This window comes from Triturus cristatus, chromosome 3_2 (assembly GCF_964204655.1).
Source record: "Triturus cristatus chromosome 3_2, aTriCri1.1, whole genome shotgun sequence".
Lineage (NCBI taxonomy): Eukaryota > Metazoa > Chordata > Amphibia > Caudata > Salamandridae > Triturus > Triturus cristatus.
The window spans coordinates 449,899,379-450,143,171 of NC_140584.1; the positions used below are offsets into that span (position 1 = coordinate 449,899,379).

Consider the following 243,793-nt stretch of genomic DNA (forward strand, 5'->3'; position numbering starts at 1 on the left):
CTTTTTGTTTGTTTGTATTGATGTAACACAAATTTGAGAACTCAATCACAAGCATTAGTATTAAGTTTCAACTGCATTTTTCTCGAAAATTGTCATACAGTGAAACAAAATTGTAGTAACCTGTTGAGTACCCTTATCCCTTGTCATCTCTTTATCTTACTAATGCTGCCCAATATTGGCCAGGGGTCGACAACATTTTCTGTAGTAAGAGCTACTTCTGATCAGTGAAAAACATCCTGAACTACTGAAGGCTAAACTACTTGTGTTTTGTTACCAGACACCTCCATGCCCAGCTTCAGTTACTTTAAGGCTAATTGTCCATAGAACCACATACTCTGTTTTGAACAACATGCTATGAATAAGGGCAATATGAAAGGGCTGCCATGTGTGTCAGTGAGAGTCTTTAGGGGATGTATGAACACGTGTGCATATGAAAGAGACATATTTGTATAGGTGACTGAGAGCACAGGACATACTTTTTGTCATATGTGGCAATAAATACACAAATAAGACACAAATACCACAAATATACAATTGTTCTTTTTTGTCAATGGGAGAAATGTAAAATGCAGAAAAATATTCATGAAACAATTCATAACATGGAACATTTCCCTGCCTTTATATTTCTCTCTTTTCCCAAAATGTCTGCATTTTTCCATTATACTTCGGGCACATGGTCTACTGGCCACTGGAAGTGAGAAGCCTGCAGTTTGAAATGCAACACTTCGAAATGGGAGAAAATTGAAAGGACGAGTTAACTTACTCATTAAGGTAACTTTCCGTTTTCTATTTCTCCCATTTGAAAGCATTCAGAAACATACATTTGTTCTCAGCTCCAAAGTATAGTTGACCAGGACTATTATTTCAGAGTTACATACCTCAGTGCTTCAGTTCCCCTCTGTGACCCAGCCCCAGGATGGACTTGAATATGACTGTGCACTGCTCATTATCAGGCCCTGCTATCTGCAGCCTGATGACGATAATGTAAAATGAGCACAGTCTTCACTTAGGGAAATATGAGCTTGTGTTAGTTTAAAAATTAACTCAAGGCTGCAAGCTACTCTGAAGGTGTCTGGGAGCTACTGGTAGCTCACAATCGACTGATTTGACACACATGATCTACGCCTAGTGAATTTTGGGAAAATACAAATTGCAAATATCAAATTTATTTAGGAATTAAATGTATATATAAATATATATATATATATATGTTAATTTGTGTAAGAAAATATGTGTGTACAAAATTAACTTTATGTTAATTCTCTTGAATTCACATGGAATTATGAAATATATAGCAATACACACTAAATAAATATAGGGCCTCGAACACACTACACATACTACTGTTGTGTTCAGTAATTATAATGTGTTTAAAAACAACACCATCATAGTTCTAGGTAATTTAAAAAAATCACTTTAATCACTACACTTCACTCAGGAACTAAAAGGGACATTCTAACGTGTTTTAAAAATAAAATCACCGTCAGAATTACATTTTCATTTTCAGCATGTACCTGTTCCTCTGGTGAGCCATGGAGCTGGCTGTAGAGGGACAGGACCTCTGTAGCCAGGAACTCCAGCTCCTCTGACGAGAAGTCTGGGGCCCTGTCACCTGCGTTCCTGGGCATTGTGGCTCCCAGAGGTCAGAAACAGCAGCAGAAGTTGAGGAGGTGTTGTTGGATGCAGTGTTAGGAGACAAGTGAGCTTTTTTGGAAATGCTGTGTACATGTACATGATCATCAATGAAGATGGGCACATCCATTGGCTTTCATATGTTGCAATCACACAGTTTAGCCTATGGCTGTGTCCGGCGTGGAGTATTACACAGCATTCTGATAATAAATGTCCTGATGGAAGAACGTGATATTATCAAACTTTTCAGATTGAATAAGCAAATAATTATTGATTTGTTTCATCAGCTGGAGCCAGAGCTTCTGCCTCACAATGAGAATCTCACAGTTATAACACTAGTAGTCAAAATCATGGCAGTATTTCAGTTTGTGGCCACATGATCATTCAATTACACTGTGGCATTATCTGGTGGAATGTTACATTCAACTTTCAGTGGTGTGCTATAAGAAGTTCTTTCTTCAATGATGAGACACATCAACGCCTTCATAGTTTCTACGGAATAAGGATTTTCCAATGTGAAGGGAGATTTTCATGCTTTGCGTCACCTACCACATGATGTTGGAGCCGTTGATGGCACACATATTGCCTTATTTCCACCAAACGCCAGGGAATAAGTCTACCGCAATCGAAGGAACTTCTCTTCAATCAATGTGCAAGTTGTCTGCTTACCTGATTTGCACATCCCAAGCGTGTGTACGTGTTTTCCAGGATCATCCTGTGATTCCTTTGTACTACAGGACAGCATACCCCTGCAATTGTCACAATTTGGACCTGAGAGGGCCTAGCTTGTTGATAAGTACAATCTGCCAAAATATTGTTTGGTACATTTCAAGTTTAATGATCTAAAATAGTGTTAAATATTTTGTCTATTTGTATTTTATTTCATGTAGGAGACTCAGCTTATCTTAACCATCCATGGTTGTTAGCACCGCTGAGGAATCCAACAACGCCAGGGGAAGTCTGCTTCAATGAGGCCCATGGAAGAACATGGAGGCCAGTGAAGTGGGCTTTTGGGCTCCTAAAAGGCAGCTTTTGTGTCTGGATAAGACTGGTGGAGCCCTTCTCTACTCATCCGATAAAGTGTGCCAAATCTCCATGGCCTGCTGCATGTTGCACAACATAGCCCTGCAGTGTTACATCCCATACATCACAGAGGATGGAGACCATGAGGAGCCATCGAGTGAGGATTCTTGACATGCGAAATGAAGATGATAGTGGTAAACAGGAATGAATTGACTTACGTCAAGATGTTATTGACAACTTCTTTACATGTGCGTGAGGTTTTATTTACAGTTTTTAAAAATAAATGTTAAACCAAATTTTAATCTAATGAGGATGACAGTTTGTGCTGGCCATCTTTTTTTTAGAAAGGGCAAGGTAAGGAAAATCCTGGGCAAAGATGATTGTTGATCTAAGTTTTGACAGATTAACAACATTTACTTTGTTTATCTTTGATTGCTCTTAGAAAATAATTCATTTGTTATGTGAAAATTTTGTAATGTAATCAACTAATTTATTTTGTTTTTAATCTGTTTTAGTTTCCTTCACGATGTCATCTTCATTTGGACATTTCAACTTTGTGACATTTGCAGTTCTATGCTGCTGTTGCGAAGTACAAAGGGAACATGGGTTGATCCTGTGAAAGAGACACACACACGTTGGATGTACATATCTGGTACGGAGACAACTTGTACAGTGAGTGAATGAAAGTTTTTGAGATTGTATTGGACTTATTTTCTGTTGAGTATTGCCATCAAGGCAACATGGGCTGCTTAAGCTTCCCTAACCACTTGTGGTAGGCCACCCAAAGCATAGAAATCTCCTTTCACATAGGCTAAATCTACATTTTGTGTTAACTGTATGTAGCTGTTGATGTGTCTCATCAGTCCCACCCCCAACCCTTCAACTCTTGTGTCATTCACCTCCTCACAAAAATACTCCCTTCACCTCCCTCCCAGACCTCTCAGGGTTTCAAGATAGTTGCTGATGCTCACAACCCCCACTGTCTATCTTTTGCACTCACCAATGCACTGAGGACACCATCCCAAAGAGACCGATTCCACTCATCCACCAGTCCCGCCATTATTAACAAAGAACGAAGTGACACCTCCAACTGCTCTCCCGCCGACTACCTGACTACAGCTCATGCCGAGATGCACTTCAGACTATAGACAGCCTCACCCCGCATAATTCGTAGCAATTCACCCGCACTCCCTCCTTACAAAAGCAAATGCTCATGTCCAAGCTAAATGAGCAACTAACGTGCATAGAGAACCAACTAGAACAAGCATTTACAATGCAATGGTCTCGGCAATATTACAGGTAGAGCTATTGTTATTGCTCATTATTTTTTTAGCATTTTTGTATCCCTAAATAAATGGCATTGTCATTTCTATGGCATTAGTTGTTTTTTTGCATATGTGATACCTATTGCATTAGCAGAGAGAGAGTGAGGTAGTGAGATAGAGAGAGAGAGTGAGGTATTGAAATAGAGAGTGAGGTAGTGAGAGAGAGTGAGGTAGATAGAGAGTGAGGTAGTGAAAGAGTGAGTTAGTGAGTGAGTTATTTTCTGACGTAGTGAGATAGAAACAGTGAGTGATGTTGTGAGATAGCGAAAGATTGAGGTAGTGAAAGAGAGAGTGAGGTAGTGAGGGATGTTGTGAGGTATTAAGATAGAAACAGAGAGTGATGTAGTGAAGTAGTGAGATAGAGTGAGGTAGTGAAAGAGTGAGTGTAAGTGAGTTAGTGTATTTGAGAGAGAGAGTGAGGTAGTGAGATAGAGTGAACTAGTGAGTTAGAAAGAGGGAGTGAATTTGCGAGGTAGTGAGAGAGTGATGTAGTGAAGTTTTGAGAGAGTGTGATAGAAATAGATAGTGATGTAGTGATAGAGAGTGAGGTAGTGAGATAGAGAGAGAGTGAAGTTTCTAAGTAGTGTGTTAGAGTGAGAGATAGTTACTGTGGTAGTGATATTGTGTTGCTGTGAGAAAGAGAGAGTTGAGTAGTGAGTTAGAGAGTGAGTTAGAGAGTTAGTGAGAGAGAGTGTAGTATAGTGAGAGATAGTGAGGTAGTGAGAGATAGTGAGGTAGTGAGAGAGAGTTAGGGAGAGAGAGTGACGTAGTGAGAGAGCCAACCCCACACACATACAGAACCACCCACACAGAGCCACACACATACAAAGTGTATCCCCCAGACATACATACAGAGCCACACCTACAGAGTCAGCCAGACACAGATAGAGAGCTATCCGCACAAATATTCAGAGCTACAGACATCCACATACAGAGCCACTGACTTACACATACAGAGCTAGCTAGAGACATAGAGTCACCTAACACATACCGAGCTAGCCACATAAAGATACTGAGCCATCTATACACACACAGAGGCACCTATGCACTTATTGAGCTACACATACACTGAGCCACACACACGCACAGCTACACACATAGAACCACACAGACATACACAGACTTACACATACTGAGCCACACACACACAGAGCCATCAACACATACAGAGCCACACACACAGAGTGCCACAAACACAGTTCCACACAGAGCCACACACATATATCCAGCCTAAACGTAGGTACACACAGACAGAGCTACTTCTAAATAGCGACACTTAGCCATAAAGCAATCTACACAGACACATGTGTACACACAGATGTATATACATTCACATAGTGCAATATAGAGTGACAAATATAAAGCTACACTTTTACACACACACAGAGCTATAGACTCACATACAGAGCATTTACAATGCAATGTTCTCGGCATTGTTAAAGTTAGAGCTATTGGCATTGCTCATGACATTATTTTTGTTTATGTTTTTGTTTTTAAAACATTTAAAGAAACTGCATTGTTATTTACAATGTCAATATCTTAATCTCTCTCAAATGCGAGACCTATTGCATTTGCACCCACACACAGAGCCACACACACAAAGCCACCCACACACACAGAGCCACCCACACTGAGCCACCTACACAGAGCTATTCACATAGAGCAACCCACACACAAATAGAGCCACCTACATAGAGCCACCTACACACACACACACACAGAGTTACCCACACACAGACAGAGCCACCCACGCATAGAGCCACCTACAAAAAAAGCCACCCACACAGAGCCACACACACAGAGGCACACACAGAGGCACACACATACACACACACATTAACCCACTGATCCGACGAACCAGCATTTGATTCTGTACCCTGTAGAATACACAGGGAACAACGCAGCAGGCTCACTATACTGTTTTAGAAGGAAAGGAAGCTGTGTATACACATTCGACTCTGCAGCAAATGCATGAACCTGCTGAGATACAGCTGTGTGAGTGTGACCAGGGTGCAATTATGTGACCCTGACACTCATCCCTGCCTGGGTGAGTTATTTTGCCCGCTTATCTTGTTAACAAGGACGTTCCACACTGGCCTGTGTGAGGCAAAGGGAAAAGGTGACCAGGGCCAGTCCGGGAGGGTACACAGGTCACCCTTTTCAAATAATAACTCACACCACGTGGCCTTGTTTGTCCCAGTCATATGACCGCAAAGAAGGAATAATGCGACAATCAGGGTGAGTCATAAGAAGCCGAGCACGGGCTGCTGAGTGACCAAAGGGCGGAAGTGAGGCTGCCGGAAGATTCTGGGACATCTTTAATACAGACTAAACGTATGGCTCGCCATGACCTGACCCCCACTGAACACCCGTCTGCTGAACCCCACGCCAATTTCTTTGTGGCAGAGTTTTACAACAAAAATATGTATAAGTGTCTGCCAGGCTGGTTTTCATGACTCTCTTGTGACTTCTTAACGTTTTTGCAACACCTTGTGAACATGGGTTCTCGGAGTAAAGCTTTCCCTACATGGTGACACTCATCCATCCTGTAGGACTCCTTGCTCCCTTGCCTCCTATTCCTCAGTGTAATGTATACATTACAGTAACAGAGCAGCATAGCGTATCAGATCCGAGCAGTACCATATGGCATCTAGTTATACGTCTCGGCCTATCATGGCATTATAACAAATCGTAGCCTAGTATCACCAACCAGCGCTGGCGTTGCCTAGGATCACACTGCGCGATCGAGCAAAACATCACATGTGCCGTAAAACACTACTAGCACAACACAATTTGAAGTGGATTATGTCTCCGAGCCCTCTTCCCCCACACCCCAGAGTGAAGGGGGTGCATCCCCCCCTCTGTGTCCAAACCTTCCCAGTACATACCTTCTCTGTGGGGGTGGGGAAGGCGGGGGAGAGCCGGCACCGCTGGAAGTTAAAAGAGTGGGTCCCGAGAGAGAAAGAGGAGCGGTAGTGGAGGGGGCAGAGGGTGGTAAAACGAGATAAGAGCAGGGAGAGAACGAGATGCAGAAAGGGAGACGGGGCCGGGTGCGAGGAAAGGGTATGAGAAGAGAGAAGATAAGAGAAAGTAAGATGAAGAGAGAGAGATTGGTGAGGGAAGTGTAACTGCTGGGGGCGGAAGGGGGGGCAGGCACGAAAGAAGAGGAAGCGCACGTGAAAGATAGGAGGGAGTTTGAGGGAAAGAGTGACCCAAAGGAAGAGAGAGAAGATAGCTGGGTGGTGGAAGAGAAACGTGTGAGGTGAAGGGCAGCAGGAGGAAGTGAGGGGTCACAAGGAAGGAGGGAGGGAGTGACACAGAGGGAGGAAGTGACACAGCAGGACTGGAGGGGCAGAGAGGAACTGATAAGGAGAACGCAGAGCAAAGGAGATGAGAAAAGAAGAAATGTGGCGCCAAGGAGGGAGCTCGAGAGATGAACAGAGAGGGCGCGTGGCCGTGATGGGAGGGAAGTAAAGGGGGGGGAGGTGAGCGTGTGAGGGATGGGGAACAGAGTGGAGGGAGAGAGGAGCTCAGTTTCAGCCGCCCCCCTCTCCTGCTCTGACCGTACAAATAACACACCCTGAAGAGCTAATAACCTTTTAACCCACGGAGCTGGACACAGGGCACCTCCGAGAAAGTGAGTAGTTGGCGGGGTGATCTTGACAACTCTGGGTCGCCGTACAAGCAGGAGAGCATATGGGCAGGAACGGCTTAACCCCGACCCCACCCAGGAGGATGAAGAGAGCAGCAGCCCGGCACAGGTGAGAGGCGCTGCGCAAGTTCGGCTCCCAGAGCCTGCAGGGGGCTCTCAGCTCTCAACAACAAAGGAGGCAGCAGGGGGAGGGAGTCTCCATGAAAACCACCGCCTTTCTCCGAGGCAAAGCAGAAATGCCTCGGAGAAACGCAGTGGCGTTTTCGGATTCGGGGGCGTGTTTCTTTTTCTCTCCTCTTGCCATTGGCTGGAGGAGAGAAAAACACGCCTAAAAAAGGGCGTGGCTAAAAAGTGGAAAGAAGAGCACGGAACACGCCCCCGAATCTGAAAAAGACGGAGCCTATTTGGAGGGACGGCTCTCTCCTCCAATGGCTGGCCTCCGTTTAGGAAGCCAGCCAATGGAGGAGAGGCAAAAAGAGAGGCGGGCTAAATAGCCACTCTAAGAAACATAAGATCTCCGGGCTTCCGGTTCTGCCTTCGGCAGACCGGACGGTCCCTCGACCTAAAAACTACTACAAGGTCTCAACAATATCACAGAGAACCTACACATGTGTTCAAATCCTACCCATCAAACTCACCCCCCTTCATGCAATAGCACACAACTCCTAAGACGAGCGAAGATATGACCATGCAGCTGGACCACAACACCTCTCAACAACAAAGCTCATAGACTTAAAAGAACGGTCTCCATGATGTACCTAAGCGAGGCAGCAGACCTAGCCAAATCCTACAGCCTGGCATATAATAGACACAACCCTGCCTCAAAAATCTAGGTTATCACGGGACTAGGGAGAAACACCACACCAACATTAACGACCAGACCACTAACTCAGCTCATTAATATTCCCCTGACTTCCTCCTCCCAAGATCTTATTAACTGCCGAGAGACCAAATGCATGCTCATGAACTGCAGATCAGCAACCAAGCATGCAACAGAACTAGCAGAAACAATCTTGAATCATGACATTGATATCCCATTCTTTACGGAAAAATGCTAAGTGATTCCTCCTGCCCGATCATGGACACGCTAGTCCCACCGGGGTTCTCAATCATTAGGAAGGACGGCCACATTGGAGGCTTCAACAGTATCCATAAGAACAACATCAATATGGGTGCAACAGACACCTTCTCCAATACATTTGAACATGTCAGCACCACCATAAAGATGAAAGGCAACATAACAATGAACTGTCACCTTCTCTACCACCCACAGGGTAATGCACTATCCTTTGGCAAACACCTAGCCGATACGATACCACACTGGTCACTCTCACACACCAACAACATCATCCTAGGTGACCTCAGCCTTCACTGGGCTGATAAAAGCGACACCCTAATCCAATCCCTAACCAACTTATTACTCACAACAATCTCTACCAGCATTGCAAAGGTCAAAGCCACAATAAAGGCTCAACCCTGGACGCTATCATAGCTCAGGAAGAAACACTAACCATTTACAGCATCCTCCCTGTCGACTGGTCGGACCACCAGATCATCTTATTTCACATCAACAAAGTATTTACCCTCCTAACTCACACGGTAAAAACCCTCCAATGGAAGAGAAACATTAGACAAGTTCCTCTAGAGGACCTTGAAGAAAGAATGGCATCTCTACTTCCCCCCTCAGCAGAGAACCTCTCAAAAACTGAACTCATCACCCACTACAACTCAACAATGTTCCCCATCCTGGACCTGAAAAAGGTGAGAAACACTCCCTGGAGGTCCTGGTTCAATAAAGACCTCAACACTGAAAGAATACAGCTCAGAGCAGCCAAAAGACTCTGTTGAACAAATACATCCACAGCCTACCTGGACCAGCTCAGGAGGGAAGGCTGAAAATATAAAAAGCACTTCATGAATGAAAAAGCCTCCTTCTTCTGCAATGCTCTAGATATGGCCAAAAACTCCCCAAAGAGGTCTTCAACATCATCAATCAACAAACCTCCAAGCCAGCACTAAAAAACCTTCAGATATCCAAAGAATGATGTGAAAGATTTGCCACTTTCTTCAGTTATAAAATCACAAAGTTCAAGCTCTCCCATGATTCCAACCAGCCTTCCACCGGGGACCCCCCTCCCTGGAATGAAGATAACAACCCCCCCTTCTCACTCCATGACCTTCTTAGCAATGATCACCACACAGGACAACATTGAGTGCATTCAAACCCGAGGGTCCCACATAAGCCAGAGAAGCTGGAACATTTTCGACCCACTCACAGAGGTGGACATATCGTCTCTGCTGGCTACGTCCAAACCCTCCTCCCACCTTGAGGACCCCCTCCCGGCCTCTCTGGCAAAAAACAAAACAATGTCCTAACACCCCTCTGGACCAAGATAATAAACAACTCCCTGAAAACTGGAGCGCTACCATACCGTCTCAAACTTGGTCAAGTCACGCCAAGAATTAAACAGGCCCGAACGACCTCAATAACTTCAGACCAGTTTCCAATCTCCCCTTCCTAGCCAAAACTCTAGAGAGATTTGTTTTCGCACAACTTGACCAGCACATCGAAAACAGCAATCTCCTGGACCCTTACCAATCGGCTACAGAAAATAATACAGCACGGAAAAAAACATACTAAACATAATAGATGACCTGCACACGTCTCTTGATACAGACCAATAGTGCCTACTCATTCACCTAGACCTATTGGCGTACTTCGACATGGTTGACCACAAGCTTCTCTTGGATTCCCTAAAAAAATATATTGATGCAGGTGGGGTGGTCCTACGCTGGTTTGAATCCTTTCTACAAAGCCACGCTCAAAAAATAACCTCTGATACAACAGCGATAACCTGGGAGGTCCCCCAAAGCTCTGTCCTCTTGCCCACACTATTCAATATCTACATGAAACCTCTCATCGACATCCTCAACCAAGCAAAAATCCCCTTCCATTTATATGCGGATGACATCCAGCTCTACATGGAGATATGTCACTAGAAGACATTCACCGATTAAATGCCACCTTCAAAGAAGTCCAACACTGGCTATCTAGCAACAACCTAAAACTCAACCAAGATAAGACAGAAATTCTTCTCATATCAAAGACAGAGCAGCCCCCCAGATGATAGAATGGGTAAACTCCATAGACGCTCTCAGCTGCACTCTGTCACTAGCTGACTCCATTAAATCTCTAGCGATCACTCTGGACCCCAAACTGATCTTGAAAAATCATATAAAGAATAGTGCGAAGAGTGCCTTCTACACCCTGAAACTTCTGAACAAAATCAAACCCTACCTACCGCAGAAGGATCTCAAATCTGCCACACAAGTGCTGGTGCTGTCTAGGTTGGGCTACGGGAATGTCACCCTCACCGGCACTGCCAAATTCCAACTTGCACCCACCAGAACCACTCTCAACGCAGCAGCCAGAATAGTCATAGGAATCAAAAAATATGATCACAGCTACCTGGCCCTAAAATAACTGAAATGGCTCCTGATTGAAGCTTGCTGCAGCTTGAGAACAGCCACAAAAACATGCACACTGGAAAACCAACCTACCTTACTTCTAATCTCAAAAGAGCAGGATAGGCAAGAAAGCTCAGAAGCTCAAACACCCTGCTCCTCATCCCGCCAAAAGCCCACAAACAAAAAATGTTGGCACGCTTCTTCTCAAGCAATGCCCCTAAAATCTGGAACCCCAAACCAATACATATCAGGACCAACCCCTCCTTCAGCTCTCCCTGGATCCCCCCATGTTATTTCTTCTTCCCTGTGCTCAACCACTGACTTGACTTGATTTGACATATTTGATTTGATTATACTTGTTATTTAGATGTAAGCATATACTGATGTAAAGTGCGCTGCTACCCTCTGGTCTTGCCAGCGCTTTATAAAACTCTAAAATAAATAAAAATCATTGAAGGAAAAACATCATGAAGCACATCATTTAAAGTTAGTTGTGACATTCCACCAGATACTGCAACAGTGTATTGGAATGATCCTGTGGCCACCGAAGAAAGTACTGCCATTATTTTCATTTATGATGTTATTGATGTGAGTTTCTTATTATGAGGCCAAAGATATGGCTTCAGCTGATGACATCCATCAATAAGAGTTTGCCTATTTGATCTTACTTATTTTGATTATCTCCTGTTCTTCCATGTTGGCAAGGTCTGGAACCGTGATATATAATATGGCACACATTTTTTGGAATATTCATAGGCTATAATGTATTACTACAAATATGAAATGTTTTTGAATTCCTATTAAATCCTATCTTAGTTTTTGAATTGTGGTTTTTGTCATTGTTTATCATTTTTTTAAAGAAGTAAAATTAATTTCTTACATGGAATTTATTTTTGAAAAACAATCTTTTTTAATGTAACTTTTTAAAATGTATGATGAAAGTAAAAATAAGTTGACAAATTGAGAAAAGAAATAAAACACCAGTCTTTGACTTTGTTATTTTTGATTTTATTCAACAAAACCAAATAAACTTAAACAGGATGAAAAGAAAAGGGCTAACACAAATTTAAATAACCAATCATGGTGAATGAAACTTTTGTTGAAAAGCCAAAATTGTTTGAAGACCAATGTCCAAAATACAACTGCCATCACAAAGTTAAATGTGGCCAGAATATAGTCCACAGAGTGAATGGTAGTCACACACTGGAGGAAGATAGGTTCTGCATCTCTTGATAGTGGTGGTGGAGGTCTTACCACCCTCTCCTGCTGGTCCAGATAAAGGTGTACACCTGAGGGGGGCTGGTGGATTCACACTTGCAGGAGCAGAGGTGGGCGTAGCTGTTTCGTCTTGTGGCAGTGCCTTCATTTCTGTGGCTGAGGCAGATGTAGCTGGGCCAGATGTTGTTGGGTCACAGAAAAGGAAAGTTCCCACTGGTTCCTGGTTGAATTGGAGGTTGTGGTGGTGTTGGGACAACAGCAGCCAGTACTGGAGGGCACAAGAATGGGGTGATGTTGGTTTGGACCCAGGAAGTTGAGGTATTCATAGGCTGAGGTGTCATAACAGCTGGGGTGGGAGGTGTAGGTGTTCACCTAGTGATTCTCACTAGAGTTGTCTGCCCAGGCAGACCAGATGAACCAGGCAGCTCCTCGCCATCCAGACCTTCGGGATTGGGGTCCTTCATGAAGTTTTGTTCCTGTTCTGGAGTGAAGGTATGCTCCGTGCCAGATGGTTGGCCATGTGCTTTGGCTGTTCGACCTTTTATGAATTAAAAACACATTTTAAATGTCTGGATTCGACTTCAAATGTGTTTCAAGGTAAAAATGAGGCAACCTAAGAGGATAAATAGAATTAATATAATGATTATACCTTTCAGTGGCATTCTAATAATTTACACAAACAGTTTAAGTCACACACAATACTACTTCTTCAAAGCAGGTAAAAAGATGTCCGGAAATGACACAAATATTTTGGAAGTATACACGAAATATACCAAAGATTCAACACCCTAGAGAGGCGAAATATGACATAAACCATTCCAAGGTCCAGTAGGCTAAAACTTCTAGTGATTACACAACTTAGAAGGATATGGAGCATTAGTCATCATATAAACATTGCAGAGTCCCTTCTTTTGAAAAAAAAAACACATACTCAGCATTAAAAATTACGTACATTTAATATGTCAAGGCAACAAACTTTGATTTGTGAAGCAAATAATATCAATTCAATGAGATGACAAGGATAGGACAACATACAACACAGAACACATTTCAAAACATAGCATGAAATGAAGATTGATAAATACATACCACTTTGCCATATGTGAAAAGAGAGAATGAGCAGAACAACACTTCAATATTATTTTCACAAAATAAAAACAAGGCATCATGGTAGTTGTACACATACTCCAAGGAGTGAGCACTAGCTCAAGCCACGGCATTATTTTGAAACCTTGTGGGCTGGGATGAAGGAAGCTGGGGAAAGATCAAAACCCCACAGACTACTTATCACGAGTGCCTATTCAGCATCACAGTGCAACGTCTAAAGCGGCTGAAGCATACATTCATGTCATAGTAAAATCCAGCACCCCTGCACCTCTATCAATTTCTTGCTACCAATACAGACCGAGACATGCTCATGCTCAAGGATTTAATTGCAGTGCAATCATAGAGAAAACATATTCAACCTCTTACAGATGACATTAAATATAAAAAATTCAAGAATGTGCATGAAGAACTCTCTGGCACTCAAGAAGGTATTATACTAAGAGGGTAGAGCAGGGGTCTCCAACAGGTCGATCGCGAGCTACCGGTAGCTCGCCGACCCTCTGAGAGTAGCTTGCGCTGCTATTTAATTTTTGAGACGTCATTTACAATTTTATTTTGTATCCCGTCATTTTCTTTCACAACTTTCAGCCCTTTTCCACAACTAAACAGCCCTTGCCCGCCCTCACACAAACCAGCTGCTCTGATTGGCTGTAGTGAGCTTAGCTGGGGTGGGGCGGGCTGAAGACCGTGACGTTTTTCCTCCTACTAACGCGCCACCTGCCTTTTCCAGGCTGGCACCGAGCTTCCCATCATCTTCCACTCCACTGACTTCACTTGGGCCTCCCGGAGCAGCTCTGAGGTAAGAGGGGCCCCTGACCCTGCATGAGCCAGGTCGCCGGGTAAAAGCACTCAGTGCTTGCAAGGCCTTTTGATTTTAGCGTTGTCTGCCACTGCACTTTAGATCTGCCTTCAGTAAAAAAGCGCAGTGGCAGGCAACGTTTAAAATTAAAAAGTCCTTTCAGGCACTGACTGGGGCTGGGCCGATATTCAGTGGCATAGCTAGGGTGGGGCAGTGGGGCGGTCCGCCCCCGGCGGCACTATTTTGGGGGCGGACAAAGGCATTCAGATAAGGCTCGGCTTGCTTTCGTGGATGTTGGGGGACGGGCAGAGAAGGAATAGGACTCGGGCAATGTCCTCTTCTTTTTTGTGCTGGCAGCTGTCCGCCCCTCTCTTCCTATTATTCCCTCTCTTTCTGTCTTGCTTCTCACTTACTGAAAACCGTGACTTGAAGAAACGGTTCACAACCTCTCTTTCCTTCTTTCATTTAGTTGCTTCCCTGTGAAATGGATCCAAAAAAGAAAAACACTCTTGCGAGAAATGCCCTTTTTCTGACATTTTTCTATTCCCAAGTGCAGCGGGATGGAGAGAAATAGAAGGTTTTAAATATGAAAAATAAATACATAACTAAATAAAGCAAGACAGAGGGGTTGCAAAGTGGCCAGATTGGTTTTATTTACATCCAAATACATCAGCATCACTTTACAGAGTTTGCCGGTGAAGCGCTACTTTTGTTTTCTCGTCTTTCTTTGAACAGCATTGTTGTCCCCAGGTGGGAACATGTACCATTCCTGGAGGTACTGCAATACCTGGTTGATGGGTGGATTGGAAAACACAATGTGTACCATGGCTCTGTTTTTATGGATGTGGTCTTTAAACCATACTGCTTACGTTTTGTAGGGATAGAAGCAATGGACATTGAAACGGTTCCCTTCAGGGCCCTCTAGTCATGTCCTTAACTTTTCAGGTAAAACCACTCGCTGATTTCTTGAATAGTGAGTGAGAGATCGTTAAGGTAACCATGTTGTTATGTGTACGGCCCTCCCTCATGGTGGGAATTGGTCGGCGTTGGCTGGTTGGGAAGAGCGGGGGGTTCACATGATTGGGGATTTATATAGGGATGGCGTATTGTTGCCGTTCCAGGACTTGCAAGGGGCGTATGATTTACAGAGGGGGGATTATCTTCTGCACACCGCCTTGGTGGCGGCGATCCAGAAACAGTATGTCACTATGGCGGCGGGTACGTTCAAGGCTATCACTTGTCTATACAGGCGGCTGTCTACGGAGAGGGTGCCGCCTATGGATGCCCTGAGGGGTAAATGGGAAGGGGATCTGGGTAGGCCCATTCCTGAGACGACGTGGGCGCAGCTGGTGCGGCGGGCCTGGAAGGGCACGCGCAATGCCAGATTCCAACTGGTCCAATTCTATACCTTACACAGGGCTTACTTAACTCTGGTTAAACTCCTGCAGTACTTCGGAGGCTCCCAGTCGCCGTGTCCTCGGTGCAGCGTGGAGGGTGCTGATTTTGGTCATATGTTTTGGTCCTGTGTGGGACTGGGCTCTTATTGGATAGATGTGGTGGCGTGCCTGAATCAAGTGACGGAGCGAGAGCTGGAGGCTGAGATGGGGGCTTGCCTGTTGTTGTGGTTTCCGCACACCCCCAAAACCAAAATTACGAGCAAGTTTTATGATCTAGGATTGATAATGGCGAAGAGGGAGCTCACTATGCACTGGAAGGCTAGATCTGGGCCGAGCTTTCGGAGATGGAAGGCGAGCTTCTTGTCCTGGGCGGGGAGCGAAGGGACACTGCGCCTGCAGATGGCCAGACGCACGTCTAATGACAAAGCGCTGGAGGCGGCACGGGCATGGGGAGCTCTGGTGGAAGGGCTTAGATCCTTGGAGGAGTTGAATGAGGAGGATAGGGATCCTATGGACGGGGATAGGAGGGTGGGGCCCCCTGGGGCGACTGGGGAGACCGCCCTGGATAGGGCCATTTAGGTACACAGGTGGAGGACTCAGCGTTTGCACAATGTATTGGTAACTGCAGAATAGTCGTGGTGGGCGGCTGGGATCTGGATGGGGGGCGGGGGGGTCTCCGGTCTCTTGAGAACAGTGGACAGGTTCTTTTGATTACCCTAGGCTCGGATTTCCCGGACCCCGGGTCCCTCCCAGCAGAAGTGCAGGAGGGGTTGACGCGGGCACACTGACAGGGGGGGGTGGGGGTAGAGAGGGTGGAGTGTTGGGGTATTAGGGAGGAAGCGCGGGAAGTACGGATTTCTCCTGATATGTACACCGAGGATTGAGTCCTTTATTTTCCCTGTTGTTGGTTTCACTGCGCTGATGGAAAAATGTAATAAAAATGTTTAAAAAAAAAAAAAAAAGGTAACCATGTTGTTTCTGCTTACATTTCACATGCTTTGTTTACTTAATCTTGCATTCCCTATGAGTGGTTGCTTTAACTTTTTTTTTTAGGCAGCATATTACTCTTATCAAGTGCATAATTTGAATTGAGCCACATCCAAGTGTTTATAGCTGGCACAATTAGGTTATAGCTGAAGGCAGTGCGAGTTTCTCTCAGTGGGGAAGTATGGTGATCAGTGGGGGAGAGGATGTGGCACTATGGCCAGAGCTGTCTAATTTGGAACTGGGGAACCGGGTTCAGCTTTCATGACCAGTCCACCAGACCACTCTACTGAGGGAGCACATTCCCATGCTAGATCTTAGAAGGCCCCACTAGACGAATCTGGACGGGAATTCTTTAGTATTTTATTCAAACCACAGTATGGGCTCTGAAGAAATTAGGCTTAAAATCAATTAAATTGGGCGTGGGGGGGTCTCTCGGAAAAATGTGCGAGTTGCTTGGGGTTTAGTAGCTCACAACGATTTTCACTGACCAGAAGTAGCTCTCACTACACAAAAGGTTGGAGACCCCTGGGGTAGAGAATTCTTATACCTGAGAGCTTGAGACAACAAGTTATTGAACTGGCCCACGAAGGGCATTGTGGCATTGTAGCCACCAAGAGAGCACTCAGAAGCCGAATGTGGTTTCCTTGCCTTGACAAAGAGTCGGTAAAGATCTGAAAGCATGTCACCTGTGTAACTGCTTGTCTCCCAAGACAACACAGCATCCGTTAAATATGTCTGATCTTCATAAGCAACCATGGGAGAAAATTGGACTTGATTTTTATGGACCTTTAAACAATCACTATCATCTCATGGTAGTTGTTGATGAGATCTCTTTGTGGAAAATTTATCATCGACCACACATGACAAAGTCATCAAGAGGTTGGATGATATTTTTGCAGCGTGGGATGTTCCCTCCATCCTCAAATCTTACGATGGTCCACCCTCAATTTCAGAGAAATTAAGGACTTTCATAGTAATTTGAATGTCAAGCACCAGAAAACACACCTCTCTGGCCACAGAAAAATGGCTGTTTTGAATGATTTATGGGTACCCTGAAGGAAGTTGATCAGCGCGCTACGCTTGAAGTAATCAGTCTCAAGTCAGCTTTCTGTCTAGCCTTTCGAGCCCATCGGTCAACTCCTCATTCTACAACAGGTGAAAGCTGTGCCACCTAGGTGTTTGGGAATAGCCACTTGGTCCAAGCTAACACTATGGACCATGAGCCGAGTACTAGACCCTGATAAGATTCGTATTACACACAATTTTCGCAAAAGAAAGATGAAGGCCTACTTAGATAAGCACAGAGGTGCTAGGGACATGGTTTTCAAAGAAGGAGATTGAGTCCTAGTCAAATAAAAGTGGAAACACAAGACTGACGCTCCTTTTGATGCCGGTCCATTGAGAGTCGTGACATGTAAAGGACATATGGTGACTGATCAACTTCCAAGAAAGTCCATTATGAGAGACTGGTCCCATTTCAAACATATGCCACAATGTTTGTCAGCTCCAGATCTCATGAGTGAAAGAGGGTCACCTGAGTGCCCAAGTCAAGCATCTGAATCTACAGGTACGATGCCAGATGAACTCCTTTACCTCATTTGAATCGATCTTGAAGATTGGTGCAACCACCTCATCAACTTATTGAGGAACTCTTATGTATATATTTTGCTCGTACTTTTTATTTAACAAATGGGGAGATGTAGTGTTGAAGATCATGTGCAGCAGGACCCTTGTGGTCCTAGGCGGACTTCTTACAAAGTTCACAGCGTCATCCTGAGCAGTCATGCAAGTACCTAGAAAGAGAGAGAGAGAAATAAGAAATAGAATTATGGCTTAAGACTACAGACTATGTTCCTAATACCAGCCAAGAAAAAGAATGTTAATTAATTTAAATTGTAAAAGAAGAGTTTCATTTAAGTAACTTACATGTGGCAGTTGTAGGTCATTTTCCTGAATAGGATGGCCATAATCACTCAATAAGGACTATAAAACTGTACTTAGGAGATACTGCTTTACTAAAAATCAAACGACATGCAAACAGAAGAGAAGCAATAGCCAGTCTCACTAAGGGTATGTTTAATCATAAAGAATAAAATACTTAGCATAATAAGTGTGGAGATTATTCATTCATTAAGTAATGTGTCAATTTGTTTTACAGTGTTATACACAGGTTTACTGCGCAAAGAACTTCTAGAAGTTGCAGTAGAAATAAAAAAGCACCTTAAGAAGATGAGGCAGTCTCTTCTCTATCCCCATCCTCTTTTCCCCCTAAGAAATCCTTCACCTTCCCCCTTGAAGTACTCTTTTGGGGGCTGGAGAGAATCTCAGAGAGACATGTGGAAAAGGCTTCATTCTGCTCCTGTGAAGTTTTCGGGAACTTTAAGTAAGACTCTTGACAGAGTGAAGTGCCCATGAATTTATCACTCACCTAAGCAGAATGGCAGGAGGATACGATTGAAAAAATGTAGGTGGTGTTTTGGAAGCAATTCAAAAGTAGTTGCTAGCCGTTAGGGAAGAGAATAGAAGTTTGAGACAGGACTTATTGGCTTCTAGAAGAGAAACTACAGATCTAGCTAGTAGAATAGATGGTTATTTCTCTGGAACCAGTTTTGCAGCTTTATCTCATGTGTCTCAGGCTTCCAGTTCCACCCCAATTCGCCACTCTAGAAGCACCACTCAGGTTGTCTACTCCTTGTCACCAGTTATTCGGCTCGTTTCAGTGGAGACCCTCAAAAGGCCCACATTTTTCTGATTCAGTGCTCTCTTCATTTCATATGCCGGCCGGAAATTTTCCCTGATGCACAGTCCCGGGTAACCTTCGTATTGTCCTATCTAAGTGGTGATGCTGCCGCTTGGTCCTTACCACTTGTTTCCAAAGACTCAGCTATTGTGTATGACTTCGATGAATTAAAGAAGGAGTTTTTGAGAATATTTGATAGGAGGAAGGTTGCACAAGCTACGGACAATAAGTTGTTGGAGTTGAGACAAGGAAACAAGGAACTAGTCACATACCTTGCCCAATTCAACAAACTGATCGTAGAGACTGACTGGCCTGAAAATAGGAGAGCAGCGTTGTTTTACAGAGGCTTAAAAGATGAACTGAAGGACGCCTTGTCGCAAATACCCAATAGACCCTCTGAAGTATCAGCTCATAATGATATAGTCCATGAACTGGATTATCGACAGACGGAAAGAAAAGGAGAAAAAAGGAGGGAATTTCGCTCAAGTGTGCCTATGTTTGACCGGATTAGACCAGAAGGGGTAAAAACAGTAGAGAATAATCAATCTGCGGAACCAAAGCAAATTGGAGTGGTGCGAGGTCCTCTTTCAAGAGAAGAGGAGACTAAATAATCTCTGCCTGTATTGTGGAGTCAGCGGCCATTTTGTCAAAGCCTGTCCACAGAAACTGAAGTCCTCACCGAAGAAAAGCTTGCGGCACCACCACTAGGAGGGGTTGGACTGGTGGGTGCTAAAGAAATTACAACTCCAGATTCTCACTTGTTGGCAGATACTCTGCAATCTTCGGCTCCACACTTGACCTTCCCGGTCACATTAAAATTCAGAACATCTGTTCAACCAGAGATTCCTGTGATGATTGACTCGGGAGGCACTAGAAACTTTTGTGACCTGAAGTTTGCTACAAAAATTGGATTACAGACAATTCAGAAGAACAAAAGTGAGGCTGTGAGAGCAGTTGAAAGCACGATTCTTTCTTCAGGTCCAATCGTGAGTCACACTGAAAAGGTAGACCTCATTTTACCAGATGGACACCGGGAATTCCTGCAGTTTAACCTGATCGATGCACCACAGTTTCAGTTAATTCTTGGTCTCCCCTGGTTAAACGAACACAACCCTCAGATTGATTGGGAGAAAAGATCAATCAAGATGAATTCGGAATATGCTAAGGAGTCTTGTTATCATGGGGAGAATCAAGTTAAAGAGTCTAATCTGGCCACCTGTTTGTGTGAAAACGGTGCTTCCGTGTGCATTATACGTACAGAAGAAGTTCCAGAGCTATACCAGAACTATAAGGATGTCTTTAGCGAAATAGAGGCTGAGAGACTTCCCCTCATTGATCCTATGATTGTAAAATAGAGCTGGAACCTGAGGCGAATCTCCCGTGCAGCAGAATCTATGCCTTAACGGAAAAAGAAGATCAATTCTTGATGGAATATATTCAGACATATTTAAAGAATGGGTTCATTAGATCATCCCAGTCTCCAGTCTCATCTCCATTGTTTTTCTTACCCACGAAAGAAGAGGGAGAATTAAGGTCTGTATAGATTACTGAGCCCTGAACCAAATAACTATCAAAAACAGGTACCCTTTACCCCTGATCTCAGTGCTCTTAGACCAGGTTAAAGGACCTCCAATTTCTACAAAGCTGGATCTAAGAGGGGCATATCACCTTATCTGAATCAGAGAAGGAGATGAATGGAAGGCCGCATTCAGAACTAAGTTTGGTCTATACGAATACCAGGTTATGCCATACGGCCTATGTAACACCCAGCTGCTTTTCAGCACTTCATAAATGGTGTGTTGAATCAATATATTGACAAATGTGCCATTGTTGCTCCACGTCGGAAAAGAAAAATCAAGATCACATCAAACAAATCTTGGAAAAGCTGCGGGAAAACAGTTTCTACGTGAAACTAGAGAAGTGTGCCTTCAACGTTCGCTCTGTGGATTTCCTCGGTTTTATCCTATCTCCAGAAGGAATTACCATGGATGAACACAAGATAAAGGCAGTTCTGGATTGGCCTTCTTCGACGACCATCAAAGAAACACAGATTTATTGGATTCGCAAATTTTTATAGGAGATTCATTAAAGAGTTCTTTCAAAAGGTGATTCCAATTACTCACTTTTTAAGAAAGGGAGTTCCATTTGTTTGTTCTAGTGAAGCTGAAGCAACCTTTCAGTCACTAAAAGAGAGTTTTACTTTGTCTCCAATTCTGCTTCATGTGGATTCGGCAGAGCCCTTTTATTTGGAAATGGATGCTTAAGACCAAGCTATTGGTGGGGTCCTATCTCAAAGAAATAAAGAAACTGGCCAATTGCACCCAGTTGCCTACTGCTCCCGGAAATTGCTCCCAGCCGAAACCAACTATACCATCACGGAAAAAGAATACCTAGCCATTAAGGATGTCTTTCAAGAGTGGAGACATTATCTAATGGGAGCCAGACATACTGTTACAGTATTTACCAACCATACATTCTACAGTTGCTTAAGTCGGCAAGAACCCTCACCCCTCGACAACTCAGGTGGTCTCTCTACTTTGAGGATTACAATTTTGTAATTACTTACCGATCTGGAAACAAGAACGGAAAAGCGGATGCCTTGTTCAGAATAGATACTGAAGGGCAAAAGGTGGCTATTGAAAATCAGAAAATCCTCCCTGAATCCAAAATAGTGGGGATCATAGCCAGCGAAACCCCAGATGAGAAGATAAGGTAAGCTTTGACACAAGAAGAAATGCAACAATGGGTCCAGGAAGATCCTTCTAGAGGAATCCGAAATGGATTACCATACCACGGTAGAGGTTTGTTCGTACCCACATTCGAACTACAATAGAGAGTTCTGTACGACTGTCATGATCACCCAATGGTCGGACATAAAGGAATAAATAAAACAGAAGAATTGGTTAAGAGACAATTTTGGTGGCCCAATATGATTAAGGATATTAAACAGTATTTATTGGACTGTGGGATCTGTGCTCAGGGAAAATCAACTCAACAGTCCCCTCTGGGTTTTTTACAGCCGTTGCCAACTTCCCCTCATCCTTGGCACACAGTGACAATGGATTTGATTTTGCCATCTAGCCTTGGTTTCAACACAATTTTGGTCATGGTTGATGCCTTCACAAAAATGGCTCCCTTTGTCCTATTAAAGAACATTCCTTGCGCATCCGAATTGGCTACACAGTTCAATTTACATCTAGTAAAGCTACACAGAATTTCAAAGGTTCTCATTTCTGATCATGGTACTCAGTTTCTGTCTCATGTTTGGAAGGCTTTTACAAAGGGCCTGAACATAGAAACCAGGTTTTCCACTAGCTATCATCCTGAGACAGACAGACAGACAGAGAGGGCAAATCAGGAGTTAGAACAGTATTTGAGACTTTTTCTGTTGGACCAGAAAGGGGATTGGCCAGATCTCCTTTGGGCAGCAGAATTTGCACACAATAACTCCCTGAATAGTTCTACAGGCCATTCACCATTCTATCTAAATTATGGGTGACATCCTAACTTAATAATCAGCACTAGTGAAAGGACTTAGTTCAACACTTGAGTGAAACTCATGAGGCAGCTAGGAAAAAATTAGAGAAATCTAAAGATATGTACAAAAACTATGCTGATAAAAAAAGAAGACAAGAAGACACTTATTCAATAGGGAGTAAGGTTTGGCTCAGCATAAAAATTTGATACTAAGAGGAAATCGGAAATCTTATTATTAAAAAGCTCTTCCCCTAATCTCAGGAAAAAGACACCTCCAAAGATTATTCAAACTGAGGATGGAGAGGAGTTTGAAGTAAAAAAATTCCTGACTGGAAGGGCTATGGTCCAGAAGAGACGTCTTGGGAGTCACATACGGATGTTCATGCACCAAGATAAGTAAAATCCTTCGATGATCAATATCCCCATAAGGCAAGACTTGGGGAACCCCCCTTGTGGAGGGGTACTGTCAGGAATCCGGGCAAAAAGCAAAACCCTACTTGCCAGTTGGAAGCGGCAGTGTCATGGAATAGGAAGAAGTGGCGCCCGAGTTATTACCGTTCCCAGAGAGAGCTTAAAAACTTATCATGGACCATGTTGGTGGGGTTGCGGTTTTCTAAGATTAGCTTTCAAGAGTTAGCACTCCAGTCTTCCTACTGGGAGCGCGAGGACTAGAGAACAGTGTGAGGCTCGCGCGCACCCTCCCAACGGCGCACTTCACCTAATCCAGTCAGGAGAGTAGCGGTGTTTCTTTGTTCCTGCGTACCTGAGGTACAGTTAGTGTAGTTTAGAGTTTCGTTGCGCATGCCCATCGGTAGCGATAGTGTTCCGTCGCTCGTCGGGTGTGTTCTCAGCATCAAGGAGGCGCCTATGGAAGAAAAAGAATAAGAAGAAAACAGTAGAGGTTACTAATTTGTCTCGCTCTTCTCCAAGAGAATTCCAAGCTGAAGATTGTTACTCACCGTATCTTCACAGCATTACCCAGAGCAGTCACGCAAGTACCTAGAGAGAGAGAGAGAAATAAGAAATAGAATTATTGCTTGAGACTACAGAATGTGTTCCTAATACAAGCCAAGAAAAAGAATGTTAATACATTTAAATTGTAAAAGAAAACTTTCATTTAAATAACTTACCTGTGGCAGTTGTAGGTTTTTTTTTTCTGAATAGGCTTTCATAATCACTCAATAAGGACTATAAAACTGTACTTAGGAGGTACTTCTTTACTAAAATTCAAATGACATGCAAACAGAAAAGAAGCAATAGCCAGTCTCATTAGGGGGATGCTTAATCACAAAGAGTAAAATACTTAGCATAATAAATGTGGAGATTATTCAGGCATTAAGTAATGTGCCAATGTTTTTTACAGTGTTATACACATGTTTACTGCACAAAGAAGTTCTAGAAGTTGCAGTAGAAATAGAAGGCACCTTAAGAAGAAGACAAGGTACTCTCTTCTCTATCCCCATCCTCTTTCCCCCTGGGAAATCCTTCAACTCCTCTTGAAGTACTCTTTTGGGGGTGGAGAGGATCTCAGAGAGGCATTGAGAAAAGGCTTCATTTTACTCCTGTGAAGTTTTCGGGAACTTCAAGTAAGACTCTTGATACTTGAGCAGCATGTAAAACAATGGTATTCTGGGATGCTTTTTATTCTAAACGTCATACTCTTTTGGTCCAATGAAGCCCAAGTCAAAGCCGTGTTTCAATATTGCCAATTTTCACCTTGAATCTCTTGTGTAGGATCATTTTGAACTTTCCTGTAGAATTCCAGATTATCTATTTGTCGAGAAGCCTCCTGTTGGTAATCTGTGGTGGCCCACACCAAAATGGCCCCACCCTTGTCCCCCGGTTTGATAACGATTGATGTGTCTTTTCTTGGGGTTGTCTCTTTCTGTACTTTTGTGATGTTATATTTAACAAAGTTCTTTTTGTTTCCATTTCTGTGATTGCAGACAGTACAGTATGTTAAAAACTAAGGATCTCCTTGGGTATTTTATTAGGACAAAACGTGAATTTGTTCGTAAGCCAGAGGTTTCAATTTTTTGTGAAAATTCATTTTGAAGAAAAAATGCCTTAAGTCATATTTTATGACAAAACTCTATCACTTCTGTTTTCATCCTGAATTCATTCCTCTTAGATGGTACAAAGGATACGCCTTTTAATAAGACACTTTCTTCAACTTCAGACAACTTCTGCTTTGATAAATTGTAAATAGGGGAGGTGGCTAGGTCTTGTAATATTGTCTTCTCGTTGTCATTTCCCAAGGTTGATTTGGGTATCTGTACCTCCCTCATGATCACTGTTGGCCTCTTCCTAAAAAAGGTTGCTGTTGTGGTTGTTGATTCCTTCCCTGCCTACTGAATTAGATCCGCCTTCTTCAGTGTCAGATACACCTTCTGAAGAGGATGAGGTGTCTAACAAAGAAATAAATGTATTTCTTGACCACGCGTGATAGTCCGGTAAAAACCTTTTGGAATCAGGGCGGAAGTAGAAATCTGGCTGTAAATAAGGGTATGTTGTTTCCAATGAAAAATTATCTTTGTCCTTCTCAAACGTAGAGTTTTTCTGGTTAATCGTGAAATCTTTAAACTCAGATATTTCTTTCTCAATTTTAGATAATAACGCTTTAGCATCTGTCACTGATTGATTATCTCTGATCTCCTGCTCAAACAATTCGATTTCCAATAGTTGCTATTGAGACAGTCGTTGTGCTGTTTCTATTGTAAGTACCATTAAATCTCTGCTACATTTTGTCCCGATACAACTGTATCCTTTTTTATATATTGGGTCTTCAGTAAAGATGACTGGAATATGTGGTATTTGCAATTCTGCAGGTATAGTCCCTGCTTTTAGATGTTCAAGTAGGAATTAACCATGTAGGTCACTCCTAATTTGTTTCTTTTTGAGTCTAATCAGCTTCTCCGTTTCATTTTGTTGTTTGGCAGTTGAACTTAAAGAAACTGAAGCAAAGTGGGCTGGGGTGTTTATTAGTTTTTTAATATGACACTCTGTGTATGAGAATGCATCTTGTTCTGACATATTCTGGTATTACTCCAAGTACTACAGAACTGGCTATACCGTAATACCAATCTTAAAGTTCCTCTAAAATAAAGTCACTCAATTTCAACACAAAACACAAGACCTCGTGAATATACACCTACTCCAAATTTTCAAACCTATCAGGGGTTCGGCCCTTAATCAGTAAGGCTAGGCCATGTATACTGCGTTAATCAGCAAAACAAATGCCAATACTGATAATCATTCGATCAACCATTCATCTTAAAGATCACACACTCTAATTACTATGATTCTTTATATTTATTCAGAAAATATTTTTTAATTTTCAAATTATTTTATTCACCATTATTTGCATCCATATTCATCAATTTTCACAGATTTCATCAAAATCAATAACCTTACAATACACAGAGACAAACTCACTTACAAAACATACAACACTGAACAAATTACATTTACAGTAAACACTACAAAAATTACGACAAAAAACAATCAAATCTGTGTTTTTTTCCTTGGTTCTCTACAGGTAAAGACTATTGAATATAGAAATTGTAGATATTAACCTTGTAGAGTACCATACAAAGAATGTTTAACGTTTTTTCATACAAGGGCATACCACCAAACAGTGAACCTACTGAGCTCAAAAGTGATTTTTTATAATAATTATGAGTCTCTATAATTTAATTATACATGAGCAACAGTGGTATAACTTGCACAAAACCCTTGTTTGGCTAAGGTAAAAACTGTTGACCCTTTTCGAAGCTGTCCAAGAGTCTTTAAGGTTTCTCATCAGGACTTGGAACAAAAAAAAGCTGAAAATAATAAAATCACAGTCTTATTAGCACACATAATATTCATAACATTCATTAACTCTACAGTCAATCACACCACACCCAAATAACTATTTTTTCTCTCCAAAGCTAGTCACTTCATTTTCTATGTAACCTCTCCTTTGCCAAAATCTAGGGACCCAAACAACAAAAAAGAAGAAGGCCTATCTGGTTACAATGCACCCTCACAAAGGTCACCATTCTTTAACCACAACTCGTCAAATACAAAGGAACTTACATCAGCCATGAAGCCTATATGTAGTCATCTTTATTTCTTTCCTCGTTTCGAAATTAAATTAATCCTGAAACAAACTCCGAAAATGCAGCACTTAGTTTCAGTCAATAAAAAGTGTTCAAAATCCTCTAGTATGTATAATCCGTGCTGGTGAACCCAATACATTGCTGCCGTTGTTCATTCGGCAAGCTCATTCCAGACACAATATAACTTCCAACTGCCCATTAGTTGCAGTGACTTGTTATCTGTAGTTCGCATCTAGGCTTATCCGCGTCTTTAGACTGCCTCTGTTTGAATGGCATGGCGTACTAAAGATAAACATCACTTAAAAACCTGTCCTCATGGTGGACTTTTCCAATGGTTTGTCAAGAATCTGTTTCTTCACGATCTCAGGTTAATAAATTCAAATCACGACCTACCTATTCTGTAGTCAAAGTTTCCATCAACGGCTAAGCGGCACAACTCCGTCTCGGTCTGGCTTCAATTGACGAGCACAATGACTTGCCGGGCTTAAATGAATGTACGGCTTGAGTTCAAAATTACTACAGTTTTTTTGGGGAAGCGGAATGGATTGCCGCACTGTTTAGTAATTTGCTTCCGGCTTCGAGACGACACACACAAGTCCAAGATCTAGTTAATGTGCAGTGTGCTGACAAATCAAAAAAACTCTGCATATTTACCTTATGCTAGTGCTGCAAATGAAATTTGATTCTGGAATAAAGAGTATCTGAACACTGGCGGCTTCTGGGATTTGAAGTCCAGTAATAAAGTCGACTCAAAAAACATATTGAGAATTGCTCATAATATACTTTTGCACATAGTTTATATAAAATTGGGAAGACAATCAACTTATAAGGATTACACATACATCCATAAATCCTGAAATGAGGAATAAACACTACTGTATTGTCATATTTCACAAATTTTGTAATTCCGGCATTTCATTCAGACCGTCAAAAACAGTATTAAACTTCATTATTAAAAACGCTTCTCTCTTATTCAGTTTCCTTTCAACATCACCCCCATGACTGTCTTGTTCCACTGGTGATATATAGTCCACTGTAAGTCATTTTCTACGTGTTTTTCATTAAGCCAGTGATCAACCAATGTGGCAGTCAGTATCTTCTTACGAATTCTGGACTTGTGCTGAGTGATTCTTTGGCGCACTTTTTGTTTAGTTTTCCCAACGTATAACCTGTCACATGGGCAAATTATGCCATAGACCACGTTTTTTGTTTTGCAATTGGTAAACGTATTATGCTTCCAAGACACAGTCTTATGTGAAAATGAGCATCCTTCTATGGTTTGACTGCAACACGTGCAGGTCCCACACTTATGGTGTCCTTGAATTGGTGGTAAATTAAAAAACTGTTGGATAGTTGTTTTAATTGAGGATGTCGGAAGAGCTGCAGGGACAATTTGGTTACCGATCCCTTTTTATTTTTTGAATGAGAATAATGGTTTCCCGAAGGACTCATCCAATTAGGAGATCAAATGCCATTTTTGATTTATGATTTTTTTCAATTGGTTGGACAAAAAGTTGAAGCACAGACAAGATGTTCAATCTGAGAGTTGTCCTTTTTTCTTAATAGTTCTTCCCGTGGTATCCACCACGCTCTTTTGATGAAATGTTTTAATAGTTTCTTAGGATAGCTTTGAGTTTGTTCATCAGATTAGTTGCATGAAGCTTGTAATCCATTTTGTCAGAACAGTTTCGTGTTATCTTCAGAAACTGGCCAAATGCTATATTGTCTTTGAGACTCCAAGGGTGGTGACTAGAGTAGTGTAATGCTTTATTCCTGTCTATTTGTTTCATATGGAGGGAAGTCATTAACACCCCCTCTGAGGCATACACTTCTACATCTAAAAACGTGATTCTTAATGAGTTTTGATGTGCACTAAACTTAATATGTAGTGTTCTTTCATCCAGCCAGCAATGGAATCTATTAAGTATTTCTTCCTGTCCCGTACAGACAAAAAATATATAGTTGATATATCTAACCCAATTAGAAATTTGATGTAAAAATGGGTTGTTATTGAAAATATATTTTTCTTCAAATCTTGCCAAGTACAGTATAGCTAATTCTGGAGGGAATGGACAACCCATGGTGGTCCCCTTTACTTGGAAGTAGAAGTCCTCACCAAATTTGAAATAATTAATCTTTTGTGCAAGATTGGCCATGGTAATAATAAATTCCATGGGAACTCATTCAGGCTTTGGTCTGGTCATAAGGAATGCTTCAACAGCTGCCAGGCCATCCTCCTGTGGTATTTATGTGTATAAAGACACCACATCAAATGTCACCATCCATTGATTTCTCACTGTAATTGATAAAGTCCATCGTGCCACTTAGATATGAGGGAACCTCTTCCAAAAATGGTTTAAGGAAAAAATCCACATATTTAGATATCGGCTCTAGGACTCATTCACAACCAAACACTATCGGGCGTCCAGGGGGTTCTCTTTCATTTTTGTGTACCTTGGGCATCATATAAAACAATGGGATGCTTTTTATTCAATTGTCATTCTTTTGGTCCCATGAAGCCCAAGTCAAAGCCGTGTTTCAATATTGCCAATATTTCACCTTGAATCTCTTGTGTAGGATCATTTTGAACTTTCCTATAGAATTCAAGATTATCTATTTGTTGAGAAGGCTCCTGATGGTAATCCGTGGTGGCCCACACCACAATGGCCCCACCCTTGTCCGCCGGTTTGATAACGATTGATGTGTCGTTTCTTAGGGTTGTCAATGCCTCTTTCTGTACTTTTGTGAAGTTATATTTAACAAAGTTCTTTTTGTTTCCATATCCGTGACTGCCGACAGTACAGTATGTTAAAAACTAAGGGCCCGATTCACAGAACTAACTTCAGACAAAATCCTAAACTTAGTACCATTTTGGTATTCACAGAATGCACTTACTACTTCTGGTATTCACAGAATGAACTTACTACTTTTGCGATTCACAAAATAAACTTACTACTTTTGCAATTCACAGAATGGATTTACGACTCCTAACTTTACGTCCGCACTCGGGCCGGAAATTCCGGCCCAGAGGGGGAAATTCCGGCCCGGAGGCGGAGCTTCCGGCCCGGAGGCGGAGCTTCCGGCCCGGAGGCGGAGCTTCCGGGCCAGAGGCGGAGCTTCCGGGCCAGAGGCGGAGCTTCCGGCCCGGAGGTGGGGATTCCGGCCAGTGGCGGATCTCCGCCACTGGCCGGAATCCCCACCTCTGGCCCGGAAGCCCCGCCTCCGGGCCAGAAGCTCCGCCTCCGGGCCGGACGCTCCGCCTCCGGGCCGGAAGCTCCGGCCCGAGTGCGGACGTAAAGTTAGGAGTCGTAAATCCATTCTGTGAATAGCAAAAGTAGTAAGTTTATTCTGTGAATCGCAAAAGTAGTAAGTTCATTCTGTGAATACCAGAAGTAGTAAGTGCATTCTGTGAATACCAAAATGGTACTAAGTTTAGGATTTTGTCTTAAGTTTGTTCTGTGAATCGGGCCCTTTGGATCTCATTGGGTATTTTATTAGGTGGAGGACAGAACGTGGATTTGTTTCTTAGCCCAGAGGTTTCAATTTTTTGTGGAAATTCATTTTGAAGAAAAAATGCCTTCAGTAGTATTTTATTACAAAACTCTATCACTTCTGTTTTCATCTTGAAATCAGTCCTCTTAGACGGTACAAAGGATAAGCCTTTTATTAAGACACTTTCTTCAACTTCAGACAACTGCCTCTTTGATAAATTGAAAATAGGGGAGGCAGCTAGGTCTTGTAATATTGTCTTCTCGTTGTCATTTCCCATGGTTGATTTGTGTATCTGTTCCTCTCTCGTGATCGCTGTTGGCCTCTTCCTAAAAAAGGTTGCTGTTGTGGTTGTTGATTCCTTCCCTGCCTATTGTAATTAGATCCGCCTTCTCCAGTGTCAGATTCACCTGCTGAAGAGGACAAGGTGTCTGAAAGCGAAATAAATGTATTTCTTGACCTGACGTGATAGTCCGATAAAAACCTTTTGGAATCAGGGCGGGAGTAGAAATCTGGCTGTAAATAAGGGTATGTTGTTTCCAATGAAAAATTATATCTAAAAGAAACACATAGTGATAGATTCCTCACCTTAGAATTACCCCCAGGCGTCAGACTGGATCTGGATAGTTTTTATCAGCAGTACCCCTGCGTGCAGGGATGACATCCCTGGAGCTACTTAGACGCGCCCACGCGCGCTGACGTCAGTTCTTTCTTTTTCCACGCCAGCAAGAGCAGATCCGGGAAGAGCAAGTACCCCCAGTCATTTTTTGACTGAGTTTTTTCGAGGCCTTTTGTCTCAATTTCTTCGAGTCGATCGACTCCTGGTGTCGTAGGGATGCCTGGCTTCAAGAACTGTGACGGACCCACACCTCGTGTGTCGCTACTGCCTGGGGCGCAACCACGACTCCAAGTCATGCCCGGACTGCCGGGCCATGGCGTCGAAAACTTTGTGGGGGCGGTCTGGAAAGTTGCTGGAAGTCCGGCAGTCGTCTCTGCTCTGCTCAAAGTCACGGTCCTGTGGGAGGTCGAGGGACCGGTCGCGGAGCCGTCACCATCATTCTTCTGGATCTAAGTCTTCGCACTCTGGGTCAGCTAAGTCAAAGCATTCCAAAAAGAAGTCGAAGAAGCGTTGTCGCTCCTCGACTTCCCCTCGCATGAGGTGGCTGAGGGTGCGGGTGGTGCCGTCCCCGCGGCTCCGTCAAAGCCTGCGACGTCGCTGCCGGCCTACCCACCCTTTTCGGGTCCGTCGGCGACGCCTGCTCAGGTGAAAAGAGTTTCTTGCTGCCATGGCCCGACTCTTTGGGCCGTCTGGCCCCGCCGGTGCGCCTACAGGCCCCGCGGGCCTGACTGGAGGTCCTGTCCTTCATTCGCCGGCGGCTCCTGCCCCGGCGTCGCTGGCGGCTCTGGCCCAGGCACCGCTAGACCTCCCAGGATCCGGGATCGGACCCCGGTCAACGCCAGTTGACCTCGTAACACCTCCACCGTCGTCGACCCCACCGGCACGACCTCCGACGTCGCCCGCTCCTCGGGATGACATCGTCCCCAGTTTCAGCCCGGACACGGAGCCAGATCGAAGCCATAAGGCGCCGATTCCGACGCCGAAGGGACTATTTTTCCTCTATGTCCGTCCTCCTTATTTTCAGCCTGTTTCACAGACTTCAGAGGAAGGGGAGGACTGGGAAGGGTCTGAGGACCCTCTCACACAACAGTGTGATTATGATCCGGCCTGGGCAGAGGATTTGGGGGAGGCCAGTGGTCTTGACACGTCACCTGACCATGGCATGCCATTTACGCTGTGGTAGTACATAGAGCGTCCGAGGCCCTCCACCTCGAACTCCCTACGGTGGCCGTCAGGACTAACCTCCTGACAGAAGTGCTTCAGCCGGCGGCAACCTCTTCGGGACCTTGCTGCCTTTTAATGACGCACTTTCTGACGCCCTTTTGGGCACTTTGTCCAGGCCCAACACAGGGGCTCCTGTGGACAGGAACGTGGCCCGCCACTCTTTCTCTCCCTACACACCACTCCAGAGAGCTTGGTTGTCCAAGCCTCTGCTTCCCAGAGTGCATTCTCTTCCGCACCTCTGGATAGGGAATCCAAGAAGCTGGAACAGCTTGGCAAGAAGCTGTTTTCATCTGCCAGCTTAGGGCTGTGGTCAGTGAACACCGCATGCCTCTTGGGCCATTATTCCCACTCTCTGTGGGATAGGGTTGCACAGATGCTGCCAAACTGTCTGAGGAGGCACGGACAGTACTCTCTCAGGCTATAGCAGCTGGCAGAGACGCAGCAAAGTTCACCCTTCGTTGTGGGCTTGATTCTGCCGACTCGCTGGGCAGGGCGATTTCAACAACGGTGGCGCTTCGGCGCCACGCCTGGCTGAGAACAACTGGCTTCTCAGGGGATGTCCAGAACACCTTGATAGACATGCCCTTCGATGGCATTCGCCTTTTTGGCAATAAGGCAGATAGTGCCTTGGAGCGGTTTAAGGACTCACGGGCTACGGCCAAATCCCTGGGCCTGTCGGCCACTCGCCCTCCTCCGCCTTCCTCTTTTCGCTCCTTTCATGGCCACGGAAGGGGTGCCCCAACACGTTTGTTCCAGAGCCACAGGCCTGCGCAGCAACATTCTCAGCACGGCTGCAGATGCGGGAACCGTCAAGGTGGTTCTGGGGGCCAGTGGGTGGGTCAGGCCACCTCCACCCCCGCAGCATCCACTGCAAAGCCTTCCTAGTCTGGCCTTTCAGGCCCATCAAACGCCAGTGGGCGGCAGAATTCGCCATCATCTCTCCCACTGGTGCAACATCACTTCAGACAAGTGGGTGCTGCAAATTGTCCGAAGGGGCTACTCCCTCCCTTCGAGACTTCCCCTCCAGCCATGCCACCTCAATACCACCACATGTCGGGGGACCATCTTGCGCTTCTTCAGCAGGAAGTCTCAGCCCTCTTGGCCAAGGGGGCCATTGAGCACGTTCCTGGGCCAGAAGTAGGTTGTGGTTGTTATTCCCACTACTTTCTGGTCCCCAAGGACAAGGGTCTGCGTCTATATTGGACCTTTGGTACGCCAATCGCTTCCTCTGGAAGGAAAAGATCAAGATGCTCACACTTGCACAGGTCTTGTCTGCCCTAGACCCGCAAGATTGGATGGTAGCGTTGGACTTGCTGGACGCTTACTTTCATATTCCCGTCCTGCTGGCCCACCAGTGTTACCTGTGGCTCACGGTAGGCCACAAGCACTTTCAGTTCACCATGCTCCCTTTTGGCCTCACCAGCGCCCCTCGGGTGTTCACGAAAGTGATGGCGGTGGTCGCAGCTCATCTACGCAGATCAGGGGTCCCAGTCTTCCCCTATCTCGACGACTGGTTGTTGAAGGTGGGCTCGCCCCAGGCAGTCCTCTCCCACTTCCAGACTACGGCCGACCTTCTGCATTTGCTGGGATTCTCCATCCACGTGCCGAAGTCGCACCTGATTCCCTCTCAGAAGCTCCTCTTCATCTGAGCGGTTCTGGGTTCGGCGCAGTTTTGGGTTTATCCTCCCGAGCAGCGAGTCCGGGATATTCAGGCTATGATTCCGATCTTTCGGCCTTTATCCCGGGTTTCGGTCAGGATGACCCTCCGGCTACTGGGCCTGATGGCCTCCTGCATCCTATTGGTGGATCATGCCAGATGGCATATGCGGGCTCTGCAGTGGGACCTAAAGTTTCAGTGGGCACAGCATCAGGGCAACCTGTCCGATCATGTCCAGATCTCAGAGGGCACTGCACAACAATTGCTGTGGTGGCTCACGAATCACGATTGGGTCAATGGCAGATCCCTCTCCCTTCCCCAACCAGAACACACAGTGGTGGCGGATGCGTCCCTTCTGGATGGGGCGGCCACATGGGAGAGGCGGAGATCAGAGGACTCTGGTCTCCGGCAGAGTCCCGGCTCCATATCAACCTTCTGGAGCTTCGGGCGATCCGACTTGCACTGAAAGCATTCCTTCCTTCTGTCAAGGGGAGAGTAGTGCAGGTTTTCACGGACAACACCATCGCCATGTGGTACTGCAACAAACAGGGCGGGTGGGGTTGTGGACCCTATGTCAGGAGGCTCTGTGTCTCTGGACATGGCTGGAACATCAGAGCATTTTTCTGGTGGTTCAATACCTGGCAGGTTCTCTGAACGCCAGGGTGGACAAACTCGCCGCCGGTGCATGATGGATCACGAATGGCGTCTGCACTCAGACGTGGCGCAAGGTCTCTTTCAGCAGTGGGGAGAGCCTTGGTTAGATCTAGTCGCCACCGAAGAGGACGCACAATGTCATCAGTTCTGCGCGTTGGAATTTCCAAGGTGGCACTCGCTAGGCGACGCTTTTCGTCGCAAGTGGAGTTGCGGTCTACTATTTGCCTTTCCGCCTCTACCACTTCTACTCAGAGTGCTGAAAAAGATCAAGTGCGACCGGGCCCAAGTCATTCTTGTGGCTCCAGACTGGGCTCGAAGAGTATGGTATCGAGAGCTACTCAGCATGGCTATCGATCCCCCGATCCGACTGGCTCTTCGGAGGATCTTCTGTCGCAGCAACAGGGGACGGTCTTCCACCCGAACCTGTCCAGCCTCCACCTCCTTGCGTGGAGATTGAGCGGCGGCAGTTGACGTCTTTTGATCTGCCTCCCGAAGTTTGTGATGTAATCTTGGCAGCCAGGTGTCCCTCCAATAAGACGGTATACGCCTGCAGGTGGAATAAGTTTGTGGCATGGTGCACAGCAAAGGCTGTGGATCCCCGTTCTGCCCCTCTTTCAGAGGTCCTTCTATTCCTTCTTTCTTTGGCCCAGAAGGGCTCTGCTCTGGGCACTATCAAGGGCTATCACTCGGCCATTTCAGCCTGTTTACAGCTTCCAGATCAGCCTTCCCTTTTCAAGTCCCCTGTTGTAAATAGATTCTTAAAAGGCATTACTCATCTTTTCCCTCCTGTTCCTTTCATAATGCCTCAGTGGGACTAGAACCTGGTTCTGACATATCTGATGTGTGCTCCCTTTGAGCCACTTCACAACTGTCCTCCTCGTCTTCTTTCTTTAAAGACAGCTTTCCTGGTGGCCATCACCTCTGCCAGAAGAGTGAGTGAGCTCCAGGCTCTTTCTTCTAAACCTCCTTTTCTCTCTGTCCATCCGGACAAAGTGGTTCTAAGGACTCTCCATCATTTCTGCTGAAGGTTGTCACTGCCTTTCACATCAGGCAGACCATCACTTTGCCCACCTTCTTTCCGCCTCCTCATCCCTCGAAAGAGGAAGAGAGGCTTCACCGTCTGGACCCAAAACGTGCACTCTCATTCTACCTAAACCCCACACAACAGTTCCGGGTGGATGACCAGCTCTTTGTTGGCTACGTGAGTGCCAAAAAAGGTCGGGCCGTGCACAAGCAGACCATCTCTTGGTGGGTCGTTCTGTGCATAAACGCTTGTTATTCTTTGGCTAAAAAAGAGTCTCCTGTGAGGCTCCGTGCCAATTCTAAGAGGGCGATGGCAGCCACTACTACTTTGGGACGGGGAGTTCTCTTGCATGACATCTGTCAGGCAGCTACGTGGGCCTCCCTGCACACGTTTACCAAGCACTACTGCCTGGACAGCTAAGTCCGGAGAGACGGCTTCTTTGGCCGTTCTGTTCTCTAGGACTTTCTGGTGTGATCTTGGTTCGCAGACCCACCACCGGGGTTGGTATTGCTGGGGTATCTATTCTAAGGTAATGAATCTATCACTACGTGTTTCTTTCAGATGTACAAGTTACTTACCTTTGGTAACGATATATCTGTAAGAAACATTAGTAGTGATAGATTCCTTACCGCCCCACCCCTCCTCCCCGTTCTGCGAAACTGATTTCTAGGGTTAAGGTCATCCCTTTCAGGGCCCTAGTTTTATGGCACCAGTGGTCAGTTTTTTGCATGGCTCTGCGTTCCTGGCGCGGAGATTCGTGTACAGATCTGACGTCAGCGCGTGTGGGCGCATCTAAGTAGCTCCAGCGACGTCATCCCGACGCCGATGACGCACGCGGAGCCGCAAGACGATGCCTACCGACGCACAGAGGTAATGCTGATGAAAACTTTCTGGATCCAGTCTGAAGGCAGGGGGTAATTCTAAGGTGAGGAATCACTACTAATGTTTCTTACAGATATATCATTACCAAAGGTAAGTAACTTGTGCTTTTGTCCTTCTCAAAATTAGCACCACACCCAAATACCTCTTTTTCCTCTCCAAAGGTAGTTACTTCATTTTCTGTTTAACCTCTCTTTTGCCGAAATCTAGAGACCCAATCAAAAAAAAAGAAGAAGATCCATCTGGTTACAATCCACCCTCACAAAGGTTGCCATTCTTTAACAACAACTCGTCAAATACAAAGGAACTTACATCAGCCATGAAGCCTATATGTAGCCATCTTTATTTCTTTCCTCATTTCAAAATTAAATTAATCCTGAAACAAAACCGAAAAAGCAGCACTTAGGGGCTCATTATGATGGCGGGTGGACTTGGTCCGCCCATCACCATAGCAGTGTTTGGGACCGCCCGCCAGACATGCGCCAGTCCCACCACTGCTTTTAGTACTGGTTGGCGCATCCTGGGCCTTTACCATTGAGGGCGGGGCTGCTGGATGCAGCACTGTCCGCAATGATAAAGGTGCATGCACCGCACTTCCCTGCACCATGTGGCAGGCACCACTCAGTGCCTGCCACTTGGTGACTGGAACTGCAGGAGGGTACCATGGTACCCCCCCGTGGCACCCCCCCCCCACACAGAGGGGGCCCACAAAGGGCCCCCAAAGCCAGTCTCCGCCTGTCTTTTTGCGTCAGGATATCCACCACAAAAAGACAGGCGGAAAGGAATACCGTAATCCCTATGCCGGTGCCGCGCAATGTTGCCCTGGTTCTGGGTTCTGCAAGGAGGCCGGAAAAGGACCGCCTTGTGGAACCATGGCAGACGAACTTTCCGGCCACCGCGGAACCATTGTGATTCCCACCGCCATCCTAATTTGGGAATTTTCTGTATGATGGCGGACGGACCGCCACCTCTGGCCCGGCGGTGGCGGTCCTTCCGCCATGATAATGAGCCCCTTAGTTTCAGTCCATAAAAAGTGTTCAAACTCCTCTAGTATGTCTAATCCGTGCCTTTGTACCCAACGCATTACTGCCGTTGTTCATTTGGCAAGCTCATTCCGGACACAATATAACTTCCTACTGCCCATTAGTTGCCATTACTTGTTATCTGTGCTGCGCATCTAGGCTTATTCGCATCTTTAGACTGCCGTGTATGAATGGCACGGCGTACTAAAGATAAACGCCACTTAAAAAACTGTCCTCATAGTGGACTTTGCCAATGGGTTGTTAAGAATCTATTTCTTCATGATCTCTGGTTAATAAATTCGAATCATGACCTACCTATTCTGCTGTCAAAGTTTCCCTCAACGGCTAAGCGTCACAACTCCGTCTCGGTCTGGCTTCAATTGACGAGCACAACGACTTGCCGGGCTCAAATTAATGTAGGGCTCGAGTTTGAAATTACTTCAGTTGTTTTTGGAAAGTGGAATGGATTGCCGCTCTCTATAGTAATTTGCTTCCAGATTGCGTCGAGACGACACACACATGTCCAAGATATATTTAATGTGCAGTGTGCTGACAAAATAAAAAAAAGTCCGCATATTTACCTTATGATAGTGCTGAAAACAAAATTTGATTCTGGAAAAAAGAGTTTGTGAGCACTGGGGGCTTCTGGGATTTGAAGTCCACTAATGAAGTCGACTCAAAAAATATATTGGGAATTGCTCGTCATAATATCCTTTTGCAGATTCTTTATATAAAATTGGGAAGACAATCAATTTATAAGGATTACATATACTTCCATAAATCCTGAAATGAGGAAGAAACACTACTGTATTGTCCTAGTTTACAAATTTTGTTATTCTGTCATGTCATTTAGACCGTCAAATACAGTATTAAACTTCACTATTAAAAACGCTTCTCTCCGTTTCAGTTTCCTTTCAACATCACCCCCACGACTGTCTTGTTCCACTGGTGATATATAGTCCGCTGTAATTCATTTTCTATGTGTTTTTCATTAATCCAGTGATTAACCAATGGGACAGTCAGTACCTTTTGACGAATTCTGGACTAGTGCTGAGTGATTCTTTGGTGCACTTCTTGGTGAAACTTCCCAATGTATAAACTGTCACACGGGCAAATTATGCCATAGACCACGTTTTTTGTTTTGCAATTGGTAAACGTATTATGCTTCCAGGACACATTCTTATGTGAAAATAAGCATCCATCAATGGTTTGACTGCAACACGTGTAGGTCCCACACTTATGGTGTCCCTGAATTGGTGGTAAATTAAAAAACTCTCCATAGTTGTTTTAATTGAGGTTGTCGGAGGAGCTGCAGGGACAATTTGGTTACCTGCATTAGCTACCTATCAAGTATTCTCTGCACAGGGCCTGCTGCACGTAAAAGAGAGATGAGTGTGTGTTCTTTATGGATAGTTGAGCCCTCTCCAGCAGCAACATGAGAGGGACATTGGAAGCAACAGCAATGAGCGAGGCTAGCATAAAGCGGGAACCTGGATCCAAACCCGAAATTCCCACAATAACTCACAAACCACCAATTATTCGTTTAGCAAAAAAGGCCACTTTATTAAGACAGGTGCCAATTATAATTTTCTGCAATGAAATAACTTCCCCAAGTTTGTCTTCACCTCTCCCCAAAACCTACCCCCAATGTAAAACCCCACTCCTAACCAGAATACTGCCCCTGTGTGTATCTTCCCCTAATTCTCATTTCCTGTTCACGTGACTGCTCCCCCCCCGTTGGAGGATGGACAATCCCGCTCAAGGCTGCCCACCCCCCCCAGCAAAAACGCCACCTACCCATGACACTATCTGGCCTGAAATTAAAAGAAAACCTGTCTTAGCGTGGCAAAAAGAAATTAATACAGGCTTATTGCCAACCAAAAAAGGGGATAAAACAATGTCTTAGCGAAAAAAGGGGTGGGTGGGTGGGACAAAAATTCCGCCAGCCCTTCCTCCCCGCTCCCGAGGGCACAGTGATTTTCCCGCCCTTCCCTCCCCCTACTTATGCCCTTCCCTCGCGCCGCGCGCCTACCTGATTGCCTCCCCTGACCTACACCTGGTTGGCCGCTCCATTGTGCGAAGCCACCCAGGGGGAGACCTGGCTCGCGCCCTGCACCCCCTGGGTCCCCCCTCGCACAATAACTCACGAACCACCACTTACTCGTTTAGCAAAAAAGGCCACTTTATTAAGACAGGTGCCAATTATAATTTTCTGCAATGAAATAACTTCCCCAAGTTTGTCTTCACCTCTCCCCAAAACCTACCCCCAATGTAAAACCCCACTCCTAACCAGAATACTGCCCCTGTGTGTATCTTCCCCTAATTCTCATTTCCTGTTCACGTGACTGCTCCCCCCCCCATCCCCCGTTGGAGGATGGACAATCCCGCTCAAGGCTGCCCACCCCCCCAGGAAAAACCCCACCACCCAGGAAAACCAACAGAGTTTTCCTGCCCCACCTAAAAGAAAATTCTTTGTTATTGCAAAAAACCCCTTCTCAAGAGCACCATATATTTTCATTCCAGATTTGCGCAATCAAGTCTCTTAACTCCAATAGGTAGTACACCTGCCCCATTTTAGACAGATGAACCCCATCTTCCCGGAACCGATACCCTTCCGTGCTTTTTATGTGGGAGTGAGCAAGGACCCTCACCCCACGACCCTCACAGAACAGTCTCATAGCTCGGTTGACCTTCCTTCTTGCCTTCTCCATAGCTGCGTGTTGACGTGCTCCTCTCCAGTGCAACCTTGTAATGAACTCTGTCCAAATCAACTGAGTGCCCTCCCACATAGACTGGAGGACCTCCAGATCATGTTTCATCAGATTTATTAGAGTCAGCCCAGATAAGTCGACCAGGTCATTCTCTCCCAAATGAATAATGAGCAAATTCGGTGGTCCCCTTCCAGAACACATTGTGGCCAACACAGGAAACAAACCCTCCCAACACATTCCCCCTTTTCCATTCCATACCACCTCATGGTTGGCACTTTGCAGTCCAAGTGAGCGCCCGCAAATCTGTTGCTCAGCATAAACTGCAGCCCATTTTACGAAGGAGTGTCCTATTATCCATGTTGTCTTTTTCGAACTTACAAGCCCCGGCGCCTTACCTAGATAGAAAAACAATGATTAACCAAAAGAACGAGGATCTATGCAGAGTATTTCCTAACATATTTTTCGCAACATTTGGACTTCCATCTCCCAATACGACGTATGTCTGCCCAGGACCAACCCAACCTGGCCGCCTCTGTGGCTGCCCCAATACGGAAAGAGTGCATTCCAAAACTGAAGGGATTTTCCCCCAAGCTAATGAGTACCTTCCTCATCACAGCCAGCAGCTGAGCCACGGAAATCGGTTGTCCCGAGGCATGGCAAAATATGTGTCCCGGAGCAAAAACACTAGAATCCTTGAAAGTCTCCCATTCCCCTACAGGACAGCAGAAACCCTCCTCACTTCTGTTTAAGAAAACCCATTTTCCCCTGCCCAGTTGATCAGTTTTTGAAGATCTCAACCAAAGGCGCAACCTGTGCTCTTCTAAAAAAATCTCATCACTGTGAATACCTGACCTATGGCGTAGCCCAAGGAGCTCCGACGCTCTGAAGGCCCCAAAAAACAACCATAGAAAACATAACCGAAACAGCCTACACTCAGACTCATTGTAACATAAAATTGGTAACTGCAAAAGCATTCTTTGTAGCAAATCATAAGTCACTGCCCTGCGTAACTGTTTCGTCCCCGCCCGCACCCTACTTAAACCTCTGAGGACCCTCTTCACCAAAACCCCCTTTACCAGATCCCTCCCCCACCACAACTGCCCGTAAAAAGAAATCCCGGCCAACTTGCCAGAAATGGTAGTATGTGAAAAACCTTTATCTATCATGTGTAACACAAAACCTAGTACCAACTGATCATCGCCCATCCTCCACCTATTCTCAGCACACAGTTTACCATAGCGCAAAAACTCGCTCCATGCGTGCTGATAGCTCCGTCTTGTAGATGCCGCTATTGAGTTCTCTATGAAGGCGACAAGTCTCAGTCCCCCCACTCCCAGACACACTGCGGGATTGGCGTCTTGGTGTGTTCTGCCCCGGGAGCCAGCCTGCGAAATCTCGCCCACTGCAAACGAGACAGAGAGTCTGCTATACCGTTATGCACTCCTGGGATATGTCGTGCCTTAAAAACAACGTTGAGCTGTAAACATTTGAGCATAAAAGCACGCAGCAAGCGTAAGACTCTCAAATCCTTGGCTTTCTGTTTATTAATCAATTCAACCACTGTTAGATTATCAACGTGAAACAGTACTGAACGATTCTGAAACTCGTCACCCCAAACATACAAGGCAACTAGAAGGGGAAAAAACTCTAGGAAAGCGATACTGCGACCTTGCAATATCCAATGGCGTGGCCAACTCTCAGCGCACCAACGCCCTTCCCAAAAGACACCAAAACCTTTTGCCCCGGACGCATCCGAGTAAATCTGCACTTGCCAAATCATGTCTTCATCCGCAAAAAACAAAGACACACCATTAAACTCTGCCAAAAAAGTCAACCATATAGACAAATCAGCCCTAGTAGCTGCTGAGATACGCACCCTGTGGTGAGGAAGAAAAGCCCCAGACATAGACATTCCCAACCTCCTGCAAAACGTTCTCCCAGCCCGGACCACCCGACATGCAAAATTAAGGTAGCCCAAAAGTTTCTGCACCTTCCTGAGCTCCAATTTGCGCTCTGCTATCACAGATGTCAAAAATTCTGAAATCTCCTGAACTTTCGCCGCTGGCAACCGTGCCACCATAGCCACTGTGTCGATTTTAATACCCAAGAACACCATTGTTGTACTCGGCCCCTCAGTCTTATCCGGGGCCAAAGGCACTCCCAACTCTTGTCCCATTACCTGAAAAGAAAGCAAAGCCCCCTGACACTGACCTGTGTTCTGAACGCCAATGAACAGAAAATCGTCCAAATAATGACAAATGAGTGCATGACCAGTAACATGAGTAAAGCGTCACTGCAAGAACGTGCTGAACGTTTCAAAAGGGACACAAGATATAGAACATCCCATCGGAAGCATTCTATCTACATAAAAAACTCCCTGCACCTGCATACCCAACAGTTCAAAGTCAGAAGGATGAATGGGTAGCAGCCGAAAAGCAGACTGGATATCACTCTTGGCCAATTGCGCCTCTCTCCCTGCCGATCTAATCAAACGCAGAGCATCATCCACTGAAGCGTAGGACACGCATGAATCTACTGGTGATATAAAATCGTTAATGGTGGAACCCTCAGGCCAGGACAGGTGGTGTATCAGCCGGAACTCCCCTGCTTTCTTCTTGGGTACCACCCACAGTGGAGAGACAATCAAATTGGGCATTGGACAGCATTCAAAGGGACCAGCAATTCTACCTGCCTCCACTTCAGATCTCAACTTCTGCTGAACCTACTCAGTCTCGGACCCTGGTAACCTATTTTGAAACCATCCTTGAAGCCCCAAAAAGGTTTACTGGCAGCCTCAACATCCGGATACTCCTCCAACCATTGCACCAAAATCTCAAACTTAACTGGGGTAGGACCCTTTTGCTGCAAACTGGAAAACATGGCCTCTTCCCCGTTGCCCCCTGCCCTGCTCCTCAAACCTCTGGCCAGCGAAACATTGTGTGAGGGGATGTTTGCCACCACATTGCGAGCACTCATGCTTATATCTGCAAAACTGCCTGTTGCAGAAACCCCTGTTGAAGTTCCAACAGGCCCCAAAATTGGTTGTCTGCCCTCTGCCTCCCAACCCCGCCCCAGTCTGGGCGGGACGAGATTGAAAGGGCCGATACGATATTGGTAACCCACTAGCCGTGTGAGTAGTAGCATGCGGCTGAGAAGACGCCATCCATTGTAGCCACAACTCAGAATCCACATCACCCCAGGGTCTGTCATGAGACACACTCAGTCGAGCTCTAAACTCCTCGTCATATGACAGCCATGCAAAACCCCCAAAGTAACTCTGAGCTTTCCGAATAATATCCATGTATTTGAAAATTGCTACCGCCCTATCTGGATATTTTTCACAATCTATGCTGGCATATATCAGAAAAGCGGAAGTCCCGTTCTCAATAGTTTTGGGGACCCTAGGACACCTAGCCAGCTCCCATTCTTCCTCCTTCGACCCCTCTTTTGCCTGAATGTCGCGGTGTAACAATTTAAAAACATCCACAAACTCATGACGCCAAATTCTGCTTTTTGTCTTCTCTGATAAATGCGAGCCCAACGGCATAGCAATCCCCATATAAGGCAGTTTTTTGTGTATATTTTTATCTTCCTCCCCTGCATCCTTGGCCCCCTTACCCGGAGCCATTATAGACTGTGTCCCAGGGATGGGGGCAACCCCCCCTCACCTCCCCCATAGAGGAACCTTGTTGCCCCACCTCGGAAGATACCTTATCCCCCAATGTATCCCCCCCAATGCCAATAGACCTGGTTGGGTTGATTTTTGCGGGTGACCCCCTGTCTGCCAAACCGACCATCACCCAGCCGTACCTGTAGGCAAAGGAGCTGTTCGTGGGTTGATGACTGCCCGGTCTGCTTGTGGTTGACTGACAGATGTAGGAGTCCGCGCCTTTGCATTGTCCGCACTTGACGTCTGCAAAAAACGAAGCACATTTTGTTGCCCCAACAAACCCCTTTTGCCCCTCTCAGATTTCCCCAATTTTTCCCCAACGTCACCATCCCCATCCCTCAATTCTCCTTCCTCCAAATCATCACTGTCCATATTCGGACACCCCACAACACCAAAATCACCGGAAGGTGCCCCACTGTCCCCCATCACATCCAACAAACCGCCTCTTCCAGAACCCAAATTCCACTGAGCAGTCCTCAGAGCGGAGGGGTGACCTATCTGTGAAAGGAAATCCGCTCCAGATCGCCCTCCCTCAGTTGGCCCCCCAGACAGAGCCGTATCGTGCTCCGTCCGCTTTGTGCGCTTGCCGGCCGCAGCCCTTGTGGTTAAAACCGGCATATCTTCCTGCAAGCCACTCAAGCCATACTGCTCCGTCTCTCCCGCTGCAAACCCCCGGTCCTTAAGTCTGCCACCCTTCGCCGTGACCGTCGCACCCTCACTACCCATCCATACCCACCGACCTGCCTGTGACGCCTGCGCCCCCTTCTGTGAAAACCCTTCCAAAGTCGTTCCCTGTGGCCCATGCACCATTGACGTGCCTGAGGACCTGTGTACTGCCTGGCCACTGAACTCGCCTTGAGAAAAAAGGGGGCATGTACCAAAAAGTTGGGAAGAACCAGCCTGCAGCTGTGTGTAGTCCGCACCTCCCAGCGCACTACTCTGCCCCAAACTGTCTCCTCCTGCATAGGCTGCACCTGCCCCGTCCGCACCCAGGGCCCCCACGACACTCCTGCTTGGCAAAACCCCCAACTTCCCCACCAGGTGTGACTCCTTACATGCCTCCGGGGTGGAAATCTCTGGCAATGATGGTGCTGGGCTCAGGAAAAACTGCTGTCCATTGACATGCACCAATTGGGGGCTGCCCTGCCACACCACACCAGTAGGCCCTAAAGCTGGGGAGGGAGCTCGACACTGCAAAGGGGCTTCCAATGCCTCCAAACTCTTAGCACGCCATCGGCGCCTGGCACTCACAGCCGACACACCGGCCCTGCCCACAGCACTTCGCCCACGCAAACCGGACGAAACTAAGGACCGCCCCCTCTTTCCTCCCATTTTCGCGTGCCACCCGCCCACAGCGGGACGAGCTGGCCCACGTACCTGCACTTCTTCGTGCACCTCGGCAGCCGGGCCAGCCTGCGCCTCCTCTCCCCCGAACCAGGCCTGGTCAGGCCCCTCCGCCGTTGCCAGCGCGACCTCTTCTTCCACCTGGGGCCTCGGGGATATGCAGGCCGCCACCGCCCTCACGACGCCACTCCTCGCCTTCCTGGGGGCGCGTTCAAGGCCCACCCAGGCCTGACCAGCAACACCGGGCTTGAGCAAATCCCCTCTGCCGGCCTCGCAGAGCACCCGGACCGCCTCCCGCACCGCTTCCTGCGACGTCATTGCTCCTACGGTAAGCGAAATGGACAAAAATTCCGCCAGCCCCTCCTCCCCGCTCCCGAGGGCACAGTGATTTTTCCGCCCTTCCCTCCCCCTACTTATGCCCTTCCCTTGCACCACGCGCCTCCCTGATTGCCTCCCCTGACGTACACCTGGGTGGCCGCTCCATTGTGCGAAGCCACCTAGGGGGAGACCTGGCTCGCGCCCTGCACCCCCTGGGTCCCCCCTAGCCCACTAGCTGCTGGCTAGCCATTCAACAACTTCCAAACCTGGCCTGCCTGCAGCTTTGAAGAGCACGTGCCTGTGACCCTTGTTGCAAGTTGGACATAGGGTGTGGTCAATACCTCCTGTTCCGGGTTTTAACTTCAAAATGAGCTTGTTATTCAGAATCAGTATTTAACACACAGATTTCTTTCTGGATGCCTTGCCCAGGCAGAGGTTTATTCTATTAAATCCTCTCGTGGTGATCATTTCCTGGCCCAGTGAGGGAGGGCCATCCTCCGGCAAGACTTTACATGTTGAGGCTGGACACGAACCATCACAGGTAGGCATTCTTGGGGATCCCAGCAGGAGGCAGCCGGTGAGCATTATCAGCCACCCACTGCCTCTCGACCTTCAGCAGCAATGTTTCACACTAACGCAAAGGACTGGCAAAGGTTGCAAACTTTACAAGCGTTTCGTTTCACAAAGAATGCAAAATGTACATAAAATATGCAAAGCTGTGACTGCAACTTTGAACACCCTTACTTTAAATCCATCGTGTTATGAACAAATTTATTGTCAGAGTATTTATTTTATTTACTGCTATTAGAAAACATTCCACCTGGCGCAGCCCACCATTTTCTGTATCAAATACCAGGGAGATAATTCACCTTCAGCGCCTCTCTGTAATGTTGCGTCATTACTGGGGGCCACACCCCTAACCATATACTCCCGGTTAGGCCTACCGAAAACATGATGAGACCCATGGGCGTAGGAAGTGTGGGGGACGCGGGGGATATATCCCCCCAGATTTTGGAGTGGGGGGGACACGGGGGACAAGGGTGGGGGGGACGAGGGGACAAAGGAATTTCCCCTCTCTCTTCTGTTATCGCAGGGCCATTAGCACGCGAAAGCGCTACCTAATGGCCCTGCACTTGACCTGCCTGGAGTCAGAGGCCACCCGCCCTCTGCCCTTTGTTATGCTGCAGGAAGGCTCAGCCGTTCTGGGAAGGGCAGAGAATGGAGAAAAAATAAACGCTGTCTCTTTCCCTTCATGGCAAGGACCGTGTCCACTACTCCTGATCTGCCTCTGGCGGCTGCCCTCCTCTCTTTATTCCTCCATCTCTTTCTGTCTCTGTCTCGCTCCTGCTTACGTGCTGATCTCAGGAGGCAGCTCTTAAGGTACTCTCTCTTGCCTCTCCTTTTCTTTATTTGTTCCCCTGTGAAATGGATCCAAAAAAGGCTGAACACTTTGGCTGTAAATGTCCTCATTTTCTGACCGTTTTCTATTGAAAAAAAAAACCTAGGAATGGAGAGAAAAAATAGTTAAATACCTAAATAAAGCAATACAGAGTGGACAGCAGACAGGCCAGACTGTTATTTACACCCACACACATTAGCGCCACTTTACAGAGTTTGCCAGTGAAAGCGCTACTTTCTTTTTATCTTCTTTCTTTGAACAACATTGTTTTCCCAGGGTGGATAAGTGCGCCATTCCTAAAGGGACTGCAATACCTGGTTGATGGGTAGAGTGGTGTTAGAAATGGGGGTCTCTAGTTGGCAATGGCTGGCCACTGTCCAAGTAGGGACCGTTCTTCCTAAGTCAGAGTAAGCAGCCTACACCCTTTGACAACCCCTGCTCAACCCTGTGGTAACGTAGCACGAGCAGCTAGGCTTATCTCAGAGGCAGTGTGTTAAGCATTTATGACCATACACAGTAATATAATGAAGAACACTACAAACGGACACCACTCAAGTAGTTATGAAAAATAGATATTTTTATATAGACTTAATCACAAGACCAATAACAGTAAAAATCCACAATACTATAAAAATATAATTACTTTAGAAATGCTGCAAAAATAGCTCAAGGTGCACAAAAGGATGTTCAGTTCAATGCAGTGGTCTCTGCCACCCTTTTACTCACAAAGTATCTGGTTCCTGGAGCAAAGCAACAAAAATGTCGCTAAGGAGCTGTAGCGATAAATTTCCTCACGCTAACCAGCGATCCTTACCGCAAGGGAGGATGATGCGCTGGGTTGCGGGCAGGACAAAGCGACAACTTCTTCACGCTAAGCCGGTGATGCGATAAAATCCTTGCCGCGAAGGGAGGATGATGCACCGGGCCTGTTGCGTGTGCGATCTTGCTGCGATGACAAAAATGGCGCTCCGCGAGGGAGCGACGATCCGGATGCGATGCGGGGAAAATGGCGAACGCTCTGCGTCCGCGCTGCGATGATCCTGTTGCGATGATTTTCAGATAGCGGGCGTTTTCGGGCCCGCTGACAAATGATGCGATCTTCTTGGGGATAGCGAGCACTCGGCGACAGCGGAGCGGCGATTTTCCTCACGCTCACCAGCTGCAGCGGCTCGCTAACGGGGGTTAGCGACGATTTTCAGCGCTCTCTTCTCAGCAGTAGAAATAGAGGCCCTGGAACACAGGGGCCTCACCTGCAGATAGTAATCCTCGCTGGGAGGAAACAGGAGGTTGATGGTGGAGTCTGATGTGCCTGAGACTCCAGCAGGAGGCTAGCTCTCTTCTAGCCCTTGGGTGATTGCTGTAGCAAAAATAAAAGTCCAATCAAAGTTCTTTTCCTCTCCTTGAAGTCCAGTAGTAGCAGCTGCAGGCCAGTCCCAGAAACAGCACACAAGGCACAAGGACAGTCCTTCTCTTGCAGATTCCTGTAGCCACACGGACAGAGGTTCTTCTTGTTATCCAGGAGCAATACCAATTGTAGGGGTTTGTGCACAAATATTTATACCCCCAAAGTCTTTGTTCTTTGGGGTCCCAAGTCTCTGAACCCAGCCAGAACCAGTTTTGCCCAGCCCTGGAGCACTTTGTTGATCAGGCTGCATCCTTCCTTTCAGAAAGAGGGGGTCTGCCTCAGACGCACAGTGGGAGGTGGAGCCAGCATTCACCTTGCCAGGTACAGCCCTATTCAAGTGCAGGAGCTACCCCTCCCCTCACACCCAGGCAGGTCGCTCTATTCAACCCAGGTCTGACTCAGCCTGCCCTGTCCCTCCAAAACCAGACAGCCAATACACATAATAGCAGAGCAACTGGAAGGCTTAGGCAAGAAAGTACCTATACTCTAAAAGTGGTAGTTTCAAACACAGAATATAAAAATAACCTTCACTAAAAGATGTATTTTAATATTCTGAGCTCAGGCATACTAGATTCGTTTTTCTACCATGTTCTGTGGGTCAGTTAGGACTATAGGATGTAATAGCCCAGACCTCCCATTCTGGCCTATGGAGAACAGGTAGCCTTACAGTAGTGAAAAACGAAATTGGGTGTAATTCACTACTAGGACATGCTACATACAACAGGGCATGTCCTACCTTACACACACAAAATGCGCCCTATCATAAGGGGGGCTTACATGATGCCAAGGGAAGGTTTAGGGGCTGGGAAGTGGGTGCACTTCACAGCCAAGTTGGCAGTTCGGGACTGCACGCAGACACTGCAGTGGCAGGTCTGAGACACACTTTACAAGCTGCTTCTGTGGGTGGCACAAACCAGTGCTGCAGGCCCACCAGCAGCATTCGGTTTACCAGCCCTGGGCACACACCGGCCACGCTACTAGGGACTAACAGGTAAACTGAATGAGCCAATCATGGATGTACCAATTCATATGTCATCTTTACAAAGGGAGCATTCGCGCTGTGGCACTGAATGGCAGTGGCACAGCGCCCTGAGCATCTATAACCAGCAAAAACAGAGGAGACACAGCGAAAAAAGGAAGGGAGACTCACGCCAATGGTGCCAGGTCTAACAAGTGGAAACGTTTAAATTATCGTTTTCAACTTTTTAATTATTTTAGCTTATAAAATGCGGCTCTGTGTTTGGGGATGTGGTCTTTTTTAAACCAAACTGCATACATTTTGAAAGGATATAAGCAATGGACATTGAAAGGGGTCCCTTCCTGGTCCTGTAGCCATGTCTTGAACTTTTCAGGCTAAATCACTTACTGATTTCTGAATAATGAGTTTAAAACCGTTAAGTTAACCATGTTTTTTCTCATTACAGTTCACATGCTTTGCTTATTCTTGCATTCCCTATGAGTGTTTGCTTTTTCCAGGGTGTTATTCATTTTTTTTCAGGCAGCATTTTACTGTTGTCTAGTGCATAATTTGAATTTAGTCGCAGCACAATTGAGTTGTGCTGAAGGCAGTGCGAGTTTCTCTCAGTGGGGCAGTATGGTGTTCAGTGTGGGAGAGAATGTGGCACTCTGGCCAGAGCTGCCGATTTTGGAACTGGAGAACCATGTTCAGACCTTCATGACCAGTTCACCATACCACACTCCTGACAGAGCTTATTCCGATGCTACACCTTAGATGGCCCGATAGACCTTAGAAGCCCAGGTGTCTTAGCACCCGCAGGTGGACCTGTCCACCACAATCCATACTGCAGTTCACTTCCAGTCTTACGGGCAGGCATATGAAGACGCACATCCTAGATCGACAGTGAATCTGTCACTGAGGTCACAAGACCCTCGAGGCCAGTCCACCTCACCCATTGGTACCTCCATTGGCCTTTTTCCAGCACTAGCAGTCTAACTTGCCAGGAGTTGGCAATGTAGGATTTGCATGCACACCAAACTTAGGGGGTGATTATAATGGCAGTGGGACCGCCACGTCACCCCGTCGGTGGCGGTCCCACCGCCATTGGTGACTGGATCACAGCCCGCCATATTACAATGGCGGGTGGTTACCTGGCGGTCGGAAAGACCAACCACCACGCACCCGACGGGCTTCTTGAGCCCGCCGGTGTGGTGGAGGGGCTCGTGGTTCCTACAATGCTGGTGGTGCCTACCATGCACCGCAGCAGGGATTACGATGTCCTTTACCCGCCAGCTTATCAATGGCGGTTCACCTGCCATGGAAATGCTGGCGAAAGGGACATTGGGGGCCCGTAGCAGGCCCCTTTACCCCTGGCCCTCAGACATGGGTCCTGGGGGGCATCTATGATGCCCCACAACATATCACTGCACCATGTGGCAGGCACCGATATATTTAAAATGTTCCTTTTTTTTTACTTTGCGGCGGATGATGCAGCCAGCAGCACCTGCTGCAATGTAAAAGATAGGCACTGCGAACACCGGAGTGGCAGTCGCATTGTAATGCCTATCGTGGGGCCTCCACCTTGAAGGCCAGCGGTCCCATTCACCGATTCGATGGCGGTGGTACTGAAGTCCGCCTGCCATCGTAGTCAGCCCCTAAGTTTGCATTTTATGAATATGATTCAGCGGTAAATAAATTGATGTTTGCAATTTAATTGACTTTGGTTGGCCTCTTATCTATGAGATTTCCCTGTTGAATGTGCCTTTACATTATACATTTTTGGTTGTATGAATTGATTGCATACTACACTCTCCTACAGGTATTAATTTGAGTGTCATTAGGAGTGTGTGGGACCAATTGTTTTCTTAGGAATTGTTTTCTTTACTAACCTTTGCAAAGGGCCCTAAACTTCACAGCAACACAAGTCACATTTCTTTTAGTAATTTGGGATCCGTTTGAGCTACAAAATTGTTTTGGAGGAAATCGTTAGATTATGCAGCAGATGATGTATTATGTGGCAAATATGATACAGCCATAGTTAAGTGGAAAACATTTTTCCACTTAATTTTGCCCCAACATTGTAGTTGATCAATTTGTAAGTTCCCCAAACCCAAAAGTCGAGTTTGGGCACAATTTGCATTTTAAAAGCAGCCCTATAACACAGGGCTACTTTTAAACTGACCTCAGGCTTCAGCAGTGCACACATGCAAGCGCAGAAAGGGCTGCTGGCCTCTAAACTGCCATGCCTTATTATATACTAGGTACTTAAAAGTAGTTCTAATCCCCCTGCCCTATTATGTACTAGGGCCTTATAGGAGAGGTCATGCCAATCATAGGGGTACCCTAACCCATAGTGCACCCTAGTGTATGTAGGTGTTTTCACTGTATTTTTAAGTGCCTCTTTCAGAATAGCACTGGCTGTTTAGGCAGAGGCCAGGGCCAGTCAGTCAGGTACCACCAGTACCAGTCAGCAAAAAGTTGGGGATTTGCGACACTAGAGAAACACAAACTCAGAATGTAAAACATAACACCATGGTTGGGGGGTTCTCTTCAATAATCAGAATTGATTTCTATCCTAATGAACCCATTTTCCAAAATTAGGATAGGCAAAGACTGGGGAAAAATCATAATGTTCTAATCTATACATTGAAGTTTTTATGCAGCTCTTTGATGACGGTTAATAGATCACTGTTCAATGTTAGGATTTTAACTTATAAACTTCAAATACCAAAAGAATATCTCAGACAAAAGCAGTAACTCACTGACCTATTGAATTAAAACTTTCACTAGACAAGCCTTCTATCTCTCTCAAAAAAAGAACATTAATCACCAAAGTTATCTTCACATTTTTATTGTTGCCTGAAAATTGCTGGAGACCAGGAATGCAGCAGCAGGTACTTTTCAAACCCTAATGCACTTGCAAACACGACGCCCCCACCCTAAGTCAGCGGCCTTTGTTTGCTTTGTGCATTAAGACGCAAGATTCATGTATATGTTTTTTTTAAACATTTGGTCTCATTACTATATGAATGTAAATAACAATAAAGCATACATGCAAACTGTGACTACATGCCTGCTTTTCTCAATATTTCACTTTGAAAGTATGCGATTGTATTTGTTTAACGGGCGGTGATTTGTATAGGGTCAATGGAAAGTGCTCAAGGTTGTCCCTGTCCCCCCCAGAATTTTAGTGTCTCCTACGCCCCTGATTAGACCTATATCACACGCTTTGTTGGGGCTGCACTGGTCACGTCTGGAAAAGCCGCCAGCCTGTCTGGGTTGTCTATTCCCATTTGGACTGTAACCTCTTCTGGGTTCGTGACAATACGGGGACTGGGGAATCGCCAACTACTTCCGTGGCTCGGCGCGTGCTCTTCGAGCCCCTCCCTCCACACAGCTCAACTCCCGCTATTTGCTGGCTTGCCTGCATCTATGAGTCATAAAAATTCTGCATGGGGCCTAAATTTACTCTCTTCGTTCCTGACAATAGGACTGTTTCCGAGTCATTGTGCGCCCTTGGTCGTGATCCCAGATACACACAGGTAGCGAATGAGAAGCCTGCCAGAGCGGGGTGTACCGGTGTGGCACTGAAGAACGGACAAAGGGAGTCTGTCGCTTTGTTTCTGTAAGGCCTTTTGAGGTAGTTACTGCAGGTGAGGCTACATGTGTGTGGCGCAGCTGGCGCCAGCGTAGGGACAGGTGCAAGAGACTATTGCCACATGCCACTCTTTGCACAAGTAATAAATCATGTCAGGGCAATTGTAAACTTGAACGATAGGAACTGGCACGCATAGGAAATACTATTTGACCATTTCTCCCTGTGATATAAACAGTGAACAACGAACGACCTTGCGTTTTATGTCTAAAATAATAAAAGGGCTATTTTCGTTGTACCTGCTCTCCCTCACAAGGAGCTGACTGGACGTGAAGTTGGTGCTTCCACGCGCTGAGCCTGATTGCTACAGGTAGGGTCGGCACATGAGGCTTGGCTTGAGAAGGGTGCAAGAACCTTGGGTCTTGCAAGGGCGCTGGAACATGAAAAATGGCGTAGGTGTTAGCGAGTATCAAGTGTGAGTTGGCGTCAGTCGTTCCATGGTGAGACAGTGTTAAGTTGTAAATGCAAGAGTGAGTCCTGTGTGACATGGTGTAAGTGCAAGAGTAAGAATCGTGGTGAGGGGCTGTGAGTGCATATGTGAGGGTCGTGCTTGAGTTAGCCTGGGTGTCTGCATGTTGAAAGAGTGAGGGAATGCAAGAGTGCACAGGTGTCCGTGAGGGTCAACAATGAGTTGGTGTGAGTCAGTGCAAGGTGAAACAGTAAACCCATAAATGTTTATGTGAGTGCATGAGTGAGGGTCATTTGTGAACTGCTGTGAGCGCCTGAATGAGGGTCTTGGGTGAGATGTTGAGTTAGTGTATGAATGCTTCAATGAGTGAGGACCCTGGTGAGCTTGTGTGGATGAATGCATAAGAGCAAATCGTGGTTGAAGTAGTGTAGTATGAGTGTGGGCTGGGTGAGCCAGTGTGCTAGGGTGCTTGATGAGAGAGTGAGTGCATGAGAGAGAGAGAGAGTGAGTGAATATGGTTGCCAACATAGAGCTGGCTAAGACACAAAATCCGTACACATACTTGTGGCAAACGTTCTTCTTTATTGGTTTAGTCATAAAATATTAATGAAAAGCAAAGTGATAACAGCACATGCGTTGTTTGTTTGGTAAATCAAATCTACCACTGCCTCCAAGAGGTGACGGAATGAAGAAATAAGAAGAAAGCCGGCGGTATAAGCATGTCACTGCTTTGTACCTCCCAGAGGTGGACACTACATATTGGCACTGGCTCGACAATGATGGTTCAGAGATCCCTGCCCCCCAGTGTTTGTGTATTTCTGCAGTGAGGGCACGTGTAACAAGAAGTGGCCGTGTGGCAAATCATTGCGTTCTCGGAAATCGTCAAAGGGCCAATAGTGCGCCATCTTCAAAGAGTGCACTAATAGTGGATGCTCTGACTGCTGTGCATTCCCTCAAACCTTTCCAGTCCCCCCCCCATGTGGCAGTTCCATAAGGAATTCCAGTGGAATGTTTGGGACATATGGGCGTCTTATTTTAAGCTTTTGCAAACTCCTAACCCAACACTTGTGGAGCCCTCTCTTCAGCACTGTCTTCCACCCCGTGATGGGCAACCATAGCACTGTGCAGGACAGGAGGCTCAGGTCTGGCACACTAGGGTACAGATGGTTTGTTCTGCGCACCCTCCCAATCACCCACTGTGTGAGCCACTGTAGTTGCGATGCTAAATAGTAACTCAAAGTCCGGGAGTGCTATGCCATCCAGCGCGTTAGGTCTCTGAAGGGTGGCTAGTCCACTCTACACCTGCCCGCTCCCCAGATAAAGGTCGTTATTAGTGTTCACAAGTTTTGGAATATCCCTGCCGGGATCCATACTGGTAGCACTACAAAGAAATATAACAACCATTTTCAATAAGGGTTTTCTGCGAGTGGGAGAGTCGCCCAGAATTCTATGTTTAATTTCGTACCTCCGATGGCTTTCCCTGACCTTCCAATAGGATTCCCGGTTTGTGGTATTTAAACCCGTAAGTACGGGAGACAACTAGGTTTCCATACCACTTACTCCACTACTGCCGGCCTTTCTCTATCTGCCTTGGTAGGGAACAGGCACGATTTTCTCCAATTAACCACAAATCCCGATACCTGTCCAAGCAGTGCCAGTCACTCCTTTGCCCCATCAAAGTCCTCCCTCACTATCTGAAGGAAAAGTAAAAGATCGTCAGTGTATAGTGCGATATGGTGATGTCTACCCATTACCTCCAGACCCTGGTATGGGATCCCTGTTCTAGTCTGAGCAGCTAGAGGACCCCAGTAATTCCTCTTGCAGATCACGACCTTTGGGTCTATCTTTCTCAATCTCTCTTAGTTTTTGCTCCACTGCCAGAATCTCCCTCAGTAGGGCCCATCGGATGCCCACTACCTCAGAAATACATCTAGATCTAATCACTGCTTTGAAAGTATCCCATTCCACCAATGGGCTTGATACTGTCCCATTGTTCTCTACAAAGTGTTGCTCTATGGCTGTGCGTATTACTGATTGAAACACTGGGTCTTCCAGAGGTTCGGGCTTTAATCGCCAAGTGGAGATATATGGCTTTCCTTGGATCCAACAGAATCCCAACAGGAGAGGGTTATGGTCCGAGATTGTCCTAGCTAAGTACTCACTGGTAATAATGTGATCATAGACATCAGGTGTGCAAAGGATAGCGTCTAGCCAGATGTGTAAATTGGATGACATCCCAGGAAGTAGTAAAAGGGTGATACTTTTGTTGACGAATGTGTGTTGTTATGGTAAGCAAATTTCGCCAAGGGTAACGCCTGTACCTAAATACTGGTACAGATGCTTAGCAAGCATCACAGCTATTGCTCCATTGACTAATTTGTTCATTCTGTTTGCCCATATGTTTGTGGATGGTAAGCAGATGACAAACAGTGGCATATGTGAAGGATTGTGCAGACTCCCGCCAAAATGTAAAAATAAACTAAGCCCCATTATCGAAAACAATGATGGAAGGAAGACCATGTAAACGAACGACTTTGGTAATAAATACCTTGATGAATTCTTTTGCCATAAGTAACATCTTGAGGTGGATAAAGCGGACTATCTTGGTTAAGCGGTCTACATCCACAAGAATGGTGGTGAGTTCATTATCTGAAGGTAAATCTGTAACAAAGTCCATGCTAATGGAATGCCAGGGGACTGATGGAATGGACGTGGTGCGGAACAGCCCAGCGGGTGACACATTTGAAGCTTTTTTGTGGGCACAGATAGGACCAGCGTGGATGAAGGTCTGCACATCATTTGACATGCCCTCCCACCAAAACAATGTTTGACATGATTGTTTTTTTCCTCTTCCCCAGGGTGACCAGCTAAGCGTGAAGGGTGACACCAGTGTAAAACTCTATGTTGTAAATCTGGGGAGGTAATCAAGAGTTTGTTTGCACAGTAAAAGTAACCTTTTTTGATGGTATGGGTAGGGTCTTGTAACCATTTTTGTGTACCTGCAGTCTGCAGAGCTATAGTGAGATCCCTCAAGCACACATTGGCCCCATCCTCTTTTGTACCAGGTGTGCCTACAATTTTGTCAGAGGGAATGAGTGGCACCGTATCATTTACTTTGGGTAGAGTTCCCTTGTTTACCCGCTGGAGGGCATCAACTTTTCTTCCCCTGTTTAATGCCAGGGTGGTAAAATATCAAGAAATCATATTCACTAAAAACAAGACCTACCGTATCTGTCAAGGGAAGAATGCTCTGGCCGATCTAAAACATTGCAAGTTTTTATGATCCGAATAGATCACGACAATGTGTCGTGATCCCAAAATGTAATGCCTCCATTCTTGGAATGCCCTTTTGATGGCTAATAACTCTTGTTCAGCAATAGTGTAGTTTTACTCTGCTGCTTACAGCTTTTTTAAAGAAAAAGGCTATTAGGTGCAGTCTTCCTGAAATTTCATCCCGCTGGGTCAATACTCCACCTACTGTGTGTCCACTTCAAAGAAATAAGGTAAAGCAGGATTTGCATGCTTAAGAATGGGCGCAGAAGTGAATTTATCCTTAAGCTCCACAAAGGCACGATTAGCATCCTTGGTCCAACCCCCTTCTGTAGTATTTGGTAATGGGCACAACAATATGTGAGAAGTGGGTGATAAATTGCTGGTAGAAGTTGGTGAAGCCAAGGAATGACTGAACTTCTCGAACAGATATGGGGCTGGACCAGCGTAGGATGGCTTCATTTTTCTTAGGGTCCATATGAGTGCCTGATGGAGAAAAGACAACATTTAAGAACTGAGATTGAATTGTGTGAAACACACACTTGTCCAACTTGGCAAATAGATGCTGATCTTAAAGACATTGTAGGACCTTTTTCACATGTAACAACATGTTCTAAATTTTGGGAATAAATTAGAATGTCATTGATATAAATGGTGACAAACATATCTAAAAAGTTTCACAGGACTTCATTAACGAAGAACTGGAAGGCCGTTGGTGCATTGCACAACCCGAATGGCATTATACAGTATTCAAGGAGCCCGTAATTGGTGCAAAAGACAGTTTTCCACTCATCCCCTTCGCTATCTCCTAAGATTGAGTTTTGTGTCAATCCTGGAGCTCTTAACCCGGTCTTAAATTACAGGGATGATTGTTAATATAATTGTTTTTTACAGTAGCCTTATTCAAGACCCTGTTATCGATGCAGGCTTTAATTTGTCAGTCCTTCTCAGGTAAAAAGAACAGTGCGGACGAGATCGGGGAAGATGAATAGTGAATGAGCCCACAAACCAACAACTAGTCCAGATAGTCCTTAAGATGTTTGGTTTCTGGTTTCATCAGGACACATATGCAACTACTCAGTAATTCGCCCCCGGAATTAGATCTATTCTATTATCAAAACTATGATGGGGGAAAGAACAGTTGCTTTTGCTTTAGCAAAGACGTCTGGAAAGTCAAGGTACTGCGCAGGTAAACAATCAACATTACCCAAGATGGTTGCCAAATCTTGCGTGACACTTAGATCTTGCAAGATTTTGGCAGTTGCTAGGAAAGGAGGCAGGAATTAGTCAGGGCAGTTGGGGCTCAGAGGAATGGCGTTAATTAAGGTTTTGGAGGTGTTCAATAAATGCTGGGATGTACAATAAGCACCAATAGAACATTGGGATAAATAAGGACTATGTATGGTAGAAGTGGGAAAGGGCTAGGGTTTCACTTAGCTGGAAGAACTGAGTGTAGGAACAATATATAAAACATGTGGGAATGTAAAACATGTGGGAGTGGTAGGTAAGGCCCATGGGGCTACTTAGTACATCTGACTATGAAGGGTAATCCCAAAGCCCAGCTGCCCATGAGCCGTATAAAATGCAGGTGGTGTGGGGAGTAACAAGGAGCACCTGAGCTGTAGCAGTGCCAGCGTTATGGGCTTGTGGCCACTTTAAAGGATTTTTCAACTTGTGTCCTTGGAGCAATGAATGGCCCCATAAGAAAGGGGCTTTAACATGTGTATTTTCTTTTGTGATGCTTCCTGTGGAACAGAAAGCACCCACATTGTTTTAAAAAGTGCTTGTTGAGTCCCTAGTGGGCTACTCAGAGCAACACAGCTTCCTCCCCACCATAAAGACTCTCACCAGCTTTTTGAGAAAATGGAGCACTGAGTATAGTGACTGCCCTTTATCTGAACAGTCTTGCTCCAAACTGCCAAGACAGATCCTCCCTGAACATTTACACAGGACCGGTTTTGGAACCAAACTATATCTGACTGATAAGCCCTCATAAGGGTGAAACTGGTCTTGGATTGCTTGTGTTCTGGGTCAGGGAGGATCTGGTCTTATGCACTGAGAGAATAACAAATCCCTTTACACAAATCACTCCTGGATCATTCTATTGAGCCATCAGCTTTTTCTGGGACTGCTCACATACCTTCTCTCTCTCAGAAGGAAGTTAGGCTTCTAGGCTCTTTAGGTAGATTCTAAGCTCCTCCAACAGAAAAGTTTGACTTTAGGTGATGTCCCCTCACCTCTGGAAGACTGGCTGTCAGACGACCAGTCCTGGTACCACAGCAGCTCTTCGAGTACTCTGTGGAGTACCTAAGAGTGTAGCTTGGTCAGTAAGATTGGGGGGCTGTGAGGGTCCGATTTTCCAACAATGCAATGTTAAAATGCATTATACCACAAAGAAAGGAGCTTAAGGGGAAGTGAAAAGGGAAATTAATGCGGATCGGTAGGGGTACTAAGTGAGAGAAATCACAACTGTTTTGTAACGTAACTAACATTTTTGAAGACTTTCAAAACAGAGAGAGGGAGTGTGCGTTTTTGTCTGTGTGTATCTAACAAGTTGGGCGGAAATCCGACTATAATCGATTGAAAGCACCTGTACCAAACTGTATACCAGAAAATACATTTATTTGGGGATGTAACACCCCAAGAAACCTCCCTGAATCTACATCCATTGGAGCACCCTCTTCCTTGAAACTTAGGACTGGAACAAAGAGGGATCATTTGAATCCCAGATTATATAAATTTTCTGGACCCTGCCTGAGGCGAGAACTAGTTTTTTGTTCCCTTTCAAATGTAATTTTCAGACATCTCTACAGCCAGAGCTTTTGTGCAAGGTGATGTCTCTCCTAAGAGGTGAAATGGGCCATTATCGTGCTCTACACCTGGCTATCATCTATGAAATAGCAGTGTTCAGGAAGAACTTATCTGCGGTCCTTTGCTAAAAGGGCCCAAATTGAATTTTTAAAGAGAGCCTTGTCTCAATCCCCTTCACATCCAGTGTCTGAGTTCCCACCCTCCAGCCACAGGAATGCAAGCAATACAATTTTATGGTCCCCACTGTCTGGGGTAAGCTGTCCTCATTCGCCATCTGGTGCCATGAGAAACCAGGGGCATCATATGCACATGCACACACTCGCCATGCACACTGCCAGCACAATGTTTTGAATTTTGCATCACAGCAGAACTTTACATGAGTGAGATCTGTAGAACGCACTCACGCTGATGCAAAAAACAGGTCTTGTCATACTAAAGATTTAAAACCCATTGTGCTGCCATTACTACTTAATGTTGTACACACAGGGCATGGGCATGGACAGTAGCCCACTACCTAGAAGGAGGGCACGCTTGGTGCAGCATCCAGATCACAGGATGATTCCTGAACATCACTGTGTTTGAGGGATATACCTAGGCCTCTTTGCACACACTTTAGCATATCTCCAGGGCCAAAATAAAAGTCAGGATACCAGCTGTACTTGTACTGGGGCACTCAGGCCATGGGGAACATGCCTGTTTACTATGAAGTGGATATTCCTGTCCCAACACCCCAACAAACATTATTAACAAACTCAGAATGCACTGAAGAGCTTCTCTTGCATACCAAGATTATTATGTTTTTTCACTGTGTTTGATGAGCAACGCACATAATGCACTGGTGTCACACAGTGTGAAAGCGAATGCAGTCAGCTCCATTAGACGCCAGCTGCTTTCACTTTAAGCAGTGCCCACTGCGCATATCCCAGCCCCGGAGAACCGATCAAAGTGGGTGAGATACCGTTGAACATTTGCCTTTGGACAACCTCCCATTTTCAATGGTGCCTTTCCCTAGTGGATTCCTGCTTAGGGATCGCCACAGGATGGCAATCCTCGTGCTGGGATCTACCCACTAGACACCAGAGAGAGGGCAGCAGTCGTCCAGGAACAGGCAAGTGCTCCAAGCCTAAGAAAAAAAATCATCATTCTACCACCCCTAAGAGGGCAATTGAGGGTTTATTCCAAATATAACAATGAAGGACAGAAATTCAACTACAGTAAGGAAATCATTTTTAATTTTAAAAAATTGGGTTTGGGAGACTCGCACTGACATCAGGAATTGGCCCCACTCCCTGTAGAGCTAAACTATCTTTCTGCACTCCCTGGAGAGACGATTAAGGACACTTAACCCCAGTCCACCCACCTCATTATGGCGGAAAGCCTACTAGAACACCATGGATTATTTTGAAAAAAGAATTGGGTGGCCGACCTGTGTTTAGTGCTGAGTCCCCACCACTAAACAGTCTTTTTCCACCCGAGGGGGAGGTTTGGGCGCTTTACCTTCCAATATGCCCACAAGGTGGCCGGGCAGAGAGAGACCGTATATGTGACATACGTGTAACTTGTACTTGACACTGGTTTATTCCTGATCTTAACATGAATAAGGAATTATTCCTATTCTACTGTAAAATTCCATCATAGGTACTGCACATTTTGGGTTTCCTTACATATCTCCAGCATTTATAATTTGCTACTCAGGTCCTATTGGCCATGTTGTATCTGCGACTATGTCCCTTTTTAGTCTCCGTACTCTGGACAAAGTGTCCTGGGCAGAATTGTAAAGTATGTTGTGGCCACTCAAAAGCATTCAGATTGTTGGATTCAACCCTATATGTTTTGAGTGAGACGAGACTTATTGGCAGAACTTAAAGGATGCAAGTGCAGCAAGGGATCCAAGCCTTTTCTGGAACATGGTTAGGCGGTCAGGTAATAAAAACCCTGATCTAATTCCTGTTCATGTTACAGGCCAGGACTGGTTCAACAATTTTGGGAAACTTTATTCTGGGACTAATTTAATTCGACAAGATGGACCAGATAACTATTTAGGTTCCCGCTCCACTGTGAATCCCCTTGATCTCTTAACCCTAGAAGAAATAGAGGTAGCTATAAAGAAAATAGTACCAGCAAAAGCCTCGGGACCAGATGGCCTCCCGGGAGACCTCTTTCTTGCAGATCCCTCTAAATGGTCTATATTATGCTTTTAATCAATTCCATTGCAAAGGGCAGTGCTGTACCCGACTCATGGAAAGGTACCCATCTTTAAAAAAGGCGCAAGGGATGACTCTGCCAACTACCGCCCAATAAGTTTGATTGATGCCATGCAGAAAGTAGTTGGTAGGGTGTTGCTGCAAAGAATTCATCACTGGGTAGAAGACGAGAACATTCTCTCCCAGTACCAAGCGGGTTTTAGGGCCTGTACAGGGACAGTGGATCAAGCATTTAGGTTGCTCTTGATCTACTGGAAGGTTGTTGTAATTGGCAATGGCAGTCTTTATTTGGCCTTTATTGACCTGAAGACTGCCTTTGATCTGGTCCCTCGTGGCCAGTTGTGGCAGCTATTAGATTATATGGGGACCCCACCAATGATTCTGAATCTGTTGATCCGTCTTCACAAGGGCAATTATGCCCAAGTGAGGTGGGGGTCCCAAGACCAGAAAACAGATAGGATCCCTGTAAACAGAGGAGTGCGCCAGGGTTGTGTCATGGCGCCAACCCTGTTCTCCTTATATATGAACGGGGTGGTTAGCTTTCTTCAAGAAATTCCATCTGATGCCCCCGCCCTGTCAGTAGAAATGGTTCCCACCCTGCTCTTTGCAGATGACACACTCCTTATATCTAAGACCCCGGCAGGGCTCTAAAAGCTTTTAGATAGATTCCATCTTTTCTGTGATTCCGGGGGGTTGATTGTTAATACCTCCAAAACTAAACTTATGGTGTTCAATCCCTATAGGCCATATAGAGGTAATTTTACATTGGATGGAACCCGCTTAGAGCGTGTCACAACGTTTGATTATCTTGGGATTCGGCTCCCTGAGAAAATGCATTGGAGACAACACATCGAAAAAATGCTTCTGAGTCACAAACGTGTTGCAGGAGCATTAGCTAGAGAACATCGCTCCTCACAGAGCTGACCTGTGGCTCCTGCTCTCACAATCTATGCAGCTAAAGCAGCTAGTTCATCCCTTTATGGTGCTGAACTATGGGGTTTCCACAATGTAGATCAAATTAGTAGATCCGAAAACAAGTTTCTAAGAGATCTAATGACACTCCCTTGCTATGTTCCACTAAAACCCCTGATGAGCGATATGGGCAGGCGTTGTTTCAGAGATATAGCTAGGCTGCGGCCCTTGTTATTTTGGGCCTGCCTGCGACGGACTCCTGAGCTTACCCGCTACGCCTCCGCGCTCACAGAACTGATGGCCCTAGATGGCAACCAAAGAATTAGTTGTTTGCTTAATCTAAAAAAAACGCTTCTTGCGCTTGGCCTTAAGGAGTCGTGGGATACTCAGATTCCACCTAGTAGGGCTAAGCTTAAAAAGCGATACTGGGAATGGGTTGATGCCCAAGAGCTTAGCAACCTAAGATTAGGAAGACTTACATAAGAATTTTACCTTCACAGGCAGCGTATATTTTTAGGACCCTACTTAGATTTTATCCAGATGCCACGATTATTATCATGGTTTTATATTATTCCTATTCTGAGTTTAATTGGTTGGCTTATTTATATTGCACTGCCACTTTATATAATAGTTGCACATAAGTTGGAATTTAATTAATTTTACATGTGTATGAAGTTTTATTCTGTGCTTATGGATTTGCACATTTTTATTGCTGCTTTTTGATAACTTGGATTTTATCTATGCTTGTATGAATGTCAATGCTTTTAAGATACCTGCTATCGAATAAAGCAAATTTTGACTTGACTTGACTATATGTTTTGGCACTGCTGGAGAGGTGCTACTGCCTCATGGATAGCTAACAAGCACAACATAGAGAGTTCAGGAATGAAGAGATGTGTCAGTGACCTCAGTCCCACTGGCTGTTGAGTCGTCCTAGTTCCAAAAGACCACTAGTAAAAACAGTTTCTTGTAGTTTGGCACTTTATGTAAGGCCTGCCCTAAACACAGTGGGATACAAATCATCATGTAATTGTTCCTATTAGGTAAACTCTAGTGGTGCACTCAAGTGAATCATGTATAATATGTGAAGACTCCGGAGGCTTGATTTGGGGCTCTTGAATAGGGAGGTACCTACTCAGGAATAGCTACCACCAAACCTTGGTGAGGGTTTATCAAAATAAGTTTCTGATGATAAACAACACTCCCTCTCTCTGACTTGGAATATTGCAGTTTATAAATGCTCTTTAGAGAGCAGAATGTGGTTAATTTTTCCACAGTTTTTGTTTGGTGTCCCTACAGGAGACTTTGGCCCTTCGATGTATATACGTTTTACTTTTTTTTATAAAATATTTTTATTAAACCGGCTCAAGTTAACACACAGAATCATCATATCCAAATTTTGTACATATCACATCATTGTTGTGATTAACCCACTCCAGATCACGACCTTCTCTTCTTGTCCCATGAGAACAAGAATGTTCTAATCTAATCTGGAATAGCCCTCCCACCGAGCTCCCTACCCCACCTAATACCCACGGTATTTCTGCCATTCTCTCCATATTTTAAACCATTTGTGTGGACAACCCCAGGCTTTGTAACCACTTTCTCAGCCCTTACACACCAATCCATGTCAGATTTCCAGACCTTCACTTCCAGTATCTGTCTTAGCCCCCATTTTTGGGCTAAATTGCGTTTTAGCACCATCACAGCTACCTTCAGCCAAATGGTTCTGTATTTCGGCAATTTGTCTTCCCCAGTGACTCACAGAAGCATCGAGCGTGCTTCAACTGAAATTGTTATTCCCGTGACTTTTGACATGACTCTCACCACTCCCTTGCAGTATTCATGTATATATTTACAATCCCACAAAATATGAAAAAGGGTACCAATTTCTCCACATTCCCTATCACAATATTTGGATATCCCTTTGTGAGAGGGCCCCAACCCAACCCCAGGATCCACCTCCCCTCCGGATGACATTGTTCAATCCACCGTCCGACAGCAGAGCGGGACCGAATTCGAAACTCCGACATCAGGCAAAACAGGAAGATAACCCCGCCCCCATGTCTTTTGTTCACACAGGGGGAGAGACAATGGTGTGACACGGTGGTAGGAGGCGGAGCTGACCCCGAAAGCACCAGCAAACCACAAGAGAAAAAGGACTGTACGGAGGAAGGTGAGGAGGCGAGTCAAAAGGATGGAGAGCACAAGAGAGAAGCAGATCGGTTGGAAGATTCAGGAGGCGGAACCAGAGATGAGGCCGCTGAAGGAGAGGCGGACGATGAGCGGTGGAGTGAGGAGTGATGGTATACTCCGGAGGATGCAGGAGAGCGGCCGCAACTCAGGTGAGTTGCGGCAGAGCTGGTGAGTGACGATGGGAGAGGTGAACAGGGAGAAGGGACCAAGGGTGGAGGAAAGGAACAGAGGGGAACGGGAGGGGAACAAGAGCACAATCCCGGGCACCCTGCATGAAACCCTGGTCACCCGCATAACACTCTTTCCCTGAGACCCGGTGGTATACTTCCTTGAGACCCACAACAGAGGGTCTAAACCACAGCGCTATTGTCAAACCAGGGGAGCTGCTGATTGAGAAAACAGGATCCCCAATTGCTGTATCAGGCTAACCTGTGAAGAAGTATTTTTATTTTGTCCTTCTTATTTTCTTTAATTCTTGTGTTGCCTTTCCTTTCGTTTGAATATACTCTATTTTCTTCTTTCAATTCGAATTGCGACACCGGACGGGTGAGGTTAAGGGTGCACGTTTCTCTGAGCCCCCACAAAACACTGACTGACCGCTCCTTTCTCTTTCTAATCTCGAGCCTCCGGGGAAGACCACTGAAGAGAGGGAGGATATGCGAGACGAAGGACCCCTTGTAGTTCCGTCCCATTTCCTGAACGTCTTCCTCAGGGCCCTCAGTTCCGTCAAATGGTCACTGTCCCACAATGGCGTTCTCCCAGTTAACTTACCCATCCAATCCACGTGTTTTGTCGCCTCTTTTCAGACTCGGATGACTGTTCACGTATGCATAGGTAAGGACTTGTCTGAGCTCCCGCCATATAGAGCTTCTATGTACCCTCTTGCCTCATTCCCCAGTGATCCGCCCTAAACGCAGGGCCGTCACGGTCTCCAAAGGCCCAATCATTGATCATGATCCTTTGCGAAGCCCAGTAGTACTTAATAAGATCTGAGACAGCCAACCCCCCCTCATACACTCCCCTCTGCAGCTTCCCTAATGCTATCCTGGCACTATGCACTTCACTCTATATCTCTCTGAATACTTTCTGTGGGATCACATGAGGGGTATTTTGCATTACATATCATTGACAAGGTAGTGACATCATTTTAAAGAGGACTGCCCTCCCCATCAAAGACACCAGCAGTTTCCTCCAGTGTTCCACGTCCTCTCTTAATCTCTGTATCTGTGGGTATACATTGTCCACCAGAAAGTCTGCCTCATTCGTGGAGTTCTGCATGCCCAGGTATGTAAATTTTGGTTTAATTTGCAGGGAAGCGTTATCCACTAGTCTGTCTGGGAGTTCACCGGCCAGCAGGAACATAAGAGATTTTGTCCAGTTGATTGTGTACCCAGAGTAGGTGCTGAACAGCTGAAAGACTTGGAGGACCCTATGAACCAATCTATATGAGTTAGTGAGGTACAGAAGGACGTCGTCAGCATATAGAGATATTCTGTCCTCCCAGTCCCCTCCCCGGTATCCCCTGTAGCACTGCATCTTTACGCATCTATGTTGCCAGAGGCTCCAATGCCAGGGCGAAAAACATCGCTGAGAGTAGACACCCCTGCTGCATACCTTTACTGACGGAGAATGAACGAGACACTTCACCATTTACTCGCAACCAGGTGCAGAACTCCGAGCCGAAGCCCAGTCTGTCCAGAGTGGCAAAAATAAACTGCCACTCAATACTGACAAACGCCATCTGCGTGTCTAACGATAGGAGGACCGCGGCCCTCCCCGGCGTACGTTTGGACCAGTCAAGAACTCCATACAGTCTCCTCAGATTCAATTGCGTACTACAATGGGGCATAAATCCAGATTGGTTTGGATGACCAGTGTGGCTATCAGTGGTCTCAACCTATTTGCTAGGACATTGACCAGGACCTTCTCTTCCACATTTAAAAGCGATATGGGCCTGTAAGACCGGCAATCAGTTGGGGTTTACCTTTTTTGGGGATTACTACAATAATAGCTGGACGTACATCTACTGGGAGCTCCCCTTGGTCTCTCGCGTCTTTGTACATGTTTAAGAGGTGTGGAGCTATCTTGCTCACCACACTTTTGTAGAATTCTATCGGTAAGCCGTTAGGACCGACTGCCTTCGCAGATTGTAATTCAGAGAGGGCATTCATAATCTCTTCCACTGTTATGCCTCTGTTCAAGGCCTGTCTGTCATCTTCCTTTAGACACGGGAGATTCATTTAGCTCAACAGTGCGTCACAGTCTCCCCTCATTCTCTCTGTACAGGAGGTATATATACCCTCATAGTATTTAGCGAATTCCTCCGCTATGTCCTTACCTACTCGTTTACTCCCTCCCCCAGGATTTTGTATTTCTGAGACCCAGCTCCTAGCTCTGTCCCTATGCTCTAGCCAAGCTATTAGTTTATTTGCTTTGTCCCCAACATCCTAAATGTTCCTCTGAACAGCTAGCACTTGTGCCTTTACTTTCTTACTGCTCAACTCTTTCAGTTCTCGTCTCTTGTAGACTAACCCACTAGCCGCCTCGCAATCAGTCTGTCCCTTCTCTACCAGTTCCTAATCCAGTTGGATTATCTCATGTTCCAGGGTCTAATCTTGATCTGCTCTTTCTTATAAATTCCAATTGCAACCTGTATAAACCCCCGGATCACTGTTTTATATGCCTCCCAGAGTGGCGGAATCCACCGTACCCTGATTAAGGTCAAAGTATTGTGTAGTATGTGCCTGCACCTTATCTCAAAATTGCTTGTTTCTAAAATGCCAGGGATCTAGTCTGGGAGGCAGGGTGTTATTTCTGTACGGCCCTTGGAGTTGAACAATTACTGGTGCATGATCCGTGATACCCCGCGCTTTAAGAGTCGCATCCCTGAATTGTCCCACTTGCGCTGTCAATGTGAAAATGTAATCCAATCTGGAATGGGTTTTATGCGCCGCCGAGGTGCGCGTGTATTGACGACTTGTTGGGTTATGTGCCCTCCAGAGATCCGTCATGCCCATTGCCTCAATAAACCCCTTCAGTGGTTCCTTTCCTGTCGTCTCAGCTGCATTCGGCAACCTAACCATTTGGGGATCTAGCACCGCGTTCATGTCACCCTCAACCACCATAGTACCCACTGCATTTTCCAGTAGAACTTTGCCAAGTTGTGCAAAGGTATCTGCATGCAGGTGTGGTGGGACATAAACTGAACAAAAATTCACAGTCCTCCCTTCCTAACCTGCTGAACTGGGCACATACCGCCCCAGAGTGTCAAACCAGCATCTTTGTATGATCAACGGTGTAGAGACTTTCATTAGAACTCCCACTCCTCTCAAGCCTGTGGTATAACCTGCCTGTGCCTGGAGCCTGTACCCACACCTATCGAGTGCTAGACAGTGGTTACCCTGTAGGTGGGTTTCATGGACCAAAAGCACATCAGGGCCATGTCGTCTCAAATACTGTAATACTAACGGTCTTTTAACTTTACTGCCCAATCCGTTGAAGTTCGATGTCAATATTGTTAACATCATCTTGGTAGGTGCCCCCTTTGCCCTTGCCACACATTTGTCTGCTTATATTCACTCTTGATCCTTTTTGCGTGACAATCCCTCACATCACTGAGCCTAGAACTAACAACAACACTAGTAAAGTCACCCACCAAATGTGGGCATAACCCCTGAAACTTCACACCCGCCATACTTCCCTACTTAACGGGCTTAAAACTACCCGCCACTCCAACCGGCAGAGAGCCTGTCTCCCCATAGAACTATTTCTCACTAGAGTGTGTCTGGGGCCAAAACTTCCAGCCCATTTATGCCATGTAGAGTTTGATACCCCACACAGTGTCACGATTGTCCACTTTTTCCCGTATTCAGATCTCACCCCCACCCTAATTTCCCTTACACAAAATCAGTCCCCCAGGTACTTCCTGTCCAGGTGATGCCACTTCCGATAATCATCGCTCATCGCTCTCCATGCTATTCGGTCTTGCCTGTCGGTCCGAGTCCCCGGGACCCTGGGGCTTCCTTTCATCTCTATGTCTTGCCGCTTTTTGCTGCACTTCACGCTAACCTTCGAGCCACTCCCAAGCGTCCTCAGGTGCAGTGAAGTACCAGGACTTCCCTTCCACCATCACTCGTAGTTGTGCCGGGAAGAACATCATGTACTTGATTTCCCTAGCTCATAGCTCTTTTTTGACAGCCTCAAAACTGCAAAGTAGTTTCTGGACTTGAAGTGTAAAATCCAGAAAGAAACGGATCGTTGCATTTTCGTAATGTAGATCACCCTGAGTCCTGGCAGTTTGCAGGATTATGTCTCTATCCCTAAAGTTAAGGATCTTAGCGATGATCGTTCTCAGCAGTGCCCCTGGTCGAGGTCTTGGGCCCGTTCAATAGTGAAAAAGTTCGAAATTTTCTTGGGGCACAAATGCTGCGTAATTAATTCTGCCAGGAAGAGCTCTACACTTGGTCCTTCCATTCCCTCTGGCACTCCTACCACACGGAGGTTGTTGCGTCGTGCTCTTCCTTCCTGGTCTTATAGTTTAGCTGCTAGGGCATCTTGCTGTTGCCTGAGAGTCTTCACTTGATCCTCAAGACCTTTCGTAGTGTCCTTTAGTTGAGCAATACTTCCTTCTTCCACTGTTACTTTCTCCAAGATTTTCCTAAAGTCAACCCTCAGGAGATTCACCTCTACCGTTACAGTGTCAATATTGGGCTCCAGCACCCCTTTAAGATCCGTGATTGCCACCATAATGGCCGCCAACGAGGGTTCCGACTCACCCAATTCCCCCTCCTGGGCCCCAGGATCACCTGATCCCGTCCTATGCACTGCATATTTGTCAATTCTGTTAGTTTGGGTTATAGGGGGTCCTTTTGGTTTCACCATTACCAATATCGTTCCTTCCGGGCAATCGCCGGTACCCACTCCTCGCTCCAATGCCTACTATCAGACCCTGATGATTGTGTGCTCGAGGACTCCCCAGCAGGTGATTCCTGTCTGTAGATATGTGCTCTACTTCAGGGGTGTCTGAAGTACCTCTTCCTGGTTTCGCCCATTCTGTATGACCAACCACTACGCCGTTCTGTATGTTCAACCAGTGTAGCCAACCAACTTGGGCTGAGGGGCCCCAATTCCCTACAGAGTATCTCTCAAGCAGCCACTACATCACTCAGCAGTCGCCAGTCCTCCTCCTCTGGTTCATTGCCCTGCCGTCACGTCTAGTTTCATGATACTGACTGGTGCCTCACCAGTCAGGGTCCACTCCAGACATGTAGTCCGTGGCACTATCTGGTCTCGGCTAGTCGTGCTGCCTCTTCACTCCTGTGCAGGCCTATTTCCTCTCTCTTCACATTCAATCAGTGCCCTTATAGTCCTCACTGGCCTTCCATGGGGGAGGGAAGGGGGCGTATGACCGTGTGCACGCTCAGCTCGCACCCCCCTTTCCTCCACTCTCCTTCGGTCACTCACGGTGCCCCCAACAGCTTACAAAATGGCACCGACCTCGTTCCTATGCTCAGGTGACCACTCAGGCCCTCTGCTTTCAAAATGGATGAGTCCCGATGACGAGTCCTCCTCTGTTACTTCTGACACCTTGGGGATCAGCATCTTGCAAAATGCCCACTTGGAACCCCGCGATGCTCAGGGCCTAGTCAGATCCATGTATTGCGCGCTATTTGGGCCTCGTTGCACTCTCCTTGTATGCCTGTCCACACTGTCTCAGCCCCCCCGCCTGGGCCATCCACGTTTTGGCGGGCTCACTACCAACAATATTTGTGCTGGTATTATGTTCCCTAGGGGCCTACGATTGTCCCAGCGCCCGTTGCAACCACTGCCTGGGGACAGCTACGCAGCGGAGTCCTGTGGGGGTCAGTGTACCTTCAGGCCGATACCGGTCTCGGTCTCCGCTTCATTCGCCACTGGTCTTCTGATGTTTCCGCCTCACTCAGGCCACACGGTGTCGCTCGGGAGCCCGCAGTTGGAGAGGTCAACTGGAGAATTCCAACCAAGCTCCCAGCACTCTGTTGGCTGCACTACCCTACCCGCCGGTCTGTTCTTCCACTTTCTCTCCGTCCGCGACCTCCAAACACTCTTCAGCCCGCCAGCCTTTCCGGAACTTTACTCGGCATTCCCCAGGTTTTCGGCCACCTAGATCTTCTACTCAGGGTGATGAGTAGTTCCCCCACGTTTTATCACTGCCTGGGACGGATTTCACTGCGGATTTTCGGGCTTTCACCACTTACGAGCGCGGAGCTCCTCTAGTGTGCGGCCATTGTGGTTGGCTCCAAGCCAATTCCCTCTATACGATTTACATTTATGTTGTCTTTGAAGTTTAGGCAGTTAAGGACACCTTTGTTTATCTTAAGGGGATATTAGTCAGAGATGCTTGTAGTCACAAGTGAGAGGGTCTGGTTGATGGGGTAGGACTGTATCACGTAATTCGAGCACTAGATGCATTAAGTTGAGTCACAGCCTCTGCTACAGTTTTGGACTAACTGGTTTCTTAAGTAGTTGAAGGTAGATCAGGTCTATTTTACTACCTTAGACAGTGGTAAATGGCTTATCACAGGAACTTTCAAGGCATTCAATGAGTTTGGCTACAAATGTAGCATCACTTGTTCACAAATCTTACGTAAACAACAAAACACACACCCGGGAGGGGGCGTGGCTAATAAAAAGGGGCGTGGCCCCGAGTCACGTGGGAGGTGACGATGCCGGGAGATTGACCTTCCCCCAGCGCACTGCTGGGGGAAGGTCAATCTCCCGGCATCGTCACCTCCCACGTGACTCGGGGCCACGCCCCTTTTTATTAGCCACGCCCCCTCCCGGAGGCTTGAAAAACGCCGCGCTGAGCAGCAGCCGGTGCTGACACGCTATTTCACCCCTGAGGCGGAAGCCGGGGGTCTGCTCCGTATCTTTTTAATATTGTATTCTTTTTGCACTGTTTGTGGTATTTTAAAACGCAATTTGTTGTCCTACCTTGCTGCTTCTGCTTCGCGCACTGCTGGGGGAAGGTCAATCTCCCGGCATCGTCACCTCCCACGTGACTCGGGGCCACGCCCCTTTTTATTAGCCACGTCCCCTCCCGGAGGCTTGAAAAACGCCGCGCTGAGCAGAAGCCGGTGCTGACACGCTATTTCACCCCTGAGGCGGAAGCCGGGGGTCTGCTCCATATCTTTTTAATATTGTATTCTTTTTGCACTGTTTGTGGTATTTTAAAACGCAATTTGTTGTCCTACCTTGCTGCTTCTGCTTCGCGCACTGCTGGGGGAAGGTCAATCTCCCGGCATCGTCACCTCCCACGTGACTCGGGGCCACGCCCCTTTTTATTAGCCACGCCCCCTCCTCTTCCCCATTACTATGCTCATCGCTCGGAAGCGCAGCGGACGAGCGCAGCGGGCACTTCCTCGGCACGCCGAAGACACGCCAAAGACTAGCCCGTCTGTGCCCGCCCGGGCCCGGACGGGCGTAGGGCATACCACTCTGCTTAACTCGTCTAGCCCTCGGGCCCCTTTTCACAGGTATTCGCGGGACACACTGCTTGCTCTACGCACGGCCAGACACCCCAGCTGTTGCTATTGTTGGATTGAGTGTTCTACATTTAGACATTGTCTTGTCTGTCGCCCGCATAACACTTGCAAGGACCCTGACCCATTGACTATGGCTCTGCTTAATTGCAGATCACTGCCTTGTCATGCCACGGAGGTTCACTCCGTCCTTCTGGACCATAGTCTTGATGTTTTATTCCTGACGGAAACGTGGCTGACTTCAGGTTCCGACCCCGACATTATCAACGCTCTCCCCCCAGGATACCTCATGTTCCATCTTGATAGGCCGGATGGGAGAGGGGGTGGAGTGGCCATTGTCTATAGAGACACATTCTTATGCAGAGCAGTAGACTGCGGCATCAACAACGCTGAAAGTTGTCAGTTTACCCTTTGCGTCTCCTCTACTGTCTCTATTTCTGGTCTCCTTGTGTATCGGCCCCCCGCTACGCTAGGGAACTTTGTGGATTCTTTCATGGAGGCTGTTATCCCCCTGGCTGCTGCCTCGTCCAACTTTGTCATTCTTGGGGACTTCAACTTTCATTTTGATGACCCCAATGACGTAGTAGCAAGGGATTTTTTAAGTTCGCTCAGGGCACTGGACCTACATCTCGTTAATATGGGAGCTACTCATATTAGAGGTCATCAGCTTGATGCGGTTTTTGCTAATTCTGCGAACCTACTGGCTCTCCAGATGCTGGCTCTCCCTTGGACCGATCATCATCTCATTCCGTTTAGCTGGTTGCTGGGGAACCGGAGAGACCCCGCACCAAGACAACATATTGTGGAACGACTCTGGTCGAAGCTCCCGGTGGACAGTTGGGCGGAAGAACTAGCTAAAACCTGTCCTCACCCCGTAGATGACCCCAACATCGCTGATCAGCTTTTGGGCGAATGGCTGACTAATTCTCTGGACCTACTGATCCCGAATAAAAGGAAGCTTGTCAGGGAGAGAAGAACTGGCTCTGCCCCCTGGTATACCCCCGAACTTAGGTGCATCAGAACCTCTTGTAAAAGGCTTGAACGTGCTTGGAGGAGAGAGCAGACGGAAGAAAGCCGGGCCAATTACAAAAGGGAGTTGAGGAAATATAAAAGCGCACTGAAGGACGCTAAAAAGATTTTCTTTAGCAACAGGATTGAGAGAGCAAGCAATTCTTCTGGAGAATCGTTTAAAATCTTCAAGGAACTTCTGAAAGCCCCGGTCCCTCCAGTGCTGTATGATAACCCCAAAGAAAAATGTGAGGAACTGGCCAGTTTCTTCCATTCAAAAATAGAGAAAATCTTATCTTCCTTACCCACTATTCCTCAAAGCCATGAACCGGTTACTAGCCTCACAAGTCACTCGATTGAGCTAGCATCTTTTGGCCCCTTCTCGGAAGAGGAGGTGATAAAAGTCCTGTTGGAGATGAAGAGTGGCTCCCCGAGTGACCCAGTTCCCATAAAACATCTTAAGTTCGTGGCTAACACCTTGTCAACTCCTCTGACTGATCTCTTGAACCTCTCACTCGCTCAGGGCACAGTGCCCCAGAGATGGAAAAAGGCTGTGGTGAAAGCCCTATTGAAAAAACCAGGACTGGATCCATCCAATTTGACCAACTTCAGGCCAATTTCACTTCTGCCTGGATTTTCTAAAATTGCAGAAAAGTTGGTCAACCGTCAGCTCTCTCACCATCTTGAGTCTAACCACCTGCTAGGAGATTCCCAGACTGGTTTCCGCCCCGGCCATGGAACAGACACTGCCTTGCTGGCAGTAGTGGAGGAGGCAAGGAGCACTCTAGATACAGGAGGGTCAGTGGCAGTGATCCTCCTGGACTTGAGTGCTGCCTTTGACACCGTGAGTCATCAGGTGCTCCTCCAACGTCTGTCAGAGGTAGGTGTCTCAGGGACAGCCCTGAAATGGTTGGGATCCTTTCTTTCTGACCGTTTCTACCAAGTCTGGGAAGGGTCAGAGCAATCTGCCCTAATCCCTCTTCAATGTGGAGTCCCGCAGGGCTCATCGCTGAGCCCTACCCTATTTAATATATATATGACTCCACTTGAAAGAGTGGTCGCCCCTTCGGGGGTGAAGATCATCAGTTACGCTGATGATACTCAGCTGGTGGTGGGCCTCACTCAGCTGGCGGAACAACCTGAGGTGTTACACGACTGCCTTGCCAATGTTTTTCGTTGGATGTCTATCTCCGCTCTTAAGCTTAATGGAGGTAAAACCGAGCTGATGCTCCTGGGCAACTCCAGCCCCTCCATTATTGCGAGCTGCTGGCCCCGGTCTCTTGGTGACCCACCATCCCCCAAGAAGGAGATCAAGTCCTTGGGAGTATGGTTGGAAGAAGACCTGTCCTTCAGGACTTATGCCAGGAAGACCGCAGGAGTTTGCTTTGGTTTACTGAGATCAGCCCGAAAGGTGCTACCTCTGCTTCCTGATCCAGCTAGGAAGCTGTTGATACGGGTCCTGATTCTATCGAGGCTCGATTATGGGAATGCGCTGTTTCTCGGTGCTCCTGAAGCGACCTTCAAAACCCTCCAACAGGTGCAAAACGCAGCTGCGAGAGTCCTTATGGATGTTCCCAGAAGGCAGTCTGCTGCCCCGGCCCTCAAAGCGCTTCACTGGCTCCCCGTGAAGGAGCGGGTGAAATTTAAAGCGCTATGTACAGCCCACAAAATTTTACATGGCAAAGGCCCCCCCATCCTTGCTAACATGGCCCGTCCTTACAAACCCCCACGTCTGCTGCGCTCGGACCAAAAACACCTTTTGCAGTTAGCGAGAGTAAGAAGAGCTCGTTCTGGGGGCTGGCGTTTCTCTGTGCAAGTGGCCTCTCTTTGGAACTCTCTGCCCCTCAAGATTCGCTCAGAGCCCAAGATCCTACCATTTAGGAAACTTCTTAAGACCCACTTGTTTCCATAGTAGTGATTAGCTGTGTCTCTCCTTCTGGTCTTTTGCGCCGGGATGCCCCCGGGTAAGCTGAGCGCATTATAAATTTCATATTATTATTATTATTATACTATACACATAGCAACACAAGTAACACATAACAGGACACATCACAGCAAAACTATAGAAACAGAATGCAACACAACTGCAGTACAAGACAACAAAATCACATTGCAATGATGCAACACAAATACACCTAGCAAACAACAGGGTTATACCCAATTGACCCTTTCTGTACCTGGGTATGGAACAATTATAAAGCAAACAAACGTGGTAGAAAGGAATAGATAGGCGAATTACTTTTGCATAGAGCACACTTAGTTACTCTATTTCTAGTTTATTAATCTAGAATGAATTTTTTCAAATTATTTAAACATTTCTGCATCAACAATGACATCGGATCAAGAAGAGAGTAACAACTTAAAAAACACACAAATGTACACATAAATTATAAATATATACAAATTATTGACATACAGAAAACCAGACACCTTCTACAAACAAATTAACCCCTAAAAAAACAAATGATTTCTACTCGTGTCCTCCAAATGATTTTAGGACGGACCACTATGAGGTAGTCCTGGAAATGCGCTGCGACTTAATCAGTTATTGTCGGGGCTTCCCAGCGCACTTGGCAAAGAGTTTCCAAATAATATTTAATTTCTGGGACTCCTCCTCAAACAAGGTCTACGCAATTGCGTTTCGGCCATACACTTTCCTCGGCCTCCTCAGGACAGGGTTAGAACAGGGACTCAACCCACACTACAAAAGAGAAGTGTACACATATAAATATAAAAAACAGTCCTCTTGCTTCCACATAAACTAATCACAAGCAAAGTCGTTGTAGTACTCCATGGAGCCCAGGAAAGGTGGTAGGTGACAGCCGCCAATAGGTACACAAGTACTCCGAAGTTACACAACTAAATACACAGCCCGAGTGAGGGAAAGAATCAATCGCTCTCCCATGCATTGCCTGTCTCTCACACCTCTATTCAGTGCACACCCAAAGTGCACGACCCACCGATAATCGTGGTGTGTAAAACATAAATCAAAAACATAAATCAAAAGGAGACCAAATCGAACACCTGCTTGTGTGAAGAAATTATACTACCAAGGTGCCCACATGCTGAGTTCAACTACATATCTCTCACCCTAGCCATAAAGCGCTAGCACTCACATGGGGCGGTAGATGACCGGAAGCTCGTATGTAAGGGTCATCCGGGTCCCCAGAGACCCGTAAGAAAACGGGCCTATCAAAAAATGAACAAATGAAAAAAGTCTCAAAGAATGCGCTATGAACAAGCGTCCGGAAATTGCATAAGTGGTTCAAATTACTCGGGGCTTACCTTCCTCGCCCGCGGTATCCCTCCTCGACAAGCGACGGGTCGAAACCTTCCGTAGGTAATTATGATCTGGTCCGTAACCTGGAGGAGGCAAGAGCGGACCCCTTAGATCTAAAAAGCGTCTAAAACGTACCCACACATACCTGTCCTTATCGTCTAACCCCAATAAGTCTTACCATTAAAGAAATCCGACTGGATAGTCCGGATCCCGCACCAATGCTCCAAAATCGCAAAAGGCGCCGGTCAGCATGTAACGGCTGACAAGGACCACCTCTTTCTATACCTCCAGCTCTCCGTAATGAGTGGAGACATAAACAGGGGACTACACATGTAAAAAAGGAGTCGGCTATCTTAGCACAGGTAGGTCTAGCCCCACACTGTCAATGAACTTCCATATTCTACCAAAGTAAAGAAAACAAACTAAGTGAACAAGTCGTAAGCTATGCAGGTACCGCACCCACAAAGGGGGAGAAAACCCAAACCTGTAATGCCAACCACTCTAAGGGAAGAGTTCCATGTGGTAGATGAAAGAGAAAATAAAAATGAAAAAGGCCATAATAATTCAGGAAAAAGAATATCAAAGAAATATATCGAAAATATATCAAAAATATATCACAAGGGAATAGGTATAAAATGCCCCTAAATCCCTCAGCATCATCTAACTAATCCTCTGTAAGTACACGGAATCATACGAGGAAGGGGGGGAGGCGGTCTGTCTCCCCAGGTGATTAAGCAAGCCGTTCCTGTTTGTACCCCACGGATGCCGGAAAAAGTCCATACCTCAGCCGCCTAGGGTCCAATTACCCAAAGAGACTGCCACCACCTACTGATCCCAAGGGCGGCACAGGAGACCACGCGGACAAGTTGCTTGATCAACGAACAATCTATATAAACATAAGGCAAGATACCCAACAATTAAAAACACATTACCATTGTGTGTAAAAGAGAAACGTCACGAAGAATTAACTATGGTCAAGGTCTCGTATTAAACACTCCCTACCCCCACGTCTTTAGTTCAGGATATGCACCCCAATACCAAATTGATGCGCTAAAATCAAGGCCCAGATCTCATCACGGTCATTTAAACCCTGTCTAGATGTATGGTAGGGTTCAATCAGACGTGCCTTAAGGTAATTTAACTTGTTTTGTAAAGATATTTTGTTAGGTGCTTTCACCGCCAGTAATACTGTCCAGTACAAATCATCTTCATTATGATTCATTTCGATGAAGTGTTGTACCATCGGAGCCCCTATGGTACCACAACGTATACGGGATTTATGTTGTATAATCCTCATCTTAATGGCCTGAGTCGTCTGCCCAATGTATGTTTTCCCACATGGGCATGTCACAGCGTACACTACGTTTTTGGTGTTACAATTGGAAAAACTTAACTGTGAGTGTACCATTTGCAACACAAATACACAGCAACAAAAAAACAACAAAGCGCTTCTCTACTGCAACATAATGCCAAACACAACAGATATGCACAAATGTTCTTGTAATTTATTTCAATTGGAGTATCCTTTTTTCAAAATACCATGGTAAAAAGTGTTTGGAACACGCACTACCTTAATTTACTACCAAGAACATGAAATTATGCCAGTCATAAATGTTTTGTGAGCAGGCCGCATTCTTGCTTTTTAAGAATTAGGAACAAAGTAAATGTTTTATTTACTTTGTGTGCGTTCCCACCAATGTGCGTGAACTTTTGCGAAATCTGAGAGAAATGACTTGCTCTAATCTAGGCTGATTCTCGTTGTAAAGTCGTTGGACTGAGGAAAAGTATGCCTCAGGCTGTAATCCATGTAGAACTAGGCTGCGCTGCTTTTAGAAAAATAGTTGATGAGAGAGTTTTAAATTCATCCCCACATGCTGACTGTTGCGGTGCTCAGAAATGCATTACTGTAAGAAGAAATCTGCATGGGTAAAATTATTTTATGTAATTTTGTTTATCTTGAATCTTTAGTTAACATTTATGATTTGGACTCAGCTTGAAAATGTGTACTAGAAGCAGGACTATAAACAACAGTTTAAAAACAAAATCTGTAACCCAGATTCAGCATGGAATGAGGAATCAGAAGTTTAATCGGCATTATTATTACTTAGTTACATAGTTGCCCCCAGTGATTTCTTCAGAAAAGTATGCATTACTGATGCAGTATGCCGTATTTCAAGCCATTGTGGGCAACTACCGTAATGGTAATGATGGGTTTATGGTGTAACAGTTATGTTGCTTTGATTCTGAAAGTCTTTATGTAGTTATCTGTAATGTAACATTAAACTTTGTTTTTCCAGTAAATGTTTATGTTTAAAAAAATAATAAAGCAAGCTGTTGATCGCTGTGTGCCCTACCCCCTGCAGTGCACAGCTTTTTCGCCAAACCCTTGCAGGCTGACTATGCAATGTTACATTATAAAGGGTATTATTTTAAGTAAGGCAGACTTACTGACTTTTCCAAAGGGTCAAAACATCAAAATATTTTTAAAAAATGGGCCTATTGACTTTATCAAGGAGTCAGCATATCAACATATACAAAGCAGGCCTATTGTCTTTCCAAAAAATCCCTAATAATTGTAATCAAATGTACATTTCATTAATTCACACATTGCAATTGTTTAATGAAAGAAACTGTCATAAAAAATGTAATAACGTTTTATTAAACAAAATATCAACATATTTTTTAATCTTTCTTTGAAAAATTTCCAGCCCACAAAATTTAAGCAGAAAACCAATCACATGCGGGCCCTGCACTCCAGCTGAAGAGCATGCAATGTTACATTATAAAGGGTATTATTTTAAGTAAGGCAGACTTACTGACTTTTCCAAAGGGTCAAAACATCAAAATATTTTTAAAAAATGGGCCTATTGACTTTATCAAGGAGTCAGCATATCAACATATACAAAGCAGGCCTATTGTCTTTCCAAAAAATCCCTAATAATTGTAATCAAATGTACATTTCATTAATTCACACATTGCAATTGTTTAATGAAAGAAACTGTCATAAAAAATGTAATAACGTTTTATTAAACAAAATATCAACATATTTTTTAATCTTTCTTTGAAAAATTTCCAGCCCACAAAATTTAAGCAGAAAACCAATCACATGCGGGCCCTGCACTCCAGCTGAAGAGCATACTTCTAGTTTGGATTGCTTTAATAAATATGGTAAGCTCTTATGAAGTCATGGATTTAATGACCCCAGGAGAATTTTTTTTTTTATGTTGCTCAATAGCCACTCACAACATTAAACAAATGCTTGGTGGTGCCATCTCCCCTTGTGGGAAAATCAGTAAAAAGCCCTCACAGGGCATTATGTGGCACTGCATGCCAGAGCACTGAATAATAAATGAGCAGCTACTGTCGCTCATTTATTATTCTTTTTTACAATTTTTTGAGTGTCCCAAGGCTCATCCGGGACACCCACATCTTTCCTTTTTTCAGGTGGGTCACAAGGGATCCCCAGGGCATCTGCAGCCTTGCAGACTCACTGACAGGGGTCTCATGAAACATTGCAGGAGCTGGCAACACCATTTGGTATTTTTTGTTTTCACTTAGGGTGCCTACTTGAGGCACCTAACAAAATATATTACTTTTATGGGCCACTTGGGAAGACCCCATCCCCCGTGGCCTCACCAGCTCCCTGAAAGCGCAGAAGCCAGCCACTTATTTTTAAATAGTGGGGTGCTCACCCAGGGCTCTCCACACCGTTAGCCAGGATGGAAGCTGCAAGAGCTTGGGTAAGGAGAAACTTTTCTTCTTCCGCTGGGTGGTAGCATGTAAGACTTCCCTGCCTGCACTCTTGCGGGAAGGGAAATAATGGTGTCCAAAGCCTGGTATCTCCAGGACATCATGCAAGAGCTGGCTCTGGGGGATGGGGTCCCAAGATCTATAGAATGGCTCATGGAGGGGGGGGGCACATGCCCCCTCCCCAATAAAATCTAAATGGCCGTAGGGATGGAGAACCAGAGGTATGAAAGAGGCTCAGGGAGGGGTGTCTCCCATTAAGAAATTAGGCTCCCGAGATGGAGCCTCTGGGGTCTCACGGAGACTCAGGGAGGGCGCCGCATGTCCTCATCCCCCAGTTAAAAATGTATTCTCTGGGAATGGGGCCCTCAGGGCCTTATTGAGGGTCAGAAGGGTGGCCACATGTCCCCTCCCCTTAATGAATTAATTGGTCCCAGTGGATAGGGTCTCTATGGTCTGAAAATAGGCCTGGGGAGGAGGGCTGCATGCCTTCTTCCTCTTTAATAACATATTGACCCCAGGAGATGGGGTCCCCGGGGCGTCAAGGAGGCTTGCGGAGGGGAACCACACAGAGGCTTTGTGAGCAGGACCCTTCTGGGACTTATCCACCAGGACAGGGGACTGAGTCTTAAAATGGCTGCCATCACATGTTTGTTGCTGTAGTAGCAGCCAATCAGATCGTATCTCAAGATTTGTTGGCTCTGTGGATCCTTTGCTACGTGAAATGTCTATTTTATTTTTATCTTACTTTATTGCAAACTACTGAACAGAATTACACCAAATCACAAACAGTGCACTTTCTAGACCAAGCTCTTGCTTTCTGCCAAATTTGGGGCAATTCCATTCAGCCGTTTTGGTACCCTCCCCACTCCCCTTTTTCTCGGTCCCCAGATCACTTCAAAACTTTCCAGGAAGGAAGGGAATGAGACTTTATACATAATGGTAATTATTTTAAATATAGTAAGTACATTTAAACATTTTACTTTAGGTGGGATTTGCTTTAATAAATTAAAAAAATAATTCCTGTGCATTTCAAGAGGATGGTACATTATAGACAGCAATCAATCTAGAGAGACTATTTGGTGATAAATTCTGACTCTCTTTTCATCATGAATAGACACACTCAACAATATACACTACGAATGTATTTTATGACTTTAATTAAAATCTACTCCCTTTTCTAGATGTATCTATAAAAACAGTACAGTGGCAATGCAAGCAATAATTAAACAAAATATAGGGAAAATTGCAATATTGTAATGGGCTTTCAGATATTCAGCACATTACATGATGAAACCCGTCTCTGTTCTCTAACCCCTTCTCTCTTGCTCCTACCGAAGCTGTCTTAGTATCAAAATGGCATGTTTGTTTTCATAAGGTGGCATACCTTAGCTGAACAACAGCCATACAACAGTCATGTTTTTCTGTGCTGACATAATTCTCTCTCTCTGCATTCAGTTAGTTGTGGCATTCCCTGCAAACCAGCAACAAAGACCTGAAAATTAAAACTGGCTTTTAACACCAGTTCTTATCCTTGCAACTTCTTTCAACATTTTGTCTATTGACATGACTTCTATAAATCAATCTAATCAATTATATAGCATCTGGGAACACTTAGAAAGTATCAATGGCTACAGCTAAATACTGCACAATCTACAACTATATTTTGCGAAGTGGAGTTGATTGAGCCTAAACCTCGTATATGCTATAAGATGTGCATTTTCTGCCATTCCTTTAAAATATTCACAGGTCATCCTAACCTGGTATATTTTATACATGTAGCCAGAGAAGAATGTTTGGCCAACAATGTCGGTCTTGTTTGAATACAAAGTGACTTGTCAGCCACTTTGTCAAATGTCTATATGCAGAATCATTCATTTCACCACCCAACAGTGCATTTCAGACCTTAAGACCATTTGCCAATACTTCTCTTCCAACCTGCAAGGGCGTTTGACTCAATGTAAGTCCTACTAGTCCATCCTCTTACATATTAATAAGATCTGACAAAAGATACTTCTCCTTTACTGGTCAGGGTGAGCATGAGCAAAATCACAGAGGAAGGGGTGGTTTCTATAAATAATCCTCTAATTTACAAAGTTGGATGCTCACGTTTACCATCAATTCTGGGCCATCTTTTGTCATTACTGGCTGCACCATACTAGCACAGATGGGATCGCAGTATAACCACAATGCTGTTTATTAAACAGTCCTTATTTCCTTTACTTTCCTTTCCATTTATTTTAAAGCTGAGTTATCTTATTCTTTTGCGTTCCAACCTCTCCCTTCAATGTTATCTGCCTTTTTGTACACTTATGCTTTTTTCCACATTGGAGTCATGTAGGAAATTGGGTTGCTGGTTTTCCTCCTTGCTCAGACCCATTCTTCGAAAATCGTGCCCTCTGTCTTGGCTCTAGCACTCATTGCAAATCTGACCTTTCTCCTACCTGGATGTAGTATCCGGCTGGATACGTTCTAGTGTTCCAGTTGACATGTAACCCACACTGAACACCCACCCACCACAGGCGTCACCAGTCAGGTGACCCTGACAATAAAAGGGGCCGAGCGCATGTGCTCCTGGCCAGTTTACAGTACCAGCCATCCTGTGTCCTGCGTCCCTCATTTGTATGCATGAGGGCCTGAGGGCCCAATTACCACATTGGCGACGAGAAGATAGACTGCCTGCATGCCGCATCAGTCTCAAAGCTAAGAGAAAGAGAGCCATATACCCCAACACAGCGAAAGGAGGGAAAGGTGCCACGGGGAATGCACAGCAGCGAGGGGAAAAGCTGCAACACAGGAGAGCAGAGTGGAGTAGGCACGACCGCCCACACCCGAGTGGCAAATGCTGACAAGTGCGCACACCAGAGGCCCTCCAGAAAAAGACCCTGCTGACAAGGTTGCGTGGAGTGCGGTGACGCCTACTGGCCAGGGGTAGTCGCCGCAGGAGTGAAGACACCAGAGTGCACCAGCCTTGGGTGGCAAGGTTGAAGAGACTCGTCAAAGCAGCAAGTCTCAAGAGGATCAGAAGGAAGTGCGCAGCACGTGCATCCACGGAAGCAACTAAAGAGCGCATTCAGAAGCGCGCGGAAGCATTGCCACTGCGAGAGAAGAAAAGAAATGGTCACACGACCACCCGAAGCCGACCAGCAAGATGGTCGCAAGGAGGAAGCAGCCGACCAGCAAGATGGTCGCAAGGAGGAAGCAACCGACCAGCAAGATGGTCGCAAGGAAGGAGCCGACGGCCCAGATGGTCGCACGGAAGGAGCCGACGACCCAGATGGTCGCACGGAAGGAGCCGACGACCCAGATGGTCGCACGGAAGGAGCCGACCACCCAGATGGTGGCACGGAGGAAGACGACCACCCAGATGGTCGCACGGAGCACGACGCTGACCACCAGTTGGTCGCAAGGAGGATGCAGGCCTACAAGAGGTCGGAGAGCACACTGACCTGCCAAGGGTCAGAGCCGGAGAGAAGAGGAAGTCCGAAGGGACGTCAGTGAAGAGGACCCCATGAGAGGTTCGCAAAGAGGACCAGGAGGAGTAGGAAAAGAGGTCCAGTACGTCACTCGACATCAGAAGCAACATCCGAAGCAACTACGAGACAGAAGGTCGCGATGATCGGTCCAGTCACAGAGGGAAAGGAAGACAGTGTCCTAGTGGCGGGACAAGACCAGAGGGAAACGCGTAGAGTGCACACTACACGAAGAAGCCTGGTAAGGACGAGCAATAAGGCAGGAAGACTGGATCGCGTCGCAATGGAAGGAGAAGGGGAACACCCGAAGAGGAAAGGAGAAGAGCGCTTAGGTGTGCGTGACAGATCAACACACACACCAGAGGGAGTACCCGAAGAGGGAAGTGAGAAGGTGCAGGGACACCCAGACGCAGTACCTGGAACACAACATCAGCACCACTAGGAGTATACGTCGATGCGCTAACCCGAAGGTCACCCGGGGATGACAGAGACGAGCAGGCCGGTCCGTTGGTACCAGCCACCTCTGGGACGTCACGGAAACAGGACCGTGGACATCCAAGGGGCAGAGGCCTCAGGGACACCGGTGGCAGCGGATCCCCAAGACGAGAGATGGACTGTTGAAGCTTGCTCTGGAGCTCCTGGGAGAACAAAGGCAGAGCGCGAAGGACCAAGTGCCAACAGCACCCTTTTAGGTGGAACTTCGGACACGGAAAGAGGACCCGTAGCGACTCCTCCAACGCGATTGGAGCGACAAGGCGGCGGTCAACCGTTCCAGTGGAAGCCTGGCAACAAAAGGGCCTCCGGGTCGTCCAGTGAGAGGGGACACCCACGAGAGAGGGGTATCCGTGAGAGGGATATCCTGCAACGGTGAGTCCTGTAAGAAGACAACTACTAGTTGGAGGAAACACCTCTACCAGGGCATACAGCGGAAAGTCGAATAACGAGGGTCCACCATCATTCCACCCACACTTCCACCGACGGCGGTACAAGAAAGAGACTGTGAAGCGCACTTCCACGTTGTAAGTCCAAAATCACGCATCCATAGAGCACTCGGACATTGTGCCAAGGAGACAGAGTGGTCCCGGCTGTCAGAACACCCTCGCCGGCAGTTGACCATCAGCCAAGAGACTACGTGGAAGTCCTGCTCGCCAACTAATGTTTTGTTTGTAACTTGTGCGTTTTCTCCCACAGGTTCGGACTTCATTTTGGTTCAACTTTCATTAAAGTTTGGGAGGGATGTAGTATCCGGCTGGATACGTTCTAGTGTTCCAGTTGACATGTAACCCACACTGAACACCCACCCACCACAGGCGTCACCAGTCAGGTGACCCTGACAATAAAAGGGGCCGAGCGCATGTGCTCCTGGCCAGTTTACAGTACCAGCCATCCTGTGTCCTGCGTCCCTCATTTGTATGCATGAGGGCCTGAGGGCCCAATTACCACACTGCAGATTTCGGCAGTCTTTCTTTTCAGTTTCAAATTCTCTTAGTACTAGAACGTAGAGCTCAATGACTCATACCCATGATCATTAGTGTTAGAAATTGGGTAACTGGTTGAGGAAGTGGAACTCTACTCAAGCAGCAGCTACACTCCTTGTCCGGGTGACGTTGCAAGCAAACCCCAAAATAACCTATTTTAACCCTCTGGTAACTTGGCACAGAGCAGAGAGGCTTCTATTTTTTATTTTTTTATTTAAACTTTATTTATGTTTGAAAAACAAAACAATACAGAGATCTCAGCGGTGTGTTCAATAGATTTCAGTGTGGGAGATACATTACGACAATTCCGTTCCTTAGACCACGAATAACACATAAGCAAGGCTCAGAGCAGCAAGGACCCACCAATCATCGCAGCAATCCCACCCGTCCGAACCCAAACAGGAATACCTTAGAACAATGACCCTCCCTATGCTCTTCCATGCCACCTATACCATCGACCTTCATAGTTGCAATAGCCAATCCACACGAAACCCACGACTCCGGACCCGAAGTGAGGATACCCACAGCGCTGCATCCACCCCACGGCCTCCCCGAATGTGGAACTCCGCTGCTGTATAACCTATCCAACCCCTGTGCGCACTATCCCCGAGCTGGAGTGCGATTGAGAGGAGCTCGGCAGGTTCGCGATATATGTTTTATATGGGCCCCAGATGTCTTTGGGACGTGCCACGGTGGGGAGGAGACTGGAGTAAATCTCGCTGTTCGTGTTGCAGAAAGCCATGGCGGTAAGCCACGCCCTAGCCGTGGGAGCTGTTCTATCACCCCAACGCCTAGCAATTTCCCGCTTGGCTAACAGCAAGCCCAGAGACGCAAGCCTCCGAACTGTCTTGGGGAAATTTACCGTGTAGCCCAGCAACGCAACCTCAGGAGTGGGAACCAACGCAAGCCCTAACATCTCCTCTAGGATGTTGTGCACCTGCGTCCAGTATGATTGCAATCTCGGACATGTCCAGGTCATGTGTGCAAAGTCAGCATGAGGTGCAGCGCATTTCCAGCATGTGTGAGGCCGCGTGGGATCAATGGAATGGAGTCTATCAGGGGTCATATAGCTGGGGCGGAGAAACATATAGTGCAGAAGTTTATGACGACTATTGAGCGATATCGTGTTAGTGACCTTGCAGCAAGCGGACCATTGTTCGTCCGTAATAGGCCTACCCAAGTCCGCCTCCCATGCCGCCCACAACTGGTCATCCGCACAAGGAACCAGATCAGCACATGCCCTGTACAGTTTGGAAATAATGTGTGCCCCTGTATCCTTGTCAATGAGGAGAGTGAGGGGTTCAAAGGAAGCCGGCTCGAGGGGGAATCCCTTAATTTCCGGCCTAGCCGTAAAGTAAAGCCGGTTAAGGATGAATTTGTCCATGAACGTGGCCTTGCTGAATCGTGCCTCTTCTGATACCGAGAATATGTGCCCCCCCGGGTATAAATCCCCAATCTTGGTAAGGTTAAATTCCGTTAAAGTAAGTTGCACAAGCTTCTCGTCAGTGCCCGGCAACCAACCTGGATTGGGAAGCCGGAGAGAGGAGGAATATAGAATGGGCTGGTCCAAGTAGCGCGAATCTATTCCAGGCCCAGCTGGTGGTGGACACCGTTTGAATATCCACTGAACTCCTAGGGACACCCTTGGGCAATACCGCCGACAAGCGACCCGGGAGAACAAAATCCGCCTCCGGACGAAGAAATGGGATCCGTGCGTCAGGGTGGTACCAGGCATAGGCGTGTGCACACTGAGCGACCAGATAGTATAAATACAAATCCGGTACTCCGAAGCCGCCCCTGTCATGCGGGAGCGTGAGAGTCTTCCAACGGATCCGGGGGTGTTTTCCGCCCCAGACTAGTCTAATCAAATGGGACCGTAGGGTGGCGAAAAAGGTCTGGGACAGAGAGGCTTCTATTAGAGGCAATGTGCATTTTTTGCATAATTTCAAACGATAGTAAAATAAAAACACAGCATAAGAAAAATCCAATACCAATTTAGACAAACAGACTGCAATGTAAACAATATTTTAAGACCAAAATTACACAAATCCAATCAGTAGAAATGGAGATATGAAATTTTAAAGATTGAATGGAAAATAGCACTAAAAAGCACAAAAAGTCAACTGGGTTATTTGGTTGTGCCAGAACGGGACAAAAACACAAGGTCAGGATAACTGCAATGGAGTGCAGGCCAGCTACAGGGCCCCATTTAGACCCGCTGAACAAGAGTACCTTAAATCCTGGTTGCGGAGCAGTGTCATTCCTAGGAGCAGCGAAGCTGCGAGGCAATGTCCTGCATCATCGCCGAGAATGGCGTCGACAAGGGGCTTGCGATGCAAAGTCCTGTATCGAAATACGTTGCGCACCAGCTGGTTTCTGAGAAGCACCGGGGCTTGTGATGCGGAGTCCTGCATCGTTATCGAGGATGCAGTAGACAAGGAGCTTTCAGTGCAATGGCCTGCATCGAGGATGCGTTGTACAGCTGCGGTTCCTGGAAGGCTGTGGGAGGTGATGCAAATTCCTGCGCCAGAGATTAACCCCACAGCCATCCCAATGTGGTGTTTGTTGAGGTAAAGCATTGGGCAGTGGCTCCAATGTGGAGTTTCTGGTTGGTGGTGCATCACGCTGCAGTTCTGATGGGTCGGTTCTACTGGGATCACAGTTGGGGCTGGTAGAGTACCTTCAAGACCCACCTCCAATGTCCCGGAGTCAGGGCCTGGGTGGCACCTCTTGGGAGGGTATAATAGTCCACATTTGTAAAGCGCGAACAATCACCCGTAAGGGTCTCTAGGCGCTGGGGGCCGTCGGGAAGATTAAGCAAGCTATTGCTCAGAGTCACATGGTGCTGGGCTAATCTGCCACCGGCGCCGGGGATCGAACAGTCATCCCCAGATTACGGAGTCAGTCTCCCTGGCCGCGGCGCCACACCTCTGAGTATGACTCACAACAGGCAGAGTCCAGGTACTGGGTATAAGATGGAGGAAGCCTGTTCTGTCCCTGAGGCTTCTGATCAGGAAGCCCGCCTATTGGCCCTTTGAGTCACTCTAGTGGTCCTGGGTTCAAGATGCAAGTCCAGTCCTACACACAGACAGGTGGGCCACAGTACAGCAGAGCTGTAGCTTTTCTTGCAGCAGAGCAGCACAACAGTCCTCCATCTGAGTCTTTCACTGTTCCAGTTGTGTACTGAAGGGTTAGGATCTGAGGCTAAATATGTATTCCTGGTGCTCACTTTGAAGAGATGCTTGAGATTTGTTGCCTCTGTGCCCTGGCCACTGATTGTCTGGAGTCACAATAGACTAATGTCAAACTCTTTATGAGAGTGCCCAGGTAGGGCCTTGCAGATGTGGAAGTTTGGTAGGTGACAGCATCTCCCCCTCGTTAACTCCAACACTTAGAGTCCCTTTGTCTCACTGACTGAGAGCAATACACAAAGATCAACTTCCAACAACACCTAGTCATGTGACCCAGGATATAGGCAGCATACACCAAATGTTTGAGACAAGAAAATGCCAACTTTCTGAAAGTGCCATTTTCAGAATTGTGACTAACAATCTGACTTTAACATTAAAGAAGGCTTTTAATTCCATTTCTTTAGATGATAAATGTGTATGAACCAAGATGGCAGAGCACTGCTGAGTTGGTCTATGGGCGTTGCTCTCCGAGGAAAGCCCTGAGCAGTTTACCCTCTCGACATGCACAGAGGGGAGGATGGGTAGAGGTCAGCATCGCTGTTGAAAAGAACTGTCAGATGGATGATTTGATAAAGGATACATACAGGATGGCAGCATTCCTGCTTGCTCCTCTGTGTGATGGAATGACGATGCCGGAGATCGCAAAGGTGGTGTTGCTGGTGGCTTTGCGTGCTTCGGCACCTAGGCTGTGGTTGGTGGTGTGTGGCGGCGATGTAGTCGCGTGATGGTGGATCGCTCCATTGCAGGACGTGGAGAGGTACGGTTCCGCCGTGCACCAAGCGGGTTGGCAGGGTAGCAGTGTCCTGGCGGAGGTCTACGTGGCTCTCAGCAGGCTGGGGCTGCCTGTGTGCCTGCTGGTGGACCACAGGGGCAAGCTGAAGGGAGCAAGATTACCGGGCAGCAAGCGGTATTGGAGGAGGATGCAGGTTCCCAGACAGCACAAAAATAAGCAGTCACCTAGAGTCTTATTTCAGCACTCATCTGAGCATACTTTGAGCAGCAAATATAAATAGAAAGCACTTTTTTTTAACCAAATCTTTTTATTGATGACAGCTTTAACACTTTATAAACATTGCAGATAGGTAATCACGGAGTGCATCGACAACGGACCGTACTTTAACAAACCTGTTCTTACATGTGTACTTTGGTGACACTTTCCCCCACCCTTATTATTCATTATGCAACGCACCGCGACGTCCCTCCGCTCGTGGGGGCTCGCACACATTCCCTCTGTATTCGTTCCACTTTCCCCATATTTGTTACCACTTTTTGGGACAGCCCCTTGATTCGTATACTGTCCTTTCCATTAGCATGCACCAGTCCATATCCCTGTTCCATGGAGCGAGTGTTGGTGTTTTCTGAGAGCCCCACAGTCTAGCTATATTACGCTTGGCCACTATCGCTCCCCGTGTCACCCAGGTCCTTTCTTTGCTGTTAAGGTCAGTGGGTCCCCAAATATTCAAGAGGCATAGTCCTATCTTGGGTTCTATTTTAATATTCAGTACTTCTATGCACTGTATCAGTGCTGACCAGTATCTCCTAATTATGTATTATGCACACACCAAACAATATGGATGAATGTGCCTTTTTGACCACATTGTCTCCTACACTCAGCGTCTGCTCTGTAGCCAATTTTAGAGAGCACCGAACCAAATAGATAAGTTCTGTGCAGTATTTTTAACTGTACCGTCTTAACCTGGAAGAGATTGCGATGTCTCTGGGGGAAGTCAAGGCCTCCAGCCATTCCTCTTCCTCCATCTCCATAATGTCGTGCTCCCAGTGTGCCGGAGCTGGAGGAGGGGGTCAGGTGTGTTATTTTTTAGGTTCTTATACGTCAGTGAAATGGACTTATTCAGCATATATTAATTGAGAATTCTGTCTTCGAGTGGGGAGAGTTCTCGATGCGACCCCTCACTTGGGATGACAGCCCGCAGTGCCTGCCTTACCTGTAAGTATCTAAAATGCTCTGTGTGTGCCAAGCCAAATTGTATTTGCAGCTTTGCAAAAGGAATCATGTCTCCTTTTTTCCACAGATCTCCTACCCTGGAAATCCCTATTATATCCCATCAGTCAAAGCCCTTGGTGTTTCTTAATTTACAAAACTTGTGTGTGTCCCAGAGAGGGGTGGCCTGTTTGATCCTCCCCGCACATCCCATACTCTTGTTAACTGTGTGCCATGTCTGGACCTCGTGTGCCGTTGGACCTGTTAAGTGTAATTTATTGGGCTTGAAGTAGAGTGCTCTAATGAAATTTCCCCCTGGAAGAAGCCACCTGTCCATTTGATATCCAGGGCCGTACTGGGGTCCGTATATACCTTGTTTTATGACCGCCAGCTGTGCTGCCCAATAATATCTTTTGACGCCAGGTAGTCCGATTCCTCTGTCATACAACCCTCTTATCAGTTTTGTGGTCGATATACGGGGTGGTTTTCCTTCCCACAGGAACTCTCTCTATTCACTTTCAATAGCTTTAAGGTAATCTGATCGTAGGAGCGCGGTGAGTTTTGTAGGATGTATGGAAAGTGTGGTAAGGACATCATTTTAAATAATGCGACTTCCAGTGTTTGACATCACTTCTAAGTCAATGGGGACAAGAGGTTCAAATCGTGATACAATGTTGAGTCTTTGGTGACGTATATACCCAGGTATTTGAATGCCTCGTGTGCCTCTGCCATAGTATACCCTTTGGGCAGAGAAGAGAACTTGCCCCTTAGCACCGAAATAATTGATTTGGTCCATTTTATGCTGTAGCTTGAATATTTCCCAAAGTTGCTGAATATATGTAACGCCATGTATTACAAAATGTCGTCGGCATATAGGGAGATACGGTCTTCCCAAACCTCTGACCCCCTGAGTCCCCTCAGAATTGGGTCTCTACATATCCACATCGCCAACGGTTCCAACAATAGGGCAAAGAGCAGCGGGGACAAAGGGCAGTCCTGCCTGGTTTCCCTCTCAAGGGTAAACACTGGAGCTCTCCTATTGTTGACCACCACTCGGGCCAGTGGGTCCCTGTACAGGACCTGAATCCAGCTCAGATAATTGGGGCCAAATGATTGATTGATTGATGAGAGACTTGTATAGCGCAGCTATCGCCCTACGGGCATCCTGGCGCTTAGACTGAGAGACGGCAACAAAGATGACAAAAGGAGGATCATGAGAGCTTGCCTAGAATTAAGCTTTAGGATATAACCAGGTCTTAAGTCCCTTACGAAATTCAAGTAAGGAATTGCACTGCCGCAGGTTCGCTGGAAGCTTGTTCCAATGTTCCAATGTTTCTTAGGACTGAGAACATGTATGGACATTCTATTGTGTCAAATGCCATGGTGGCATTCAGTGACCCCACCACCGCATCTTCTCGGAATGTGTCTAATCGTCCCATGACTTCGTGCAAGCATCACAATTTGAGGGAAGTATTTTGTGCCGGCATGAAGCCTGATTGGTCAGGCTGCACTAGTTTCGTAATAACCTGCAGCAATGGGGTGGCCAACAATTTTGCCAAGATCTTGACTTCTACATTAAGCAATGATATTGGGCAGTATGAGGAACATTTACATTTAGGTTTGCCACTTTTATGAATGACAACTATTGTGAGATGTGGCACTATATTACTTGGGGCTACCTTGTACAGCTCAATGGGAAATCTGTTGGGGCCCATCGCCTTCCCTGCCTGTAGACCTCTATGGCCCGCTCAACCTCTGTGCATGCAAGCTTGCTGTCTAATAGAGAGCGATCCTCTGCTTAGAGGGTGGGGAGGGGCATGTCAGACAATAGGGAGTCTGCCTCGGCCTCCGTGGAGGCATTGTGGGATTTATAAGTTTGCATATAGTAGTTTCCGAATTCATTTCTGTTTGCCTGTTCTCTGCGATCTAGTGTGGCCCTATGTTGTGACTGCGCTGCATGTATTCTTTAGCTTTTAGCTTTAGCAAATGCTCCTCTGCCTCGCCCTCGTGAAGCCTCCCTTCGAGCTTTAACATGTCCGTTTCTAATCTGGCAAGGAGTGTAGCTTTCTCTTTCTGGGTTCCAGCAATCTGCGCGTCCATGTGGCCCTTGATCACTGTTTTAAAGGCTTTCCAAAGTGTATCTACAGATCCCTCGTTCTCTTTGAAGTAGAGCTCCCCTTACTGCGTGATTTTCTTTTGGACCGTTGGAATCTTGAGGTACCAGTGATTTATTGGAGCTATTCTTCCTGCCTGTGATTCTCCCATCCCCACCTGGGCACAAACAGGGGAGTGATCCGAGATGCCCCTAGACAAGTGTCTCACCTCTTTGAACTGCCCAACCTGACCCGCCGGCACCAAGACATAGTCAATTCTTGAGAGGCTGTTGTGAGCTCCTGAGTGGAATGTATACTGTGTCTCCACAGGGTGGAGTGCCTGCCACACGTCCACCAGTCCCATAGCTCCCATAAAGTCTGGACCTGAGTTCTTGATGGCGGCACCACCCTCAGGGGATACTTGTCAACAATACCCCTGTTCCGGATAATGCCTAATTGTTATCGTAAAGTGTTCGCAAATGGAGCAATCCCTTTTTCTGTTGTGAGTGTGTGTCATCTAAACTGTGTGTGAAACTTAACAAAAAACCCAGTCCCCCCTCCCTGCTTCCCTGAAATCTAGGCTTCAAACTACCCATGCCCCCAACTATGAAGAGTGCCTGTCGCCCCATTTGAGAATTACACTAAAGTGGTGGGAGCTTCAACCTCTAAACCTTTACCCAGTGCTGTTATCCTTCTAAAGGCGAGTGTTTCCATGCAATTATAGTAATTTTGATAATGAAAGTCACTTAGCTGGTGTTGAAGAAACTTGTGGTTGGGCCACCTTGCTGTGTGCGTTGATCCGGTCCCACTGGTTACGACTATACGACTTGTAAGTAACAAAGGCCGATTCATACCACCACCAACAGATGCCACCATACCACCACTAGCAGACGCCTTCATACCACCATCACGCACCACAATGCCACTAGCAGACACTGTGAGTATTGGTAGTGGTTCGCTACTATCTAGGATTTTTCCCACCTTATAATATTTCACCCCTCAACCACACACTCAGCAGAACACATCTTTACTCTCTAGAGGAAGAGGTACAAGAGCTCCTTCAAATAGGGGACATAGAACCAGTGTCCTCCACCCACCAGAATGGCGAGGGTGTTTAATCTCTCCATTTGCTAATTCCCAAGAAGGCATGTTTCCCCCAGACCCATCCTGGACCTCAGGCCAATCAACCGGTATATCCTCTTTAAACACAACTGTATGGAAATACTGCGGGATGCCATCCCTCCTCTTATCAAGGTGACTATATGACAGTGCTAGACCTCAAAGATGCCCACTCTCGCATTCCACTTCATACTGCGCGCCAACACTGCCAGCTCTTCGTGGTAAGTGGCCATCACTGTCCGGTCAAAGTACTTCCATTCAGCATCAGCACTGTCCCAAGGTTCTTAACCAAGTGCCTAGCAGTGGAAGAAGGGGGGTGTAGAAAGCTGCCTCTGTTTATGAAATTGACACTAGTCTGCAATACCATGCCCAGAGTCCAGAAGTTCCCCAAAAGCGTACAGGGCTCAATATAAAACCCAAAGTGCTCTATTAGCAGTAGTGTGGGCGAGCAGCCTTTGGCCTAACACAGAGGATTGTAAGACATTTATTGCACACAAATGACCAATAAACGGCACCCGACTCAAAAAGGAGATCCACACCAATTTTAGAAATTTGAGCTTTGTTTGTACTTTATTTTAAGAACAAGATCTTTGTAATAAGGTAAATACGTTTTAATATATAAAAACTTTTCACTTTCAAAAGTCGACACAGTGCAATTTCTGAACAGTTCAATGTTATCCTATGGAGGAAAACAATAATGTGGTTAAACAGGTAAGTGCACAAATTACAATTCCAGCCCTCGGGACCAAAGGTCGGCCAGGGTCAGTTGAGTACCAAAACTGTACCACCAGCAGCACAGGGGAGACTAGGTCCAGAGGTCAAAATCAGAGTTTGGCCCTATGTGTTACAATGGAGACTGGGGGTTCTCAGAGCCACTCAGCTTGCAGGTAGGTAAATCGCTTGCAGGGGACAAGCTTTGGGGGTTAGAGCAAGCACAGTGGGAGCCACAAAGCAGCACCAAACATACACCACCAGCGGCACAGGGGTGGCCGGGATGCAAATTAGACGTTGGTCACCCTGTGCTCTTCAGTGTAGACTTTGCTTTCAACAACAGGATGCAGGCGTCGCCCTGGAGGTTGCAGCAGGGAGACCAATGACAGCAGTGGTAAGTGGAGGTGTATAGGGTAGTAGGGGCACCATCGATTCAGTTCACCAAGGCCCTGGGTCGTCCGGTGCAGAGGTGTCATTAGACGTTGGAGTTTTCTTACCGGAGCCGGTCGCGGTCAGGGGGAGCCCCTGGATTCAGGTTGCAGGGACAGTTGTGGAGTCCAGAAGGGGCCAGCAAATGCAGGACTTGAAGTCAGGATTGCTGGGGAACCTGTTCTGGATCAGTGGTCCACCTGGAGACAGGGCCGAAGCCATCGGGTGCAGAGTGGGCAGGACTCGCTGATCCGCAGGGCACCGGAGCCCTTTGTGTTGGATTCTTGGGGATAGAACCATTTTGATCTTTTTAAAAGTTCAGGCAGTCTTCCTTGGGTTTCAGGAAGTCGTTGGCTGCAGGACAGGTGTCAACTTTTCGCAGGGTCGCTGAAGCTGGAGACACGCCGGTAGGGCTGAGGCCAAGTCAATAGTCGTCTTCATTCTTCGCTGCACGTCGTCTTCTTAGTCCTTCTTCTTAGGTTGCAGGCAACTAGTTTCTTAGGTCTGGGGGAGCCACTTAAATACTAAATATAGAGGACATTTTAGGGGAGTAGCAGGTAGGGCCAGTGGGCACTATGTCCCCCTCGAATGTAAACACTTTTAAAGCAATGCTCCTACCATCTTGTTAGCTGCAGCCTACCTGTGCCCCAGATTGCAGTGAGCAGAGTCCAGGAAGTGGTAAGGAGACAGACTAGTGCTGTCTCTTCCCTAAAAAACGATTTTCCCTACCTGTGATTGCATAATCTTTTCTTTTTAAAATTTCTTTAACTGTTTTTGCCTGTGGTTGTTACAGTTTAAAATTGTAGTTTTAACCAGCCCATGATTGCATAATTTATCACCTGTTTTGTGTTTAAACTTGTGTTTTTTCCTGCCCGTTTTAAATTTAACCTGTTGAATTGTGGGATTTGCAGTTCAAACTGTAGTTTTTCCCTCTCATTCCCCGTGACTACCAGTTTTTCCTCCAAATTTCTCCTTTGCTTTGTGCTAAAACCTGTATGTTAGTCAGTGCACCCCCAGCCACCATTTTGTGTTAACAAGTCAGTGAAACCAGCCCACCCTCCACTCCCACCCACCAACAGGGATATTCTACATCAGAGGGTGCTCTGAGACAGCAGTAATCTGCTGTATGCTGTTTAAGCTGTAACTATTAGGGACTGTGCACTTTGTTTTTTGGCCAGGAGAGGGAGTAAAGGTTTATTCAAACAGTATTGTTAAAGGACAAGCTTGTTAGGCCCTTACCTACAGAAGTCCAAAGTGTGGATTGAGCCTGTCTGTCTCCTAGGAGATTTCTGAATAGAGCAGCTCCCCAGTCCCAGCCCCACCCCAGGCCAGCAGACCTAGGACTGTTGATTGGTTTCCCCAGCGCCAAGCAAATCGGAGCCCTCCTCTCACACCTGCCCAGGACCCTTAAGGCTTTGCTGGGTGCACCCCAAATCATTCTCCTCCATCTTGTGAGCTGCAGCCTACATGTGCGCCAGATTGCAGTGAGCAGAGTCCAGGAAGTGGTAAGGAGGCAGACTAGTGGTGTCTGCTCCCTAAAAAACGATTTTCCCTACCTTTGATTGCTTCATATTTTCTTTTTTAAATTTCTTTAACTGCCTTTGCCTGTGGTTGTTACAGTTTAAAATTGTAGTTTTAACCTGCCTGTGATTGCATAATTTATCACCTGTTTTGTGTTTAAACTTGTGATTTTTCCTGTCCGTGTCTGCTTCCATTTAACTTGTTTTTTTTTAAAAAAAACTCTGTTTATTTAACATAAGGGAACCGTGGTCAGGATATACAGTTCTTTGCATCCTATGTTTCACTTGCATCATGTTTCACACGTATCAGTACATATTTTCCAATGCAGTGGGTATAGTTACATTACATACATTTCAATTCACACTGTAATGTGGTCTTCTGGGGATGAGACACTCGGTGGTTCACATAGCCCCCCCCCTGTACACATTCCATTTAGACCAAATTGCTAACCATTTTTTGGGGCATCCCCGTGCAACGTATACAGTTTTCTCACGAACCATATACCAGTCCATATCTTCTTTCCATTTCTTCAACTTAGGTGACGCAGCTGCACCCCACAACTGCGCTATGTTGCTCTTGGCAACCGTCTGCCCGAGTGTGACCCATAACCTCCCTTTCACGCTTAAGTCTGTTGGCTCCCAAACGTTCAAAAGGCATCTCTTGGCCTCAGGCAGCAAGGGCACCCCCCACACAGTACTCATAACTTTCAGGATATTCCTCCAGAAGACTTGAATTACTGGGCATTCCCAGAGCACGTGTAGGTATCCGCCCTGCATTCCACATCCCCTCCTGCATACCCCGTCCACACTACCCCCCATGTGGATCAGCTGGGACCCTGAGAGGTAGACTCTATGTAAAATCTTCAGCTGTATTAGTTTTAATTTGGCGGATATAGCCACCTCCTTGGGTGAGGAGAGTGCCTCCTGCCATTCCTCATCATCTAATTCCAGTCCATCTCTTACCCATTTCTCCCTAAGCGTGGCGAAGGGATCAGGGGTGTGATGGATGAGTTTTTTGTATGTGAGGGAAATACATTTGTCCGGAAGATGTCCATCTAGCAGTTTGTCCTCGAGCGGGGACGCTTCAGGTAGCTCTGTGTCAGACCGGATGGTGGCCTGCAGCGCATGCCGAATCTGTGTATAACGGAAGTGTTCTGACTTCGCCATTTCGTATGTCTGTTGCAGTGCCGCAAACGTCACTACTCCATCCCGCCCCCATAGGTCCCTAATATGCGAAATACCGATGAGGTCCCATTTTTCAAAACCCTTGGTTCGCCCCAGAGTGCCCAGCCGTTCCGAGTCCCAGAGGGGGGTGGCTAACGTGAGTTTCTCGGCCCATGCCAGAGCTTTGTTGGCCACATGCCATATCTGGACCGAGTGTCTAGTGGGCCCTGTGAGCCTATACCTCGTAGGTCTGGAATACAGCGCTCTCGTGAAGTCCCCGCCTGGCAGCAACCACCTATCCATTCCGTATGCTGGGTCATCTCCACGTCCGTACTGGCATTGGTTAATTGCAGCCAGTTGCGCAGCCCAATAGTACTTCCTGATGTCCGGCAGGGCTATACCTCCATCGTACCACCCCAATGTGAGCTTACCTAACGCTATTCGAGGTCTGCCATCCCATAGTAAATCCCTCTGCAAGGACTCAACGTCCTTAAAGAAGGCTTGCGGTACCATGTCTGGGTAGTTTTGAAGGGCATATAGGAATCTCGGCAGTGCCATCATTTTGAACAGCGCCGCCCTCCCGAGCATGGACAGGGGCAGCTTCTTCCAGACATCGACATCCCTTCGGAGCCTTTGCAGTGGAGGCACCAAGTTGCGTTCGTATCACTTCCTGACATCCGTGGTTATGAATATACCTAGGTAGCGGAAACCGTCCTCCGCCACCTGGATTGTGCACTCTCTAGGGAGAGGGGGAGCCATTCCATGGAGCATGTATAGCATTGACTTGCTCCAATTGATACGAAACCCAGAGTTTCTTCCGAAACTGGAAAAAATATCTAACACCACTCGTAAGGAACGTGCAGGGGAGGAAAGATAGAGTAGGATATCGTCTGCGCACAACGATATCCTGTCCTCCCAGCCCTCAGTCCAGCGGAGTCCGCGGATGTCTACATCTCTACGTATCCAGGCCGCTAGCGGTTCGAGGGAAAGAGTGAATAGTAGCGGTGATAGAGGGCAGTCCTGCCTGGTTCCTCTACCAAGCGTGAATACTTCTGACATCTTGTTGTTGACTGACACTTTCGCAAGCGGTTCGGTGTATAAGAGACGCACCCATCCTATACATTTGGGCCCAAAACCAAGTTTCTTGAGTACTGCAAAGAGGTAAGCCCATTCCAGAGTATCAAATGCCATGGTTGCGTCCAATGACACCACCATGGCGTCTTCCTGGATTCCGGGGCAACGCCCCAGAACTCCGTGCAGGTGTCTCAGGTTAAGGGCTGTATTGCGATGAGGCATGAAGCCCGATTGGTCAGGGTGTACTAGTTTGGTGATGACGGTACGAAGTCTGTTGGCTAAGACCTTGGCCAGTATTTTGGGTTCCGCATTAAGGAGTGATATTGGTCTATATGATATGCACTCCGCCTTCGGTTTCCCTGGCTTGGGAATTAGCACCAGTGTGGCTATGCGCTGATCTCTAGGTAATATACCTCTCTTCTGACTATCGTAGTACATGGCTTTCAAATATGGCGCTATCTTATCTGGCTTAAGCTTGTACAGTTCAATAGGGAGACCATTGGGGCCCAGTGCCTTACCCACCTTAAGATCACTCATTGCCTTAATTAGTTCCTCAGACGTGAGATCTTCTTCCATCTGGTCGTATTCCCGGTCTGTAAGGGTTGGCAGCTTGATGTCAGTTAAGAGGTCAGCAGAGTCGTCCTCCGAGAGGTCGGACTGTCTCTGGTACACCCTCTCAAAGTGTAAGGCCAGTTCTCGCGCTATGTCATGTGGCTCGGTGAGGATGCTCCCCGAGGCACTCCTCAGTTCAGGCACCACTCTTTGCTCCCTTTCTTCCCTATCCAGCCATGCAATAAGTTTGCCCGCCTTGTCACCCTGGTCATATATACGCCCCTCCCTGTCGCGAGCAAGGGTTTTAGCTGCTTCTGTGGCAATGGCTTTGTATTCCGCTGCTCTGAGTTGCAATTGGTGGGAGCACTCATCATCGGGGTCTCGCCCGAGTCGTTCCTCTAGGCGCGTGGTTGCGCGTTTGATAGTGGTAAGATGCTTTTCTTTTCCCTTGCGCCTACCCGCTATGATTGAGAGAGCTTGTCCCCTTAGAACTGTCTTGAATGCCTCCCACAGCGTGGACGGTGAATCCACTGTACCCTTATTATCAACAAAGTATTGGTCAATTACTTTTACCAGTGTTGCTCTGGTCTCTACGCCTTTCAGGTGCCATGGATTTATTGGCATTAGGCCTCCGAATCTCTTGTTCCCTATCGTCAAATGGACCCATATTGGCGAGTGATCCGAGATGCCTCTAGACAGGTGTTTAATTTCCGTCGTGGTCAAGTCTGTCTGCACCGGGGAGAGAACGTAGTCGAGTATAAGCAGGGTATGGTGTGCCCCCGATAAGAAGGTATATTCTCTACTATTTGGGTGATGTTTCCTCCAGAGGTCGACAAGGCCAAAGGCGTCAAGGAACTGGGGGAGCCACTGTTGGCCCACTCCTATAATACGTGAAGGACAGGCCCGGACTGGCAATGCCGGGCACCGGGCAATCCCCCGGTAGGCTGCCAGGGGTGGGGGCCGGTTTTGAGGCAGGGGGCCGGTTTCGTTGCTGGGGCCGATGTTTTGGTTCGACGCGCACAATTATATCTATATCAGATTCATCACTGTTAACTGACATCACTCTCATGCTTGGGACTGGATTCTACACTGCCTGGGCTGCGCCGCCGCCTTCGCCGGCAATAATTTATTATTACCTGCATTAATAAAAGGGGGTGGGTCGTTGGGTGACGGTTACGCTCGCGCGCAGTCGCAGAAATCTCCGCAAGCGCCAGCCCGCGCGTGTGCGCGTTCTCAGTTCACCCACCTTAGGGCCTGGGGGCGGCCGTGTGGTGACTGGTGACATGCGCATTGGGGTTCCAATAATAAAAAGTGCGCGTGAGTCGTGACACCGACGAGGAGCATTCCAGAACAACAACAGCCAGTCATTAAGAAGACAGAGACTGAGGGAACAAGGCATGGTCGGTCACCCCATAATTTATTTCTAATTCCAGCCTCTGCTTGCTGCCTGTACCTCCCTCACTCGTACCGACTGTCAGTCCGTCCTCTGTGGTAAATAAAAATTCCTTTACCGGGACTGAATTTGATACAGAAACATTATAAAATAGCTCAGTAAAATGAGAGGCAGAATCCGTGATGTTAGAGTTTCGGAATGGGCTTTATTCCAATAATCGATTATAATCGGATGCTTCAAGTTCCATCACCACGGGGGTTCAGGAAGTGAAGTACATACTTTATTGACAAGAAGTAACTTTTATAGTACATACATTATAATGAAGTGAATACAGTAGGCGTAACAATTGATAAGGACATTGACGTTTGGTCTGCGTAACCGAAAATGGGTGTAATAATGAGTAAAAAGGAACATGATTGGTTATGATGTAATACATAGGTGGATCTATAAGATAATACTTGGCATTGATGCGCGCGCAGCAGTATGACGTGTAATTGACGTGTAACTAGGGGGTGACGGGGACTTGACATTTAGCTCTATATGTGGAGACGAGAAGTCTGGGGGGTCAAGTCAACCTAATCCCAAATCATATCTAACATCCTATGTTTAAAGAACTATGTTATCCATAAAAGAGGGACTCTCGGACAGAATCTATTCTATACTGACTGTGCGTGCGTGTACAAGCGTCTAAGTGTCTACACTGAATGCGAGGGGGTAGGAATATTCCATGGTAACAGGGCTATGAATTACTTGCATGAGGACAGAGAAGATGGGCCTTTTTGCTTGGTAACTGGAAGAATGTTTACTTAAACTACTAGGCAGGAATGCATCGGCTGAGGGGGAAGCAGATAATTCGAAGGTGAAATACAGTTCTTGGCAGAGAGTAGGCTGATGTCAGGCTTCGTGAGCCGCGCAGAGAATGAGACAAAGTTCATGGTCACAGATGCAGGCTCGGACTGGAGCTTTCAGAGGCAGAAGGCAAGAGGAGTTTTGATGACAGAATCAGGGCCTACTTGCCTGGACTGAAAAGTGGCATAAGTGAACCATATAAAGCCGGTGGCCTTTCATATTTAGGAATGGAATATCCGGCCTATTCATGGCGGATCTGTCAAAGGACATGTTGACAGTGGACGCACATGTGTTTGCGTCTTCATAACTGGAACTGGAGGGAAACATACATGTACTTGTAACATGCACATGGGACCGTTGGGGTCCAAGATAGGGGACATAACTGACCAGAAAAATCCATATTTCCACACCTCGCCCGCCGCCCGCTACCTGCAGAGGTGAGTCAGTGACGTCTTTTGCAAATTATTTATCATCAGGATGGAATTGGAAACGATAAATTCAACATGGCACTGGCAAAGGAATTTGTTTGGCACTACTGTGGGCCGGGCCACGGGGCAGGGATTAGGCAAAGGGTATAGGCCTTTCCCCCGGCCCAGGGCCTTGGCCTAAGTAAGGGCCTACGTAACGCCTATCACCTATACTTTTCTGTTGATCCCGGCCCGGCCGGTTCTGCACAGCGCACTACCGCCTTGGGCAGCCCCTGAGTCTGGATTGGGGATTTAGACATTTAGTCAGGCATTTAGAGCACTGAGCAGGCCTCCTTGCTGTTCATGAGCAGGGGCCAGGGGGGAAGATGACCAGGCGTCTCCGACTGGTGCCGGAGCGAGGTGGTGGTGGTGGCTGGCTCAGGCTGCCAGGCTGGCCTGTGCCTGCGAGCAGGAGTCCGGCTATGCTAGCAGTACCACTACCTACCAGGCCCGGTTCTAGAGGGTGGGCCAGGCCCACCCAAACATGAGCCTCCTTGGCCCTCTCAGTGAATCTGCCACCGATGTACAACAATAAAAACTGTTAAGATAACTTGTGATTTACGATCCTGCTGCAGAGCAACCATTGTCTGTTGGTAGTTCTTAAATGCAGATTAACGGAATTTTGTGGGAATAGCTCAGTGGATTACTACCTCTGTCACAGATATCCTTGTGTTACTTGCAGTTTAGAAGTTACTATCATAACATAAGACAGTGACCTATGAACTAGCATTAAAGAACTGCATACAAACTTCGCTTTTTTGTGTTGTGATGTAGTTAGAACTTCTCCATTCTTTCATTATTCTAATGTTACTAAAAAGAGCTTGTTTGGGCAGCTATACATTTTCATCAGTAAAGCCAACCCTGACAACTGAAGTGATTTATTGTCTCTGTATAATGTGTGCTGTTATGTAAAGTACTGTGACACCCTACACTCATATGAGTAGCACAATACAACAAATGGAATGGATAGGAGAGAGGGGCAACGGAGAGATGAGGGGCACTAGTGGAGGGTGGCAGTGAGGGAATCCCAGGAAGAGGTCATGGGGTGGGGGGAGCTACAGAGAGATGAAGGGTGTGGGTGGCAGTGAGGGAGTCAGAGGAGGAGGTCACGGGGTGGGGGGGAACTACAGAGAGATGAAGGGCACTAGTGGAGGGTGGCAGTGAGGGAAGCCGAGGAGGATGTCATGGGGCAGGGGGAACTACAGAGAGAAGAGGGGCACTTGTGGAGGGTGGCAGTGAGGAAATCCGAGGAGGAGGTCATGGGGTGGCGGGAAACTACAGACAGATGAGGGGCGCTGGTGGAGGGAGCAGTGAGAGAATCTGAGGAGGAGGTCATGGGGTGGGGGGCTACAGAGAAATGAGGGGCACTAGTAGAGTATGACAGTAAGGGAAGCTGAGGAGGAGGTCATGGGGTGGGCGGGAATTACAGAGAGATGAGGGGCACTAGTGTAGGGTGGCAGTGAGGGAATCTGATGAGGGGGTCATGGGGTGGGGGGAACTACGGAGCGATGAGGGGCACTGGTGGAGGGTGGTAGTTGGGAAGTCTGAGGAGGAGGCCATGAGGGGGAGTGGCTACGGAGAGATGAAGAGCACAGTTGGAGGGTGGTTGGTAACTTATCTATAGAGAAAGAGGTCCAAAAAGAGATCAAAAAGACTTTTGTAACAGCACTAAAGCTGGCCCTGTCATGGCCTTTCTGTTTTTGTTTATTTAATTAACAGTCATGTGATTAGGGCAACTGTGGAGCATACTTTAACATGCATGCTGATTACATTTACTGCTATATTCAATGTTTCAAGTTTGAAGGTGATTTTACTTTTGTTTTTTACTGGGAATAATGAAAATGGAACTGAATGGTGGCTGATATGGGGCTGGGTCCCAAGGTCAGCTGTGAGATAAGGTGTAATTGAGAGGGGTGGTAGAAAAGTGGATAATCAAGTCTGTAAGGGAGAGCGCTGCACAGTCATGGGTCAGGTGGAGGTAGTAATGAAGAGGGTTTCTCCCTGAAGGCTCGCACTGAGGGAGCCCGAGTAGAGTCACTTGCTAGATACTCCCACCTTAGAAACCTCCTCTTCCCATCAAAGGGACATTACATGGAAGAAAAGCACTTTTTGAGAGTGATAACATTTAGAAAGAGACTTGGAAAAGAGTGAGTTTTACTGTACCTTGTAAGACTAAGGAGAGATAAAAGGAGGGCCCAGAAGCAGGCCTTGTTAAATATATAAGCGATAAATCGGGCCAGCAGTGAACCACCCGAATGTACCTATAGCCCACCCAAAAAAAAAATCCTGGAGCCGGGCCTGCTACCTACACCCCCCTTTTGCAGTCAACCCTTTGGTTCCTCCTTCCACCGGCGGAGTCCACTGCTGCTGGAGCGAGGTGGTGGTGGGTGGGTGGCTGCCTGCCTGCCTGGCCTGCTTGTGCCAGCCTGTGCCTGCGAGAGTCTGGCTATGCTAGTGCAGCAATGTGGATACGTGTGACTGTGCTCCCTTTGGTGGCGCTGTTGTGCTGCTTGACTCTTGGGGGGCTCTAACTGGGGCGAAGGTTGGGGTCAGCAAGTCTGCTTAAAATATATATTTTCAGCAAAAGCCCCAACTTGGAGCTTGTGCTGAAAAATATACTTGAAGCAGACAACAGGGCTTTCTAGAGTTGTTGTTGTTTTTTTTTTTTTTAAGTTTTTCTTACACGACTGAGTCCTTTTGTTTTGTTTTCCACTGGCCACTGCCTGGTGTTGCCACTGGGCTCTGGCACTTGCGCCGCTTAGGCTAACGTGGGGGGCCTTTTTTAGCTCATGTTCAGGACAAAGGCTTTGTGCTGAACATGAAAGATAAGTCTGTTTTTTGGGAAGGAGTCCGAGCCATGTGGATTACCGAGTTTAACCGAACATACTGCCAACACGTGGCAGCCAGCCTGGTCAGCGCCACGTTCAATCCTTACATCAGGGTGGTTGTTTTAGTGTAGTCCGCATTGTTTCCTGAATTAGGTTAGATGTTTCAATTCGGTGTCAAATTATTGTGTGGTGCACATGGATTTTTCTTGTATCTAGATGTCATTGTGATTGTGCAGTCAGTATTCACGCTAAATAACCGATGTAGTGTGCTGAGAGACAGCGCATCTTGACCGGCTGCTAACACGGTGCCTGATTTTGTATTCGCTGTAGGAAGTGTGCTTCGTATTCAAGGCACACAGCGACAAGATGATGAGCTGCGCACAATATTTACATGCCTTTACTTATCTCAGTAATTTCAGCATCGCATCGACAATATCGGCGAGTGACCTCAACATAGAAGAGGGCATTGCATTGAAACACAGACATAGGCAAGTCAAAGGTGGCAGCTGCTTTTCTTTAAAGATGGTGTTTATTTTAGGGCCACACCCTTGCAGCAACATTCTCCTCTCGCTACCATTATGGGGATACATTAAATAAAAACAGTACTAGACAAATCACATCTCTCGGGAGAGCAGCATTTTATTAAAGCACTCCAAAGTGTGCCCCTCGTGCACGTTCTTATTAATAAAGTTTTCACCAACTAATGCGAACAGAATTTGAAGCTAGCCTACAAGAAGTGTCTTAGGGGCTCCAGGATCATTCTCGATTCTGATATAGGATTGTAATTTAACATCTTATGGTGCAGGTTATAGAGTAAAGGGCTTAGCGCTGCTACCATCTTCTTCAATGTAACTTTTGACCTCTAATGGGCCTTTGTACCCTTGTATCAGTTCCATCTGTTAAAGGTCGCCCTCGGTGCGTTCCCTATGCGCTGGCTCAGTTGCTTCATGAATCGTGACCTATGTTTTGTTTAATTTTCCGGATTTCAGGCCGGATTTCACAAGAAAGGAGTTTGCGCTGGTAAAATGCGCACTTGCGTGTTCAGTGCTAGTGTCTCTTTTGAAAGTTGCCTCCTGCTGCTAGGGCCTGCTCTTTTGCTGTGTGAGGAAACCGAAACGGCCCCAATCAGTTCTGCTTGGCTAGCGAGTTAGCACTTGGCAGCCATGTGCCAAACAACACTGACCCTGGCGCACATAAACAGACACACACTCAGGGAGGCGGTGACGTGCTGGTGGGTGCAGTGAGGGAGGTTTGGGGGGGGGGGGCAAGGCGTGACTCTACCAGCAAGTTAAAGCTGAAATTGGTCGCTTCAGTGTTGAAGGGGAGGAAAGAAGTAATACCTTTCCAGGAAAGCTATTACTTCTTTGTCATGATGAAACCAATTGCTATTGGACACTTCTCCAAGTAGCCGGGATCGCGCACTTCTATACGGTGCAGCTTTTTATGCGGTTGTACATTCTGAAGCAGCGCATTGATTCAACAAGATAATCTGCGACCTCCCCCAAAACAGTGGCTTCTATTTCCGCGCTGTGTTCTTTATCTCGCAAGTACTGCTACCTCACTGAGGCCGGCAATCAAATATGTAATCACACAAATATGCGAAATCTATAGCAATTTTACACTGACTCACTTCATGTGGCCTGCCACTACAAAATGATATAAATAGAACATCATGCTGCAGTAAGGAGGAGAGCCTGAGGCCAGATCACTTAAGAAGCATTGATTGGCACAGGTACCGTACAGTAGCAGAAATCACGCAGTCTCGTAGAAATAACACCGGCCTTCCGCATTGAAGTTTCTACCTAACTTTTCAAAACATTCCCATTACAGTTTGCATTGCATTGCCTGCTCAACAATCTCATTGCTATCTCTGAATAATTGTAATACTGATCTGTTGAGAATGGGACCAGATTTACCATACCACACTAAATGTCCACCACTGTGACCGCCCCCCCCATGGCACAAGATCACTAAATTGTACTGATAAAGGAGATAATTGTATGTTATGGTTACAAGGCCAGTGTCATATGTTGAAATCCCCCAGTGACGCAATTAAAGCCAGGAAATGCTGGAGAGGAGGGAAAGGAAAGGGGGGAATAATGGAAATTTGGGGGGAGAAACTTGGAGGAGATAACGAGAAAGACGTCCTGTTCACTCATAAGCTTTATAAAGGATCCATTTTGCCCTTTAGCAGCAGGTCCATGTACACCATAGTACCCCCTAGTAGTGGTTGCTCACTGCGCTTGCTCGATTCACACCATGTGGGGGCTGGTCTCACTTTTACTTCTCTCTGATTTACTACTTGTGCCTATTTTTGGTGCTCTCTGAAAGAATGTCTATGGGTACATATGACTGGGTGGGTAACCTGGTGCTCTTGAAGGTCATCATCTACTATTTACTGGGGTTTGAAAGTTGATACAATTGAATATGTAATGAAAAATGTGCTGTAAAATTCACAATTTTGGTCGGTTGTTTTCCAAAATTTTCTTGGGGGGAGAATCCCACCAAACCCCCCTAATAGCGTTCAGGCTCGCTCGCTGCGCTCGCTCGCTACATGCTGGACGGGGGCTGGTCTGCCAAATGTGACGGGGGCTGGTCTGCCAAATTTTGCCAGGGCTGATTTCAGTTCCCAGTCCGGCCCTGGTGAAGGATGCCTATCCCATTCCCCCGATACCACGGATTTAAAATCTCCGCCAATCACAAGGTGTCCCGTAGGCAGGCCTAGTAAAAAGGCGCCCAGCTCCTTGTAAGATTGCGCTTGCAATCCTGTCGGAATGTACGCCGCCACCAGGATGAGTGTTTGGCCTTCCCACTGTCCCGCGACCGCGACGTAGTGCCCTAATGGGTCTGTCCATGTGCGTTGAACAGCAAGGGGGAAAGTGTGGCGCACCAGGATCCCAGCCCCTCTAGACCCCGTCGTGAACCCCGCATGTGTCGCCATTTTATAGCCCCACCTGTTAAGCGCTTTACATGTGTTTCCCATTAAGTGTGTTTCCTGTAGCAATACGACGTCAGGGGAGTGTCGTTTGAGGTATTGCAGCACAATACTTCTTTTTATTTTGTCTCCCAACCCGTTGACGTTCCAGCTGATAATTTTAAGACTTTTATCCCACTGCATGTGTGGCCTGGAAACAGAGAATATGGTGCCTTTCAGGCCTCAAGTAGCCCGACCGTGTGACTGATGCTGTGCATTTATTTGACCAACAATAATCCCCACCACCTCCCACCCCCGCCATCATCAACCACCCAACAAACATGAACCCCAAAGGTATCAACTCCGGTGTCCCCGCCCCCCTCCCTGCTACCCTGCCACGTAGGTTCCAAACTACCCACATCCCCCAACCAGCAGAGTGCCTATCACCCCAACTTGTGAACAACTGTGCCTTGGGGACTTGGACAGTAGCCGATCCCAGCCGCTCGAGCCTCTCCCCCGTGGTGAACTGATTGGTTGCCATATACGGGATCAAGAGCTGCCGCTATATACCCCTATAGTGTCCGCCCCCGCGGGGAGCGGTGCATCCCCCTCCGTTACTGTGTGGCGCAGGGTCAGGCTGTGTATCTGTACCTCCCGGTGTTGCAAAAAACAATAAATGGTGGTAATGAGATTGATTAGATACTGGGACCCACCCCCTGGTTCCCGTTTAGGCAGCATCCCCCCCCCCTTTGTACATTACGGTTTTGCAGTCTTCTTCAAAGTGGAAGGCAGAGGGCCTATGGCTCAGAGTCGTGGTTTGATGGTGCCCGGACCGGGCTGCCGGACCGCGACATCCAAGCGCGGTCTGCGCGCAGTCCCCTTGCCACACCGTCTCCCGCTAGTGCTACCCTTCGAGTCGCAGGCTCCATCTTTCTCGCGGTGTGACCGGTGCGCTTTCGATGGTCTGCCTTCCCCTCCAACCAGTCCTGTACCTCCTGATGGCTCGTGAAGAAGAGTGATTTTCCATCCGCAAGGACCTTAAGCTTCGCAGGGAAAATCATCATATATTTGATCCCGCGTTGCCGCAGGGCGGCTTTCACCCCTTCGTAGGACCTCCGCTCTTGTTGGACCTTTAGAGTGAAGTCTGGGAAAAACCGTATAGTTGCATTCTCGTATTGCACGTCTCCCTTGATCCTCGCGGCCTGCAGGATGGCATCCCGGTCCCTGTAGTTCAGGATTTTGGCAATGATCGTTCTAGGAGCCGCCCCTGGTTTCGGCTTTGGGAGCAGTGCCCTGTGCGCCCGTTCCACTGTGAAGAGCGTGGAGAGTCTTTGAGGCTTGAGGTGATTAAGTATGAGGCCCTCCAGGAAGACGTCCATACTCGGCCCTTCCAGTCCCTCTGGAACCCCCACCACCCTGATGTTACTGCGTCTGGCCCGCCCTTCTTGGTCCTCAAGCTTCGCAGCCATTTGGCGGTGTTGATGAGTCAAAACGTTTATTCTCTCCTCCAGTCTTTTCGTAGTCGTCTGGAGGTCAGTGACGTTTGATTCTGTTTCTTTGACTCGCTCGGTTGTTTTCTGCATGTCAGCCCTCATAAGGTTCATTTCGATTGACATCTTGTCCATTTTTGTTTCGAGGGTGGTTCCCAGTCCCGTAATGGCCGCCATGATGGACTGCAGTGACGGCTCCGTCTCCCCTTGTCGGTTCTCCTGCCCCTCTGCGGACGGTTGGGACGCTTTAGGAACCGCATATTTGCCCAGTTTGTTGGATTGAACCGTGGAGCCGTGTTTTGGCTTCATGTTCGTGGTAGGGCCGCTGGCCGGCTCTCCTTCGCGTCCCGACCACTCCAGTTACCGCCTGCCGGCTCCTTCGGGAGCGGTCCCACCGCCGATCGCTGGGCAGGCCACCCTTCGTCCCCACGGAGCCAAGCGCGGCGTAGTTGGCGGCGTCCACCCTTTCTCGGTTTACCTCCCCACAGCCGGGCAGCCGGCTGGCTTCTCTCGTTCACACTGGTGCTGTACCTAGGGGGCTCCAGGCATAGATTCCCCACCCCGTGTCCACCACCCGGTCCGGCTGTTGGATTAAGGTGTCATGCTGGGGGGGGGCATTTCCAGCAGCAGCAGCCCCGCGTATGGCGGCCCACCACCTGGTCCTCCTCCGTACACGACTGAAGCCGCCTGCAGCGCCGCAGCGACCATGTAGCGGTCGGGACACCCGGAGGGCCCCCGGCGATTCCCACACTCCGGGCAGTCCGCCCACTGATTCCACTAGTGTCACAGGCAAATGTTTGACCACGAAGCTCCGTATGGCAGTGCAGGCCCGCTCTCACCAGGTGCCCGCCATGGTGCCCCCTCAATGGTGTGTGGAAGGCAGTCCTACTGTTCCATATAGCAAGCAAATTGGGCGCCCTTACCGCACGTGTCGGCCGTCCCCCTGCTGTTCACCCAGTGTAAGCCGGCCGGATTCCAAGTTCCCTCGTTGCGTCCTGGGGATTTTGCTATAATATCTGCGTGAGACTCCCAAGGGCCCCCAACATAAAGGAGTCCTGCAGTGGGCCGGAGCGCAAGCTACCCCATCAGCTCACTGCACGCCTGCCTCTCTCTGGCACAGCTCGCCCCCAGACTGTTCAGTAGCTGCTCATGCGCCCCCAGGCATTGATTCAACGGGGCCCAGGGCGCCGGGTCCTCCACACTACTCTGCCGCCGCCCGCCTCGGGGCCGACGACGTAACAGGCTCCCGCGGCACAGATCTCAGGCCGCTCCTCTCCGGCTGATGCAGAGTGCGCCGAGTCGCCGCAGCAGCCGCCGCGTGATGTCTTCCTGCTCCACGGGCGAGACCGCCACTGCAATCCTTCAGCCCCGGTGCCCTGTGACTCCGCCGCCCTCCGTTGTGTCATGCGGGGGGGGGATTCCCCTGGGGCGCCACTGTCCCCGCCGCCGTTATCCCCTCCCGCTCGAGATCGAGGTCTGCACCCCCTCCGGATTTGCAGAGCACCGCTCACCCACCGGTACACAGGGTCTTCTCTGCCGCTCCGCAGGCGCGAGCCCCTCCGGCAGCGCTCGCAACCCTCGGCGTCCCTCTCACTCCGAGTCGTAGGCCGCCGGCGGGGCAGAGCGCCAGCTCCACGTTCACGCGGCTCCCAGTCGCCGCCAGACCCGCACTCCACCAACTTCTGCAGGCTCCCTTGCCGGAGCCAATGACTTTTCAGGGGTCGCCCGGTGCCAGGGTGCCTCCGACGTCTGTTTGTGTGCTCAGCTCCCGTAAGGCCGGATTTATAAGCGGATTGTACGGGTTCTTGAGCCCTGGCTCCGGCGGAGCTCTGTAGTTAGGCGGCCATGTTCCTCGGCGCCAAGCCACGCCCCCCCCATTTAACTTGTTGAATTGTGGGATTTGGCGTCCAAACTATGTCGTTTTTCCCTCTCATCCCCCGTGACTACCAGTTTTTCCATCCAAATTGCTCCTTTGCTCTGTGCTAAGACGTGTATGTTAAGCAGTGCTCTCCCAGCCACCATTTTGTGTTAATAAATCAGTGAAACCAGACCCCCTTTCCCCCCCCAGCAAAAAGGATATTCTACATCAGAGGGTGCTCTGAGACAGCAGTAATCTGCTGTATGCTGTTTAAACTGTATTTAATAGGGACTCTGCACTTCGTTTTTGGCCAGGATAGGGAGTAAAGTTGTATTCAAACAGTATTGTTAAAGGACAAGTTTGTTAGGCCCTTACCTGAAGAAGTCCAACGTGTGGATTGAGCCTGTCTGTCTCCTAGGAGATTTCTGACTAGAGCAGCTGCTTCCAACTCCCAAGCCAGCACATCTTGTCTGAGGTAGCTGGGACCTTATATAGTCTGCTATTGTTTGGTACATGTGTACACTGATTGGTGGTTGTATCTGGTGTTTCTTTTGGATTAGGGTTAGAGGCCTCATTGGCTGGGTATTTGAGGGCTCTGATTGGTTTCTGGGTCTGTGTTTCAAACAATGTAGGGTTGGGACTAGGGCTAGGGTTAGGGTTTCTATTGGAAGTAGGGACTAGGGCTTCCTGTGTTATTGGTTATTGGGACTAGGGTGGGACTAGGGCTAGGGTTAGGCCTTTAATTGGAAGTAGCGATTAGGGCTTCTGGTGTGATTGGTTGTTGGACTAGGTGTGGGACTAAGAGTAGGGTTAGGCTTTCTTTTTTAAGTAGGGACTAGGGCTTCCTGTGCCATTCGTTGCTTGGATTTGGGACTACTGGTAGGGCTAGGGCCTCTATAGAGATCAGGGTTTTTTAAATCGATTGGTTGCTTGGACTAGGGCTAAGATTGGCTGTAATGTCCTGGTCTCCTACTGGTTCCAGATTTTAGGGGTAGCGTGATTGAATAGTGTTAGGGCTAGGGTTCCCATTGGCTGAAGGGGTCACCTGATTACTAGGGCTATAAAAGGCCAGGGGTAAGGCGTCGAGGCTAAGGGCCTGTTTTAGCCTGTTAAGGGCAGAGAAGACAAGGGCAGTTGCCTGTTTCAACCTGTTCGAGACTGGTCGAGAACAGGGCCAGAAATGCTGCCCATGTTCCCATTCAGTAATACCCACCCACAATTTATTTTCCCTATAGATATGTACCTATCTTTGTGCATTGATTTGTATAAACATGTAGAATAATTATTTTGTTTAAAACAAAAAATCCTCTTTGGTCTACATGTACTTGCTTCCATTGTGCTTGGATCTGTCTGTCTGTTACTTTTCTCCTGAGAAAGAATATCCAAAGCACTACCATATTTCTCATCCTGTACCTCTATCAATATCTTTAATCTACATATACTTACCACCTTTATGCATCTAGAGACTTTCAATGTACTTATGGATCTATATATTTATCACTTTCTTCTAATTTGGCATTTCCAATGCACTACCCTATTTCTCAGCCTATACTTCTCTCAATATATCGTTTAGCCCAACTTTCTGGCTCATCTCAAACTACTTTCTACTACTCTTTCCAATGCACTACCCTATCTCTCACCCTATACATCTATCAATATATCCTCTACATCCACTCTCTCATTTATCCTAAATCACTGTCCACTACTTTGATCTCCAAAATAACCCTTTCTAGACTCTCTCCTACTCTACCCCTCCTTGCATCATCTGACACCTCTTTTACTATACCGATCTCCCAAAAAACCTCTCTAAACTCTTCCCTCTCACTCTTCCCCTCCAAAACCCCTGTTTACTCATCCAAAAGCCTCCTCCTACTGCTATGACCTAAAAAACAAAAAATTAAAATAAAATCCTTCACTCTTCTATCCCTCCACTATCCTTTTCAATCAAAATAACAGACTAACATGTCCACTTCTCAAATTCCGGATTCCACTATACTAACTCACCAATAACCCTTTATGGGTTCCAGAGTAGCATGCTACTCTCCAATAAAGCGTTTCAACACCCCCTCAGGGCTACAAGCGCTATATAAATGCAAAGCTTTGTTCCCTTTTCTACTCCTCCCCAACCCTTCTCAATCCAAATAACTGACTAACATATCCTCCACTCAAATTAATTTTATGTTTCACCATACTAATTCAACACTAATCCTAATGGGTTCCAGAGAAGCGTGCTGCTTGCCAAAAAAGCTATTCAAAACCCCATCAGGGGTAGCAAGCGCAATATAAATACAAACCTCTTTCCCTCTCCTATCCTGCCACCTACACTTCTCTATCCAAATAACTGAATAACATATCCATCACTCAAATTACTTCATATTTCACTATTCTAATTTTCAACACCAATCCTTTATGGGTTCCGGATCGTGTGCTACTCGCCAGAAACCCATCAGGGGTAACAGGTGCTATATGAATGCAAACCTTTCTTCCCCTTCTATCCCTCCGCTATCCTTCTCACTCCAAATAACTGACTAATATCCACCACTCAAATTACTTTCATATTTCACCATACTAATTCACCACTAATCCGTTATGGGTTTCCGGAGTAGAGTGCTTCAACACCCTATCAGGAGTAACAAGCGGTATATGAATACAAACCATTTTTCCTCTTCTATCCTTGTGCTATCCTTCCGAATCCCAATAACTGACTAGCCTTTCCACCACTTAAAATTGACTTGCATGTTTCACTATACTAATTCAACACCAATCCTCTATGGGTCCCGGAGTAGCGTGCTACGCGCCGAAAAAAGCTCTTCGACGCCTCGTTAGGGGTAGTAAATGCTATACAAATGCAATTACAATACAATACAACACAACACAACACAACACAAAAAACCATAATGATTTGGTATATTCAAAATCATATATCAAATACTGTGTCACATAGATCTTTGTTTCTTTTTTGATATATATATGTTATTTCATATACAGCTGCCCAAAAATATTAAATCAATGACATTTTGAACCATAGTGAAAAGAGAAACACAATACAAACACAACAATAATTTAAAAAAGACACATATGAATCATAATGAACAATAATAGAAATACATAAATGTCTGTTTATAGTTTTCTAAGTTTTCTTAGCATAGTTGACAGAAAGCATTATGCAATGCTGGTGATGTTTCGATCCTATGTGTATGCGTTAATGACTAAGCATCACAGCGGGTCTTTCTCAGGACTGAACAGAAGAAGAGAGGACAGACTGTAAAGCAAAAAATACCTTACATTAGCATCATATTGATGTTGGATATGTTTGGATTCTTTGGTAACTCTAGCCAGATCTGGAGGATTTGTTCCTGTGAAATACACATTGTGAAGGAGAGTCGCCTTGAGGCGTCCTCCTTCTATGTTTAGCTTTACACACAACACACACAACGCTAGTGTAAGGTCCTTGACATGAATGTTGACAGTGCAACATCATATACAATTCTTTTGCATGAGGATTGTGATACTCAACAGAACACATTGTAACTCATAACATTGTATACCCAGGTTCTGAGAGACAGAGGGCAAGCCTATTATATTTAATGATCACTAGAAGAGAACAGCACATGTAAAGCACTGAGAGCTAGATTCATGAAGCCTTTTGTATTCGCAAACAGTCGAAATTGCAAAATCGTGGCGTTTGTGACCACAACAAGTTTTTTTATTATGTATGAAACCCAAATTGCGATTTGTTAGAGCGTGTTTAAGGCATCCCTTCCAAGTACCGAATCAGAATTCACAGACGTGCTGGTCTGCAGGTCTCAAGGGGCCACCATCCCTGAAATGGCTGCGATTCCTAGTGGGTCACAATTTGCAATCTACCTCATTAATATTCATTAATATTTGTGCGGTTGAACGAACGGTGACACACAATGAATCAGTATTTTGCAAACCAGCTCATTAGCTCAGTCGGTTAGCAGAATAGCACACTGGTCACAAAAATACTAGTTTGAAAATTGAGACTGGTTTTTGCAACCAGTTTTATGTACATCTTGTCCTGAGTGACAGACTGTTAGACACACACATGAAAGCAACATCCACAATCACTGTGGCCAAGTGTTTAACCTGGGTGTGGTCCATCTCAAATTAAACTTGGAGGCATCTGTAGCTGTCCTGAATTGGGGAATGCTGCACTGACCTGTTCACTATGTTTGTGGGCGTTGAGTTAGTGTCCAAGTTCATGTATGACACTTTAAGTCTCTCATTTTATGTCCCCAGGGACCACAGAACTCAGTCACTACTGCTTAACAAGAGGATTTGTTATGAGTCAGTTGTTACAATCATACATTTGGCATTTTTTCCATATTAGACATAATTAACATTTTGGAAACGTTGATGACCAGAAACAAAACAAGTTTTCACTTTCTGGATTTTGAAGAAGGCTAATCATTAACTAGTGGTACATCGCTCGTAGATCAATACAGATGTACGTGGTGCCGGGCCTGTATTCAAATTAATTTGCTTGGGATTTTATATCATTAGATGAATGTGTCAATTGTATTCAACCACTGGTGATATTGGCTGTTATCAAATAATAATCCAATGCAATACCCTACTGTACACACGTTTGTTGCCACAGTCTTATCAGCGAGTTTACAGACTCTTTATTGAGCAACAAATATGGAAAGAGAGTGAGCTTTTGATTAACCACCTTTAGACTTTGGATAGCGTGCTTTTCATGCTTTGCCGGTTGTGGGTCAGTCCCGTGTATCCATTTGCTGTTGTGGTTTTTATGGCTTGGATTTGATTGGGCATTCTGGTTAGTAAATCTGTGGAATTTTACATTGTACCATTACCGTTCCCAGCCCTACTGGTTTTATTTAATTAATTTATTTATAAATTTGAGACTTATTGGACTTGTCACTGACCATGTCATGAGTGATGTAATATGTGATGTCATCAGCAGTGCATTGCAGGGACGCGAGTTATACTTAGCTCAACTAACTACAACGGCTGAATTTCTCTGGTTTTGTACGAGTGAAATGTCCAACTAACTGTAACGTCCCTGAAACCTGTGGTTTTTCAGTGAATTTCTATGAATTTTTAAATGCTAAGTTCTAACTATAACGTCCCTGAAACCTATGTTTTTTCAGTGAATTTGAAAGGTTTTTTTTAAATGCTAATTTCTAACTATGCCTACAGAGGTAGGACATGTGCAGAAAGAGGAAGAAAGGTGCAGAAAGAAGCAAGATAAATGCAAAAAAAGGCAACAGAAGTCCAGAAAGACAAAGAAAGGTGCAGAAAGAAGCAAGAGATATGCAGAAAGAACCAAAAGAGGTGCAGAAAGAGGCCATGTTGCAAAGTCATCCTGTGTCCCCAACATTTTGCTGACTGGTACTGGTGGTAACTGACTAATCAGGCCCAGAGCCAGTGCTATGCTGAAAGACACTTAGAATACAGTGAAAACACCTACATACACTAGGGTACACTATGGGTTGGGGTACCCCTGTGATTGGCATGACCTCCCCTGTAAGGCCCTAGTACATAATAGGACAGGGGTATTAAAACTACCTCTAACGCAGAGGTGCAGAAAGAGGCAAGAGAAGTGCAGAAAGAGGCAACAGAGGTGTGGAAAGAGGCAAGAGAGGTACAGAAAGAAGCAAGTGAAGTGTAGAAAGAGGCAAGAGAGGTACAGAAAGAGGTGAGAGAGGTTCAGAAAGAGGCAGGAGGGGAGCAGAAAGAAGCAAGAAAAGTGCAGAAAGAGGGAAGAGAGGTGCAGAAACAGGCAAGAAAGGTATAGAAAGAAGGCAGACGAGTGCAGAAAGAGACAACAGGGGTGCAGAATGAAGCATGGAAAGTGCAGAATGAAGCAACAGGGGTGCAGAAAGAAGCAACAGAGGTGCAGAAGGAGGCAATAGAACTGCAGAAGAGGCAAGTGAGTTGCTGAAACAGGCAAAAGAGGTACATAAGAGACAACAGGGGTGTAGAAAGAAGCAAGACAGATGCAGAAAGAAGCATGGAAAGTGCAGAATGAAGCATCAAGGATGCAGAAGAGGCAAGAGGAGTGCAGAAAAAAGCAACAGGTGCGGAAGGAGACAAGAGAGTTGCAGAAACAGGCAAAAGGGGTACAGAAAGAAGGAACAGAGGTGCAGACAGAGGCAAGAGAGGTGCAGAAACAGGTAATAGGGGTGCAGAAAGGCAAGAGGGGTGCAGAAATTTATAAGAGGTGCAAAATGAAGCAAGTGAGGTGCAGAGGGAGGCAAGAGAACTGCAGAAAGAGGCAAGAGAGTTGTAGAAACAGGCAAAAGGGGTGCAAAAAGAGGGAACAGGTGGGCAGACTAAGGCAAGAGAGGTGCAGTAAGAGGGAAGAGGGGTGCAGAAAAAGGCAAGAGGGGTGCAGAAATCTGGAACAGAGGTGCAAGAAGAACCAACAGAGGTGCGGAAAGTGACAAGAGGTGTACAGAAAGAGGCAAGTGAAGTGCAGAACGAAGCAAACGAGGTGCAGAAAGAACCAACAGAGGTGGAAAAAGAGGCAAGAGGGGTGCAGAAAGGAGTAGTAGAGGTGCAGAAAGAGGCAAGATCGGTACAGAAAGGGGCAGGAGGGGTGCAGAAAGAGGAAGAGAACCTCAGAAGCAACAGAGGTGCTGAAAGAGGCACAAAGGGTACAGAAAGTGATAAGACAGGTGAAGAAAGAAGGAACAGAGATACAGAAAGAGGCAAGAGTGGTGCAGAAAGACAGAAAGAGGGAAGAGAGGTATAGAAAGAGGCAAGAGAGTTGCACAAAGAGGGAAGAGGGGTGCAGAAACAGGCAAAAGGGGTGCAGAAAGAAGCAAGTGAGGTGCAGAAAGAGGCAAGAGAGGTGAAGAAAGAGGCAAGAGAGTTACAGAAAGAGGCAAGTGAAGTACAGAAGGAGGCAAAAGAACTGCAGAAAGAGGCAATAGATGTGCAGAAAGAGGCAAGTGAGGTGCAGAAAGAAGCAAGATTAGTGCAGAAAGGTGCAACAGAAGTGCAGAAAGTGGGAAGAGGGGTGGAAAGAGAGGTAAGAGGGGTGCAGAAAGAAGCAAGACAGGTGCAGAAAGAAACAAAAGAAGTGCAGAAAGAAGGAATAGAGGTGCAGAAAGAGGCAAAAAGGGTGCAGAAAGACGTAACGGGGTACAGAAAAAGGCAAGAGAGGTGCGTAAAGGGGGAAGAAGGGTGCAGAAAGAGGCAAGAGGGGCACAGAAAGAAGCAAATGAGGTGCAGAAAGAGGCTACAGACGTGCAGAAATAGGGAAGAGAGGTGCAGAAAGAGACAAGAAAAGGGCAGAAAAAGAAAGAAATGTGCCAAAAGAAGCAAAAGAAATGCAGAAAGAGGCAAGAGAGGCGCAGAAGGAAGCAAGAGTGGCTTGCACACCATTAGTACAAATTTAACACCCACATTTAGCAATAAGTAACAGGTGACCATTCTAGGTTTGCAAAGGGCATTCCACCACGCTGTAACATTTGTCGCTGCATTTTTGATAACGTTTGAGCTAGAAACAAGGCTTTTTTTGTTCAAATCTGCAGATCAGGGAGCAGACGATTAATTATGTGGCTAATGCAGAAAATGTATGATTGTGCGTAAATCGGTGCAGCCAAACAGTCGCATAATTCCAGTGGCCCTGCTTATACCTCTGACTAGGTCCACAAGTGCTCCTCAGTGTTTCCTTCTTTTTTTGTCTCACTCAGTTCATAGTTGAGCTTCTATGGAAACGAGGAAGATTAAACCTGAGGTTACCACTCCATAACACAGACTACCATACCACATAATTACTAAGCCTGGGCGTTGAACTACGCTCCGTTCGCGGAGCTTGCAAAGTTTAGGCAACTTCGCGATTCACGTAGAACGCGAAGTTGCAGATTGCTATGCAATCTAGCAATCTAGCGCGTAGCATAGTAGTTTTGCTTCCTCACATGCTCAATATTCATTCTCGTGCGCGCTGTAACGTCTTACCGTGATTCTGCGATCGCCAACTTGCTTTTCTGTCCGTTCGCGTGCGCCACGAGATTTGCAATATGGCTGCCCAAACCCGCAAGAATGTGCGAACACGTAATTCGGGCACGCGAGCTGACTTTCGGCGGCTGTCTTGGTAAGATCGCGATCCAGAACATGCAAAAATTACAATCTGGCGAAGAATATCTCTCGAGCTTTATAAAACCTTCTCTAAAATGATCATTTTGCTGAGGAAAACTCCTCAGATTGTGATTTTGCTGTAGTCTTTTGTGTGAGGAGTCCTTTAATTTTTTTACTCTTTTTTCAAGAGGAAGGAAGTGTCCCTGAGTCTCCAACTTCCTGTTCCTGTCCAGCAGGCTCCTCCCAGTGCTTTGTCCATGTGCTGTTCACTTTCATTTGGATTTGGAGCTGGAAGGATCACTTTTTGTGTCTGTCTGCTGCATCATACCATTGGATTGGATTTATTTGAGGACTTTTTGATTTGAGATTTAATTTACTACACGTAAGTTGGAGAATTGGTGTGTTTGTTTCATTGGGGCTTGTTTGTACCTACATTTTTCTGGGATTTTCATTGTTTTTAAAAATTATTGTTGTGGGTGGCCTGTACTTTCAATAGGGGCTTAGTTGTTTTTCTCTGCAATTTCTGCCAGTAGGGTACCCATGGGTCCATGTTTCGTGGTGTCTGTTGAATTTCAACATCATGTAGGGCATGGATGGCATAGGATTGAAATGCTAAATGTGGCTGTGGTGTTTTTCACTGTTTGTGTGTGTGTGTGTGTGAAATACCTTTGTTGGATGTGTGTGCTTGATGTGCAACTTCTTTCCAATCCTTTCGTAGCCCTGTGGATTTTCATTTTTGTATTACAGCTGTGTTGTTCAGCAGGCCTCCTTTGTCCAGTCATATATAGGCCTGCTTCAGTTCATTGTTTTCCATGGCCTGTTGTGACTGTGAGTGGCCATGTGGCTTGTGGCAATTTTGTGGTGGTAGTTTAGTAGTGTGCGCTTCTTTTTCCATAAAGGCCTGCATTTCTTTTCTTTGTTGTGTCCTGGCCATGTGTGTGGCGGCCATTTTGTGAAGGCAGGCATTGTGCTTTTGCCATAGGCTTACATTGTCTGTATTCCATTTCTTGTTGTTGTGGGTGTGTAGCGGCCATTTTGTGGAGCCATCCAAGCAGAGTGCTTGCTTTTGCCATTCTGTTCCAAGCTTGTGGCCTACTCTGCCAGTAGGCCCAGAGGTAGTCATCCTCAAATCTTTGGTGCATTATTTAAATTTACAGTTTGTGTTGTCTGTTGAATTTTTTTTACACCATGGATGGCTTTAGATTGAACTGAAAAAGGTGTTTTTTGGGGTGGAGTAGCAGTTTTTGGGTGTATGTTAAATAAATAGGGCTTTTCAGCCAGTAGGTAACCCTAGGGATTCAGCTCGCGTACTTTTGGTAACTCTGCACTGTGTGACAACGCGGACTTACAGTTTTTGTCATTTTCGCGCTCTCAATATGCGTGTTCGCGCACGCGATAAAGCCTTTTTGTACAGTTTGCGATCCCGAACACGCAGCATTTGCAATCTGGCAAACAATATCTCGCGAGCAACATAAATCCTTCTCGAAAACGCTGATTTTGTGCATTTTGCTAAAAAAACTCCTCAGGTTGTCATTCTGCTGTAGTTTTGGAGGACGGTGTCACTTTTTTTTTTTTTTAAATATTTAGGAGAGGAAGCAAGTTCCACAGAGACTACAACTTCCTGTTCCTGTCTTTTGTAATCACTTTTTTTGTTATTATTGTTGTGGGTGGCCTGAGCATGTGTGGCGGCCATTTTGTGGAGGCAGGCATTGTGCTTTTGAAATAGGCCTGCATTGTCTGTCTTGTATTCCTGACCTTTTCTTGTTTTTGTGAGTGGCCTGGCCATGTGGTGGCGGCCATTTTGTGGTACCAGCCACTGTGCTTTTTCCATAGGCCTCCAAGCTTGTGGCCTAGTCGTACAGTAGGCCCAGGGGTACTACTCATCAATCATCACGGGTGCATGGAAGTTAAACAACTGTTTTTGTGTTGTGCGTTAAATTTCAACATCATGTATGGCTTTGGATTGAATTGTAAAATGTGGGCTTTACTTTTTTTCGGGGGTATATTTCACTTTTTGGGTGTTTTGAATAAATGCCTTTAGTTTTTATGTGTATATGTTCGTTGTTGTTGCTCCCTGATGCTGCATCCATCCCATAAGATATACAAATTTTTATTTAGGGCAAACAGGCTACACTACATTTATGTTTTTGTTCTTTGCTATTCTTCTTCCTGAGTGTACACAGTACAAGTACACCAGGAGCCCTGGCCTTGTCAGTCTCATAAATGGCTATACTGTTGTTGTTCACTGACTTCATAAAATTTAATAATTGTGACCACCCACCAGACACTAAGAAGTTATATATTATATTATTGATCTTTTGACTGATGTTCTTCTGGCTTTTTTGCTTTTAGGTGCACAAAAGACGGAAGAGGTGTGTCATCATCATCGACCGTTGTGGTGCCAGACCGACGTCCTGCTGCTATACACGGCGTGACGTGTGAGTGACCTGATCAGGCATCTCTGCAACTTGTGCAACTGAGTGCTGTTTTGACATCTGAAGAAGATGCCCCCAAAGAAAGCAGGTAGCAGGTCCTCCGGTACCAAGAAAGTTGCCATGGAGAAGAAGGAACAGAAGAGAAAGGAAGTGTCACTTAAGTCTGGTGTGCCTCCCAAAACCTTTTTTGGGACACCAAAAATGACGCCTGCAGCAGCGGTGTCCGGGGGCCAAGCTGGGGGCAGCACCTCCGCATCAGTGGGCCCAACCCACCAACCCAGGCCCAAGCAGATGAGTGTGGATGAGGTAGTCAGCCTTATGGTGGAAAGCAGTGATGCTGAGTCTGAACTAAACTTATCGCTATCTCAAAGTAGTACACAATCAATGCAGGAGGGAATACAGATAAGTGGTCAACAGCCGCAACCACCGCCCGCAATAGTAGCTGTAGTTCCTCCCGAAGTAGGGGCAGTTCAGGAAATTGAGCCTCATGCAGAGGAAGAAGAGGAAGCCACTCCTTCAGAAGTTCCATTGTCTTCCAAATCCCCAGCAAGGAAAAGAAGGGTTAGTACATCAAGTTCTTCACCAAGCCCCCCTTCTGATGATCTAGATGCCACTTGGAAGCCACAAACAGTCTGAGAGGGAAACACGTCACAAGAGCAGGCATGGGAAAAGGAAGGTTCCAGAAAGCCTAACACTGATGGAGGTTGATGTAGAAGAGCAGGATGATGATGATGATGATGAGCCAGTCATCACGAACATCACTCCCGGGCCTGAGGAGATGGAGACCAACATTTTTACACTATCCAAAATGGCTGCGAGGGATGTAGCACGCATACCTCCAACACAGGTAACACCAACACGACCTCCAGCTTCCATATTTACATTAGCAAAGGGCCGGCAGCGTCCTACATCCAGCACAAGCACCACCTCAGCAGAAATAGGTAGTGGTACTGCACAGAGTCAAATTCAACACACACCCTCCAGTTCATCCGGCATTGGAAGTGGCACCTCCAGCAGGAGACAAAAGTTAAGCTCCCCAGTGTGGGACTTCTTTATGGTTAGCGGAAAGGAGGAGAACATTGCTATATGCTCCATTTGTCATACCTCTGTTAGTCGTGGTAAGCTTGGTGCAAACTATGGTATCGGAGGCCAAATGACCCATCTGAAAAAACACCACGCAATCCAGTGGGAGGAGCACCTTAGTCGCATAAAAACTGGAACCATTGCTGTTGGGGATAAACGAGTAGAAAGTCCACTCACGGTGGAACAGGAAAAAGAGGGAGACATTCTCTGTGATAGTGGTACACAAAGTAGCCCTGTCCCCAGCACTGCAGTGGTAACGCCCACATCCTCAGCCACATCTCAGTGGCACAAGAGTAAGAGTCACCCTGAGACACCAAGGAGTACTGCTTTCAAAAAAAGTGCGACGTTGAGTACAGGAAGGAATACCACGCAGCCTACCATTCTTAGCATGTTTACTAGGCTGGAGGGGCAGTACGAACGCAACCACCCAATAGCATGTTTGTACAATGCGAAGCTGGCTAAAATGTTAGCAATGGACCTTCTCCCTTTTTCTTTTGTTGAAGGGGTGGGTTTTCTAGAATCTGTGACCACCATCTGCCCAAAATGGAAGGTTCCCAGCCGCTACTATTTCGCAAGAGTTGCTGTTCCAGCACTACATCACGACGCGCTGGAATTGCTTGGAAAAGCCTTAAAACAGAGTGCTGTTCAGAGTATCCACCTGACAACAGACATGTGGACCAGTTGCCAAGCCACTGATTACATGTGCATCACTGCACACTGTGTTCTCTTTTTCGGGTGTTAAAGATAAGATATCTGACGGTGTTGTTGACACCGCTGAGATTTTTAAGACACCCGCAAACATGCAACTATAGCCATGTTTGCTATGGAGAAATCTCATACTGCTGCAAACATTTTGGATGAGTTTAACAGCAAGGTATTTGAGTGGCTGCGACCAAGAGGTCTTACCATTGGTTTTGTTGCCACGGACAATGGCAGTAATGTAGTTAGGGCCATGAATGATGGTGGCTATTTCAGGGTCCTGTGTTTGGCACACTGCATTAACATTGTTGTTCAAGACTTTCCGAAAATGAAAGCAAAGTCAGCAGCTTACTGACCACCTGCAGAAGAATATGCACACATTTCAACCATTCTTTTAAAGCCCGGAAGCAGCTGAGGGTCATTCAACGTGAGCATAAAATGCCAGTCAAAGCACTCATCCAGGAGGTGCCAACACGTTGGAACTCAACTTATTACATGCTTGAGCGTCTGTTTGAGCAGTACATACCACTCAATGCTTATGTCATGAAAAGGTTAGGAGATCCTACTGTGAAAAGCATGACCGTTGAGATGGCCCAATGGGACCTCGTTAAATGCCTGACAGAGATGCTACTTCCTTTTGAGGTCTTCACACGTAAAGTCAGCAGGGAGGACTGTTCTATGGGCCAAGCTATCCCATTGGTGGACATGCTAGAGCAAGAGCTGAAGGAGGTGTCAGAAATGTACGCAGGTGTGGATGACAAAGTAGACGCATATTATTTGGCAGACACCTTAGCCGCTCGCTTATCTGACAATACAAGGATTCAAAATAACATTGTGTCACATCGACATTACATTACTGCCTCAATTTTGGATCCACGTTACAAAATATTGTTGAGCAGTAATGAAGTAATTCCTTTTTCAGAAGTGGATGTTGCCAAGTACAAAACTTTGATAGCTGAGGAAGCCTCTGACTTTGAAAACGAACGGATCTTAATTAGAGGCCCGCCACCCCAGGGCAGAAAAAGTACTGCAGGGCACCCAGAGTCAAGTTCTACTTCAGAGGCCGAGAGCAGTGCGTTTGCCTCCCAGCAGTCAACAAAACTGCCAGCAATAACATCAACAGCACCAACAAGATCATCAGCCACATTTAAAAAAACGGCAGGTGATTGGTTTCTACGGAAAGGGTTTTGTACGTCCATGACAGATGCAAAGGCAAAAGAGGCCAAGCAAATCGGAGCACCCCTGAACATTGAGCGGATGGTTCAGGCCTATTTAGATGACACAACAGAGGTCTTCATGGAGCAAAGCCCATTGGTGTATTGGTATGGGAAAAGAAGCCAATGGCCAGTGCTCAGCAGGCTGGCGATAAAGTATGTGGCTTGCCCTGTTGTAAGTGTCTCTTCAGAGCGTGTTTTCAGTGCTGCTGGGGCCGTTGTTACTGTAAAAAGGACCAGTCTCTCGCCCACAAGCGTGGAGAGGTTAACCATGATCAAAATGAATCAACACTTTATACCACCGGAGTACAAAATACGTGAATCACAGCAGGAAGAGGAGAGCGACTTCGATGACATAAGTAGTGGGCTCTTACATGACGTACTTCTGTCCGAACCACCAGAGTTTGAGGACGAGCTCCTCTTCCCTGACAACTAGGCTTTCAAATTGTTCTCCCTTCCTTTATTTGTGTGTGACTGTGTATCTGTTTTTCTGGTTCAAAATCTAATCACAACAAATCCATCAACAGTCTCCTCTTTTTATTTCCCTATTGGAGTTGCACGTCTGTGCATAATTGTCCACTCCACTCCTCAGGGTCCTGCTCCATCTTCCTTACTCTCCCTAAATACATTTCAAGCAAGCCAGACATTGAATGGAGACGGAGAATAGTACAATACGTGTTGCCTCTAACAGTCCCTCCATAAGAAGTGAAACGTGACTCCAGCTATATTCCGTTTTGTTTCCAAGCCGAAAGAAACTCATCACTGACTGTCAGAAGGCTAGGCAGGCATCAGATCTGACAGCCAAAGAGAACAGCAAGACAGGTAATGAGTGATTATTGTGAATGATGGCATGCATTGCATTGGATGCTTGCTGACTACGAATGAATGTGCATGAAGTCGTACTATACTAGTTTATCGACAAAGGAAAAGTGACTCAGGTCAGGTGACAGTCAATGTTTCCTTGTTGTTTAATAACCACATTGTACTCCTACCACTGCAGGTGCCGCCCAATATCCGTTGCAATTTTGTAATATGGAATATATTATAAACTTAATCAGTCACTACAGACTGAGTTGGTGTTGGAGAACACGTACCACACGGTCATCATGATGCTGCTGAGCATACTATCTTTGCACACAGTCAGTCAGTTGGATCGGAGATAATTAATGGAATAACTGCGTTTCATGGACTGCCTTAAAAGGTAAACAGTTTCAACAAGAACCACAGCAGACCTAGGCTACATGTCAGTGTAGTGGTGTGGACTGGAGTAGAGTGTAGTAGTATGAGGGACAGTGGCGCATTGATTTAGTCACTTCATTTGGAAAATGCTAGGTTGCTGCAGTGCATATGCCAATTGTCTGGCTCGGTCAAAATGTAAGGTATGGGGTAGGGTGCCTGGCCTGTGCCGTGGTCGTCCTGTTCTGTGCCTGTGCTGGCTCCTGAGTCCTGTCCCGTTGTTGTTGTAGCTTAATGCTGTAGAGTAGACACTATGTATCCTATCCAAGCTGCCTCAGTCTGAAAGTGTTCTCTCAAGAGTCTTGTCTTCTCTTCTTGCACGCCACTGTAATTGAGTTTATTTTTTTTAATTCAGTTATTTTTCAATACCCCTTTTGTTTTTCCATCTACACTTACAGGCCGGCCTTTAACCTGTGCTATAGTGGGAGAAACAACTCACACTTACCTTACCAATCCGCATCAGGCAGGCAGTGGTACCCAAGATTGATGTGTGGAGTGTCCATGGAAGGCAGGGCCAAGAGGAATGACGAGAATGATGCAACTCCACATTTGGACCAGGATAATACAGTAACTTTAGTATCATTCATCATTCGTCTTTACATTTATTTGATTCCTTTTTTCTCTTCAATCATTACGACTGTGTGTTGTGGTTTGTTTGGTAATTGATCCCTCCAACTATTTTTTAATTTCCTTTGCTAGCTTGAAAAATAAAAGTAAACCCGGTACAGCATGTAATTTGGTTCGGTCTGAGCTCTGAGGGCAGCAGACAGGCAAGGCAAATTTCATATTAATAATTTCTGCCCTGTACTGTCTAATTGTGTAGTAGTAGTTAGTAAGTACAACTCATTATCATTAACCATCAAGTTCTCTTCCTCAGCATGCATGCATTTCCTTTTTCTCACTTTATACTTTGATTTCTTTGATAATGGATCATGGTCGTCTTACAAGATTGTGTTTTACTTTTGTTGTGTCCATGTATACTGTCTGTTTTTCTTTCTCAAACCTTTCCCAAAACCACACTTCCATCCATTCATCAATCCCTAACCCTCTTCCCCCAGGCTGTGTGATTTATATTGAGGTGTGATGTGACTACATTAAATGTACACCAACAATTGATCACACGCTTGCTGGGGCAGATGTGGTGAAAGCAACCCTAATTGAATTTCAACTAAGGCAGGGCAAGGATCTTCTTCTGCTTGCCCACCCATGCTGTAGTTTACTTTGTTCTACTACTCCTCCCACAGTCTCTCAGTCAAGTGACTTTCTCTTTCTTTTTTCAAATGCTATTGCCAGTGTCTACTACTACCACCACAATAATGGCATATTCTCCGTTCATTTGGGAAACCAACCATGCAGCCATCAGTGTGCCGAACTTCATCATCATCAATCACAGGTAAGATACGTTTGGTGGGAGGTATAATGGACTAGGAGGAGAGACTGACAGTACTATTATGACAATTAATAATAACTCAGTGAGGGGTACTGCATCTATCGGTTTGTGTGTTACAAAATCGGCAGATCTTTTAAATCAAACACTGGCTGCGGGCATGCAGCAGCAAGGAAACAAAGTAACAAACCATGTAACTTAGATTGATGGCGGAAAACAGTAACCCACCGTAAAAACATTAACATTGTATGTTTAAGTAAATAATATAAAATTTAATAGACCCTAACAAAAATAAACTATCCCACTCTGACCTAACCCACCCCCTCCCTAACCCCAACCAATGTCCACAACGAAAGTTCAAGTCTCAATGTCCAAAAGTGAATCCCCAACACCCAAAAACCCACCCACCAACAAAAGGAATTAAAAAAGGGGCAAACGACAAGGTCCTCTATAGTCGGCGGGCCTTCAGGTGTTTATCCACCAGGATTTTTACCCTCTCCTCTAGGTTCTCCTCCAAGCGGGCCATCCGGCGGAGCAGCTGGCGGCGAAATGCCCTGCAGTTACATGCAGGGTGGGGGGCAGCAGTGGTTGAGATGGAGGCTCGGTGGCAGGCGGCTGCCGGACCACGGCGCCGTAAAACTGGCGGCAGGGCCTGACTGGGGCCCGGGGCATTGGAGGAGGCTGCAGCTGCAGCCGCCTCCTCCTCCTCCGCCTGAGCCACCAGCCAGCGATATTCTTCGCAAATGGCCTCCAGTTTATGGCGCCGGGCCCTGGCGGCCAACTCCTTCCTAGATGGTTTTGGTGTGGATGTGGAAGGAGTATCTATATCAAGAAAGAAAAAGAACATGTTGTAGCCAATACTCTTAGCAAAACAGACACTAAAATCATTCAACTCATAGTGTCACAGTATCACTAGCAAGCACAGTCCATAACATTTGTGATTTGGTGGTAAGTATCTATACTCCTACTTCCTTGGACTCTAACATTTGTGGAGTTTCCGACATTATACTCGTACTATGTACACCGGTACACCAGTCGTGTTGTTCTTATCTCTAGTTTAGCTCAATTACATAACCTTGTTGTAGCCGGCCCGGCATGCCAGCTCAGTCAGCTAAGCTTGCACCCAAGAGAAACAGATATGAGTCACATGATGCAGACTCACGTTAGTTTTATTTACTACTACTGTCTGCAGGTGGGGAAACTTATAATTTTGTATTACGCCTTACGGCCGGTGGCACTGGCCATACTCTGTGTGTTACATGAGGGCAAATGATCAATTTCACTTACACCCTGCCCTGGGTACTACAAAAAGGCTGATTATTTATCTGATCCAATGATCATTGCTTATATTTATATTATAGATGGTAATACGAGTGACATCAGGTCAGTAGCGGTCGGTGGTGGGAGTGCTGCCAGGAGGTGACGTGGTAAGGTGCAGGGTGGGGGTAGTAAACTATGGATTACGGACAATCACAGGTAATTAAACAATACATACAAAAATAATTTAAAAATTCGTTGCACGCACTGCATCACATTCGGCGGTGCAGTGCGCACAATGAAAATCATTTTATTTATTTTTATGTTGATTACCTGTATTTGGCCGTTATACATAGTTTACTTGCCATTGCCACCCACCCTGCCCCTCCCCATGTCACCGCCCGCAAGCACTCCCACCACCAACCGCTACTGCATAGGGTACTTTGCTTTCATTGATTGTGTAACCATAACCAACAGATAGGCCACCCTTTGCAGGCTGGCTTCACTGAAAAAACCATAGGTTTCACACATGTTATAGTTAGCTGGACATTTTACTGATAAAAAACCTATGAAATTCCCCCGTTATAGTTAGTGCAGGCAACTATAACTCACGCAACCGCAATCCTCTGCTGATGCTAATACTGTATTTAGACACTTATTTGCCCATGTCTTCTTGCATTAAATTTTAGCTATACATATATTACAAATATTTTTTTTTCATAAAGACACATATGTCATCAGCAGAGGATTGCGGTTGCGTGAGTTATAGTTGCCTGCACTAACTATAACGGGGGAATTTCATAGGTTTTTTATCAGTAAAATGTCCAGCTAACTATAACATGTGTGAAACCTATGGTTTTTTCAGTGAATTTGCAAGGTTTTTTAAATGCTAATTCCTAACTATAACGTGTGTGAAACCTATGGTTTTTTCAGTGAATTTGTACGGTTTTTTAAATGCTAAGTTACTTTACGCCATTCGTGGCGTGCGCGTCCACTTAACGCAGTTCGTTCCGTGCGCGCACGGTGCGCTTCGCGCCCCGTGCGCGCACAGTGAGCACGCGGTGCGCATAGCGCACCGCGCCCCACTTTACGCAGTTAGTGCCGTGCACGCACTGTGGGCAAGCGGTGCGCTACGCGCACCGCGTGCCCACGTTACGCTGGATGGGCCATGTACGCACGATGCGCTTCGCGCACCGTGCGCACATGGAGGGCATATTATGCGCTTCGTTGTGCAAGGTAAACTTTTACATTTTCATTGCTTATATATGCAATGCACAAATGGTGCCCTTCGGGCGCCATTTGCACACGGGGTGGGGAGAGTATGGTTAATTTTTTTTTTTTAAACATTTACATTTTCATTGTGGTTATATGCCATGTACAAATGGGGCCCTTCAGGCACCATTAGCACACGGGGTGGGGAAATTATGGTTAATTTTTTTTTTTTAAAAAATTTTTACCGTACGCGTACGGTAAGCGTAATCGGCGATTTTCCTAAAATAAAAATTATTGATTTTTTGCCCTTGGGGGTTCTTTGGGGACACCTTCATCAAGGCTAGGTGGTTAGGAGCTGTCTAAACTGCCCCTTTACATGATTTTTGCCTTTGTTTTTCCTCCCCCCTCAGAGTGCGAGAGAGAAAATGGCGGCCGCCGCTTCCTGGTTTCGACCGATTCGAATGTTTACTAAGATCTAACAGCCAATCAGAATCGCGCTCGCGCACGTCACCGTACGCGTACGGTAAGCTTACCGTAAGCGCACGGTAAGCGCACCGTAAGCTGCCACAGATATATATTGATTTAAATGCTATTTTCTCAGGAACTACTGAACAGATTTACACCAGACCTACAAAAGGCACTTCCTTGACCTGAGGACTACCTCTCTGCCAAATTTTAAGTAACTCTGTTCAGCCGTTCGGGCTGTAGCTGTGTCTAAAGGTCCTATGGAAAAATGCATGGGAAAAACGCGTTTTGGGACCCCCCTTTTTTCTCAGCCCCCGCTTGACGAATCCCCCCGAGACTTTCAGGGTAGGAACGGAGCGTAGCGCCCCACCTATTTTGAAAATTTCGCGAGGATTCGTCGACCGGCGCCAAAGTTATTCCAAATAGAATGTTGCGGATTTCCTATGGAAACAGGGTCCTAACTATAACTACCTACTGGCGACCGCCAGTAGGTAATATATACATATCATATATATATATATATATATATATATATATATATATATATATATATATATATATAAATGTTCCACGTACTCCGTCAATTATCCTGCTCTCAGCACAGCGGGTGCTCCAGCCGCGAGGGCGGAACTCGCGAATTAATTTCAGCCACAATTTCAAAGATTGCTGCGCACTCTGGTCAATAAGCAATTCAGTAATTTCAGAAATCCGCAACATTCTATTTGGAATAACTTTGGCGCCGGTCGACGAATCCTCGCGAAATTTTCAAAATAGGTGGGGCGCTACGCTCCGCTCCTACCCTGAAAGTCTTGGGGGGATTCGTCAAGCAGGGGCCGAGAAAAAAGGGGGGTCCCAAAACGCGTTTTCCCCATGCATTTTTCCATAGGACCTTTAGACACAGCTACAGCCCGAACGGCTGAACAGAATTACTTGAAATTTGGCAGAGAGGTAGCCATAAGGTCAAGGAAGTGCCTTTTGCAGGTCTGGTGTAAATCTGTTCAGTATTTCCTGAGAAAATAGCATTTAAAAGCATATATATATGTGGGCGGAGCCTAACCACACATCTCATCCTGAGATCTGATTGGCTGTCAGCACTTCATCCAAGAAGTGTTGGCAGCCATCTTGGGACCAATATACATGATAGCACCTCATTAAAAAGCATTGCAGTTAATAGAAGGTTTTAAGACTTTAGTTACATTATAAATCATTTGTTGATGGTACCATACTCATTTTAGGAATTGTGGTATGTTCTAAGGTGATTTCACCATGTGAAAAAGCCTTCTGCTGGGATATCATGATTGAGAGAAAAATATTTTCTCATGCTTTTACCACAGAGGTTTGGAAGGTGATCTATAGGCTAAACTGAGAGCTTATTTTCTGTAAATTCACATTATCTTTCTCAGTCATGTGAGAATGAAGTCTGACATTCTCAGTAAAGCATGTACATCCAACAAGGGCAGAGACTGTCAGTTGATTCCTTTGTGTTCTACTGCAGCTTCCCAGAGTGTTCCAAAGAACTACTAGAGCGCTAACAGTCCTACTTATGATAAACGTATGGCACACCTTAAGCCATCTTGCTTGGATTAAAGTGGTAACTCTTAAAACATTTAATTTAAAAAGGAACAAAATGAGGGGGTTCATTTTTCCATAAAAAGTATGATTAGTGCTGCAGAAAGAAAAATTAGGGCACATTTTGAGTGACTTCTCAAATCCTCTTCTATTTCATTAAAAAATTCTGACATGCAGACTGAAACATGCACTTTCAATACCAGCAGCAGTTTTCCCTGGTGAGCAGTAGCTTTACTACAGTGATCTAATGAGCAACTAGAGTGCTAACATTCAGAATTTATGGCAAATGTGTGACATATCTGAATACCTTCATGATGGAATCAAAGTAAAAAACTGAAAGCATTTCCTACTGAGGAGACTGCAGTACATGAGGAAATTAGGAAACTTCATAACAAATAAATCTCCCAAGATGGCCACCGGAGACAAAAGAGCCCAAATGTAGCCCAAAATCACCCAGATGTAGCCCAAATATAGCCCAATGACAGAAGTGTGCAAAACACTTATTATTTTGTGTTTTTGCAGTGTAATATAGTGCAGACTTGTCAGGTATTGGAGTGCTTTACATGAGCATTGGTTACATCACACAAGAACAAATTCATTTTGGTTGTAGACATGGGGAGACTAAGTGATTTGACCAGAATCACAGAATGTCGAGCTGAAGCAGAAACTTCAACCTGGTTCCCCAGTTGCAAAGTCTGCAGTTCTGGAAGTAACACCACATCCTCTCCCCTAAGTGCAACATTTAATCAAGTGGTCAACTGGATAAAAAAACATAAAGATAACAAATAATTTAAAAGTGCTTTGTCGCTATTTGAAAACTCAGAAAATATGTCCTTATTTTAGTCTTTTAGAGCACTAACCATAATTTTGATGCCAATAAGACCCTCTCATATATGTAATTTCTAAAGGAAATGCTCTAGGTATTACAGTTTTGATTACATCAAGATGATGTCAGGCGTTCCACACTTTTGTAATAAATATAGAATGTTAGCAATCTAGTTGTTCATTAGGATACTGTTGAGAGGCAGAGGCCAGGGGCACGGACTCTGAAAATTGAAGGCAGGTAGGAGGGTGCAAAGGCAACAATTTAACCACACTGAGCAGGCAGGAAGGGCCGTGGAAGCACAACAGACTATGGAGGGCAGTGGAAAGGGGGGCAGGGGCAACAAACCAACAATACAGGACTTGCAAGAGAGGCTGTTGGAGGGAAGATCTATTACGGGTCAAGGAAGCTAGGGGCGGTCCCCAGATCCCCAGGAGCCACCACAGAACTGAGCAGGAGAGTGAGTCAGGGACAAAAGGGGCACCTTAATTTGAGCCGGGGTGCCTAGGAACGCTTGCTCCAAAAATGAAGAAAACAGACATATGAGACATGGAATTGGAGGCAGAATACAATGGCAGTTTAATGAGAAGATGCAACTTCAAAGAAACCGCAGAATAGAGACATAAAGTACAAAATACAGAATCCAGATAATCATACAGCTGTCATAATATTCTCTGTATCTCAATTAATGTACTGACAGAGAGAGAGAGAAAACACATCTATAAATGCATCATGAGAAACAAGTTACACCAAGGAAAATGTTACCTAGGAACACTCACGTTTACTCTTAGAGCAAGCATTCCTGCAATTACAATACAAATCTTTTAAATGCAAAAGTAAAGAGAACAATGGTTAAACAGAACATGACATTTCATATAGGTAAAATAGAATAAGATACTTCAAGCAAAGCAGAGCAAGACATTTTAAGCAAAGGAAGACAAGAGCTCCCAGCTCTTGGGGAAAACCTGCACTGCCTGTTAACCTACATACAGACGGCGAGGTAGTCCGTCGATATCTGTGGGTGCTCCCTTTTTATATCATTTTGTGGGCTCCTTTGCACGCTACATCTACCTACGTATGCTACCCAAAAGCTTCGTCTGCAGATTTTACCAGACATTTCGTCATTTACCCACTTAATGCTGACAATGGACTGGGTGAAAAGGTCAGTCTCTCAGGCCAATCGCTTATCGTAAGTTCCATAGAGCAAGCAGAAAATAATGGGTATTGTACGGGAATTCAATATATTCATGTATAAAATCTCCTCAGTTCTCCTAACTTGACGCTCTGCGGTTGCCACTTCCTTAAAAGCGGGAAACCTGCCCAGGAAGCAAGTACCAGTCCAGGATGCAGCCTACTGTATGTCGACAGCTTCAGGGGGATGTTGAACTTTGATACCGAGCACGGAGCACTCGGGTAGGGTGGGGGCTACTAGTTTGGATCAGAAGGCCTCGCAGACCTGCCTTCAGACTGCTATACACTAAAATTGCAGAGCTATGGTCAATTTAACAAAGAGGCCTACATATTGAACAGAAGGGCCTACACAGGGGTTTTATGCTGGCTGAGTGGTAAGGATGTCTCAGGATAATTATATAGCAACACAGGACCCGCTGGTCAATTTAATACGGCCTACAAATGCAGCTGGCAGGGCAAGGACAAGGGTCTCATACTTCAGGTGTGGACAGAACGGGCCAGGGGCCCCCTGTGATACAAAATCTACCCTCCTTCAAGGCTGTGGCAATGTAATAGACCATTGTGGGCAGAAGGAAGAGGCAATGGTAGTACAACCATACATGCCAACAGACCCGATTCAGCCAGGAAACGTCCAATGTTTTTAAGCTCAAATGGGCTTTATTTGATCTGTCTCCTGTCTACAATATCCTCTTTTTCAATGTAACTCAAAGGGGAAAATCAATACCCCAGTTTTTTTTCAAAATCTCCCTCTTACCAAGTTCAAAATGTTCGCAAGTATGGTACATTGGATCATGGAAGGAAATGGGATAGGGACATGGACTTGGATAACAGAGGACAGGAGGGACATGGAGAGGTGCACCAAACTGACCCTGCAGGGCAGGCATCAGGGTTTGCAGCAGCACAATACACCACACAGGTCATGCAGGACGGGAGTGCAGCACAACAATCCATAGAAAGCAAGAGGGAGGGGACAGGACCATGCACATGGACAACAGAGAACAGAGGGGCAAGAGGCAATGGTAGCTAGCTGACCATAATGGACAGACAGGAGAGAAAGCTGCAGTATAACAGACCATAAAGGGCAGGAGGGACGGATCAGGGGCATTACAATGGAACAGACAAGCCAGGAGGGAGGGAGTAGGGCTGGGGGCAAGGGGGCAGGGCAGGAGCAGCAAGATGGCCATGGAGGTCAGGCAGGATGGGCACTAGAAGCAAGACACAACATGAAGAGCAACAGTGAGACTGTGATGGCATACACACAGACCATGGAGGGAAGGTGGGAGGGGGTCAGGGGCAGCTAACTGACCACACAGGGAAGGTGGGAGGGGCCATGGCAGCACAGAAGACCATGCATGGCAAGTGGGAGGGTTAGTGGCAGCACAATGGCTATGATGGGCAAGAAGGAGGGTGCAGGGGCATGCACAAAGGACGATGGAGGATAGAAGGGAGGGTCAGGACCTGTGCACAGACAAGAAAGTTCAGGGGAAGGGGCCTCACAACAGACCACACGGGGCAGGCAGGAGGAGCAGTTGCAGCACAACAGACCAGGGAGGGCAGAAGGGTGTGGCAGTACAATGGACCATGGAGGACAGGAGGAAGAGGATAGAGGCATGGCATGTGGACAGGCAGGGTGGAGGTGGCAGGGACAGGTTACAGTCATCTGACAATGCTAGGCAGGTGGGAGGGGAGTGGCAGCTCAACAGAACACTCAGAGTAGATAGGAGTGGCAGGTCCATGGGACATGGTGGGCAAAAAGGATGGAGCAGGGGCATGCACAAAGACATCGGAGGGCAGGGGGAAGGAGAATAGGGGCAGCAAGCTAAGCACAGAGTTTAAGCAGGAGGTCAATGATGGGGCATAGAATTGGGCAATGGAGGGCAGGAGGAGTGGACTGGTACATCATACTAAATTGAGGGCAGTGGCAGCACATCAGACCATGCATGGCAGGAGGGAGGAGGCTAGTCCATGGATTCACACAACAGAGGATAGGGAGGAGAGGGATGGGGCAGCAAGCTAACTGTTCAGATAAGGCGGGTATTAGAAACGTTATTGTTTTTAAAACATTTTGTCTGTGCAAACTACTTAAAATATGAACAAGTATGCAGCATAATCTCACTTTTATTCAGGAAGAAGAAGACGTTAGTGACTGTGACTCCGGGCTCACTTGGCAAAAACACCCCCTGACCCTCCACCCCCTATCGCAAAATGTAATGCCCGTGAAAAGGGTAGGTGAACACAGTGGTATATAGAACATAGTCCTGAGAGCACGATTGAAAATGAAAACTAGATATAGTGTATGGTATAAACTATGCACCAAAAAGTGTGATATAAGATGAACCAGGCGTGAAATATAATATGCAATACATTGTGCGCAATGACAGATTCATTGGAGAGCGCGAGATAGCACAGGCACTAGCGCGTGCTATGCGATATGCGCCTTGGAGTGTAATATGCACAGGGCAGTGTTGTGTAACCTAACTAGTCTCTAAAGTTGTAATATAAAATATGTGCTGGGGAGTGTAACGTTGCATATGCACTGTGACAAAGATATGGATCCCAAATTGTAATATGTATGGCATAGCACTGTGCGTTATAACATAGGCATCGAGGAAGGCACGTTAGATGGGGCAATATAACCTGTGCGAAGACAAGTGTGGCATGACATTTTCACGGGGTGGTGTTACAGTGCACATGGGCTAGAGAGTGTCATAGCATATGCACTAGCTAGTGGAACACAATACAGAGGTGTGTGGCACTCGGCAGGCAATGGTGGGTGTAACACAGCATTGGGCTCTGTCAGGAGCGCGCTGTGACTCGCAAGTGATGTTCGTCCCCTTTCCAGAGAGTAAAATAAAAAGTATTACACATCCGGCAGTGGATGTGTGTTTTATTAACTGTGAGGGGGGTTTCTTGCATAGTTTTGGTCGAATTTTTGTCGAATCCCCTTTGAATGGCTTGGTGTGCATGTGTATTAAACGTGCCCGTCAATAGCTACCCATGTTTGTATAAATAAACGACAAGGGTGTCTACCGGGATTAGGCACGGTAGAGCATCAGACATGTCAGAGCTTCAATAGTGGTGTAAATACATTCCACGTGGATTAATTGCATGCATAGTCGCCTTTTAATGAATATCACGCAAATCGTCATGGTGATAGGTACGTACGGTTTGTCCAGCATGTCCTAGGTGTGTCTATAAATATATATTTTTTAAAAATAATAAAAAACAGTGGCCGGCCCTGGGGATTGGGGTCAAAAAAATATAATTAGGAGACAGGCCCTGGGGGATGGGGTCATCAGGGCCAATAAATTAGAATAAGAAGGGGAACCACACAGCCCCCCTTCTTAAAAAAATAAAATAAATAAAAGACTGGCATCGTGCCGGAGGCCATGCCCCCTCCATGCAGCACTCTGCAAACGCGCCCCCAAAAGGCATCTCCAGTATGCGCCAGGGAGCTGCGCTGCAGACAGGTGTTCTGAGGCCAAGCCCCTTTTTACACCTCTCTGCAACGCAGCTCTGTGGCGCTTACTGGAGGTACCTAGTGGTCTAGTGTGACCCTAGGGACCCTTAGGATTCAAGGGGACTTAATCTCTCAACTTAGAACAGCCACAGGGCGCGTTTACACAGTGGTGAAGGGAGGGGACGGGGCCTGAGGTGACGTGTGCAAACACGCACCATGGCACGTTTTAAATTGGGGATATAATTTCCCTTCAATACTGAGGGCCCCTGGGGGCTAACTAGCCCACCAAGTGCTTCCAGTAAGCGCCACTGAGCTGCATTGCAGAGAGGTGGTCCAGGCCGTGCCACTTTTTACACCTCTCTGCAACGCAGCTCTGTGGCACTTACTGGAGGTACCTAGTGGGCTAGTTGGACCCTAGGGACCCTCAGGACTCAAATGAACTTAATCTCCCAACTAAAAACGGACACAGGGCGTGTTTACACAATGGTGAAAGGAGGGGACGGGGCCTGAGTTAACGTGTGCAAAAACGCCCTGTGGCCTGTTTTAAGAGGAAGTTTTAATCCCCATGCCCTATTATATACTAGGGGCTTATAGAGGAGGTAAGGCTAATCACAGGGGGACCCCAACGCATAATGTTCCCTAGTGTATGTAGGTGTTTTCACTGTATTCTAAGTGTCTTTTAACATAGCACTGGCTCTAGGACTGGTTAGTCAGACTCAGTTACCACCAGTATCCGTCTGAAAAAGTTGAGGGTACAGGATGATTTTGCAACAAGGCTTCTTTCTGCTCTTCTTTTTGTTCTTTCTGCACGTTATCCTTCTTCCTGCACTTATCTTCGTATTTGAGGACTTCTGTTGCTTCTTTCTGCACTTCTTTTGTTTCTTTCTGTGCATTTTTTCTTCTTTCTTCACATGTCCTATCTCTGTAGGCATAGTTAGAAATTAGCATTTAAAAAACCTTTGAAATTAACAGAAAAAACCATAGGTTTCAGGCACGTTATAGTTAGGAATTAGCATTTAAAAAACCTCAGAAATTCACTGAAAAAACCATAGGTTTCAGGGGTGTTATAGTTAGCTGGACTTTTCACTTGTACAAAACCATTGAAATTCCCCCGTTATAGTTAGTTCAGCTAACTATAACTCGCGCGCCCGCAATGCACTGCTGATGACGTCACATATTACATCACTCATGACATGGTCAGTGACATCACTCATGACATCACTGATGACATCTCAAATGACATCACTGATGACATCACTGATGACATCATCCTTGTGATAGAGTGGCAGACCTCCTCTTCCCCTAATATAACCTTTGATACACACATTCAAAAATAGAAATTAAAATTTTAAAAACAATGGACATACCAATACCAGTTACAACAACCTATACAGTAATTCTAAGATCCACATACACATCCACTCATTCACCAACAGTCCTATACAGTCACTCATACATGTACTCACTCATCATATGTACTCATACACCTATACATCCTGTTACACAATGCCACTCATCCATAGAGGTACTCACACACATAGTCACTCATGCTAATAAAGAATCAAACATACATTTACTTGCATATACAGTTATACACACACCACCACACTTACTTCTACGGAAACTTACACATACTTAGTCTTTTAAACAATCACTTATAGAAACACATACTTATTCATATAGGAACTCTTTCAATCTCTCACTGTCACATATACTCGCTTATATACACCAATAGTCACATATACTAGTTTAAAACATATGTAGTTACTCATAAAGACACTATTGAGACAGTCATTCACTCACTAACACACCCATACACTCACTCATCCACCCATAGAGTCCTGCACACATGCTGTCTTCAACACATACAAAGAGTGAGTCATTCATTCATGCACCTATGCACTACGTAATACCCCCACCGAACCATGCAGACACTCAGACTGATACTCATAAAACCAACTAATAACCTATATAAACACCCATGTAGCTACTCACCAACCCATGCAGCCACTTATACACAAAGTGAGAGACTGATACAGATATTTACATATTTAAACATTACTCACTAAGCCATGTATTCACTATGAAACACTTAATCAGTCAGTTACACAATCAATTTTTCAAAAACAAATCATCCATTTAGACACTTATATACCCATTTATTCTTCCATCGACCTTGAGATATACATATATAAAACATATTTAATTTTCAGAAACACACACATTCACTGGATGATGTCATCAGTGATGTCATTTGAGATGTCATCAGTGATGTCATGAGTGATGTCACTGACCATGTCATGAGTGATGTAATATGTGACGTCATCAGCAGTGCATTGCGGGCGCGCGAGTTATAGTTAGCTGAACTAACTATAACGGGGGAATTTCAATGGTTTTGTACAAGTGAAAAGTCCAGCTAACTATAACACCCCTGAAACCTATGGTTTTTTCAGTGAATATATATATATATATATATATATATATTCACTGAAAAAACCATCGGTTTCAGGCCTGATATAGTTAGGAATTAGCATTTAAAAATCCTTTGAAATTCACTGAAAAAAACATAGGTTTCAGGCCTGATATAGTTAGGAATTAGCATTTAAAAAACCTTAGAAATTCACTGAAAAAACAATAGGTTTTAGGGGTTTTATAGTTAGCTGGACATTTCACTAAAACCATTGAAATTCCTCCGATATAGTTAGTTGTACTAACTACATCTCGCGCACTGCAATCCACTGCTGATGATGTCGCATATTACATCATTCATGACATGGTCAGTGACATCACTGATGACATCTCAAATGACATCACGGAGCTGCGTTGCAGAGAGGTGTAAAAAGGGGTGTGGCCTCATTACACCTCTCTGCAACGCAGCCCTCTGGCACATACTGGAGGTTCCTGGTGGGCTAGTTGGCCCCCAGGGACCCCCAGTATTCAAGGGGAATTAGTTCCCCCTCTGCAAACGCACCAGGGGGCACGTTTGCAGAGTGGTGTAAGGAGGGGGCATGGCCTCCGGCCCGATCCGGTCTTTACTTTTTTTCTTTTTTTTTTAGAAGGGGGGCTGTGTAGACCCCCTTTTTCCCCCATTTTTTTTGCCCTGTGGACCCCATCCCCCAGGGCCTGCCCCCAATTTTTGATTATAAAAAAAAAATCGGGAAGGGAGCCACGTGGCCCCCCTCCCGAGGCCATAATTTGCCCCGGGGACCCCATCTCCCGGGGCATGGCCCTTTCTTTTAATTTGTTTTTTTTTATGGAGAGGGGCTGCGTAGCCCCCCTCCTCTGGCCACTTTAAGGCCCCGGGGAACCCATCCCCTGGGGCAGGCCATTGTTTATTTATGTATTTATTTTTTAATTGGGGAGGGGGGCCGTGTGGCCCCCCTCCGAGGCCGCTTATGGCCCCGGGGACCCCATCCCCCGGGGCCTGGCCTCTGTTGGGGACCGTGGGGGGGTCCCTAATCCCCCCACGGTCCCAGCCGGCTCCCCGCGTCCTGCGGGAGCCGGCATTGCTTTTCCACATGGGGAGCAGCTAACATGCTGCTCCCAAAGTGGAAAAGCAATCAGCTTTGCTTCATTGAAGCGAGAGCAGGTTTCCCTGCTCTCGCTTCAATGAAGCAAAGCAGTTTGCAATGACAGGGTGGGAGCCGCGAGGCTCCCGCCCTGTCATTGCAAACTACAGTGTCCCGGGGGTGGGCACCCCGGGACACTGCAGGAGCCGGCTCTGGGGGGTGGCGGTCCCCAGGCCCTATTCAAGGCTCCAGGAGGGGGGCCGCGTGGCCCCCCTCCCCCACGGACAAGTTGCCCCGGAGGGTGGCGGTCCCCGGGGCTGGGGGGCCTGAGAGCCCCCCATCCCAAATAATTTTAAGCGCCGGGGGGTGGTGGTCCCCGAGGCTGCGGGGGGGGCCGGGAGCCTCCCCGCATATAGTATCTCTGAGCCCCGGGGGGTGGCGGTCCCCGGGGCAGTGTGGGGGGATTGGGACCCCCCACACTTTTTTTATTACTGCCCCCGGGATTTGGCCCCCCCGGGGGCCAATTACCAAAGAAGCACGGGAGCCCCGCGCTTCTTTTATATTTATTTTCGGCCGATTAAAAAAAAAAAAATGCTTTTCTTGGCCCTGGGGGTCCTTGTGGGACCCCCTGAGCAGGCCTAGGGGGTCAGGGTGTTTCTACCCTGCCCCCTTGTCACGTTTTTCACATTTGTTTTATAGGTTTCTTGTGCCTCGGTTCTACCATGCATGGGGAAAACGTGTTTTGGGACCCCCTTTTTTCTCGGCCCCCGCTTGACGAATCACCGTGAAATTTTCCGGATAGGAGCGGACCAGAGCTGGCCAAAAGTTAGGAAAATTTTGCGAAGATTCGTCAATCGGCGCCAACATTATTCCAAATTGAATGTTGCAGATTTCCTATGGAAAATAGGTCCTAACTATATCTACCTGCTGGCGACCGCCAGTAGGTAATATATATATATATATATATATATATAACGTGCTTGCAAACTACTGCGAGTCAACTGTATTCTGATAATACTACCTATATTCCCCTAAGCTTTGCTACTGTGGCGCAGTTTCTTTTACATTTTCTTCAAAGTAAGACTCTCCAGTGACACTTTCCACCTATGCTGTCTATTGATGATAGTACATCCAGGCATACATCCATTAAAGTAAACGTTTATCCTTCTTTTTTATATCTATCTCATAACAAACCTTAGTTGGTTTCACCAACAACCACCCATGCATCTGCTCCTTCCTTGCTTGCCTTGGCTTTGAGTTTGAACCAAACACCGCTGCTTCTTTCTATCTAGTACTATCCACCCATACTGTGTCGCCCACCCAGGCAGGCATTCTCTTTCACCTTCCACCCATCCTTCAACAACCCATGCATCTGATCTGATTACTATCAGCCACCTATGCATGCTTCCAACATATCCTTCTCTGCCAGTCAGTCATATTATTTATCTCGCCCGTCCTTCCACCCTTCTTTCCCTCTTTGTTCAACACATCAATCAAGGTCATCTGATCTGAGTTTGTCTTCTCCATTAAACCTTCACAGCTGATTTTGGAGTCAAATAGAAGAGGCCATTGGTTACTCAACTCACGCTGCTAATGCTAAGTAAAGGGTGTCTTCTTCAAACGTTGTATAATATTCACCACAACTTAATAAGTCGCACAGTACAGTGAAGTAGTGAACACACTTCCATCTAGTAGTAATGTCAAGAAGTAATGAATATAACTTACCACCGCCGGCCACTGCTGCTGGCTCCCCCCTTGTCGCTCCTGCAGGTGCCGCCAGTTCTCCTGCCCCCTCCGGAATGGCCGCATCGCCGCTGGCCCCGCCGGCACTGGTGGTTGGTAGTGTGCCTAGAAAAAAACATCACAAATTTTTAGATGCCTGGAAACCTCCTCCTATTTTATTAGTGTTCACTTGGAACATTGAAAAAAAAGTTAATACAACATACATCAGCACTAGAGTAGTAAGTACAGTCAGTAGACAGACACTAGTAGTGATATGGTTCCTAGGGTCATCTAGTCCTACTCTACTCTTTTGAAAGTTAGCCTGAGCCATGTGTAACCCTCTTAGATTCATCATGTCGACTACTACTCTACTCTTTTGGCGCATATTTAATTATACCTGGCAGCTTATTGACATGTGCAGTAGACGCCTTTGAGGCCACATGACTGTTGCGTACAAGTGAAGAGGTCGAAAAACAAGGCACTTTGGTATTGAGTTTGGTTAGTCCGTATTGCTTAGCCATCACATACATGTTACACTTTTTGCCATGACTGCAAAATGCTTGCATTCACCAGTATACTATCTAACGGCTAACGCGCAGCATTTTTGTCATATAATAGGCGGAAGATTCCCTTCTACAAACACGAGATTTACAGAGATTATGACGCATGATGTAACCAGTATTTCTACGTTCTACGGTGAGAGGTCTCCCAGAATTGAAAAGATTTTCAGCCTCATGCATCAAGCCAAAATCCAGTCGGTAAAATACCGAATCGCAAATAACACCCGTTAGCGATTAAAAAAAAACGAATCCCAATGCATCAACCAAAACGGTGACCAAATAACTAATCGCTAAATGAAATCCGGTAAAATACCGAATCGCAATTAACCAACATGCAAAAATACCGATTAGCTAAATACCGAATTAGCAATCACCGAAATCACTAATAGCTCCCGGCAAGTGCCAATGGCTAATAACGAATCGCTACCCAATGCAACAACAGTCGCAAATACCGAAAATCCCAAAAATCGCTATTTTGCATGAGCTAAATAAGGGGAATCAGAACCTGGAGGTAAAGTTAAAAAAAAAAAACTGTGAATAAAAAAAAATGATCCTACAGGTGCAACTGATTGTGGTAATCACCAACCCCTTAAATGTGGCCAAGGAGACCCTGTTGGCTACCACAAAATGGCAGCCCTCTACGTGCTTGCAAGGAGGATGCGTATCAATGCGGCAGGACAGCGCAGGAGAAGGGTCCAGGAGAGAGTTTTCAGACTGCGCATCACCTTGCTCGGCCAGAATGAGGACGAGGTGTACGAGAAGTATCGACTCAGTCGTGCCATGATCATGCGCCTCATTGCAGACCTGGAACCATTACTGCAGCACCAGACACACCGGACCAATGCAATCCCTGCGCACGTCCAGGTCCTATGCAGCCTGCACCTACTGGCCTCAGGAAGTTTCCAGGGGGTAATTGCGGTAGCCGGAGACGTATCGCAAAGCGCACTCTCACGCTTCTTCCAGCAATTCCTAGATGCCATGCTGACAATGCTACACTCCCACATCAGCTTCCCCACAACCCCACAGCAGTTGGACCGCAACAAACAGGCATTCTACCAGGTGGCACAATTCCCCCATGTAATTGGATGCATCGACTGTACGCATATCGCCATATGTCCACCGGCAGCAAATGAGTACATATTCCGTAACCGCAAGTCATCCCACTCAATCAACGTGCAGGTTGTGTGCGATGCCAATCACATCATAACGGACCTAGTGGCACAATTCCCAGGGAGCACACACGACTCCTACATATTCCGCAACAGTGGAATCCACAGGCGTCTACTCAACGGAGAATTTGGAGAGGGACTCCTGCTTGGTACGTACAAATCCCGCTTCCCAACATGAACACCACACATGTATGAACTTCACCATTGCTAAGTCTTTGCTTCTATCTTCTAGGTGACAGTGCTTACGCCCTGTGTGATTTCATACTCACCCCATACATCAATCCAGCAACCCCACAGGAGCAACGCTACAACGCAGCACACATTAGCACCAGGAATGTAATAGAGAGGACATTTGGGATTCTGAAGAGTCGCTTTCGAATCTTACACAAGACTGGCGGTGCCATGCTATACAAACCTGAAACCTGCTGCCGGATTATTTCCGTATGTGCAATGCTGCACAACATTGCGACCAGAAGGGGGATACCCATAGAGGTGGACAGGAATGGGGACCACCGGGATGACCAACCACCCGCCCAACACCGACAGGCACACGTCCCTAACACAGCAGAGGGCCATAGGAGGCGGACATACATCATTCAACATCATTTCTGAATCAGGTGAGAATGATACATAACTAATTTGTTGGGGGTGCAACTGTTTAATGCACAGTAGCACTGCGGTATGTGCAACAAAACAAGCAATGGAAAAAATGCACCACATGTAAGAAGTTAAAACAAATGTGCGTTAAAGTCACGGCTCAGACTCAGGAAGGGGAGGACCATAGTTGCCCCACCACGGTCAGGTAGGCCTGTAATTCTGTCTAGTGGCGCTTGCCACGTACACCAAGCCTCCGCTCAGGTGTCTCCGACGCCTCACCACGCCCTGTCCCCGTGGAGGCCTGCGAACTGCGGCGCCTGGTGCTGGCCTCTGCCACTGACACACTGCTGACACTCGAGGCAGCCTCACTGCCATCTTCCCCTCCCAATGCACCAGCACTGAATGTGCCGCTCTGTAGGTGTTCGACAGCAGCGGTCATCTGCCCTAGTGCCTTTGCTACATCCCCGCAAAAGTGCCCAAGGTCCACCTGCAAGGACACAGAGCGGCGTGCCAACACTGCGGTGCTGTTGCTGAGACGTGTGATGGCCTTTGTAGAGGCCGCGGACCTCAACAACTGCTGACGGTGCCTCCTCCTCTCGCACTCATGGCCCTCCCTCATGGCACGGGTGAGCTCTTGGATGTCCTCCCTGAGGTGCCCATTGCCCTCTGCCACCACAGTGGACATGTCCCTAACCGCCGCACTCATGGCACGCATTTCCCGAGCAAGGCGCACGATATTCGAGCTAATTGTTGCCATGTGTCGTCCCTGCAGGCGCTGTACACGTAGCATCCTCTCCTCGATGGCAGAAGTGTGTGGGAGATCAAGGTCGCCTGAGGAGACAGAACTTGGCCGAGCCCTGCGCCGCTGTTGGAGTCTGGCGCGTCCAGGTGGTGCAGCAGGCGGTGTGATGGTGCGCAGACTTTGTCCCAATTGTGTGGAGGGTGTTTCCATCACCTGCAAGGGCGCTACTTGGGACCTGCGCCTCTGCGCTTTAGTGGCTGGTGTTGCTGCAGCTGGTGTGGATGGTGCAGATGCTGGTGTGGCTGGTGCTGGTGCTGGTGGTGCTGGTGCTGGTGGTGCTGGTGCTGGTGGGGTGGCAGGTGGAGGTGATGGATGCGCATCCTGCGCTGTCTCCATGTCGGAATCCACCGGTGTCTCAGATATGATCAGCTGGCCGCTGTCGTCCGATTCCCCAGGAGATGCATCTGTGTGTGAAACAGTGCATGGTTAGTGGGATAGTTACACCTCCGTAGTGTTGTACACGTACATGTCCCTCTGTGATCCACTAAATAAACAGTCTACATCCCTGTTCAACTGATGTGGTGATCCGTAATTGTATTTACGCCTGTACATGCACACTGGGCTGACTAGACTAAAACTCCCATGATGCACTAGTGTTAAGAGTAAAACTGTGTGGCCCAAAGCTGCATACACACTCAGGTCCTGCTGGGGGCATGGGAATGGATTTACGCTATGCTGGGTATGGGCACAGGCATGCATCTTACCTTGGGCACTTGTGGCTGCGCCGGACGTGTCCATCTGGGTCACTCCCACGACGGCTTCCCGCTCGATCGTCCCTTCCACCAGGTCCTCCAGGGCAGTGTTGGATTGTACTGTTGAAGGTCCGCCTCCGGCCCTGCTTGCCTCCCGGAGCCTCTCCGCAATCCTCTCCTTGGCACGCTTCCGCAGGTCGTACCACCTTTTCTTGAGGTCGTCGATGCTGCGGGGCGTTACACCAACTGCATTCACCCTCTCCCGGATGCGCAGCCATATGCGCCGCTTCTCCTGCTCAGGCACCTTGAGGGACAGCTTCCCGAAAAGGCGATCGTGCTTGCTGCTGACTCCCTCTATAATGTACTCCAGCTCCCTGTCAGAGAACTTGCGCTTGCGTGCTGACTCAGTGCTGGATGGCACTTCCTTCTCCATGTTGAATAGGTTTTGGGTTTTGCACAGTCGGTGTGGCTTCACTCTGCACAGGCAGGCTTCACTCACAGCTCCTGTTTGCTCCTCTGTCGAGGCAATGAGGGTGGGTCTGCAGTATTTCCTGGTTGGTGATGTCATCTGCACGTTCCCGGAGCGACGCGGTCAATTGCGATTTCGCTAATACCGAATTCGCTAATTGCAAATTCGGTATTACCGAACTCGCAAATAGCTAATCGGAGTTTGCATGCCCCGCTATTGATTATTCGGTAAATATAGCGATTTTTAAGGAATCGCTAAAATTTACCGAATCTGTTGATGCATGCTCAATAGCGATTCCTTAATAACGATTCCTTATTTCTCGCTATTAAGGAATCGCTTTTGGTTTGGTTGATGCATGTGCCTCAATGTCTCTTGTCGTCATGCACTTGTAAATGTTTACTGTTTTAATCTTATGCATTTTTTTTGCTGGCTTATTGACGATGGCTGTAGTAAATTAAATTTCATATAACGACGTACAGAGCTTGTTACTTGTTTCAAATAAACCTTTTGAACTTACACATAGACTCTGTGGTATTTGGTGTGGTGGGGTGGGGTGGGGTGGACTTACACAAGTGAGTGAGCAAAATGGTGTTATGTTCTGGGTTGTCTGTCTCAGTCATCATCAACATTGTGTATCTTCTTCGTGGGGGGGGGGGGTCGGGAGTGGGACCCTAATGTGAGACACTATAGCTAGTCGGTCAGAGGATCATGGGTTCTTCGGACTGGTGTGTGATCAGTAAGGTCCAACCTCCCATCACCAACATCCTATTTTGTTGTGCATAGTTCTGTATGTGGCTCTGCAGAATCACTACAACAATAGTAGTATCATGTACCATCCGATCCAAAATACTAGTCAAATATCTGGATGGCCATTTTGTTTGTGCTAATTGTCAAAGCCTCAACATTGAGAAGACTAGAAGAGGACAACCCAAAGGACAGAACACAGTGGCTAGAGCAATTGGTCAATCAGAGTTTTATTATTCCAAAGAAAACCTTCAATAAAGAGTGGGCAACTGTGCAAGCTTCGCTACAGACAGAATAATAGTAGTAGTAGTACAGAGAGTCATAGCAGAGGCAGTTAGAAGGAACTTAGTTAGAGGCAGGGATAAACAGAATTTGGAAACAGATAGTCAAGGTCAAAGAAGCTTTTGTAAAAAATAGAATTAGAAAGTGGAACCATAATTAATAGTTCGGAAAAAAAAGATGCAGTAAAAGTTAGGGAAATATAACTGTCAATATAACCACTGGAGGACTTACTGGGGCCAGCAGCAGGAGCCTCGGCAGAGGAGCGGTCCTGTGGTTCCCCCGCCGACTCCGACCCCGTCTTCTTGCCCCTGTGTGGTGCTGATGATCATGTAAAATATAATAAAGAAAGAGACAAACATTAAGGAGTGATGTGAAACAAATAATAATAAATCATTAGGAAAAATAAGTCAAACAACATTTTAGGAAACAACAATTGCAATAAAATTGACCTATCTAATCAGATGGATCGACTACTGGCTGCTTCCTGCATTCATGGATCGTCTACTTATTTATGAACACTCCAGTGTTCCATAATCATTCTGATTACAAATACTAACAAAGCCTAGTAAGTACCACCTGACCTACACCACCTATTCCAGACGGGCCAATTGTTCACTAAGTCTGCATTTCCATTTTTTTCAGCCATCAAATGCATAGATGAGATGGAGGACACATGCATAAATTTGTGCATACATAAAACAAATTGTCAGTTGGTTGCATGATTCTGATCTAGTTCTGCTACTGACTGACCATGCTAAGCCTACCACTCACTAAACAAAGTACAAAAGGTTCTATGGAGAACTGGGGTAAGCAGCACTCAGTGACAGAGGAGGCGTCACGCAGACCGCATAGAACAATTATACTAACAAAATAAACCTAGTATCCAATATCCATCCACCACTATTTCACAGTAGGACAATGGAAGGACTAGAGTCTCTCTAGCAAATCGCATTACCTAACTCCAGTTCTCTAAAATAAACTCTTACATAATCAGCACAAGCTAGCGCAAGCTAAGTTGCAAACAAGTTAGCACCTGGGTCCTACAATCACAGAAGATTTTGCTTTTTGGAACGTAATTTACCAGCAACGCGTAGCACGCAGCAGTAATCTTGTTATTCTTCAAATTGAATTTATACACAATAAGTTAGTCACCAAGCCCGATGACCTCCACACCTAGCAGGTCCAACAGGTCCTGCTCCCGGTCCAGGATGTCGGACCACCGGTGGGCCAGCTGATTATGGGTGTGCCGAACCCCAGTGCACCGGAACACTGCCCGGCGCACCTTCGCCCACCGACGCCGGAGCCGGGCCTGCCGCATGCTGCCAAGGTCAAGGGGAGGTGGCGCTGAATGAAAAAAACAAGGGCGGCCGCCTCCCCAAAAAGTTGCCGGGCCTGCACCCCTGCTGGACGCATTCTGCCGCAAGGCAGGCGGCCCTTGTCTGCTCCTGCAGGTCCCTTGCCCTTGGCACTAGGTGTGCCCTTAGCCATGGTTCTGGGGTGGGTGGGAGGCAGAAAAGAAAAGTTAGAAGGGGAAAAAAAAGTTAGGGGGAAGAAGAAAGAAAGAACTTAATCAAAGTAAAAAAAAACAGTAAAAGTAGAAATAAAACGCAAAATATAAACTTAGGGAAAGAGAGAGATAGATGATAACTAAAAAAAGTCAGAAAAAATGTTTTAAATACAAAGGATTACAAAGATTAAGGGAGGATAGAAAAGTAGGCCCAGAACCATAGCATAGAGTGAAAAACAAGATGGCCACGCACATTCGCGACCGCGTGGGTAAGTTCGCGCGATATTTCTCGCGAACATGTACTATTCATCGCGAACAAGTAAAATGCGCTCCCGAACACGACAATGCGCATCACAAACATGCTATCCGCGACCCGTAACAGAAAATAAGGCATCGCGAGCGGGCGGAACAATTGAAAAACAAGATGGCCGTGCCCATTGGCGACCGCATGGGTAAGATCGCGAGATATTATCCCCCGAGCATGCAGACAGCTCCCCGAACACGCTCACCGCGCTCCCGAACAAGAAAAAGCCATCGCGAACGGGCGCCCCAAGCAACTACGCAAGCTCGCGAAGCTACGCGTAGCTCGCGTAGTGCAAGTACATCTTTGCGTAGCATCGCGAAGCGCGACTACGCGAACTACACCCAGGGTTAATAATTACTCTCCATAACACATAATCCCACTCTATATAATTCCTATACACTAAATACCACATACTTTCCATCCACATAATTTCACTGCAAAACATACCACATAATTCCACTACACACAACGTTCATCCTCTCTACACCAAAAAACATTAGTAAAAAACTTTTACATCTACAACGCCAATAGCTCTAACTCTCGCAAATGCGAGCCCTATTACATTGCAAACACTTCTTTAACTAGTAGTCGCATTTGCAGAGTGGTGGAGACTGGGTGCTGGGCCTCCGACCAGCGCTCAGGAATTCCGCTGCGTAGGACTTACAGGAGGTACCAGGAGGGCCCCAAAGTCCCTCAGGAGTAAAGTGGACTTTAACCCCATCCAATAGTCTGCCAGGAGGCAAGTTTGCAGAGCGGTGGAGAAAGGGGGCGTGGCCTCCGAAGACATTTTAGCAATCCTACTGTGTGGGATTCACTGGAGGTAACAAGAGGGGTAGTTGGCCCCCAAGGACATCCTTGGGGCCATCTACCCTCCTATTACCTCCAGTAAGTACCACACAGCAGGATTGCTAAGTTCTCATACCAGGCCACACCCCGTTTGCCCACTACTCTTCAAACACTCTCCCTGGCTCGTTCTTGGATGGGGATTAAAATCCCGTTCACTGCTGGGGGTCCTTAATGGCCAATTAGCCTACCTCTTACCTCCAGTGGGATTGTTGAGAGGTGGACCCAGGTCACACCCCCTTTCTCCAGCACTCTGCAAACGTACCTCTTGGTTGGCGGATGAGGGTCCCCGGGGGCCAACTAGCCCACCAGGTACCTCGAGTAAGCCCCATAGAGCTGAGAGTGGTCTGAGGCCATGCCACTTTTTACACCACTCTGCAAGCGCACCTCCTGGAGCACTTCTGCACGGGGGATGAAGTCCACTTGTGTCCTGAGGTCCTCAGGACACAAGAGGACCTCATCGCCCCACCAGCAGTGCGCCAAGAGGCGCGTTTGCAGAATGGTGTAAAAAGGGGTATGGCCTCGGACCACCTCCCTGCAATCCAGCTGTGTGGTGCTTACTTATTCGCCAGATAAATGCTGTTATTTTCTGACCACAGACATTCTGCCTCCCAAAAGCCCATTGTTAGATTCGCATACGTAGAAGCGAATAACGTCCCCATGGCAGTACCTTGTTTTTGCCTATAAAATTTGCCATCTAATATAAAAAATATTGTTTGTTAGGCAAAAGGACATCATCTCTAGGAGCATTTTTGTGTGACTAAGTAGGCTCAGGGACTGTGATAATATAATACTTTCCCAAATCCTTTAAGGGAAAGAAAACCAGCACTCAAATTCGGGGGAATATAACCTGCTTATTGATTCAGGTCTCCCCGGACAACGGAAATCAAAGAGTTGCGTTTCTGCAGTACAACTGCCTTTCTGAATCTGACTTGCACCAAATTGGGTCTCCATTTTAAACATCAAACATAATAAACATAAACAATATTGTTTCCAGACGCAGCAAAAATAATGGGGCAGGTGGGAAGATTTAAAACATTTAAAATATAAGACATTACAATGGCTTCTCAGTATTCTAGGCAAAGCTACTCTTAAATGAGTGATTAAAAATGATGTCCAACCTGTGCACCTGAGTGCCATTCAATAAGTTTACTGATGTTAACATTTTCCATCACACATCACAGTGGCATGTATGAAAACCTGGACTGGAATGTAATTCAAGTCCTCTTCTGCTATAGGAAATTATTAAATGTCCATAAATAAACGCAAATCAAAATTGCAACTGCTAAATCCATTTTTGAAAAAAACACTCAAAATTACTTTCTATAAAGCCACAGTGCCGACTTCCATACATGACCCGAGACTCCTGTGAAGTTAAATATTTGCATATCAATCTTTGAGGAAATACACTGCCTCGTATTCCCAATAAATATTAAATATTGTTCTCAGAGTCTCATATTTTTTCTTCCAATTGGAATACTGACAGTGAAGCCGGCACTCAACTTGGCTAATGTTCATGTGTCCGGTTTGATGCAATCCTCCAACAGGTATCAAGGTCCCATGACCTCACTATTCGGCCAGTGCCTTTAGCGTGGTGCCCAGCTTCAAACATGGGTGGCAATCCTAGGTTGAGGTTAAACCAGGCTTGTTGTGGAGGTTCCACAGTCCCCTCCATTGGAGCCCCCTTCAGAGACTCCCATGGTGGGGACTGTGCATGCGCTGTACCACAAATACTATTGTGAAGCCAAATGGCATGACACGTTCAAGTCATATATAAAAAAGCATGACATCTACTAATGTCAAGGAACTAACCCTACAGAGTCAAGCGGGCCACAATTATTGTTCCCTTGATCTGTAAAACATATTGCCCATCAAACTCAAAATAATTGCGAGTCATCGAGATTGCCAAAAGATGAATGATGAATTCAGTGGGGACAATAACTGGGCCGGGTCTCATGTTGAGAGCATCCCTTACCACCTCAATTCCTTCCTGTTGAGGAATGTTGGTATACAAGGACTCAATGTTTAAGCACACCAACAACTCCCCAGCTGGATTAAAATCCATGCTTTCAAATTGCACAATCATGCTGCTACTGTCACAGACATTGCCCACTAGTAGCATATAATTTACAGGCCCGGGTACATGTAGTACCACTTTATTAGGGACTTATCAGTAAATTAGATGTGTGAATTGGGTTTAAGACAATTTTACTATGTTTAAAAGAGCACTTTAGCACTAGTTAGGAGTGGTAAAGTGCACAGAGTTCCAAAAGCCAACAATAACAGGTTCAGAAAACAGGAGGGGTAAAGGAAACATGTTTGGGGGTGATCCTGCAGAGAGGACCAAGTTCAATTACCACCCTGTTCAACAAGGGTCAACACAGCAAGTGACTCAGTAAATAAATGTTTCCTCCTAAATGATATGCAGCTGAAGTGTAATAGCATTGGATATCACATCATATTATGAAGGATTCTTGGTTGTATATACACAGTTGTCTTGGCAGTAGAAGTCCTCCTTTCTAGTCCTGTTGATGGGATCCATTTAGAATCTTTTCTTCATTTGTACCTGTTTATAGAACTGTTGCACTTGGCGGAGAAGCATGTGGATACTGATGATAGCATAATTTGCTGCTAGAAAGTTGGGTGAGGGCACAGTCTTCTTCTATCGTCTTGGTGACTGAAAAGAGCACCTACTTTACCATGTCATGCTCCTGGATGATAAACGACGGGGTACTGAAATCTTGTAGAAAACAACAGCCAATGAACTTATCTTGAGTTTGCACACTCCTGTCATATCTGTGCCCAGGGCTTATCAGAGGCTGTTCACAAGCTGATGAAGCCTTTGTGCACACTATACACTCAGATGGCATGTTACTAGAAGCCGAGTCCTGTGCATTGCTGGGTGTCCTCGTGGCCTGGGATGTACTAATGATTCTCTAATCACAGTCACCCAGAGTGCTGTTCAGGATCAGTTGGAGACATTAGTCAGTGCGGGAGGCAGTGCAGCTGCGGAATCTGGTTGTGGACATAGGGGGTCAGACTTGGTCTTCTTCTCGAGTTGAGCTGACACCATGAGTATTAAGGAAGCGACATGGTCAAGCCTATGAACTATCCTTCTCAAGATGATGAATTGTCCACTGAACTCTATTGGAGGTTCTCAATCCAAGATTCAATATGAGAATTTCTTGTGATGCCAGTTCCTTTTTGAATCATATATAACGGATTATATCATGAGAAGAAGATACATCACAAGACATTCGTTTCTTGTTTATCATTGCATTAATTGTCTATTTGTTCTTTATTTTTCTCCTTGATTTTTGTTTCTTGCATCTGGATTCCTTTTGGATTCATCATGTGGATCCTTTGGCCTGGCTCTTCTCTTTTCCTCCTGTCAGCCATAGTTTGTTTTGGGCCATTTCTACTGCAACATAAATCTCCATCTCCAATCAAGTACTGTTATATTGCTGGGTAGATTTGTATTCTTGTTCTTTATTCTTTTTTCGTGGAGATCTTCAAAAAGAGACACTTGATAATTTTCACTTGTGGTATTTTCTGCATGTGGATACTTTCCTTGAGCAGTCAATGAAAACCTGAACAGACCTTTGCAATGTACAATCTGACAATTGCAATGCAACCAACGGTATAGGTTTGTTCATGCTATGGATAGCTCTCAGGAGCTTGAACAAGGGTTACAACAATACACACTGAGAATTTAGCATTAAAACAGATATTGGTTTTTAGAGATAGTGACGTTGGTGTATTTTTCGTTCCAACCTGGACAGTTTAATCAAGATCCAATAAGGGTGAGCTACCTTATTGATTGCTTTATTGGATCTAGTTTGGCTTGGGATAGCAGTCCCGTAATCTATTCAGATGGCTGTTTGGAAATGTCTGATGCCTTTTTGATAGCTGGTAGGACGATATTTGAGCATCTTGATTTGGAATATTCTGCTGAAAAAGGTTTGTGTCATATTCAGCAAAATGGAATGGTTGTTTTCACTTATGTGTGAGAATGCACTAACTTGCAGTCTTGATCCAGTGGGTGTGATGTGTGCTTCCACACTTCTCCATACCCTCTGCCAACAATACACTGATAATATGTTAGTTAGAAATGGACCAGGGGAAAGGGAAATTATGTAAGAAAAACAGAGACATTTGTTATCATCACTGTCTGGTAGTGCATCTGGGCACAGTTTGCACTGCAGGGATATTGATGAAGAAAGACAAGGGGAAACCTTTAGTGATGTCATCATTCTGAATTCTTCATCTGATTCCTAGTATTATATATAATATATCTTTTGATCTCTGTCTGCCCAACTTTCTGTGGCTGGTGAAATTCTGTGTCTTTCTAAAGCTGTAATATCATTTAAAGCTTTTTATCATATGGCAGGGGCATTCTCAGTTATTATGCCTTTCTTTCTATAGATAACTACCTTCAGTATTATATGAATATGTTCTGACGTTTGAATTAATGTCAGCATGATAGGTTCACAAACTACAACATTAGAAATGCACCCTAGTATTATGGACTTCACCTAACAACAAGCAATCACTTCTCCACCTAAGTTAATTATCTTAGTACCATATTTGTCTCTATAAGAAATGTTATCAAAGTTCTTGCTAAAAAAAGGTCCTTCTGGTTCCTCTCATAGAAACAACAGATGCAAAAACAAGAGCTGATAATCCTCAATGGATGACTGTCAGGATTAGGGGCATTCAGAGGCACTAGATCAAAAAAGACTGGAGACCTACAGGGCATATGAAAAGTAGGGAGAAGCGAGATTGGTGCATCTAGAGGGATGATTAGGGGCACCACAGTATGATATTAGCCATCCAGGTCAAGGTTACTGAGAAACCAATCAGAGTCTGGCCTCGGAAGAAGGGAGGAATTTACAGGGTAATTTAAGAACTAGCAGAAACCGTGGTTGTTTGCCTCATCCTTGCTTAGTTGTCTGGCTTTTCCAGCTCATAGTTATCACCCACCACTTGCTTCTTGTATGCATCTTTGTTGTTTTCCACTTCCCTTCCTTGTTCTCTTCCCCCTTAGTGTCTACCTTGTTTGGCTTGCACACTCCTCAGTTAGCTATCTCACTGTTCAGTTATGCTTGGAACGTACCTTAGCTGATTTGTTGCTCCAGAGCATCCTCTTGTAATATTCTTCTGGCTTTCTTGCTGTGCCATCTCGACCCATCCATTTTCTGGTCCTCATTTCTCCATGTTAGCTGAGGTTTTTCGATACTCTTAGCCCGTTACCGGATCTTCTTTTCTTTCAGTCTGGTAACTACTGGACTGGAGTGGGGTTGCGGATGGAGGGGGTTCTTCTGTGTATTACATGTTGCCTACGTCCCTTTATGCAGATGGTACTGGGAGGACATGTACCCACAAACATGGGCCTGAAGAACCACTAATCCATACGAAGCTGGTATCGAACCACTAATGATGCCTATAGTGTTTCTCTAACCCTAGCCCCAATTTCCCCCCAGTCGATAGTGTGTGCTCTACATTCCTGTCACTTAGTTTTGCGTAACTCTTCAGGTTACTCTCTTTGGAATTAGCATTGAAATGCACCAAACATGTAGTTTTCAAACCTCACCTCACAATGAATGCCGACAAACAGGGCCTGATTCACAAAGCTAAACTTACATTTTTATGTAAGTTTAAGATTGCTTGCTATCCACAATGGGACTTACGAGTAGTATCTCTACAAGGGCGGAATCTTCGCACATAGTAAGATAGGTTTTTTTTATGTGCAAAGACATCTCACTCATCAAGATACTACTCGTAAATACCTTTGTAAATTGCAAAAAATCGTAAACTTACACAAACGTGTGCGTTTACCTTTGTGAATCAGGCCCGCAGTGTTCAAAGGTAAATTTACATCCTTAGACACAAGTATGGCCCTAGAATACTTCTCTGTATCCTATTTAGTCTTTGAATATAATGACAATCTGCAAAGTTACAAAAGCTCTGGTGACAAAGTCCCAACTGCAGCATCTGTGTATCTCAAGTGCCTAGCAAGGATGCGCTAGACCATGAGGAAATTATAGTTCAAGAGTTCAAGATGGCTGGCACTCTTACAAGTCTAATGAGAGTTGTGTGACTGCATGGTATATGCAGTCTTTATTGACTTTACTCATGTGTTTTGTATAGTGCTTTCTTCAGTGATGCAAAGCCTCTTTTCAAGCGATTCCCACACTATACTTACACTGACGGCCTCTACGGTTTCCAAAAGCCCCTACATTCAGGAAGTTTAGTGTCTGAATGCAGGACCAGTGTGACCCTCATGGGTCACAGATCATGAAATGATGTGGCTTGTTTTTGTAAAATTGTCAGTGGAAACTACTTGGGTTGAATAATCTCAAATTCATTTTTTCCGATGCGGGTTGAAAGAGAAGATTAAGGATGAGTCGGTTTGTCCCAAATGTCATGCATCTATTTCTGAACATATTGATCAAGCACAGTTAATTGAAAATAGATGAGGAGAGAGAGTAAAAGAAAAAACTCATGTGAAAATATTTCTAAGTGATTCATAGTTACCTCCTATGGCCGATCAGAGTTTCTAAGTTTTTTTTTTCCTGAAGAGGAACCCCTGAAAATAGGATTAGTAGGACATTTTTTGACTAATAGTGAAAAGGAATGCCATTGAAAGGCTGAATTGTGTTTATATTGTGGTGCTGCTGGTTATATGAGCCTGGCTTGTGCAAAACAATCTCAGAAGTATTTGTAAAAAGTGCAATCAGCCTCTGAGAAAGGGAGGTAAGCTGGAGAGTGCTTGCTACCTTATATCAGCTCATCCATAAATAACACTGATGGCCATTTATTTCTTTTACCAATTGTTTTCTAAATGGAATAAGTAAAAACCATTAATGCCTCTTCATTTGTAGATAGCGGTGCCTGCGGAATGTTTCACAAGGAGAGTATAGAAAACTTCTGAAGTTATTTGAAGAGTTGATGGTTCTCCATTGACTTCAGGCCATATTCGAGAAGTCTTAACACCATTACAAGTCATTTTTGGAAATCATAATGTAGTGCTGTCTTTTGATGTTATTGCCTCACACAATTGGGCTATAATATTTGGTCACATTACTTTCCCTCACCCCATTAAATATGATTGAGCGGTCCAACTGAACCTGGTTCTGTTGTTCCCTTTGGATTTGTTGATTCTTTGACAGATAAAGGAAAAGATATCCTAAAGGTTTACGTGCAGGAGAATTTACAAGATTCGTTATTTTTACCCATACCTTCTAAAGATTCTAGGGTTGATTTTTGGGGTCTAAATAAAGGTAAATAAGATATGAAGTTTGTTCAGAGAACAGGAGCCTTCACTAAGCTTGATTTGTGAGGGGCTTATCTTCTGTGCATAAAGGAGGGCAACAAGTCACAGTTGACTTGGTGCATGCCATTTGGGCATTTTGAGTAATGAGCAAAGCCATCCGGGTTGCACAATGTCTCAACTATTTTGTAGAGTTTCATGTTCGTGGATTCCATATTTTTGATGGTCTGAATCAGTTTGCATTGCTCTGTTGGATAATACACTGGTGGAACATCGAGAACATGTAAGTCCGGTGCTATCAAGACTGCAGCATCATCATTTATTCTGTAAACCCAATAAGAGTGAAATTGAAAAAGATGAGGTAGAGAATCTTAGATTCAGATTGGATCTGCTGTTCTTTCCATGGATCAAAATATGCGTTCAGCAATTTCGAAATGGTATTCATCTAGAATCAAAGTTTCCTTTCAGTCACAAACTTTTATCATGAATATATTAAGACCTTTCCAGAGATAACTGTTGATATCTGTCATAATGCCTTTCAGGAGCCACAGTGCAAGCATTGGTCGTTGGGGTTATTGTACACTGGTCTCCTGGGGTTCCCTACTTCATGGGGGATCCTCCTTCAATGGTATGACAAACTGAGCTAGTACACCCCTACCACACTTGACTCTCGAGTTAGCAAAGGCGACTAGTCCAAGGTGTCTACGGGAGATAGCAATGGAGTGGGGGAGTAGAGACTCAGAATTAAACAAATGAAACAAGAGGCACAATGAGTGAACGCTTAGGCCAGTATTTTTTCTTTTTAGAAAAGAGATATACTTTAATCACATCAAATATAATTTATCTCATGTTTTGCCCGAATCGAAGTGGAAATATTTAGTTTTAGAGGGAGAACGTTTAGCAAAGAAAATGAAAAACATTTTTGATGTGCACTAGAGACCCATTTGCAATTTTAACTGATCATCAGAATTTACAATGCCTGCAAAGTCTTCAGTGCAGGAATAGTCAACAGGTTAAATGGGCTTCTTTCTTTGTCCATTATGATTTCGTTATCACTTATATTGTATTTCTGGTTCACGTTTAAAAAAAAATAATATTTTGTATTATTGTTTACCTGAGATATCTCTTACTTACGACCAACATGTATTCCCTTCTGTTAAGTAGATTGACTTGTTCAGTCCTTCTTGAACTGAACTAAAGTGTCTCAAGAACAAATAGATCCAAGGGAATTAGAACATCTGCATCTCAAGATTCTTGCAATTTGATGAAATTATTTATTTCTATCAACAAGCAAGTTTGGTTCTGACTAGATAAGTACAATTGGATACTGTTAATTCTGATGTCCTGGAATATGTTCTTGCTTGTCTCATTTGTGCCCTACACAAGTCAGTACATCCTATCTTGTGGATTTTTACAACTGCTACCTGTGGTTTATAAGCCTTGGCATACTATTTCTACAGACATTATTATGGACATTCCACCTTCTCTGAATGCCCAGTAATAATGATTACTGCGGAGGCTGTGTACAGTTAGAGGATGACTGTGTGTGCACCGCACGCCCACATGGAGAGTTGGTGGATGCTGCACCCAGTGCGTTGCTGGGCATCCTTGCAACCTGGGTCGTTCTGATCATTCTGTGATCGTGGTCAACCAGACATGTGTTTCATGACCAATTGGAGTCATTAGCGAGCATGGCGGCCGTTGTACTGCAGATCCAGCAGTAGTCTTCTTTGTGTGTTTAGCTGACACCTTGATTCTGAAGGAAGAGGCATAGTTATGCTTATGAACTACCCTTGCCGGAATGGTGTTTTTTTCTGCAAAATCTACTGAATTTTACCAATCCAAGGTGAACCATCAGTCTTTTCTTGTGATGTCAGTTCCTTGTACCACAACACATTTGTTTCCTATTATTTGTCACTGTCATTACCCATTTTTTCTTTATCCTTAGCCTTCATTTTTGCTTCTGCTGTTGAATCCCATTTGTATTCATCTTGGGCCATATGTAGATAATTTTTATTTACCGATTCATAAATACCGAATTTTACCGATTCAGTATTTATGAATCGGTAAATAGAATGTAGGTAAACATTCGGTAATTATTACCGAATCGGTAATATTCGGTATTACTGATTCGGTATTTACCGAATCGGTAATAATGCATCCCTTCCAATTCATTCCTATGGGCCTGGAGGCCCATAGGAATGAATGGGAAGCCATTCACTATTACCGATTCGGTAAATACCGAATCGGTAATAGGGGGAGCATATTCATGGGTGCCAGGGTGTCACATTGACACCCTGTTGCACCCCTGAATCGTGCATGTGTGCACATGTGGCGCACATACATGCCCTAAGGGCATGTATGTCTGCCACATGGCACTTTTCAAAAAGCACAAAATTGCTTTTTAAAAGGTATTCGTTATTTACCATCAACTTGTAGTTGGTGGTAAATAACGAATCCAGAAACCAAAAATGCACTCACTTGAGTGCCCCCTACATAGGATTTCAGGATTCGGTAGTTTACCGAATCGGTATTTTACCGATTTCTTAAAATTCCGATTTGGTAAATTACCGAATCCTGAAATCCAGCCACCTACATCTCAATTGCCTAAATACCGGTCGGTAACGGGATATTTACCGATTTTCAGCCATTACCGACCGGTATCTAGGTACCTACATATGGCCCCTTGTGCATTATTTGGCAATATTCTTTTCTCTTCCTGATGTCAGGTGAAGTTTAGTGTGTATCTTAAGTACTCTAGTGTGGTCTTTCCTTCCTATCCGAGACACTCTTACAGAGACACCTGGCATCATCTTTCAGTTGCGTTATATTGTGCGGTGTGACACCATAGCTACTGCAAGGTGTTGTCCTTTCCTCTGGCAACTAATAAGGATACTGAATATACTTTTGTCAAGTTAATACTGCAGGACCTTGTCATCCTCAAACTCCTACAAATCCAAGTTTTTATGATTAGTCCAGATCCTAACAATATGGCCAGAAGGTCGATCTCATAAATAAAATAGTTTCTTTCTGCAGAATTCAGTGCTCTTAAGTATTAGGCTATGAGATGAAGATAAATGGTAATGTGATCTAATCTTGCACTATTGCTTCGATAGCAGAGCTAGACTGAGTGTGAATGAGTGAGAGTGGATTCAGAGTAGGAATAAGTGAAACAGAATGGGTATGAATGAGTGGGACTGAGTGAGAACGAGTGAGACTGAGTAGGTCTGAGTGAGTTAAAGAAAGAATAAGTGAATCAGAATGAGTTAGAATGAATGTCAATGAGTGAGAGTGGGTTCAAAGTGAGATTAAGTGAAACTGTGTGAGTCAGTGAGACTGAGTGTGTCAGAATGAGTAAAAAAAAAGTGTAACAAAGATGTTTTACCTCTTCATAGTTGAACATACAGGGCTAAAGTAAGCAAAAAAGAATTGTCTGCTGGCATCACAGATGCCTTACGCAACTGGACTGGTATAACTGCTGCACGTTCAAATAAATGTTTCTTAGACATTCTGTTGTGTAATTTATATTTGAAATGTGAGAGTGAGATTTATTTCACAGGAACTAAGTCTCATCATTAATCATGTCACAGGTACCCTTGTGGTGGCAGAGGGGCTCGCTGATTAAGCCCACATAGACTCCCCAGGCCCACAATCAGATGCATGCACAGGTTGTATTGTGCAGCGCTAGGACCACATACGGTTTACGCCCGTATACATTATAGCCTTTGGCCAAGCCTGGCTAGAAAATGTACTTGGTGCACATCCGGGTGTGGGGAGGCCAAACGAGTCCGGTTGGCTCACTACAATCCTTCCCAACTCAGTCTTGAAGATAACTGTTTATCTAATTTTACACACAAAGTCTCTGAGCCGCTGACTTGGCTGTGGATTCGTCCAGAAGTTGTATCGCTGGTGTTGTGACCTACTCAGTAATCCATCTTGGACTTTAGTGTTTTGTGTGTCTTCGTCTCCATCTATTGTTTTCGGTCTGTGGCTATTTTCTCCCTTGGTAGGAGAGGTGTCATCACATTCTTCAGGTTCGGGCCAGTCAATTTCCTCCTGGTCCTCTATGTTAGCTGTCTGTTGGATTCCAGCGTCAATTTTTTTGAACCACTAGATATTCCTTGTGACTGTTTCTCTGCCTTTATATACTGTAACCATGGTTCCATCAGTCCCCAACACTGTCCAGGCTCTTGATTTGTAAGGTGTTCTGAACTTCCATCCTGGTCGGCAGTCTCTGATGGCTACCATGTTCCCTGGTGAGATCGTTTGTGTTTTCCCTCTTCGCCTTTAACTCGTTTGCACATTGCTCTGTGTGCGCAGAGTGGGAGTTTCCTGCAGGTCATATGGGGGTGGCACCCACCCCGAATATGTTAGGATGGTGTCTCACTGGGGTCCATTGAACATCAGAGTCTATGTGGCCTGTTAGGTGGTGCAATGAGTTGTTCCCCAGTATTCACAGAGGAACAGCTGGAGGCTTCGTTCGGGGTTGGTCTCTTCGGCCAAAGCAATCGGGAGATTTTTGTTCAAAGTCCACATAAGCCTTAAACCCCCGCCGTTAGCCTCAGGCCATTGCGGGGTGATGCGGCGATCATGTATCCCTAGTTGTTTCAGTCAGTCTTGATTTCGGAAGGCAGGCCGAACGTGGTGAACGTTTTCTATAAGATGGGGGCAACGCAGTGAATGCAGTCAATTCATCAACCTCGGCAGTCGGATATTTGGAGTAGCCGACTATTATTACCATGGTAGCCCTCCCATCTGGAATGCTCCCAAAGTCAAGACTTAGTTTGGACCATGGGACGGTGCATGGATCTTCAGTAATTTTACGTGCCAGGTTTCCCGAAGGGCTTGTGAGCTGGCACACACGGCATTGTCGAACAACTTCATTGACTATGGCCTCCAGTACAGTAAACAATACCTTTTCTCACATGCAGGACTTTATCTTCATGGTGCCTTGATGTCCCGTGTGCCAGTAGCATCACTTGGTGTTGTAATTCAGCTGGGATTATGTGCCTGTGTCCGCTTAACAGCATGCCATCCTGAGTGGTGATAGATTTGTCACATACTCGCCACATTTTTGGTAACCTTTCCTTGTCTTGGCCGGCCCAGTCATTAGCATCTTGCAAGAAATTCTGCCAGGTAATTCTGTATGGCAGCTTTCACTTTTAATATTACAGGGTCTCTTTTCGCGACTTCTTCGATGTGATGCGGACGAAGTGCTTTGATTCATGCCGTTTGTGAGACCATGTTGACATAGTCTTCCAATGTATTGACACTGTTGGAAGCTGGGTTGTCTGTTGAAGTAGGGTGACAGCAGAGGAAGTTTGCTGGGTTCTTGGCCCTGGGTCGATATACTACCCTCATTCTGTAGTGTTGTAGTTGTATAGCCCACCTCTCAATACGTGGTAGTGGATGTCAGGCTGATCCTTGAAACCACGGGACAGGAGGCTGGTGGTCTGTGATAACCTTGAAGGGTTGACTGCTTATCTACAGGTGAAAATGCCCACACGATTGCCCGGGCTTCCGTTTAAATTTGGGTCTAGCGTGTTTCAGTTGGCGTCAGTACTTTGCTGGCAAACACCAGTGGTTCCAATCTGCTCGGTTCAAGTTCTTGAGTGAGGACTGCACCGAGCCCCACTGGGCTTGCAACCACCAGTAGTTCAGTTGGTTTCTCAGGGTCGAAATACGCCATGGTGGTGTTGTTGAGAAGGGCGCCTTTAAACTTCTGGAAGGTGTCTTCTTTTTGGATCCACATTCATCTTGCATACACTTTGGTCATGGCTGCTCCTGGCAGTTCTTCCAGCTCTTTTTCTTGGCAGGTACCTTGATCCGAGCGAGTTCTAAAGTTCTGGGGTCTGGGCCCCGATATTTATACTCAGTTTCTCTTTGTTCTCTTGGGCAGGGAGTGTCTGTGCTCAGTCCAAACCATTTTGGTACTCTCTGGCTCAGCCTCCCAAGAGGAGGTAGAGACAGCATTGTCCAAGGCAGACCAGGCCCATTCAGGTGCAAGGAAATCTCCTCCCACTACACTAAATGCAGCCCAGGTCTATTCAGCCTAGCCCTGACTCATCCAGGAAAGGCAGGACACACCTCGACTCACCCAGTGGCTGTCTGAAGAGAATGAATATCCCCAGCCCCTGTCACTCCAAAGCCAGTCTGTCCACTGCCCAGCATAGGCTCTCAGGATGTATAAGCAAGGAAATACCTACTTTCTAAAATAGGTATTTACACAGAACCTAAAAATCATCTTTATTAAAAATGCATTTCTAAATCCTGAGCTCAGGCATACTAAACACCATATGAAGCTGTACTTGTAAAATGTCACCAAGTATTCCCCATTCTATCCTCTGGGACAGATAGCCTTTCAACAGTGAAAAAGGAATAACACGGTAGTTCACTATCAGGACATGTCTCACACACACCAAGACATGTCCTACCTTTCACATACACTGCAACCTGCCCATAGGGGTAACTTGGGCCTACCTTAGTGGTGACTCACATGTAATAAAAGTGAAGGTTAGGGCTTGGCAAGTGGGTGCACTTGCCAAGTTGACATGTCAGTAAAACCTGTGCACAGACACTGCAGTGTAAGGTCTGAGAACCCTTTGAAAGGCTGCTCATCTGGGTGGCACAATCAGTGCTGCAGGCCCACTAGCAGCATTTGATTTACAGGCCCCGGCACTCTTAGTATACTTTACTTGGAACTTACCAGTAAATCAAATATGCCAATCATTGAAACCCCAATCCATAATCTAATTTACAATAGAAGCACTTTCACTTTAACACTGAACAGCAGTGAGAAAGTGCACAGAGACACTAAACCAGCAAAAGCAGAGTCAAAACCAGGAGGTCACGAAGCAAACAGACAGGGGAAACACACCAAGAGATGCCAGGTCTAACATTGGTTATGCCTGATACCTTTGGGTTTCCTACTTACTGCTTTCCTCCTTACCTCTGGCCCTGCTCATTTTTGTGGTATACTGGTCTGTCAGGAGATCATCACAGTAACATCTACCTCTAGGACTGGTAAGCCTGATTTTACCTTACTCTTTCATAAAGCTATTCCATTCCATATAGTAGCTTGCAGTCAATTGTGTCATGCTACTTACCTTCTAGGTGGTCTGTGATCCCTCGAAACCTGGCAGCTCCACTTGGGTGAGACAAATTCTTTCAGAGGGCAAATTCAGTCTGATGTTTTTGTCTAAGCCTTTCGAAATGTTTCTGCTGGTTCCTACTGCAGGCTGTCAGAAATTAGGTTACTGGTTGAAGGGGGAGGCGTGAAACCCTACTTAAGCAGCAGCTCCATTTTCTGTTGGTGAAGTCACAAGCAAACCCCTAATTAACCTATGCTCAACCCTCTGGTAGCTTGGCACGAAGCAGTCAGGCTTAACTAGGAGGCAATGTGTAAAGTATTAATGCAGCACTTCAAACAGTATTAAAGTGAAAACACAAGAAAAATCGCACACCAATTTAGAAAAATTGAGTAAATTCTAATAACTAATTTGACACCAAAACGACAAACATCTTATCTGTGGAACCGGAGATATGCAGTTTTAAAGATTTGAGGTAAGTATATAGTCTAAAAGCAAAAAGCGTTACTCATGGTTATCTGGTTGTGCAAGACTGTGTGAAAGTCAAAAGTACAGGCCGACAGCAATGGAGCATGGGTCAGATACAGGGAGCAGGTTAGTCCTGCTGAAAGAGTTACCTTCAAAGTCTAGTGCAAAGAGTTCTGTTTTGGTTTAAGGGGCAGATGCAGAGAGAGTGTCACGGATGGTTGTCTATCTAGTGCAAAGAGCAGGCTGGGTATCACAGATGGTCGTTGTTGTAGTGTGAAGATCCTCTTGGGCGTCGCGGACGGACATTGCTGGAGCTACGCATTGGTGGGTCACTGTGAGCTAAAGTCAATTAGATATTGTAACAGCAAAAGCACAATGGACCCAAATCTTCAATCATAATAGACGTTCTTTTATTCCTTTAGAAAACATGGCCAGACGACACGTGTTTCGTCAGGGAAGATCATCCCACGACTCCTCAGGACTGGGAATGAAACAAATATTTTGATATAAATACAAGGATTTAGAATCACAGTTACTGAAGAGACAAAACCTCTCAGTCAACCATAAAGTGATTTTTAAAAGACCATGTGGAAACCCAAACAAAGACATCTATGAAAAAGTGCTAACTGTTCAAAAAAGGAGTAATCGGTACAAAGTTGAGAATTCATCATCATGCCCACACAATAAGAAAATAGGTGAAACACATAAAAAGGAAAAGGACCGTGTAATAGTAAAAACGTCGTTGTGAAAATACCAGTGTCAAACATGTAATACAAAAGTACACCGAAAATGTGTAACCAGAAATACCTAAAAGACAAAGAATAAGGAAGAATGAGAAGAAAAAAGACCCATAGGAGGTATGCGGAAGTCCAAAAAGATGAAGAATATAGAAAAGAGGACAAGAAATAGAAAAAGGGAAGGTACCTGAAGCTAATAGCTACAGAACAAAACGACTCGAAATTGGAAAAGGTTCCAACCAGGCTGGGTGCATAAATAGCACAGTCGAGAAAACAAGGCCAATGGAATTATGTAGATAATCTACGAGAAAAGCAAAAAGGGAGCACACACGGTAATTGATAGTGAAACTAATCAGAACTATACGTAAGACGAAAAATTCGCCTATAATCACAAGATTCGAAAATGAAAAACAGAACATCGCAATGGTAAACAGTCACGCCAAGACAACAGTAATGTGATCCAGCTACATTATAAGTATCAAAAAACAAACAATTAAAAACAGGGGTGTCTAATGATTCTTTTAGATAATCCAATCGTAAGTTAAAACACCGCAATATGAAAATTCAGTAACCCAAAGTATAGGAAGTACAGTCTAAATCTTACCTAAGTCATTACATGGAGGTATGGAGACGAATAATCCCTGTGTCACCGGACAAATGCAAAACAAAGGGTAATGTCACTCATATCATAGGGCAACGATGGGAAGATCAAAGTATGCTTCTGTACACGAGTTCCAGAGTAGTTGGAGAAAAATGTAAATCCAAGTAAATGATCACCAATTCTAACGCAAAAAAGAAAACACACCATGTCAAAAATGACTATAAGAATGGATAATGAAACTGGATGAAATCTAACCAGTCCTATAAAACTTACCAAAGAGTAGAGAACAGCGAACATCGTAACTGTACCGGTATGCACGAGTGTGTGAGCGCGTTGCGCAGGAACCGGAAATAAAAGGGAGACATGCCAGTACTACAACAGCTATACCGCTGCTCCGCCGGCAATGATCAGCCCGGAAGTGTGAAAAAATCGATGTCCTTCTCACATACTGACGGTCAGCAAAAAAAAACACACAAAAAAAAAAAACCAGCTAGACCGCCACTCCGCCCTCATTGCTTACCCGGAAATGTGCAAAAAGCGATGTCCGCCTCACAAACTGACTAACAAACAGTAACTAGAGTTAAAGACAAGGAAATAGAATCATACCACGTAGTAAAACAAACATAAAATAAAAAGAAGAAATTGGAAAATAACCCAGGTGAAATCAAATTAAGTGTAAGGATAGAGAGAGAACCAATCCAAAAGCAGAATCAGGTGGAAAAAATAATTGAAAACTAAAACGAAAAAATATATGAAAAATGGACATGATGAGAATACCACATAGAGATATTATTCTGAATGAGAGTAACAAACAATAAAAACAAAAAACGCAAAAACATGATAAAATGCAGTAATAGCACATCAAAATATAAATACAAACATATACAAAAGAGGATATCATAATGACACCTGTAAAAAATTCATAATAGACGTTCTTTTATTCCTTTAGAAAACATGGCCAGCCGACACGTGTTTCGTCAGGGAAGATCATCCCACTACTCCTCAGGGCTGGGAATGAAACAAATATTTTGATATAAATACAAGGATTTAGAATCACAGTTACTGAAGAGACAAAACCTCTCAGTCAACCATAAAGTGATTTTTAAAAGACCATGTGGAAACCCAAACAAAGACATCTATGAAAAAGTGCTAACAAGATAAAGGCATCTTGATTGCTCACAAAGTGAAAGAGCAATAAAAATCCCATTACATTTTGTAATCTTGTCACATTTGCTGGTTTTCAGAGACAGAGGTCAAAAGTCAGCTTATTTTATTACATTTATTTTTCTTTCTGCGACTTAAGTTGGAGGATTTTGTAAAGTGAACTGTGTGACAATTTATCTGTGCAAAGCATGTTAAATGAAAGGCTGTAACATGTCAGGCTTTTTTCTAATGCAACACAATATTTTTGCTCTCGATATTCTGTCAGGCAACCATATTCTTTAGGTAAAGGTTTGACTGTGACATGATGGTGGTCTCCCTTGGCTTCTGGTGACCATCCATGGCTTCTGATTGGCACCCATGGCATAAAGAGGGGATCCCTAACATCTGGCAGCTGTTGTGGCTCATAGTAAAGTTTCATAATCTGTAATGGTGGCACGAGGCCATATGAGGATAAGTTTGCCCTTGTGGGGGCAGTAGTACTTGTAAGTCCTGCATAACAATGTGTATTTTATTAAAATGAGAGTCTGACATTTGGATATAGAAAGGTTATTTTCGGAAAATACACATTTTTCGTTTAGTGGTGTTGAACCTCTCTAATAAAAGGATGGTCTCCAGTTGTAGTAGTGCCTAATCCTTTATTCTTTACATCATGAATATCTTTTCGTTTGATTATATCACTCCACATCGTTCATTAGATTGACAATAGGATGACAGTTTTTTTATGTTGCCTTTTGTACTTTTGTGCATTTAGCGTGCTTCATTGATAGCCAAAGTTTCTCTCTCTCTCTCCCTCTTTTTCTTGTGGTGGACTCCCTCACTCCCCCGCCCCTGATTGGTTAGTATTCACCTAGCCCACCCTCTAGCCCTTCATTTGGACTTCTGATCCTCTGACGTTCTAAAAGGGATTGTCTATGCCCCTTTTAAAATCCAGCTCCACCCCTTGCACGCAGGAACCCGCATCTCTGCTTCTCACTGAGACATTTGGGCCATATCAACATTCGGCCAACTCCCCATCCCCGGTCTTTCTCATGCCCAAGAGTCCAGAGTTTCTGTCTGCCTTGCAAATGGAGACATTGGGGCACCTATGTGGGTGTTTGAGGAACTCCTCAGAATATCAGTGGTAGGGTTATAGCTTGGACAGGTCCCTTCAAACTGGGAATGTGGGGCCGGTTCCCATACCCACCTAATATCCCTGTCACCCAAACAGGAGAACCAGTAGAGAAGATGTCATCAATCCAGCAGTGTTCACCTTATTCCTTGGTGACAGGGATATGTGAGCCCAGGAACAAGGTTCTGCATCATCCTTGCAACTATATGAGGTGCAACAAGGGGTAATTCAATAGAGTTCATTTCCACAAATTGAGAAACTAGTACTTAGTAGCAAAATATATGTATTTTTGAAAAAGTTCGCCTGATGTTCTTTCATCATATATTTGAAGCTAAAATGTTAATCGTGAATCATGCTGATTCGGAAGCACGTATTTCTGGTGTCATTTATTTGGCTCGTATTTCGTGACTGATGTGGAGGCATCTTAATGTCTGCATTGCTATAGATTTTATGACATTACCATAACCGTTGCTGCCAGAGATTTTCCTAAACTGTAACCTAAGAAATATGTATGCTGTCTGAACCTGTGGTAATCGTTTCCAACCAGAGATTTGCACATCTGGATTGCATTTCATTTTGTCTTCATCTACTGCACAGGAAATTCTGAGTCGCAAAATGTAACTTATAATCAGAGTTGAAGTGGGTAGTATGGGGAAATGAAATGATGTTGAAGATAGAAGTGAAGAATGATGCGGTGTATCTTGAAAGCTTATAGGAGACCATGCCAGATAACTGCCGTCTCGCAGAGAAATTTGGTCATCAACATTAATTTATGACCTAATTTATCTTTTTTATTCCTGCCAGACATCAACAAAGGGATTTCTTGTGGACATAAATAGTGTTAAAAATTCTGTTCTTGTAAATCCCAAAAAAGGGGTGTGAATGGTGCATTGTAAGGAATAGCTTGTTTTGGAAGTTTGGCAACTCCCACCAATGTATATTTGAGAGTTTTCTCGGACTGCAATCTGGAGCCTTCTCACCCTGGAAATTGTTAGAGATTTACTCTACCTAGGGGCTGGAGTAAATCCCTTTCCAGGATGGGAAGAAGAATGTATCATTCTTACATTTGGTTGAGGAGTAGAAGGGCTTTTTTCCACTAGAAAAAATGTTTCTCCACGAAAATGATTTCAAAATAGTGCGTTTGCACAAGTGGCTGCATTCCCCCGGTGTGGACGTCTCTGATAAGAAGAACTCTGCACAGTAGAACCCGATGGGAAGAGTCACCTGACGTTTCTAATAGTATGCCTGTAAACCTTCACTTGGCACAGTTTTCCAGAAATAGTAAATCTACACCTGCACAAAGACATACATATACCGTTGCAAATGTTGGATTTTTCTAATGAATAAGATCTCCAGGGTGGAGCTCTCCATAATGGAGAAGTCTGCACACGGTAATGGCACTTGATCTGCAAATGCCTACTTTAGTTTTTTCTCCACTCCTTTCAAAAGTTCTACAGGCACAACTATCTTTCATTGGTTGCAGTCTAGATACTTTGTGATTTGCTTTAGTGTGGTCAAAGGCTGGACAGTCTAGGTTAGAAGCCAGGATGTGAAGCCTCTCATAGCCTACTTTTAAACCTTTGGTGGCTGCTATCAGACCCATCTGAGGGAGGGGCGGGGGCGCATGGCAGGCATGGCTACTGTTCAACTTCATTGAAAACAGTGTAACTTTATTGAAAATCACAGATAATCATTGCTATTTTATCTACCAGTGGGAAGTTTCACCCATTCAACCAGTGCCCAGGGGACACACCCTTCGCTTAGGGTTTGCTATATCAGGCATGGCTACTGGACCACAACTGTGGTGGTTGAGGTCATTTGCCCTGGGGTCCATTTTACTATGTTCCTGAACCCTTTCCACACTTGTCTTTTACAGTTAGCAGTCCCACGTCACTCTCATGTAAGAGGAGATAAAGTTTGTTGCCCAGTTGAACATCAATCTTTTAGGAAATTCAACCCTTGAAAAGATCCCTAGGAGTTCACTAGCTATTTCCGTTACAGACATACTCCTTAGGGGTACCACCTCTGGTTACCTGGCATATGACCCACTATGGCCAAGATATAGTTGCTGCCTAATGCTGAATGGGGGGAGGGGCTGGTGTGGGTCAAATGTGCTGACAATGTAAATGCCCACCAGCTTTAACTGGCATGTGACAACAGAAAATGTCTGTGCTCTAAGGGAACCACTGGCCTCTGGCTAGCTCCTGGCTCAAGATTCGAAAGCTCACTGTATGACAGTATGACCTCAAGCCAACATAATGCCTCCAACCGCTCTCATGCTGATCTGCTCATGATCTTCTTTCCTAAGTCCCATACGTGCAACGCCTTGAACTTGTGCATAGTGGAATTCTTCATGGATAGGTCCTCCAGCATTTAATAAACTCTGCAACTTAAGCAGCAATATAGTCAAGCCTGGTCTGTTTTAGAGGGAGGTTTTCTCATCTTCCTCTGCCTCTGGAGCAGCGGCAAGGGGCCACAGACTGTGGCTTCCCATAATCTGCCCTGATCCTCTCACTACCTTTCTTGGGTCCTTGCAAATCTGGGATGGTTCCAGTCTCTTCTGGAGATTGACATGCTCCAGTCAACAAAGCTGATGTGGTCCACACCATGTAGACTTTTGGTCTTGGTACTCAACCAGGGGCAGTCAAATCACTACCAAAATACATCCAACACCTTGTTTGTATCTCTCATCCATCGATCATGGTCAACTTGAATTGGTTTCTACTGCCAATCATGCAATCAAGCACATCGTGTAGTTCCTACTGGCTATCAAGCCTGTTCCATTGGCACCAGGAACAGGCTTCTTGAGCCTGAGAAACTTCCTCTCAACCAGAGTCTTATAAGCACCTGTATTTGTTGGGGTAGGAAATTTCTCTAGGTAATACTAGCCTCCTAATCAAACCCCATTATATTTATTTATATATATTTAATGATATTTCGGTGGATGTTCTTTAGAGCAGCTGTGTACCTTTCCCAAATATTCATTTCTACTAGGTTGAGCAACACAAGTCCCTCCCGGGTCCCTTCACATACAGTTAATTCCCCGCTATTGGGGGTCTGGCTGGTATATGGTCTTTGACCTGACAGTCCCTTTTGTAATGCCCCTCCTTGTGACTCTACCTACAAGAAATCGCTTTGGGCTTTGAAGAAGTTCCCTTCCTCTCTTTTTCTTATCCTCTAGTTTACAACCAGTCTGTTGAGAATTCACCTTCCCCTTTGGCTTAGATCCCTTCTGCTCTAGCCGTTTGTTAAACCTGTTAGCTACTCAATGTCAGCCAACACTTCATGCTTCTCTAGGTCCTTTTATGTCAAGTCAGACAGATATTGCTTAAGTAGGGTAGAACATTTCCCTTTGAGTGGCTCTCTCACAATTAAAAGGTAAATTACATGAATATTGTTGACCTCCATCCGTTTGACCCACTCATTCCAATGAATTCAAGTTCTCAGACTCAACATCATGCTCTCATGCTTTCTTTGAATCTCTGAAGGTACTGCGCTTGCTCAGCTCAAACACTCCGATCAGGGCTTCTTTCATTTGTTCATATTTAATTTAATCAGCTCCGAATGACTGTTGTTCCTTCTACGAGCAAGTAACTTTTTAAAGTTATTATTGCGTTAGAGACATCTTTCAAAGTCTGAGCTCCACAAATAAGCTGAAAACTAATAAACCATTCCAAACTATCTTGGCCTTCCACATACATGTTTGCAAGGTCTTTTGACACCTTTGCAGCTTCTCCTACAAAGTTGTAGATAAATTCTCCTTTGTTTCTACTGCCATCCTGAGCTGTTTCTTCTCTACGGGCCACATGTACGTAGCATTTTTGCCATCAGAAACGGCCAATTAGTAGTTTCTGACCCCAAAATGTTTTTACATACGTTTATGGTGGTCTGCTGACCCCAGTAGGCCACCATCCCTGTGACTTTTGCAATGCCCAATGGGTCGCAAAATGAGAGCTACCGCATTAATTTTCATGAGGTAGGTCTATTTGCAACCCACTAGGAAGCGCAAAAAGTATAAAACACATTTTAGTGTTTGTGGTTACCAAAAAGCAAATCGCAAACATTTGTTATTTGGTTTTCGCAAACACTAATGTTAGTACATATGGCCCTAAGTCTGTTCTCTTGCCTTCTTCTTTCCCTTGTCTCCCCTTACCTTCTTATCTTCTCCCAGTACAATTCCTCCTGTCTCTCCTGCCTTGTTTCTTCTTGTTACTGGTGAGCTAATCTCAGTTTCTACCCATCAATTTCTGCTTTCTCTTCTTCCTTAGTCTCAGCATTTTGAAGAGCAGACTGCAAGTTCAGGGTTTGAGTCAGTCTTAACCCACCCAAGTGAGTAACTTCTGGAACAGGGGCGGTATTACCCTTGAAGTTGGGGAATGGGGGAATGTCTTTGGGAAACCATGGAAAGCAAATGTGAGGATATACACTAGGAGTGTCTGGCGAAAACCTGTGCTTCGAGGCTAAGAGAGCCTGACAAAAGAGCACTCCCTCTGTTGGTTGCTACCATGATGCCATCCTCAGAGCCTATCACAGTTTCTTCTCTGCCACCCAATTTCTCTAACTGGCCCTTAATATAAGAGCCTTCCACCCTCGCTCCAAACACAAATCGCTCAACTGATCTAAGCAACAGAATGTGAAGGTCTTCTCCCACCAATATTATTTATTTAAAGATGTTTTGAAATCTGACCTTAAACATGACCTATATTTCTCTAATTACATGGAGTCTCCAAATTGATGTAGTTACATAGAGATTACAACTGATAGTAGTAGCCATGCAATAGTCTGAACAGGTTCATTAAACAAATATATACGGGTGCTTCTCATGGGATAATGATTACAACATAAGATTCCACGTCAAGTCTGTGTCAGGGCAGAAACAGTCCATTAGGTAGTCTATAGGTAACTGATGTATTCATGAGTGTGTTCATGGAGACTATTGTTGTGAAGCCTCCTAAATGGTCTTGTGCTATTCCGTGGGTACTGGGATACCCCAGTAGCAGGCCATCTATGGCAAACTCATGAGGTGTGAAGTTTCTGAGCGGGAAGAACTTGTTCTTTAAAATTATTTATGCCTTCTTTTTTAAATTAACAGCAGATGTATTGGTGCAAGTCCCAGGTGGGAGGGGAGTTTCAGATTCTGAGGGCTGAACTGAAGAACATTCACATATCGGTTTTACATTTCTTGAATCTTAGAGGTTTCAGTAGTTTGAAACTTGTCCTGTGTAGTGAGCGGCTGCCTTCCTAGATGACAAGGGTGTGCTAGATATTTCAGGGTGCCAAAATGTACTGCTTTATGTGTCAGACATGCAATATTTTTTATCTTTTTCGATTAACGTATTTTATTACTTTTTCCAACTTCACAACATTCTTATACAACAATTACCAATACCCCTCCACCCTACCCCCGCCCAGCAATCTGCACCCCCATGCCGAGGGCGTGGGGGACCATCTCTCCTTTGTAGTCAGCTGCAGTTTGTATGCCCTGCGTCCCTTTCTGGTGCTGCTAGTAGCCCAATCTCACCTTCCTCTCTATCTAATGGGTTGCATCCAACTGCTCTATTGCTCACCCACCCAGCCATTTAAAATTCCATCAAATTTTGGGATCATCCTCTCTCCTTGTATATCATCCTTTCCTGCATGTAACAAATATCCATTTCACGTTCCCAATCTTTCCCCGCCGGTACCAGTGAAGAACCCTAATTCTGTGCCACTTCTCTCCTAGCTCGAAGGAAGACCAGATTGAATAGAATCCACTAGTAGGAAGAAGCATCTGTTCCGCTCCATATCTCTATCAATACCAGTGGCGCTCTCTAATCTATGTGTCACCCCTTCCCAGTACTCTCGGAATCTCAGACACTCCACAGTGTGTGAAGAAACATGCCCCTCTGTCCACAACCTCGCATATACTCCTGAACTTTACCCATTTTTTTTAAGAGGAACCTGGTATAGTATTCCCAATGTAAAATCTTAAACCCTATAGATAAATAATGGGCTTTAATCACTAATGTCCTGTTGAATCGCAACGCATCACCCCAATCCTCGTCTTTCACATCCCCTTGCCACCAGCCCCTCAGAGGTTCTAATTACCCCAGTGTGTTCCTCAACGTAGTTTGATAGGTAAGAGAGATCGTCTTAGCGAACACCCTGCCATTCAGCAATCTATACTCCATAGTAAGGTCTCCAAAACATTTGCTTCAAGTGGGTTCGTCGCCTCCAGCACATGGGACAATTGGAGGTACTTAAACACTTGTGAGGGCGGCATCTCATTTTCTAACCTAAGATGGTCAAACAGAACCACCCCATTTGCATCCCACACTTTAGCCAGTGTACTGATCCATAACTTGCCCCACTTCCTGAAGCTGCAACGACCCAACACTGCCCCCATCCGCGTACCCAGCCACAGCGGGGTTCTATGTGTGAGGTGCCAATGCCAGCCCATTTGCCTATTCAGCCTCAGCCAGATTTCCACAACCGTTCTCGTCGCCAGATGGGCAACTGCTGACACCCTTCCACCATATAGTATATGCAAGTACCCTTTCCCCGCAGACCCTCCTATCCAGGCGAAAAGCCGGGTCATCTAGCTGCGCATGAGTACAGTCACTAATCACACTGATCTGCACTGCCTCATAATAACGCCTAACATTAGGGAGTGCAACCCCCCCTTATACATGGAACGCTGAAGAGTGAACAGTGCTATCCTCAACGAGCCCCCATGCCACAGCAATTTTCTCAGCAGTGCATTGACTGCCTTAAAAAACTCATTGATTATGCCAAACGGGCTATTTTGGTCACAGCGGCCCTCAATCCAGGGTGGATCACCAAAAACGAGGCAGAATTCTTGACAAATCAGAACCCCAGGCTACCCTACTTTTACATCTTGCCCAAAATTCACAACGGGGTCAATACACTCCCAGGTAGACCCATAGTCTCGGTTATAGGGTAAGTCCTGGAACCGCTTTCCAAGTTCTGCGACCACTTTATGCAACCCTTGGTCCTCAGAACCCTCACTTTCCTCCAAGACACTAGGGATGTCCTAAAACTCCAACCAACTTAGAGGGCCCCCTGCCAGATGTACTACTTACACTGGATGTGGAGGCCCTCTACACCAACATTCCACAACTGAATACACTTGATGTGGTAGAGGAAACACTACATGGCATTACTTGGACTTCACCTACCCCAATCAGCTTTGTCATGGAATGTGCCCACATCGCACTCACTGAAAACTTTTTTCAGTTTGAGGAATGACTGTTTCATCAGACACAGGGCATGTCCATGGGCAGTACTTTCGCCCCAAGTCTGGCATGTCTCTACATGTCGGACTTCGAGGCGAGATATGTGCTCACGGATTCCAACCCGTTCACGAATAACGTTCTCCTTTGGAAACTTTATATCGATGATATTTTGATTTTCTAGAGGGGTGACAGGAACACTATCCCTGACTTCCTCCGGTGGATCAACAACCTCAATCCGTTCCTCAATTTCACAGCCAATTGCTAATTCCTTGATCTCATGATCATCAAGAAACCAAACAGGTTGGAAACCATCACATACAAAAAACCCACCGACAGTCACTGCCCCCTCTTGTACCAAAGTTTCCACTCCAAAGCCTGGAGGGAAAATCTACCCTACGGGCAGTTCCTACGCATCCGTAGGAACTGTAGTAACATTGAGGACTACAAAAAACAAGCATCTGAACTAAGTACGCACTTGGTCAAGAGACAATATCCACCACGGATCATAACCAATGCTCAAAAACGAGCATGCAACACCAACAGGTTAAGCCTCCTAGAAACACATACCAAACCTGCCAGTAATATCATCACGTGTCACTACCTACACCCCTGAGTTGAACTTGTTAAAAAGAATCGTAAACAAGCACAGGAGAATTCTGGGAACAGGGGATCTTACACTAAGCAAACCACTGTTCGCCTTTAAGAGGACAGCCAACATCAAGGACCTACTGGTCAATACGAGACCAAAAAAGCAAACGTCCAGGGCCCCTAACACTCTCTGGAACCTACCCCCTGTGACTGGACATTATCCTTGCGGCCAATGTGTGGTCTGTCCTTTCACTCAAGCCACGAAAATCATTCCACTAACTAACAACTGGACGTGGACCCAAAACAAGCACACAAATTGCAATACGCATAATTGCATCTACCTCATTACGTGTCCCTGCCCACTCCAATACATAGGGATGACCACTCGTGCTGTCAAAACAAGAATCATAGAACATAGGAGCAACTTTTGTTGTAAAAAAACAAACACCAAAATGTGTGCTCATTTTGTGGAACATAATCACTCAACCAATGACATACAATCGACAGTTCTCGAGGTCTTTCCTACTATCACCAAGGAAGCTTTATTTAGAAAGGAACAATGTTGGGTTTTCAAATTGGGAGGGCACATTAGGGGACTCAACGATCATATTCCCTGGGCAGAACTAAATCACTAGTGAACATTTGTCCCTCCTTCAGAATATCTAAGCCACCCCTGTACTTGTTCGAGTATATGTCTCAAGTGCATTACGTTCCCTTGATGGAGAACTCACCACCTTGTATACCCTCCACCGACCACACACTAACACGTTCACCGCAAATTTTTAGTCTCTGCATGGTGATTCCAACTATGAGTATTCCAATCAGAACCATCCCTAGTTCCCCTTGCTGCTATTATTCGTATTGGTCGCCACTTGGCAGATCAGTGTCCCTCCTCTGCCCGAAGGTTATTTTAATTCATTGTAACACCCATGAGTTATAGAAAACACTTTGTCCTTCACATACAAATCACATATTGCAATTTACCCCATAGCACAGACCCTCCACTTCCTGGCTCACCAACTGTGAACCCCGTCCGTTTTTACATGAACCGTGTCCCTCTCAATAAAGTTTCAAGATTGCATTCCTCCAAGATGGCCGCCAACACCACTAGCATTCTAGCCTTTACTATAAAACAGGAGACCCGGAAGTTTTCACTACGGTTCCTGGAGCAAGGGTAGGATGAAGGCAAGTTGCCTATTGACGCCTGTAAGTATACCTCTCATTCAGGAGCTTCCACACTACAGGTAAGCCATCGGCGCCTTTTAATCACGTTTGAACTCACCGTTTGTTCCTTTCCAGATCACTGGAGCAACGACGTGCTCTGGCCAGCCCCGTGAGCCTATGATGCTGAGAATAGGGGTGAGTTTATGCTAGCAATGTGAGGGTGTGTGAATTTATATCGTTGCTGTTGTGCGAGTATTCGTACTTATGTCACTTGCCAGTAGGCACCCGTAGAGTCCCCACCACGCTGTCATCAAGGACCAGTAAGAACGCACACCAATTTTTCACTGCCAGCATTAAAGTCTTTTAACTTTCAGCACTGTGTTCCGTTCCCATTACCAACACGTCATTCGGGTGGCCACTGATGCATAAGCCCCTTCCCAAACGAAACATTCCACATTGTGATAATGCCACCCGTGTAGTATGCTAATAGGTCTCATGTAACCACGCATATTAGCATTGACGATACTATCTTTGATACAACACACGTACGTACGTCTAGAAGCGATGTCGGGACCCTTTTGCCACGCAACCCGTCACGCTTAACAGTATTAATGCTCATACTTATATGAGACTGCTGTTCATTTGCCATGATTACACTTAAGTTTACTATCATGGTTTTAACTTTTTCACTGATCAGCCACTTCCATTGTCTTACTTGCCCAAAAACCTGCCAGTTTTGTTGAAAATTGCTTTTAATTGATCCACTGACCAGCCGCACCCATTGGCGAACCTGCCATATGTAATTGATTTACTAATATGTATCCATGAAAAGTTGTGGTTTCATGCTGTGTTGCCACCACGGCAACACATGGCCCCTCCTTTTGTTTCCCATAACCCTGCCACATGTGTTGAAGATTGCTTTTAATTTATTCACTGACCAGCCTCACCCATTGGCGAACCCGCCAGATGTAATTGATTTACTAAAATGTATTCACGAAAAGTTGTGGTATCATGCTGTGTTGCCACCATGGGCAACACATGTCATTCACCGAGGCTAATGCTTTGACACCTTTCTCTTGGTTGTTCCTACCCTTCTTGTCTCCCCCTTTTCCTACAGGTCTACAGAACTCCCCAGTACACGTCTACTAGGTCATTCCTACCGTCCCTGGTAATTTATGTCACTATACTGAATACCAGGCGGTAGTGCACTTTATCACACCTTACCGGTCCTGACGAAGTGCCAATTGATCCGTTAGGGGCAAACCAGGCACAAAACATGTTGACCATTCACACATAGATTGACCCTTGAGGAACATTATTTTCCACACAGGGGCACACACACAGTTTTTAATTAGGCTAGAGCTACCTAGTTTATTAAAATTTGATTCAATAGGACTGCGCCATACCTATTTTAAATCTTTCACCCCCTTGTGCACTACCTAGCCCCCACACACGTACACACCTTATGGCTTCTTCTTCAAAAGGTCCCCGGCAAAGAGCCCCGGTTTCGGGAGCCCGTCAGGCATTGCAGCGCCGGCCTGACGAGGGGCAAACGCCCTATGATGAAGCATGACACCTCTCGGGGTGTGCGAGGGCATCACGAAGAAAGACCTTTCTTTCCCACACGTCCTGACAGGAACTGCACACCCCTTCTAGTTCTTGTTTTGAAGTATAGACATAAAACGAGGCAGGGCTATCCTTTTAAACAGTGCCGCTCTACCCACCCAGGAGATCAGCATCACCGCAGAATGTCCAAAATCTGTCTCCAGCCTCCGAAGCAGCGGTGCGAGATTATCTGCATAATGGGAGTCCTGACCCCTGGAGATCCATAAACCCAGATGTTTAAATTCCCCAGTTCAATACTGAGTGACATGGGGAGACTGTGGCCTGTCCCCAATTTACCTACTGGAAAAATCAAGGACATCTCCCAAAATAATCCGCAAGCCGGAGTACTCCCCGTAAATCTCAAAGACTTGCCCACCCTTGCCAGGGTTCAATCTGAGTCGACCAGGTATACTAGTACGTCGTCCGCATAAAGCGAGATGCGATCTTCCAGGGTGGGAGGTTCCACCTTCATCCTTATATTCGAGCATCCACTCGCATCCACTCAGCCAGTGGCTACAATGCAAACCGCATCGGCCACAGAGGGCAGCCTTGCCTCGTACCCCTCAGAATATGGAAATTTGGCGAGAGGACCCCATTTACTTTAAACCCAGAACTGGAACTCGTGCATAGTAAACGGATCCAAGAATTTTGGCCCAAATCCCAACTTCTCCAGAGCCACAACAAAATAGGGCAAGTCCACCAAATCAAAGACCTTATGGGTATCGAGAGAAACCACCTCCAGTGATACCCCCCACACCTCTTGCCACTGCAATGTTGTTCTGGATCGTCCCGTTTCCCCTGGTTTAGGATAGGGTCACTGTGGCCATTCTCACATCCTGTGAGAGCTCTCCCTTTTAATGATCTTCTACATACATTTTATGCAGTGGGGCTGTGATTTTACCAGATAATTTCCTCAGGCACTCCACTGGGTGTCCTTTTGGGCCTGGAGCTTTACCAGCCTGCAACTGTGAGAACTCTATTTATATCTTTCTGTCCGCCAAGCCATTTTCCGGCTCCATTGCCCTCCCTTGCTCCGGCTTCTTACAGGAGCAGTCCCTGAAAAAATTCCTCAGCTCCAAATCCTGAATAGGTGGCCGGTCAGAGTAGAATTCCCGTAGGTAGTCTGCCATGACCCCCGCTATTTTGTCACGCACCCTTACCCGTCTGGCCCGCAAGCTCACCAATGTGCAACCTCTCCGTATCCCTCACCACCAGTCACTCTAACAGTTTTCTCACCTTGTTGCCCCCTTTGTAAATCCTACATCGCCAGGCCAGGCATACCTGTTGTACCTCATTGGTGGCCAAGGCCCAGTACTCCTTCAGTATCTGCACCAGCTTCTGACTAATATACTCTGTTGGTGTCTGGGCAAGCCTATCTCCAGAATATGGACATCTCTCTTCCCTCACAAACAATCCCTCTCCCTCTTCTGTTCATCCCCAACTTCTACCACAATGGTCTCCCCCTCTTATCGTCACCATGCTGCCATCCGCCACTCGCCCACCCCTCAATCATGGGGTGGTCAAGATAATTTCCAGTGGGGAATGATCTGAGATTTCTTGTGCCTTAAAGGCCACCTCTGTAACTCTAGGGAGAATCAATGCTGGTGCAAAAAATAATTGATTCGGGAATGAGTATTAGAGGCCGCAGAGTAATAGGAATAACCCCCTCCCCTATCCATTTACTCATCTTCAAACATTCTCCAGACCCAACGCCTCAAAAAATCCTTTCAATTTTCCCACATGGGCTTTTTGTATCTGCCGAACGTATGTCCGGTCCAACTGGCGGTCCCTGATCATATTGTAGTCACCCCCCCAAGAAGGTTGTCACCTGCAGGACGTCTGCCATAATGAGGTCCAGTTGTTGGAGCGTGTCTGTCTGAAGCCCAGGGGGGATGTACACATTTTTAAACACCAAAGTCTCACCTTCCAAGTCCCCCAGGATCACTACATAAAGGCCAAGAACCTCTGGCTATATGTTTGCCACCACAAGCTATAGGGATTTCTTCACCAAGATCGTCACCCCTCTGGACCCCATAGTGAATCCTGCATGTCCCACCACTTTGTATTTTCCTTGCCGTAATGTTGGTGCATGATTCCCCCTTCATGTGCATCCATTGCATACTGTGTGCATGCCTCCGCCACCAACCCATGCTTAATTCTATGGCCCAGGCCATTGATATTCCTCGTCAATAATGTAAGATTACCTACACCCATACATTATTGACCAGAAGGTGCCTGTGAGGCATAGCAATACTCTTTCCAGATTCTGACCCCTCAATTCTCTATCTGTACATTGCCACGGCAGGGGAAAGAGTCCACCTCCGCTCCAGTCCCTGGAACACCCAGGAGTCCCGGCCCTTCTCAAATGATTTCCCCTGAAGATATTGGTGTTACCACCAGTGGCAACACCTCCCTATCTCCATGCGCGACATCTCATCACCAGCTTCCTCCTCCCTACCCCAAAGAACATCCCACCTTGTACTCATGCCCCTGCCCCATTGCTGGTGAAGCGCCTCCACCACTCTTGGTCACTCCAGCTCTGCCTCCACAGTGTGCAGCAGCACTTAGCCTCCTCATAATACGATGTTGAAGGGTCTGCAGATGCCCTTTTGGGGGCCCGGAACACTCGCTGCTCCAGCCACTCCCATCTGTCCGTCGGAGTGGAGAACAAGTACATTTACCCGTCCAAAGTGATGCAGCACCTGGCAGCATACAACAGTGCATATTTTATGTACAGGCTTTTGAGGTGTCGCTTGACAGCTGCGAACATCTCCCTTTGCTTCTGCACCAAAGCGGTGTTGTCCGGATGAATATTAACCATGGCCCCCTCCACCTCCCACGGCCTGTGTGCCCTGGCCTTTTGCAATATTGCATCTCTGTCTCTGTAGTTCAGGAGTTTTGCTACCATGGCCCTTGGTGGGACAAGGGGCCTAAGCAGCAAGTGGCTTGCCTGGCACCCTGTGAGCTCACTCCACAGTGAACCATTTAGAGGGTAGTGCGCCCGTCCTCAAGGTGCAGTTCCTTAGACAGGCCTTCCGCTCTGTCCGGTGGGCCCACTACCCTAATATTGTTTCGTCATGCATGGCCTTTCAGTTCATTGACTTTCCTCCACAGCTCCTTTTCCAACTGCTTAATGAAGGTATGATCCTCCAACACTGTTAAGCAAGTTTTTGCCAGAGTTAATTCTCTGTCCACCACCCTGTCAACCAGCTTCCTATGGTCGTCCCTAACTAGGTTCACATCATGGGCCACTATCTCACTCCTGACCGGGCATTCTCACAGCCGCATCCGACAGGAACTGCAGCCCTAGTCCCTCACATGAACAGTCCTCTTCTCTGGCCTCACGTATCAGATTCTTCCCACTGAACCTCACTATTCAGTTTGGGCCGGGTATCACTCCCAATAGACGCAGTGCAAAGTAGATCATTTCCGATTACCTTAGGCAGGGTATATGCACGGTAGGGTGGGGGGTCACCACTTCTCCCCCTCCACTCACCGTGATCCTGTTGAGGTCTCCCTGCCATTGCCCCTGAGGCCTCTAACAGCCAAAGCACTATCCTCCCTATATCCTCCTAGTGGGGAGAAGGGTGAGGCGGGGGTTTGGGACCCCGCCGGACCCCCTCCACAACACTCAGGCCCCCACCCCGTTGTCTAGGCATTCACTGCCAGAGTCACCACTGCGGCGCAAATACCCTTTCTGTCTCTGCTCCCTCTTAGGCTACCTGTGGACCAGGCGGTGTGCTTCTAGGCTTTCTAGGGGCTTTTCATGCAGGGCATCCCCTTCACTGTTGCTCCCAGTAGGGATGTCTATTAAGGGGTGAGCACCCTCTTCACGCCCCCACCTGTTGTTTTCTCGGAGTTCTCTCCACAGCTACTCCCCCGGGCCCTCAGATTGCCCAGTCTCAGCTCTCTGTGCGGGTGTGTGCAGAGCAGGAAGGGGGCATCACACCCTAAGAAGCCCCCCTTGGCAGGCAAGTCTTGCACCCCTGCTGTTCCTGTGGTTCACAGGAGCCTTAGCAGTCCTCGCGAGGCCCTTCACATCTATGGTACCCGGCTTGCCACCAGTGCCTGCTCCATCCTGAATCGACCGATGCCCCGCTTGGCAACCTTTCTTTGTGTCCCATCGCCTCTCTTCCAGCTTCTACTGTCAGTCAGATCTCGGGCTTGTCCTCAATCAAGCCTCAGTCGCTGGAGCTTAGTGGTTACATCGCTACCTCCATGTATCCCAGGCCGTGGCCCCCAGACATGCAATATTTAACATGCTTCTGGGTTCAATGGGAAGCAACTGAAGCAATACAAGAGAGAAGTGACATGATTGAAGTGCCTAGTCCCTGTTACCACCTTTGCTGCTGCATTGAGTATTGCTTGAGAGGAACAAGGTGGGATTTTGGTGTTCCAATAACAGTAGCAATACCATGGTCCAGTCTGGTTAAGACTTGGGTTTGGACAACTTTCTTGAAGTCAGGTGGTGGTAGGAACAGTTTCACATTCTTTAGGCGATTAAGTTGGAACCAAACACTTCTTGTGGATGCACCTATGTGAGCTTGCATGTTCAAGTTTTTGTCCAGGCTTATTCCTAAGGATTTAGTGAAGTCGATGATTACTGGTTTGTAGTTTAGGGCGTCAAAGTGGTTTAGCCACTCATGTATTGGCGGGGAGCTGTTAGAGGGGAGATGAGAGGAAATTCTGTCTTCAGGCCATTCACTTTGAGGTGGTTCTAGGCTAGCCAGGTATGGATTTGGCCCAAAATATTGTTGAATTGTATAATGTCCTCTATGGAGATTTTCAGGTACAGCTGCATGTCATCTGTGTACTTGTGATATGCAAGATTGGACTGATAGAAATTTGAAGTCAGTGGTTACATGTATAGTTTAAAGACTGTAGATGAGAGTGTGGAGCCTAAAGTACTCCCAGGCTAACCAATGGATGATGTTGATTGGGAGTACTCAATTCATTTTAATTATTTGTGATCTGCTGTTTAGATATGAGGAGACATACAAAACAAGTTTGAGAGAGAGAAGGGAATTGTCATAAAGATGGAGGGAAATACTCCTAGTCCCCTTGAGATACTGTTATCAGGTGTCGAAGCACACCCGGATGGCACTCGGCTATCCGGGTGGGACCCCGATGATGAAGCATGTCACCAACCAGGTTGGTGAGTGAGAGGTCTTCTAAAGCAAAGAGTATTGTTCGTGCCATGCGCGCTTTTCCCAGTGTTTTGGAGACTCTGATAGGTCTCCTGGATGTACTCCTTCTTTTGTTTTTCTAGATATGAGGAGAACCAGTTGAGCATGGTTCCTGCAACAATTCTGTCTTTTAGCGTTTTCATGAGTGTAGAATGGTTTACAGTGTCAAAAGCCAAAGATGGGTCCAGGAGAATAAAAATGCAGGAGTTGTTTTGTCCAGGATTTTGAGTGTGTCATCCATGACCAGTATTATTGCCATTTCTCTGCTGCAGCCGGTCTTAACCCTGACTGGAAGTTGACAAGTAGATAGAATATTTCAACATGTTGTCAGAGTTGGCAAAGGGTACATATTTCCATGACTTTTGCCTGGAATGTGAGGCACATCACTGGACAAAAGTTATTTAGATTAGCAGGGTCAGCATCTGGTTGTTTCAGGAGTGGTGTCATTTGCCAATTTTCAAGCAGTTCGGAACTATGCCTTGGGTCAAGAGGCATGTACAATGTTGGTCTAGAGAAGTGAGAAGAGGTGGCTGAGTTCTTTGGAGAGATCTGCGGATCCCTAGTTGGTGAATTATGATGTGACTTTGAGTGACATTATGAACTTTAGGATATTCACTTCACTGACCACTGTAAATTCAGTCCACCACTCATTGTTTTTGGGGTTACGGAGAAGGTTGGGAGATTGGATCCTCTCATTACCAGTATACTGTTGTAGGTTGGCAAGCATGTTGATTATGTATGTTGAGAACCCATTGAGCTTGTTTGAGATAGAGTCTTCAATGTTTCTTATCTTCTCCTCAAAAAGGTTTACAAATTTCCCACAGGTTTCAGAGGAATGGACTTGATCATAGCAATGGTCAGGCGGGTTTGGTGCTTGATAGTTTGGAAGAGTTTGAATGGCCTGTTTCTGGCATTATCAAGTATTTTTCCCCTCTTGAGTTGGTCTAAATGTAGGGCTGATGGCTCTTGTTTCCATCTTCTTTCTGCCAATCATAGTTTCCTCTTTTCTATATTAAAGATTTGGTTGTACCAAGGATGGGATCATTTATTTTTCTGTACTATGAGATGACGAGGCTCCACTTCATCCGGTCGCGGCTTGGTTGTATTGCGAGGTTAGCTTCTGAAAGTCGTGCATCTGACTCGTGGGTATGAGCTTTCCAAGGCAGAGTGCAGACTTTTGTCTTGTTTGTGTTTTTTAGTGTCCCCTATGAAGCGCTCGATTTGGCCACTTGTACTTTGTTACTTGTGTGTATGCTGTGACGTAGAAGAGGAGAAGAGGATTGTGTGATGATCCTACCAGTCCTTTTGTTAGATGAATTCCACATACTGAGCTCCTTTGGATATGAGGAAGTGTAGCATTGCTCTTTTAACATGTGTTGGGTCTGCACAGGCTTGTCGGATTAGATTGGTAAGGATGTTTTTCAGTAAATCTACTTGTGCGTCATCCTCATCTTTCCAGTGTAGGATGAAGTCCCACAGAAAAATGAGATTTGGGTGCATGGGGATTGTACTGTGATGATCTACATCAGCTACTCAGCAAAGGGTGGATTCTCTCCTAGTGGCTTGTAGATGCGGTGAAGTTTACTCAACGACTTGAGAAGAGCTCAGGATGGCTATCTTAGGCACAAGGGTGGGGGACAAAGCTGCACACAGCTCCACTTGGACTTCAAAAGACTGTGAACTGCACACCAGCCAATTGTACCTGCAAGCAGACTGGGGCCTGGATGCAGGAAATTCCAGACACCTCTATAGGGGGCAAATTTGCAGAAGCTTCTCCCACTTCAAAGGGGGCACCAGGTATAGAAATGGGATACTGAGACCCACTGTTCAGTACACTCCTGGACCTGTGGATACTACAGAAGAAGGATGCCCTGCTGCACTGCTTCTTCAGCCTGCTGTGCTGTCTGAGAAGGAAGACTGGACATGTACCCTTCATCCCAGGCTGAATTGACTCCAAGGGTCAGCTGACTGACCTCCTGTTTTGAGCTACAATAACACAACAGGCTCCAGAGGCCTCTCTGCAACTGCCCAGCTGGCATGTTACCTCGACCTGCAAGTGAACCTGCATCTGGAACTGCCTGCGCCCTGCTGCCTTATGCTAGAGTGAGTCCCTGAATCCCAAAAGGTAACTCCCGAGGCCCTGGCCCTTGACTGGCTCAAAAAGGAGAAATCCTGAAGTTTTTGGGCTGTTCATTTTATTTATTTATTTTGAGTGTTTTGTATAGCGCGAACAAGACCCTTGCGGGTATCAGAGTGCTTTACAAGGCAGATATAGGTGGTAGACATAGGCGTAAACACTGTGAGTGAGATAGATACATAAATGGTATCAAATATAAATAAACACATATATACATTAACCCCTTGCGTGCTCATGACGGAACCACTCCGTCATGAGCCACGGGCGGCGTGTGCTCATGACGGAGTGGTTCCGTCATGCTGCGGCCGCTCCTCCCACGCGGCACTGATTCCCCGCCTATGCGGGCGAAATAGAGAGTGGGCGGAGTTGTGACGGAACCACTCCGTCATGAGCACAGCTCGCCCGTGACTCATGACGGACTGGTTCCATCACGAGCATGGCGGTGCCGCGCTCACCCTGCACCCCCCCAGCGCCGCGGCAGAATTCGCGCCGCGGCAAAGGGGTTAATACAAAATAGTCCAGGGGAATTTGGCGAAAAGGATGGCTTTCACTTCTTTTTTGAAAAATGTTGTGGAGGTGTTCAGTCTTGTGTCAGGAGGCAAGGCGTTCCAAATCCTGGGGGTCATTCCTGAGAAGGTACGGTTATATGTTTTCTTCTTGGAAAATCGTTGTGGTTTCAATAGAAGGTTATCGGAACTCCTGGTAGTTCTGATACCACCCGATGGTACCAATTTCTCCACTAGATATCTTGGGGTTTTGTGGTGCAGTGCCTTGTGTGTCATGCAGGCAATTTTCAAAATGGATTCTGGCTTCGAGGTCATGAAGGTCAGGGGAGCTGTGAGAATTTCTTTTGGAGCCTGTGATGAGTCTGGCGGCTGCGTTGATTGAGGCTTTGAGAGGGGCTGTAGTGGATCTGGGAAGGCCGCAGAGAGCAACACTCCCATAGTCCACTCTGGGAATTACAAGAGCCTGAACTGCTTGTTTAAAGTCATTTGTGGGTATGAAGGGTTTCAATCTTCTCAGCGTAGTCATTTGGAAATTTGCTCCTTTCGTTGCTGCGCTGACGTGAGTCTGCCTATTAAGTTTATTATCCAAAGTTATTCCTAGTGATTTCACAGAGTCTATAATTCGAGGTTGGCCGTCGAGTGCAGTTAGATGCTTCATCCACTCGCGGATGGTGTTTGTTTAATTGGGTGGGGCGATTAGGAGGAATTCCGTTTTTAGGGTGTTGAGCTTTAAGTGGTTTTTGGCAAGCCAGGTCTGTGTTTTATGTAGCGTTGAGTTTAGGGACTTGATGTCTTCCAGTGAGTGGACCTTAATGTAGAGTTGTGTGTCGTCTGCGTACATGTGATATTGGACATTTGAGGAGGTGAGAAGCACGGTGAGTGGTTCCATAAACAGATTGAAGAGTGTCGGAGAGAGGGAAGAACCCTGGGGTACTCCTAGAGTGACAGGGGTGGGCTTGGATAGAGATTGATTGATCTTGATTTTCTGTGTTCTGTTTTGGAGGAAGGAAGTGAACCAATTTAGAACTGTTCCAGATAGTCCCATTCTATGCTTCATGAGGTCTAGTGGGTTTTCGTGTTTGACGGCATCAAAGGCTGAGGATAGGTCGAGGAGGATTAGCAAACAAGCTTTGTTTTCGTCCAATATTTGAAATGCGTCACCTATAATATGGGTCATGGCTGATTCGGTGCTGTGCCCGGACCGAAAACCAGATTGGAATTTATCAAGCAGGTTGAAGTGTTCTATGTGGTTGCTAAGCTGATTGTGGACACACTTTTCTAATAGTTTGGCCAGGGTAGGGATGTTGCATATAGGGCGGTGGTTATTCAGGTCAGAGGGTTTCTTCAGTATGGGGGAAACCTGTCCAGCTTTGAGGATATCTGGGATAGCTACTCGGAGAAGGAAAGTGTTTATGATCCTAGTCCAAAGGGGGACTAACATTGGTATGAAGTCTTTCGGGTGGGTTGCAGGGAGAGGGTCAAAGAAGTGATTGGGGGCTTCAGAGACGTGAGTGTTTTTAGGATATTTTCTTCACTGTAGAGGTTGAAGGCGATCCAGGAGGCATTGTATTTGAGTTCATGCTTTGCAGGACAAGTAAGTAAGGTCATCATTGATGTCAATGAGGTGGACATGGGTGGGTCAGTATGGGATAGTGGATCGTTAATGAGTTCAATCTTTGTTGTTGGTTTTGGTTGTGAAAAAGGAGGCAAATTCTTCGCAATTGGGGAGGGATTCTGAATCGATTTGGGGGGAGTGGGCAAAGCCCTTAGATTGAGATTTGTTTATTTCGAATAATCTTTTGGGACGATTCTTGGCCTGGTCTAATTGTTTGCTAATAAAGTCTGCTTTAGATCGTCTGATCTTTCTGTAGTAGGAGTTTCTCGTGCTTCTTAGTAGTTTGAGGTGGTCGGAGGATGATGCAGCTCTCCATTGTCGTTCAATTGCTCTAAGTGATCTTCTGTCTTCATTTAGCCTACCATCATACCAGGGGTTTGTTACTTTAGAGGTGGCTCTTTTCAATTGTAGGGGAGCTAGATTGTCTAGTGCTAAGTTCATAGCGTGGAAGTAGTGATTAGTCAGATCATGAACATCCTCTAATCCATCAGGGGGAGACAAGAGGGTTGGACAGGCGGTTACGAGTGAGACAGGATTTACGGTATTTAGATTTCTCTTCCAGATTTTTGATCTCGTGGGTTGTACAGAGAGTGGTTTAATAGCTACATTGATATGGAAAGAGATGATGTGATGGTCAGACCAGTCACAGGGGAGGATCGATTCCAGCTGGGTAGAGTCCGTTTTGGAAATTACTAGATCCAAGGTTGAACCTTTATCATAGGTGGGATTATCACAAATTTGGGAAAGGTTAAGGTCGTATAGGAACGCTTTGAGGCTATTTACCTCTGGGTCATCAAGGTCGTTCCAGTGGAGATTGAAGTCCCCCAGGAAAATCTGAGAGTTCTGTTGTCCATCATTAGTGGCTAGGATATCCATTATGTGTTCAATGAGGGTCAGGTTATTGCCTGGTGGATGGTAAAATGCAGGTAGTGAGCATATTGGCTTGTTATGGCTAGTGACGTCTAATCTTAGGTATTCGCAGGATGAGAGGACGGGCGAGTTGGAGCGGGTCACCACGAGGTAGTTTCGGTGAATGCAGGTGATGCCCCCACCTAGCCTATCAATTCTATCTAGTCTTGTGATGTGATAGTTTGGGGGAACTAGAATGTCTAGGATAGGTGTGGATGCTTCATTAAGCCAAGTTTCCATTGGGATTATGAGGTCAGGTTCATTGGTTAGTATGAGGTCAGCTATTTCTGCGGCATGTAGTGCGGCCGACCTACAGTTTAGTAGGATACATTTTAGACTGGTCTTGGTAGGAGTAGTGTTGTGATCATCTATGAGTACTCTCTTGAGATTACTTTCCATAATACCTCTGGGAATATGTCTTAAACTCTAGTGGCATTGGGAGGGATAGGTTGAATGAGGGACGATATCTGTGTGTTAGCTGTGAGCTCAAAATTATCGGGGGGTTGGGAGCTTGTAAGAATGTAGCAGGGAAGTTAGATCCTTCGCTGAGAGCGGATTATCACTTCTGATTGGGCGGGATGAGGCATTGGGGAGAGGTAGTGTTTTCCATCTGACGAACTTTTGTGGCGGGGAGTTATCTCGACGATGATGGGTGAGCTTCGCTTGTGTCTTGGGTTGTTGCCGGATCAGGTCATGGAGTGTTTGAATATCCTGTTTGATTTGCAGTATGGATAGTACTATTTAGCCTATTCTAGGTTCCGGTGTCAGAGATATCGTGTTCATATCCTGGGCTGTGGTTATGTGAGGAGGAGGAGGAGACCCCACATATGTTATTATTTGTGTGGGGTCCTGTGATGTGGGGTGAACCGGTTTGTTATGTGGGAGTATTACCGCGGTGTAATCAGTGGGGGGAGAGAAGGGAGGTGAGGGGAAGGAGAGGGTGGTACCATAGATTGATCGGGTGTGTGGGGGACAGGCACGAAATTTGTGATGGGATTGCTGAGGATGGAACGGAGGGGAGTGTCGGAGGGAGAGTGTCTTGGTGAGGAGTTATCTGGGAAGTCGGGTTGAGAGATGGGGGAGCAGCTTGATGGAGAGGTGGGATAATGTGTTGTAGCCTTGGTTTTGATAAGCGGACAAATGTTGTCTAGTAGCTTTAGGTTCTGGTCTGATGCTTGCATGAGTATGATCCCATTATGATAGATAGTAATTGTAGCCGCTGCATTGTAAAACAGGGAGGGAAAGATGGATAATGTGAATCCATGTGCTGTTTTTTTGGAGGATGCAATCTAGAATAGGGCAATGAAGGCTTTCCACCATTGGGCTCTTCTTTTAGTATAGAGGATGATGTCATCCGTTAAATGCCCTTTGTTAATGGAGTAGTAAGGGTCAGAGATTGGGGTTTCTGGGTGTGATTTTAAAAGATTGTTTGTGGCTTTTTGCTGCTTTTTTAGTAAGGTTGGGAGGGTATTTAATGGCATAGGTGTGTAGGCCTGTGAGATCCATAGTATAAGTGTAGCCTTATAAAAGGGGTATAGGATGTCATAGAGTGAAATCATGAGCATACAAAGGGTAAATTTGGTGATCTAAAAGCCATTTTAAGATGGCTTCTTACTTGATTCGATAGTAAACTCTGGGCTATTGTCCTATCGCTCTTTCCATGAATCAAGTATCACTGTGTATAGTCCTTTTTCACTTTCTAGAGAGAGATCATTGGAATAATTGGTCCTTTCTTTCTGTTTTGTAGTGCATTATCCATGGTAGTCCTACTTCTATTCCCATGAGTTGATGTGGACTAGGTAGACCTGTTTCAATTTAGGAATTATGAGTGCCATTTTGAAGGGAGGCACTGCTGGTGAATTATACCTTGCGTGCAAAATGGAGACCTTGTGCTGGAAAACGGGCCATCCAGGTGATTATCGAGCAAGTGAAGCACTCAGCATAAACTACACAGTGATGTACAAGAGAGATCGATCAAGACCCATAAGCCTTCAGAATACTGCCAAGCAGGATTGGTTGCTCATAACACAGGTCAGTGCTCTAGTGCCCATGCATTTGTGAACAAAGCGCGTCTCAGTCCCCTAGATTTGGGAGGAAAGCAGCCAGAAGTCAGCGATTTCGAAACCCGGAGCAAGTCTCCCTTGCATTTTCCGCCGTGAGCCTCAGACCCTGGGGGCTCGCGCCCAATGAGAGGGAGGGAGGGCTGGTCCAGACGGTAGCGATCCCAACGCGGTGACTCCCGCAGGTTGAGGGTCTGACTCTGAGTCTGAGGGGGATCATAGGCAGGGGGAGCAATGCCCAACAGTCTAACCTTAGCTCTGATCACTGTCGCAGCACACCATGGTTCACAGCCGTGGAGACGCTCACTCCGGGACCCTCGATGCGCCTCCGGGGCCGTTGCGGAGCTAGTGCACGGGGAAAAAACCTCAGTTGGTGCAATCTCGTGATTTGTAACTGCAGGTATGTCGTCCCGGGGGCTCTCGGTCCTCCTCATGGGATGTGGTGCACGTGGGCGCGGGGCAAGTCCACAGCGAGCGTCCTGGGCGCTACAATGATCCTGGTCAGCGGAGGGCAGGGATCACCAGCTGACCGATCCCGTCAATACAAGGGTGCAATCTTGAGACAGCGCATTTACGGGGGCCCTCAGTCATTCACTGACGATGCGGAGAACTCGGTGGAGGAGAGGTTCTTCACCGCCAATGCCCGGGCTCTTTCAATCGTGGGCATTGGACAGACGTCTCGGGCAGATAATCGAACCTCCGCCAGTGCAAAAAATCTCCCCATTGCAGAGCGCTAGGATCCGTGACTCCTGCCTTTGTAACAGTGCTTTGAGGCGACGGTCTCGCTTGGGCTATCAGCGATATTTTAGCAAGTTACGATCCCTAGCCAGCGGAGCTCATTCATTGAGCTCTTCACCAGTCGCCATGTTGACCGTGAGCTGGCTCGTTCACTCGAAGATCTCGCTACCTGCACCAACTACCAACGCGAAGCTGTGGTGAACCTGCCTCTTTGCTCTACAGCGACTGTCTGCGACGCCAGCTGGGTCCTCTTGCTACAGTGATTACTATCCTTGATTCCTGGCCTGCCCTTCGTGCTACAGCGACGACCATCCGCAACGCTCTCCTTGCTCCTCTCAGCCCACTCCACCACAAATGTAACTCTTCTCGCTGGAATTCAGATGGTCACTTTTTCAAGCCCATCCCGGTGTCCAGGCCCACACTCCATAGCGGTCTGCCTGAATTTGTGACTTTTACCTGTCTTGGTTCTGTTTTTTTGATTTTTGTTATTTTGGTGTTAAATAATTGTACATTTTTGTCTATTTATTTAAAGTAGTATGGGGTTTTGTTTGTGCTGTGTTTTTACTTTTTTTACTGTTTGTATGCCGCATTAATGCCTTACACATTGCCTCTAAGGTAATCATGAATGTGTTTGTGCCAATCTATCAGGGGTTTAAGCACAAGTTAAGTTAGTCACTTTTGTGATTCACCCTGACAAGGATTGTGGCTGTTGCTTAAGAAGGGCTCTTACCTCCCCTCAACCAGCAACCCAATTTCTCACAGAAATTACCTGGATTTCAAATGTAGGCAGTTGCAGAGTAGTCTTGATATTTCTGTACAACCTAAGGAGGGAGAGAATGTATGCCTTTGTGAGCCTGCTCTGTGATATCTTGGGTTGTTGGGCATTGTTGGGTGTCGAGTGCGAGGTCTGATTGGGACCATGTATCCCCAGTATTGAGGACATGAGGTGGTCCAGTCACATGTTAATGTGCCATGTGGAGAATTTTGTCTTATTGTGGCTTTTTGAGTTTGCTCTCACCATCACGATTGGCTTGTCCAATTAGTTTTTTGATCACATGAGGAGAAAGGGGGTGGTCATGGGGTCAGGCTGAGGATTTGTGTCATTTCGTAGAACTTTCATAGTTGCAACTGTCCTAATACGACAGGCCTGCAGTGGGGGAGCTATAAGAGCTCTGGGGCGAGGTGGTATTGTAGAGGGGAAACAACCGCACTTACGGATCCTTTACCACGCATTCCTTTACTACACAGGAGAGTTTCACGTAGTAAAGAGGCTAGTTGATGTTGTATAGGAACTTGTAATGCACATCGGCTTGTCAAGCCGAGTCAATGTGGATGGGTGTGCAGGGGTGTTGTGTAGGGTATATCTGGACCAGGGGAGGGATATGGGAGTTGGGTAGTAGATCAATAATGTCTGCCCTAGTTTGGCCAGCTGTGCCCCTGGTGGGCCAGTGACTTACTGGGGTAGCAGTATCGGGTGTCTGTATGAGGGGCATTGCGATCTGCTGTGCCTTGTTAAAGGATTGGTTGAATAGCCTTGGTGTGTTGTCAGAATTGGGGCCAGTTTGTGACATTGTTGAGTGGTATTGAGAGGGGAGTACACAGGACATTTGGGGTGAGGGAGAGCAGACTGGATTTCTGGTGCCTGCCTCATGGGGTTTGTGCTGATGGGCGGTGACAGCCCTTATGTAGGGAAAGGTGAGATGGGAAGGGGTCCTGTGCCTTGTTGAGAGGGACTTACTGCTTATAGAGGTGTGGGGGACGGGTAGTGGGAATTTTGGTACTGGGCCTTCCAATGAACTAGCAAGATGTTGTTGCTGTGAGCAGTTTGGATATGTGTGTCAAACTAAGGGGGAAATGCTTGGTAGAGGGGATATCACCATTGTCTGTGTGTCGAACTTGGTGGGAGATGCTTGTGAGGGCATTCATCAGTTTCATCGTGGGTTGTGAGTGTAGTAATGCCATGGGGGCCTGTGATTGATCTGGCTGAGAAATAGCATGGCTCAGGGATCTCCTGTCAAATTGATATTCATCAGTGAGGAGCAGAGCCAATTTTAAATCTCCAAGTTTGGGTTGGAAAGCTTGGATCAGGATGGAGATCGATACTTCTGTCTTAATGGCAGGAGAAGGTTTGATGGTCTGATGGAAAGTTTGTCCCTTCAAGAAACTGTGTTATTGTTTGTAGGAGTGGAAGCTCTACTCAGGCAACAACCACAATCCTTGTCGGGTGAACCACAAAAGTCACTAAGTTAACCTGTGCTTAACACTCTGGTAGCTTGGCACAGAGCAGTCAGCCTTAACTTAGAGACAATGTGTAAAGTATTTATGCAGCACACAAGCAATAATAAAGTGAGAATACAAAACAAGAAAAATCCCAAACCAACTTAGACAAATAGAGAAACAAAGACATTTTTCATAAATAGAATGATACCAGAAAGACAAAAACCCAATCAGTAGAACTAAAGATATTCAGTTTTAAAGTGTTGAGTAAATATAGCACCTGAGCTGTAAGGCCAGCCAATGGTCCAGGACTCACTCTAGTAGAGGCCAGCAGGACTGAGGCAGGTCCAGGCAGGTTTAGTGCAGCAGTTTAGCAGGGCAGGGTGGCCTCTGGAGTTTGTGGTGGCCCTGAAGCTCTGAACGGGAGGTGAACTATCTGATCCGTGGAGTCACTCAGGTAGCCTGTGATGAAAAGTGCAGGGATCAAGGAGAAGGAGAAATCTTTGGGAACAATGCAGGCCTCAAGCAGCAGGGCAGTCTTCTGAAGAAAATCTCAGGACTCATGCAGCAGGGCAGTCCTCTGAGGAGCAAGGCAGGCCTTAAGCAGGAGGGCAGTCCTCTGGGGAACAAGATGGCCTCAATCAGCAGAGCAGGCCTCTGGGGAACAAGGCAGTCCTTCCTCTTGTATTATCCGCAGGTCCAAGGGGAAAATGAGGAGTGGCTCTGAAGGTCCAATAATTATACCTGATGCTAGTCTTTGAAGTGGAGGGATTCCCTATGCTACCCAAACATCTGGTTCTTGAAAGGTCTTCCGTACCTCTGTCAAGATTCCAAGAAGTCTGGGGTGACAAAATACTAGTGTCAGGCCCCTTTATGTGTGCAGGAGTCAAAACCCTTTGAAATGTAAGTGGGGCTGGGTGAGCTCATCCTGGCAGGATGAGCCATCCTGTCCACACATAATCCATTTTTGTGTCACTGAATAAATGCACAAACCTCAACAGCAGAGCCATTCATAGTCATGTGATTCCCGATACAGTCATAAGGAGCAAATGGTTAGGCACAGAAAATTGCAACTTTCTAAAAATGGTATTTTCATAATATTGACTTAAAATCCGACTTACCATTAGAGAGGATTATAAATTACAATTAATTGGAGTGTAAATACCAAACTTCTATTTGCTCCCAAACAAAGGTTATCACTTATTAAATGTAATAAGGTAACTTTTAGAGACTTGTCATCCTTAGGGTGGTCTTTTCCCCCTTTTTGCCTGCTTATCTTTACTTTGTGCTCCAACTTTTTGTTGGCCTTAGGACTCTGAGCACTTTACTACTGCTAACCACTGCTCAAGTGCATGTGTGTCTCCCCTAAAACACTGACACTGGTATATACCTGATTGGCATATTTAGTTTACATGTAAGTCCCATGTAAAGTGGTATACCAAATACCGAGGACCTGCAACCTAAATGCTACTAGTGGGCCTGTAGCACTGGTTGTGCCGCCCACACAAGTAACCTTTCAAACCTGTCTCAGACCTGCGGTTGCAGGATCTGTGTGTGCAGTGTACTGCCACTTTGGCTTGGCATGTAAAGCCACTTGCCAAGCCTTAAACTCTCCTTTTGTTATAGGTCACCCCTAAGGTAGGCCCTAGGTAGCTTTATGGGCAGGGTGCTGTGCAACTTAAAGGTAGGGCAAGCACTTTCATGTTTTACATGTCCTGGTAGGGACAAACAGTTAAAATTATTTTTCACTGCTGTGAAGCCTACTCCTTTCATAGGCTAGCATTGGGAATTCCTTAAAAAAATGTAAGCAGTAATTCCTTATTTGAAAGGAGCAGTTACATCATGATTACATCTTTGTAATGGTAGCAATAAATACTTTTTAGTGGTAAAGTTGGATTTGACAATACTATTTTAGAAATGCCACTTTTAGAAAATGGAAATTTCTCTGCTCTTAACTTTGCTCTGTGTGCCTGCAGCCTGTCTCCAATACACGTCTGGGCTGGGTGACAGCTACACTTTGGACATTCCCTCTAGACAGCCACAAACACAGGAAGGGTGGATGTGACAGAGGACTCATTTGCATTCATCTGCATTCTGATAGCCTTCATGGACAGGAAGGGGGAGAGGGAGCTTACTCTTACATTTGCATAAGCTATGTCCTATCCTCACACACATGATTGATTACCTACCACAGACAGCCTGGCAGACAGGGCTGGGATGAAAGCGGACCTGTGCACTTCAAGGAGCTGCTTTGAAGTCACCCCCCACTTCAAAGGCAAATTTGGGTATAGGTACTGGGGCTCTGACCCTACCAAAACAGTACACTACTGGACCTGGGAAGACCGCTGCTGTAAGGATTGACACTTTGCCTTGACTGACTGTTCTGAGGAACTGCTTCTCTGCTTTGCTGAGCTGCTCTGCTGCCTGCGGATCTCTGCCCTGCTGAGGACAAGGACTGGACCCATCTCACTTTAACCCAGCGTGACTCCAAGGGCTTTCTGGCTTGCCCCATGTTCTGAAATCTCCGGGCCATCAAAGACTTCCTTCAACCCTGCAACAGCACCTGGACTTTGCCATCTGTGATTCTTACCCGTGCCTGAGGTGCCCCCACCAGTCATGGGCCTCAGAAGTGGGTTTTGCAGCTGTTTCTCTACAAAATAGACACGTCGTCACCACTGCGTCAGTCGGAACCAATGCATCGCCCTTTGATGCCAACGCAAAGGCTGTTGAACGACAGCAGTTTTCCAGCCTACACAGCCCAATGATGATGCTCTGCATGGCTTGACAACAACACATTACATTCATCCTAACAGAACCCGACATTGTGGAAAAGATCGAGGCATTGTGCCCTCCGCGTCGACGCTTACTTCCATCCAAGGAACTCTTTTAGCGGGACTAGCGGGAGTCTTGTAGCCAGTCGGCCCTCCATTGCGGTCAGCCTAAATTTTGGATTTACCCCGGTCCCTTGCAACCTCAAGTAACCTTTTAGCTCTGTTGGCTTTTAAGCACTGTTGTTGCATTTATTCTTTAAAATTTCATATCGCGACTTACGGGTAATGCCTAATTTCTTATATACCTGGGCCATTGACTAGGACATAAAAGGTGTCCTCTGGTCAGTCCTAGTTTTATTGGAAATCACACTCTTGAGAAAAACTCAAACATGGCAGGGACTAACGAAGTTGTTGTCATACTGGACAATGGAATGGCTTTGGGGTATCTAGTCGCGTAGTCCACCAATACCAGAATATATTCGTAACTCCAAGTAGAGGCTACTAATGGTCCAATTAGAGCCATACTGACTCTGCAAAAAGGTACACCGATGATAGGCAGTAAGGGAGCTTTTGACGTATGAGGAGGATTAGTGACCTGACACTTTTCACGAGAGGCACCGAGTTATCGAATATCTGAAAAGACCCTGGACCAATAAATGCATTGTAATAAATATTCCTCAGGCATTTCGCGGCCATAGTGGCTGCCTCCCGCTTAGCTATAAGCTAGATGTAACACCTGGTGTCTGAAGGGGAGTTGTACCACCAACTGACTCACGACTGTATCCCCTTTCTATACCTTTCTGTACAGCAATCCCTTAGATATACTCAAATAGGGGCCTACATGACAATGGTCATCTGGTATTGCCTGTAACCATGCTGTGGTCAAGTTGGGGTCCTCTTTTTGTAAAGCCCGGAGTACATGTGGTATCTCCTGTTTCAGCTGTGGATAAAGAAACAGTAGAAGGATCAGTTTCTGCTGCTAAGATAAAGAGCCTATTGTGTAGTAGTTTTTCCATGTACATTAATTTTCTGTGGCACGTATGCCCTTCTATGTGTTTATGTCTGAAGGGGGCCTCCCTCCATAAAATGGACTCCTTTTCTTGGTCGCCCTTAGAGGACAATATAGGGGAGAAGTCCTGATAATCAGTTCCTATTATCATTTCTTTCACCAACTGAGGAATTACTCCTACTTTCAACATCTCGGACTGACCCTTCCAGTTTATAGAAACTGTTGCTACTGGGTAAGGTTTACCGTCCCCATGGCCACAGGCGGTCATTACGCTCCCCCCTGGTGCCATGGTTTAAGTCTTACTCTTTCTCAGCTCACCACCGATTGCCGACAACTTGAGTCAACCAACACAATCAACAATATTCCATACACCTTCCTATTTCTTTTGTACTTGCTGGGACTACCTCCAGCCAACAGCACTCTACCACAGGAATAACCAATCACCATGGCTTCACTTTGGGGGATTTTCTGGAGACAATTGTGTGCTATGTGGCCCCACTCGATGCACTGAAAGCTCTGGGGGATCTGTCCCACCTCCTTCCCAAGGGGTCTCTGGGAATCTTTGTTACATCAGGGAGGGGGTTTTGGGCTGGGTCTCTTCCACCTGGCAACCTGAGGTGTACCTGTTCATGTTTGGGTTGCTCTGAAGTCTTGAGATCGATGGAAGGTGCAGACTAGATCAATAGCCATGGGTGCATTTACGTTAGAATGTTGCTTTATCCAAGCCCGGGTAGAGGTAGCAGAGGTAGGTAAAGCTTCCAAGAATGGCACCATGAAGATTTTATCTCATATGTCCTCCAGGGTCGCCTCCTTAGGTCTCAACCACCTAGTTCCCAAGTCTTGGATTCTATAAAAGAGGGCTGTTGGATTGTCTTATGAATTACATTTTTCTTTCCGGAACTTTACCCTGTAGCATTTGTTATCGAACACCAAGGGCTCTAGTATGGCTCTCTTAATGTCTCGATAGGGTATTCTACCGGCTGGAATTGTGGCTTGATAGGTCATTTGTAATTCACCAGATAGAAGGGAAGCAATATACTGCCCCAGCTTTCAGGTGGCTAGGCATCTGAGGTGGCAACGTTTTCTAATTCATAAAGAAAACATCTGGATCCTCTGGGCTGTCTGGGCTTCATCTCTGTCCAATTACGTAGGTGGTATCCTCAGGGATAAGAAGACACAAACAGGCCTTAGTGTTTCGGTCCTCTATTTTTTTATGTATATAAATCCCGACACCACACACCAGGTGCTGTCGGTGTTCCAGTTCATGGACACGCCTTACACCAAAGACGGTTCTGTGCCTCAGATCACACCTCACCCCAAGCCCGAGGGGTATTAAGATTGTCACAGCTCCGTGTGTCCATGTGGTCATGCAACAGTTACAGTCAAATACAAACTCCTATGCTACTGCCTACCATTCCCTTCTGACAGTGCCTCTGAATCTCACTTGCCTGAAGCCACAGTTCTGTACCAGAGCCACTGCGTCTTTGTCCTCAACGACTCTCCTCCTTATTTAAATATTTACTCAGCAGGCAGGTGTGTACGGCGTGGGGTGTACTGCAGGCCCTGTGCCCAACCTTGCGCCCAACCTCTGTGGGCAGGCATGCAAAACCCAACCTCATGGGAAGATGTACATGGCATGGGGTTGGCCGTGTATCCGTGACCCTGTAGTTTTAGGAACCCCATTTTTCTTGGCCCCAAATTGACGGATCAGCCTAAAACTCATTTCCAGGTGTGGTCCTTACTATAAAATACCCAGTGGTGACTGCTACTGGGTAATATATATATATATAAATTCACTGAAAAAACCATAGGTTTCACACATGTTATAGTTAGCTGGACATTTTACTGATAAAAAACCAATGAAATTCCCCCGTTATAGTTACTGTAGGCAACTATAACTCACGCGACCGTAATCCTCTGCTGATGCTAATACTGTATTTAGACACTTATTTGCCCATGTCTTCTTCCATTAAATTTTAGCTATACATATATTACCAATATTTTTTTTTCATAAAGACACATATGTCATCAGCAGAGGATTACGGTCGCGTGAGCGCACAGTGAGCACGCGGTGCGCTTCGCGCACCGCGTGCCCACGTTACGCTAGATGGGCCATGAACGCACGATGCGCTTCACGCACCGTGCGCACATGGAGGACATATGATGAGCATCGTTGTGACAGGTAAAATATATGTTTTGTTTTGAACTAAAAATAAGCGATGCACAAATTTCATTAAATTCTGTTCAGCCGTTCGGGCTGTAGCTCTGTCTAAAGGTCCTATGGAAAAATGCATGGGAAAAACGCGTTTTGGGACCCCCCTTTTATCTCAGCCCCCGCTTGACGAATCCCCCCGAGACTTTCAGGGTAGGAGCGGAGCTCAACGCCCCACCTATTTTGAAAATTTTGCGAGGATTCGTCAACCGGCGCCAAAGTTATTCAAAATAGAATGTTGCGGATTTCCTATGGAAAGAGGGTCCTAACTATAACTATCTACTGGCGACCGCCAGTAGATAATATATATATATATATATATATATATATATATATATATATATATAGTAGATAGTTATAGTTAGGACCGTGTTTCCATAGGTGGGGCGCTCCGCTCCGCTCCTTCCCTGAAAGTCTCGGGGGGATTCGTCAAGCGGGGGCTGAGAAAAAGGGGGGTCCCAAAACGCGTTTTCCCCATGCGTTTTTCCATAGGACCTTTAGTCCAAGCTACAGCCCGAACTGCTGAACAGAATTACTTGAAATTTGGCAGAGAGGTAGTCCTCAGTTCAGGGATGTGCCTTTTGCAGGTCTGGTGTAAATCTGTTCATTAGTTCCTGAGAAAATTGCAGTTAAAAGCATATATATATCTATAAGAGCGCACCGTGCGCGTACGGTAAGCATACCGTACGCGCACGGTGACGTGCGCGAGCGCAATTCTGATTGGTTGTTCGATGTCAGTAAACATTCAAATCGGTCGAAATTAGGAAGTGTCGGCCGCCATTTTGTCTCTCGCAGTCTGAGGCAATGAAAAACAAAGGGGGAAAACGTGAGAAGGGGGCAGGATGGACAGGTCCTGACCCCCTAGCCTTTGTCAGGGGGTCACTGAAGAACCCCCAAGGGTAAAAAAAAAAAAAAAAATTTCTTGCGAAAAATCGCGGGGTGCGCGCACCGTACGCGCACGGCACGAACAACGCATCGTGGGCGCTTGGTGCGTGCACGGTGCGCGAAGCGCACCGTGCGCGTACGGTACGCGCACGGTGAAAAAACTTTAAAAAAAGAAAAAAATACATAACTTAGCATTTAAAAAACCGTACAAATTCACTGAAAAAAACATAGGTTTCACACACGTTATAGTTAGGTATTAGCATTTAAAAAACCTTGCAAATTCACTTAAAAAACCATAGGTTTCACACATGTTATAGTTAGCTGGACATTTCACTCGTGAAAAACCATTGAAATTCCCCCGTTATAGTTAGTGCAGGCAACTATAACTCACGCGACCGTGTCTTTCTGAAAAAAAAATATTTGTAATATATGTATAGCTAAAAATTAATGGAAGAAGACATGGGCAAATAAGTGTCTAAATACAGTGATGTAATATCTGACCTCATCAGCAGAGGATTGCGGTCGCGTGAGTTATAGTTGCCTGCACTAACTATAACGGGGAAATTTCAATGGTTTTTCACGAGTGAAATGTCCAGCTAACTATAACATGTGTGAAACCTATGGTTTTTTAAGTGAATATATGTCTATATATATATATATATATATATATATATATATATATATATATATATGAATAATGGTTGTGACTCACTTTCCATAGGAAAGGCATTTTTAGTTTTTTATTAACTTTGCTGGCGTTCAACAAATCTGTGTGAAATCGGTCATACAAAAAGTTCACATACCTCAGAGAACTTTGCTGTCGAAGGCAGAAAAAAATTGCTGATCAGAATGATACCAAATTTTGCAAACGGTTAGAACTTTACTCAGAGAGCATGTTTGCCATTTTTTACTGTAAATCTGCAGATCTATTTGAGAAATGTGTGTTTAGAGAAGTGTTTGTCTTGGTCATGAAAGTGTTAACCGCCTAAAAAAGTTACTGATATCTGGACCTTCATGTCCTGCAGGACTTCTGAAGGGCGCCTGGGGTACTGAAAATTAAAAGAATACTTGCCTGCCATTGATTGAGGAAAACCTCTTCTACCATCAGCCAATGGGTACCTTGCTACTCAGGACTGTACCTCGCAATCTGATTGGGAGCTGCAATACCTTGAGAAAATGTTGCAGTGGCCATTACAGGATTTGGGGACTCAGCCCCGCTATGTGCTGTAAACCAAAACAATATGATGCAACCTTGCAAAGGAGGGACACCCTGGCCCCCCTGCACTGGTATGGGGAACCCAGAGGGACTCACCCATAGTGTTTTCAATTAAGAAAAACATGGGATGTGGGTTCTGCATTACACCCACTGCACCCATTACAGCCCTCCGTGAGGTATTGTGGTACTCTCACAGTACATGTATTGCAAACTTCCACCCTATGATTAAGTGGTACAATGCAAGCTGCAAGCTTGAAGCTTGGACGGTACCGTTGTACATTGCATATAAGCTTGCAAGATGGGTACTGAAAAAACTAATTTAAAAAGAAAAAGGGAGAAGGGACATGGACATGCACAGCAGGGGTTGGCTCACACGGGGTTGGGCACAGGGCCTGGTCTATGCCAAGGCAGTGGCTGCCGGCACAGGTAAGAGCAGTGGGCGGGTGGTGGGGGACTTGGAAGTCAACATACAACAGGATAGGTTATATTAAGCATCTCAGCGATGCGGTGAGCTCAAGGTAAGTGCTTCTTTGACATTTTATTTATTGTTGCATACCCTGTCATATGTCAACTTACAGCCCCTTGCCCCACTGCTCTTACCTGTGCTGACCGCCACTGTGCCAAGGCCTGCGGCCAATTTCCGCTGTTCACAGTCAAAGTCCATTTGTGGTGGGGTTTGGCTACTTGTGAAGGGTAGGCCATTAGTCCAATTTAGAGAAAAGCCCTGAAATAATAGAAAGGTTAAAGTGATGTTATTTAGGCCAGATTAATTTCTAAGACTTTCATTCAGAGAAAGTTGAAAGTGACTTTACATGTAGGTTATAAAATGAGACATGAGCTAACTTAAAAAAAGCCCAAACCCCATTTTAACGTTACATTAATTTTTAAATAGAAAGTTATTAAAATATTTTAAAATATAATCATCAGTTTTTATTTTTTAGATAATTTGTTAAAACATTTTTAACATTAAATATAATTTATTTATATTTTTATCTAATTTAAATAAGTGAATGTGCTTTAAGATTATTTCCAATGGGGTTTTATTTTAAGTCACTACCTCCATTATTGTTTATGGGCAGGTATCGCAATACCAGTGACAGGCCATGTATGGTGCTGGATGTACTGGAATACATTTACTACTGTTTTGGGTCATTTTTGGCTATAGTAACTTTAGAAGTACAGGTTGTGAATAGCAATGGGCTTACTCTTTTTTGGATGAGTGAATGTCCCTCCCTAAATCTCTCCTTACACCTCCCTAACCCCCTCCCACTCAGTAGTAAGTATGCTTCTTTTTCCAGCCAGCTCCCCTTGTCCCCCCACATTTACTTCTAAGTAGTAAAATTATACATGTGAGGATCTCCCTCACACATTTGACTAACTATAACTGGTGTATTTCATTTGGAGTATGTGTGTGTGTATGTGTATGTATGTATATATATATATATATATATTTGTTTAAAAAAAAAAGGTTCAAGGGACATTATAGTTAGGTGAAAATATCAGTTAAAATTTACTATTTTAAATTAACAAAACCACTGAAATTCACTAGTTCTAATTTAAGGTAACTATAACTCATGCAATAAAGTAGCTAGAATTGTTGCCCCTGCCATTTACAGTGTTGCCATCAATTATGTCATTTCAGATCTTGCAGATTTGTTATCAATGAGGTCATAGAACATGTAATGAGTGATGTAATATTGTGAAGTAATTAGCAATTTCTGGCAAGGGTGTGAGTTATAGGTACTTTAGGGCATGAGTTATAGATTCTTGAGAAACTAAAATTGGAGATTTTGTTCTTTTTAAAGGATATTTTCTAACTGACATTTTCACCAAACTATAACATCCCTTTCACCTTCGATTTTTTGTATTTAATTAAAAAGGGATTTTTGAATACCTAACTATAACTGTCCTTTAACCTTTGTTTTTTTCAGTGAATTTCTAAAGTTTTTTTAAGGCAAGTTACTATCAATATACAGAACAAGACTAAGACTATTGTTTTTGTCAATAAACATCTCAACAAAGCCTTTATAGTCAAAACAATATTTTGTGCCATCCTTTTTTATTTTAACCACTCTGACCACATAATGCAGCCATCAAATCAACCACAAAGGAGCCCTGCATTCCCAAGCTGAAGAGCAAAAACTCCAGCTCTGGGAATGCTTAAAAACCTCCATACATTTTCCTGGGGTCATATTCTGCCGACCCAGAAACATATGATTATTTTTGTAAGCATTTAAAAGCACCTAAGAAACCATCCTGGTGATGCAACTTCCCAGATAGGGGCACCATCCTGCAGCCCTATGTATGCCAATTAGAAAATTAAGGAAATAATGGGCAGGCCAGGAACAGTGAATAATAACTGAGCAGCTCTGGCAACTCCGTTATTTTTATTCCCTTTCTTATTTTTGTATAATTCATTTTTTTTAGTGCTTCTACCTGGTGGCAACAGCTTTCTGCTCTACCAGGTGGGAGCACAGGAGACCTCCTCGCCCACACTCCTGCAGGCAGGGTAAAAACAGTGTCCCAGGGGATGCCGTCTCTGAGGAACTTAACATGAAGCTGGCTGGGGAGGATGGGGTCCCTGGGAGGCCATGCCTTGCTGCACACGCCCCTCCCCAATAACGTTCAAAAGGCCCCAGTGAATGGGGTCCCTAAGGTCATAAATTGACTTTGGGAAGGGGACATGTATGCCCCTCTCCCTCAATTAAGTTTATCAGCTTAGGCAGATGCAATCCCCAGGGCCTCAAGGAGGCTTGGGCAAGGGGACTGCATGTCCTCCATCAAATAAAATTTGCCGTCCATGGACCCTGGCCCACCCTGGGTTTTTAACATCATTTTTAGTGCAGATCTGTGGATACTTCACAAATTTGCCATACATGATTTCAGAAAATTACATTTTTGGCCCCAGAGGGGTTCTTCTGGGCCTCCTCCCCCATCAGGTATCTTTACCCCGCCCCCTTATATCATTTTTTATACTCATTTCCAACTCAGTCCCTGATTCCTAAAATTGGTGACCATCATATCGTATCTTAAGATCTGTTGGTTCCGCAGATCCTCCACAGAATGAAATATAAAAAGTTCATAGCCTTAATTTTTCAATAATTACTGAACAGATTTATGCCACAAAAAGCACACTTTCTGGTCCAAGATCTAGCTTTCTACCAAATTTGGTGTCTTTCTGTTCAGCAATTTTTGCCGTGTCTCTGTTCAATTTTCTATAGAAAAATTAATGGGAACACCATTTTGGGACCACCACTTTTTCTTGGCCCCCGCTCAAGGAATCAACCTGAAACTTTCCAGGAAGGAGCTGAGGTGGATGAGACTTTATATGGAAAGTTTTGTGAATTTAGCGTGAAAGTTAAAAACAAACCAAAAAATGTTTTGCTATGAAAATGAGACCTAACTACAACTACCGTCACTGAGTTGTTTGTGCGTGTCTGTGTGTGAGGTTGTGTGTGCAGTTCAGCATAGTAAACCTATAATTTCCTATATATGCTTACCTTCAAAACTTTTTGTTACTCGATATGTAAGCAATTACATTTTTTTAATTGTTTCTAAGAGATTCTGGTAGTATATGCTGTCTTTTAAAGATGGGGGTACTTCACATGTTTCCCCAAACTAGAAACAAGCAATAAGACACACTACTACAACAGCTACCACCATTATGACCACCATCTAACTTACCTGGTTTCAGCTGGCCATCTTCCATCAGGCTATTTCAAGTGAATAGAGTAGACATATGCATCTACCAAATACAACATTTTTTATTATGAACTGATGAATTATTCAGGAAACATTCGACTTTTTAATTTTTTGTCATATTTCATTTTATGGTGAATTTTTGGGTACTTTATTATTGCCAGTGCTTGTTTTAAGTTAGGGATGGTTAGATTGACTCCATCTATGGGTAAGAGACAGTGATAGTATTCCAGTACATTTATTAGATTCCCTATTATGTCATTGTATGACATTGACTGAGGGTTAGGCAGGGGGTCATTTCTTAACTGGATCATTGCTACACAAGTAGAAAACCATATCCCTAATAGGGTTAGGCAAATTGAGACAGATCTGTTTGTTACAAGAAGAAAAAGGTGTATCCTCAGGTCCTATTAGGAGGAGGGAGCAATTGACTTAAGGAGAAATTAAAAAAGAAAGACATAAAGGTGCAAAAGTTATTGTCATTTACTAGATGCTGAGAATCACCAGGAGTAACAATTAACATAAAGAACTGTTGAAACTGTGTAGGTGATCCTGCCAGGGAAACTGTTCAAAGGCCGATTGATTAAAGGATTTGGAAGCAGGAACTATAATTTACATTTGATACAAATAAGCCCGCTTCACCCCCTTCGTCTTCAACATACTTACTGATGGAACAGTGCTGTTATATCTCTTTTGGGTCTGTAAAAAATTATAGCTACAGGTGTGTGAAATTACACCTGAGACACACCTACATGATTCTAGCAAAATGTGCCTTCCAACGATAATGATGACGTTATGTACTTAAAATAAATACGCAAAACACATTATATCATTAACGTGACTGTTCGAAATTCCCAGCTGCTCTGGAAGTCTCAATGAGGGCTCATTTGAAGCTTCAAGCCTAGGAAGGGCTCCAGGAGGCCAGATACATCCTCTTAAATGTCCACCTCTGTCACACGCTGTGCACAGATTACAAGAATGAGTATTGCTCTGGTGGACTCATGATGAGGATGCCGGGACCTGGGTCCATGCGCTGGCCTGCCTTCTCGCAAGTGCTTCAGATGGGGTACTGCAGGCATCCAGAGGGCTCCTCATCTTGGCTGTTTGAGAAACCCTGACCCAGCCCTGGGTTATTGCTCTGGTTGTCCACGGGTAAAAGCTCCAAGTTTCTGGGCTATATTATCCAGTCCACTGTGTCGCAAAGTGCCCGGGATGGGGTCTCTCAGGCACCGGGAGAGCTCCACTATTTCACTGGATTAAAAAAAGCTCTGACCAGCCCCAGAGCTCTGGTGACCCTGGGATACAATCCCACATCTTGGACTCCATTATTGAGTCTTCTGTGTCACAACGTGCCTGAGATGGAGTCCCACAGGCAATTGGGGGGCTCCCCTGATTGCCTGTGTTAAGAACCTCTGACCGGGCCCTGGGCAAGAGCTCCAGCTGGCCCAGGGCTGGAAGCCTCCATCCCTGTGCTCCATTCTCCTGCTTCCTTTGTCGCAAAGTGTCCTGAAGGGGCCGAGCAGGAGTGGGGAAAGCTGACCAACTTGGCCAGATTAAGAAGCTCTAACCGGTCCCCGGGTCAGAGCTCCAGTTCATGTTCATTTTCTGTGTCGCAAATTGCTCTTGAAGGGGTCCCGGAGGCCTGGGGAGAGCTTCACTGCTTGGCTGGGTTAAGAAATTCTGATCCGACCCCGGGCCTGAGCTGCCAGTGGGGTAGAAGCTGCCATCCCTGGTCTCCGTTCTCTTGGCCACCATATCACTGGAAATGGTCTTACAGGCCTGGAGAGGGCTCTCCTGCTTGGCTGAATGAAAATGCTTTGGCCGGGCCCCAGGTCAGAGATATGGCTGACCCTAGGGTGGAAGACCAGGCCCTCGGCTCCCTTCACCAGCCTGCTGGGTCACTGTCAGCCCAGGATGGGGACCAGACCTGGGCAAGCTTCCTTTTCCGAGCTAGGTGAAAAAAGCTCTGACTGGGCCGTGGGTCAGAGCCCAGTTAGGCTTCCCCACTGCTCCATGCCTGAGGCCCAGCACTGGGGTCCAAGAACCATGCACAAGAAGCCTCTATCCTCTCCAAAGAACAATAGGATCTGATTCCTAAGACATGGTGCAACCAGATGGCTGTCCTTTAAGCCTGGCCATGTGGTCGCTCGTACCCACGCCATCTGGCTGTGCATGCAATAGGAACGCATGGCGTGATCAGATGGCTAGCATGCTCTAGAAGTCCAGATGAAGGCTCATTTGACTCAGCCTGTGCTCTAGGTGGCCAGGTACATTTGCTCAAATGCCCTCCTCTTTGTATCAGTGTGCATGGATTACGTGAAAAACAGGTAGCTTTCTTTCGGATTGGTAGGGTCATTAGGGATTCTCTTTTTATCCATTTGTTTTCCGAGGGTGCCCCAAGGGCCCATCCGGCCTGCCCTGGGCCCCGGGTCTGTGGCTGCTCTTCAGCCCTGTACAATAGGCCCTCCTTCTAAGCCTGCCTTCTCGTACAGCAGGCAGCGATGACAAGCTGACAGCCCGAGCAGGATGGTCAGCCCAGTGACGGTCCTGCCAGCACCATACTGTGATTCATTGTCTACACTTTGTCTGTTTAGGGATGGACTATTTGTTCAGCCTCAGCTGTTGTTTCTAGCACAGAGCTTTCACCCTACATGTCGTCGACTGACGTGAGGGTCTGCCTTTTGTAGAGGTCCTTCCTGAAGGCCACCCCACCCAACAGAGCCAAGGTCATGCAGCATGGCAGTTTTGCCCGATCCTAGTCTGACCAGAGTCGATGGGGTTGGGTGGCGCTAGTCCCAGGTGGTGCCTGGTAGGCTCGGTCCCTGCACGCCACACTGTCAACCTTCCCCACCCAGCGCATTTCTGCAGTAGCTGTTAATGACTGTTCCATGGGGTGTCCTTGATGCCCAGGCCAACACCGTGTGTCTCGTTTGGGCTGTGCCTCAGCCGGCCCTCGGTTCTGTCATCATGGAGCAGGCTGGGCCCTGCCCTGTCCACCCAAACCCTTGCAAGCAAGCAGGGTCTTCCCACAGCAGGCTCTAGATGGGTGCGAAGGTCAGTCTGGGTGGGCACATGGCTCCTCCTCCATCCAGCAGGTGCAACTACCTACATAATCCTGCCAGTAGCATATGCTTGTCTCTAAGATTAATCCATGTATGTGAAGAACACATGACTGGTACAGTGAAATGGTGAATTGGCTCATTAAGTCAGCTATAATTCCTTTGATTGCTCTGCCTGTTTCTTGGATAACTCTGGTAATTCTAGAGCTAATACATGCCGACGATCACTGACATCCTGGGTTGTATGCATTTATCAGACCAAGACCACTCTAGGTTCGCTCAGCTGCATTGGTTATTCTAGATAATCTCAAGACCATTGTACATCCCAGTGACAGCAATAATATATTTGGATGCCTGCCCTTGCAATGGTACTTTCTGTGCCTCTCATGGCGACAGGGAATCAGGGTTCAATTCCAGAGTGGAAGGCTGAGAGATGGCTATCACATCCAAGGAAGGCAGTAGGTGCTCAAATTTCCCACTCCTGACTCGGGGAGGTCGTGATGAAAAATAACAGTACAGGACTCTTTCCAAGGCCTGTGGTTGGAATGATTGCACTTAAAATTCTTAAATGAGGGACTATTGGAAAGCAAGTCTGGTGCTGGTAGACGGGGTAATTCCAGCCCCAATAGTGTATATTAAAGTTGCTGAAGTTAAAAAAAATTGTACTTGATATCTTGGGATTGAGCTGGTGATCCCCCATGAGGCGAACTACCACCTGTCCCAGCATTTGCCTCTTGAACTGTTTACTTTGAAAAAATTAGAATGTTCCATACACACCTGTCGCCTGAATACTCAGCTAAGAATAATGGAATAAGACTCCAGTTCTATTTTGTTGCTTTTTGGAACTAGTACCAGGATTAAGAGGGACGGCCTGGGGCATTCATATTGTGCCACTCACGGTGCAATTTTCGGACTAACGCAAGATGAACCAAAGTGAAAGTATTTTCCAATAATGTTTTAATCAATCAAAAACAAAAGTAGGGGGGTTAAAGATGATCAGATATATTGTAGTACCAACCATAAACGATGCCGACTAGCGGTCCAGTGTAGTTATTCTCAAGACCTGATGAGCATCTTCCAGGGTTCATGGGGGAGTATAATTGCAAGGCTTAAATTTAAAGGAATTTACAGAAGGACAAAATCAGAACGGAAGTCTGTGGCTTAATTTGACTCACCATGGTAAACCTGACATGGTCAGCAGACAGAAAGGATTTATAAATTGATAGTGCTTTCTTGATTCTGTGGGTGGTGGTGCATGCCCATTCTTAGTTAGTGAAGCGGTTTGTCTGGTTAATTCCAATAAGGAACAAGACTCTTCCATGATAACTAGTTGCACAACCCCCCAAGTGGTTGGTGTTCAACTTCTTAGAGGGCCAAGTGGTTTACAGCCACATGAGATTGAGCAATAACTAGGTTTGTGATACCCTTAGAGGTCTGGGGCAGTGAAGGGACCAGCGTGTGTCTACCCATTGCTGACAGGAGTGGATACCCTGCAGAACCCCCTTCATGATTGTCACTGGGAATTGCAATTATTTCCGATGAACAAAGAATTCTCAGTTAGTGCCTGTCATAAGTTCACATTGATTAATTTCCTGTCCTTTGTACATACTGCCTGTCCCTTCTACTGAATGGATTGTTTAGTGCTGTCTTTGGATTTGCCCCACCATGGTCGGCAATTGCCCTGATGGACTATTGAGAGGATGATCAAACTTAACTTTATAGTGGAGGTAAAAGTCATACCAAAACATTCGTAGGTGAACCTGCGAATTGGTCATTAACGACAAAGCATCCGGGGTGACTGACGGGGGCCAACCTGAATCCTCGGCCTCCTCCTAGACGGAACTGAGGCACAGGTAACTGGCAGTCTACGGACTCTGAGTTTTTGTGTGAGGACCGTGCATAGGATGGGCTCCTCTACCCGGTATCCTGCTGACATGCGAGGGTCTGGGATTGGTTACCACCACCCATCTAGAAGGAAATGATGCAACAGAAATCCCTTCTGAGACAGAAACAATGCTCACCTAGCCTGGCCCTGAGAAAAACTGAATCACAGTTACTCCCTTGGCTAGGAACCACTAAAGTGTGTGCCACATGGGCCCTCTCATGCCTGATACCAGTTTTTTGGAGCCACCATGGAGTGGCTCATCCGGCAGGGCAGCCTGGATGAAAATTAGCTGGGGACACCAGGGATTCCTGGCTCCAGTTGGCAGAGACACCATGTCCCTTGAAGCCAGTGCGAACTGACTCGAGGGGTGGGAGGAGGGGTCTAATCTAGTCGCACGGGCTTCTATACATGCACCCTCTCAGGCGGGCGTCATGTGAATCACTTTGATGGTGTGGGAGGCAAATTGGCTCTTCTCCTTTCGTGCCTCTCATGTGGACCTGGAGCCCCAGTTCACCCACATGGCCCAGGGACATCACCTGTACTGGGGACTCTCAATGTTGAGTTGCAGAGCTCGGGCTGTCACCAGGCTGGGTAACAGACTGTCGATGTGCAGGTGGGGGAACCATCCGGTTAATTGGTTGCCTGGTCCCTTGTGATTGGGCCGGGGTTTGAAAACTTTTGCCGTCTCGTTCAGGTTTGTGGGAGGGCTAATGGTGGAGGCCACTTTCCCTACCTTAGGGAGGATGGCATCAGAGTGGGAAGGAGCCTGCGACTCCTCCAGACAGAACTGCTCCTGTAATCTCTCCTGAGAGGTGGATGAAGCCATGATTTTTGCCTGGGACACTTGCTTTCTGCAGATCAGTTGTGCCAGCCATCAGACAGAACATCCTAACCTGCCGGGGCAGAGTGGTGCACCATCTGCAAGGGTTTGCCAGTTTTCAATATGTCCACAAGTTAGCTTGTCTACTGTGTGTTGTTGTGATGTGTTATTCTTAAGGATGATTCAGCTAGTGGAAAAGTATGTCAGCAGCCAAGCAGAACTAGTCTAAATTGTGCACAGCCCCATTCTCTATATTTTGAGAAGATTTGTTAGCGCATGAAGAATGATTAAGTAACAGAACTGTATGACTGATGCAGTAAATTACATTACAAAGCATGAAGACATACAACATACTGGGAAAAGGCTTGAACTCATTCTATACACTACTCATGGTACAAGTCCTCACAGTAAATCCTGACAAGACCTGAGGTCATCTATTTTAGGAATATGAGAGGTGTACTATTCCTGATGCATCATGATGCTAAAATAAATCTCAACCCAAAGCCATCACATGGAAAGTGCTGGCTAGCTATGGTACCTAGAAGCCCTAGCACTGACTACAACCTGGGATGGGAAAAGAACTACATATAGTTGAAGCTGATAGGCCATAGTTAGCTCAGTTTATTAAAACAAAAATATTAAATAGGAGTTTGGCATTTCTTAATTAGATTGCCAACTTCAGTACAATAAGCGATTGCAAATGGCAAACTTGGTTAAATGTTTTGTAACCTTTCTACTGTAAGCCACTTTGGGCCTGATTAAAAAAGATTAACTTACACTCTAGTGTAAGTGTATGCTTGTTTGCTATTAACAAGGGGAATTAAGAGTGGTATCTTACGAGTGCGGAGTCTCTGCACATAAAAATACCTATCTTTTTGTATGGAGACTCTGCAGTTGTAAATAAATCTACTTCTCATAAATTCCTTTGTGAACAGCAATCAATCATAAACTTATACGAACGTGTAAGTTTACCTTGGTGAATCAGACCTGGCTCTTCACCAAGCCCCAACCCAGGCTTGGCCAATATAGCTCCTGCTTCAGCACCAGGATACCCTGCCGGGTGAGTTGTGCGCTATACAACACTTAACATAGATAACATGGTCAAACAGACTTTTGTAACAGACCGTTCTGCACTTTGATTTCTCTCTGTATATTGTACAGGTAGTTTCATATCTGGTGATGTGGGTTTTATAACGAATGTGGGTCCGCAGCACATTTATAATGTTTTTTTTTGTTGCTATGATCAGTGTTACTTACATGGAGGGTTATTTACTAAGGATGTGTGAATGCTTGTGTTACCCTGAATTTTTTTGCACTGCACCTGCAGCTTATGTAATGGAAAATAAATCAACTTAATGCTTTTAATTTCTTTGGGCTGTGCAAGGGCCCGCCCATGATCTTAGTGAAAGATGCCCATAGTCTCAACAAGTGCCCGCAAAAGCTTTAAGTATATGTTTCCTTATGGGACTGTTGGAAAGCTCATAGGTAGAAAGTACTGCACAGGAGAAAGCATGTGAACTGTGAACTATAGATGGGGTCTGGTATTTTGTGAGTGCGTGGACCTTTGGGTATGTTAATGGTTGTGAGTTAGGTGCTTTCTGTTTCATTAAGGACTTGGTAATGAGTACATTCACTGCAGGGAAAGAACAAAGGGATAGATACCTGTTTAATTTTGAACGACAGGGTGATGATGTCTGAGCATATGCCTGTTGATGGCTGCAGAATCCAAGACTGCACTACCCTTGAAACAAACCTCAAGATAGACTTTATCCTTCTGAGTAATTACGTCTTCGACCCACAGATATAAACCTGGCTGTCTGCCATTGGCTTTGAAGGCTTAGTCTCCGTCACTCTCGCTCTCTCTATTCGTGCTAAGTTCCCAGGCTCCCATATAGGCCTATGTATCACCCAAGCTTTCGTCCAGTCCACCTTTTACCAAATAGTAGTGCTTAATTTGTGCCAGTGTTCGGAACTTATTTCAAAGCAACTGCACATATTGATGACATTCTACCTCATGTTGGTGCTGTTTCTATTTTTGGGAGAGCACATCAGTGAATAATTTAATTATTTTATATATATATTCACAGAAAAAACCATAGGTTTCAGGCACGTTATAGTTAGGAATTAGCATTTAAAAAACCTCAGAAATTCACTGAAAAAACCATAGGTTTCAGGGGTGTTATAGTTAGCTGGACTTTTCACTTGTACAAAACCATTGAAATTCCCCCGTTATAGTTAGTTCAGCTAACTATAACTCGCGCGCCCGCAATGCACTGCTGATGACGTCACATATTACATCACTCATGACATGGTCAGTGACATCACTCATGACATCACTGATGACATCTCAAATGACATCACTGATGACATCACTGATGACATCATCCAGTGAATGTGTGTTTTTCTGAAAATTAAATATGTTTTATATATGTATATCTCAAGGTCGATGGAAGAATAAATGGGTATATAAGTGTCTAAATGGATGATTTGTTTTTGAAAAATTGATTGTGTAACTGACTGATTAAGTGTATCATAGTGAATACATGGCTTAGTGAGTAATGTTTAAATATGTAAATATCTGTATCAGTCTCTCACTTTGTGTATAAGTGGCTGCATGGGTTGGTGAGTAGCTACATGGGTGTCTATATAGGTTATTAGTTGGTTTTTTGAGTATCAGTCTGAGTGTCTGCATGGTTCGGTGGGGGTTATTACGTAGTGCATAGGTGCATGAATGAGTGACTCACTGTTTGTATGGGTTGAACACAGCATGTGTGCAGGACTGTATGGGTGGATGAGTGTGTGTATGGGTGTGTTAGTGAGTGAATGACTGTCTCAATAGTGTCTTTATGAGTAACTACATATGTTTTAAACTAGTATATGTGACTATTGGTGTATATATGTGAGTATATGTGAGAGTGAGAGATTGAAAGAGTTCCTGTATGAATAAGTATGTGTTTCTTTAAGTGATTGTTTAAAAGACTAAGTATGTGTAAGTTTCCGTAGAAGTAAGTATGGTGGTGTGTGTATAACTGTATATGCAAGTAAATGTATGTTTGATTCTTTATTAGCATGAGTGACTGTGTGTGAGTAACTCTATGGATGAGTGGCATTGTGTAACAGGATGTATAGGTGTATGAGTACATATGATGAGTGAGTACATGTATGAGTGACTGTATAGGACTGTTGGTGAATGAGTGGATGTGTATGTGGATCTTAGAATTACTGAAGAGGTTGTTGTAACTGGTATTGGTATGTCCATTGTTTTGAAAATTTTAGTCTCTATTTTTGAATGTGTGTATCAAAGGTTATATTAGGGTGAGAGGAGGTCTGCCACTCTATCACAAGGATGATGTCATCAGTGATGTCATCAGTGATGTCATTTGAGATGTCATCAGTGATGTCATGAGTGATGTCACTGACCATGTCATGAGTGATGTAATATGTGACGTCATCAGCAGTGCATTGCGGGCGCGCGAGTTATAGTTAGCTGAACTAACTATAACGGGGGAATTTCAATGGTTTTGTACAAGTGAAAAGTCCAGCTAACTATAACACCCCTGAAACCTATGGTTTTTTCAGTGAATTTCTGAGGTTTTTTAAATGCTAATTCCTAACTATAACGTGCCTGAAACCTATGGTTTTTTCTGTGAATTTCAAAGGTTTTTTAAATGCTAATTTCTAACTATGCCTACAGAGATAGGACAAGTGAAGAAAGAAGAAAAAATGCACAGAAAGAAACAAAAGAAGTGCAGAAAGAAGCAACAGAAGTCCTCAAATATGAAGATAAGTGCAGGAAGAAGGATAACGTGCAGAAAGAACAAAAAGAAGAGCAGAAAGAAGCCTTGTTGCAAAATCATCCTGTACCCTCAACTTTTTCAGACGGATACTGGTGGTAACTGAGTCTGACTAACCAGTCCTAGAGCCAGTGCTATGTTAAAAGACACTTAGAATACAGTGAAAACACCTACATACACTAGGGAACATTATGCGTTGGGGTCCCCCTGTGATTAGCATGACCTCCTCTGTAAGCCCCTAGTATATAATAGGGCATGGGGATTAAAACTACCTCTTAAAACAGGCCACAGGGCGTTTTTGCACACGTTAACTCAGGCCCCGTCCCCTCCATTCACCACTGTGTAAACACGCCCTGTGTCCATTTTTAGTTGGGAGATTAAGTTCATTTGAATCCTGAGGGTCCCTAGGGTCCAACTAGCCCACTAGGTACCTCCAGTAAGTGCCACAGAGCTGCGTTGCAGAGAGGTGTAAAAAGTGGCACGGCCTGGACCACCTCTCTGCAATGCAGCTCAGTGGCGCTTACTGGAAGCACTTGGCGGGCTAGTTAGCCCCCAGGGGCCCTCAGTATTGAAGGGAAATTATATCCCCAATTTAAAACGTGCCATAGTGCGTGTTTGCACACGTCACCTCAGGCCCCGTCCCCTCCCTTCACCACTGTGTAAACGCGCCCTGTGGCTGTTCTAAGTTGAGAGATTAAGTCCCCTTGAATCCTAAGGGTCACTAGGGTCAAACTAGACCACTAGGTACCTCCAGTAAGCGCCACAGAGCTGCGTTGCAGAGAGGTGTAAAAAGGGGCTTGGCCTCAGAACACCTGGCTGCAGCGCAGCTCCCTGGCGCATACTGGAGATGCCTGTTGGGGGCGCGTTTGCAGAGTGCTGCACGGAGGGGGCATGGCCTCCGGCACGATGCCAGTCTTTTATTTATTTTAGTTTTTTAAGAAGGGGGGCTGTTTGGTTCCCCTTCTTATTCTAATTTATTGGCCCTGATGACCCCATCCCCCAGGGCCAGTCTCCTAATTATATTTTTTTGACCCCAATCCCCAGGGCCGGCCACTGTTTTTTATTATTTTTAAAAAATATATATTTATAGACACACCTAGGACATGCTGGACAAACCGTACGTACCTATCACCATGACGATTTGCGTGATATTCATTAAAAGGCGACTATGCATGCAATGAATCCACGTGGAATGTATTTACACCACTAGTGAAGCTCTGACATGTCTGATGCCCTACCGTGCCTAATCCTGGTAGACACCCTTGTCGTTTATTTATACAAACATGGGTAGCTATTGACGGGCACATTTAATACACATGCACACCAAGCCATTCAAAGGGGATTCGACAAAAATTCGACCAAAACTATGCAAGAAACCCCCCTCACGGTTAATAAAACACACATCCACTGCCGGATGTGTAATACTTTTTATTTTACTCTCTGGAAAGGGGACGAACATCCCTTGAGAGTCACAGCGTGCTCCTGACAGAGCCCAATGCTGTGTTACACCCACCATTGCCTGCCGAGTGCCACACACCTCTGTGTTGTATTCCACTAGCTAGTGCATATGCTATGACACTCTCTAGCCCATGTGCACTGTAACACCACCCCGTGAATATGTCATGCCACACTTGTCTTTGCACGGGTTATATTGCCCCATCTAACGTGCCTTTCTCGATGCCTATGTTATAACGCACAGTGCTATGCCATACATATTACAATCTGGGATCCATATCTTTGTCACAGTGCATATGCAACGTTACACTCCCCAGCACATATTTTATATTACAACTTTAGAGACTAGTTAGGTTACACAACACTGCCCTGTGCATATTACACTCCAAGGCGCATATCGCATAGCACACGCTAGTGCCTGTGCTATCTCGCGCTCTCCAATGAATCTGTCATTGCGCACAATGTATTGCATATTATATTTCACGCCCGGTTCATCTTATATCACACTTTTTGGTGCATAGTTTATACCATACACTATATCTAGTTTTCATTTTCAATCGTGCTCTCAGGACTATGTTCTATATAACACTGTGTTCACCTACCCTTTTCACGGGCATTACATTTTGCGATAGGGGGTGGAGGGTCAGGGGGTGTTTCTGCCAAGTGAGCCCGGAGTCACAGTCACAAACGTCCTCTTCTTCCTGAATAAAAGTGAGATTATGCTGCATACTTCATATTTTAAGTAGTTCGCACAGACACAATGTTTTAAAAACAATAAAGTTCCTAATACCCACCTTCTCTGAACAGTTAGCTTGCTGCCCCATCCCCTTCCTCCCTATCCTCTGTTGTGTGAATCCATGGACTAGCCTCCTCCCTCCTGCCATGCATGGTCTGATGTGCTGCCACTGCCCTCAATTTAGTATGATGTACCAGTCCACTCCTCCTGCCCTCCATTGCCCAATTCTATGCCCCATCATTGACCTCCTGCTTAAACTCTGTGCTTAGCTTGCTGCCCCTATTCTCCTTCCCCCTGCCCTCCGAAGTCTTTGTGCATGCCCCTGCTCCATCCTTTTTGCCCACCATGTCCCATGGACCTGCCACTCCTATCTACTCTGAGTGTTCTGTTGAGCTGCCACTCCCCTCCCACCTGCCTAGCATTGTCAGATGACTGTAACCTGTCCCTGCCACCTCCACCCTGCCTGTCCACATGCCATGCCCCTATCCTCTTCCTCCTGTCCTACATGGTCCATTGTACTGCCACACCCTTCTGCCCTCCCTGGTCTGTTGTGCTGCAACTGCTCCTCCTGCCTGCCCCGTGTGGTCTGTTGTGAGGTCCCTTCCCCTGAACTTTCTTGTCTGTGCACAGGTCCTGACCCTCCCTTCTATCCTCCATCGTCCTTTGTGCATGCCCCTCCACCCTCCTTCTTGCCTATCATAGCCATTGTGCTGCCACTAACCCTCCCACTTGCCATGCATGGTCTTCTGTGCTGCCATGGCCCCTCCCACCTTCCCTGTGTGGTCAGTTAGCTGCCCCTGACCCCCTCCCACCTTCCCTCCATGGTCTGTGTGTATGCCATCACAGTCTCACTGTTGCTCTTCATGGTGTGTCTTGCTTCTAGTGCCCATCCTGCCTGACCTCCATGGCTATCTTGCTGCTCCTGCCCTGCCCCCTTGCCCCCAGCCCTACTCCCTCCCTCCTGGCTTGTCTGTTCCATTGTAATGCCCCTGATCCGTCCCTCCTGCCCTTTATGGTCTGTTATGCTGCAGCTTTCTCTCCTGTCTGTCCATTATGGTCAGCTAGCTACCATTGCCTCTTGCCCCTCTGTTCTCTGTTGTCCATGTGCATGGTCCTGTCCCCTCCCTCTTGCTTTCTATGGATTGTTGTGCTGCACTCCCGTCCTGCATGCCCTGTGTGGTGTATTGTGCTGCTGCAAACCCTGATGCCTGCCCTGCAGGGTCAGTTTGGTGCACCTCTCCATGTCCCTCCTGTCCTCTGTTATCCAAGTCCATGTCCCTATCCCATTTCCTTCCATGATCCAATGTACCATACTTGCGAACATTTTGAACTTGGTAAGAGGGAGATTTTGAAAAAAAACTGGGGTATTGATTTTCCCCTTTGAGTTACATTGAAAAAGAGGATATTGTAGACAGGAGACAGATCAAATAAAGCCCATTTGAGCTTAAAAACATTGGACGTTTCCTGGCTGAATCGGGTCTGTTGGCATGTATGGTTGTACTACCATTGCCTCTTCCTTCTGCCCACAATGGTCTTTTACATTGCCACAGCCTTGAAGGAGGGTAGATTTTGTATCACAGGGGGCCCCTGGCCCGTTCTGTCCACACCTGAAGTATGAGACCCTTGTCCTTGCCCTGCCAGCTGCATTTGTAGGCCGTATTAAATTGACCAGCGGGTCCTGTGTTGCTATATAATTATCCTGAGACATCCTTACCACTCAGCCAGCATAAAACCCCTGTGTAGGCCCTTCTGTTCAATATGTAGGCCTCTTTGTTAAATTGACCATAGCTCTGCAATTTTAGTGTATAGCAGTCTGAAGGCAGGTCTGCGAGGCCTTCTGATCCAAACTAGTAGCCCCCACCCTACCCGAGTGCTCCGTGCTCGGTATCAAAGTTCAACATCCCCCTGAAGCTGTCGACATACAGTAGGCTGCATCCTGGACTGGTACTTGCTTCCTGGGCAGGTTTCCCGCTTTTAAGGAAGTGGCAACCGCAGAGCGTCAAGTTAGGAGAACTGAGGAGATTTTATACATGAATATATTGAATTCCCGTACAATACCCATTATTTTCTGCTTGCTCTATGGAACTTACGATAAGCGATTGGCCTGAGAGACTGACGTTTTCACCCAGTCCATTGTCAGCATTAAGTGGGTAAATGACGAAATGTCTGGTAAAATCTGCAGACGAAGCTTTTGGGTAGCATACGTAGGTAGATGTAGCGTGCAAAGGAGCCCACAAAATGATATAAAAAGGGAGCACCCACAGATATCGACGGACTACCTCGCCGTCTGTATGTAGGTTAACAGGCAGTGCAGGTTTTCCCCAAGAGCTGGGAGCTCTTGTCTTCCTTTGCTTAAAATGTCTTGCTCTGCTTTGCTTGAAGTATCTTATTCTATTTTACCTATATGAAATGTCATGTTATGTTTAACCATTGTTCTCTTTACTTTTGCATTTAAAAGATTTTGTATTGTAATTGCAGGAATGCTTGCTCTAAGAGTAAACGTGAGTGTTCCTAGGTAACATTTTCCTTGGTGTAACTTGTTTCTCATGATGCATTTATAGATGTGTTTTCTCTCTCTCTCTGTCAGTACATTAATTGAGATACAGAGAATATTATGACAGCTGTATGATTATCTGGATTCTGTATTTTGTACTTTATGTCTCTATTCTGCGGTTTCTTTGAAGTTGCATCTTCTCATTAAACTGCCATTGTATTCTGCCTCCAATTCCATGTCTCATATGTCTGTTTTCTTCATTTTTGGAGCAAGCGTTCCTAGGCACCCCGGCTCAAATTAAGGTGCCCCTTTTGTCCCTGACTCACTCTCCTGCTCAGTTCTGTGGTGGCTCCCGGGGATCTGGGGACCGCCCCTAGCTTCCTTGACCCGTAATAGATCTTCCATCCAACAGCCTCTCTTGCAAGTCCTGTATTGTTGGTTTGTTGCCCCTGCCCCCCTTTCCACTGCCCTCCATAGTCTGTTGTGCTTCCACGGCCCTTCCTGCCTGCTCAGTGTGGTTAAATTGTTGCCTTTGCACCCTCCTACCTGCCTTCAATTTTCAGAGTCCGTGCCCCTGGCCTCTGCCTCTCAACAGTATCCTAATGAACAACTAGATTGCTAACATTCTATATTTATTACAAAAGTGTGGAACGCCTGACATCATCTTGATGTAATCAAAACTGTAATACCTAGAGCATTTCCTTTAGAAATTACATATATGAGAGGGTCTTATTGGCATCAAAATTATGGTTAGTGCTCTAAAAGACTAAAATAAGGACATATTTTCTGAGTTTTCAAATAGCGACAAAGCACTTTTAAATTATTTGTTATCTTTATGTTTTTTTATCCAGTTGACCACTTGATTAAATGTTGCACTTAGGGGAGAGGATGTGGTGTTACTTCCAGAACTGCAGACTTTGCAACTGGGGAACCAGGTTGAAGTTTCTGCTTCAGCTCGACATTCTGTGATTCTGGTCAAATCACTTAGTCTCCCCATGTCTACAACCAAAATGAATTTGTTCTTGTGTGATGTAACCAATGCTCATGTAAAGCACTCCAATACCTGACAAGTCTGCACTATATAACACTGCAAAAACACAAAATAATAAGTGTTTTGCACACTTCTGTCATTGGGCTATATTTGGGCTACATCTGGGTGATTTTGGGCTACATTTGGGCTCTTTTGTCTCCGGTGGCCATCTTGGGAGATTTATTTGTTATGAAGTTTCCTAATTTCCTCATGTACTGCAGTCTCCTCAGTAGGAAATGCTTTCAGTTTTTTACTTTGATTCCATCATGAAGGTATCCAGATATGTCACACATTTGCCATAAATTCTGAATGTTAGCACTCTAGTTGCTCATTAGATCACTGTAGTAAAACTACTGCACCATGGAAGTCTGCTCCTGGTATTAAAAGTGCATGTTTCAGTCTGCATGTCAGAATGTTTTAATGAAATAGAAGAGGATTTGAGAAGTCACTCAAAATGTGCCCTCATTTTCTTTCTTCAGCATTAATCATAATTTCTATGGCAAAATGAACCTCCTCATTGTGTTCCTTTTTAAATTAAATGTTTTAAGTGTTACCAGTTTATTCCAATCAAGATGGCTTCAGGTGTGCCATACTTTTGTCATAATGAAGACAGTAAGCGCTCTAGTTGTTTTTAAGAACATTCTGGGACATTCTGTCATTGGGCTATACTTGGGCTACATCTGGGTGATATTTGGGCTACATTTGGGCTCTTTTGTCTCTGGTGGCCATCTTGGGAGACTTATTTGTTATGAAGTTTCCTAATTTCCTTATTTACTGCAGTCTCCTCAGTAGGAAATACTTTCAGTTTTTTACTTTGATTCCATCAAGAAGGCATTCAGATGTGTCACACATTTGCCATAAATTGAGAATGTTAGCACTCTTTTTGCTCATTAGATCACTGTAGTAAAGCTACTGCTCACCAGGGAAAACTGCTGCTGGTATTGAAAGTGCATGTTTCAGTCTGCATGTCAGAATTTTTTAATGAAATAGAAGAGGATTTGAGAAGTCACTCAAAATGTGCCCTAATTTTTCTTTCTGCAGCACTAATCATACTTTTTATGGAAAAATGAACCCCCTCATTTTGTTCCTTTTTAAATTAAATGTTTTAAGAGTTACCACTTTAATCCAAGCAAGATGGCTTCAGGTGTGCCATACGTTTATCATAAGTAGGACTGTTAGCGCTCTAGTAGTTCTTTGGAACACTCTGGGAAGCTGCAGTAGAACACAAAGGAATCAACTGACAGTCTCTGCCCTTGTTGGATGTACATGTTTTACTGAGAATGTCAGACTTCATTCTCACATGACTGAGAAAGATAATCTGAATTTACAGAAAATAAGCTCTCAGTTTAGCCTATAGATCACCTTCCAAACCTCTGTGGTAAAAGCATGAGAAAATATTTTTCTCTCAATCATGATATCCCAGCAGAAGGCTTTTTCACATGGTGAAATCACCTTAGAACATACCACAATTCCTAAAATGAGTATGGTACCATCAACAAATGATTTATAATGTAACTAAAGTCTTAAAACCTTCTATTAACTGCAATGCTTTTTAATGAGGTGCTATCATGTATATTGGTCCCAAGATGGCTGCCAACACTTCTTGGATGAAGTGCTGACAGCCAATCAGATCTCAGGATGAGATGTGTGGTTAGGCTCCGCCCACATATATATATGCTTTTAAATGCTATTTTCTCAGGAAATACTGAACAGATTTACACCAGACCTGCAAAAGGCACTTCCTTGACCTTATGGCTACCTCTCTGCCAAATTTCAAGTAATTCTGTTCAGCCGTTCGGGCTGTAGCTGTGTCTAAAGGTCCTATGGAAAAATGCATGGGGAAAACGCGTTTTGGGACCCCCCTTTTTTCTCGGCCCCTGCTTGACGAATCCCCCCGAGACTTTCAGGGTAGGAGCGGAGCGTAGCGCCCCACCTATTTTGAAAATTTCGCGAGGATTCGTCGACCGGCGCCAAAGTTATTCCAAATAGAATGTTGCGGATTTCCTATGGAAACAGGGTCCTAACTATAACTACCTACTGGCGACCGCCAGTAGGTAATATATACATATCAATATATATATATATATATATATATATATATATATATATATATATATATATATATATAATGTTCCACGTACTCCGTCAATTATCCTGCTCTCAGCACAGCGGGTGCTCCAGCCGCGAGGGCGGAACTCGCGAATTAATTTCAGCCACAATTTCAAAGATTGCTGCGCACTCTGGTCAATAAGCAATTCAGTAATTTATTGTAATTCGTTGCAAACACGATCTGTACACGATCTGCTGACAAACGCGTTTCAGCCTCCTGGCCTTCGTCAATGTCAATAGTGCTCAATTTCCATTTTCTATTTAAGCATTTGATTGGTTGTCATGATCATAGCAAAATGGAAATGAAAAGCGGACTTCATGCATACAGATATTCAACATGGGAAGATTGTCGGCCATTTTAACACTATGTCATGCCACAATTCTCAGTACTCGAGTAAGACATCAAGTCTGGGGGTTCCACGTTATAATTCATAAATAAATAAACAGAATTCTTTACGTTTTACTCTCACATTATAACAACATATAATTTGTAAATCATAAACGAATTCATCCATTTCAATTCACCATTGAGTAAATAGAATTCTAAGCATATTGCTTTTAAATTTATAACAACACAATGTAAACTAATCATATAGGTGTTCATTTGTCTCCCCTGTATTTTTTACTCGAGTTTTTAACAGAAATCACGCCCTGAATGGGCTTTCTTCCATTGTTGAATATCTGTATGCATGAAGTCCGCTTTTCATTTCCATTTTGCTATGATCATGACAACCAATCAAATGCTTAAATAGAAAATGGAAATTGAGCACTATTGACATTGACGAAGGCCAGGAGGCTGAAACGCGTTTGTCAGCAGATCGTGTACAGATCGTGTTTGCAACGAATTACAATAAATTACTGAATTGCATATTGACCAGAGTGCGCAGCAATCTTTGAAATTGTGGCTGAAATATATATATATATATATATATATATATTCACAGAAAAAACCATAGGTTTCAGGCACTTTATAGTTAGGAATTAGCATTTAAAAAACCTCAGAAATTCACTGAAAAAACCATAGGTTTCAGGGGTGTTATAGTTAGCTGGACTTTTCACTTGTACAAAACCATTGAAATTCCCCCGTTATAGTTAGTTCAGTGATGTCATGAGTGATGTCACTGACCATGTCATGAGTGATGTAATATGTGACGTCATCAGCAGTGCATTGCGGGCGCGCGAGTTATAGTTAGCTGAACTAACTAGAACGGGGGAATTTCAATGGTTTTGTACAAGTGAAAAGTCCAGCTAACTATAACACCCCTGAAACCTATGTTTTTTTCAGTGATATATATATATATATACATATATAAACATATAATCTGCATATCTATATAAATATAAATTCATGCAAACATATACATATATGCATACATATGCATGGTATGTATATGAAATTTTGAAAAACACTAATAAAAGCAAAGCTAAAAAGCCACCTAATTATAAACAGAATTGCTTTAACTTAAACGAGGGCGAGACCTATTGCATTTTCAATGCTTGTTTACTTTGGTTCCATCAAGAAGGCATTCAGATGTGACACATTTGCCATAAATTCTGAATGGTAGCACTCTAGTTCCTCATTAGATCACTGTAGCAAAGCTACTGCTCACCATGGAAGTCTGCTGCTGGTATTCAAAGTGCATGTTTCAGTCTGCATGTCAGAACTTTTTAATGAAATAGAAGAGGATTTGAGAAGTCAAAATGTGCCCTAAGTTTTCTTTCTGCAGCACTAATCATAATTTCTATGGCAAAATGAACCCCCTCATTTTGTTCCTTTGCAAATTAAATGTTTTAAATGTTACCACTTTATTCCAATCAAGATGGCTTAAGGTGTGCCATACCTTTGTCATAAGTAAGACTGTTAGCGCTCTAGTTGTTCTTTAAAACACTCTGGGATTTCTGTCATTGGGCTATACTTGGGCTACATCTCGGTGATATTTGTGCTACATTTGGGCTCTTTTGTCTCTGGTGGCCATCTTGGGAACCTTGTTATGAAGATTCCTAATTTCCTCATTTACTGCAGTCTCCTCAGTAGGCATACTGTCAGTTTTTTACTTTGATTCAATGAAGAAGGCATTCAGATGTGTCACACATTTGCCATAAATTCAGAATGTTAGCACTCTAGTCGCTCATTAGATCACTGTAGTAAAGCTACTGCTCACCAGGGAAGTCTGCTGCTGGTATTGAAAGTGCATGTTTCAGTCTGCATGTCAGAATTCTTTAATGAAATAGAAGAGGATTTGTGAAGTCACTCAAAATGTGCCCTAATTTTTCTTTCTGCAGCACTAATCATACATTCTATGGCAAAATGAACCCTCTCATTTTGTTCCTTTTTAAATTAAATGTTTTAAATGTTACCACTTTATTCCAATCAAGATGGCTACAGGTGTGCCATTCCTTTGTCATAAGTAAGACTGTTAGTGCTCTAGTTGTTCTTTGGAACACTCTGGGAAGCTGCAGTAGAACACAAAGGAATCAACTGACAGTCTCTGCCCTTGTTGGATGTACATGTTTTACTGAGAATGTCAGACTTCATTCTCACATGACTGAGAAAGATAATGTGAATTTACAGAAAATATGCTCTCAGTTTAGCTTATAGATCACCTTCCAAACCTCTGTGGGAAAAGCATGTGAAAATAGTTTTCTCTCAAACATGATTCATGATATCCCAGCAGAAGGCTTTTTCACATGTTAAAATCACCTTAGAACATATCGCAATTCCTAAAATGAGTATGGTACCATCAAAAAATGATTTATAATGTAACTAAAGTCTTAAAACCTTCTATTAACTGCAATGCTTTTTAATGAGGTGTTATCATGTATATTGGTCCCAAGATGGCTGCCAACACTTCTTGGATGAAGTGCTGACAGCCAATCAGATCTCACAATGAGATGTGTGGTTAGGCTCCGCCCAGATATGTATATGATTTTACTTTTGATTTTCACAGGAACTACTGAACGGATTTACACCAGACCTGCAAAAGGCACTTCCTTGACCTTATTGCTACCTCTCTGCCAAATTCCACGTAATTCTGTTCAGCCGTTCGGGCTGTAGCTGCGTCTAAAGGTCCTATGGAAAAATGCATGGGGAAAACGCGTTTTGGGACCCCCCCTTTTTCTCGGCGCCCGCTTGACGAATCACCCCGAGACTTTCAGGGTAGGAGCTGAACGGAGCGCCCCATTAGTTTTGAAAATTTCGTGAGGATTCGTCAACCGGTGCCAAAGTTATTCAAAATAGAATTTTGAGATTTCCTATGGAAACTAGGTTGTAACTATAACTATCTACTGGCGACCGCCAGTAGATTATATATATATATATATTCACTGAAAAAACCATAGGTTTCAGGGGTGTTATAGTTAGCTGGACTTTTCACTTGTACAAAACCATTGAAATTCCCCCGTTATAGTTAGTTCAGCTAACTATAACTCGCGCGCCCGCAATGCACTGCTGATGACGTCACATATTACATCACTCATGACATGGTCAGTGACATCACTCATGACATCACTGATGACATCTCAAATGACATCACTGATGACATCACTGATGACATCATCCAGTGAATGTGTGTTTTTCTGAAAATTAAATATGTTTTATATATGTATATCTCAAGGTCGATGGAAGAATAAATGGGTATATAAGTGTCTAAATGGATGATTTGTTTTTGAAAAATTGATTGTGTAACTGACTGATTAAGTGTATCATAGTGAATACATGGCTTAGTGAGTAATGTTTAAATATGTAAATATCTGTATCAGTCTCTCACTTTGTGTATAAGTGGCTGCATGGGTTGGTGAGTAGCTACATGGGTGTCTATATAGGTTATTAGTTGGTTTTTTGAGTATCAGTCTGAGTGTCTGCATGGTTCGGTGGGGGGTATTACGTAGTGCATAGGTGCATGAATGAGTGACTCACTGTTTGTATGGGTTGAACACAGCATGTGTGCAGGACTGTATGGGTGGATGAGTGTGTGTATGGGTGTGTTAGTGAGTGAATGACTGTCTCAATAGTGTCTTTATGAGTAACTACATATGTTTTAAACTAGTATATGTGACTATTGGTGTATATATGTGAGTATATGTGAGAGTGAGAGATTGAAAGAGTTCCTGTATGAATAAGTATGTGTTTCTTTAAGTGATTGTTTAAAAGACTAAGTATGTGTAAGTTTCCGTAGAAGTAAGTATGGTGGTGTGTGTATAACTGTATATGCAAGTAAATGTATGTTTGATTCTTTATTAGCATGAGTGACTGTGTGTGAGTAACTCTATGGATGAGTGGCATTGTGTAACAGGATGTATAGGTGTATGAGTACATATGATGAGTGAGTACATGTATGAGTGACTGTATAGGACTGTTGGTGAATGAGTGGATGTGTATGTGGATCTTAGAATTACTGAAGAGGTTGTTGTAACTGGTATTGGTATGTCCATTGTTTTGAAAATTTTAGTCTCTATTTTTGAATGTGTGTATCAAAGGTTATATTAGGGTGAGAGGAGGTCTGCCACTCTATCACAAGGATGATGTCATCAGTGATGTCATCAGTGATGTCATTTGAGATGTCATCAGTGATGTCATGAGTGATGTCACTGACCATGTCATGAGTGATGTAATATGTGACGTCATCAGCAGTGCATTGCGGGCGCGCGAGTTATAGTTAGCTGAACTAACTATAACGGGGGAATTTCAATGGTTTTGTACAAGTGAAAAGTCCAGCTAACTATAACACCCCTGAAACCTATGGTTTTTTCAGTGAATTTCTGAGGTTTTTTAAATGCTAATTCCTAACTATAACGTGCCTGAAACCTATGGTTTTTTCTGTGAATTTCAAAGGTTTTTTAAATGCTAATTTCTAACTATGCCTACAGAGATAGGACAAGTGAAGAAAGAAGAAAAAATGCACAGAAAGAAACAAAAGAAGTGCAGAAAGAAGCAACAGAAGTCCTCAAATATGAAGATAAGTGCAGGAAGAAGGATAACGTGCAGAAAGAACAAAAAGAAGAGCAGAAAGAAGCCTTGTTGCAAAATCATCCTGTACCCTCAACTTTTTCAGACGGATACTGGTGGTAACTGAGTCTGACTAACCAGTCCTAGAGCCAGTGCTATGTTAAAAGACACTTAGAATACAGTGAAAACACCTACATACACTAGGGAACATTATGCGTTGGGGTCCCCCTGTGATTAGCATGACCTCCTCTGTAAGCCCCTAGTATATAATAGGGCATGGGGATTAAAACTACCTCTTAAAACAGGCCACAGGGCGTTTTTGCACACGTTAACTCAGGCCCCGTCCCCTCCATTCACCACTGTGTAAACACGCCCTGTGTCCATTTTTAGTTGGGAGATTAAGTTCATTTGAATCCTGAGGGTCCCTAGGGTCCAACTAGCCCACTAGGTACCTCCAGTAAGTGCCACAGAGCTGCGTTGCAGAGAGGTGTAAAAAGTGGCACGGCCTGGACCACCTCTCTGCAATGCAGCTCAGTGGCGCTTACTGGAAGCACTTGGCGGGCTAGTTAGCCCCCAGGGGCCCTCAGTATTGAAGGGAAATTATATCCCCAATTTAAAACGTGCCATAGTGCGTGTTTGCACACGTCACCTCAGGCCCCGTCCCCTCCCTTCACCACTGTGTAAACGCGCCCTGTGGCTGTTCTAAGTTGAGAGATTAAGTCCCCTTGAATCCTAAGGGTCACTAGGGTCAAACTAGACCACTAGGTACCTCCAGTAAGCGCCACAGAGCTGCGTTGCAGAGAGGTGTAAAAAGGGGCTTGGCCTCAGAACACCTGGCTGCAGCGCAGCTCCCTGGCGCATACTGGAGATGCCTGTTGGGGGCGCGTTTGCAGAGTGCTGCACGGAGGGGGCATGGCCTCCGGCACGATGCCAGTCTTTTATTTATTTTAGTTTTTTAAGAAGGGGGGCTGTTTGGTTCCCCTTCTTATTCTAATTTATTGGCCCTGATGACCCCATCCCCCAGGGCCAGTCTCCTAATTATATTTTTTTGACCCCAATCCCCAGGGCCGGCCACTGTTTTTTATTATTTTTAAAAAATATATATTTATAGACACACCTAGGACATGCTGGACAAACCGTACGTACCTATCACCATGACGATTTGCGTGATATTCATTAAAAGGCGACTATGCATGCAATGAATCCACGTGGAATGTATTTACACCACTAGTGAAGCTCTGACATGTCTGATGCCCTACCGTGCCTAATCCTGGTAGACACCCTTGTCGTTTATTTATACAAACATGGGTAGCTATTGACGGGCACATTTAATACACATGCACACCAAGCCATTCAAAGGGGATTCGACAAAAATTCGACCAAAACTATGCAAGAAACCCCCCTCACGGTTAATAAAACACACATCCACTGCCGGATGTGTAATACTTTTTATTTTACTCTCTGGAAAGGGGACGAACATCCCTTGAGAGTCACAGCGTGCTCCTGACAGAGCCCAATGCTGTGTTACACCCACCATTGCCTGCCGAGTGCCACACACCTCTGTGTTGTATTCCACTAGCTAGTGCATATGCTATGACACTCTCTAGCCCATGTGCACTGTAACACCACCCCGTGAATATGTCATGCCACACTTGTCTTTGCACGGGTTATATTGCCCCATCTAACGTGCCTTTCTCGATGCCTATGTTATAACGCACAGTGCTATGCCATACATATTACAATCTGGGATCCATATCTTTGTCACAGTGCATATGCAACGTTACACTCCCCAGCACATATTTTATATTACAACTTTAGAGACTAGTTAGGTTACACAACACTGCCCTGTGCATATTACACTCCAAGGCGCATATCGCATAGCACACGCTAGTGCCTGTGCTATCTCGCGCTCTCCAATGAATCTGTCATTGCGCACAATGTATTGCATATTATATTTCACGCCCGGTTCATCTTATATCACACTTTTTGGTGCATAGTTTATACCATACACTATATCTAGTTTTCATTTTCAATCGTGCTCTCAGGACTATGTTCTATATAACACTGTGTTCACCTACCCTTTTCACGGGCATTACATTTTGCGATAGGGGGTGGAGGGTCAGGGGGTGTTTCTGCCAAGTGAGCCCGGAGTCACAGTCACAAACGTCCTCTTCTTCCTGAATAAAAGTGAGATTATGCTGCATACTTCATATTTTAAGTAGTTCGCACAGACACAATGTTTTAAAAACAATAAAGTTCCTAATACCCACCTTCTCTGAACAGTTAGCTTGCTGCCCCATCCCCTTCCTCCCTATCCTCTGTTGTGTGAATCCATGGACTAGCCTCCTCCCTCCTGCCATGCATGGTCTGATGTGCTGCCACTGCCCTCAATTTAGTATGATGTACCAGTCCACTCCTCCTGCCCTCCATTGCCCAATTCTATGCCCCATCATTGACCTCCTGCTTAAACTCTGTGCTTAGCTTGCTGCCCCTATTCTCCTTCCCCCTGCCCTCCGAAGTCTTTGTGCATGCCCCTGCTCCATCCTTTTTGCCCACCATGTCCCATGGACCTGCCACTCCTATCTACTCTGAGTGTTCTGTTGAGCTGCCACTCCCCTCCCACCTGCCTAGCATTGTCAGATGACTGTAACCTGTCCCTGCCACCTCCACCCTGCCTGTCCACATGCCATGCCCCTATCCTCTTCCTCCTGTCCTACATGGTCCATTGTACTGCCACACCCTTCTGCCCTCCCTGGTCTGTTGTGCTGCAACTGCTCCTCCTGCCTGCCCCGTGTGGTCTGTTGTGAGGTCCCTTCCCCTGAACTTTCTTGTCTGTGCACAGGTCCTGACCCTCCCTTCTATCCTCCATCGTCCTTTGTGCATGCCCCTCCACCCTCCTTCTTGCCCATCATAGCCATTGTGCTGCCACTAACCCTCCCACTTGCCATGCATGGTCTTCTGTGCTGCCATGGCCCCTCCCACCTTCCCTGTGTGGTCAGTTAGCTGCCCCTGACCCCCTCCCACCTTCCCTCCATGGTCTGTGTGTATGCCATCACAGTCTCACTGTTGCTCTTCATGGTGTGTCTTGCTTCTAGTGCCCATCCTGCCTGACCTCCATGGCTATCTTGCTGCTCCTGCCCTGCCCCCTTGCCCCCAGCCCTACTCCCTCCCTCCTGGCTTGTCTGTTCCATTGTAATGCCCCTGATCCGTCCCTCCTGCCCTTTATGGTCTGTTATGCTGCAGCTTTCTCTCCTGTCTGTCCATTATGGTCAGCTAGCTACCATTGCCTCTTGCCCCTCTGTTCTCTGTTGTCCATGTGCATGGTCCTGTCCCCTCCCTCTTGCTTTCTATGGATTGTTGTGCTGCACTCCCGTCCTGCATGCCCTGTGTGGTGTATTGTGCTGCTGCAAACCCTGATGCCTGCCCTGCAGGGTCAGTTTGGTGCACCTCTCCATGTCCCTCCTGTCCTCTGTTATCCAAGTCCATGTCCCTATCCCATTTCCTTCCATGATCCAATGTACCATACTTGCGAACATTTTGAACTTGGTAAGAGGGAGATTTTGAAAAAAAACTGGGGTATTGATTTTCCCCTTTGAGTTACATTGAAAAAGAGGATATTGTAGACAGGAGACAGATCAAATAAAGCCCATTTGAGCTTAAAAACATTGGACGTTTCCTGGCTGAATCGGGTCTGTTGGCATGTATGGTTGTACTACCATTGCCTCTTCCTTCTGCCCACAATGGTCTATTACATTGCCACAGCCTTGAAGGAGGGTAGATTTTGTATCACAGGGGGCCCCTGGCCCGTTCTGTCCACACCTGAAGTATGAGACCCTTGTCCTTGCCCTGCCAGCTGCATTTGTAGGCCGTATTAAATTGACCAGCGGGTCCTGTGTTGCTATATAATTATCCTGAGACATCCTTACCACTCAGCCAGCATAAAACCCCTGTGTAGGCCCTTCTGTTCAATATGTAGGCCTCTTTGTTAAATTGACCATAGCTCTGCAATTTTAGTGTATAGCAGTCTGAAGGCAGGTCTGCGAGGCCTTCTGATCCAAACTAGTAGCCCCCACCCTACCCGAGTGCTCCGTGCTCGGTATCAAAGTTCAACATCCCCCTGAAGCTGTCGACATACAGTAGGCTGCATCCTGGACTGGTACTTGCTTCCTGGGCAGGTTTCCCGCTTTTAAGGAAGTGGCAACCGCAGAGCGTCAAGTTAGGAGAACTGAGGAGATTTTATACATGAATATATTGAATTCCCGTACAATACCCATTATTTTCTGCTTGCTCTATGGAACTTACGATAAGCGATTGGCCTGAGAGACTGACGTTTTCACCCAGTCCATTGTCAGCATTAAGTGGGTAAATGACGAAATGTCTGGTAAAATCTGCAGACGAAGCTTTTGGGTAGCATACGTAGGTAGATGTAGCGTGCAAAGGAGCCCACAAAATGATATAAAAAGGGAGCACCCACAGATATCGACGGACTACCTCGCCGTCTGTATGTAGGTTAACAGGCAGTGCAGGTTTTCCCCAAGAGCTGGGAGCTCTTGTCTTCCTTTGCTTAAAATGTCTTGCTCTGCTTTGCTTGAAGTATCTTATTCTATTTTACCTATATGAAATGTCATGTTATGTTTAACCATTGTTCTCTTTACTTTTGCATTTAAAAGATTTTGTATTGTAATTGCAGGAATGCTTGCTCTAAGAGTAAACGTGAGTGTTCCTAGGTAACATTTTCCTTGGTGTAACTTGTTTCTCATGATGCATTTATAGATGTGTTTTCTCTCTCTCTCTGTCAGTACATTAATTGAGATACAGAGAATATTATGACAGCTGTATGATTATCTGGATTCTGTATTTTGTACTTTATGTCTCTATTCTGCGGTTTCTTTGAAGTTGCATCTTCTCATTAAACTGCCATTGTATTCTGCCTCCAATTCCATGTCTCATATGTCTGTTTTCTTCATTTTTGGAGCAAGCGTTCCTAGGCACCCCGGCTCAAATTAAGGTGCCCCTTTTGTCCCTGACTCACTCTCCTGCTCAGTTCTGTGGTGGCTCCCGGGGATCTGGGGACCGCCCCTAGCTTCCTTGACCCGTAATAGATCTTCCATCCAACAGCCTCTCTTGCAAGTCCTGTATTGTTGGTTTGTTGCCCCTGCCCCCCTTTCCACTGCCCTCCATAGTCTGTTGTGCTTCCACGGCCCTTCCTGCCTGCTCAGTGTGGTTAAATTGTTGCCTTTGCACCCTCCTACCTGCCTTCAATTTTCAGAGTCCGTGCCCCTGGCCTCTGCCTCTCAACAGTATCCTAATGAACAACTAGATTGCTAACATTCTATATTTATTACAAAAGTGTGGAACGCCTGACATCATCTTGATGTAATCAAAACTGTAATACCTAGAGCATTTCCTTTAGAAATTACATATATGAGAGGGTCTTATTGGCATCAAAATTATGGTTAGTGCTCTAAAAGACTAAAATAAGGACATATTTTCTGAGTTTTCAAATAGCGACAAAGCACTTTTAAATTATTTGTTATCTTTATGTTTTTTTATCCAGTTGACCACTTGATTAAATGTTGCACTTAGGGGAGAGGATGTGGTGTTACTTCCAGAACTGCAGACTTTGCCACTGGGGAACCAGGTTGAAGTTTCTGCTTCAGCTCGACATTCTGTGATTCTGGTCAAATCACTTAGTCTCCCCATGTCTACAACCAAAATGAATTTGTTCTTGTGTGATGTAACCAATGCTCATGTAAAGCACTCCAATACCTGACAAGTCTGCACTATATAACACTGCAAAAACACAAAATAATAAGTGTTTTGCACACTTCTGTCATTGGGCTATATTTGGGCTACATCTGGGTGATTTTGGGCTACATTTGGGCTCTTTTGTCTCCGGTGGCCATCTTGGGAGATTTATTTGTTATGAAGTTTCCTAATTTCCTCATGTACTGCAGTCTCCTCAGTAGGAAATGCTTTCAGTTTTTTACTTTGATTCCATCATGAAGGTATCCAGATATGTCACACATTTGCCATAAATTCTGAATGTTAGCACTCTAGTTGCTCATTAGATCACTGTAGTAAAACTACTGCACCATGGAAGTCTGCTCCTGGTATTAAAAGTGCATGTTTCAGTCTGCATGTCAGAATGTTTTAATGAAATAGAAGAGGATTTGAGAAGTCACTCAAAATGTGCCCTCATTTTCTTTCTTCAGCATTAATCATAATTTCTATGGCAAAATGAACCTCCTCATTGTGTTCCTTTTTAAATTAAATGTTTTAAGTGTTACCAGTTTATTCCAATCAAGATGGCTTCAGGTGTGCCATACTTTTGTCATAATGAAGACAGTAAGCGCTCTAGTTGTTTTTAAGAACATTCTGGGACATTCTGTCATTGGGCTATACTTGGGCTACATCTGGGTGATATTTGGGCTACATTTGGGCTCTTTTGTCTCTGGTGGCCATCTTGGGAGACTTATTTGTTATGAAGTTTCCTAATTTCCTTATTTACTGCAGTCTCCTCAGTAGGAAATACTTTCAGTTTTTTACTTTGATTCCATCAAGAAGGCATTCAGATGTGTCACACATTTGCCATAAATTGAGAATGTTAGCACTCTTTTTGCTCATTAGATCACTGTAGTAAAGCTACTGCTCACCAGGGAAAACTGCTGCTGGTATTGAAAGTGCATGTTTCAGTCTGCATGTCAGAATTTTTTAATGAAATAGAAGAGGATTTGAGAAGTCACTCAAAATGTGCCCTAATTTTTCTTTCTGCAGCACTAATCATACTTTTTATGGAAAAATGAACCCCCTCATTTTGTTCCTTTTTAAATTAAATGTTTTAAGAGTTACCACTTTAATCCAAGCAAGATGGCTTCAGGTGTGCCATACGTTTATCATAAGTAGGACTGTTAGCGCTCTAGTAGTTCTTTGGAACACTCTGGGAAGCTGCAGTAGAACACAAAGGAATCAACTGACAGTCTCTGCCCTTGTTGGATGTACATGTTTTACTGAGAATGTCAGACTTCATTCTCACATGACTGAGAAAGATAATCTGAATTTACAGAAAATAAGCTCTCAGTTTAGCCTATAGATCACCTTCCAAACCTCTGTGGTAAAAGCATGAGAAAATATTTTTCTCTCAATCATGATATCCCAGCAGAAGGCTTTTTCACATGGTGAAATCACCTTAGAACATACCACAATTCCTAAAATGAGTATGGTACCATCAACAAATGATTTATAATGTAACTAAAGTCTTAAAACCTTCTATTAACTGCAATGCTTTTTAATGAGGTGCTATCATGTATATTGGTCCCAAGATGGCTGCCAACACTTCTTGGATGAAGTGCTGACAGCCAATCAGATCTCAGGATGAGATGTGTGGTTAGGCTCCGCCCACATATATATATGCTTTTAAATGCTATTTTCTCAGGAAATACTGAACAGATTTACACCAGACCTGCAAAAGGCACTTCCTTGACCTTATGGCTACCTCTCTGCCAAATTTCAAGTAATTCTGTTCAGCCGTTCGGGCTGTAGCTGTGTCTAAAGGTCCTATGGAAAAATGCATGGGGAAAACGCGTTTTGGGACCCCCCTTTTTTCTCGGCCCCTGCTTGACGAATCCCCCCGAGACTTTCAGGGTAGGAGCGGAGCGTAGCGCCCCACCTATTTTGAAAATTTCGCGAGGATTCGTCGACCGGCGCCAAAGTTATTCCAAATAGAATGTTGCGGATTTCCTATGGAAACAGGGTCCTAACTATAACTACCTACTGGCGACCGCCAGTAGGTAATATATATATATATTACCTACTGGCGGTCGCCAGTAGGTAGTTATAGTTAGGACCCTGTTTCCATAGGAAAACCGCAACATTCTATTTGGAATAACTTTGGCGCCGGTCGACGAATCCTCGCGAAATTTTCAAAACTAATGGGGCGCTACGCTCCGCTCCTACCCTGAAAGTCTCGGGGGGATTCGTCAAGCAGGCGCCGAGAAAAAGGGGGGGTCCCAAAATGCGTTTTCCCCATGCATTTTTCTATAGGACCTTTAGACGCAGCTACAGCCCGAACGGCTAAACAGAATTACGTGGAATTTGGCAGAGAGGTAGCCATAAGGTCAAGGAAGTGCCTTTTGCAGGTCTGGTGTAAATCCGTTCATATTACCCATCTGAAAAATTAAAATATTACCTTTCACAACGAAGCGCATCATATGTCCTTCATGTGCGCACGGTGCGCGAAGCGCATCGTGCGTACATGGCCCATCTAGCGTAACGTGGGCACGCGGTGCACGTAGCGCACCGCGTGCCCACCGTGCGTGCACGGCACTAACTGCATAAAGTGGGCGCGCGGTGCGCAAAGCGCACCGCGTGCTCACTGTGCGCGCACGGTGCGCAAAGCGCACCGTGCGCGCACAGAACGAACTGCGTTAAGTGGGCGCGCACGCCACGAATGGCGTAAAGTAACTTAGCATTTAAAAAACCGTACAAATTCACTGAAAAAACCATAGGTTTCACACACGTTATAGTTAGGAATTAGCATTTAAAAAACCTTGCAAATTCAGTGAAAAAACCATAGGTTTCACACATGTTATAATTAGCTGGAAATTTTACTGATAAAAAACCAATGAAATTCCCCCGTTATAGTTAGTGCAGGCAACTATAACTCACGCGACCGCAATCTTCTGCTGATGCTAATACTGTATTTAGACACTTATTTGCCCATGTCTTCTTCCATTAAATTTTAGCTATACATATATTACAAATATTTTTTTTTCATAAAGACACATATGTCATCAGCAGAGGATTGCGGTCGCGTGAGTTATAGTTGCCTGCACTAACTATAACGGGGAATTTCATTGGTTTTTTATCAGTAAAATTTCCAGCTAACTATAACATGTGTGAAACCTATGGTTTTTTCACTGAATATATATATATATATATTTTTAAAGATAAAGCTAGCACTTTTGGGCCATCCCTACTGTTTGAGGTGACTTGTCGTGGTGCAATATCTCTCACTTGATCTAGTGTGATTGGCAGTTGGTAATGCTGGCACAGGTGTTCAGCAGCAGTGACAGAAGATGTGAGTAGGTCGAGCTGCAGTGGACGCTTGTGAAATCCCCTGGGCAATGCCACTTAATTTTTTCAAATAAATTAGGCACTAACAGATCGTTTTTTAATGAAAAATCACAACCTACCTTCCGCGATAGTCAAATTTCTTTCGAGACCGCAACATGTTTTCCACCATAGAATAGACAATAGAACTCCCCCACACAGGGCACCCCGACATCCCCTTTGGCATGTAGAAAGCTGCCTCTCTCTCTCTTCTGCAATACTAATTACATGGTCTTGAAAATGTACTTATATCACCCTCCCTGCAAAAGGACGTTTACGAAATAACCACATTTGAATTATTATCTAATTCAAAAACCTCTCATCTACAAAGTCATCTTCAACCACACACTGGAGCACATGCCAGAGAAACAACTGTGTAACAACTTCCGCCCCACGTTTTAGTCTCTGGCAATGAAATGGTGGTCTCCCCTACCTCAGGCTCGACTTGACATTTTCTACAGTAGGTGAAGTACTGAAGTAGCACCTATTTTAATGATCTCTATGCAGCAAGTCACCTCTGCTCTTCCCTACTGTGAGCATAGCCACTAGCCAGCTGCAGTAGTCAGTGGTACCCTGTAACCGCTGTGCAGGTGCGTCAAACACTTCCACCATCAGAATAGGCCTCCTATGATTTTGTGCTCTCTTTATATACAGGCCACACTAACAGCATCCGTTTGACAGATTCCACACTTTACGGAAAGGTACTTTTGAGAGTGTACTGTATGCAACCCCAGGTTACCACCACTTAGCACAGGAATGGGAGAAATGCCATCTAATAGCTTGGGTGTCTGGAGTTGAGTTACATCAGGAAAAGATGACTTTTCACAGAGTGATGGAAAGTAAATTAGTTTCTAATCTTTTGTCAGCTGTGTCCGGAGTGCATTCCTAATTTTAGATGCCCAGACAGTAAATGACCTGCCTCTGGTGCAATACTTTTCAAAATAGGATGACGATGTGGCCTAGGTAAGCCATATAGAGATAGTCTATTCTCTGTGGATGTCCTTTTTTGTTTGTTAAATGATCTTTATTGAGTTTTTAGGAGAAAAGAAGGCGTATCAACGTTGTGCATCCATGTCTGTGCAGGGACAAAAAATATACCAACAATAAGATCATGTAAATATGTATCTCAACGCCCCACCTACCCACCCAGCTCTTGTGCACCCTTTTCAAACATTGTGATAAAGCATGGATCAACTGCTCAATACAGGCCTCAAAGTGTGGTAAGATAGCCCATCCTTCAATTGGGTTTATCTCGAGATGATTGACTAGTGATCACATCCATGGGTGTGTCCTTCAACTCGGATAACACAACTGCCCAAGCTCTGAGGTCGTCTTTCAATTTTTAATCAGTGCAAACATATTTCATTCGGATTTCTTCCGCTGTGGCCCATTCAGAAACGTCTTTGAGCCAATCAATATATCGGGGGTAGGAGGGCTCGGCACTCATTCATTTGATAGCAATGCAGCGCTTTGTCAGTGTTATTCCCAATAAAGCTAACTTTCTACTAAGTGCCCTACCAGAGGGGGAGGCGAGTAGACCTAGTAGAACGTGTCATATTTCTAGTGGTGTTTGCCTCCCAGAGGCTCTTTTAATATTGTCCAGGATCAAACCCCAATAGGGCGAGAGGGCCTTACACTCCCAAAGCATGTGTATAAAGTCTGCCAGTGGGTGTTGACATCAGAGACATGTCACAGGGCGTGTAGGGTAGATAATGTGCAATGTTATGGGAGAGAGATAAGTTTGGTGGACGATCTTCGGGGATGTATTTTATAAAATGGGGAATCCATTTGTGCATGTCCTCGCACACAATGCAGAGGAATCTAAAGGAGTTTGGTTCCCGACGACAGAATACCAGTTGAGATATCTCATAGTCAGTGGTATTTGGTAGCTGTGCTTGGGGCAAAGCAACATCCCAGCTTCTGTCTTCTGCCGACAATGTAGCGGTTGCTTCAGGGACTGAGGAACACCCAGGTAGGCCCTATTTGCATATATTTTGGTTGGCATTATAAATGCTTTTGCTGCTGGGACCCTATGGGATAAATGAGCAGTGGCAGAATCCTCATTCTTTAAAAAAATATATATTTTGATTGCTTTTTGAGGCAACTGAAGTGAGCAATTTTCACAACTTGGCCAAAAGTATCTGCTGTGCTAGGATATTCTTCATAGTTATGTTTCCTTTGTTGATGTGCCAGTCTTCTAAATGTTCCACTACATCATATTTGATAAAGCAGATTACAATTACCTTGTCACTCCTGGCAACAAATCTAAATTTGGAATTATCAATGTTCATATATCTAAACTGTTAGACCCTTTTTGCAGGTTTATCCCCAAACCTTTTGCTTTTTGCTTCCTATATTTCTGACCTGTTTTTGCTGGGTATATGACCGTGGGCACTTTACCACTGCTGATCAGTGCTAAAGTGCATATGCTCTCCTTTTAAATTGTGAATATGATTGGTTATCCATCATTGGCATATTTCATTTACTGGTAAGTCCCTAATAAAGTGCAGTGCGTGTGTCCAGGGCCTTTAAATCAAATGCTACTAGTGGGCCTGCAGCACTGATTGTGCCATTCACATAAGTAGCCTTGCAAATGGGTCTCAGACCTGCCACTGCAGTGTCTACGCGCACAGTTTTTAACTGCCCTGTCCACCTGGAAAATGCACCCACTTGCCAGGCCCTCAACTTCCCTCTTCATACTTGTAAGACACCCCTAAGGTAGGCCCAATGTACCCCCATGGGCAAGTTCATGTGTATGTGAAAGGTAGGCCATGTGCTTGTGTGTTTTACGTGTCCTGATAGTGAAATACGGGGTATTTCATTTTTCACTTTTGAAAGTCTGTCTGTCCCATAGTTTAACATGGAAGCTTCCTTGTAACATCTTACAAGTGTAACTTTCCATTGGGACAAGATAGGGAAATGGAGTTTAGGCTCTCCGAACTCAGAATTTAATAACAAACCTTTTAGTGAAGATGTTTTTTCAATTGTGTGTTTGAAAATGCCACTTTTAGAAAGTGGGCATTTTCTTGTTTAACCATCCTATGCGCCTCTGCCTGTTCGTGTATGGAGTGACAGGTGCTCGCTGCGGATGTGCATTCACTCTAGACAATCACAAAGAGGGGTTGAGGTGTGTCCTGCCTTTTGCTCGGTGACTCATAGCCAGGATGAATAGACTTTTCTGCATTTAGAGAAGTGGGAGGAGTTTTCACTAGCACCTGAATAGGCTGTGTCTGCTCTACATAATTCTATCTCCACCTACTGTAGTGAAGCTGGGTCAGAGAGGACAGAACTGATTTTTATTGAGCTCAGAGACTCTTGAAACAAAGACTAAAATGGGGTATATATTAGACCTAAAACCCCAGAACTTTAGATTACTTATGGATCAAGAGGACCCTCTACCAAGCAGAAGGGCTGAAGAGTTGTGAGGAGGAGTACTGCCCTTTTGCTGTATGTTGCTTTGCTGGGTTGGCCTACAGTTGCCTGCTTCTACCTGAAAGGGGACAAAGACTGAACTTTACTGTGAATATTGCTTGAGAAGATCTCCAAGGGCTTGCAGTAGAGCTTGCCTCCTGTTCTGAAGTCTCAGGGACACAAAGACATCACTTGCAGCATCTCTGAACTTAACTGCTGGGAGTTCTGACCTGCCTAGTTGAGCCACTTCTAGTTCTGGCCCACTGGAGGTGTTTGCTGGCATGCAAACCCCAAGAAGAAGATTCCTAACGCCGTTTCCAATGCTGCTGCGTCCACCGGCACCGGGGTCACAGCTCGCTGGTTGAGCAAAGCACTGACTGCGATGACACAGCAGTCCCGATGTCTGCCGATGCCATCTCTGCATCGACTCCAACATTATCATCAAGGCTGCTGCCTGCACTTGACTCACGAAATTGAGCCGTACCGGTGCAGACGGTGAACTTTCCCTGCGGCAGGTGTCAGCTCTGCGACTTGCCAGGAACTATCAAGACTTTACGGTCCTGGGATTTCATTGTACGTCGCAACAAAGTCCATTATATATATTTTGTTGGAAGTACTGCCACAACATTGGTTTGAGCTGCATAAAGAAATCACATACAGAAAGCGGCTCTCCTAGGGCTTTCCCTTCGCCCTGTCATTGAGACAGTTGGAATTAATAGAGGTTTCCTTTTGCCCCAGTCCTGATGAGGCCCAAAACATACGGGCTGAAACGTGTCGACTCCAAAATTTGGAGAAGCCCTGCACAAGTTTAAATAAATTGAAAAGAAACTATTGCACATCCAAATTCAGATAGATGGCTAAAAAAAAGTTTTCCTTGGTTGTGTGTTATCTCTTAGGGCTATCTTCTTCCTTTTTTACGGATTGCCTTTAATAATCATTGTTTGGGATTTTTTGCATCCGTAGAATCAAATAAGGGTAATAAGGATTGATGTTTATTTCCAGGTATATGTATTGTTTTTGGTGTTTGTTGTATATTTAATTTGTGTATATACAATTGTTAATTGTCCTAATCACAAAAGTATATATATATATAAAAAAAATCCTTGTTTTGTGACTACACTTGGAAGTTGGTTTCTATAGTAAAATAAGTAATTGGACATTAATTCAAGTCTTGAGAGGGACTTATTTAATTTTCCCTTTAGAAATAGTTTCCCTTTTGATCTATTCCGCTGTATCATTGTTGTTTTTCCAGCACTTGGGCCAAGGGCACCGCTCGTGGAGTGCGCCAAGCACCTCCCTGCGCTGACCGATTCCAGCACCTCCCCTGCACCATCACGGAGTTGATAATCAATGTGAGTGACTGCCTGCCACTGCACCATCATAAGGAACCGACGTACCGCCGCCGCTTCACCTCCCCTGCACAGTAAGGAACCAACGCCTCACCTCTCCTGCAACAGTAAGGAACCAACGCCTCACCTACCCTGTGGCAGTAAGGAACCGATGCAACCCGGCTCAGGCATCGCGTCACCTCCCAGACGCCATGCAACGCCGTTGTTTGGATCTTCACAAAAGGTACTGTTTCTCTGGGGGTTCGTGTGATTCCGTGGCCAGCCCGCGCACCTCGTGGTCAGCACCGCACTTTGGATTTGCACCTGTCACGATGTTGGGATAGCCTCAGTGGGAGATATTGTCTTCTAAGAGCTATATTTTTGGCAAGAAACCTTTTACAAGTGATATTTTGAGTTGTTTATGTTGGTCATTTGGTCTTGTTTGCTTTAGATAAAGATACTTTATTTTTCTAAATTGGTGTGATGTCCATTTATGGTGTTTTCACTTTGTTACTGTAGGTTATATAAAAATGCTTTACACATTGCCTCTGTAGTTTAGCCTGACTGCTCTGTGCCAAGCCTACAGGGTGAGCACAGTCAGTCAGGCAAACCTAGGTGTGTACTTTACTCATTCTGACTAGAAGGAAGGGTCCCTACTTGGACAGGGTGCAAGCCACTGCCAACTAGAGACCCCCATTTCTAACACAAACACTTTCCCAAAGGCCCATTTTCCAAAACGTGTTTGGGTAGAACAATCAGATGTGTAGATCACCCTCACCTTACCCCCAATATCACACACTCTCAATCAGTTGTTGCATGCATCCGGGAGAAATAACATGGAATTACTGAAGCATATAGTATCAGCTCATCACTGTCTTTTAATGAGCTTACCTGTTTTCTGTGCATTTTCTTTATTATGTCCTCCCATAATTACTCCATTGTAAAGTTCCTCTGGGTACATGTAGGATGTTTCTCAGTGTTGCCTGTGAGATTACCTCCGCTCACAAGTTTGATATGATTTTAATTTTCTTCAAGAGAAAGAATCAATTGTACTAGGATTATGATATCTCTTGTTGCTGCCCTTCTGTTATCAGGGCACAAGGCACAATGGATCTATTATGTATCTCTGTGCTCTGTTCAACTAAAATCTTTTTGAAAATAGTGTGTATTAGCTTTCAAAAATACAAAACAATGCATAAACAAGTGTTCAGCGTAAGGGGTTATGTTAGAGTGTGCTAGCAGTCATTAAACCAGTATAAC

At 45.5% G+C, this 243,793-nt stretch overlaps 1 protein-coding gene and 1 pseudogene across 2 annotated transcripts; both read left to right on the top strand.

The window, feature by feature from the left end:
- The first annotated feature begins 64,751 nt into the window (after positions 1–64,751).
- On the top strand, positions 64,752–242,916 carry LOC146857521 (uncharacterized). Of its 2 annotated transcripts, XM_085648064.1 has the most exons (3): positions 64,752–64,907; positions 126,895–126,994; positions 242,458–242,916. In XM_085648064.1, the coding sequence occupies exons 1-3, from the start codon at positions 64,760–64,762 to the stop codon at positions 242,630–242,632; spliced, it is 423 nt and encodes a 140-aa protein (XP_085504190.1). In that variant the 5' UTR covers positions 64,752–64,759; the 3' UTR covers positions 242,633–242,916. The 2 variants fall into 2 exon arrangements, 1 of the variants encoding a protein (XP_085504190.1); XR_014979917.1 differs by lacking the exon at positions 126,895–126,994 and having other exon boundaries at positions 64,752–64,926.
- On the top strand, positions 209,459–211,192 carry LOC146857522 (18S ribosomal RNA; annotated as a pseudogene).
- Positions 242,917–243,793: the final 877 nt, after the last annotated feature.

Excerpts from the sequence above, each read along its gene's own strand:
- LOC146857521 (XM_085648064.1), top strand. The coding sequence starts at position 64,760 with ATGGAGAGCACAAGAGAGAAGCAGATCGGTTGGAAGATTCAGGAGGCG. Across the intron at positions 64,908-126,894 it reads GGAGAGCGGCCGCAACTCAG|TGTCTACTACTACCACCACA; the intron begins GTGAGTTGCGGC and ends TGCTATTGCCAG. Across the intron at positions 126,995-242,457 it reads TTCATCATCATCAATCACAG|CACTTGGGCCAAGGGCACCG; the intron begins GTAAGATACGTT and ends TTGTTTTTCCAG.